The 288358-nt window shown below is 37.6% G+C and overlaps 15 protein-coding genes and 3 long non-coding RNA genes across 23 annotated transcripts in view; 7 read left to right on the forward strand and 11 right to left on the reverse strand.

Moving 5' to 3' along the window:
* mmp24 (matrix metallopeptidase 24) overlaps positions 1 to 13581 on the forward strand; it is a 33811-nt gene extending 20230 nt beyond the window's left edge. The window contains exons 5-9 of the mRNA XM_077197859.1: positions 2866 to 3027; positions 3123 to 3340; positions 3694 to 3832; positions 6076 to 6342; positions 8705 to 13581. Coding sequence (XP_077053974.1) covers positions 2866 to 3027; positions 3123 to 3340; positions 3694 to 3832; positions 6076 to 6342; positions 8705 to 9042 — 1124 coding nt within the window. The 3' untranslated portion in view covers positions 9043 to 13581. The remainder of the gene's footprint in view (positions 1 to 2865; positions 3028 to 3122; positions 3341 to 3693; positions 3833 to 6075; positions 6343 to 8704) is intronic.
* On the reverse strand, positions 12702 to 14824 carry LOC143706196 (uncharacterized). Of its 2 annotated transcripts, XR_013192946.1 has the most exons (3): positions 14668 to 14809; positions 14475 to 14559; positions 12702 to 14172 (listed from the first exon to the last, which is right to left on the reverse strand). It is a non-coding gene; the product is annotated as an uncharacterized LOC143706196 (long non-coding RNA). The 2 variants fall into 2 exon arrangements; XR_013192945.1 differs by lacking the exon at positions 14475 to 14559 and having other exon boundaries at positions 14668 to 14824.
* An 888-nt stretch (positions 14825 to 15712) lies between these two features.
* Positions 15713 to 22558, forward strand: eif6 (eukaryotic translation initiation factor 6). 2 transcript variants are annotated; one of them, XM_077197849.1, is made up of 7 exons: positions 15713 to 15806; positions 16493 to 16634; positions 20033 to 20118; positions 20350 to 20525; positions 20725 to 20901; positions 21793 to 21974; positions 22123 to 22558. In XM_077197849.1, the coding sequence occupies exons 2-7, from the start codon at positions 16528 to 16530 to the stop codon at positions 22130 to 22132; spliced, it is 738 nt and encodes a 245-aa protein (XP_077053964.1). In that variant the 5' UTR covers positions 15713 to 15806; positions 16493 to 16527; the 3' UTR covers positions 22133 to 22558. The 2 variants fall into 2 exon arrangements, with proteins under 2 accessions (XP_077053964.1, XP_077053965.1); XM_077197850.1 differs by having other exon boundaries at positions 15745 to 16305.
* A 3-nt stretch (positions 22559 to 22561) lies between these two features.
* Positions 22562 to 56793, reverse strand: esyt1b (extended synaptotagmin-like protein 1b). Its single transcript, XM_077197847.1, has 52 exons — positions 55979 to 56793; positions 54954 to 54995; positions 52575 to 52709; positions 51887 to 51960; positions 51456 to 51528; positions 51269 to 51358; positions 50577 to 50632; positions 50326 to 50446; positions 48611 to 48775; positions 48258 to 48340; positions 47816 to 47864; positions 46199 to 46288; positions 45860 to 45955; positions 43958 to 44029; positions 43787 to 43873; positions 43466 to 43615; positions 43107 to 43223; positions 42770 to 42946; positions 42363 to 42448; positions 42218 to 42266; positions 42035 to 42124; positions 41846 to 41941; positions 40892 to 40963; positions 40704 to 40790; positions 40460 to 40606; positions 38245 to 38351; positions 37679 to 37832; positions 37409 to 37585; positions 37243 to 37325; positions 36791 to 36839; positions 36519 to 36608; positions 36049 to 36144; positions 35879 to 35950; positions 35706 to 35792; positions 33894 to 34040; positions 33583 to 33749; positions 33356 to 33488; positions 31642 to 31754; positions 31403 to 31511; positions 30147 to 30323; positions 29866 to 29948; positions 28232 to 28280; positions 28053 to 28142; positions 27873 to 27968; positions 27654 to 27725; positions 27449 to 27535; positions 25853 to 25999; positions 25610 to 25749; positions 25280 to 25411; positions 24832 to 24940; positions 24031 to 24080; positions 22562 to 23838 (listed from the first exon to the last, which is right to left on the reverse strand). The coding sequence occupies exons 1-52, from the start codon at positions 56330 to 56332 to the stop codon at positions 23811 to 23813; spliced, it is 5502 nt and encodes a 1833-aa protein (XP_077053962.1). The 5' UTR covers positions 56333 to 56793; the 3' UTR covers positions 22562 to 23810.
* A 1311-nt stretch (positions 56794 to 58104) lies between these two features.
* zc3h10 (zinc finger CCCH-type containing 10) lies at positions 58105 to 63857 on the reverse strand. Its single transcript, XM_077197848.1, has 3 exons — positions 63688 to 63857; positions 61254 to 62554; positions 58105 to 59211 (listed from the first exon to the last, which is right to left on the reverse strand). Exons 2-3 carry the CDS (start codon positions 62409 to 62411, stop codon positions 58705 to 58707), a joined length of 1665 nt encoding a protein of 554 aa, XP_077053963.1. The 5' UTR covers positions 62412 to 62554; positions 63688 to 63857; the 3' UTR covers positions 58105 to 58704.
* A 730-nt stretch (positions 63858 to 64587) lies between these two features.
* On the reverse strand, positions 64588 to 68298 carry cox6c (cytochrome c oxidase subunit 6C). Its single transcript, XM_077197851.1, has 4 exons — positions 68175 to 68298; positions 67429 to 67542; positions 66932 to 67068; positions 64588 to 64697 (listed from the first exon to the last, which is right to left on the reverse strand). Exons 2-3 carry the CDS (start codon positions 67531 to 67533, stop codon positions 66943 to 66945), a joined length of 231 nt encoding a protein of 76 aa, XP_077053966.1. The 5' UTR covers positions 67534 to 67542; positions 68175 to 68298; the 3' UTR covers positions 64588 to 64697; positions 66932 to 66942.
* A 1427-nt stretch (positions 68299 to 69725) lies between these two features.
* tomm34 (translocase of outer mitochondrial membrane 34) lies at positions 69726 to 73847 on the forward strand. The gene is made up of 9 exons (XM_077197852.1): positions 69726 to 69947; positions 70039 to 70129; positions 70261 to 70409; positions 71778 to 71877; positions 71950 to 72102; positions 72410 to 72546; positions 72623 to 72770; positions 72886 to 73012; positions 73114 to 73847. The coding sequence occupies exons 3-9, from the start codon at positions 70271 to 70273 to the stop codon at positions 73213 to 73215; spliced, it is 906 nt and encodes a 301-aa protein (XP_077053967.1). The 5' UTR covers positions 69726 to 69947; positions 70039 to 70129; positions 70261 to 70270; the 3' UTR covers positions 73216 to 73847.
* A 505-nt stretch (positions 73848 to 74352) lies between these two features.
* ywhaba (tyrosine 3-monooxygenase/tryptophan 5-monooxygenase activation protein, beta polypeptide a) lies at positions 74353 to 82564 on the reverse strand. The gene is made up of 6 exons (XM_077197853.1): positions 82377 to 82564; positions 79765 to 80065; positions 79013 to 79136; positions 78617 to 78780; positions 78311 to 78406; positions 74353 to 76193 (listed from the first exon to the last, which is right to left on the reverse strand). Exons 2-6 carry the CDS (start codon positions 80056 to 80058, stop codon positions 76137 to 76139), a joined length of 735 nt encoding a protein of 244 aa, XP_077053968.1. The 5' UTR covers positions 80059 to 80065; positions 82377 to 82564; the 3' UTR covers positions 74353 to 76136.
* Positions 82565 to 89741: 7177 nt separating this feature from the next.
* On the forward strand, positions 89742 to 148088 carry rims4 (regulating synaptic membrane exocytosis 4). Of its 3 annotated transcripts, none has more exons than XM_077197855.1 (7): positions 89742 to 89787; positions 99652 to 99753; positions 131622 to 131760; positions 141402 to 141514; positions 142209 to 142310; positions 142648 to 142787; positions 144130 to 148088. In XM_077197855.1, exons 3-7 carry the CDS (start codon positions 131684 to 131686, stop codon positions 144346 to 144348), a joined length of 651 nt encoding a protein of 216 aa, XP_077053970.1. In that variant the 5' UTR covers positions 89742 to 89787; positions 99652 to 99753; positions 131622 to 131683; the 3' UTR covers positions 144349 to 148088. The 3 variants fall into 3 exon arrangements, 2 of the variants coding, with proteins under 2 accessions (XP_077053970.1, XP_077053969.1); XR_013192943.1 differs by lacking the exons at positions 89742 to 89787; positions 99652 to 99753 and adding an exon at positions 110551 to 111258 and having other exon boundaries at positions 144130 to 145448; positions 145494 to 148088; XM_077197854.1 differs by lacking the exons at positions 89742 to 89787; positions 99652 to 99753 and adding an exon at positions 110551 to 111258.
* Positions 148089 to 149478: 1390 nt separating this feature from the next.
* abraa (actin binding Rho activating protein a) lies at positions 149479 to 154492 on the reverse strand. Its single transcript, XM_077197857.1, has 2 exons — positions 153793 to 154492; positions 149479 to 150312 (listed from the first exon to the last, which is right to left on the reverse strand). Exons 1-2 carry the CDS (start codon positions 154393 to 154395, stop codon positions 149875 to 149877), a joined length of 1041 nt encoding a protein of 346 aa, XP_077053972.1. The 5' UTR covers positions 154396 to 154492; the 3' UTR covers positions 149479 to 149874.
* Positions 154493 to 155982: 1490 nt separating this feature from the next.
* Positions 155983 to 163020, reverse strand: LOC143706192 (uncharacterized). The gene is made up of 3 exons (XR_013192944.1): positions 162978 to 163020; positions 159322 to 159511; positions 155983 to 156467 (listed from the first exon to the last, which is right to left on the reverse strand). It is a non-coding gene; the product is annotated as an uncharacterized LOC143706192 (long non-coding RNA).
* A 3928-nt stretch (positions 163021 to 166948) lies between these two features.
* angpt4 (angiopoietin 4) lies at positions 166949 to 210174 on the reverse strand. Its single transcript, XM_077197860.1, has 9 exons — positions 209311 to 210174; positions 186810 to 186959; positions 184599 to 184720; positions 175357 to 175589; positions 171825 to 171937; positions 171598 to 171699; positions 170510 to 170676; positions 170263 to 170393; positions 166949 to 167949 (listed from the first exon to the last, which is right to left on the reverse strand). Exons 1-9 carry the CDS (start codon positions 209623 to 209625, stop codon positions 167789 to 167791), a joined length of 1494 nt encoding a protein of 497 aa, XP_077053975.1. The 5' UTR covers positions 209626 to 210174; the 3' UTR covers positions 166949 to 167788.
* Positions 210175 to 223823: 13649 nt separating this feature from the next.
* LOC143706198 (uncharacterized) lies at positions 223824 to 233365 on the forward strand. Its single transcript, XR_013192947.1, has 3 exons — positions 223824 to 223941; positions 232498 to 232607; positions 232683 to 233365. It is a non-coding gene; the product is annotated as an uncharacterized LOC143706198 (long non-coding RNA).
* Positions 229975 to 241266, reverse strand: rspo4 (R-spondin 4). Its single transcript, XM_077197861.1, has 4 exons — positions 240923 to 241266; positions 238259 to 238396; positions 235908 to 236105; positions 229975 to 230506 (listed from the first exon to the last, which is right to left on the reverse strand). Exons 1-4 carry the CDS (start codon positions 241002 to 241004, stop codon positions 230412 to 230414), a joined length of 513 nt encoding a protein of 170 aa, XP_077053976.1. The 5' UTR covers positions 241005 to 241266; the 3' UTR covers positions 229975 to 230411.
* A 19638-nt stretch (positions 241267 to 260904) lies between these two features.
* On the forward strand, positions 260905 to 266673 carry psmf1 (proteasome inhibitor subunit 1). Its single transcript, XM_077197862.1, has 7 exons — positions 260905 to 261288; positions 261518 to 261670; positions 261767 to 261849; positions 262898 to 263086; positions 265463 to 265516; positions 266119 to 266277; positions 266399 to 266673. Exons 1-7 carry the CDS (start codon positions 261160 to 261162, stop codon positions 266448 to 266450), a joined length of 819 nt encoding a protein of 272 aa, XP_077053977.1. The 5' UTR covers positions 260905 to 261159; the 3' UTR covers positions 266451 to 266673.
* A 6108-nt stretch (positions 266674 to 272781) lies between these two features.
* Positions 272782 to 277563, reverse strand: tmem74b (transmembrane protein 74B). The gene is made up of 2 exons (XM_077199926.1): positions 277383 to 277563; positions 272782 to 274243 (listed from the first exon to the last, which is right to left on the reverse strand). The coding sequence occupies exon 2, from the start codon at positions 274192 to 274194 to the stop codon at positions 273505 to 273507; it is 690 nt and encodes a 229-aa protein (XP_077056041.1). The 5' UTR covers positions 274195 to 274243; positions 277383 to 277563; the 3' UTR covers positions 272782 to 273504.
* Positions 277564 to 278543: 980 nt separating this feature from the next.
* On the forward strand, positions 278544 to 280826 carry blcap (bladder cancer associated protein). Its single transcript, XM_077197863.1, has 2 exons — positions 278544 to 278650; positions 279699 to 280826. Exon 2 carries the CDS (start codon positions 279818 to 279820, stop codon positions 280079 to 280081), a length of 264 nt encoding a protein of 87 aa, XP_077053978.1. The 5' UTR covers positions 278544 to 278650; positions 279699 to 279817; the 3' UTR covers positions 280082 to 280826.
* Positions 280827 to 281570: 744 nt separating this feature from the next.
* Positions 281571 to 288358, reverse strand: part of ripor3 (RIPOR family member 3) — a 45099-nt gene continuing 38311 nt past the window's right edge. For both annotated transcript variants that reach the window (XM_077197864.1, XM_077197866.1), the window contains 5 exons: positions 287582 to 287740; positions 287168 to 287370; positions 286639 to 286722; positions 285996 to 286086; positions 281571 to 281915 (listed from right to left, as the gene is read on the reverse strand). In XM_077197864.1, coding sequence (XP_077053979.1) covers positions 281818 to 281915; positions 285996 to 286086; positions 286639 to 286722; positions 287168 to 287370; positions 287582 to 287740 — 635 coding nt within the window. In that variant the 3' untranslated portion in view covers positions 281571 to 281817. The remainder of the gene's footprint in view (positions 281916 to 285995; positions 286087 to 286638; positions 286723 to 287167; positions 287371 to 287581; positions 287741 to 288358) is intronic.

Genomic DNA, 288358 nt, shown 5'->3' on the forward strand with positions numbered 1-288358 from the left:
AACTAGTGTGATGTTATTTCGAACAATTTCTTGCCAAAGTGAACTTTTCTGGAGAACTTTGCTCCGGCTGGTAAACACCTTTGAACTCTCATTGGTTGGTGGTGATTACTTAATAGGTGGGTGTGGCTCTGAGGCTCCGCCTTCTTTGAGGTTCATCTGTTCAGTCCTTTGAGGTCTAACGCGAGTAAAACATGAACACACTGGAGAGTGAATTCTAATTGAAAGTGACACTGACATTGTTTTTTCATGTTTAATACTATAAAGCTGCTTGCATTAAAGCAATATATTGTATAAAGTGCTGTATAAATACACGTGAGTTGAATGGAGGGCTGAATGGTAGACCTGGTTCAAGCATATCCTCATCGCTACGATCAGATGCTTTCTTAACTGGTGTTTTCTCACCGCTGGCATGTTTGTTGTGCGTTTATTTTGTTATTGAGAGGAAAGCGCGCAGCACATATTTACGTATTGATTTGAATGGCATATCTATATTCTGTTTTGTAATTTTTTTGTGGCTCTATTTAATGATTAGTTTATGTGTATGTGAATTTATGTGTTTTATTTATTCAGTAGGGAAACGTTCGATTATTATTCGGGATAGGATGGATGGATTTTCTAAGTTTTTCTGCAGCTGTAGATAAATAGATCAGTCAGATGTGTAGAGGCGAATCTTCTCGCGTGGTAAACTGGAGCAGTGAACTGAGGAGCATCAGTACATACCACAAGGGAAACATAAAGAAAACACAGAGCATTGCGTTCTTTCTTCTGTGCCTGCGTGCTGCATATTTGCTGTGTTATCTTTGCCTGGATGCTGCAATGTCAGCAGTTCAAGTACACGCTTTATAGACCACAGAATCTGTACCTTGTTCACGTACACGCACTCGCACACACACACACACACACACACACACACACACACACACACACACACACACACACACACACACACACACACACACACACACACACACACACACACACACACACACACACACACACACACACACACACACACACACATTGACTTCTTTACAGCTCTATACACCATATCAACCCTGGTGAATACATATCAAAAGTAACCAGTTTTCAACAAACAGTAGATGTATTTATCTTCAGCGGCTGATTTAGATTTTATATTTCATCTATTCACAATAACACTCCTTTACAGAACACAAAATCTATTTCTTTTTCAAAGAGAATGAAATAGACTGTTAAATTGGACTGGAACAGAAAGTGGAGGTTGATAAAGGAAAAAGGCTTTGGCCAAGAGAACCTCTAAGAAAAAGGAAGCCAGTCTGTAAAAAAAAAAAGTACAAGACGCTTTGTGAGCCATCCGATACTTGTAGAACCCATAGACGCCAACCAACAGATCAGGCTATTTCTGTTATTTGAGTGATATGGTGTCACATCCCTTCTGTGTTTCCAAAGATCTGAACATGTCAATCTCGACTGAGTCATGTTCTGGTGATGGCGAACACTCGCATCCCATGTTTAAGATGTTCTTTTAGGATTCTGGGTACAAAAAGCATTTGTCACATGACTACAGAAGTTCAAAGATATTACCATAGACATAGCGTAAATTAATGTAAATTCATATGACAAAAATATATTTTTTCATATATATTTTTAAATGTTCACATATTACAAATAAATACCAAAATACATTCCTTATATATATTTTATTTTTATTTTAGTATATTATTTATATTTACACAAATATTCCTGAAGTTCTTTAAGGGACAGATTTACTAACAGTTTGCACCAGCTCAAACTCTCTCTCTGTCAGGATCTACTAAAGACACGCAGAGAGAAATCGGAGCTGAAAAGGCGTGGACAGTTATTTTTGCAGCTGACCTTATTGCATATGCATTTAGTTTCTCTGTAACATGCTAAATTTATGGGAGTAGAGTATTACAATGAATCACGGAACGTTTATTTACTGGTATCAATTTACTGGTATTTGCACCTCTGTTTACATCCCCAAAAAAGCTTGTCCTAAACCATTTTGCAGCTGTTTTGCCAGTAGATCCCCCGCACCTGCTTGTTTTCAACCCTACATTAATTTGCACAGCTCTTGGTAGATTGTGTTGGTCATTATGGAAATGATCCGGCTGCTCATTTGCAGAAGCAGAACTTTCCAGTCTCATCGGGGCTTTCATGGGATTGCGCTCTCAAGCTAATTTGCCCTTTTTAGTAAATCTAGCCCTAAGTATTGTGTCATACATTTTGGCATTTGAAGGTGTAAACAAAATATATTTTCAGTTTTAAAAATTATATTTCATTAAGCTACACTGTTTTACAGCATATATTTGAATATATTATTTTGGCTAGAAATATGTTGTTTTTGCAATATGCGAATGCGACCCCGTCAGTTCCCCTCTAAACTAATAACCAAATGCATCGCACCTGGTTTTGAAAGACAGTAGGTTTTGGTTTTCACACATCTTTTACAGAAACTGACACTGATTATTGACTTAATATGCATGTGCAATTTCCCAGGTGCTTTATACTGTACCATACAGTGAAAATGAATGAGGATAGATGCTGTTAAGCTCCAGAAGTGACCAAAAAGCAGGTATCCCAAGTGTACTGAACTATGGGTCAACTATTCCTTTAATTATAGAATGAACACATTTATTCTCTGCTGATTCAGCGTTTGATGAACTTCTATGGGAGCTCTAATTTGAACTGTTTTTAACAAAATGCACATTAAATATGCAGAACTCAGGCTTTGCATTGGTAATTCTCCTGCTCCCATATTCCTGAGCATGCAGTAGATGCCATACTGCTATATTTTTTCATCTGATATCAAATTCTGATTAGTAACGATTCAAAGATGCATTTGTCTTTATCTTTATCTTTCAGGCAATGACCTTTTCCTGGTGGCCGTACACGAATTGGGACACGCATTAGGTCTGGAACATTCCAATGACCCCAGTGCAATCATGGCCCCCTTCTATCAATACATGGACACGCACAACTTCAAACTGCCTCTAGATGACCTTCAGGGGATCCAGAAAATCTACGGTACAAATAGGATCTCTATTAGCTCATTTTTAAGCAAGGATATTGATTCTATTTGAATTGCCATGGAAGGCTGACTAAACTTTGTTTGTCTTCAGGAATTCCCACAGCCATGCTGGAGCCCACTCGACCTCTTCCTACTCTCCCTGCACGACGCACACACTCCACGTCTGAGAGAAAACACGACCGGCAGTCTCGGCCCGCTCGCCCGCCCTCTGGAGATCGCCCCTTCTCTCCTGGCAATGGAAAACCCAACATCTGCGATGGCAACTTCAACACGGTGGCCTTCTTTCGCCGGGAGATGTTTGTTTTTAAGGTGAATTGCATCAGTTTCCTTTTTTATCATTAGTAAATTATAATAAAATGACCATAATACAGATAATTTTAGTCAAATTTGATTGTATCAAAAGACAGGTATCAACAAATTATTCAATATAAGTAAAATGCATTTCTTAACATGCAATAGGTTGACACACAATATATCTGTATTATATCTGGAAATAATTATCTATTAATCTAAAATATATTCATTATTTTATTTAGACAGAATAGTATAGTATTTTAATTAAGATCATTTATCAATTTTTTAGGCATAATGTAAAAACATTATTGGCTTATCAGTATTGGACATATATTTAATCGATCCAAATAATCTTTTATTCATCACAGGATCGCTGGTTCTGGCGTTTGCGCAACAACAAAGTTCAGGAAGGCTATCCCATGTTGATAGATCAGTTCTGGAAGGGTTTACCTCCTCGCATTGATGCTGCTTATGAGAGATCAGATGGCAAATTTGTGTTCTTCAAAGGTAAGATTTATTATATTAGTTGTCATGACTTTATTTCCAAGAATATTCAAACAATCATTAACAAAACTAATAAGTGATTATTGCTTGATATAATATGTGCAGACTCAGGCTAGTTTTAAAAGCTCTGATTGTTTTATAACATCTTTTGTAATAACTGCAAATTATGATACCAAATACATCCCGAAGTCTTAATAAAAAGCTCTGTATTGAAGTACCTGAATATGGCCTAGATAATAAAGTGAAGCTATATGCATTAAACATCTGTTGCCTTGTTTGGATCAGTTTCAGCACAAATAAACGTATTTTGCTCAGGCTGACTAATTCATTTTGTGTGCCTTTTTAATACAAGCATAGGTGCACTGAGTTAGATAATGCTGTTAGATTGTGGGTTGATCTCAGGAAAGGTCTGTATTTATCTATAATGTGTATCCTCCACTGGGCCTGACAGCCTTAGTGAATCCATTCAGTACTTTATTATTCTGTCTGTTCTCTCAAACGATCTCTCTCTATCTCGCCGTACTCTCCCCCTCTCTTTCTCATTAAATTAGCCCAGCGCAGCCTTGCTGCGCAACGAGAGGCTGGGTGAGATATTTATAGCCTGAGTCTCCTGTTCTGTGATGTTTCATGAGAAAAGAAGCTTGCACGATGCCCTATGGTTATCTCAGAGAATGCACATCGGTATTAATAGATAAAGGGGCGATTAACTGCAGTCCTTCTGGCATTTCTGCATCTGAACTACACACAATACAATTTACTGTGCTGAAATAATGCTGCATTTCAAATAAGCCATTGTCATTTTTTCAGTGCAAATGCTGTACATCTCCTTTTTTTGTAGGTTAGGCTCATTTTAGGCTGCGGGTTATTTGCAAAATTCAGTTCACAACCACAATTAATGTTGCAAGCAAAAAACAAACAAACAGAAAAAATGTAGTAAGATGTAATGGTTATGCTTTACAATAAGGTCTCATTTGTTAAAATTAATGTAAAACTAACATATAATAGTTGGTGGCTGTATTAAAGCACAACCACGTAATCCATATAGACAACGAACAATGAACTGACAATCAAACAAAGGGTACGTTTACACGTCAATGATGTACTAAAAACGGAAGTTTTTTTTTTTTTTTTGGGTACAGACGTCAATTTTGTCAAAACAATCCCCGTTCACACAGATCTGCGAAAACGACTGAAAACGCTGTATTCCGCAGCCAGGCCCCTAGTTGGTGATGTCTCGGATAAAGAAACACTACGCTCCTATAGACTAAATAGGCATGCACATGACGTCACCGTTTTCACGAAATCGCATTTTTACTTGAAAACGGTAACTTGAACTTTGACGCCCATTTTTAAAACCTTGCTTTTTCAGTTCCCCCAAACACCTTTGTCTTGTGAATGAATGGCCAAAATGCATAAAAAAGTTTCCAGTTTTTTGTTGAAAACGGTGTCGTGGTGCATTAACTAAAGTTAACAAATACAACTTTTGATTTCAACTCTTTCCCCGCCAGTGTTTGAAAAAAAAAGTTGCCAGTCAGCGCCAGCTTTTTTTTATTTTATTTTATTATTTTCACAAAAGTTTCATGGCCCCTAGAATATTTTGTTATAAGAATATCTGAACATGCAACATATCAAAAGAACAGACCCTCTGCTTTAAAAAAAAAAAATTCTAGCTTTATGCTTTATTTTTTTTTATCAATGTGGGTAAGTTTAATTAAAAAAGCCACATTTTGAGCAAAAAGCTGAGAAAATTGCATTTTTGTCAAAGACTACGTCTGGATCAGATTCAGAATGATGATCAAAGCAGATGGAGTAGATCTAGTCCATCAACACCACCAAAGCTTTGCTTTCTGTTTCTGCTTCTTTTTCGCCTGTGTTTTGATCCAGAGATTTTGCACTCTTTCAGAAGACGTGTCACAACGCCCCCTACCGTATAACAGTGAAAACACGGAAAGCTGCAAATTTCCGTCAATAGCACGGAGTTATAGAGTAAAAGATGTATTAGTAACATTAATAGATTCTGTAGAAACTCATTCTTCATGTTAACTAATGTTAACAAATGAAACCTTATTGTAAAGTGTTATCAGTGTAATTAAATAATGATCCAATGTTGGAGAAGATTGGGATAACTGGACATATATCCAAACATACGGTGTAGATAAGCATATTTTTGGTGTTATGCAATACCAATTCAATATAGCTAATTTAATTTGGACCTCATCTAACACTGCCTCTTGTTTTGACACTAGGGGATAAATACTGGGTCTTCAAGGAGGTTACAGCAGAGCCCGGGTACCCCCACAGCCTGGTCGAGTTGGGCAACTGTCTGCCCCGCGATGGCATTGACACAGCCTTACGTTGGGAACCCGTGGGCAAAACATACTTCTTTAAGGGTGACCAGTACTGGCGTTATAACGAGGAGAAGCGTACAGCTGACCCAGGCTACCCCAAACCCATCAGTGTCTGGAAGGGCATCCCTGATGCACCGCAAGGAGCCTTTGTCAGTCGTGAAGGATGTAAGTCATCGAAGTTCCAATTTCCAATCAATATTTAATGTGGCAATCAGCCATGTGGTCGGTGGGGATTTTATCTGACTGCTTCGCTCCGGTTTGAGAATTTTAAGTAGGTTGAGCTTGAGAGTGTAGTACTGGTCTAATCTGTTGTGCAATGCATTATAATCAGTGAAGCTTGGATAGCTGTCATTGCACTGAAAGCAGATTTAAAAAGCCAATAAATGCACACCTGAAACCGCACGTTCCATATTAATGCATTGTTGCTTGGAAACCGTAAACATGAATATTACTTGGAGGAAGAATTTAACAGTTTATTAAATGTTGCTTTATTTTATCATCTCCTGTTCCTGCTATTTTGACACCGTGTTCATCTTATGCAGCATGCTTCGGTATTATAGTTGGTAATAGTAATATATGGGCTGAGGTCTTGTGTTGCGCTCATCCTTGTAGAGTAATTGATTAGTGTTTGTTTGGCGTAGTCACTGCAATATTGTGGTGTTGACAGTGAGTGTTCTAGCTATGACTCATCCTCAGTGGCGATCGGATAGCAGGTCTGGATTGGCACAGGTGCCGGGAGAAAAGGCAGACACAACTTTTGGGTATTAAAATTCAGTCACAATCGATGCATGATTACAAATATAGTAAAATGGCAGCTGTTCATAGCTAGATGCAATATTATATTATGTTATGGTAGAGAGCTAATTTAATGTTGTCAGATAGCTCAGAATTTTTAATGCAGGGAACATAATATCCAAATGATTGGAAATCATTGGAAGGTACTATGGAAAGAGGAAATGTGCTTTAATTCTTTAAAAGTGGTACTATAACTGGGCAATATAGCCAAGAAACAGTATATATGCCTTTGATAGCATTCAGTATATATGGCAATATTGATGTATTTGCTCTGAAGATGCTTAAAGATGCTGTTCCCCCCCGACCAAACATGGTTGCGAAGTAGCTTGAAAATGCTTAGAAATAAAAAACAGTACATATCATGTTGTCCACTCGAAATGGACAAAAGGTGGCATTTTCTTTAAACGCTTTAAGCGTTTTATTTATATGCACCAATATATTAATAAACAGTAGTATTTTAATATTTATATTTAAAAAATATATGAATATGTAAAATTCCATTTGACATTAATAAACATTTTTATCAATTGTTTTATAAAACCATGATAATATTCATATTTCATAATATTGGATTATGTCGTATTACCAACAAGAAAATATTGAATATATACCTAGAATATGAATAAAGTTGAAATATGTAAATAATCAGAATCTAAATTACAGTTAAGTACTTTAGAAACTAAAATGGGCGACTTTGGATGTTGACCGAGATACAGTTGCCCAAATCATATTCTCACTTTTGCTGTTTTGGCTTGATGTCAGTCTGGTCGAATGGTAAATACTCAAGTGTGATTCACTAGAGTCAAGTATTTCTGCTGTGGCTGCATAGAATTGCAGATTTCTCCTTCTTCTCTCTCTGGAGTATTATCCAGTGAAGGAATGATCATCTTTTCTGTGAGCCATGTCAAAACCCCCGTCTCAACATGGAGCCTAGGGCCAGGACTCAAGATAGAGAAGCCAAGAGGGTTATTTGGACTTTTTGGTCTGCCTGTAGCTCATGATTTTTCTGTCACTCCGATTTTGCAAGAGGGATTTGGCATGTTTTGCTCGGCAAGATAGCGAGTTAGAGAGGAAGGATGAGCACTTCATCAATCACACACTCAGGAGTTGCTGTCTAAAGCCTCCTCACTGTATGTACGTGTAGTTTTTGGTCTGTGCCCGTCTGAGTGTTTCGGATGTATTTGTTTATGTGGCATTGGCAATCAAAGTGACAGCTCTCTGAGGGATTGTGTAACACTGGAACAACTTTTCGAAATACTGTGTCATTGAGTGTTCACAAGGACAGCTATTTATGTGATCATGAATATGAATTGAGCTTTCTGTAAAGGACATGCATCTCTGCCTATATGTAAATATTAGCTTGCATTGAATGGCTTTCTACCATTGATCTGTTCATGTTTACAACTTTAGCTTGACAATTCCTGATTCAAATTCTTTTTGTACAATAACTCAATCTAATCGTGAATTTCCAGTCGGAAATTATTACATAAATGTTCAAGTAATATACTAAATTAATTAACAAATTAACTATAAATAAGCAAACACTGGCTCTGTGTCAATTTAAAACATTGCCCACATTGTTTGAGCATATCCACCAGTAGCATTCACTCATCCAATGGCGTGAGTTTGGGGGTTGGGATTATCTGTTTGTTGACCAATAGCAGATGAGTTCCGGTTCCAGTTATGGATATGTTCTGATATCTTATTTTGTTTCTCTCTGATTTTTTCCTAGTTTATACCTACTTTTACAAGGGAAAGGATTACTGGAAGTTTGATAACCAGAAGTTAACGGTGGAGCCAGGGTACCCCAAATCAATCGTCAAAGACTGGATGGGCTGCGATCAGTCAGAAGTAGAAAAGAACAAGGACCGTCACCTTCCACACGATGATGTCGACATCATGGTCGCCATTAATGACGTACCCAGCACTGTAAACGCAATCGCTGTGGTCATCCCATGCATCCTCTCACTGTGCATTCTGGTCCTTGTATATACTATCTTCCAGTTCAAGAACAAAAACGTCCAACAGCATGTGACCTACTACAAACACCCCGTGCAGGAGTGGGTATGACGGTCCGAGGGGCACGATGGACCCCAAATGCTTGAGAACATAAGTGAGGGCTATTATGCTGAGGTTTGACCAGTGCCTGTTTTCTGAACAACCTTGTCCCAGAAAGGGAACAAAAGACAAGGCAAGGGAGTTTCCTCTTCCTTCCCACATAAGACAAAACCTTACAACAAATATTGCAATTTTTTAGCATGAGCCCAACGGACAAATCTTCTGGGGATTTGAACATGTGAAGTTGTGCCCTGGCCTTACGCTAACCAGGTGAAATCTTGACGGTTGAGGAACCATCACTTCAGCTTTGACCGAAACCATCACTTTCTCTTCTCTGGGAGAGTAAGAAGAACGGCAGATTTGCGAAACGCCAGCAAATTCTTGTTTCGTTCTCAACATAAACTTGTACATGAATTTCAAGTATTAGCAAAGAAATTAAATGAGCAAAACGAAAAAAAATTACTTGAAAACCATGTAGGTAGAAAGGCCATAGAAAAGAATACCAAGGAATTCTTGCAGTCTTTTTCATTTATGGGGAGGTTTTCCGCTAGCACTCCTCGAAGACTGCAACATGTTTTTAAGGGAGGTTAGGTGGCATTTTTAAATTAATTAGCTTCATAACATCAATCTGAATGTTTGTTTGCAATTTTTCCCCTTTACTCTGCTGCCTACCCATTTTCACAGAGTAGGAAGAATGCTTTTTAAGAACTAGGGCAGTCTTAACACCTCCTCCCACTTGCTACTGTACTCTATTCCTTTTCTTCTTATGCTGTATTTATCAGTCGGCAACAAAAGATCATTTCTTTTTGATCAGACAGCACTTGCATTATGTCTTTATAGGAGACTAATTTTGTGTCATAACAGGCACAATTTGGTTGTTTAAGATTATGCCTATTTCTGCAATCTCTATATTATATTTTGCTTTTATTAGTAATGTTTCCCACCATCTTGTACCTTGTTACCATTTCACCAAGTGTAATATTTGAAACACTGGTGCCAGGCAGGAACATGAACAATGAACAGATCTGAATATAAAAATAGCTTTGTTCCCGTTGCCTACAGGAGATGATCTCTTCAACGGTTCATCCGTCCTCTTCGAATGAACGTAATATGCTGTATTGCGTTAAAGTGACTTCAATTTCATGTGTTTGGTGTGGATTGTCTAACACTTAGCTCAAAAATGTCTGTCGGGTGCTTTTATTGGTTCGACTGTGCTATTTAACAGTGAAGTGTGTCTGTACCATATTAACACATCATTCCGTGCTCATCTGCTGTGTGATATCATTGGATAGAATACATTACACATTTGAAGGAGCTGAGATGTAATTGATGTTTTTAGAATTTCAAATGGAACTTTTTTGGATTAACCTGACAAAGCTTCGGGCGTATATATATATGAAAGGTTTGTAGTATCCTAATCACAATATTAAGATGGTAGATTTGGCGAGACTCCCTATAAGGCTTCACTTGGCACATGGTTTATCATTTGATATTGGGGTTTTGCTGATATTTTTGCCTTAACACATTTAGGTTGCATGTAATGAAATCCTTTTATTTTTCTCTGTGGAAAGAGCATTTTTAGCTACAAAAAGCCACTTTTTGTTAATTCCGCAGAGAATCATGTACATATTGTATTCACAGTTCAATGGAGCATGGATCTGCAACAGAAACTACCTGGCATCTACTTTTAGGTTTCTAATGTGTCTCCACCAATGGTTTGAGCATCTATACGAGCATTACCATATTTTTACACTGGGCTGGCTTTATAGGCATGGTGTTTGTAACATTACGTCACTTTTGTAGTTGCCATATCTACATCTGCCCAAACGATCGACCACTTGGAGATCATCTAATTTTATAATACATTTCAACCAACATGAATGTTTTCTGAATAGTCCTGCTGTCTATTGAAGGCTTTGTGGGTATGAGAAAATTAGTTGTGTCTTCCAAAGTAACATTTCACCCTCTTTTGTGTGGTCTGTAAAGCTTTTGAGCCTTCTTTAAAGGGGAACCATCAAGCAACCACTGATTTAAATGAAAAAATAGAGCAGCAAACTGTCAGTGCATAAAGAAAAAGCTTGTGAAGCTAATGATTCAAGGCGGTCATACACTGTGCGATTTTTAGCCTGTTGTATTATCATTATACCTTGATACATGATACTTTTTTGTTAGAAGAATGCTTGGTATAATGATTGACTATGGAATGTTTTAGAACATGGTGGAAAAAAATGTATATTTAGTCTGGTGTTCTGGTCGATTTAGCTCAATGCAGTAGTATTGTGGAGGGGTTACGTGACCCCTTTAAGACATTATGCCTTGTCTTTAAGTCCGCTATGGCACACTGAACACTGCTCATTTACATTGATTTCCACCTCATTATTTCAACAGTGGATACATGAATACATCCCTTGATATATTATTTAATGCCTTTACTAAGTAAAAACAATGCATATTTTTGTGGCCCTCCTTCGCGTATATCATTTTTTGGATCTGTTGTGCGAGCAGCTTGATCGTGGGTAGAGAAGTGGCATGAAACTAGAGCAGATTTTACATGTTTGTGCCCACTTGGGAAAGACTCAATGTTATTGTCTCTCAGATAAGCATTTTTATTAGTCAGCTCTGAATCTAGAGCTCCTGTTCGCAACAACAAGCAATGTGGCCGTGAAGTGATCTAATTTTTCGGGTACAGGAAGTTCTGGGTGGGAGTATTTTTAATGGAACACACTGTGCATCCCCAATTGTCTTCCTCAACTTTAAATCCATCTGATGAGCTGGTGTTGACATAAGAGACAGCATAACCACTTGCTCTAATAAGCCATGAACTGAATTTAACAATGTGGCACAGTAGTGTGTTCCAGTTCCAAACATCTTATATAGCAGTTCAAATGCTAACAGTTTTAAACTATTTTCTTTATCAATATGAGGATGTCTTGTGATGGAAGAAAACTCTTGGGCAAGGCTACTTAGGTACTCTGAGTAGATTGGGATAAAAATGTCAAATTCAAATTTACTTATAGAATAATGGAGAAACTTTAAAAGTCTTTTCACATGGTCACGTCATGCATCTTAATCATTCGTATTGCAATCCACAAGTTTTTCCGCAAATCCGTCTATGAATCTATTTCTGAAACACAATTTTGTTTACTGTACAACCTATTTGCCTGATTTGGCTATTATCATATCGTGTGCAATCCCAAACATCTGTATGCTGCCGTAATTCAATTTGGGATGACTACAGATGTGCCCTGAAGACCCAGATGCATTTTTGCTATGTCGCATCTACTATGCCATTCAAAACATCTCCAGAATATAGGTCTCAAATGCCTTTTAGAAGTCATTAAGAAAAATGCATGATGTGACCAAGTGTCTCAGAATAAGATCTGCAGGCATTTTTATCTTTTAATCTGCACTATTTTCACTTAAGGATTGGATTGCGAAACAAAAAAGGACATTTCAGTTTACGAGCCATGCCATTTCATGAGGAATTGTGATTTGTGAAGCTAGCAGAGCACCGCGCAAGCCCGTATTATGTGTATATATTAACACAGTGAACATTTAGCAGTGTCAGAAGTGAAACGTTTAACAGAACTAAAGTGTATTTATCAAAGGTGGATATCTTTAGAAATGCTTGTCGTACGGTCACGTGAAAGGTTTGTAAAGGTAGAGGCTTATCATATGAAAAAAACTATTTATTTATCAATAAAGAAGACATAAGGGTATTCTACACATTTTCATTTGAACTCAAGGTAAAGCCATGCTCTATAACCACATTAGTTGCACAGAAAAATAAATAAATACAGAACTGTACAGGGAGATACATAAATAGGAATTCTCTGGTAATTTGCCTCTTTTTAATGGGTATGATCGTGGCTTTGGACAACAGTCACTTTAAACCCCGAGCTGCTGTTGCCTTTTGTTTTTTATGGTCCTTTTATGAGACTTACAATAGGACAAACATATCAGAGGTAGTCAAGGAACCAACTGTATTTACGCTTTTTAATTACAGAGGCTTAATTTTAATGAAGATTTTATCTGAGATAGCTTTAACATTTTTTTGTTTTTATTATTATTTTTCTTGACTGACCATGGGGGAATTTACTGTATATGTGTATATAACTGGTTCTTTTTTCCCCTTTGACAAGAATTTAAGAGTGAACATCTCACTCTGTGATTTAAATAAATTCAGATTCTGTCCTTGGAATTTTAATATTTTCTGATTTACAGGTCAAATGTCGCTGTCTGCTCAGCTTCGTCCGGATTTTAATGGTCATGTACAAAGATTTACTGAAACTTTTCAGACCTTTTGTATTTTTCTTTCACTCTAACGGTAGCCTATGATTTCACATTGTCTGCGCATAATGTTGATTATTAAGAATGAGAGTGATTGCTTTACTAATATTAGATATGATTTAAGTTTTATTTCTTGAATCCTGTTTTTAAATCCTTTGAACAATGAGTCGCTTTTTATTTACGGTTTCAGTCTACAGTTTTACACTGTGTATCTAATATCACCATGTTCAAAGAAATGTCAATAAAAGAAAATTACATAAATGTGTTTGGTGCTTTCTGTATGGGTACTTTATATATGGATGAAATTTATGATATATGTACATACCCAATTTATTAGTGCAAGTTGATATCAACTACATAATACATGCTTTTGATACAATGCAATCTTCTCGACATCTTTGCACTTATGTCCTGATAAGAACAGGTTGTGTTTGTAAATACAAAAATGAGCCAAAACTTTATATTTGATGTCTTCAAGCACACTGCATGACAAATTAAAGTAATAAATTGCCTCAAACCCATTTAAACAGCATTGCAACCCCAGCAACTCCATGTCTTCTGTTGTCCCACACTGAATCTGGCACTCATTCATGGACGAAACGATTAGTTGGTCTCTGGTCTTTAGTACCAGTTAGTGCAGGATATCATGAAGCTCATGTCATCTACCTTTCTGGTGCCTATCCGGCATTGGGGCAGATCGGTGTCTGGAACCAGATGATCCTGGGGCTCAGGAGGACCAGTATCAGTTTGGATTCTGGATCTAGAAGATGCTTCACCTTGGAATGGCAGATTGCCTGGATTACTCTGTCGCTGGCCAGCAGCTGAACTGGTACTTTGATCCGACCCCATTTCCTTAAAATACATCAGACTTAGATTAGCTTACATATTTTGCATTCACAGGTGCAAAATATATTTAATTGATTGTTATTAAGATATATTGCAAAGACACTGTAGGCAGGATAAACAAGTTCTACAGTATCAATCCAATAGTGTACCATGTTATACCATCCTACTGTATAACATGGAACTCTAATGTACTTCGAAAGATATCATTGTAGATCTAAATGAAAAAACTGTTGTATAATGGTTTATTTTTCAGATATCTTTAATAATTCATAAGCAATTTTTATGAAAATCTTCAGCAGCTGCCTCACAAAACTGTTGGCAGAGGATTCGGTGAGGCAGGAACTCAAAAGAGAGACATCATCTCTTTAACAGGACAGCAATGTATTGAAGACACTGCCAAAACGGCATACGAAGCAAGCACTTAGGGAGTGTTTGTCACCGTGACTGAGACAAAAACAGATCAATAGTGTGTTAGCGAGCTGAGGCACGGCAAAACTTTACCCCACGCAGCCTCCAGCCACTGGAATCTAACGTTTTTTTCCACAGCTCCGATTAGCTCGCGATGTTTGTTTCCAGGCAGAAAACGAGTGGTGGACGTCGAGGGTCACGGGCGCGCGCTGCTGCAGTGACGTTTCGCAGGTGGCCAGCTGGAAGTGTCAACAAAAACGACGTCACACTGAAACTCAATAGTGATTGGCTTACAAATGCACATAGCTAGGAGAGGTGTGTCCTGTTACTATGCAGGTTTGTAGTGGATGATAAAAACAACATGGCTCGACAGTCTCAGCCATTTGGAAAACAACTGGTTATAGAGATATAAATGTGCTAATTTAAAAAGACATCAGAATATATTTAATTTAATTTATGTATTTATTATAGTGCTGTTAAATTGAATAAGGTATGGCAAAAGTGACTTGTTAAATTCATCAAGTATTTGTAGTATTTGTAAATTCCTTATTTTTATTTTTGTTCATGTAATTAATTCATTGTTTTTAAAATATGTATGTTCATTTTATTTTGATCGTATGTTGAACAATGTTATTATAAAATTGTTATAAAAACACTTTCAATAAAAAATGCACTTACTACACAATACCAGGATATGTGTATCAATACATTAAACATTTACAATTTAAAAAGCAATTCAAATTCATTAATTTTACAAGGTATTTGTTTGATTCAGATATGGCTTTATTCATTTTATTATGATATTTTCGTTTTCGTAATTGGTTATTTATTATATTGCATCATTATTATTATTTTAATTAGTATTTAAAAATACTCAGTAAAAATAAGACTTTGCAACCTATCAAAATTTAAAATCAAATCAAAGCACTTTTCTTTTTCTTTTCTGTTTCACAGAAATAGTCTGTAGCTATACCATGGTCTGTACAGAGGGATATAAATGGGTATATAAATGCTGTGTCTAATTCAATACAAAAAGATATACATCTTTTGTTGGTCAAGGAATAAGGATCTAACTTAATACACTTGAGAATAAAAACAAAGGCATTCGTGTTTCTCATGACAACATGGGTTATCGTTTCCGTAACGCGTTGACGTCACGTACGTCAGCACGACAGGGAAGTGAATTGCACACGTGGTTTACGGCTTTCCACGCTTCTCCACGGTGCCAATCGGTAAATATAAGATTACTGTTGCAATTGTCTTGAGTTTTAGTGTATAGTCATTGCATTTAGCATGTAATATGTATCGTTAACCTGTGTTGGCATTTGAGGTCACAGAATTGGTAGCGTTTTATGCCTGGAGAAGTTGAAATAACTAAATTTAGCCGATTGCTAACTACCTCGTCTAGTAACTGTTAACTTAACAGTTACTGTTTTAATCAAAGTTACGTACAACGTGTTTAACCCGCAGGTTTTGCTGATAATTACTTTAACGTTATTTAAGATTGGTGCCCGAGATACCTATATGTACCTTAAAGTACGATAAAAAAATCTTTTTAAATAAAGAAGAAAGTTTAACCCGCTGTAGAGCTTAAAATAGCTTTTCGCTGATTAGTAATATGATTGTTATTCATTATAATTATTTTCTGTTGAAATATGTTTGTTTCTATTCTGGATCAAAAACTCGTTGTAGAGAAATACAATGAAAGCAAGAAATCCAAATAAACAACAGGCATGTATCCAACTTCCCAATGTCAACTTGGCATACAATCTTACGTAAATGTGTGTGTTTGCGAACTAATTTATATATTACTGTATATATCAAGACAATGTTACAAATGTTTGTTTTATAATCATGTTGTTTTGAATTTTCAGTAATATTTAGGATATTATTATTATCTAAATATGTTTATCTTCAGTTTCAGACAGCTTTGACCAGTCCCATAGCAGAAAAATGGCAGTTCGTGCTGCATTTGAAAAGAATAATGAGATTGGATGCTTTGCCAAGCTCACAAACACATATTGCTTGGTAGCGATTGGCGGTTCAGAAAACTTTTACAGGTAAGTCATAAATTATATTACTGATGGGGGATGGGGGATATGGGGGGCACTGCAAAGAGACCACAGCAAAATTTCTGTGTTTAAAGGGTTAGTTCACCCAAAAATCAAAATTCTGTCAGTAATTTCTCACCCTCATGTTGTTCCAACCCCGTAAGACTTTATATCATCTTTGGAACACAAATTAAGATATATTTGATGAAATCTGAGAGCTGTCTCACTACTCCATAGGCTGCAGGGTCCAGAAAAGTTAGTAAAAACATCGCTTAAATAGTCCAAGTGACTACAGTGGCTCAACCTTAAGTTTATCAAGCGACGAGAATACTTTTTGTGTGCAAAAAAACAACAAAAATAACGACTTAATTCAACTATTCATTTTTTTCCATGTGTGCCTCTGATGTGAGTTCACGAGAGCCATGACGCATGTGCGAGAACTGAGAATATGATTTGTTCCAATTTCAAATACAAATATTGTCATTTATTTGTAGAAAATGAAAACTGGCCAAAATAGCTAGTGGAAAATCTGGTTCCAAATCTGTAAGACTTTAACTCATCTTTGAAACACACAAATAAAAATCTTTTTGATGAAATCTGAGAGATTTCTCTCCCTCCGTTGACAGCTACGCAACTACCACTTTGACGCTTCAAAGAGATCGTAAAACTAATCCATGAATGGTGCGGTTTAGTCCAAATTTTCAGAAGAGACATGATCGTTTTATATGATGAACAGATTTATTTATTACTTTTATTCACATATAAACATTGATCAACTCACAGATCAGTTGTGGTACACAGAAGCTCAAGCATGTTCGCTTGATGTGCGAGAACCAATAAGGTTCATTCTCATGTGTAGTATTGTGTTTAAAATAGGGTTGGGACGATAGACAATGCCATTGTCCATCGCGATGGCTGACATCACAATGTTGAGCCGGCATCGCGATCCCCCCCATGTTTCCATGGTGACACGTGATGCTTGGCACGTGATTCACCACAGCCAAAATAGCGCTTTTATTTCTAAATATTAACAAACTTGCTTACCATGTCATCAACTATCTTCTATTCCGATACTCAAATACGTGTGAGGTTTTTTTTTTGTCGTTTAATTTTTTTTATAAATGATCTTGATCTGTAATGGGAGTTGGGGGATTCATCAGTTTCTACTGAAATGCATGAAAGTAAGTGGCCGGTGAACTGGGAGAAGAATAGAGTAAACTTTATAGTTATTTACACTGTGTATCTGATATGAATAAAACACTTCGGCAAATATATTTGATTGGATTGTTATTACTGCTTCCATAGACACCATTTTGTATTTTACAAAATATAAATGTATTGTTTTTCTATAAATTATATGTATCTAAGTGTCTGAAACCTAAAATAAACATTATGTGGTTAAAAACACTGAATAGTTGTGATATGACAAGCGCTGTGCGCGTCTGTCTTTGGCATAAAAAAAAAAAGCGCCAGCCATAGCGCAAAAGCACAGTTTGAATTTGGCAGTGATGTCACGTCACTGTACAATCGCTCCTTGGTGGTCAGCTGCTGCAGAGCGTGCCAAAATCGAAATTGCTGATGAGATGTAGAGGAAAATATATAGTGGAAAATGAGAATGTTACGTTACCCTTCCCCCTCCTTCCCGATCTCATCGTCCATCCCGATGTTTCACTGTAGACATTGTCTACCAATTTGGCATCAGACATCGCCCAACCTTAGTTTAAAAATAGATATAAACTAGTTTTCTTTTCATTATTCGAGGTCTGAAAAAACATGATGTAAGCCTGTCTAAATCGGTCCTATGCTGGAATCCGATAGAACGGGTGAAGGTCTCTGCGTGTTACCGTCTTTCCTTTCACGCAACACAACAAGATTAAAAGAAATACATTTTCTCAAATGTATTCCCTCGTTATTTCACCTGACTCCATAAATGAAAAAGGTTTTAATGATATTCGAGCATCATTAAATGTGAGCGAATGTTTGATTTCCTTTTAACTCTTTATTTATATTTTACCTGTTCATATTAGGAAGCTATGTCGCTCTGAGTTCCTCACGCCTTCTGCTTAACGCGGGTCTCACGATCACAAGCTCGTCAGTTTTGGTCACCAAAGAGAGGTAATTTGCTATATACCTGAGATTGGTCACATTCACGCTTGCACAATAAAAGATACTTTGGTATAGCCCTGTGATTGCATACACTTGAAATTAAAGTAACGTTTACTTCAGTAGAGGTATGGCCACTATTACAGATATAAGTTGACCACCATTACTCCTCTTATAATAGCTTGGATTGGCCATGCCGTGGTTTCACACGTACATTTATGTAAAGTAACATTACATTAAAACAGAGGTAAGACACCCAGATTTAGATTGGTCAAGCAGCATTTTTGCTGTTCTAAACGGAAATTCACTTATTTTCTTAGCGAACAACGTACACTTGAATTAGTGCCAAATATTAGTAGTCACTAGTCTAACGTAAAACTTGCTGTAACATACAAATCCGTTTTATCTACTTGGGAAAACAATTTCAGAGTTAGTCGGAATAAAATCAAATGTAACAATTTATTATGTCAGGTAAATGTATCATGCCAATTTCATAATCAGTTCAAAGATAATAAATTTAAAACATCAAATGCTCTGGAATAAAGAGAGAAGATGCGAACCTGACATTATGAAATACATGATGGGGAGTGTCTTGCATACACTCTGCATTACAGGATGTTTGGAGTTACAAATCACCCTGAGATTCTTGTTGCATTTCTTTATATAGACAGAAACTTCTTTCACATGGAAACATTTGCATTCAGAGTTTGCACCTTTTTGGAGCAGAATGCCATTTAGCTGGAAGACACACCCTCATCTGTGTGCAAGTTATCTCTAAACTCTCTAAACTTTATTACCTTTTGGTTTACTTCTGTGGAGAATGAGACATTTCAAATGATACCAAACATGTATAATACTGTATGATAATTATTCACATTAAACCATATCGATTTTTGGGTGAATATCTGGTGGTCTCCGCGTGAGAGAGAGACGAGGTGGCGGAGGTGATTGACTCGGGGATGCTAGTTTCTCCAGAGAGAGTCAAATGTTAATTTTGAGAAAGATCCCTTGTCTTTGGGAGAAGTCGATTCTCAACCAGACTGCCCGGCATTTTTTAATTTCTCAATTCTTACAATGACATCTGTTTTTGTTATTTTGAACAGTTGTCATTTTCTGCCAATGAATGCTCTAAATGCTTGACATTTGGAAGAAATGTTGTCACTAATTTATAGAATAAAACAAAATTGTTAATTTGATTGAGAAACCTCTAATTTTGCAATGGTCTTTCCAGAGATATGCCTTCATAGTCGCTTCAGAGTCCTTCATCACTTCTTTTCCGAAATCCTTTTTGTTTTTCCCCACAGTGTCTTTGAAGGTGAACTGTCAGAAACAATACCTGTTGTTCATGCTTCTATAGCAGGATGTCGAATCATTGGCAGAATGTGTGTGGGTAAGAGCATTTATCTAATCCAATTTATTTTATGTTTGTATGCATTTATGCAGGATTAATGCCATTTATATTTTTTAAGTTAATTAAAATACAAGAACCACCTTGTCCATAAATAATGAAGCCTTTCTAAAATTCAGTCAGGGTCAGATTAGGTCTCGCTACTTTTTTCTTTCCTTGTACTTGATGTATAATAAATGTTGTGTGTGTCTGTCTGGGGATGCTCTTCCACAGGAAATCGTCACGGTCTCTTGGTGCCCAACAACACGACAGATCAAGAGTTACAGCACATTAGGAACTGTCTGCCAGATTCGGTGAAGATTCAGAGAGTAGAAGAGCGTCTTTCTGCACTGGGGAACGTCATCGCTTGTAACGACTATGTTGCTCTTGTTCATCCTGACCTGGACAGAGTAAGAACATCTATGATGTATGAAATCAGAGCTTTCTCCAAACCCTAAATTGTCTTTATGGGTCTAAATTATTTCTCAACACTTTATATTTCTCTAAAAAGCCTGTAAAATGTGCTCCATGAAGAAATCAGACCGTTTTGGTTTGCGCCACAAAGTTGGTGTTTTTTTATTATTAAGTTTAGGGCATTATTGTCCTCAGGAAACAGAAGAGATTCTTGCAGACACTCTAAAGGTGGAAGTGTTCCGGCAGACGATCGCAGAGCAGGTGCTTGTGGGTAGTTACTGCACCTTCAGTAACCAGGGAGGCCTCGTCCACCCCAAAACATCCATAGAAGATCAAGATGAACTCTCGTCACTCCTGCAAGTGCCTTTAGTGGTGAGTGACTGTTGATTGATTGATTGATTGACTTTATTAATCCCACACTGGGGAAATTCCTGTGTTACAGCAGCTCCAGTAAAATACAAAAATAAAGTAGAATACAAATATAAGAAGATAAGAATTCTGTCTGTTCTGTCACATCTGAGAATCATATTGATTATTGTTATGTATTAGACTCAAAATATATGCACAAAAGCATGGGGTCGGTAAGAGTTTTGAAATATTTTCATTTAGCAAAGATGCATTAAATTGATCAAAAGTGACTGTAAAGATATTTCTATTTCAAATAAAAGCTGTTCTTTTGAACTATTCATTCACACAGAATCAAGGTTTTCACAAATAATATATTAAGCAGCACAACTGTTTTCAACATTATTAATAATAATAACAATAAATGTTTCTTCAGCTCCAAATCAGCATATTAGAATGATTTCTGAAGGATCATGTGACTGAAAGCTGGAGTAATGATGCTGACCATTCAAATTACATTTTAAAATATAGTAAAATAGTTAAACTTGCAATGTTTTTGCTTTATTTCTGATTAAATAAATGCATCCTTGGTGAGCATAATGTTTCAAAAACATTAAAGTCTTAACGACCCCAAACTTTTGAACAGAATATTAATTAATGGTGTTCAAATTAAAGACGAGCATCAATATTATTTCCTATGCTTAGCTTTTGTATATCAGTATTTATTTATAAATGTATTTGAAATGACTTGAATGATTTACACTACTAGGGACACAAGTATTCACTATATCATCAAACCCTAGACTAAAGTAGCTGTTGTATTTTGGTGGGAAACCCTCATGACTGTATGCAAGAGACTTGTTAGTTCCTTTACACTTCTGCTGGCTAATTGATAAACCTGTTGTTTCCTCTCTCAAGGCTGGAACGGTCAATCGTGGTAGTGAGGTGATCGCTGCTGGTATGGTGGTGAACGACTGGTGTGCTTTCTGTGGACTGGACACTACGAGCACTGAGCTGTCCGTCATCGAGAGCGTCTTCAGATTGAGTGAAACGCAGCCCAGCGCCATCGCAACTACAATGAGAGACTCGCTCATCGACAGGTATGTGATGTCAACTTCACATGAGGCATCTCAGTCCAGAGGGAAGTACATGTAGGATAAAATGAGCAGATTTTATGCAAAAGACTAATATCTCAAAGTTTGATCTTGTTTCAAGGCAGACTAAACCTCATTATTCCTTCTTTTCCAGTCTCACATAAAACTGAAGCGGTTTTGGATATTTGCGAGAAGATGCCTGAGTGGACCTGGATGTCGATATTAGATGGTTTGAAGGCTGATTATGTCTCCCTTCAGGGAGAAGCGCACTCTTGCCTTCATATCATGAGGAAACATGTTGTCATTGTAATATTCATGTATGAACTGCCTGGCGCACTCTTTTTGTAAAACAAAAAATACCTTGTTAGATGGCTGCTTTTATCTGAATTAGTCACTTCAAATAAAAGACCACATTCTTTAAATGGTGACATATGTAGAACTTGTTTCCTTACACAATGCAGCATCAATAAAGCTGTGCATGATCAACACAGACTGGGTTATTAAATAAAAACTTCCACAGTAGGTCTTATTAGTGATTATATATTAATGCTTAAGCAGTCTGACTCCCAATAAAAAGGCTTTTGACAACATCCTGATGTAATAACTGTTTATTGAGAGCTGTGAATGTGAAATGTGCCAGTATGAATAGTGCAGTTCAGCTGAACATGGTCATCTTTAACACGGCTTGATTCTTTGGTTTTTCTGATTTGCATATATATATTTATATTTTTAACACACTAAAGCATGTTTAATGTAGAATATGAAAGTTGCGGTAATAAAAGTAACAAACGCAGTGACACTAAACTAATGGAATGTGGCAAAACATGAACAAAAAAAAAAAGTAAATGGAAAAAAATGTAACCACTGTTTTTAAAGTTTACATGGTTCCCATCCATTTTTAACTAATGAATTTCCATGTGTTTTACAGTTGCTCACTATTACTGTAGCCAGCCATTCATGGTTAAGTTTTATTAAAATAATTTTGTAGAAATATACTGGATAGGAGTTCCATTTGTAACGCAAATCCTTGGACTGATTGCATAAGACTTTCTGAAACTCCGAACCAGAAATTTAAACTCCGTATAGAAATGTCCATGACGTTAACATTTTATGTTCCATAAAATTTGCAGGCCTGAAAGGTCATTTAAATTTAAAGGGTTTTCATTATCTGTGGGAACCCCGTGTACAGACAGGCAGTTTTTGCCAACATAAATGACCGAAAATGAGAATCATAAAAATTATCCTAAAAAAAACCCCTCTTAAGTCTAAAATGTAACAAGCTTCAATAACATATTTTGGGTAATAAAAGTTGATGGATATTGGGCATCACAATGGACTGCAGAAGCTACACAAGCCACATCGATGTGTAAACAGCAGCTATTTGCAACACTATAGTGGGAGATCTGCAATAATAACACCATAAAAGTAATCTTAAATATTTTTAAGGCGATGTGTAGACGTTCTTACAGGCTCTCTGAATAAAACCATTTTAAAACATCCCTTTCCTTCTAAATGTAAACGCAAATGTAATGTCCTGTAACCTGCACAGGAATACGAGACCCTTTCCTGACAACATTCAATTCTCTGATACTGACATACAGATATCACTGATTTATAGATCAGTTCTGATATAATACTTTAACCTTGACTTGTCAATGCAACAATGATATGTTCAAATCACAAGGATCATTCATATTCTTCATATGAATTAGTCACTGTTAACAGGAAATGTGCGGTTGGTGAAGTTATGTAAAAAGAGGGCGGGGAAGCATTGGCAGCGATGTTGACCTGATGAACTTCAGGAAGAGGTTTACGATTGGCTGTGAAGAGCTCAGGGTTCAGTTAGTTCTGCTCTTCTTTCAGATCAAACCTGACAGATGAAGATGATAAAAACTGATTAAATGATCAGTTAATCTAAAAATAAGCATTTCACTATTGAAGAAGTTAAATAAAGGTATCAGAACTAAATAAATCAAACATATAAACAATATAATTCCATGAGGAATTGTTGCTTAGTAAAAAAATATTAGTATGTTTGTGCAATATCAGTCCCAAAACTCACCATTCTGTGACTCCGGAGAGAAAGTCAATGTGTCCCAGGTCTATCTGCACCTACAAGAATAAATCAAAAACACATTAAACACTAAAATATATATTTAATATATATTATTAAATCAATTATTAAAAGAATATTTATACACATTTATAAAAAATGATATACAGTTTAATATTTCATTTAATAAATATTTCAATTACATTTATTTCAATATATATTTATTTCATATATTTTTTAATAAATGTATATAAATTAAATTTAATTCTGTATTTATTAGTGGCACAAAGTCATAGGACACATTGAAAAACAAGAATAAATCGATACATTGAACACTAAAAAAAATTTATCACATTAAATAAAATATGATTTTTATCATTACTAAATCAATTGTGAAGAATAAATGTATACAAATATATAAAATTAAATCAAATATATAATTTTATTTTATACACATTTCAATATTTATAAAATAAAAATTATATTTTATTTAATTGTATATTTTTTTAAATACATTTATATAAATTAAATAATTATACGAAATTGAATTTTGCATAAAGTCATATGACATATTGAAAAACATTTTAGTCTTGTTTTCCAGTGAAAATATCTAAACAAATATTGTTCAAATTTTGTTAGATTTATTAATAAAAAAAATACTACTAAACGTCTTTTCTTACCCAATTTCGGGCACATTTATTTTGTTATCAGGATGTTTACATAGTATTTTTTGTCTCATTGTCCGTTTAAAATGTGTATGAAAATGATGATTTTTGCAGTATATTCTGAAGTGAAACAATGTGGACTGACCTGGCCGATCACATCTTTGTCTCGATTCATGAAGGACGAGGATGCGTTTTTCACACAAACACTGAGCTCTCGTCTCTGAGCCTCATCTGCACTCATATCAAACTCAAACCTACGGAACAACATTACAGATGATGACATACACAGGTTCAAGGACTCCTAAAACACACTTCAGACCACTTCACATCTAAGATAGAACATGCAAACACATTTGAGAACATAAAACCAAAACACTTACACAACAGAATTAATCAGACACACCATAATTACAGTATTCTAATGTACGGAAGTAAAGAATGATCATATCTATACATCATGGTATTTAAATGGTAAAAATCAAGCATTTACCATGGTACATACATAGTTTGAAGAAGAACAGATTACAATTCACTTAAATGTCGTTCTCTCTTACTCATGAACGACAAAGACACACACACACTCGTCTCCAAACCTTTCATTGAACTCTGGGTTCAGGCTTTTCTTCTTCACACTCGTCTTTCTTTTCGTGGCCTTGCTTTTATCTGGCAGCAGAATGAGGGAGACGTAGGTGTCTAAACTGTCCTTAGATGATGTAACCAGACCCCTGAAAACACAAACACAGAGCGTCCTCACTTCACCTCAAACTTTAGACTTACACAGGGGACTTATAAACTTGAAAAAACATCTCTTGGTTGCTCAAACCAAGAAATTAATCATTAATTTTGCCAATTTTGGTTATTAATCATGCCAACACTACACAACATACAACATAAGGACGAATACAATCGACAAGTAAGCAGACCTGCATGCATGGATGATCACTGTGAGCTGTTTCTGGAAGGACAGTGAGATTTTGATCTGTCCAGTGGTGGCCGTCTGCTTATTACTCAAAACTGGACCTGAACCCATGGCTACTAAGGCCGCCATTTTTGAATCCAAAATCTGGACAAAACAGAACATGTAGGTTTTAGTTTGAGCTATTGTCTTCATGTATACTATTATTTCTTAACTCCCTGAGAAGTTAAAACAGTTAACGTTGTCTAACCTTCAGCTGTGCCCTGAGAAGAACCTGGCTCTGTGGTAAAGCTCCATCCAGATCGAGCCATTGGTCCATCAGTAGATCTGGTTTGGAAAGCAGCTCTCTGATTGGTAGAATCAACGAGCCAGTGGGTTGATCAAAGGCACTTGAGAACTGCACAAAATGACAATAAATGAAAAGTGAGTATGAAATCATTGCATTTATGGCCTGAAAAAAAGCAAACACCGTTCTAGGTAAATTCACTATCCACTTTGTAATGCAACACAACTGATTGTTGCATTCTCATTGTTGCCACGAGGGGCGCTAGAGCGGCATTAAAGGGTAACTAAACACTAAAACAACTTTTTTTAGTTAATGATCTGTAAGAATGGAACTTCATAAATGCTGTTCATTGATTCAAGTACATTTTTTGACATTTGGGTTTAAAGTGTTTTAATTTTACAATATATGGTGTAACAACGTCTGAGTGCTGCCCTCTTCAGGTTGACCGGTGGCTACTGCAGTCGAATTTTCCTATTGGAAGTTGTGGTAACCTCTGACCAGCTTACCAAGCCCTTGCCTACAGACAGATGCGTCTCAGGTGCACGCCCCCCTCCGCTGGGCTCCGCCCACTTTTACAGCATTTTTCAAATGTTGCCAGTGGGTGGAGTCAGGCTCTGACCAGGGTTTTAGTTACCCTTTAACAAAAACTATCTTCTTCTAGACAGATTTCTTTTTCATGTCAACAACTGTCATGCTGAGCAAGTTAGTTATTTAATAATTTTTAGTGAAACTGTTGATGTATTTTTTAGCATGTTCTTGTTTTTTGTGGAATATTGCAGTATTTAAAATTTTTTTTTAATTCATGTGCCCTATAAATCTTGAATCAAAATAACTTCCCTCGCTCTTGCAGCAACATCTCTTCTCTTTGATGATGTGTTTATTGGCATGAGGGCGGGGCAACCTGTCACTCACATGAGATCCACCAATAGCAAGCCACAACCATCCAATCAAGCTGTTTCACTCAGATATACATCACAATAGGGAAGACGATCACAACTTCCATTTCATGCCGACTTTAACAAGACAGACATTGAGGTCCTGCACTGTGCATACAATAATGACATTTTTAAATATATATGATCATATTTTGCAGTTGCTGAATGTTATTTAGTGCATAATTATATTGTTAGTTATCTTCACAAAATAGAATTAACTCTTTCCCCGTTATTGACGTATTTTTGCGTCATTTAGGACGCAATGTTTTCACTGTTATACGATAGGAGGCGTTACTACGCATCATCTGAAAGAGTACTGAATCTCCTCATCAAAACACAGGCGAAAAAGAAAAAAGCGACAGCATATGTAAAATAACGCAATCATCAACATTAAACAGCATTTAAATCAAAACTGCGAAGCTTTGAGGGTGTTGATGGACTCGATCTTCGATTTTCTCAGCTTTAGTTCAAAATGTTGCTTTTTTATGAAACTTGACCACAGTCAAGTGTTGATAAAAAAAGAACGAATGAAGCTAGAAGTTTGTTTGATCAAAAATGGCAGTGATGACTGGCAACTTGCTGTCAAGGAAAGAGTTAATTGCATTTCTGACTACAATATCCTCACCTTAATGACAAGTGTGTCCTTTTTGGGATCATGAACCAGAAAGTCAAAAGCTTCATTCCAGTGAGGAGAGGTTGAACGATCACACACCTTTATATTAGAGAGAACAGAAATAGGAATTTAAATATATTACAAATAGATTAAAATAGATGGCATATAACTTTTTACAGTACTGAATGATGTGTCATTATTGATAAAAATCTCCTGCCTTGGTTTTGTAAGATGTTCCTCCAAGTACAAGTTCAGCGGCAGCTTTGGGTTCCTTTCCGCTTTTCTTCAACTAGACACCAATATAACAATTATTACTTACAGAGCTTACATTACTCTTCCAGTACAGCTGTAATAATTCCATTAAAACAGTTTTATCGAGATTGCTTTAAAAAAGACAAATTTATACTGAACAATATTATTTGTGTGAATGACTCACGGGCAGTCCATGAGCTCTGTCTAAAAGAATAAACAGCAACGCTGCTGACGGCACAGTTTTGTTCTGGTAGGACTGAGTGCTTTGCATCTGCATAACCTGATAAAAAAAAAAACTCTTTTAGTATCACGTAGTTTTTTGTATAAACAAAGAATCAACCATGTGTCTTAATTTAAAACTGACTTGTTCCAATCTATCCCGCTGTGTTGCGGTGGGCAGCCATTCCAGAACCAAATGGACTCGACCGTGTTTTATATCATTCAAAGTAAACCACTGGAAAGAAAAGCCAGCGAGGAAAGATTAATGCACTTATTGTGTTGTGATCTTATGAATCTGAGTCAAATGGGTTGATTGATACTCACTTCATCATTGTACTGGGACCTGATGATGCCTCCAAGTTTGAGCTTGAACCTGAGCACGCATGAAGACAAAAGTAAAGTGTTATTTATGTCGATTATAGCAACTGAAATAATATGTAAAAAAAATGTTTGCATGTTTAACTCTTTCTTTTTTAATTCTCAGAAGTTCAAAGAATCTCCTTAGTTTGTATTACTATAATACTGTGTGTGTGTGTGTGTGTGTATATATATATATATATATGTATGAAGACTACAGATGCAAAAGCCTCTAAGTCTGTCAAAAGTTTTTGTTTAATATTAACATTTTTATTAGGCTCCTACGTATAGGATTCTACCCAAGTACCGGCATTTCTGAATGGGCTGAGGCTGGGATTTACTGAGTTTGAAGTGAAAGTATTAGATGAATGTGTACTATGTGCGGAGAGCATTCACTCAATATTACTATCTGATTTTTGACAGAGGTGGCTTTTAGAGGCTTTTGCATTGGAGGTCTTCATATACATATATATATACATACACACACACACACACTGTATACAGTACTGGTCCGAAGTTTAAAAACGGCACTATTTTTAATACTTTTTTCAGGATTCTTTGATGAACAAAAAGTTAACCCCCCCAAAAAAACAGCATTTATTTAAAATAGAAATCTTTTGAAACAATATGCACTACCATTCAAAAGTTTGGGGTCAGTCATTTCTTTCTTTATTTGAAAGAAATTAATACTTTTTTTCAGCAAGGATGTGTTAAATTGATAAAACGTGATAGTAAAGATTCATATTGCTAGAAAACATTTCCATTTTGAATAAATGCTGTTCTTTTTTACTTTTTATTTATCAATGAATCCTGAAAAATGTGTAACAGGTTCCAAAAAATATTAAGCAGCAGAAATGCTTTCAACATTGATAATAACTGATTATCAGATCATCATATTAGAATGATTTCTGAAGGATCATGTGACACTGAAGACTGGAGTAATGATGCTGAAAATTCAGCTTTGCATTACAGAAATATATAATTTTAAAGTATATTCAAATAGAAAACAATTATTTTAAATTATAATAATATTTCACAATATTACTGTTTTATTCTGTATTTTTGATCAAATAAATGCAGCCTTGGTGAGCAGAAGAGACTTCTTTCAAAAACATAAAAAATAGTTGTTTCTTTCTTTTGACCGGTACTGTGTGGGTATATATATATATATATATATATATATATATATATATATACACACACACACACACACACACACACACACGTTTGTTTTTGTGATTTGTGAGGACATTCCATAGGCGTAATGGTTTTTATACTGTACAAACTGTATATTCTATCCCCTTACACTGCATTTTTACATTTTTAATAAAACACTGCTTAGTATGTTTTTAAAGCCATTTGAAATATGAGGACTCATGAAATGTCCTCATAAATCACGTTCAAGTTGTAATACCAGTGTAATACCCATGTCATTATACACATTTGTGTCCTCACAAACCACAAAAACAAACACACACACACACACACACACTACAGTAATGAGACACGGAGGGAAAATGTGCCTAGTTGTTCAATAAAATTAGTTTAATGATGAAAAAGAATTTTTAACACATAGTAAAAGAGATTATAAATATACGAACCTTCCAAGGAAATCATCAGAGTCAACATCCTTGTCATAGACCTCAAACTTCACCTCTAGATTATGATCAGGACTCAGGATCATCTAGTAAATAAAAAAGAGAAACAACCATTAAGCCCTTTTAATGTTTTTTTTTTTTTTTTTACAGATAATAATTAAAAATATTTAGATATATTACAGACTTCAGCATAACTAGAGAAAAAAACATAGTTACTAAAGAAACAGCCAAAACCTTTCTATGATATCTTGACATTTTTCAAAACTACATTCTCTTATTCCCACCTCGTACATCTCATTCCAGGTGGGATTGAGGTTCTCCTTGATCACATGACACTTAAAGGTTGTTTCTCCGATATGGATCTTGACATACGGGTCGCTCTTCCCCTTCACCATCCCACCCATCATGTTGTCCTTCGCAACCAGATCTTGAGCCTCCAAAAGATGGATACGCAGCACCCCCTGTGGGACAGATATTAAACAACAACGACGACATGAAAAGAATGCTAATGTGATCCTGCCATGCAAGACATGTTCCAACATCCGTAAAGCAGCACTATGCAGTTTTTTTAGCTTAACTGAACAGCTTCAGAGTTATTGGAATGGTTATATGACTCTTTTCGGGTTGAATGGTGGTTGTCTCGCCCCCCTCTGGTGGCTGTGAGTGGAAAAAACGCACTTGCAACTTTAGGCCGGCGGACCACCGTCAGGAAGTATCGCGTGATTTCAGCTCTCGCGATGTAACGAATTGCTTCACGGCACTGCACACATTACACTCATACAAGCCCCCATCCAGGATCCGGCTAGCTATATGAACAACTATCGTCATGGCTAAACCGGCATATAAGAAGCAGAAAGCTTGTAAAGCATTTTTGGTGCAACAGAGAAAGAGGAAACGGCAGACTGACCAAGCGAGGAGTCAGACACGAGTAAATATCGGACCTGCGTTTTCAGAATGGAGAAAAAAAGGAAGAAAGCGTTGTCGGAAGAGTCTAGAAAAAGGTAATGAGAATCTGACAGCGCGAGGAACCGGACAAGAGTCCCACTCGCTAGGGCTTTCACTCTTAAAGTTGATTCCTGTGATTATCATGAGAACAGTTGTCAATATCTCACATAATTATCAGGACATAAATAAGCCTACATGTTGTAAATAGTGTAAATGAGCAGAATTTGCAAACTATTATGATAAATTGCAATAATGTCTAACAACATCATAATAACGGACATTGTTATGAAATAATGCAACGTACATGATGTAACTTTATTGATGTCATCTGGCATTTAGGCTCAGGTTAGGCTAACGCGGTAGGCTACTTAATTATTATGAAGTGCAGAGGCCGTGAGTGCAGATCATAGACTGTCACGCTCTGCGTGAGTTGTATTTAACGACAGTAACGTTAAGTACAAGTACTCTACAGCGACTCTAGGGGTCGCTGTTTGACAAAAACGGAAATCCTTTATAGTGCCGCTTTAAACTAATACTAAAATCAGAGGGCAAGTTGATCCAGGAACCTAAAAGCTCAATAAAATAACAGACTCACCTTGGTGCCAAAGTTGAGGTCATGGCTAGTCTTTTGGGGTCGTACGTCTGTTGAACTAGAGACTTTTGACTCTTCTGCAGAAACACTGGGAGAAACCTTCTTGTGAGACCTGTTTAACATGAACAAACACACACAGACATTAACTTTATATGATCATAACCCATTATTGTTATGAATAATGTCATATTACTTTGTTAATTCATGCTAAAATAGGATTATCAAAACCATAAAAAACTCACTGTTCTACTGGTTTATCCACATGTTGTTGCTCTTGATTCGATGATCCAAATGTTTTTACTGGCTCCATATATCCAGACACATTAGAAGTGGAATCAGGAAGTTTGCTGAGATCCTGGAAATGAAAAGCAACATTTTTTATACTTTTTAAGCATTTTTTAAATAAATAAATTAAAAATTTAAAAAAATAGCTGTGGTCACCATTCACTGACATTGACAAAACAATGTTTATTGTAACATTTTGGATAAAAATGTAAAACTAATCAAAAATGTATTTTTAAAATAAACATTAAAACGACAAAAATACATGATATATACATAATGTATCTGAAATACATCTGATGGAAATGTTTATTTGATTCATATTTTAATATAATATAAAAATATAATCAAATAAAACATTGACATTAAAATACAGTGATTAATAAATATATAAATAAATTAATAAACAAAACATGAAATTAAATAAATCAATTATTCATTCATTAAAGGTGTATTGTGTAATGTTTCTGAGGATCTATTGACAGAAATGCAATATAAGATCCATAACTATGTTTTCAGTGGTGTATAGACCCCTTTTCAGTTGGTAAACATGATGACGTTTTTATGTGGGCGGAGCTTAGGTGGAGGCAGAACGATCCCTCTGGCCGCTTCACTAACGCTAGTTTGCAAGTTCAAATTAGCTTGTTTTTTAACAATGACGGGAGAAAATCAGATTTTATCTTAATGTGCAAGGTCACTCATTGTCCAGGACCGAGATTCGTATTTGCAAAAGTTAATTTTAAAGGACGGAACCAGATTGGCCGACCCATACACGCTCAGTCAATGGATGGACGATCTGACAGGATTAAGGTTAACGTTACCTTGGTTGAGTGGCCTGCCTTCTACACCTGATAGAGAAACCGAGCGTAAAGACAAACTGAGGGCACATACATCTTTAGATGCCTATAACTATGTGATGAATGGTCTTGACTTGTGGCAACGTTACATTGCGCGGTCCTGCCCAGCGCTAAGGCCAGAAGACGACAATGTAAAGAGTGACATTACAATGCAATTTTAATGATGTGAATATTTTCTACAAGTACAAATATTTTTTATGTATTAAAATTATATTAATTAAATATGTATTTGATTGTTCTTTCTTACCAGGTTCTTCAAAAAGTCTATCACAATCAATCACAACAATGTATACAATCATAGATGATTCACAAATAATCACAATAATTTAGAAAACATTATGAGATAAAATTTCAAATTTGATCCTGTAGGTGATTCTAGAACCCAGAAACACAACAAGATGACATTTAATAAAAATAATAATAATTTAATATCCTTATTATGTAGCCGAATCTGTGCTGGTTTGTATTGGCCGCCTCCAGTTTTCATTTTGTTTTGCCTCCAGCTAACGCCGTGACGTAATTGTGACGTCAGCGCAAAAGCGAACAAAGAGCGCGTTTCGTCACTAACTTGAAAAATAAGTTTTACCAAATAATTAAGTAAACATAATTTCTTATTTAATCCTTGTAAAAAAGAAACCTCATAGCTTAACTCTCTACTCTCTGCTGTCTCAGACGATGACATATTTTCCTGTCGGGCACCGTAACTTTTGTTGGTTGCAATTCATAACCTCACCGCTAGATGCCGCTAAAAATCACACACTGCACCTTTAAAATAAAATCTTTGAGTGAATTATGCTTTACACACACACATACCAACCTCAGTGTCAAGCTGTGTTTTCGGTGCGGACGGCGCGTGATGCTCATCCATGACATGGGCGGCTGTTTGTTTTTGAGGTTCTTCAGGCCGTGATGTAGGCACTGGTAAAGTAAAGGCTGCTAGGTCACTGATCCTGTTGGTCATGAGTACAAAATAATCTGGTTTAGCTCTCGAGACAAAATGATGTGATTTATATGAAATCAGTAATCATCACAAACAAATCAAACCCTTTTTCTGGCAGCTTCTTCTTCTCAGACTCCTTACTGACTGCAGCTTGTGAATGTTCAGCAGTGACTGGTGCTTTTTCTACATGCTGTTCACCCACTGAATGCCGTTCTTCAACAACAGGCTTTTTACGATGAAGGACACTTGTATCCATTCTCGAGTCCAAAATCTGATAATAAAGTAGAGCAATTAGGCATTTAAAAATGTGTTATGGTCAAGATTTGACACACCGATTGCAAGAGATCCATGCACAACAAAAAAAACTTTTTTTGACTGTAGTTTCTAAAAAAACTAATCATTATAATTCTTTCACCTTAAGTTGTGCTCTCAGCAGAATTTGACTGTCAGGACTGGCTCCATCCAAACTCAACCATTGGTCCATCAGTAGATCTGGTTTTGAAAGCAACTCTCTGATTGGTAGAACCACACAGCCCAAGGGCTGCTCAAAGGCACTTGAAACCTACAGCAGCAAAATGAGAGAAAAATATTTTTATTATTTAAAAAAAAAAAAATTTATTAAAATGATTAAATTATTAATTTAAATTTAAAATAAATTATATAATAAATGTATGTGTATTATACTTTTAATAATACTTATTATTATTGCTATTATAAATAATACTAATAATTAGATAATTAAACATTCTACTTAATATAAATAATAGACACAATGTATAATATTTAATTTAGATATTATATCATGTCAAAACCCAGGACTTGTTGACTACCCAACTATAGACATTCAAACTTTTATTTTAAATTGCTCCTATTTAGATTTTTCCAGATATTACTTTTCATGTAGTGTTTGTGAATGTAAAAGGTCTGCAAAGTTTCAAATATCAAAGAGTTATTGTCTCCCAAAAGACAGAACCGATTCTGAACTGCCTGAAATGAGTCGTCAGTAATTCCAGTCTCACTTCCTGCACGACCCTACATACAGTAGGTTAGTAATAATTAGTACAAATTTGATAAATGCCCGTCTATAGTTTTCATTGGCTGCCAGCGAAGGACATCTACTTGTCCCTGCTCTCAAACATTGTAGTTGTAGCTGAAGCCTGGAGGAGTTTGGTTCGTGTTGCCGATGTGTCAGGAAGACGCTGTTTTCTGCACTGCGAAAGCAAATCGCCTTCGCATGCAATTCAATCGAATTGATACAGTAAAACCGACGCCAACGCTACTGTTACTATTGCTGAGGAAGATCCAGAGGTGAAATTCAGATATGGTAATGAGTGTTTGGTTTCCGACACACGCTATAAGCGATAGACCAATCTCAACAGACTGTGCCATCTGACCAATCAGAGCAGAGCAGACTCTTAAGAAAGGAGTGGTTTAGAGAGACTGAATCCTTTATCGTTTCAGACACTGTGAGAAACAAGGTGATGCTGCAATGCGGGAAAATTAACGTGGTTTTTTATCATGGATGCATGTAAACCTGTAGACCTCCAAACAGTGTTGTGCCTGAACGCGCGATAGTTCATGAACTCGTTCATATTTTGGGCGAAGGAGAACTGAACGTACTGTATTACTGCCTGATGAACGTTATTGTGAACGCGTTCATTCTTGTGTCTGTAACGCACACTCTCTCAGTTTAACTTTTTGTTCAATAGATTTCTATAGTCTTCCAGGTGAAAAGCCGGATAAAACACACATAAACAGGCCTTAATATGTAGCGAAAAAAACATCCAATCTGGCAACACAAACCACCAGTGTCGCACCGCGGCCGCCGCATGCGTCATCAAAACAAAAAGCAGCATGTAGTCGACAAAGCAGCGAGGAGGCGTCGTATTGTATGATCAGTTTTAAGACAAGGTCGGTGAGGATGGGAAAAATCTTACATTTCTGTGCAAACTTTGCCCACCGATAAAATAACCGCTGTCTGTGGTTGTATATGGGTTGTGGCAATAAAAAAATAAAAAAATAGCTCGCAGCAACATATGGAAAAAAAGAACTATGAACTACTTCATTTTTTGGAACCGTGAACTTAGTTCAAAATTGTGAAGTATGAACTATGAACTGAACTAGTTCATTTTAAAATTTGTGAACTGAACTTTGAACTAGTTCATGTAGAAAGTGAACTTTCCCAACACTGCCTCCAAAACAAAATTAGGAACCTAATCTACTTCACCTTTATAATAAGAATCTCCTCTCTTGGGTTGTGAACCAGGAAGTGGAAATCTTCACTCCACTGAGGAGATGTGGCGCGGTCACACACCTTTAAAGAGACCAGCAAAGCAGTTGCTTACATTAAGGCCAGAAATTGACACACATCTTTATCTTAACATAAGGCACAAGTTCCACCTTGGTTTTTTGAGAAATGTCACCGAAAACCAGCTCTGCAGCAGCTTTAGGTTCCTTTCCACTCTTCTTCAGCTGCACACATGAACACAAATGAAAGTGTTTTGATCACAGGAGTTGATCCAAAACAGCTGAACTGTATTTGTGTGAAAATGCTTGTCTGTAAGACGTACCGGCAGGTCATGAGCTCTCTCCAAGAGGATGTAGAGCAGAGCTGCCGCCGGCACGGATTTGTTCAGGAATGAATGTTCTGACTGTAACTGCAGAGCCTGGACATGAAGAAAACAAGAAAACAATTCAAAATGCAGGTTGAGATGCCAAATTAAATCCTAAAAAATATATTCACATTAAATATACTTTATAATAATACTACAAAATAAACAAATTTATATTTAAAAAATGTATTTCATATTAAAATAAACACTTTACTCTGATCTAATATTCATCATTTTTATTGAAAGGTTCGAGCCTCACTTAAAATTTTAGGAGGTGCTTGAAGTAAATCAATTAAATAAATAGAAAATAAGGTTTATAAAAAGCTCTAGAATAGATGCATTGCACATGGATCGAATTACTATTGATACTCAAAAACATCATATGAATTAATATAATAAATATTATATATGTCAGCTTTAATAATGACCTTTTGCAGTCGGTCAGGTTGTGCTACTGTGGGCAGCCACTCCAGAATCATATGAACACGGCCATGTTTGACTTCACTCAGAGAAAACCACTGACAGAGAAAGAAAACACAACGGAATTAATACATTACAATACTTTCTCACCTTACCAGTAAACTTACTAAAAAATTGAATCCTCTCTAAATGCCGATACAAGACAATTTGTCTAAACTGTTCAAAATCCAATCACTAGAGAATGAGAAATGAGGAAAGATGCTAGTGATGATACACTCACTTCATCCGTCAACTGTGACTGAATGATCTCCTGTAAGCTGATCTTCAGCCTGTGGACACATACAGGATCAGTAAAATGACACGGACAAGCATCATGTCAACATGCTAATGCATGTTTGACTTTCATCCACATACAGTACCAGTGTTATTTTGCTATTTTTTATATACAATTGTAGTATTTATCAGTTACTTTAAAACAATCTGTGTTCTATAAAACGCTAAAGGTGAGTTGACTATTTATAAATAGCTTGAATTTATATATTTCCGATTACATTTTTTATATTTAGCTTTATTTTTATTTCAGATTTAGTTTTAGTAATTTTAGCACTTTTTCAGTTACATTTAAAAAAAAGTAAATTAATAAACACATTTTAGATCCAATATTTATTTTATTTTAGTAAAGTATTTTTAATAGTTTTAGTTTTATTTAACAATTGCAATGCTGCCACATACCTCCCCAAAAAGTCATCTTTGTCCATGTCCTTGTCAAAAACCTCCACAAGGACATCAGAAGTCGAGCCGGAGGACAGGACCAGCTGGGAAAAGCATTGATCACATGATATTATATTTAAAACCATTTTAACATCAACTAAAACAGCATCTGAGGACCTAAACCCACCTCATACATCTCATTCCAGGTGGGATTGAGGTTCTCCTTGATCACATGACTCTTAAAGGTCGTGTCTCCGATTTGTATCTTGACATACGGGTCGCTCTTCCCCTTCACCATCCCACCCATCATGTTGTCCTTCGCAACAAGATCTTGAGCCTCCAGCAGGTGGAGGCGGAGCACGCCCTAAAAAACATCAAATGTTCTCACTATGTTTGTGTGTTTGCATTTATAAGCCATATCAACAATGCCATAATCTGTCAGCCTCATTTTTCTCACCTCGGTACCAAAGCTGGGGTCAGGGCTGGTGTGTAAGGGTCGAAGGTCATCTGAGCTGGACACTTCCGTGACCTCTGGGAATTCCTCCTCTTCTGGGACTGACACAGAGGAAGTCCTGCTGACAGGAGACGGTGGGACCTCTTCAATACTAGACCTAAAACCCCCCAAACAAACACAGACACGCACGGCAAAGTCAAAGTAAGTTTATTGTCTATGTGGTCAAAGAAGTTACAGAACATGTAACAATATGGATATAAAACATTATTGCTTTTAAACATAGTATCAATAAACACACATATTTAACAGTTGAGTATAATCATTAAATAAATACACACTTAAATACAGTTTTCTTTTTAACATAACTATTACATTAACCAGCGATGGATTTATAGAGTTCATATTTCATTTGAAGAGAAATTACGAGTGAAATATCAGGTGTTCTGCAAAACTGTTCATTTGAATTAAATAAAGATCTTCAGTTTAAGGCACTGTTTATTAAAAGTCATCTAGATAGTTAGGGCATATGTTTGAGGGCTCTATGACATGTGAAATTCTCCTCATCTCACTTTTGCACTAATTCCTCCTCCCGTTTTCTTTTAATGCTGGATGCTTCAGGACGTTTCAGCTCCTCATGCTGGTCTTCAGAGCTCTCCGTCTCTTTAGGGCAAAGAATCTACAACATAAGGTAACAACATATCACAACATATCACGCCATCTCAAAGTCAGACAGCTGCCTTCTAAAAACCAGCATTGTAAATATCCAATATCCTTGAAATAATGATAGGAAAAGCCTCGCCCCACTCGTTGGCGGGATTGGTTACATGTTTGTGACCAGGGTTTGACATTAATACCTGCCAACCTGACAAATGCGTGTGTATTTCAGCAGTGGTGTGTAACGCAGTCACTCCTACAAGCCACTTTGGCGGGTTGAATTTTATATATAGTATATAAATTTTTTCAATTGTAGTCTTTTAAAAAAGAAACCTGAAATAATAAACTTAGTGCAATGTAGTGTATTCAAAAATATAAATTTTTCGCTACATATCGATACTGAAATATATCCGAAATGCTCCCAATACTAATTTTCTGCAGACTAGATACACAATACCAGCTGCACTTTCTCGCTCTCTCATCTCTCCGACAGCGAGTGACACACAAACCCGTTTCTCCTCATCCACTCGTTGCATTTGCTCCGGATGAAGATTGTTGGTGTTACAGGGCTTGAATTTCGACGTGGGATTTCGCGTATTGCACATAATTATACTATAATTTTGTGCTCACACACAAATGTCGCTTTTCCACTGGCTGGTACGGCTCCATATGGCTCAGTACGTTTCGGCTCGGCGCGGCACGGTTCGGCTCGCTTTGCTTTTCCACTGCGTGGTACGGCTCGGTATGGCTCAGTACGGTTCGGCTCGGCGCGGCACGCTTCGGCTCGCTTTGCTTTTCCACTGCGTGGTACGACTCGGCTCGGCGCGGCACGGCTCGGTTCGCTTTAGCTCGGTTGCTTTTCCACTGCAGTTAGTACCGCTTCAAAGTGGGTGGGATTATGACTGATCGTTATAGTTTATCCGGTCCTCGGCAACTTACAAGAGGAACGTCTGCGCTTCTCGTCCACTGACCACGATTCAGCCATTTCTTTTTTGGAAGTTTTTTTTTCTTCAAGCAAGTCAAGCAAGTAGTTTTAAAACATTGGAGGCTGTCACTGGCTATTTAAATCTAGCGGGTTTGATGTCTCGCAAATACAGTGACGCTGGTAGTGACGATTCTGTCTGTCTGACCAATCAGTGATCTACAGTGTTTCCACGTCACATTTTAGTATCGGTACGGTACGCTTGGAACCTCAACAGAGGTGGTACCTTTTAAAGCGAGGCGAAGCGAGCCGTACCGTACCGTACCATGCAGTGGAAAAGCGCCACAAGTGAGCCGTGCCGAGCCGTACCGTACCATGCAGTGGAAAGCGTCAAAGCGTGCCGTACCGAACCGAACCGTACCGTACCATGCAGTGGAAAAGCGCCAAAAGTGCCCGAGCATAAAGCCTCTCAGTACTAAATTGAGTTCTTTATCACTGCTTATTGCACTCAAACAGTCAAATACACACAAAATAATGTCAAAATGCCAGTCTTGGTGAGTATTCATGTAAACAGTCAGTTAAGTTTTAAGTGAACATAAACAGTTGAGAAAGAAAACGCATGTGTTACAGTATAATGGATCCGTGCGTCAGGTCTTAAAGTGATAGCAGCCTAATATACCTGCTGCCAAATTATGAGATAACGTTAAAAATATCTATTTGGCTGTTTTTCCCCATGTAAAAATTGTGGCCAGTGAAAGTGCTGAGTGGCTAGTGAACAAAATTTTTAATGTCAAGCCCTTTTTATGACGGTAGGAATTAGGGGTGTGTTTTTGAGGTTGTCTTTTGTACACTATAGTTTTAATGGAGAAAATACTCAGCAATGGTGTTGACTGATAAATTTTCACTTGGTTTGTCTTAAAGCATGCTAAAAACACCACATAGACATTTAAACAACATTAAAAACTTGATTTTCACCACAGGGGGTCTCAATATTTAAATAGAAACAAGTTCTTTTAAATTGCAATAATATTTCACAGTATTACTGTTTTTACTGTATTTTGATCAAAGTGCATTTCTTTGATCAAAATACAGTAAAAACAGTAATACTGTGAAATATTATTGCAATTTAAAAGAATTGCAATAATAGCCTTAATGAATATTAAGAATAGCCTTAATGAAGATTGAATATGCATGCGTGTGTGTTTTACCTTCAGTTGAGCTCTGAGCAGAATCTGACTCTGAGGTGACGCTCCATCCAGATTGAGCCACTGGTCCAACAGCAGATCTGGTTCTGAGAGAAGCTCTTTAATGGGAATCACCACAGATCCCAGAGAGAAATCCCAATTGTGGGACAACTGGTGAGAAAAAGTGAGGTTAAAGGGTTAAGGTCAGATGGTAAAGTGTGTTGCAAGTCAAATACTGCATAAAAATGTGCTGTTTGCGAGTTCTAACCTTCACAATAAGGTCTTCATTAAAAGGGTTTCGAACCAGGAAGTGAAACGCTTCGTCCCATTGGGGAGAGCTGTTGCGCTCACAGACCTACATCACACAGAGTCAAGTCAAGGAAACAGAAAATTAATTTTAGCCACACATCATTGACCAAGCATATAAACAGTATCTGTGGTAAAGCAGTTTCTCACCGTGGTTTTATGAGAAGTTCCTCTCAAAATCAGCTCAACTCCAACTTTAGGATCCTTTCCACTCTTCTTCAACTAAAGACAGAGAAAAAAGACTTAAGAGAACCATTTGTAAAGCACTATGGGTAAATGTTTCAGACATGTTTCATTAAAGTATCAACTTTGTTTCAGATTTTTTTTTCAAAAAATGTTTCTAAAACAAATCAGTTATTGAAATACAGTACTGTTCAAAAGTTTGGGGACTTAAATTTTTTTTGAAGATGTTGTTTTTGAAAGAAGTCTCTTCTGCTCACCAGGGCTGCATTAATTTGTTAAAAAAATACAGTAAAAACAGTAATATTGTGAATTATTATTATAATTTAAAATAACTGTTTTCTATTTTAATATATATTAAAATTTAATTTATTCCTGTGATGGAAAGCTGAATTTTCAGCATCATTACTCCAGTCTTCAGTGTCACATGATCCTTCAGAAATCATTCTAATATGCTGATTTGCTGCTCAAGAAACATTTCTGATTATTATCAATGTTAAAAAACATTTGTGCTGCTACATATTTTTGTGGAAACCGTACTTTTTTAAGGATTCTTTGATGAGTAGAAAATTTAAAAGAACAGCATTTGAAATTTAAATATTTTTTTTAACGTTATAACCGTTTTCACTGTCACGTTTGATCAATTTAAGGCATCCTTCCTGCTGAATAAAAGTCTTTTCCCCAGAAAAATAGCAGCTATAAGATCATTTGAATAATGTTTGAGTTGATATTAAGATCTCTGACTTCTGATTGCACACTTTGTTTCCTGGCAAATCTGAGCACAGTTTGAGACATTGTTGAGGTCTTTTTTGAAACTGAAAAAATCTGAAAAACAGGAGGATCTCAGTCTCTCCATTAATGTCATTACTGTCAACAAATGAGAAAAAATGAGATATTTCAGAGATGCCACTGTGTCCTACTCACAGGAAGCTCATGTGCGCGCTCAACATACACAAACAGAAGAGCGGCAGTCGGCACTGTCTTATTCATGTATGAGGTCTTTGATTGGTACAGCAACACCTGACGAATAAATCATAGTTAACCAGTTAGTTTCATCAATGTATTTTCAACACAGACAGAGATTGATGGAGGATGAGAGATTGTTCTGCCCACCTGCTGGAGTTTCTCTGGTTGTGTTACAGTGGGAAGCCATTCCAGAGCGAGATGAACACGGCCACGCTTCACATCGCTCAGAGAAAACCACTGCGACAGTCACAAGAGGATATATGTATGAGTATCTTTATATAATATACATCTTATTTTATACTTATTACTACTAATGCATATATACTCAACCTCATTAATGTATTGGGAGCTGATTATATCACTCAGATTCATCTTCAGCCTAAAAGAAAAACAATATGAATATATGCCTGAATAATGCTAAAACTAAATAATGCGTAAGAGTTATACTGGATTATATTGACAGCAGCCTTCTTACCTGCCCATAAAGTCATCTTTCATGTCCATGTCCTTATCAAAAACCTCCAATGTCAAATCCTGACCAGGAAGCTGCGTCAAAAGCACCTTAAAAATAATAATGGGGAAATGGCAAGTTAAAACACTCAGTCATACCGCCAAACAATCACTCACAGCTTAAATTAAGAAAAAGTCCTGCTGATAAATGTTTCGAAGACTAGCATACTTCATAATTTGCAGTACATATTGTGTACTGTGTATTTTTCTTTTAAATAGCCTGTGAAACAGCATGCAATTGTTATAGTATAGTATAGTATAGTATAATATAGTATAGTATAGTATAGTATAGTATAGTATAGTATAATGGCAGTTTGCCATTCTGGACAGTGTCAAGGTTTGATTTATAAATGAATTTGAAAGTATTCCCACCTCATACATCTCATTCCAGGTGGGGTTGAGGTTCTCCTTGATCACTTGACTTTTAAAGGTTTCACCTCCAATTTGTATCTTGATATACGGGTCGCTCTTCCCCTTCACCATCCCACCCATCATGTTGTCCTTCGCAACCAGATTTTGAGCCTCCACGAGGTGGATTCGCAGCAGCCCCTGCAGGAACAAAGAGCAGATCATTTTACTTAGATTTCAGGTGTTGGTTATGATCCATCGGACCATCAAATTGTGTATATTCAAGAACATATCGTACTTGTGTGGCTAATAGTGTTAAATATGAATAGCATGGCGACATTAAAAGATGAGATCTGCACACCTCAGTAGCGAAGCTGGAATGGGGCGTCGTCTTCTGTGGACGCGAGGCAGAGCTCTTCGAAAGAGGGCCACTGGAGAGGAGGGAGGAACTTACAGCAGCTTCATCCAAACAGAGAACCTGCAGGAAATGACATCAACACAAGCTATGTTTACAACCAAAGTAAACATGTGTGAAAAACTTGAATATCACAAAAAAACATTTGCAAATAAAGCAGTTTCCATCTGGCGAGAGCACCACGCGTGGAGCAGACGTTGTTGGAGATTCATATTTTGTAAATGAAGTGGAAAATGATGTTGTCTTTTTGCATGGAAGAGTATATGTGTACTCAAGCTTGCGTATTGTGTGTCAGATGAATTTACCCTGAGAACTGTGTTGATGTGGATGCGGCTGCCTGAGCCAGAATTCTCAAGATTAAACCACTGATCTAAAGTCAGATCTGGACTCGAGAGAAGATGGGAAACAGGAATGGACAGACTTCCCAAAACCTGAACACGGTCATTATCCTTCACCTGAAAAAGAGAGTGAGTCAGTGTAAAAATGGCTTAAGTAACATGAATGTCAACCAGGAAAAATTCACATTTGGAAAAAGAATCCTGGAAGTAATCCCATCTGAACCCTATATTTATACCTGTATTGAGAGCTTGTGTATGTTCATAACAGGGCAAATGATGTTAGCATACCTGTACACTAATGTTCTGTTTGCTTGGGTCTCTGATGAAGAAAGTGAACGCGTCCTCCCACTGAGGGTTCACGGTGTTCCAGCAAATCTAAGACGAGGGGGAATAAGTGAGTGAGAAGAGCAGGTCACATGGGAAAGTTCGGTTGGCACAGGTGGTAATTGTGTGTCTTACCCGGCTGTCACGAGTAACATCCTGCACTGAGATTTGAGCAATCGGGTTGGGATCCTTATTACCTTTTTTCATCTAAAAACAGAAGAAACGGGTACAAACACACTTAAAAACAAACATAAAATAGCATATGCGTGACAGGTCATTTACCATTTTGTCATTAATATGATTAGGTTTCCAGTTTAAACTAATAATACATTTTTTTTAAATATAAATTAGATTAGTAATTAATTCGGTTAAAAGGATTTTTAAAATGCTTTTGAAAGAAAAAAAGCATTTCTTCTGCTCACCAAGACTACATTTATTTGATCAAAATACAGTAAAAACAGTAATACTGTGAAATATTATTACAATTTTAAAAGCATTGTTTTCTATTTGATTATATTTGAAAATATAATTTATTCCTGTGATCAAAGCTAAATTTCAGTATCAATACTGCAGTCTTCAGTGTCACATGATCCTTCAAAAATCATTCTAATATGGTGATTTGGTGCTCACGAAACATTTTGATTATTATCAATGTTGAAAATAGTTTTGCTGCTTAATATGGACAAACGTTTGCCAGGGATTAAAAAAACAAAAAGGTAATTGTGTTTTTTTAATCGCATAATTTAGAAAAAAAATTCTCAGAATTGTGAGTTTATATGACGCAATTCTGAATTTATAACTCACAATTCTGGAATTGCGTGAAAAAAAGTCACCTCAGAATTGTGAGTTTATATATGATATTAAGTCTGTATTGTGAGAAAAAAGTCAGAATTGTGATTAATGCAGAAGGGCATTATTGTAAACACAATTTATGCTTTAGAAATGAGAAAGGAGTTTTATTATCTGTCTAATATCAGTTATTATCTGTGGTCAACCGTATTTCCCAAAATGTGCATGGAAACATAGCAAATGAAGCCGGGACATTCCTTTAAAATCCTCCAGAACGCAGCGCTGTAAGCTTGAGCGCTCTGGGATATTCACTTGATGCAAGTGTGTACTTGTTTCAAGAGTTTTAAGTATCAGTGTGTGCCTCTTTAGTGAACTCTTTTTGCATTGCACTTCTAGTAAAATATTCTGGATGCGGGAAACGGTGCGAGTGCTTTCACAGAGTGCTCTCTCAAGACAATGAGCTGAATAAGATCTAATGTTTCATTTAATAGTTTTTCTAGACATGGCTGCAATCCTCCTTTAAGTCTGCTTCAGAGTGGGCGGCAGCCAGTCTGCTGCCGAGCATAAAAGGGAAACGGCAGGTTGTGGGCAACCAGAAGCATTTACACACGCACCTTTGTTTGGTTTCTCTACCATGGTGGGACCTTCCATTGACTTCTACTGTTTTTATACTGAGCTAATGATGTTTTTATAAGATTTTTTTGAAAGAAATTATTGCGTTTATTCAGCAAGGATGCATTAAATTGATCATAATTAAAGTTAAGACATTTAAACTGCTGCAAAAGATTTACATTTCAAATAAATGCTGTTCTTTTGAACTTCCTATTCATAGAATTCTTAAAAAAACGTATCATAGTTTTCACAAAGATATTAAGCAGCACAACTGTTTTCAACATTGATAATAATAAGAAATGTTTCTTGAGCAGCAAATCAGCATATTAGAATTATTTCTGAAGGATCATGTGACACTGAAGACTGGAGTAAAGATGCTGAAAATTCAGCTTTGATCACTGGAATAAGTTACATTTTAAAATATATTCAAATTAGGAAACTGAAATAGTACTAAATTAAGTTTTTTGAAAATGTAAAAATGCTGAAAGTTTTACGTGATGGGTAGGGATAGGGGATTTAATATACAGTTTGTACTGTATAAAAATCCTTGTCAGTGGAATGTGCCCATAAAACATAACATGTGTGTGTGTTAGAACAAAGAGTGCAGCAGGAAGATGATGTGAGAGTATTACTCACAGGAAGTGCCTCAGCCTTGTCCAAATACACTGCCATGATGGCTGATGAGGGTGGCTTTGCTGTTTTACTCACCACATTTTCATTTCTCTTCAGAACCTGAGAGAAAGAGAGAAAAAAAATGAGGGCAAAGTAGGGTGGAGCGAAGCTACTGTAAAAACTCCTGTTTGCAGTTGCTCTGTTTGTCAAGTGTGCAAAGTAAGCTTTCTATCTCGTTTAAAGATTTGTGGGTTTTGTTAAAAGGTGGAGTAGATGAACACACTGTTTGAATGTGTGGAAAACATAGCACACCCATTTCCTAGAAACCCCTGCGTGTTCTGTGTTTGTACGGTGTTATAAGACCTCTTTCAGTCTTCCTGTGTCGGCTTCTAGTGTCAGCCACTCCAGTCTGAGGTGAACCCGTCCCGTAGGGGTGTCCTTCAAAGTGAACCACTAAGAAGGGGACATTAAAACAGCAAATAATCACCCATGCAAAAAAAGAGATTGACAATGAAATACATGATAAAAGACACAACTATTCAATAAATAAGCTGGTCATTATTGCAAAATAAACCCTTTCAGAGTGATACAAGACTGAATTAAGACGCAGATCACCCTGTCAGAGGTTTATTTTGCAGCTCAGCGTACAGTGGTACGACATCAGTGTTTTTTAAGTATTCATTCATATTTTAAATTAGCTTTTATTTGTATATGTTCAGTTTTAATTTTGATTTTAGTACTTCAAATTAATTCTGTCATGACAATCTCTGAGTGTTTGGCATGATAATGGATCAACATGGACAATGTTGAAATGTTTGGTCTTGGAGGAATAAATCTGCAAGTACAGGACTTGCTAGTGCCAATACATATATGACACACTGCTGTAAGCAAATAAGACATGCTGCTGCTGTACAATACAGCATACATGAACTACCCATAGCAGATCTATTCAGGTGGAGCTGGGGAAGGTGGAGGGTTTCTGAAAGTGCACTGCAAACTGATACAGAAAATGATGACCAAGTATTTGAAAGTTGAGCAGCGAGCTCATTGGCTGCTGATGTTACAGGAACCAATCAGCTGTGCACTGAATGATGTGATTGCGAACAGGTTGAGTTAAGGACCTGTCAGCCTGCGCCATCTAGAGTTTCATGACAGAACTTTGTATTTATTTCAGTCAGTTACTAGGGCAAAATTAAAAAATTTCTTACGTTTTTCGACTAATATGTCTGTAATACTGAAAAGTTTTAGTGAATGAAGAGGGATATGAAACTAGGAAGAAAATCAGAAAAATAAAGTTTTGCATCATTACAATATTTGACTGCAGAATGCCTTGATGGACCAAACAGAATCAAGCATTCAGCCATGTGATCATTTTATTTATAAATAATAGTAATTGCAGTATACAATGGTTTTAGTGGTTTGTAGCTAATTGTTTCATCAATATAGATTTCATGTCACTTGTGGTGAAAGTTATGCACAAACTTGCAAACCAAATCAAGTTAACCACACACACACACACACACACACACACACACACACACACACACACACACACACACACACACACACACACACACACACACACACACACACACACACACACACACACACACACACACACACGTTGGTGCACCTATTATAATGAGGACATTCCATAGGTGTAACAGTTTTTATACTGTACAAACTATATATTCTATCCCCTAAAACTACATCACAAAAAACTTTCTGCATTTTTACATTTTTAATCAAACATTGTTTATTGTTTTGTAAGCCATTTTAATTACAAGGATTCAGGAAATGTCCTCATAAACCAAGTTTATGTTGTATAATACCAGTGTAATAATCACATCATTACACAAATTTGTGTCCTCATAAATCAACACACACACACGCACGCACGCACGCACGCACGCACACACACACACACACACACACACACACACAGGAGAACAGTGTGCTGTAATATCTAAATGTTCTCACCTCATCAACTATTTTAGATTTCTTCACAATCCCCAAGTCTAATTTTGTCCTGAACACAAGTGAAATAAAGAGAATCAACGCAAGGATGAGAATAGAGGTCAGCAAACAATAAAAAACATGAGTTTATGGAAATGGTGGCTTATGGTAGGACAATATAACTGATGTTCAGAAGATGAAAATCTGGAACAGATCTATATCAAAGAGGTCATATTATAAGAAAAAGTACATTTTTAAGAAACTTTTGGAATAAAAGAGTTTAATGCACTATGGAAACACTTTCAAAAAACAAGATATCCTCAATGTAAATTGTTGTAGTGCAAGAAATCTTGACTAACATTATAAGGATTATTCGCTTATCATGTTAAAACATTAAAGATATGACTCCTTTGAGAGAATAAATGAGAAACGTAATGACGGCAGATGAAAAGCAGTGATATGGTACCTGCCCAGGAAATCATCTTGATCAGGATCTTTATCAAACACTTCCACCTCTAGCTCCTGACCAGGCACCTCATGAACGATGACCTGACAAACAGACACACACTAATGCATGAAACACCAAAGACACACCTACATTAACAGCGTGGGTTATCAATGACAAAAAGCGGCGTAAATGATTAGACATTTAAACACACACAGATACATATGACCTTATGAAGTTCATCACATTTACATCATATATCAATATTATGATATCAAATAGCTTATACAGTGCACCTCTTAAAAGTTGAAATCAGTCTTTAAAGAGTTACTTCTTTTGTTGATATGGAAATGTGGTGTCATTTTAACACCCACCTCATACATTTCACCCCATTTGGGATTGAGTGTATTGTCCAGATGCTGGGATTTGAAGGTTTGCGGCCCGACTCTGAGCAGGGCGTACGGGTCAGACACACCAGACACAATGGTGTCCTTCGCAGCCAGACTGTCGGCCTCCACCAGGTGAATACGCACAACTCCCTTGAAGAAATAAAGAAAGATGCACAGAATATGAAAGACTGCAGTGCAGGGAACTGTTTCATTACTGGATTACTCCTAAATGAAAATAACTAATTACATGGTGGTACCATTATGTTTTATGGAAAGCGATGCTTCAGATACGTGTATGCTACTTCTGCATTAGAACTATAGAAAAATATTTCAAACTACACTGCAAAAGTGGCACAGAACACTACCTTACAAAAGTTTGGAGTCAGCAAGATTTCGATTTTTTTTTCTTTTTGAAAGAAATGACAATACTCTTATTCAGCAAGGGGCTCATTCAATTTAACAAAGGTGGCAATAAAGACATTTAAAATGTCATAAAAGAATTCTATTTCAAATAAATGCTGTTCTTTTGAACGTTCTATTCATCAAAAACTCTAAGCTATCATGGTTTCCACAAAAATATTAAGCAGCAGAACTGTTTTCAAAATTGATAATAATAAGAAATATTTCTTAAGTAGCAAATAATCATATTAAAATGATTTCTGAAGGATCATGTGACACTGAAGAATGGAGTAATGATGCTGAAAATGTTACGTTGTATCACAGGAATAAATTACTAGGGGTGTAACGATTCTAAGTAAAAAAATCAAACCGCAATATTCTCCAGCCACGGTTCGGCACGCACATGCACTGCGGTTCATCTCAAATATGATGACACGTACACATCTATAATATGTGATAAAAACGAACCGTGAGCAATTTGAACCATTATTAAATTTTAAAATGTATTCATGTATTGAGTTATTTTAAATTTTAATAATATTCCACAATATTTCTGTTTTTACTGTAGTTTTGATCAAATAAATGCAGTTTTGGTGAGCATAAGATACTTCTTTCAAAAACATTAAAACATCTAACTGAGCCCAAACTTTTATACAGTAGAGTAAATGTCAATTGACCCTTCGCAGGGAGCTTGATTGACAGGTGATCTGACCAATCATACTTCGCCATCCGCCATTTTGTCCGACAAAGCAGTCAGGAGAGTTAGTCGATTAACATTGGAGGATTTGAACTTGAAAAACTGAATATACTGACGCCTTTCCGCGGTTAAAACAACATTCCTTTTATTTTCATTCATGTTTATTTTATGCTATAAATGAACTAGAAGGAAGAGATCATCGGTTCACGAGCAGCTTTAACTGAGGCTCTACAGCGATCCGTCACGACACATTAAAGAGCCACAAAACGGTATTTATTGTTTAAATTTCTTTTTAAAAATGACCTAATTTGACAGGTGAGACTTTGTTTAATATGTTTAATATCAAAAGTAACCGAAAAGTAACCTGGTCTGTCCTGTCTGTCAGTGTATTGTCAGTCCACTCTCTGATCCGCGATGTATTTTTCACTGCGTGAGAACATGGTTTGTGCGTGAGAGCGGCGTAGCTTGTCGGACATAGCGACAGTAACTAAGGGGGGCGGGTCTTTGCGAAGGGTCAATTGCAAAAACCAAAGTATCATGTATTTGAGTGATCTGGTCACTGTATGTTGATTGGATGTGTGTAAGGTCTGTATGCGTGTGTTACCCTGGGCAGGGGGCTCCTCAACTGTGCCACATGCAGATCTGCCACTAGAGGAACAGTGAGACGATTGGGCAAAACCAGGAACGAGGCAATCGCGTCCATGATCATAGTGTCTGACATCATACTGAGAAAAGGAACAGGGACAGAAAGAGTGAAATAGTTTTTTTTTTTAAAAGAAACGGATGTCGATCAGGACAGTGAGTGTACTGAACTGAATAAAATGTTATTGTGTATGTGTAATGACTGAAACTCACTTGACCCCTGGTATGTCCAGCAGGTTGGTCAAACCGGTCCAGTTAATGGCCAGTTTCTGACAATAAAGAGGAAAAAGGATTGAATTACATGATTCTATTAAAAGTAATATTCTAATTCAAGCGCTAATGAAAGAATAAAGACAGTAAGGATCAGTACACACTTGCAAGAAGACCAATGCAGAACATTTTAAAATTCAATGGAGCTTCAAAGAACCCAGGAGGGTTTCAACTTCCTCAGTTAATGGATGTTACCAAGAACTAATAATATATTTGATCTGAAGAACCTATAGGCTTAGATTAAGGCAGGATTAGGCCTTAGGCCAATTAGGACATTTAAGAAGCTTTTATAAACGTGCCTTAGAAAAAAACATTATTGGTGTGCATCTCGAGACAAAACAATGACACTGATATATTTCAAGATAAGTCAGTGCAAGTTACTTTCAGTTAAAACATGCATTTTAGTCTGGGACTAGGCTTAAGACTCGTCTTGATAGTGTAATGTCAAAAATGTTTTAAGCTCCAAAGGATCATCTAGTCAACCATAGAAGAACCCTTATTTTTCATAAACTCTTAAAAATAAAGGTTCTTTAATGGCATCTATGGTTTAATGAAGATCCTTTAACATACATGGAATCTTTCCAGTCCACAAAAGGTTCTTTATAGTGGTGACGTATGTGTTTAGAGACACTCACAGGTCTTTGGATGAAGAACATGGTGACAGCACCCACGATTGGGACGTCACCGATCAGTGGCTCCAAAATCACACGCATCATTCCATGAAGCTGAAAGAATGCAAATGGAATTATTTCTCAAGATTTAATTTCTACAGTGGGACCATGTATCAAATGTACTGTCACAACTGGCAACACATAATCTCACCTGTATTCCCTTCACACCAGCCTTGCAGAAATACCTCTTCACCTCCACGTTTATCTCCACATCCCCCACGTAACTGAAAAAAGATGGCGGAGAGGAAACATTAGGTTGCTTTGAACTCTTTACAAATAAATTTAACCATTCTGCTGAATTTGTTCCAAACAACTCAAACCTGATGTAAAACTATACAAAAATGAAGTCTTTAAATAGGATATACACTCATGTTATTCTCTGGATAAACAAATCTGACTTGGCTGCAGTTTGACAGTCTTGTTTTGGCAGATTGTGAAATACAGACACAATATCGATTACACAAGACTTTTAAATCACTCCCTGAGAGACAATAGACAATTCACTCATTATAGGGCCTCATGATTGCATGAGAATCTCAAATATATCTCAATCTCAAGTCAGTAAATAGATGTATGCGTCACCTGATGTAAACGTCAAGCAGAATTTGACCTTTCTCATTTTCTGAATGAGCCTTCACTCCAACCACCTTCATCGGCTGTGAAATAAAGAAAAGTTCTGTTGTAGGAGATAAAAATGTGCAGCCAAAACTCTAATATAGGGCAAATCAGTTGTTTCTTTATGCATATATTATTCAATAACACTGTAATTTAGTAGTTTTTTAGGTCAGTTGATTTTTGTTTAATATCAATTAAAAGTAATTTAACAACATATTTGCTTGTTCATGGTTCTCTGATGTCGGCTAATGGTCACACGACAAGCTATCTTTTTAGTGCTTTAATTTGATTGTTTAGATTTGAAAATGATTTATTTATTTTAATTTGACATTTTATGGTTTCATTATGAGCTTTTCATTATCAGCTCATAAACACCCCGCAGTAATAATTCAATAGCTATTTTTAAACATCAGAAGTCTATGACTATGTTTTGACTTATGTAAAATTTCACTCTTGCCTTGACAGGAATGTTTGCCATTAGACATCAGATGTTTTTATTCTAACAGAATGCTTGTTCAGACGCGTTTCAAGGGCAGTGGAGCCTCTTGTAATCTCCTACTGTAGTGGAATGAGATCTGCAGGAATATTACTGGAATATTATCTATTGTGTAGCGGTGTGTGTGTGTGTGTGTGTGTGTGTGTTTCCATGTATGACCTTGCCACCGAAGTCTATCTTTGTGAAGCTGAGAGTCTGTAGATGAGTGCTGGAGCCGCGGATGGATGGAGCAATGGTTTCCGTAAGCAGCTTCTCCAAATACTGACCAATATATGGCCAAGCCTGCTGGATAACCTTAGAAATAGACAGGAAGAGAAAGAGAGTGTCATATTTTTATTTGATATTAAAGTCACCATGAAATCAAAAATGGACTATTCTTATTTTTTATGTAATATTGTAGTATTTATTATAAATAGTTCATCCGTGCACATCTTTTTTTTTTATTCATGTGCCCTCATAATCTTTTATAAAAACAACTTCCCCTCCCTCTTTCATACACATCTCATCTCTTCTCTGATGACGTGTTTAATGGCGTGAGGGCGGGGCAACCTGTCACTCACATGAGATCCACCAATAGGAAGCAACAACCATCCAATCAGTTCCCCATGGACAAAATCAAGCCCCGCCCTACATTTCTTCTTGTTGGAGAAGCCGTTTCTCTTGAGAAACATCCCAATTAGGGGTGGGACAAATAGTGCGATACGAGAATATATATGCCGGTGCCAAATATTGATATTTTAATGAATAAAATAAGGCGCTCTAAATAGATTTCCCCGCTCCCAGCGTCGCTACTTCATGTCTCCTCGAGTTGGCGCTTTACACATGAATAAGTGAAACGTGAACGTAAGTTAACTAGCCTAAGAAAAAGAGGTTTTTAACAGGATGGCGGACAGCAGTGTGAGTAAACTAATAGATGCCCTGCCACGTTTAAGTCCAAAGTCTGGAAAACCTGCACTTAACCCTTTCACAGGTATTTTGTTTTCATAGTTAGACAGATATCATGATGTATCATTATAGAATTGTCTAGCAATATATTGATTATCGCAGAATTGCTGTATTGTGATATTATCGGTATCGTGAGCCATGTATCGTATTGTGAGGTACCCTGTGATTCCCACCCCCAATAACAATAAGCTTTTTAAATTGCATGTTAAAACCCTCCTGAATTAGATGAACTATTTTTTCTGCAATGAAAAAGAACAGAAATTTAATTTAATCTTTGGATTTTCAAGCTCTGACCAATTTTCTTTCCTACAGAGTGGAATCAATAAAATTCCTACTAACCGAGTACTTTGATAAGTATATACTTTACGGTCTTCAAAAATACCATGGTATTAACCAAAATTCCATGTACAAGCCCCCCAAATGATATCACAACAGTATTTTTGTAAAGGATATTGTATATGAGTGTGTAAAAATAATGTATAAAAAATTGTATGTTGTATATGTCTGTGAGATTGGGGGACTAGAGATCTGACCCAGTTCCTTCTGTTTAATGCCCATGTCTTGTCTCTGCTCTCCTTGACTTCCTTGACTCTGTTTACACCGTGCCATTTGTGTTTGCCTAGTTGCTATAGTGACTTCTTGTTTGCGGATGTTAAGAGGTGATAACAGAGCTAAAGCGCCAGATGCCAAGGCATTTTTCAGATTGTTTCATTACATGTTCAAACCACAGTTTTTAGAAATAGCAATGTGACTCATGCACAGACCACATGACCACAGGATACGAAGAGGGGAGAGTCTCAGCTGGAACAACTGCCTGCGTAAAATGTCTGCCTTGTGAATCACTGATAAAGTCAGGCCTAAATATATGTGTTCTAATGATACGCCGCAGCACGGTTATAATCAAACTACTACTGAAACGAAAAGAAGGATAAATGGTGTCAGGAAGGGATCTATCTCTATCTGCTCCTCCTTTTTCTGTCTCTCAGTGAGCGAATCTCATGAAGAAAGTTCATTTCATCCCCAAATCAAAAATATATATATTTTGAATAAAGACTATTTTAGTACCATTAATACTAAATATTTGTAAAAGAAAGCTATTAACTAATATTTGTGTAAACATTGTATTATGTTGTCTTTATTATTACTTCACTTTAATTTCCATTGTTTTGTTATGCATATTATATATACTAACTGTATTTTCTTTTAACGGGTTTCATCTTTAATCTTATGTTATATTATAGTATGTTGGTGCTTATTGTGTAATGTCCTTGGAGTATTATTTTTAAGTTTTGTTTGTTTTTTTGCTTTAGAGATGCAAAAAGACATTAAAAATTTAATTTCCTGGAAAAGCATGTATTGCAACTGATCTAATAATTCAATGGCAAGGAACATATGTTGGTTGAATTATTGTTTGGTTGAGAATGGATGTGTAATAGTATATAAAGCTTTTGTTCAGCAGGAGTGTGGGTGGTCACAGGCAGCTGTTGTGACATGAGGGAGGGGTCATTCATTTAATGGGTGGATCAGGAACACATGGGATTACAGGCTTGATGTTAATAAACAAATGTAAACCGAAACTGTTTGCTGAATTACCTTGTTTAGCCACTCAACCTTCTCCACATCTGGGAAGTTGACCTGAAATTATAAAGAAACAACAATAACAGACTTTTAAGTGCAAAGACTGTCTATGCTTATGAGCTGGCTGTACAACAAACTTTAACAGAGGATGTGGTTAAAAAGAAGAAGAAAACAGCACATGCAACCACCTCAGTCTATCATGAATGTTTTTTTCTTTATTTACATTATTTCCTTCTTAAATACATACTATATGCAGTGTAGAATTTGATTTGTCTTGGATAATTCCCTCCCCATTAATAACATGCATAGCTTATTTTACCACATGATAGCCATGAGACATGACCAAATATAGTATAAACTCTTTAATGGAAGCATACTGTGCACTTGGGGAGGAGATGACAAAGCAACAATGTATTCAGAATGATTTGGACAATGGGAATTTTGCCAAGTACGCAGTTACTAGTATGCAGTACACCACCGATACAGCGCCACCAACAGGTCTAAAATGTCCTCTAAATCTGCAGACCACTCCTACTCTTTAGCAGCATTAGAGAATCAGATTCATTCATTATCGAATCGGTTCGTTCAAACAATGAACTGTTAAAAAAATTATTCGTTCCAAAGATAAGTAAAGGCGAGGATTTTTTTGTGTGTGTCTTGGTAAAAGAGTTTTTTTCTGTAAAATACTGCTTTTTCGCTATGTTGTCGATTAGGTTGCGTCAAATATTGTGGTTGTTTGTGGTTCTTAAATTTAACCCTCCTCAGTTTGACTTCTGTGCGAAGAGATTTCAAAAGCCGCACGACTCTGATTCATTCAAATGATCCGATTGGAAAACAAATCGTTCGCGCTTCGGGCATCGCTAAGGTTACAGTTTTTAGTTTTTTTTTAAGCAATGCAAATGTGTTTTACATAAAAACACTGAATATTTCTCTCTTATTGTGAATAGGGTTGGACTTATTCGGAAGTTATGCATTAATAACAGTGGTGGAGTGTTTATTTTTATTCACCTATCAAAAGACGCACTTTTATGCATTCTTACCCAAGAAGGCAGGTCTCCTCTACTTCTAAATGATTTGGAGGATATGTATTCTTGCTCGTCGTTGAGTAACTGTATAGCGGACCTCAGTCTCGCCTCCTTCGCCTCACGAGAATGTTTCCATCCTGCGTAAACCATCATCCCAAACACCACCAAACTAGTGCTCATGCGATAGTAACCAGCCAGGTAAACGGGCAACATGGCAGTGAGACATTTGCCGAACGTCCATAAGATTGCCTTGGCGTCCAATAATTTCGTTTTAGGGACGTCCATTTCTCCCGATGACCTGACCTGGGCTGGTTCAGTCTTCTTTTCCGAGTCCGAGTCATTTTTCGGCCCTGAATCAGCGTGCGACATTGTAGTCTGGTGGTTTTGTAGGCAAATGTTTTCAAAGTCAAGATACGATTACAAACGCAGCGATTTGCAACTCAAATTTAACATGTGCTGTTGATTGAAAGTCACGTTGCATTGGCGCATGGACTGGTGAAAATCTGCAGATAAATCGGATTCGGATGCCTGGTCACTGCAGATCAATAAGTCAGTCAGCCCGAGAAAGAGAAATCGCCCACCTCACAGCTTTTACCCTTCTGGCATGAAACTCCTTTTTCCTTCTTGCAGTTTGTCTGTCTGGCCTGCACCGTTATAGAGGCAGATCACGCCCACAGAAAACGACGCAGTTGTAAAAAGGGGCGAAAACTTTCAGTTGAAAGCTGCAGTAGCCAGTTTTGTTCTTTGAAAGCTTCTAGTTTTTTTTTTTTTTTGAAGAATGAATGGAAACCAAACAGTTGATGGACCCGATTTTCTTCCATAGTATCCCCCCTCCCTCCCTCCCATTATGGAAGTCAATGGCAACCCAGACAGCAACATAGTATTTATACTTTAAATGTATAATTACACTGCAACAGGGACAATTTCAAATAAAATGTAATAATAATAATTTGCACACAAGGTATCTAATGACATTTTACTAGTTATAATTGAGGGTGACTATGGCCATGATGAAATTGTTTGGCCAAAAAGAATTTTAAAAATCCTAAAGGAATAATTGAACTTATCTGAATGCAATCAAACAAGAGTTTGACAAGTTACCTGTGACTGTCTAATACTAACATAAGATATATGGAATGCATATTGGACTGGTGATAATTTACTTTAAAGTATCTGCAATGCAATTTTGACTAGTCATAATTCCAGGTAAAAATGTCCATAGTGTAATTTTGACCAGTTCACCTGTAAACAATCCTAACAGAATCAAATAAAAAAATAACTTAGGAAAGATTTTAATAAATAAACTGAAAATCTGTAATAAAAATAGGATTTTCAATTTATCCCTTTGATTCTTGGTTCATCCAATTACACTTAGCTTCCAATTCTGAGAGAAATTCCACTTTATACAGGAATTGCCAAATGTTGCCGATTGCGGTATATGGCAATTAGCAACACATCCAGAGTACACCAAAGTCATTTCTAAAATATCTACAGAGTTTTATCTAGTAAAATGTGCTCAAGAATAGTCATAACTATACAGATATCCTAAACAGTTTTTCTTACTAACTGAAACATTTTACTAACAAAACTGACTTGTAAAAAGGCAATAAAGGAATGGCAGGTCTAGGTCTATATTCATGGGCATGTGACTGACATTAGATTTCAGATCATGTTAATCTGAGACCTGCCAAATTAAACATACTTCCGATGCAGCCAACAATACTATGAACAATGGTTCTTTTTGCATGATAAATAAACCTAATAATTAATCCCCCATACTCTAAATATGAGAGATCCCGAACCTTATTTGTTAGCTTAAAAACATAAACAAACACTGAAGGATGACAGTTCAATTATGAGAACTGATTATGATCAATATTTCAATGAGCCTTTTTATAGGGTTTTCTAGATATAAAACATAAATTGGTAAAAAAAAATCAAACATAAAATGAATGGGGATGGGGAAAATTATTAATCTATGTAATATTTACACATACATCACAGGGATTGCTAAAATCCCATTCAGTCCAGATCTGTCTCTGGTGGTCTTATCATCAGTGGACAGGCCATGAGAGTGCAAACAACTAGAACCATAGTCTCAACAGAATGAGAAAGCGATCAAACTAATAACAGAAGTCTGGTTTGATAAGAAATATAATTTTTCATTAACATTTCAGCAAGATACTCACTCAAGATGAAAGAAACAAGACCAATATTCTGACAGAAAAATGCAGTTATTTTGTTTCCAACAGAAAGAAATAAAACACTTTTTTTAGTAAGACATGAATTAATAACAGAGAATAATGTGTCCGATTCATTTTTTTTTTTTGTGCAGAATCCAAATAATCAGATCACACAAAAACAATTCACAAAACAAACTATTAAAAAAAGGAGGCAAACTAAAACTGACAGCTAACATGTAAATTCACAATTATTCTGTAGTGATCAGTTGAATAGTTACATCTTTCAAAATGAGTTAATAAATGTCCTGTGAAGTCAATGATGATTTCAAAAGAGTCTTTCCAAGGCAATCATCTGCTAAAGCATAGCGAGAAAATCTGAAATAAGTTCCATAAATTCACAAGAGAATATCTGTATTCTATACAGAAATCTGTTTGTTTATTCAGTCAAAACAGACCCTTCACCTGAGAAACTTCCCATGGTTTACTGGTGTCAGCAGAGTTGCTTTGAGTTCCAGTTTGCTTTTTGTTTCATGTATATATTGCTGAAGTGTGCCCTCATTAATGAGGCATGGTGGTGATCCTCATACTCTGACTGGCGATGGGGTACGTCACCATCGGTGTGGTCGCGTGGCTCATCGTGATGCCCGGCAATGGTTGTGCCATGGACACGGCCACCGGCGCCACCGAAACAGCAACAGGGGCCATTGAAACAGGAGGGGCCATTCCCTGGGCGATAGTCTGAGCGAGGGCGGCAGAGATGGGGTCGGGGTTCAGATGTGGAGGGGGTGCGGAGGGGGGCGCAGCATTAGAAGGAGGGGCGGTCGGTGCACCGGTCGAGGCCACCAGATCTTGTTGAGTGACGGGACGGGGCTGCAGACCAGCACTGCTCAGAGTGGTGTGTGTCTGGGCAATGCCATGGTTGTAGGAACTCACAGAACCAACAGGGGGCGCCAGACTCTGTTCAGATGGAGCAGGGGTGGAGGACAGCGTCATTACTTTAGCCTGGCTTCGAAACTGCGCGTTCTGCTCCAGAAGCACCTCGTTGGTGGCTATCAGGTTGGACACCTTGAAAACAAAAAAAGGAAAGGAAGGAATTTTGAGACATTTAGGATGTGGTTACAGTTGTTTTACATTTTTAAAATAAGTGATTCTGTCACGGATCTTTAAAGGTAGGGTATACAATTTCGGACAGGCTAGCAATATCAAGCTAGCTTTGAAAACATGAGATCCCACCCTCCCTTCAGAGCGTCTCCAAAGCCATGTCTCCCTTCAAAACACTGAAGGAGAACGTGCACAGCAGAGTCTGCAAAGCGTCACGGGATGAGAGACGGTGTTAAACTACCTCATGTCTCAAAGCACATAACATACTGTAATAATGAACGTAAACAATTTACAGATCTCTTACTTGTACCACCTGACTGCAGATTTATTTCAGCATTAATAGTGTTGACACAGAAACACATAAATCAAAGTCTGAGAACATGAACAGCGGAACGTCTCAGGTTGCCATCTCGTAATTACGGTCACAATATGGAGTGAGCGCAGCATAAACTCGTTGTTTTGGTTCAGGAGGAACTGTAAACGCGGCGCTCTGTGACTGTCTGTCTTCAGCTCTGCAGAGCCTCACTGAATGCGCTGATGACATGTGATGTCTGTGCAAACAGGTGTGCGGAGGTACGGAAATACATATATGTTGACAGGCAGGACATCCAATCATTGCATTCGGACCAATGTAGTGATTGGACAAACATTTTTTGGTCATGACGTCCACAGATGATGTACATGTTTTAATATTTAGACCACTTCTGTTATTGATTGCTATCAGGATGTGAAGAGAGTTTCAACCAGTAAAAAAAAAGAAGTGTTATACAAAAAATTGCCTACGCGACCTTAAATATAAAAAGCACAATTTAGAGATGAAATATCATTCAAAAATTTTTTTATTTGTCATCCATGGAACATAAAAGATCATCCATTGCAGAATTAAAAAGTAACTAAGAAAGTCAAACATGGGTCTGTCAAGCTCCAAAAATGACCATAGAAGTTGGAGTGTATGATATAGCTGTTCCATATCGGTTATCAGTTGATATTAGAGATTTTTAAGTATACTGGTATCAGCCAATATTAACATTATTAATATTTTACAATGCCATTGTTACATTTAGATTACATTTATTACCCTCTAACACTCACTTAAAGTTTATTTTTAAAAAACATGTTAAATGTAATCTTTAGTAAATGAGTTTTAATTCATCTATTTAATAAAATAGTTTAAATTAAGTATTTTTTCATACTGCATATTATAATGTTATGATGCCTATATTTACTCATTGCATTTAAATTTAGTTTTATATAAGTTATAATTAGTTTTATTTTATTTTTAAATTATTTAGACAAAGGAGTACAGCATTTTAATATTGGTACATCCCTACTAAAAAGCATTTACTGTTAAAAACAACAAACTATTAAAAAATACTTTTTGGTAATTAGAATAAAGCTGAAATAAAATAAGGGGGTGTTAGATTAAATTTAAAAAAAAATTAAGTACTGACATTACTATAACTGAAATATAAATACATTAAAACTTTAAAGAACTAATAAAATTAACAAATGCCAATAACAAAATTACTCAAACTTAAATTAAAATGAAAACTAAAAAAAATCTTATTCTTATAAAATCTATGAATAACTACTATAATATACAAATAATACTAAAAAACTGCAAAAAGCACAATAAAAAGTCCTTACGGTTTTTGCGCTACACCTTGCAATTTGTTGTGTAAGGAACCGACTAAACGTATAGTTTTTTTTGCTAAAAGTCATCTGTTGTAGTTTTCAAAACGTATTACTTGATGTCATGATGTGAAACATCACTGGTTCTTGTGTTCTATGGTCTTTCACAACAAACCTGGCACAATAAATCGCAGTATTTGAACAGAGATTAGAGAACTAAGACAGAGAGGAAGATTTTCAGCGACTAGTACAGTACTCAGTTTGCATGGACTATATCCATAGGACTTTGGTGTCGTTATTCCAGCTTGGAGACACTCTGCATTATATCTTCCTTTGTATTCCACTGAAGAAAGGAAGAGTACCTGTTTCCCTACCTGTTTCTTAAGCTCCTCCACTCTTTTCCTCAGTAGGGCGTTCTCCTCTTCTAGTAAGCGATACTCTATGGGTCGGATAGGCAGGGTGGTCTGAACCCCCAGGTCGTAATGTCCACTGCTGGTCCCATCGGTCAACCGCAGCCCATCCAGACGCCGTCTCTTCAGCTGGAAGGCCGTGTGGTCAACGGGGGCCTCCACCGGCCCGGCTTCAAACATGCCATTTTCAAACAGGGGGTCGTAGACGGAGCAGGGGCCCCTGTCGTAGCACCGATGACCCACCGTCCCCATCGACATACAGCTGCTCATCGAGCCCCCACCACCACCTCCAACCGACAGGCCCTGGTCTCTGCATCCGCCCATGCTGGGACATCCCATTCCCATGTAGTTTCCCACGCCGCCGCCAACCAGGCCAGACATCCCACCGCAGGCCCCACCGACACCAACCGCACCGCCACCACCAGCGTTCACCATCCCGCTCACGCCACCGGTGACACTCATCATGCATCCCACACCGACCCTGGGCGAGGCCTCGTATTCATAGTCCTTCCTGACATGTCGGAACTTGCACTTGTTGCCCCGCTGGCACTCTCCTTTCAGGTAGTCCCTGCAAATGGGCACCTCTCCGCGGCTCAACGGGAGGTCAGTCGGAGACAATCCCAATCCGGCTGCCACCTTCCCCCTGAGCCGAAGTGGAAGCTCTCCGGTTTTCTTATAATAGTCCTCGTCTTCCTTCGAGCCGTGCACGAATCGGCAGTTGGTGCGCACACACTCTTTGTTCTGATAGTCATGGCAGAAGATGAACTCATTCTTCTGCACACCCAAGTCTGGGACCTCATTGAAGTCTGGATGGCGGAAGCGGCAGCGTTTGCCGCGCTTGCACACATTGCGCAAAAAGTCCCGGCAAACGCCATCCGGTCCCAAACCGCCGCTGGCTCCGCTGCAGCTGTTGCCGTTTCCTAATGCCCCGCCGCCTCCCATGGCCCCAGGACCCCCGTTACCCCCTGTGCAGCCCGCTGATCCGCCCACCACCGTCACTCTACCCTCTCCTACACCTCCACCCAAACCTGTCCCGGCTCCTCCCTCGTCCCCAGTGCCCACACCGCTCCCGCTGCCACCCCCGCCGCCACCTGCCAGGTAGGTGCTATCCCGGTCAGGCATGGCGCTTGGCCCAGCGGGAATAGAACGCTGCGCTCATGTGGGTGCCAGAGAGATGAAGGTCATACAAGGGTTCAGAGTTATAGTGCAAGAAAGACAAGAGCTCAGACCGTAGGCAAATGCAGATCACAGCTCCACCTGGGCACCTGTAAATATCATACAGATACAATTAAATATTATTCCAGAATTAACATTATATATAATTTTATTTATTCACAATAAATAAACAATTTTTACTTTGATTTTTTGTGTTAATTTTGAGTGAAAATAAATGTTTGGCTTATTTGGCCATACTTTTCTCTAAATCAGGGGTTCTCAATGTCGGTTTGTGGTCACATGAGATGCAGGTAAAGAAATAAAATATTTAGCCTTTTTAAGTGTTTTATTTTAATTTTTTTATTACAATTTTTTTTTTACACTTTTATATTTTTATGACTGAATTCATTTTTAGCTTTCACCACGAAACCCAACTCTAGATATATCTGTATTGGTCATTACAAAAGAAATATATCGGTTGACAATCACTAATAACAAATTTCAGATGCATCATGGTGTTTACGAGGCAGAAGTGCATTGATATTCTTCAAGCATTTTATGTCCATTAAATTTTTCTGCAGTTAAATCAGCCTGAATTACATTACATTACATTACATATGGATGCCATTTTATTGTGTAGACTTCAGCTTTAGGCATGCCATACGCTGGCTTTTGAAACTTTATGGATTTTTAAATTAAAGCCATACAGCACCAAAGATAAAACTTTAATGCTATTATTTTATATATTAAAAATAAATTATTTCTACATTAATGAATTCCCTGCAAGCATTAACAACTCCTCTTGAAAATGCAAATATTGATACAAATATAATGCTGTTTAACAAAAAAAATACCATGATATTACCTTGGATTTATTTAGTATGCATTTTATATATATAATTATTAATCATTTTAAATAATAAATAATAATAATAAAATTAGACAATTAGTTGTCTAGTCTCTATACAACAATTGCAACCATTTGTTTACTAGTGCTGTCATGTCAAATCTTGTGGGGCGCCAAATACTCTACTCAATGTGTATGTCATGTAGTGTTACATTAGTAACCAGATATAGTTGACTGCTTCTTTTCCACATTATTTTAAATAAATATGCAATATTTTATATTTAATCAACAGCACATAAAACATAAAACATGCTCTCTGGCACAAAGGCCCTGATCAACGCGCACGGACAGAGCGCAACGATAATAACCTAAAACCATTATTACTAGTAAACTCACCCAACTGCAACCAGTCGTATCAGCGAGATTAACGAAACGGTATCTGTACATTACTAATTACACGCATGATGCATGTACTGGCTGTGAGAAAGATTACATTAGAACACAAGTTGGTCTATGAACAACAACTTCCGCTTTTCTTGTTAGAAGTACTTCCTGTGCGGTAGAACACTGGGAAAATGCACTTCAGATTAAAAGGCTTCGAACCACAAAAATACTACGGAGATAACATGGTACAGTAATGATACTGGAATCAATATGGTGCTCAAATGTATTTGCAAAAATACTGTGATATTACCATTATGCATGTCCAAACATCATGGTTAACGGGTTAAAAGCAAAAAAAACTAAAACATAAAAAACATGGGATTTTTGTATGCACCTAGTGGCATTATTCCACTAAACACATTTATAGACAAGTACACATAAAATGCAAAATTTCTTAGAAAACAAGAGCAAAGTCTGACAATACACATGCAGCAAATGTGAGTTCTTATTTCTGCTAAAGGTCAAAAGTATAAACAAATTTCATGTTTAAGTGCCATTAGTATTTTTATGTTCTTAAAAGTAATTAAGAAAACATTAAATTGCAAAAAAAAATTGTTAGGAACAATCACCACCCAAAGAGACATCAGTATGTTATAAAATCTGTTGCTTGCAGAAAAATATCAAGAAAAAAAACTATTTTAGACATAATTATGACAACATTACCACCAAGTTGGGGCTAAATTCAGAGCTTATATTTGGGCTTTTAACTCGTATCTTTATTACATAAATAATAGGTAAACATCTGACCTTGTCAATGATATTAAGACTCTTTAACTCAAATTTTCATTTTGAAATATAACATATGAGAGACATGTTGACAAGATGCGTTGCAAATAAGTCACTACAGCGTAATGGTTGTCAACAGTTTATTTGCATCTTAATGAGAACATCAGACATCAATGTTCATATCCAATAATCTTATAAAGATTCAGTTGTAGAGCAGGAATGCAGGGGCACATCACCTGTAAAGAAAGAAGAAAAGAATAAGTCAAAGTGTTTTTTACATTGAAGGCAAGACACCACAGGTAACTAGGGTAAAAATATTAGTAATGTAAAGATACCACTATACTTTCACCAGTTGACTAATCACACTGCGTTACTATGTCGTATTACAAGTTTTTTAGAAATGCAATGTTTAATATGCACTAATCTGCATACATTTACAGTTAAATTTTTTTGACATTAAAAGTTTTTACAGAGCAGATTTTGGATCTCTCAATAGCCTGAAAACAAGCGGTTTTGGAAATGTTATATAAACCAGACGAATGATATATGAACAAAATCGTCTGTAAAAACCTTCAGAATATAGATAGGAATAAAAGTGTACAGTTTGGTGTATGTAAAGCTGCTGAAGTGGAGATTTTAGGCTGTAGGAGGAAGAAACATTATATTCACAATATATGTATTGTAATTGTAACCTAAAGAAACAAACGGATATTAGACACTTAAATATATATTTTGGATGTTTTCTATTCATTAGTCTGAAGAAAAAAAAAAGAATGTTACGGAAGCAAAATAGCTTTTCAAACTCTCAAAATTGACCAGTGTATGGAAATAAAATAATGACTAATGTCTTTGAAACAAAACAAACAACAACAAAAAAAACACTAATTGAAAAAAAAAATAGATTGCGTTAACAGTGCTTTCATTTTAATGCTTTGTATTTTCAGGGATTGCATTTTGGGGGGCTGAAATTAAACATGGTTGCATATTTAAGATGTGAACATTGAGAGTAACCACGTAGACTTTGAATTAAACGTAAACACTGTTTCCGTTTCTTTATCAGGGATAGTACCCTATATATGCAGAAAATCTGATTATAACATGTACTTAACGCTTGTTCCATTTCTGTAAATCCGTTTTTGTGAGTGAGTGAATAAACGACTCTACCCGTTGCTTTGGTCTTCGTCATCACCCGCATGCACCAACTACATGCATCGGTACTCTACTGTTATTCCTGCAAATCCCACATGTGCAATGTTGAATACTTTGCTTAACTGAACCACTGAATTTATTTAACTAAATTTGTAAATCAAAGTAAATAAATAAAATTGCCCATCAAATATAATAGGTGATATTTTTAAACAGACTGGATATTTTGGAAATGAAGTCTGTAAGTTGAATATGGATCACCACAAATTGTGTATGAAATATTCACAGCTTAAATATACAATATTTTTCAATTAGTGCAATTTAACATGATTGTTTCAAAGACAGTAATTATTTTACTTTCAAGCCAGAGCATAGAAATGGTATTAACGGCATTAAACTCTGGGGTTCTTCGGACCAAATGGTCCTGAAGAATTTAAATAAAAAAATGTGTAAAATCATAGCTTTCATCGGAATGGTCCGAAATTTGGTGACTTTGTTGGTACTTGGTATATGAACACCCCAAAAAATTGGGGACAGGATTTGAATAGTCTAAGTGGTTGTAAAAAAAATGGTCACACTCAGGGCCTTCGGGTCCAAATGGTCCCGCCATAGGAAATGAATGGGAAATTGGCAAAAATGTGACAATACAGAGTTTTTTTGTGCGTACAATCTACAAATCAGCCACGATCCAGAAAAAAAGCACACAACAGTGAAGGGGTGAATCTATAAAACATCAAGAGTGCAAAACAGACACATCCACATACACACACAAACACACTTTTATACATAAACAAATGAATAAATTCAGATTACATATGTGTTTTGCATTTTTAAAAAGCTCAGTTTGTCCACCAGATGGCATCCATCTAATTTCAAAAATTGCTTTTATGAGGTCTAGGCTTGACTCTAAAATGAAATACAGCTTTAAAAAAAAAAAAAAAAATTATTATTTTTTTTATTTTCTATTATATTCAATGGGGGGAAAATGGGTCATATTTATTGCATAAATATTAATTATAAATCTTAAATTATCTCAAAACACCAAAAAAGAAAAGAAAAAATATTATAAAAAACAAGTAAAAAAAAAAATATGATTTTCTTTTAATAAATGTGAATCAAACCCTTCCGGACCATTTGGTCCCGAAGACCCTGAGTGTGACCCTGAAATGAAGGACCCCAGAGGGTTAAAAAAAAAATACAATCAAGGACAAAACTCAGGGCTGTTTAATATTATAATTAAAGAAATGGCAGTGAATATAGAGTGCAAAATTATGCTTGCAAAGTATTAGAAATCAGATTTATATGCACTTGAAAGGCCACTCACATCACATTGCTTTATTCTCCAGAAGGCCTGACACTTTGAAAAACACCAGCTTCTTTCATGGCGTTAAACTCCTTCATGGCATCATACTGTTTGTAGAAGTCAGCGTATGCCTGTTTCCTGGGCTCTGTTACTCCGTACTGCAGAGACACACAAAACTTTCTCAGATTAATGAAAAACTGTCCACCTTGTAAAACAAGCTTTTTCTAAATTAACTCACTTGCCTCAAAGGTAAAAGAATGAAAGATATGGATGAAACCAAATGTCCAAGATTAGAAAATTAAGAGAAAAAAAAAATCAAAATCCATATTGATCGATAACTAATCTTAACGACTATGGAAGTTACATCATGACAAAAGGTGCTTTAAAAATTATAATAATAATTTAAAGAAGCATTTCTACCTAAACATAGATGAAGTACCAATTACAATTTTGAACAAAACTGAAGGCCACAAAGGTCCAATATATTGCATATAATCATACAAAACACAATAACTGACCTTGAAAGCGGCTGCTGCAACGAGGGAAAGAGCAAATGCGATGGGCAAATGAAACCTCAAACGCTTGGCCAGGAGGCCTCTCATCGCTGGCTTTGCGAGTGACATTGTTGACTTCTGGAAAGAGAAGACAATAAAAGTTATTTCATACACTGATAGTCAGTTGACAATCTTGAACTTCCAATAACAGGATAGATCACCCTTTAATATTGCTACGTGCTATTATGACCATCACAAATGGATGTCTTTCTGACTTTCAAGACAGACACAGAATGAGCCACGCTAACATTTAACATTTTTACTTATGGGATAGAGACTGACGGGATAACAATATGTAATAATAACCAGATATAATAATATGCATGTTTTATATACAAATGTGATGTTCAGGTAAGGTCAAGGTTTTAGCGGTTTAGCTAATACGCAATTTGCATATTATTTCTCCAGACGTGATAAAACGCATGCAGACGCACAGTCAAGCAATTAACCTTTGTTTTAATTTTTAAAATGACACTTGTGATTCATATCATAATGCCTTCTGAGATTCAGGACCACCTGTCTTGCTAATACTAGCAAGCACTGACGACCAGCGGCCAGATGTATTTCTAAAACCAGACGAGTTAAGCTAAATTAAATAAAGAAAAAACGAATATTTAGTGTTATTAAAAACATAACATGGTGATATTATATTTTATACTTAATTCACCATAGAAGTTTTGTTATAAACGTATAACAAGCTCGATATTTACCGTTTAATTCGCGACCTTCAGCACGCACGTCCGGTGACTCAGACAGGAAGGCGTTTATGGAGCCCAACTACGGAAACTGGCGAAGGACAAACACATTAAATATATCAGACTTTAATTCTTTTTTAACTAGAATTAAAATAAATAGGAAAATATAAAAATACAACAGATTTAAATTATTTAAAATAACTGGGTTTCGGTGAATAATATACCCTTGTATTTTTTATTATAATTTTGTACTTTGATTACTTAAATATTGTACTCACTCTATTGGCCCTTTCAGTTTGTATAATTAAAGTCCCCATGAAATCAAAATTAAAGATTTTTTTGTATTTTAGTATTTATACAGCATTACTGTTATCCATAAGCTAGTGTGCTCCAAAACAATGACAACATTTGCCTTCAGAAGATATAAGTATTCAAAAATTAGCTACACTTCTCCCAATATGGATCAATAATTTGGTTATGTCACTCTGCACTTCAGCTTCTCATCAGATTTTCTGTCCAATCAAATGCTCTCTAGAATCTAAAGAGTACATTATATATTATACATAGATGCGTTACATAGCCCCTACATTATGCATAGCTGCGCCTGAAATCGGCACTTGATCACACATTTAATATTTTTACTATCATACACTAAATGGCACATAGTGCACTACATATGGCATTTATGGCATAGGGAACGATTCGGACAGTGGAAATATGGTTTCCATTGTGGCGAAAGAAGTCTGGTTTCACGTTAGTGTCACACGAACCACCACAGCTCCGGTCCAGACACGACAGCACAGAGCGGATCATATGAGTCGGCGCAGACCACAAAATTTATCAGATCTATTTGAAACCCACAGAATTCTGTATTTTAAAGCGATTGATGAGATTAGAAGGAGAAACAGTAAGAGAATACGAGGAAACTGCAGCTTTACCGAGCTCAACGGCTCTGGACATATAGACATAGTTGCAAATATATAGGTCTCTGCAGGACAGTAATAGGAGTTACCAGATCAGTGGGCGACAGAGGGGCGTTTTCAACCGCGTTACCTGATTTGCCCATGTCACACTGAGGGTAGGTTTAGGGGCGGGGTCAGGTGAGAGGCATCATTTTCATTGCATGATTTATAAACAGCCACCAGTTTGAAAACTCCCACAAATTTAGAAACACCCACTTTTGTTCCGCATAGACCCCATACTCACCAGTGTATATCAATAATAAACTATAATATAAACTGTGATATAAACTAAAGCTATTGGCTATTTTACAAAAAGGGGAGGAGCTGCTCGATATGTCCCGCCCTGTTTTCCTGTTTCATTGAAAATAACTTGAACAACACATTAAATAATGCAGCGCGTTTCAAGGCACTTCGGTAGGCTTTTAAAAAGAAAAAAGGGAAATTTTAAAGGAAGAAATACGTTTTAAAATAATGAATGTTTAAGGGACATCTGGCAACCAACGGCTGGGAAGCTTGGACTGGGTGTGTGTTGCCAAGTCCTTATACTTAAAAGTACATTTTCGCATGTTGTTTTTGTCAGGCCAGGATGCGTCCTTTTTTCGTCGGATCTGGCAACACTGGATTGGGTTACAATCAACCACCCTAGATCTTCAAATAGCAGCACTCTCTGAACTCGACAGCCGCGTCAGCCCTGAAAACTGAAACTGAAATTCAACACCATCCATTTCTTTAGAGACTCGGCCGGTAAAACGTGGTGTTTATCCCGGCTCGCGCGCGCGTGTAGGCTATAGGAGAAGAAGAAGAAGCAGCAGACGCGGATGTTCTAGTGAGTTCTAGAACAATGACTGACTAACGTTAGTTGTCTCATCACTAGCTGGTTGTTAAACACAATAACTTGTAACGTTAAATTTAAACAGGCGGAGTTTAGCGACCAGCAAAGCCCTTTCGCCAACGTTTACTTTCCGGGTTTTTCCAACATCAGACGGTGATTCTACCGCGGTAACTTTGGTACGTTTATAACATTACTTTAACACATTTAAGTTACTGACCCTAAATATTGTTTTTTTTTTTCCATAATGGTACATTCCTAAACTAAGTTAACATCAGTTAAGGATCTAACAACTGACTGATCGTTACAGTGTCATCATCATGCCGCAGAAGCAGCGCACGGAGCCGTGGATGGAACTCAAACTAGCCGGTAACAAGTGTTTCATAGCCGGTCAGTATGGAGAAGCTGTGACCGTCTACAGCCAATCCATCCAATCCATCCAAAAGCTGAAGACGTTTGGTAAGAGAAGTCAAATTTCACCATGGTCACCACCAGCGTTACAATATTACGACGTATATAACTAGTTTTGTACATGTACCATGTTAGCACCATTGTATTCTTGCACTAGCACAGAATGTTCCATTGTATTCTTGTACCTTGCGTTAGCATGTAAATACCATGTTCAACGAATTTCAGTACTGAGATTTTCAAAATGTGGTCAATATACAAATTACAATACAAATATATTACTGCCTTTTTTTTTGTCAAATATTTTTTATTGAATCATTGGATGAAATTGAAATAATTACAGAATCCAGATATTCTTGTATGCATAAAATTAATAAACAAACCAGTTTTAATTAAACAAGTTTAACCAGCCTGTTAATACATGATACGATCACATTAATACAACACTTCAGTAATTATACAATGCATTATGGAATAGAATTCCTACGATGGTACCAGACAAAAGGGTCGCATATCTTGTCGAATTGCCCAATGCTGTTTTTCAGAAGGTATCTAGTTCATTCTAGATGTATGGCAGACATCAGTTCCTCAAGCCATAGTTTAACAGAGTCAGTCTTTCCCAGAACAGCAATAACAGCTCCTTGGTGAGTCATTTTGTGTTAAACCTTGCTCAAAGGATATGTAGAATCATAATGTCCTAGTGTAATGAGCACTGGGTCTGGTTCCATATTTCACATTAAGGAAATCTGAAAGCACCGTAAAAACCTCATACCAGAATCCCTGTATTTTAGGGCAGGAAATAAAACCACGAGTCTTCTGATTTACATTTATCACAAAGAGGTGTGACATTGGGGAAAATTCTAGTATAATCTGACTGACAGATTGTTTATCAATAGCCTCCAAACCACTACGCCATATCTCCTCAGGGATTTCAATTCACATCTCTCACATTCCTCTCTGATCAAATCTGGAGAGGGGGAAGTAGCTGCTTGTAAACTTCCATTAATTAAAGATAACTGAGTTGTGTTTCCCCTAAACTGTGTGAAACAATAATCAATGATTGAGGGTGGGAACCTGTCTAACGAAACATTGTGTGTACGTAAATAATTCCTTATTTGTAAGATTCTGAAAAAAATATTGCAAACTTTCAAATTTGAGGATGATAATATCTGGGGTCTGCGGCATCTAAAAAATTAAACCCCCTGTACTATCTGACATGGTAGTATCATGTTAATGTGCTTCTAAGAATACAATAGAGATTCATCAATGTTTTTAAATTAGTAAAAATAGAGTTACCAGGGCAAGCAAGAAGGTATGAAAGTTGCAGAGCAACTATTTTTTAAAAAGATTGCGCAGACTGTTGTCGATATAAAAGAGTATTTGGTACTTAGGTAAATAAAGTAACCGTTCTGTTCACAGGTCCGAAGGAAAAGGAAGATCTGGCTATTTTGTACTCCAACAGGGCCGCCAGTTACCTGAAAGATGGAAACTGCAATAAATGCATTGAAGACTGCACAGAGTAAGGAGAAGAAGACCAAAATGGTTAAAGTGATGATGTTCAGTGTTAATAATCTTTATATTTACCTTTCAGGTCCCTTCAATTGGTTCCTTTTGGATGTAAAGCTCTGCTTCGCCGGGCCGCAGCTTATGAGGCCTTGGAGAGATACAGACATGCTTATGTGGACTACAAAACTGTTTTACAGATAGACTGTAACATATCAGTTGCTCACGATGGCGTCAACAGGTAATTCCGCATGTAGTTACAAACCTGTATGCGTTTCTTTGTTCTGTTGAACACAAAAGAAGATATTTTAAAGAATGTTGGTAATCAAACAGCTGACGATAGCCATTTACTTCCATAGTAGAAAAAAATACTATGGAAGTCAATGGCTATCGTCAACTGTTTGATTACCAACATTCTTTACAATATCTTATGCGTTCAACAGAAGAAACTCATACAGGTTTGGAACAACATGAGGGTGAGTAAGCGATGATTTATGAGAATAATAATGCAAAAATATACCATTTAACACATTGCTCCTTCCCTTCAGAATGACCAATGTTTTGACGAGTATAGACGGACCATCTTGGCGAGAGAAACTGCCACCGATTCCCAACGTTCCAATGTCTGTGAAAGAAAGCTATGTGCAAGCACAACAGGGCAGAATGGTTGACAACACGGAAAAAGGTATTTACCTGTGCTGTACTGATCGGACCTATCATACTTTGCTTCAGCATTTCATTTTCAATTGTTTGATTTTAAGCACCAGGACCTGCAGCTGTTAAAAAGGCCAAAGCTCTAAAGGAAGCAGGCAATGGATGTGTGCGGAAGGGCGAGTACAAGACGGCTTTGGAGAAGTACACAGAGTCGCTCGGTTATGACCCCACAGAAGTCACAACCTACACAAACAGGTATGAAATGCAACAAAAAAGGCCCAAGTAATTATGCTGCAAAACTTCAGGGTTCTAGGCCTGGAAAAGTCGAGGACTTGGTTTGATAATGTGTTTAAATGAATATTGCTTGTAGGGCTCTTTGCTACCTGTCATTAAAGATGTACAAAGAAGCTGTAAGTGACTGTGATGAGGCTCTTCTAATGGATTCTGCCAACATTAAGGCATTTTACCGACGTGCCCATGCATACAAGGAACTTCAAGTAAGTTAAAAAAGAAAGTATATTGTCTTGAAAAATTACTATGATCTTCGATTGGTGGATTGTTTTAATAAATTGTAATGCATGCATTTTTTTTCTCCTAGAACAAGAAGTCTTGTATTGAAGATCTCAAAAGTTTGCTCAAAATCGATCCAAACAACATAGCAGCACAGAAACTCCTGAAGGAAGCACAGAATATGAAATAACTGTGATTGTAAAGTGGACATGAGGAAACTTTCCCCAAGTGCCTCAAGTTGATTTGCTGCTCAAAGCTGCAATGTTTGCTACAGATTTCTGCTCTTTCTTCAGATATGCACGTCATAATGTTACTTAAAAAATAGAAAATAGTTTGTGTTCTTGTTCATATAGGCACATTTGACTGTCATTAATATGGCAATCAGGTTTTCTTTTGAAACTCCAATCTGTGTTTTTTGATCAGACTTGTTGTGGTTGTTAAATTAGTCCATTTAATCAAATCTGATGTTGATTTGGCATGTGATTTTAATGTCTTTTGCATTGCACATTGAACTGAATGGCAATTTTTCAAACAAAATTACTTTTAAACAATGTCCACTTATTACACTGTATTAGGGCTGCATTTTCTACTAAATGTGCTGTTTCTTGCTTACCTTTAGTCTTTTTCAGAGAAAGTACTCCGTTATGTTGTATTGTTGAGGGTTATTTACTGTCAAAACCACTTAATGTTTATATACATTTGTAAAGACTTGACACCTGTATTTATTGATGTTTCGTATGCCATTTTGCATAAAAACAATGTAAACGGGTCTTTAATTTAAAGAAAGTAATGCATCTGATAATAAAGGACAATGTTCAGTAATATGGCATTTTCTCATCCAGTAAATTGTCAGATGTAATGCTAGGGTCAGTGATTACTTTTTTCTAGAAATAAGCAATAATAAAAAGACAAAACAGTAAATGCTATGCTCAGTAGTATAACTAATTAAAAGCAATTCAAATACAAGCTGTCGATTACCAGACAAAATCATTTTTCCTAGTTTACTGTAAATGTGCCTTAAATACAAGATAACTTTGCAAACAAGTCATTTAATCACTCGTCTCATAGACCTCAACTGCAAGTGTCACTAAATGGTATTTGTTTTTGTGATTACAAACTGAAGAACAAGTCAATCCTTCTCTGTTGTAATCAACAGCTTGCCAGATGATTGAGATCAGCTTGCTTAAATTTTAAATGCTTATTTAAATATTTTTGAAAATAAAATGCCTTTTACATCTTTATAGAACAGTGACATGCCCTTGAAAATATGCTGATTGTATTTTTAAATTAATGTACACCACCACTGCGGGAAAAAATTACAGCGCAATTTGGAACTGATAAAACTTTTATTTCACTTTAAATTGTCTTTTACACTTTCCTGATTATAACATGTAAGGTGAAACTAGAACTGTTTTAAAAGACATACACAAATCTAGTATTACGTCAATAACCAGGTTGTATTTTTTTTCATTTTGTAATTTTTTTCCCTTAAGCTAGTCTAAATTTTCACAACCACGTGCGCGCTAAGCAATGAAACCGTCACAGAAGCTAACTTTAGGCAGAATACTGGTCAGTAAAAACAAAGCAATTGGAGATACCAGATATACAGACAGGCTCGGCTCCACATTCACTACTGTATTTTTTTTTTTTGTAATCAAGCGTAGAATAACTGCCATTTGTTCAGCTAAGGGGAGAGAAAAAGAGATTTTGTCTTCAGTGCATGAACATAATCTTCAGCTCGAGACAGATGAGTTCTACACCTACGTGGAATGTTATGGTGATGTGACACTGTGTATTGTGACACTGAATGAGTGGCTACCTCCCTAGTAATGATCAGGGTCCTTTAACTATTTGCCAAATCTGATCTCATCTTGTGTTTCACTGACTTTGGGCCAAGACTTCAAAGCCTCCACTGGTCTGCGGCACTTTCCTGCACAAAATTCAAGTTAAATCCAGAATTTCTCAGTTTGAACTGCTAAGGTCTTACAGAAACTCGTCTCTTAAAAGGAAAGAGGAGTAGTAAAGCTCTAAGTCAGTCTAAGGCCCCAAAACTCCTCCTGAATTACACTGATATCATTTGAAGAGGGAAACGTCAAATCAAGCATTGTAAAGAGGGTTGAATAAAAACTGTTTTTTTGCATGCAAGTTGACAACATTTAGTTTTAAGACAAATTTATATTTACCTCTATAATGTTTACAATTTTACATCTTTATTAAATGGTGGGGTGGTTAATTTTATGCAAAAGGGAGGAAAAACAACATACAGAACAAACCAGGAAAATTGTTTACTGATGTCAAACAGCACCTTTATGTTGACTGCCTTCTCGACAGCACATTATAGGAAACTCTCCAGTTTGTTCATTAAAGGTCTGTAATCGTTAAACGTCACATACTGATGGAATGTCTTTAACTTAAAACTGAACAGACATGGAATGGCAAACCTCCGGTCCCTTTTGTCGTCTTTAGCCATGTACGCAAAATAAAAATTATGCACATGACAGCAATAATAGTAATGCATGTTAATCAGTGTCACAATACAGCCTGTTTTTATCCCTTCTGTATGAGATCGCAACAGAATTGTACTGCTACTCGTACTGAAACCGTTTCGATTTCCATTAAGCACAAGTTATCCAGGAGGAAAAACTAAACATCACAGTGTTTGTTAAATTAATGGACAGTTTAATAACCTTTTTGAATAAAACCAGCAATCGCCAGTACACTATTGGGAGAGAAAAGACAGAAGGGGAAATGGGTGGAGGACACTATAATGCATTATAACCTGCTAGACCAGAGAACATATACCTTTTAAAAATGTTAGGAGGGATTTTAGGAAAAGATGGAAACCGTTTCCACTATTCAACCATTTTCCCTCATCTGTTGGGAAATACACGAACAGACATGTTTGAGACAAGTCAGCCTTGGAAAAAACCAAACGTTACCCTGCCGCTCGAGGCTTCAGGGGTACAAACTTGTAGGTCAGGTACAATTCATGCTGCTCGTCATACAGAAAGGTGGATAAAGGTGAGGTGGATTGGATGGAGCAGGGAAGTATGGGCTGTATATGTGTAAGATAAAGAGTGTAGGTGGATTTAACAGTGAAGTGCAACGCCTTTAGTTCTCGCCCTCGCCAGCATCCCCCTCATCACCCTGGTTTTCTGATGTCCACAGCTGCAGAGGGAAAGAAAAAGTTAAAGGTTTCAAAATTAACTTCTTTACCACACCGACCCTACGGCATAACATTTTAATATTTCTTATTAAGGGTGTCACGATTTTGATTTTAAATCGAAATCGATCGAAATTAATTCACAATCTCAAAAATCGAAATAAAAAATGGAATCGTCGATGCTGCCACGCCCCCATGTCGCGCCCGTGATGGAAAGTTTTACTGACTCTATTGTTCAATCTCATTCATCAAAATTAACAAATCTTTTTTCTAGTCATTTCAGGGGCTTTAAATGTTATACTTTTAACAGGCAAATTCCCCGAACACATCCACCTACGCAATCTTGATCATATTCTGAATTAAGAAATCATTATGATGCAGTCAAAAATAATTTACAGGGAACATTAATAATTACTCGACCTTCCGAGTCTTTTGTTCATTTGTCGCGTGACAGAGGCAATGAACGGATCGTTCATGAACGACTCATCACGGCGCGGAAAAAAAACACACGTGTTGAAAGGCTGTGTCGTCTAACTTAGATTCTATGCCGAGGCCCCGAGCCCAAACTTGGCCGGGCTCTTGATCTACAGACGTGCACTCCCAACGCAATAGAGTGCGGCGCGGGACTAGATTTGATGGCCGAGTGCGAGCGCGGGCGGTAAAGCACTCACTCTGTGTGTGCGGGAGAATAAAACAATTTGCGGGACTCCCGCAAACTAGAAATAGCTATGAATAAAACATATAAAACTAATACATTTTTATTGATCTGTTGTAGAAAAGCAACAAGAAACTAGAAACTATTTACAGGCCAGAGTTTCTATTTATAACATGTTTGCAGCGTTGGGCGATTTAGCTAGACTCCTCACCGCTCAAAACTGACTTTTTGTTCAGTGCTGAATTCTGCAAGCTGGCAAATCCTCTAATTATAACAAACAAAGTGTAGGCTATATATTATGAAATATTCATTGTGCAGTCAGCTTCATTGATAATAACAGAGATGTGTGAGATTGCGATGAACTGATTTCAGCTTTTTAGGAGCAACAGCAACCTGTGCTTAAAAAAAAAAAAAAAAAAAAAAAAAAAAAAAAAGTAATCGAGAATCGAATCGAACCGTGACCTTAGAATCGAAAATGTAATCGAATCGAGGATTTGGAGAATCGTGACACCCCTATTTCTTATTTATTCATATTAGTGGACTTTTGGACCCCTATTTTCCATGCATTACAAGCAAATTTTGTTCCTAAAATATTTGGTTGCCTATAATGCTAACAAAATTCTATGCATGTTTCACACCACATCATATTCCAGATAAAAAACCTATATCCTAGATAAAACATCCTACACAAAATTGTCGTTAGAAGTTGTGCGAGTCACAAAAGACATTTAAATGTTACATTACCACAGCTCAGACTATCATTCTTAAAGTTTAAAGATTTAAAATATAATTACCGCAAAACTTGAAATAATAGCAGAGTCCCAAATAGACACGTCTCTTTTACACGCCTGGTGTGGCGACAGGTTTGGTAAATAAAGGCCGTTCTCAAATAGAGGCCGGGTCTGTTTTTTAGTTTCGGGTTGTATTTAATCGTCTAAGACCCGTCGGATCGTCCGCTTTTTGGCGGCCGCCAAAGCAAATTTTTGTCCCGCCAAAGCCTTTTTTCATCGGTGAGTGATTTAGAATAGAATGACTGCTGCGCTTGACAGGGCGCAAACGAGCATAGAAAGCGCCCCGGCCGCGCTGACTCTCACGTCTTCAAACAACACGAGCACGGTCTTGCTCTCTCTCCCTCACGCATATTAAACAAAATCAATGGACACGATAGTAAAAAGTCGGAAGACCGCAGTTACACGTGGAGCTTTTGGAGATTTTTAAAGATTAAAAACTCTAGGAACAACATCTCAATGAACAACATCTCAACACTAAATTATAAAGGCCTGTCTCATATAGACGCCTGTCTCAAATACAAGCCGGTGCATTTCGACGATTTGGGAAAATAAAAGCCCGGGCTATTATTTGAAGTTTTACGGTAATCTATAGAGTCCATATTAATTTTGCATTGTTAATTTGAAGCGAGTGTTAATTATGGGCCCTGTCTATACCTGTAAAACTGGCCAAACTTACAGTGAGGTTGTCCCTTAGTAACTGCATGATCAGGGTGCTGTCTTTGTAAGAGTCCTCGTTCAAGGTGTCCAGCTCAGCAATCGCCTCATCAAAAGCCTAAGGTGAAGGTAAACATGAGGGTCAGGGTCTGTTGTCTTGGTGTACACTGGAAATGCACACTCGAGTATTCAGCATAAACTCATGTAGTTTCACGTTCCGAAACACTTTTTGAAGAAACTCACAGAATGTTGGATAAATAATGAGATGAAAGAGGGAATATTAGATTGCATGTACTCAAAACAAAGTCAAACAAGATAATTGTCTAACCGTCTTTGCCAAACTGCAGGCCTGCTCTGGGGTGTTGAGGATTTCATAGTAAAACACGGAGAAGTTCAGCGCTAGTCCCAGCCTGATGGGGTGTGTTGGCTGCATTTCCTTCTTGCTGATCTCAAATGCATCTTGGTAGGCCTTCTGAGAGTTGTCCACTGTGGCTGTAATTTGATAGAAAACATCAAATCAAATTCATGACCGCTAGCATCACAGCCTGAGTGTTTTAATGCCGTTTCTTTAGCTAGCATCTAATTATTCATTCTTAGGACTTGACTTTATACCGCAGCATTATCAGTTACCATCTTAATATGTTAAACTATCTTCACCCCCAATGACAGATGAATCACAATTTTACGCAACATCCTTTTTGCTTTGTAACTAAAATGAGCTCACTTTTCTTTGATTCTCCGGCTGCCACCTCGGACAGGTATCTGTAGTAGTCTCCTTTCATTTTCAGGTAGAAGACTTTGCTCTCTGCCTGGCTAGCGTTGGGAATGAGGTACTTCTCCAGGAGACCCTAAGAGAACAGAGGAAAGGCCGACATCAAGCTATGAACATTAACAAAAAGAAAATCATTAGCCATCAGAAAGAGGAAAACCAACATTCTTAAAGGTAAAGTCAAGTGTACATTTTTGGATCCATCCAAATTGATGTTTCATTTTACAAATATAATTGATTCCTTTTGCTCTGATCATAAATGTAGTGACATCCCCTACGTAGGCAGCGTTCTAACTGAAAACAAACATCAAGTTGTTGATTTGAAACATTTTAAATACTGCATTCATTTAAAGCTTTGCAAAGGAAACAATGACTTGACAACAATTCTGACACAACAAAGGCAGTAAGAAAGATGAGACAGTATTCTAAAAAGCTAAATATACATTGCACACAAATTACGGCTAAAAAGAGCCATTCTTTGAAAGCATCCGGCACTTCATTGCTATAATGTCTTAAAATGCTGAAGCTCGCTAAGTTTTGAAACACCACAACTAATATTACAAAACAGACATATATACTAGTGAAACATTTTTTTATTCAGCTGTAATTATAACAAATTCAATATATACGCGACTTCTAGAACTGTCTATTCAACTGTCAAATGTTTTCTTCCTTGTAACTCTCAGATTCACATGTCTCTCTCTCACCAGCACGTCGTTACAGATGTCCTGAAGCTCAGTCTCGATCTTCTCACGGTATTCACGCGCCATCTGCTGTTTCTTCTCATTGCCCTCCGTTTTCTGCTCAATGCTGGAGATCACACGCCAGGACGAGCGGCGGGCGCCCACCACGTTCTTGTAGGCCACGGAGAGCAGGTTGCGCTCTTCGTTGGAAAGCTCAACGCCGCCCTCCGTGACGGCCTTCATGGAAGCAGCCATGTCATCATAGCGCTCGGCTTGCTCAGCGAGTTTAGCCTTCTGCACTAGGTCGCTCTTGTCCATGATGCAACTACAAAAGTAGGGGGAAATTTTTTTACAATTAGTGATAAAAATGCACGTTGTTGGTGAGTTAAAGGTTTGATTAGTTTAGCGCATCATCCGGCCCCTGGTGCCTGTATGCATAAAATAAGAATAAGTCAAGTTTGGTATCACTTAAGAGGTTGGCTGACCTCCTTTTGTTGTAAAGAGGTCAACCTTCAAGTTGGTACCTATTTTGACCTGCACCAGATACTATATTTACATTTGGGTCTTACGAATATTTAAGTCATACTTAAGGCTACCCATAAATGATTTGTAAGAGTACAAATGAAAAGGCACAGTTATGATGCAGCATATTTCATTGGTACGTCATTCACCGACTGTCTTTTTATCTAAATGCATTCATAACTGAATCATCGTAAACAATATCAATAAAATACCATTTAAGGTTAAAACACTTATTGAAAGTATGACAATACAACAACATCATCTGAACAAGGCTAGTAATACAGAGCTTCCTAAAGATTGATTAGCTGACTTTAAAATATGCAGTTTAGCATCCTTCAATTACTTTAAACTTTAACATCCTTCACACTACTTTAAACAAGCAAAATTACTTCAGACACCAAAACAATGCAGCATTAAATTGAATTCAAAGAGCATACCAAAATAAAAGTTGAAACATAAAACAAACATAACTGATCAAATGTCTTTTCGCTATGACTCAAATTCACCAAACTTGAACTTTGTTATGATGCATCTTTTTTTAATGTGTCAAATATTAAAACATTCCACCATAAGGAAGCTCATCATTACATATCTTTAAAAAAGAAGGGAAACAATTTCTAAGAAACTGAACAAACACTTTAAATACATGCAGTTTGGGGGTTTTATTGTGCCATATAATGCATGATCATCTTTAAAAAATAATTGTATGCATCATAAACCAGGCTAAACCATAAATAATGGTATTAGTAGTACTTAAAAGACTAATTTCTTGTCCAATTACATGTTGACCTCCATAACACGTTTTACCTTGTCTTTGCATTGAGTGTTTTCCATTTGTTCTTTGCACCAAATGACGATTATTCAGGTCATATTTAGCTCATACCGAACGAAGACCAATATAATCCAATTTTTAAAAAGTAGGTCAAAAACCAGTATTTCTAAAAAATTCAGTGGTCTATCCACCTCTGCATATTATAACTGGTCAAAGTATAAATCAAACCCCCTAGATCGCCTATTCTAACCTCAGGTGTCTCTGCCTGCTGCTTAATATGACATTAATCCCTCTACCTTTGAGCAAGGTCATAGAATACGAATAGGAATCGTGATTTTAGCAGGCCACAGTGGGAATTCCAACTCTGTCAGCTATCAATACGTGTGTAAGTGCCAACGCCCTGGGCGTTGATGACTCCGCCTGAGTCCTGAACCCGAACCGCAGGTAACGGTGTCAGGCGAGTAAACACAGCCCGTCCAGTTCCTGGAGACCAACCCACCTGCGTGAGCTTGCTCTTCGGTTATTTAATATGACCGAAGGGGGCCGGAGTACTAGTTAAAATGCGTAGTTTGCTCAGGTAGTAGATGACATCAGCTAGTGTCGAACTAAATTTATTTACATAGGCCCTCACGACGCGTCCTGACGACGCGTCCGCCATCCTTTGAGGCGATTGTTTCGCGATTTTATATGATTCCAATCCACTATTGTATCACTAAATTAAGTTGAATGCGTTTTAAAATAGCAAAACTACGAATCTGAGCCATATTAAGCGCCTAACCTTGCTAATACTGCACTGCAGCATATTCAAGGCTCTCCGCTCGAGCTAACAGCTTTAGCCATCAATGCAACGCCCTCTCTTCTCCCATTCCCTTGTGGAATTTAATCGAACGCTCCGATTATTCGCGGCAAATTAAATTTGACCGTTGTTAACGGTAATTCACAGGCAAGCGGTTTATTCCTCTAGTGTATATTACCATTGACTGGTTAGCCGGTTAGCTTTTCACGACGGCCAGACGCTGAATAGACGCGGGAGCCGCTGGTCATTCCTCCCGTGCAGATGAGGAGTGTTTCGCGCTATGGTACTTTGATTAAGATATTATATAATGAAAGTACGGGAACCGCGCGCTTCTAATATAAATCGGACGCAATCGGTAATAAATCGGCAGTAATCGTTATTCATCGCCCGCCTCGGCCTAAGTCCTTGTACCCAGCCCCAAACCACAATAGACACCTTCCGCCATTGACAATGATGAGGGGGGCTTACATGAGCAACAATACAACAAAATGCATCTCTAATATTCATAATATCACACGAGCGGCCTTAATGGGCAATGTAACTCACAGTTAAATATATTTCGAGTCCTGATTTGTGTCTGTTAACGATGGGAGTATCAAGCTGTCCTCCGTTTCGCTGCTCGGGGTATTCAGGGCAGTACCACTTCCGCCTGCGCTGACACTTCCGCTTCCTCTAAACTCCACCCCTCCCCCCGCCAGTATCCATGGTAACCGCTATCCGGGGTTTCCTACACTGTTTTACACGGTCCCTCACGTCACAAGGACCATGGCAACCGAAATCGTGCGTGACGTAGTTAGTCACCATAGCAACCGTTGCCAGGAGGCGCTCGACAGCTTGCTGAATTCGAAATGGAATCGTCAGAACGTTTTGGTTCACTTGTGAGATTAATAATAACAGAAGTAGAAAATGTTTACTCCACTCAGACGGTCTAATAATTCGTATGATTCCTTCTTCCTCCAATGCGCATGTATTCTGAAACAAGTACAAGGCCTTTGAGAGACAATCTCTTATTTCTGCTTTCGTTAATAGTATTTATAAGTATTGAATATTTATTAGTAGGGCCTACTTTTTATTTGTTTAGTAGCTAGCACTTTCCACACAAAAAATGCAGCAAGTGATTCACGTCAGAATGAGTATATAAAACAATATAAAAAGCCATTTAATAAAATGAGGAAAACAATAAGTGTTTAATTAATAATTAAAATTAAAATCAGTGAAAATCAAAGTCACAAAATAAATATGTAGGATTTAAAGGCCAAAAAAATTGAAGAGCTTGTACTTTGATGGGGAAAAGTCAAGTGATCAATGTCTCAGAATAGTGACTTGGAAATAGTGCAGAATCTTAAGTAGGCCTATTCATTCCTTATTTTACGTCATAACTTTTTACATAAAAACACTTCAGTATCAACAATATACATCAACAAATTCTCTAGAATTATTTGGCCATCAAGATTTAGTCTTATGCATCTTTGTTGAAGTACAATGATAACAAAGACATTTTCATCTTATTTTAAATATAGGCCAAAAATATTAGACAACCCTGTTAAAGGGATAGTTCACTCTGTCATCATTTATTCACCTTCAAGATATTCCAAACCTATATGAATTTCTGTCTTCTGCTGAACACAAAATAAGATATTTTGAAGAATGTCAGTCACCAAACAGTTTATTGGCCCCATTGACTTTCATAGTATTTTCAAACCAAGCCTGCCAGATCTTGTTGTACACAGAAGTCACCAGTAGGGTGTAGTGTAGATCTCTCTACAGCAGATCAGTCTGGTATAGTTGCTTTTGTTAAAACAAAATGTTACATTCTACAAATACATTGTCAGACAGAATAAAGTTTGCCAGTTTAACCTCAAAGTAGGCGTGAATTCGAAATGAGAGCATTGCTAAGATCACAATCCACTCTAGCAGCAATTTGACCCTTGACAAATATGAAGTTGGTCCGTGAGGAATTTCAATGCAATTACTGCTTAATGGCAAATGCCATTTGTTAGTATCTTGGTCATTTTTTTAATAGATGTATGATGTCAAGACAGAAAACACATAACCTTTTCATTTGTTAATACTTGCATTCATACGTACTATCGCATCATGCATAATAATCAAGTCTGATGATATATGAAAATTATGTTGAAGATATTTCTGTATTGTGTTCCACCTCAGCTAGAGCTTTGATATGTCTATAATGTAATCAAACATGCAAAGACCTTTTGAATTTAAGCTGCAATCTTGTATTTGACAGATTTTTTTATATCATTTATGTATCTTAGAAAAAAAATATTCTCAGAACATTTAGCAAATGTTTTATGAAAACAGTATTTCTAAATGTTCTCTCAACATTCAAAACGTCAATTTTTTATGTTTTAAAATTTAAAATTTGTTATGTGAACGTTAAGGGAACATTTCATTATATCATTTTGGAAATATTATGGGAAAGGTACTTTTGGTAGCACTTTATTTTACAGTCCTGTTCCCCTAAAAACCTTACCTTAACCCATATAGTTACCTTATTAACCACTTTCTTAGGTAACTACGCAAGTGCACGTACTGTAAAATAAAGTGCAACTGTTACTTTTGAATGTGTGAATGTTCTGCGACAAGTAACATTAAAAAAAACGTTAAAGGAATGTCCAACTAAAACATTCCATGATGATGTAATGTGTTTATGCTAACATTTTGAGAGAATTATTAAAGACCGCACCTGAACGAATGTTCTATGAATGTTACTGAAAAAAATCGTTGGAGTCCCTGTTAGCTGATTGTTTTCAAGCACATGACATGACGTAAGACCTGGATTCAAAAACTTATCAATAATAATGGATCATAGAATCAATAATAATAATGATTTTGTGATTATCTGCAGAAAAAAAGTTTCTATCAGGCAATCAATTAATCATTCACTTCATTCATTTAGAATTGCAATAATAAAGATGGCCTTTAACCTTACACACTGAGGTAAATCACAAGCACGCAAGTAAATCTTTCTTAATGCATTTTTTTTTGCGAACAATGTCCTTTTTGTAATTTTATGCATGCATATGAGAAATGAAAACATTCTCAGTCATCCGCTCGTAGGCCTACAACAAACTAGAGCAACCAAATTTGATGCATGAATACCCAGATTTATTTCCTCCTATTTGGGAAAAAATAACAACGTATTGTTCAATTAAACAGATACTGCAATGTGAAAGAATGTTTCAGCGACCAATTGAAAGCTTTTCAGCTATGCTATATCATATATGACTAAGACCCAAAATGAGGATGGGTTATTTTGGGACAGCAACCTAGATGAGTGAAAAAGACAGCATGGAATAACTGAACATGGACATTTTTAAAATAGCTCTTTATTATTATGAACGCCCATTAATAATTTAAGCTTATCTTTTAAATACCCATCAACCACACACTCTGAAGCCAAATGTCTAAAATTAGTAGATATATAAATTATATTAATGAGGGGAAAACAGTTCTTTTCAAAAGCCTAATGGAAATGTCTTGAAACAAACCTAAAAAAAAAGAATCCAGCACAAAAGAGGCTGACTGCTGTACAGTGACGAGTCTCTGTTCCCTGAAGGGACTTGAGAATAATATCAATAGCTTCGAGTCTCCGGGGAAATCTATACAGACCTGCTTAAGGCATGTTCAAGCAGATTTATTTGTTAAGCAATGGAAGGATGTGTTGATGCTGACTTGGTCACCTATTCATAAATCAAAGACAAAGTACACCTCTATGTGTTGTTGTTGCTGTTGTTAATGAAAGCTCTGCACAAAAGCTATTCAGGGTTAGGAACACTAACCCGTGTTATATAGTATTAGCCTATATATTATTATATTTATTAATATTTGAATTTGCTTTTACTTTTATATTTTGATCTCAATTTTCATTCAAGTTTGAGTTCAAACCTAAATGTAGGCCTAAGTTCAATTATAAATATATATATATATACACACACACGCACGCACGCACGCACACACACACACACACACACACACGTAGCCCCGCCCCTTTTCCACATGGCGCACGTTGTGTTCTGTCTTCCGGTTTGTATTTCCACAGCATGAAGGTAATATCTTACGGATTTATGAATGAACCTCTCATTTTAGAATCTTCCCAGTCTGACATTTGTTATGACATCCGCTTCAAACATTACAATGATCATGATAACTTTCATTAAGTTTACAATAAGTAAATCCACTTCACCAGCTAATTACTCTTCAAAAGCGATGCCATAGAAATATACAGAGCTACCGCAAAAACGAAGTTCAAAGACAAAATTCTAAAGATGGCTGCACGCTAGTTTCTCTGGCAACCACATAATAATGCACTAAATCCACTCTGAATACCGTAACATCCACTTGGCAACATCCTGGAACCCATTCACAACACCATAGAGCATTGTGGCAGTGGCTTTTGCACAGTCAATTAACACTCATAATTTCCTGAGAAGAAGTACAAATCCAGTTATGAAGTAGGCCTACTGTGGATGATACTAGTGGTCCAAGCAGACTTTTCACTTTAGTCTTTTTTCCTCTTGTATTCAAGCCTCAGAAGACACACTGTTTGCCTCTCATGTTGGAGAGCGAACATAATAGTCTTGGACAATAGCAGACATGAATTGTTCAGCTACATAATGGAGAGAGGTGGAGATTCTTTACTATGCATGCCATGGAGAGAGAACAGAACTACTAGCACATGATATAGCTTTTATGCTAGCATGCCATTTTTAGCTCCTAATCATTCCCTTGTTAGAAATTAACACAAATTACTGACAGCCAAACAATTCAAAGGAAGGAGTGAAGCACAGCAGAATGGCATATATCAACTTTGTATGGAACGTGGATGAGAAACTAGATTTTCTGAAGAAAAGTGAATTGTGCCTGCTTATGCAAAACTCAATCACTGTGGTTGTCAATCAACACGTTGCTATGCAGTTGCTTGAGTGTTCTGATTGGTTGCCAGGGTGTTACTTTCTACATTTTGAATCGGTGTTAGCGCATTGCTGATTAATGGCTTACATTTCAGTCAAAGCATATGGCTTTTTTTGGCAAATGTTACTAATGTTTTTTTTTCATTTTTTTTTCATTTCTGTCAAGACAACTCTCGGATTGTTTGGCATGGTGATGGATATGAAAATGTTGATATGTTTGGTCTTGGCTAAATAGATCTACTACACTGCTGCATACAGGCATACATACACATGCTGTGAGCAAGTAAGACATGCTGGCACTGTACAGTACAGTATACTTGAATTACTCATATAGTAGATCTATACAGGTGGAGCTGGGGAAGGTGGAGGGTTTCTGAAAGTGCACTGCAACTGCTACAGAAAATGCTGACCAGTATTTGTAGGTTGAGCAGCGAGCTCATTGGCTGCTGATGTTACAGGAACCAGTCAGCTGTGCCCTATAGTCAAAGACGTGATTGAAGGCCTTTTGAGTTAAGGACCATCAGGCTGCCCATTAAAGCCCAGGCTGCCGTCAGCCTGGGCAATCTTGTGTTTAATGACAGAACTTTATATTTCTCATAATCCTTTGCAACTGCAGCTGCAGGGTGCAAAGGGTTCAACTCAATAGATACCTCACAAAATAATCAAAAACAGCAAATTAGTTTTAGTTTTGATATTTTCCCCCTCAAAATTACTTGTACATTTCACAAATAAATACAAAGAAATGACAAGTAACCTAATTAAATGGAAACATTTTGATGTAGAAAGAATGAAATGATATTTTCTAGTAGGGTACTCCAATAATCTTTGTTTTATTTACAACTTTAAAAAAATATATTTTGTAATGAATATGTGCATAATGCTTTTAACATGCTTGTGTTTTTTTATTTGAAGATCAGATTGTTGTTGCAGTTACACTTCAGGATTTTACAGGGGGGAAAGGTGAGCATGAAATGCTACGGAAAACCTGACTTAAAATCAATTAAAGTTGATTGAGTGATGAGTTGATGAGTGACAAGGAGTATTAAAAAACAGGCGTTAGTCTGAAGAACCTCCTTAGCACAAATTAAATCATTATTTTTCCTTATTTGCATCTCCTCTGGTGTTTCTTTACAGTCTATAAAGTATTTGATTGATTTCAATTAAGTAATGGGCAGGTTAATAAAACGTTCAGGTTCAGTCTAGATCTAGCAGCCTCTGTCTGTTTAACATTACCGTCTCAGGATGTGAACCAGTGACACACTTGACACACTTAGCCTGTCCTTCATCCTCCAGGTTTTAATGATTAGCCGAGGATATCAGACATGAAAGACGCGGCATCGTCCTCAGAGCCCCAATTTCTATATTAACTGGCAGCAGGCTGCTCCATTTTCAGCAATCTAGGTTGATGTGTACTGGAGGAAACCGATGGCACTCTTAAAACGAGTGCCAAGAACTTGTGGTTGGCAACTGCAGTGAGGAACAGAACAGAGAGTTTCTGCACAAGTCATCACATAATAAGTCTATGCACTTGCATTTGTCAGATAAAAGAATCAGATTACTACAAAAAATATAATACACAACGTGACATCAAAATGAACCCTTTTTCTTTATTAATGCATGTTACTGGTCTTATTGTGAAGAATTCATCGGTGCATGTTATTCCGAATAAAATCTAAACAGGAATTTAAGCAGTTTTTAGCAACTGAAATCAATAGTCATTTTGTTATGGAGAATTTTTTTTCTTCCATTAGCATTTTCTATTTTTTTGTTTTACTCATCACTAGTCAGCAGTAAATGATGGAGCATTGTATTTTATAAATCTACATTAAACACATGGTACAGTATCCCATACAATTTGTTATCAAAACCACAATTTTGATTTCGTATGCAAAGAATAATCAAATCAAAATGAAATATTCAGCAGCCCCTAAAGGCAATATGGAGAATTTATTTATACATATCCATCTTTGATCTAAATTGTCAATGCTTATCCCATAAGACGCGCCTGCCCCGCAGCCCTCCCAGAGATATATGGTGGTGGGACGTCATCTGTAAATTGCTTTCTGACTCAGCATGTCCTGGTAAAATTAATTCACATATATACCAGCAGGTACTGGGCCCTCGGTGGTAAACAGCTGGCTGCGTTATTTGCTTCTCTCTCTCTGGTAGTCACTGGTAAATAGAGACAGCCTTCATGCATCGGTGTCCTTGGATGTGCTCAAAACCAACGCAGTAGGTGAGCAGGCACCAACAAATGAGGTTTCAACAGGAACAAGAGAGGGTGGCCTTAGCAGGTGTTTGTGAGACATATAGCATCTGCTGTGAATAACACTTGTATTGCAAGGCATCTTCCTCTATATAGCCCAATTTCTTCTGATACTGCTGAAACCTTTTCAGCAGTAACAATACTATTACACACACACACACACACACACACACACACACACACACACACACACACACATATATGGGTGGCGGCTACATTCCTTTGAGCTCTTTATAGAGGCAGCAGAGGATGATGATGGCTTTCCTGTTTTCTAGGTCAGTCTGATACATGATTCTGTGGAGATGTGCAGTCTGTGAGTAATATGCATTTTTAGGGTGAATATGTTTGGGTGCGTGCGCAAATAAATAGCATACAAAGTTCATGTTAATCCAATGTTATGTACGGCTTTCTACTTCTAAACCGAAAAAATCACAATATGCTGCCTTTTTGTGTGTGTCAGGCCCAAAACATACTGAAGTAGGCTACACATAGCCTATTTAAACCATAGAACTTATTCACAGCAGCGCCATCTTTGAATTTTAACGGAGACAAAAGCTACTATTTTTTTTACTAATAAATTATGTTTTCAACTCAAAAGTAAAGACAGTAAATACAATTTAAGTCTTTTAATGAATTTTGACTTCTTATTTTGTAAATAAATTAATACATCTAATCAAACTTACTAAGGTCTCCCCGAGTTGTCACGTGACAAATCTGCATTTTGGCGGATAACAGACCAACGGATATCTGTTAGAGGGTGAGTTGTTTTTCACTTTTTCATTTGCTTTATAAAAGCCTACTTTAAAATATCGCGTTTATAAAGTATTTTCGACGTGTTTATTGTTAAGTTTAACGGAAAACAGACCCAGCTCAGCCCTTACAAGTAATCTGCGTGTGATCTATCCTTTTGCAGTCTTTGGATGTAACGTTATCTCGTTGCTGCTCTCTGTAACGTTAGTCATAGTGTGAATATTTAGGTTTACTATAGAAAAGTTAAATGTGGTTAAAAATAGCGACTGACTAAAGCCTGACCAAGCTCGGATGTCACGCTTCTTTGCCCATGATGCAAAGTTTCAATGCAATTGTGGTTTCCGAACGTAACCAACAACAACTCAACGGGTAACTTACACACTGCATTCTCAGCATTAACGTTACCTCATTAGGCGCTATAGCAGGCATGGACATTACCGGTATAGTGCACTGCAAAGTGCAAACTGTCAATTTTTTTTCAGATCAACTTGTTTCGTTACAGGATAACTCCTGAATCTTGCTAAAAAAACATTAATTTATATATCTAGCTTGCTAAATAGTAGCACATTTGGTTCAATGGCATAGAACCCTGAAGGAGTGAACACGGTTTTCCGTGTTTGTGTACTTGTTTCTGGCCTAAGAAAGAAAGAAGAAAGATCGATCGATCGATCGATCAATAGATAGATAGATAATCGATATAATATTTTAAAAATAAATAATATAATTCTAATAAAATAAAATTTAGCAACATTTGTGGAACACAAGAATACAGAAAGAATTCGTCCAAGAAAAAAAAATTTCAAATGAAGAAGTTTCTGATGTGAAGGGGGAAAGATGGTGCTCATGAGAGAGGTGTTGGAGGAGGACAGTGGCTCTCAAAGACAAACCATTGTGAAATGAGACCAGACTAAAACATCTGCACCTCAGACAGCTACAAACAAAACCACAGTTTCTCCTCTCTACTTTGCTTTTCACTATCACCAACATGAAGAGCGAGACAGAGAGAGAGTGCTCGACCTTTACTGTAGACAGCCAGTCTAAGCGCAAATTACACCGGAATGATTTATGTTAGCTCCTCTCCCAAATCCCACAACATCAGCAAGTGCTCAACATCCAGATGCAGCCGTACCTCTCCCTCTCTCTCTCTCGCTTCCTTCTACCGTTCCACCAAAGATGTCACAAGGACACATCGGCAGAGACATCCTCATTTCGTTCTGCTCCAGAATTGTGTCTCCTGGGTACCTATTTAATTACTTTGCGATGTTTGATGACAAGAAACACACACACACACACACACACACACCAGCTACCTGATTGCAAGGTGACGACCTCTGTAAATGTTGAAGGTAATGGCAGAAAGAGAGGGGAAACAGTTAAAAAACAATGCTCATGTAATTTATCCATCCTCAACCCTTTATTAATTGATTATTATTAGGACAGACACAACTGTTCCCTCTATTTTTGTGGGTGCTGATCTTTGGGACACACTATGAGGGTAGAAACATGTTCAGCATACTTTTGGAAAGGCTATTACTTCTCAGTGTTATTTTAGTATTATTTATTATAGTATTTATTAATAGTTAGGCAACATTTCTCATTTTCATTTACGTTCTTTACGTTAAGTTTTTCCATTTAATAATTGATATTTTTATTTCAGCTTTATTTCAATTAGCTACCGAAAAGATTTATCAATAATAGGACTGCAATTTCTGCAGTGTATATACTATTTTTCGGCATTTACTACAATGCAAGTATATAAAAGAGGAGACTGTGTGGGATGCTGTATCCCACAATGCAATGCACTCAACTTGAACTTCCATTTCCATTGTGGCCAATAATATCTGCTAAAGCCAAGTTATTTTTTAGCACATTTTGCACAAGGTGACAATCAAACGGATCAATAATTCAAAATAATAATTTTAGATGCCACTCACAAAATAATCCTGACAGAAATGTAGCATAATAATGTTTTAAATGTATATCATTGCAAAAAAAAGCAGTCGACTTGCTCCGAATGGGATTTAAACCAGCCTCTCTGGTTTGAGAGGCGGGCGGGCACACTTACAAGGACGCAAAAGACTGGTTTACTCGCCCAACTCTAACTAACTTGCCTCCGTTACACATACAGCAATATGTAGTAAGCAATAGGCTGTTATTTGATTCTGAACATATTACTCTTGGTATTTCTGACATATAAAGATATAGGAGAAATAATAAGAGTAGAATTAGTATGCTATTCCAAATCAATGGTTGACCAATGCATTTCAAATGTGCGGTCATGTTGTATACACTCAATGTGAAAAATATTTGATTACTGTGTTAACAAACCTGAAGAGAGCGATAATTCTGTGCCATTATACTACAGGGCCGTTGAATGCTTGAATCTGATTGGTTGACGAACGTTCTGGTGTGCAATTATTTTCAGGGAAACACACAGCTATAGTAGTTTCAGGCAGGTCTTGACTCTTGACCGCATTACAGTTCCATATCACTTCGTGAAGCTGACTGTAATAACGGAAAATAGGATACAATTCATAACAAGAAAAAACATGCAGCCCCATGCGCTAGATCTGCAATTTTCGATGTCTAACTTCACAATCAATGGAAACATGCAGTTTAATTTTAATAAATAAAGTATATTGTCCTATCTATAATCAATAGATTATTAAAATGAATATATAAATAAATTGATAGTCCTGCTGCACAGGTTTTTTTTCTGCACTCTCTCTCTCTCTTTCTAATAACTGCATTAATAACTAGATAGAGCCGGGGACACACTTACTCTAAGGCCGGTGTGCATTATTTTTCTAATAATTCAACGGCCTGTCATCAATTATTCCTTACTTAAACCAGATGTGCTAATCAGGTCATCCAATTAATTGAAAATAATTAATATGACTATTTATTTATCAATGTGTCTGGTCATTTTATTACTATGAAAAAAAAATGGTTTGGTACGTTTTTGGGTCTAACTTACATTCTGAGTCTTGTTGATAAATTACTGATCCAAAGTTGAAACAGAATGCGAGAGTGAAATCAGCTCGCGTCACAAATGTGTTATCCACAGGATGTGAAAGCTGCTGCTGCCGTGTCTCAGCGAGTGGCGCACTGATTGCACATGTAAACACACAGGTGGTCTGGGCCTATTTTGGAGCAACTCACATTAGAGCCTAATAAAGACTGATTTTGCTCAACATTATGACAGAACACGCTGTGTCCATTTCTGCACAGATTTACTCATATTACTACATAACACCTGTGCTCTTGGACATAATCAGTGTTGCCAACTTAGTGACTTTTCAGACCCCATTATCCACTTTTTTCAAAAAAGCGACTAGGGACAAATCTAGTTAACATGTCAGTCACTCCGTCGTCTGACAGAAAATGTGTAAATGAGCATGAATTAGGAGAGAAAACGCATTGCATCATCTAGCAACAATTTAGCAAGTTTTTGAGCAGGCTTTAGCTTTTCCATTGGTGACACTGGACATAATATACATGGTAAACCTTAAAGTGCCCTTATTATGCTTTTTCAGATATTACCTTTAATGTAGAGTGTAATATAGATGTTTGTGAATGTAAAAATGTCTGCACTGTTTTAAAGATCAAAGTGCACAACAAATAAAGGTATTGTCTCCTAAAAGAAAGAATCAAATCAGAACTGACTGTAATGAGTCGTCAGCGATTCCAGTCTCACGTCTTAATTGGCTGCCCGCGAATGACATCTTCTTTGCCAATTAATACTGGAATTGATACGGAAAAAAAATGAAGCCATCGTTACTGTTTGTATCATTAAGTGCTGAGGAAGCCTCCAACACTCGCAGTAAGCGGTGGACCAATCACAACAGACTTTAACCCCCAATGTCGGTCTAAACCTGTATGACTTTCTTTTTTTGTGTGGATACAAAGTTTTCATTTTGTCCATACGATGAAAGTCAGTGAGGTTCAGTGTTGTTTGCATTGTCTGGCTTCACAATAAGCTAATGTTTCATAGTTAACAGTGTTTTATATAGTGTATATAGTGTTCATACTTAGTCTGTTGTGATTGGTCTACCGCTTACTGCGAGTGTTGGAGGCTTCCTCAGCACTTAATGATACAAACAGTAACGATGGCTTCATTTTTTTTTCGTATCAATTCCAGTATGGGGGCAGTCATGTCCTAATGGTAACAGAGTTGGACTGGTGATCCAAAGGTTGCTGGTTCGATTCCAGTACCGGCAGGAATATGACTGAGGCGTCCTTGAGCAAGGCACCTAACCAAAAGCTCCCCGGGTGCCATTCAAGGCTGCCCGCTGCTCTGGGTGTGTGTATCCACGTTTGTAGTATGTGTGTGTTCACTACTCTGCTCCTAATGTGTGTGCACTTACTTGGATGGGTTAAATGCAGAGGTCAAATTCCAAGTATGGGTTGCCATCACGTGTTGCACATATATAAACTCACTATTGACTAACCTCCAGACTGTATATAACCCAGTCTGAGTTCAGTGTAGGACGTGTTTAAATAGGCCGACTCGAAGGGGACTCTCTCGTGTGGCAACCAAAAGTAGTGCCCTAAAAGTGGGACCGTTTTTAGAGCAGGATCTGATGCAATTTTACATAGAGTAAATCAGTGTGTGGCTCTGCAGCTCCTTTTATGAGATGCCCAGCATTCAGACTAGGAAACAACACAAATAACAGACACCAGGAGTAAACGGGTGAGATTACATCTGTGCATGTTGCTCAACTCACACAGCCATCAACATAACAAGATTAGAGGATTATCATAAAAAATCATGGTAAAGCCAACAGGATTCTGAATTAAGCTGTTTTTCTGTAACTGAAATGATGCGGGTCTAAACAAAAAAGCTGTTGCATAATAAATATCTGGAAAAATAAGGAAGAAAAGCAAAGGATTTGATGGACTAAGACAGGGGTTCCCAAACTTTTCAGCCCATGACCCCCAAAATAAAGGTGCGAGTGATTCGCAACCCCTATATCCTCGGAGGTGGTTAAAGTATACAAACATTGCGTGAAACTGTGCACATGCACTAATAGGCATACTTACAACACAAAATAACACAACAGTCAAAACAACCATTATATTATTTTATATTAAATGTTAACATCACCTAATGAGATGGGTGCATAGACGTTGGAACGGGGTTCGGGGGGTTGGCTGGCTGGCGCGGCCGCCCCCTAAAATTTACATAAGTACTAAAAAAACAATACATTTAGAGTTTGTAAAATACACACTGATGTTTATGGAAGAGGTAATAATAATCCTTTCCATTATAATTCGACACGTTTTATTCATATCAGATACACATTGTGTAAGTAACTGTAATGTTTGCTCTATTCTTCCATTTCACCAGCCATTACTTTTAAGTATTTCGGGAGTGGATGAATTCACATGTTGTGATCCTCTCCCTCGTTCATTTCACCTAGGGGTTCTATTTAATTACCATTTGTTCATTTTATTCATTGCGCCTTGACACCAGTTCAAAACTGAGTCCCAAAAGTCCGCGCAAGAAGCATAACTGTACGTTCACACCGCTGCCGACTTGAGCGGCAAAGAAGCTCTGGCCGCCCTGTCGAGGACGCTTGTCTAAAAGTACGGGAAAGCTTATTGAAGCTTGTTGACGCTTGTTAAAGCTTGTTGATGCTTTTGTCGCTCTGACGTACCAGCATTATGTTCGAGAGAAGAGAAGTGTCACAACATGAAATGTAAACAGAAAAACAGGCAATACATTGACACTAGAAACCTTTTATAATGACAGCATTTTTATATTGCCTATTCCGCATCTCAACGCACGCATACAGCTTGCCACAAAGAACCGGCCAAAGTAAGGATTGTGCATTAAACATTTGAATTGTTTATTAAAAACTAGTGTTTTCTGTCAGTTTTCGGTTCATTTATGAGACGCGCTCCAGTTCACGCGCCGGCGCCTCCGTGTCCTAATTATATTATCTACTATATTTGCTTTTTATTTATTAATCCAGTCATTTTGTTGATGAAAACATTGATTAAAATACAATTTATACAAAATGAAATTTACTTAAAACAAAACTTAATAAGTGGTCAGAATTATGTCTGACCCATTCTAAATGTTTTCCGATATATGGTGACTCAAGCACTGATGGATCAAAGATCGCGCATTTTGACATTTGCAGTAAAAACTTGAAATATAAATTCTCCGAAAATGCATTTCATACAAATATATTGAAACGTCTGTTTATATAGGCCTACTCCGTTAATAAAGGAGTCCGGACATTGTAAAAATATCAGTCCACATGCGTTTTATATTTAATATGAGGGAAATAGACATGCATGCATGCGTGACACAAAAAATCTTTAACCTTTAGGTAGCAAAATATTTTTTAGAAAATTCTACTAGACTAACGTCACTCATAAATCATGAAATTCCACACATCCACCATCTCTTGAGTTTTATAAAAAATCTTTAACTTTTAGGTAGCAAAGTATTTTTTAGTAATTCTGTCAATTACACTTCTGGAAATCATCTCGCGACCCCCCCTCGCTGTCTCACGACCCCCCGGGGGTCGCGACCCCTACTTTGGGAACCCCTGGACTAAGAAATAGAGATAATTGTGGTTTTATAATTAAAAAGAACTATAAAGAACAACCTTTTTTTCAACTTTTAAATTTGTTCTATATTAAGTCACATTTAAAACAAAAAAAAGATAAACTAAACTAAGATTGAAATAAACATAAACATTTAGATATTTATTGTTATAATATTCATATTCATATTATAATTAATATATAATTAATATTATTCATAATATTATTTATAGAATTTATTTCATGAATTATATAAAAAACTAAAACTAAAAAAATTATGAACTGTCCATCAGTCGTCATTTCCAGGGTTATTTTTTAAATATTTATGTATTATTATATATAATCAGCTTTATTAAAGGTGCTCTAGTCTAAGCCATGTTGGGTGATGTCACTTCTTGTTGACGTTTAAAGTATTGTCGAACAAAACGGAGGCTACCCTCCCTCCTCCTCATCCGCGCAAAAAAAAAAAAAACATGGTCATTTTCAGGAAAACCAAAATATTTGTTCATAATAAAGTTAAAAATTAGAATACATAAGTTACCTAGAAGTCAGCATGTATCAACGGTTTTAGTAAAAAGCTGGAGATTAAACAAGAAAAATAAAATAACTGACAGTCTAAGAGGGTTTTTTCTGTTGAGACATCGGAACGCTGACAACACAAAGAGGATGTTTATTTTAATGGCAGCCCATTATTAAAGAGGGTGTAATTTTAATGGATGCTGTCAAAATGCATCAGATTTGGTTTGATTTGGATTTTAAGGATATCAGAGAAACCTATTTTCTTGACTTTTGTATTAAAAAGCTGGACTTGATGCGAGCTGCGGTATTATGTTCAGCAGGCAGACTAGCTAAGAATAGCTTTCAATTTGGGATAATTCATTAACCATGAATTGGTTCAGTTTGGCATCTTGGATGAGATGATCTGTGACATTACACCTCCTGCTGTGTGCATATACATTAAACACCTGAAATTACCTCTACATTTACAGCTCTAAATGTCACACAGCCTGAGATGGACTATCGAGGTTGGTCTCTGGCTTTCACTTCCTGTAGAGAGCACCTGTCTGTTTCATGTTTACGGGCATCAGTCAGCCATGGTCATGATTGTGGGTTCGTGTCTATCAAATCAACAGCTACAGATTACCAAAGTCTTTTTTTAGATAGACACGACTAATGCAAGTTTGGCACAAACATATTTGGCTAAAATCAATATGATACGTTTTAGTAGTTATAATATAGATAATATAGTGATAAAAAAAAAAACGTTTGGGTGAACTATCCCTTTAAGATGCCAAAAGCAGGCTCACCAGGGAATTACATAAATCTGTGGAATTAATCCCAGTTCTTACCTCAGTGGGTTTGTGTGCATGTGAAATTAGAAATGTTGTGGTGACCCATGTGGCATTACAACAAATATTTGTCATAAACTGAAGTTAAATGCCAAAACGAAAGGGGAAGTCAGAATATTAGGAATACCAGAGAGACGGTGAGATAGACAGATAAAGACAGATAAACGTGTGGCACTATGTTGATATTAAAAGCTGTTAGAGGGATTGGCCCTTGGACACAGCGCTTTGTAAATCCAATAAGTGGATTTTGGAATACTGTGATAGACTGAGTGATTTTGCTTGGTTGGTAAAATGATGTGATCAAGCAAAGCTTCAATACGACATGCCCCAAAAAAGAACCCAGACAATCACTTGGGTTTGTGTGTGTGTGGCACTTTTCGCAGCAAGGTCCTCTTTTTTAAAAATCAAATAACCATATATCTACTGTAATTACCTTTATCGAAGTACTATTAAGTAATTAAAGTTTGAGAAGCTTTGGCAAACCATGGGCCCCCGCTCTGGACTGAGATGCTGGTGGCTGACAATGAGTCTGCAAAATTAAAAGTGTTATGGCCCACATCAGCTTGACCTGGATGTCAGTTGAGCTCTACTTTTACAAGTTGCCTTCAGAGTAAGACAGTATGTTAATAAAAAATGCAGACAATTGGACCAGAAAATATAGGCCATCCACACTGCGGCGCTCCACAGGCAAGAAATACCACCAATGAGATCTCTTTAATATCTCATTTGTTTCTCCTAGGCAGTAAATAGAGTTTTTTACCAATGGCCTGATTTTTACCTGAGAAAAAGACTCCAGTAATCTCAAATGTGTCTCCACTACACTCTTAAAAATAAAGGTTCTTTATTGGCATTGATGGTTCCATGATTCCACCTTTGGAATCTATGGAACCTTTCCATTCCACTAAAGGTTCTTTAGAGTGGATTTTTTTTAAAATATGTTCTTCACACTAAGAAAAAAAAAACTGTTCACTGAAAGGTTATTTTGGGGAACCCAAAATGGTTCTTCAATGGCATCAATGCAACAGCCCCCTTTTTCGAACCTTTATTTTTAAGAGTGTAGAGTTTCGAAGAGATCTCAACAATGTGCTCAGATTCACCAAGATACTAAACTAGTCTGCGTTTGTGATTTGTGAAATAAGGTAAAAGTTTTCTTTCAAATATACATTCTGACAGGATAATAGTGGAGGATGTGTTTGTACAGGAGGCCAGTCTGCTGAAAAATAAATGCTGTTGTCACCTGCTGTTATGTCTCTAATCCCATATGTTGTGTGCTCTCCTGCAGGAAAAGATATTGCTTCCACAGGCAGGCATCAACTGAACAAAATGAATACAGGAAAATATAATAGCCTATCGTGATCATTACATCACATATCATTAATTGGCTCTAAAACAATATGACTGACCAGAAAGAAACTTGTTGAAACAAAAGATTTGCAAAGGACTTGAAGCTTCATGCCGCTGTTTTTTCACTAGTATAAAATCGTTCTTGGGATTTTAGGAATCTATATCGATTAAGTTCAAATGAACTTCACAATTGCCATGTACTGTACAGTATTTTGTAAGTGTATGATTTGGAATAGCCACCCTTATATCTGGAGTGCACCTTAAAATGTTGTTCAGGTTGGCACTTTGAGTTAGTCTAAAATGTGGAAAATGGGCAATTTTGGGGGGGTTGATGAACTTGTACAGATCTTCAATAAAGTCTATCATGTAATAGAGCAAGAGGGTTTCTGGGCATCACAGAAACACATTATAATGCTAAATCTCCTTTGGAATATCACTCCATGATAATGGGTTTCTGCAGAAGGGGCTTTGAACAGAAGGGGTGTCAACTGTTGCAAGTACATGTTGTTTGTTTCTAGGAGGGAGAGAACAATCCTGCCCTAATGTGACGGTCTCTCTCTCTTCCTCCCGTATGTTGTCTCCTTCTAACACAAACTTGTGTTCACTTTTACTCCCAGCATCTGTCAGGTTTCATTGATGTCTCGCACTTAAGATGTCATCACCGTGAGACGGCCCCTTTCCCCTGGGTCCTGCTGGTAGGAGGAACAACCTGGTAAAAGGTCAGTGAAGCACTGAACAAGAAACAACTCAACAGCCATTTGCTACGATACGAGACAACTCTTAATACACACACACACACACACACACACACACACACACACACACACACACACACACACACACACACACACACACACACACACACACACACAATGTTTTTTATATTGTCTATGCTATCCCCTTGCACTAACCCTTCTCCTTCACAGAAAACATTTTTGTGGCATTTTTTGAATTTCAATGAATTTTAAGCCATTTGGTTTAAACCATGTTCTAATACCCATGTCATTCTACACATTTATGTTCTCATAAACCATATATTCAAGAACACACACACAGCAAACTTCAGGTATGTGATTCTTCCGAAATCTTCTTCTAAAATCATGACACATGAATCATGCAGATCAGTAATAAAACACATAATTTGAAGTAATGCATGTTTGTGGAATTTTGTTACACTGTTTCAGGCTTCTTGTGGGTTCAGGTTCAAGTTCATGGACCGAAACCTTTCTCTGTAATGATTTGTAGAAGTTTGAGTGGAGTTTTATTTACTCAATGAGATTGATCGGTATTGGAAGCACAGTTGTTTTATTTACAGAACTACAGAATAGCACTTATCGCCCTTACATTTTTCCTAAAGATGTTAAGACGTCCTGCTTTGTATTACTAGAAATAAATTATAGCTGTTAAATATATCTCCATTTGTCATTCTTCACAGTTCCTGGTAGTTCATGCAGTAAATGGCTGATTCAGGTGTTTAAAAAAACAAATAGTGCTTCACACTGGGTCTTAAAAAATATCCTGCTTTTTGCACTCACACAATCACATCCCTGAAACTTGCACTATTCATAATATCTCATACAATAATTGACTTTATTAGTCTGTGGTTCAGTGATGGTATCAGATGGAGGTTCCTTGATACTCCAAGGCAATATTATTTTAGCATGATTTATTATTAATATTATGTAAGGAACTAACTGAGTAAATAACGTGTCTGGGTTAGACAGGTCAATTTGGCTCAAAAGGAATTATTAATTTATTTATAGGGAATCACTTAAACAAATCACTTAAACGGCTCGTAAATGACCCGTCCAGCGTTCATTTGAACGAGCCGTAACTCTCAGCTCTAAAACGGATATAAATATCCAAACTATAGTGAAACACTATTTATTAGCAAGGTAACTTAGATCAGCAGTTTAAGACATTAAATCTGTAAGCACAAAACACAAGACAATTATCTTTAAAATATAAACAAGACTTTATTGATTATTCTAAAACATAAATATCTAACACAAACAGATGCACACACACATTCATACGAGTTGCAGAAAGAAAGAGAGGGAGGAAAGAATGATTTTTAAGAGTGAGATGATGAATTCCCAAGTTTCTATATGCACTTATAAGACATGACCTGAACGAACCATCAATCATTAATTTAACCCTTCTATCGTTTCTTACGCGGGTTATCCAATTTTATCTCAATGCACCAGTTCAGCTAAGAGTCTGGAGGTATACTTGCGTTTGTATGTGCGTTTCTTTGGGATTCCTTTTGTCGGCGTAAAAGGGTGTTCCCTTTCGTAGTCACTCCGAGTTACGTCGGATGACGACGAATGGGGGTTTCGCTTAGAACACCTATCGACTTCGAGTATTACAAAACGAGCCAATGGCGATGAAATGCCATGGGTCTGCGGAATTTGCATAGCGTATCTCCGCCCCACCGCGTGGGTATAAAGGAGGACGCCGGCAACATGCAGGTATGTTTTCGCTTCGGAGCCAAGAATATTTCTTCACTCCACAATCATCTCTGACTTCGCTCTATGAGACGAGCTTCTCTTTCCGGTGTTGGTGTGACGGCGATCTGCAGCGAGCTCACAGTGCCTGCTGATCTGTGCAGTGATCTGCCAGTGTGTGTGTGTCTCCCTGTGCGCTTCAACATCGCGGAGTTTTTTTCTCCTCTCATAAAAGAGCTCGCACGCGGCACGTCTTTTTAAAGACGGCTCGCCCGTGCATTTCTGGTTGCAGCGGACTGGTATCGGACTCTGATGGGCACGAGCGCTGTCTAGTGTGTTTGGGCTTTGATCATGCTTGAACAGCGCTCGTGGATGACTCATGTTCTCTCTGGGAACGTGATCATCGCGTCATATATAGGTCGAGACTCGGTGAACTCGCAAGAGTGAGAGTCCCCTCATCCACTACCCGATCTTCGGCTGGTGGACAGGGTGACCTGAGGGTGTTGGTCTGGAACAAGGCGCCGACTCTGTGTCCACGCCCCAGCCCCCCCTCTTTAATGACGGTGCCCGCTAGCGAACTGATGATTCCACGAGTCTACCCTCGGGTGGCCCGTGTGTTTTCATTTGAAGCTACAGAGGATGATGCTGTGTCTGTAGCAGCATCACTAGGTGGGCTTGATTCTTCTGGAAATGACGACTCTTCACAGCTGCCACCCTTTGGTGTGCATACGGCTGTGCCTGAGTCTGATCCGGAGATGATGGCGATGCTTTCCCGGGACGATTGGTTTTTGGGTGAGGCCGCCGACGCGTCCACGGCAAACCCCAATATCTTTCCTCCCGGACGTGCATGATGAGTTCACGGGTCCTCTCGTTGGTCTCATCCGCCTTTCCTCCCCTCAGGGGCCGCTGCCCATGGGTACACTGGGGTTCCCCCGGTTGAACGCTCTGTTGCCATGCTACTGTGTCCTCAGAGTGCTTCCCGGCGCAATCCTAAGCACCCGTCCAAGCCTGTAGTTCTTTTCGTCACAGTAATCTGTGGCGAAATCCTATAGTGCCACAGGACAGGCAGCTGCCTCACTGCATCCCATGACCGTTCTGCTGGTCTACCTGACCCAGACGCTCATGGACATGCAGGAGGGCGGGACTGACCCGAGGCTCTTCAGTGAGCTGCGCGCCGCCACTGACCTTGCTCTCCGAGCGACGAAAGTGGCCTTACGCTCTCGGAGTCAGGTGATGTTCACCAGTTTGGGGCTGACCGGTCTGATGTGCAAGATGTCGGGCGGACCCGTCTGCTCGACACCCCCATCTCCCAGGTCGGCCTCTTCGGCGGTGCGGTTGAGTGCTTCTGCCCACAGTTCTCAACCGCCCGTGAGCAGATTGAGGTTATTCTGCCCCGACGGCCCCGCCGTCCGCTCAGATCCCTCAGTCTGCCCACCGCCGAAGGCTCCCTCCCACGGTTCCAACCCCGCCCGTTCACCCGGGCCTGGCTCTGGAAGACCGTAGGGGGATGCCACAGCCCTCTCGAGTCCCGAGATGGGCTGCTCAGAGATGAGACTCAGCTCTTTCCAGGAGTTGGTAGCAGGGCCACTCCTTTCCCCGGTGGAGGGCTGGGGAAGAATCCTTATTCAGGAAGAACTGACTCTCTCCTCTCTGAGCATACAGAGTTCTCGGACGACACAGAGCGCCGCCCACAAGCCGTGCTCTCCTCTTCCCCCTCTGCCCCAGAGGTGGTTGACACGGCGTGCCGTCCACGGACCGTTTCGCCCCTGTCCCCCTCTGTCGCCAGACCCCTGACAGAGCAGGCCCCCGTGGAACGCTGGTCCTTCCCTGGCCTCCTCTGTCAGGGTGCGGTTATGACCTTGCCCCCACACCGGGCCGCTATGCCGCCCTCGTCTGGGCTGGTCATTTCCGCTTCGCTGCACCACCGGGGGGACGTCTGTGGTTCTTCACTCAGCTGGCACAGTTGGGAGCCTGCACTAGAGCTCCCTATCTGTTCCGCTGGGTCGTGCGAACCATCGGCTCGGCTTTGCGATTCAGTTCGCACGGTCTCCTCCCGGCTTCACGGGAGTCCGCTCCACTTTCGTCGGTGGCTATGCCCCTATCATGAGAGCGGAGGTTGCTCCCTACTGGCGAAGGGTGCGATTGAGACTGTCCCTCCAGCCGAGATGAGGTCCGGGTTAACAGTCCCTACCTCATTGTCCCGGAGAAGTCTGGTGGGTTACGGCCAATCCTGGACCTATGCATCTGAACCGCTCCCTTCTCAGGCTGCCGTTCAAGATGCTCCTGGCCAAACGCATTTCTGGATGTGTGCGGCCACAGGATTGGTTTGCAGCGATCGACCTGAAGGACGACTACTCTTATGTCTCCGTTCTCCTTCGACTCAGACCGTACCTACGTTCTGCTGTCAGGGCGCGCGCATGTCAGTACGCTGTTCTCCCATTCGGGCTAGCCCTGTCTCCTCGCGCCTTCACAAGGTTGTTGAGGCAGCCCTTGTTCCTCCATGGGAACACGGGGTTCGCATCCTGAACTATCTCGGTGACTGGCTGTCTTAAGCTCACTCCTGAGACCAGGTTTGTGAATACAGGGACCCAGTGCTCCGGCACCTAGCTCGTCTGGGCCTTCGGGTCAACTGGGAAAGGAGTAACTTTGCCCTGTGCAGGGGAGCTCTTTTCTCGGCATGGACTTGGTCGCCTTCTCCACTCAGCCATTAAACAAGAGTGCGGTCCCACTGAAATTGTTTCAGAGGCTCCTGGGGCATATGGCATCTGCAGCTGCGGCAACGCCGCTCGGATTGCTTCATATGAGACCGCTTCAGCTGTGGCTTCGCGATCGAGTCCCGAGGTGGGCATGGCATCATGGCACGCTCCGAGTTACAGTAACTCCGACCTGTCGTCAGACCTTCACCCCGTGGTGGAACCTCAGTTTCTACGGGCCGGTGTTCCCCTAGAACGAGTTTCCAGCCATGTTGTTGTCTCCACAGATGCCTCTTCCACGGGCTGAGGCGCCATGTGCAACGGACATGCTGCCGCGGGCTCCTGGACAGGACCCCAGCGCCTTCTGCTTGTCAATTGCCTCGAGTTGCTGGCAGTACGCCTTGCCCTGCACCGTTTCCTCACGTTGCTCAGGGGTCAACACGTACTAGTCCGATCAGACAATACCGCGACTGTAGCGTACATCAACCGTCAGGGTGGTCTACGCTCCCGCCGTATGTCGCAACTCGCACGCCACCTCCTCTTATGGAGTCAGAAGCACCTGAGGTCCCTTCGTGCTATCTACATTCCGGGAGATCGGAACTTTGCAGCCGACGAGCTGTCACGGTTTCGGCCCATCTCCGGCGAATGGAGACTCCATCCCCAGTCGGTTCAGCTGATTTGGGACCAGTTCGGGGACGCACAGATAGATCTGTTTGCCTCTCACGACTCGACCCATTGCGCCCTGTTCTATTCCCTGACCGAGGGCTCTCTCGGCACGGATGCACTGGCGCACAGCTGGCCGCGGGGCCTACGCAAATATGCGTTTCCCCCAGTGAGCCTTCTCGCACAGACCTTGTGCAAGATCAAGGAGGACGAGGAGCAGCTCATTCTGGTTGCGCCGTATTGGCCCACCCGGACCTGGTTCTCCGAACTGGTACTCCTCGCGACAGCACCTCCTTGGCCAATTCCTCTGAGGAAGGATCTCCTTTCTCAGAGACGGGGCACCCTTTGGCACCCTCGACCCGATCTCTGGAGGCTCCACGTGTGGCTCCTGGACGGGACGAGGCAGGTTTGAGTACCCTGCCACCAGCGGTGGCGGCTACAATCACTTCCGCTAGAGCATCGTCCACGAGACATGTCTATGCGTTGAAGTGGAACCTCTTCGTCAACTGGTGCTCTTCTCGTCGAGAAGACCCCAGGAGATGCTCGATCTCTGTCGTGCTTTCCTTCCTGCAAGATGGGTTGGAGCGAAGGCTGTCTCCCTCCACCCTGAAGGTGTATGTGGCCGCTATCGCCGCATATCACGAAGCAGTTCAAGGTAAGTCTCTGGGGAAGCACGACCTGATCGTCAGGTTCCTGAGAGGAGCGAGGAGACTGAATCCTCCTCGCCCTCCTCTCGTTCCCTCTTGGGACCTTTCAGTGGTCTTAAATGCCCTGCAGAGGGCTCCCTTTGAGCCTCTGCAACCAGTTGAGCTTAAGTTCCTGTCTATGAAGACAGCGCTCCTGGTTGCATTGGCCTCCATCAAGAGGGTAGGGGACCTGCACGCATTCTCCGTTGACGAAGCGTGCCTGGAATTCGGGCCCGGTCACTCTCACGTGATCCTGAGACCCCGGCCTGGATATGTGCCCAAGGTTCCCACCACTCCCTTCCGGGACCAGGTGGTGGACCTGCAAGCGCTGCCCCGGGAGGAGGCAGACCCAGCCTTGGCACTGCTCTGTCCAGTACGCGCTCTCCGCGCTTACGTAGACAGAACGCAGTGTTTCAGGACCTCAGACCAGCTCTTTGTCTGTTATGGTGGGAGACTGAAGGGAAAGGCTCTCTCAAAGCAGAGGTTGTCTCACTGGATAGTGGACGCCATTGCTTTGGCTTACCAACAGCAAGGCCGACCGTGCCCCCTTGGTGTGACAGCCCACTCCACTCGGTGTGGCTTCCTCTTGGGCTCTAGCACATGGCGCCTCGCTGGCAGACATTTGTAGAGCTGCAGGCTGGGCGACACCCAACACATTCGCCAGATTCTATAATCTCCGAGTGGAGCCTGTGTCCTCTCGTGCTGGACCCGCTCAGGTGTCTTCGCTTGCTCGCCATTCCACTCCACGGACTGGATACGTGCGATTATTCCTCAGGTGAGCCTTCCTCTTTGAAGCCCTGAGTTCCTCCTGCACTGTTGACGCTGGCGCCAGTGTCTATTGCCTGGGCGTCGGCTAGGTGCCTCCGTGTGCATGGTTCCTCCCTGAGTAACCCCCACATGTGTATTTCCACTGTAAGCCTCCTTGAGCATGTGTCTTTCCCTTGGCAAGCCATCTTGCCCTCCTGGAGTTGAAAGTTGCCACCCCTCGGGCTGGTCACTCCAGTGTTCCTCCATATGTAGCCCTCCGGCCGTATGTGTATCTTAAGTCCTCCCTACGGGTAGGCATGCTGCGGCATATCTCCTCTGAGATATGCTTCCCAGTGTACCTTGGTATTCCTGTGTTAAGTAGGACTCCTTCGTCTGTGCCAGTATCACGACAGGGGGATCAGACTTTCGCAGGGCACTGGAAGACAGCTGTGAAGGTGGCGTGATTTCACGGGGACCCCCATTCGTCGTCATCCGACGTAACTCGGAGTGACTACGAAAGGGAACGTCTCGGTTACGTATGTAACCCTCGTTCCCTGAGTAGGGAACGGAGACGTTACGTCTCCCTGCCACTTCCGCTGTACCGCTGGGCAGACGCCTGAGTTCAGTCTCGGCTCCTCAGCGAAGACATACCTGCATGTTGCCGGCGTCCTCCTTTATACCCACGCGGTGGGGCGGAGATACGCTATGCAAATTCCGCAGACCCATGGCATTTCATCGCCATTGGCTCGTTTTGTAATACTCGAAGTCGATAGGTGTTCTAAGCGAAACCCCCATTCGTCGTCATCCGACGTAACGTCTCCGTTCCCTACTCAGGGAACGAGGGTTACATACGTAACCGAGACGTTTCCCGGGTTCGTTGATTGGCGGGTCCTCGTGCCTGAATAGATGTCTCTGGGCAGCCAATCACATGGTGTGTTGGCGATGGATGAAAGTCTTTGGTGTTGGAAAGCGGGCTTTGCGGTCGAAACGCTTAAACGAAACTTTGCAGCAAAACTTAACTTAGAATCGAGACTCTCAACGGAAAAGAGAAAAAAAGCTAAGGAACAGAAAGAAAAGTGAGACGAGAGTAGTTATAGATGGCTTGGACGAAGCTGTTTAACCCATGGATGTTCTTCTGATCTTGTTTGGGTTCTTTTGTCTGCTGGTCTACATGGTTACTCGTCTGTCCGGTTACTAGTCATGGCTTCTCCATGACTTCTGTAAATTTACTCTAGCGAACAAATTCACAAACTAAACCTCAACCCAACTTAACAAAATCTTCTACAAACAACTCTGTACTGGCTTTTCGGTTCCTAAGATGTTAAACTCAATGGTTTGTCCAACCTCTTGGATGATTCTGACCAATAAGGCACTGTCTTTATTTGGGAGGTGGCGTTCTCTTCACGTCTCATCGTAAATCATGCGTTATCTGTGGTCTCCTTACTCTTCAGCTCTAGCAGAGAGTTCGGAGGGAACAGTTTTGACATAATTCCTATTATAAGAACACAAAACATTTTACACAGATTTCAATCAAGCCTTCTTATGAATTAAGAACATATGATCGTACTGATAGGAAACAAGACACACTTTCATTCAAACATCTAATAGTTATAACAATTACATGACTTGTATGTGATCTAAGCATAATAGACGCATAGAGAGGCTGTAGATACAATATAGGTTTATGTAGTTGAACAATGTTTGATTAGAAGTCCGTCAATAATTGTTTTGGGATGATTTTATGTAATTTTAAAGTCTCAGTCTCTGTGGTTTTAAGAGATTTCAACCGGGGTCATTCAGAGGAGGAGGTCTGTTTTCAATCCTCTGTCTTGGGATCAAACAACCTCTGCCGTTATCTTGGTGGGTTCTGAGCCGTGCCGTCTCTGCACCAATCAGTCTTTACCAAACTATCTGAACGAATCACCTGGAAGAATCATTTGTGTTTGGTTCACCTTCAATTCCTACAATTATAATATTTAGAATTAGCTTTTATTTAATTTTTTTTTTTTTAAATTTTGGTAGTTTTGTTATGTGCTTTTGTCACTTTTTTAGCTTTAAGTTATTTTATTTCAATTTTAGTAATTTTAATATTACAACTTATTTATTTTTTAGTTAGCTGTCAAAACAACATCATCTAATATTTATATTTTATTTTATTCCAGCTTTATCACTGCTCCAAGGTACTTCCAAGATTTCTATGCTACATGTTCAAAGCTAATGGCAGTATCATGTTACTTTTTGGTACTTTGTTTTGTACTTAGCAGTGTGTTAACAGACACTCAAAAAACCTTAGCAACCACCCAGAACAATCCAGCAACCACAAAGCAACATGAACTACAAATTTGTCTTAAAATTTAAAAATATAGTAAATAAATGAGGGTTATCATACAATCTGATAAACTTTGGCAACCCTGCTGAGGCTAAACCATATACATAAATCTATTCAATAACTGACAGGATGCACTTTAGAGAGAGGCTGAGATTGTCAGCATCGGTTATGAGGCGTTCATAACTATGAGTGATGCTTGTGCATTTATTATTTGCACTAGAGTTGTGTTTGTTTATTGAGGTGGCACAGGTGACATTTTCAGCCCACACACACACACACACACACACACACACACACACACACACACACACACACACACACACACACACACACACACACACACACACACACACACACTCTCTTGCCAGACACACAGAAGAAATGATGCGTCTTTAACAGAAGATGACTGCTCTCAGCTAGCAGTGTCTTTCTTTTATTCCGCTTCTTAAAGGTATAATACAATACATCTGAAGCCCACGGGTGCTGTCAATGGCTATGTTTAAATTGCCAATCATCACAGGTTATTCTCTAACACATGTGGTGGTTTTACTGTCATTTTGTTGCGATTTACTTCAATCCACAACATAGAATGATTGAGTCAAATGCAACAGGCCTGTTCATGGATGCTGTTCCATTCCTCAGTTTTTAAAAACAAATGAAAGGTAGCCTTATATAAACAGGTAAACCTGGTACATTTCACATAGAGCATAATGAAGATATTACACTGGAACTTGGCCTTTATTTCATTGTTTTATTCTTTTCTTTATGTATATATCCATGTTCAGTGTCAATTACCATTTTTGTGTATTCAGCTAATAACTGTTGTTTTATGTAAAACCATAATAGTGGCTACTAGGTATTATAAGACCATGAAGATAGAGGGGTAGCAAGCATAATATTAACAAAAATTATATAATATTTTTTTTTTACCATTATTAATGATCATTATTAAAAAGGTTCTTTATATCACCATTATGGTTCTTTATGGAACCTTTTAAAAATGGTTCTGCTATTGTTATAAGCCAAAGAACCCTAATCTGGTTCTGTTTAGAACCCTTTTTCTTAAGTCTATTCACATCAAACAAACTAGGAAAGGGTGTCAATATAAATATCTCAACACACAAGTTCAAACCTAGAAAAGAAGCCTCACTAAAGTAGATGGTTTAGAAGAATATACAGCTCAAATAACCAGTTATTTTTGTTATTTTATTATTTATATAAAATTATAGTATTTATTAATAGTTTGAATTAGCTTTTATATTAAAATGATGTGCTTTTGTCAGTTTTATTAGTTTCTGTTTTTATATTTAGCTTTGATTTATTTTTAGTCTGATTTAGATCTTTAGTAATGTTAGTACTTCAACTTATTTTATTTCAGCTACTTGCCTAGGCAAGTTTTTCATCAAATATTTTTTCTCAGTTGAAATTAAGCTTAACCTCAAATTAATACTTTTAGTTGACAACAAAAACTAGTTAGCAATTAACATTGTGTGTGTGTAAGAATTAAGTGCATAAATAAAATTTAAAATGTACAAACTGGTAGATAATCATTTATTATTTAAATGTATTATTGTCAATCTCTAAATCTTTTTTTTTTGGGTGGTGGGGGTGGGGGTGAGGGGGTTAGAGTACTTTTTTTGACATTCATATTCAAAACATTATTGATTTGATACATCTTAATAAATAGCCAACTGCTGCAGTTTTTTGTGAATGCGTGTGATTTACTCTTGTAAAAACAAATGGCAATCAAACCATGTCTGAAATCTACCAGCTTTCACTTCACCGTGTTCGCAAAAGAGAGCAGGCCGGTTGATGTCTGTGAACGGATGAAAGATATTCACAGTTATTGTGCCTGTAGACTGTGGCCTCGCCCATATCCAGGCATCTGGCCTGTGATTGGCCAGTATCCTGAATCCCAGCAACAGCTCTTGGGTGCCTCCTCCCCCTTTTTGTCTCCACAAAGAGCTCAGCGCTGAATGAAGTGAATCAGCCTCAGACTGCAAGAATAGTAAGAACCTTTTCTCCCCGTCTGTCTCTCTCTCTCTCTCTCTCCGTCTGTCTCTTCAATCCCATCTCTCCTCTCTCTCTTTCTCTCTCTCTCTCCATTTGTGCTCCTCTCCCTCTCACACACGGCATTATATGCTATCCATCCATCCATCCATCCATCCATCTATCCAGTGCACAGCCCTGTCAGGGATCAGCTAGACAGAAAAGCAACAGATCATGTTCTCTGAAGCAGATCCAGGACAGCTCTGAGACATCAGCTTCTGAGATGAGAGTCCATCCGTCCTAATTCTCTGTCCTGAAGACCTGGACAGAAACAAAACAAAACAAGGACTTTGCAGACACCAAAAGTCTGGACATTATATCTTCACAGGATTCTTGAACCCAAACCAGGTCCACAGGGTCCTTTGGGGTTTGTTATTCTCTCTTGTTTGTGGCTGGCGAAGAGGCCGGTGAAAGTTAGCCAAGACGCCGCGTGCCGTGCTCCGCGTGAAGAATGCCCAGGCACGCCTGCCCAAGCCTGCGGACACGGCGCCGGCACCCACGCCGGGCCTTTACATGGAGCGCTCACAGAGTCGCATCAGCCTGTCCGCGTCCTTCGAGGCCCTGGCTATCTACTTCCCCTGCATGAACTCCTTCGATGAGGACGATGGCGGTGAGTGGATGTATATGTGTGTCCGAGGATGTGGGTTTGCTTTTTCCAAACTGTGACACCTGGAAGTTAGGGTTAGGGTCGAGATTTTGAGGTTATCGGTTGGCTACTGGTTAAAAAAAATGTGTCTTTGTGGTTCAAGATCTGAGCTAGAAGCAAAATGAGGTTATGGGTTCGAACCCCACAAGACTTTTTTGAGGGACAGTTATAGCCTGATCTCTTGAGAAAATGTAACAATTTTATAAGGTGCTGATTTCGTATATGAATTTGATTCATATGGAATCATACAAGTTTTAGAAAAATGTAAGCATGAAGGTCCACCCCTAAATATAACCGTCAGTGGGGCGTAGGCAGGTCGTAAAAAACATATGAATGAAATTATATGAATTATCCACCAATTCGCCAAAATGCAGAATAGTTACACGTTACATTAGCCATGAGCTTGTGTTTGATAGTTCATTCAGAAATGCAAATTCTTTCATCATTTCAAACCTGTATGAATTATAAGCTATTTTAAAGGGTGTTTCAGCTGTTTTGATCTATACAATCAAAGGTCCATTTGGGTCCAAAACAACATGGGATGCTATTGACTTTCTATGGACAAGAAAAAAAAAAAAAACAGATACATTTTGAAAATATCTTCTTTTGTGTTCAACAGAACAAATGAGGTCATACGGGTTTGAAATGACATGAGGGTGAGTAAATGATAGTTAAAATCTCTTTAAGCAACACACCACATACTCCAGATAGTACGCTTTGGATAAAAGTGTCTTGTTGGGTGTCTTCAACCCATATATCCTAGATATAATAATGGTTATTCTGTGGTTTTGTGACTCATTTGGGTCATCAGTGCAGCATTTATTTTGTACAAAATGACGCTCAGTTTCTTTGCCAGTCTTGTGTTGTTTGCAAGCCCCCAAACTCTTGAAAAATGTGGCCACATGCGGGTTTTGGGTGTATGGCTTTGTCAACTTGCTCATTTTGCATATGCAATAAAGAAATCGGTGTGGTTGCTTACTTGTGGTGTTTGCAATCCGTATCTTAAATCTGAAATGCTAAAAAAATATATATACTTATGATGAATACATGCATATGCACACACAAAACGCTTCCTTCAGCTGGCATTCTTATCAGACAGAGGTTTTTATTAATGAAGGCATTTAATCACAGCGTTGACACTCAAATGCAAATAAAGCTGTGATCTTCTCTAGGTACGGCTGTGGTTCATTTCAAAGAACGTCTGATTGCAGGTTAATGTCTGTCTCGAATCCATCACCAGACATCATGGCGTTAATTTAGCGCTCATTAGAAATATTCCGATTGCTCGGTGTGCTACTTACTGAGTGTGTTAGGTTTGCAATTTTGCATAATTTCCCAAGTGCTTTTAGTCTAGGCATGCTATAAATCTCTCGCTGCCCCTGTGTGCTCTCCTCCTTTCTTGATCACCCTCATTTCCTTGTTTGCTGTCCACACAGCCGCCGTCTATCCGAGACATCCACACACCCACCCATGCTCACTTTCTCTCTCTACCCTCGCCCTGATTACAGATTACTCTGCAGGAGAGAGACTAGTATTGACATGAAAAGATTGTGTCTAGCTGATGATCATCTTCGTTCAACATGTGCGCATCACACTCAAACAAACACACACACGCTACAAAAACAGTGCGCGGTTATAGCACTAGTAACATGCACTCATATGTATCTTCAATTTTCACTTTACTTTAAGGGTGTGTTTACACTTGGCATGTTTGGTTGGATTAAAACGAACCCTGGTGCGATTGGTCTGTTAGTGCGTTTCAGTTGAATAAGTGTGAACGCTGCAACATCTGAACCCTGGTGTACACCAAACAACAGGACCGAGAACACCGAAAAGATGAGTCTCACTCCGCTTACAAACAAACTCTGGTGCGGTTCGAATCAAATATGAACGTAACACAGACCAAAGACATGTAAACGAACCAAAAACAGGACATGATGTCACAAGATGTCACCCTAAAAAGGACAGAATGCTCAGGTATACCTGCTTTTATTTTTCTCGTCATAGTCATGATGTTGCCCATCACAGTTCAGTACAGACATCAGAAGCACGTCTCCTCATAGCAGATCTGTGGTTGTGTGTGTGACGGAGGATTCCTGCCACTGTTTTCACTCCTTTACACATTTTATAAGCTCTTCACGAGTTCTTAGCTGGTCTAAATACCATGTAGCTACACACATACAACGAGCGCATTTAGTCCAGAACACGGCATTGTTTTTGAAGTTGGTAACACTTTATATTACGACCCACAAACAACTGCGTAAGTAAACCGAAATTACGGTGTACGTTTCTGTAATTATTGTGCAGGCTACTTCCGTGTAGGTAAAAGGGAACAATATGTTACGTTTTGGGTAATAAAGGGGTAACAAGCAGATATACAACCATTATATAATTACAGAAACGCACTCCGTAATTTCGTTTACTTACGCAGTTGTTTGCGGGTCGTAATATAAATTGTTACCTTGATGTTCAGTAAGTTCCGTCGCGAAATATACGTAATAAAAGCCGACCAATCAGTTTGTGAACATATCCCTGTGCCTTTAGGTTTGGTATCTTTAGGTTAGGTGTTAAAAAGCTAATGTGAACGCTAATCGGTCCAGAACTAAATATAACATTTTTTTTGGTTTGGATCAACGAAACAAAGCGATCCGAACTACAAGAGTGGACACACCCTAAAATATTAGTCTATAAAATACTGCATACATGATAATTGAGATCAATTTAAAGGGGACCATTTTATGCAAAATTCACTTTTGCATGGTGTTTAGACATAAATGTGTGATGGCAGTGTGTGTACACAACCACCCTGCAGTGATAAAAATCCACCCACTCCTTTTTTTTAAATCCCCATAAATCATAAGCAGTGTCTCCCAACGACCTGTTTTCAGAATGCGGCTAGTGACGTCACTAAAGCCACACGCCCCGCCCATGGGTGTTGACAGACACTGCCGTTCTAACATAGAACCGCCCTGATCGAGTTCACCGCGAGTTGAGAGTTGTACACATCCGCCATTGCAGCACTAACGAGAATGTCTCCTAAGCGTTGTCGGTGTTGTCTAGCTGGATGTATTAATCCACATAGCTCTATTTATTTACTGGAGCGATAGGCCTAACGTTATTGATCACGGCAGTAATGAAAGTGAGAGCGCACACAATTATTACAGTTCATAGGAGTTGTTTTACGGATATACAGTTTACCGGTTTAGTAAGCACCCCCTGAAAAGGTGTGTATAATATTTGTTTACTGTTAGTTGTAACAAGTATTTTTTGTACTTCGCTGTGTATGTTGATAATAATGAAAGGGAGAGGGAGAGGGAGAGAGTTTATGGATAATACTTTAATGCGGACTTCTTATACAGTGTTTATTCAGCTCATACAGTGATTTTCGAGAGTGAAATTGACGCTTCATCTTTTGTGTGATGTACAGTAAACTTAATTGAACTCATCAGTATATTTTTATAACATTCGGACGCTGTCCGCTACAACAGGCTTGTACTAATAGTGGATAAAAGAAAGATGGAAAAACAAGTTATAACCGTAATTAAACTAGACTATACCTGTTCAATCTGCATACAGCCTATATCATCTGGCTCTGTGGGCATTATTGTCCGACTCCGGGTCGAAATGAACACGGCTACTGAGAGTTTATGTTTTGATATTATCATTCCGTGAGATGAGAGATTGTCCGAGCTCATGAGGCTCCGCCCTCTGGGCCGGCAGCAGCTGCTCTTTTGCATTTAAAGGGATACACACTAAAATTATATGCATCAAATTATACGCTGTACTGTACATTCGTACGACCTCTTGCGTTTGAATTATTAGCGTATTCTATTGGTTTTTAAACATATAGGCCTCTCATTTAACTTATCAGCTCACCGCATCTCCTTTTTATGCTGATACATACTTGCATAAATACACTTAATCAATGCAAATCGCTCTAATGAATATGCTAATTACTGGAACACAAACGACACATTGCAAGTGCTTTAGTTTAACACCTATTGCTGAATGTCAGATGACTGCAAATGCAGTGGTGATTTGTAACAAATACGACTGGTTTTCTTTGATTTTTGATATTTGAAATACTATTTGTTTCCCCCCCCCCATCATTTAAACATGTTGTTTATGAATATGAAGATTGACACAAATGCTTTCTTCAAAAGGAGGAGAAAATGCTGAACAAATGCAGTAACAAATGAACTCGCCAGTGATTTCGTAATAACACCCATTACTCACTGCTCTAACCCCAGGACATTTCTGACCACAAATATAGAAGCTAAATTATCTAGTGGAAAAAATGTACTACCGCATGATATTAATGCTCTTCAGTCTTCAGACGAATACATTTATCAGAAGAACGAGGGGAGTTAATGATGTCTTTGTCAGTCCATGTCAGAGAACTGCTGAAGGGTCATTTGGTTGTGTTGTTTTCACATCTCAAGTTCTGCAACTGATCTGATACTTTAGAAATTTAAGGGTCATATTGCAATACATAAACATGATGCTTTCTCAAAAGGCTCATACTGAAACCGATGTATAAAACCGAAGCTATCAGAGAGGTGACTGCAATTGCAGTCTGCAGGCTAATAGATCTTTTAAATAATGAGCCATTATGACTACAATTCACTCTTTAACTAGACAGCTGTGTTCTCATATTTGTTCTTTCATTATGCACCCAAACTAACAATGTTCTAACCAGGCACAACACAAGATAGACTAAAGCAATAGGAGTAATTTACATTGGTTTATACTAAGGGGCTGTTGAATGCTTTTGTCTCAAAATGTATTGTGCCCTTTTCTGATAATTGTAAATAATAATAATAATAATTATAAATATTATAATAAATGAAACACAAACACACCCTTGCCACTAACAATAATAATACAAACAAATATTATATTAAAAAAAATTTGACGGAGAAGTGGTAGGCGGAGTTTCCTTTGCAGCGCCTCATACGCATTTAACGGTTCTGGTACGCACTACGCAGCAGTTCGCGCGAGTCTCTTCAAACGAGCAGCAGGTAACGTTTAATTAAGCTAATACGGAAAATTACATGTATCCTACCATCACCATGCTACTCTAAAAGTTGCTGCAGGATGCGAGTTATTCTTAACTACAATAAAAGTATAAATCGATTTCAGATGCTTTCTGAGTGACAACGTCATTCGTTTTTATCCAAGGAATAAAAGTGCACGGGGAAATATATCTAACAGTTAGTTTAATGAAATCTTAAGTCCATGTCCAACTCTAAATTGTGAGGAACTTATATCTTTGATTTCATAGTAACGCTTTACAATAAGGTTCATTTGTTCATTACTCATGTATTCTAACATGAACTAACCATGAGCAACACATTTGTTACTGTAGGCTATATTCTTAGTTAATACTACAACTGGTAATTGTTTATTATTGTTATGTCACAGTCAGTGCATTAACTAATGATAACAAATACAACTTTTGATTTTAATGTTTTAGTAAATCCTGAAATTAACTAAGATTAATAAATGCTGTAGAAGTGCAGTTCATTAGCTAATGTTAACTAATGAAACCTTATTGTAAAGTGTTACCGATTCATGATAGCTAACATTGTCTTTCATACATATTATACATGCATTAAATTTACAACATCAACGAAACTAAAAATTAATTTTCCATAATTACCTTCTTGATTCTCACTGTTTTGTTTGGTAAAGTAAATAATATTTAGTAATATTATCATAATTTCCCTATTTTCATTTGATGTGTTATGTTTTCTAATAATTGTATCAACATATTTTCTTAGAATGCCAAGGAAAGAAAGAATAAAAACAAAAGAAATCAAGAAGTAATCAGTTTTTTATTTAGTGCCCTTTTTGTTCCCTCCGCCCCTGCCCCTGAGGAGGTCTGTGCCCGCAACTGCTACAGACAACAACAACAAAAGAACCAAAACCCACAGCGACACTGACCAAACAAATAAATATAGTTAACAATGGGATTTTTTTTTAATGTACTAAGTGTTATGCACACTCTTTCTCCCGCTCTCTCTCCCACTCAAACACTCACACAGTACAGACACAGAAACGTGTAGTCAGCGCTGCTCTGACAATTTTGTCAGTAAAATAGTTTAACAGCTTAAAAGCCACACAAAGCTACGCGTTGTTCTTTGAGAAGATAAACTTACAGTTTCGCAATTATTAGAGACGCTGCTGCAGAACGCTGTTGACATGCACAGACTCGGGTAATTCTCTCTCTCACACACACACACACACACACACACACACACACACACACACACACACACACACACACACACACACACACACACTCTCTCTCTCTCTCTATAACTGTATTAGTATGCTATTAGTGGCTCAAGTCTCCGTTACTAGCTCTCAAATGATGTTTTGAAATTAGCACTGGAGGCTTGGGAATTGACGCGCAAGAAATTTGTCCTACACACAAGAGCGCTTCGCGTTGTGGCCGCTTTACCACCTCGGGTGTGCATTATTTTTCAAATAATTCAACAGCCCGTCATCAATTATTCCTTACTTTGAACGCAGCTCAAGCAATCAGAATCAAGGACCGGAACTATTCATTTATAAAGCTTTTTTTATTATTTTGCAATGTAGTATTTACCTGTTCTTCTAAAAGTGAAAATGTGACTGAATTCGTTTTATTCTATTTTTTTATTATTTCCATTTCTTTATAATATTTTATTGTAAGTTTTTTATTAAAACCCTCTAGGCTTTTTTGTATTTGTACTGTTGAATTTTGTGGTATTCTATCAGTTCAATGTGAATAAAAAATAGACCACTATAAAATGTAATTCAATAAAAGGCACATTGCATTGAACAGGTGAGTCATTAAGTGACAAATGGGTTACACTACTGCAGTTATGTGGATTTCACGCCGTTGCTTTGCAGCATTTTTGCTTTCAGTGAGGGTGAAAAAAAAAACTTTCTGGAAACTTTTGTTGCATCCCATCTGGTCAGGAAATGGCATCAATCTGCACATATCTTGGAAGAAATCATCTAGAAAAACCTGCATAGAAAAAAACCTGCAACTAAAAAGACACATTTCGGGGATTTTTCAAGGGAAAATACAAATATATACGTTCTGTGTGATCACAGACATAATTGAACTACGACTTCTGGTACACTTATTTTGCATATAATATTTTTGATATGGGAAACCTTCAGTTTCGTGGACTTCAAAGCATTTTCGCGTTCAGTGTGGATAAAAAAAACTTGCTGGAATCTTTTTTACATCAAGCTGCACGCATCTTGAAGAAATGATCTAGAATAACCGGACTAAGCAAAAGAAAAAAACAAACATTTGTAGCATTTTTAAAAGCAAGGAAGAAAATAAATGCTAAAAAGACATTTTTGGGAATATTTCATGGTAAAATACAAATATATGTGCCGTGTGATCATGGAAATAATTGAGAAATTACTTAATCTGGTACGTTTATTTTGCATATAATATTTTTGATTAGTGCCCTTTCAAACTTTCAAACTCAAACTAAAAGTTTCAATGTTCAGTCTGCCCTCACCATTACTGTTTTCTTCATTCTGTGTTCAGATTTAATCTAACAGCCCCATAAGGGGGATCGACACCTATATAACACACTCGCTCTCCAGCCATGTCGACAAGAAGGGCCCGAAACCTTTGCGACACACATCAGACCCAACGTTGCCTCCCACCGCTTGTCTTGGCGCATTCAGACTTCATCTTTCATATCCTGTTTGCGGTTAACGCTGTTTGATGCAATGTGTACCAAAAATCCCAAAGCACAACATGTCTCGCTCCCCCCTCCACCAGCACAGGAACAAATCTCAACCGAGGAAAAGCGAAACGCTCTGAAGTCTCGAGGCTTATTAACCCTCCTACACTGACAGGTCTTGCATTGATGCTGCTGCTCAAAATAACTCACAAACAAACACACACACGCCATCAGTGAGATGTCATATGGCGGCAGGCGCACATTCTGTGTTGCATAAGAGCGTAGTGAATCAAGGACAGAGGAAAAGATAGAAGGAGGTCAGGATGATTGATACTCGTAGCATCCGTCTCCAATGTGCATGTGTCCGTGCTTATGAGATTTAATGGTGACATTGATTGTCAGCATTGCTTTGGTTTTTTAGACCAGGTGAAGGATGATGGGTGAAGATTTTTATATTTTAAAATCCGAGTCACACTTGTGCGTCAGAGAAACAAGCGCACATAATTTTGTTTCAACTTCTATTATTGCGGTAGCTCTGTAAATTTCTATGGCTTCGATGTCGAAGAGTAATTAGCTGGTGAAGTGGATTTACTTATTGCAGAGTTAATGAAAGTTATTATGAGCATTGTAAAGTTTGAGGTGGATGTCATAACAAATGTCACTAGACCGGGAAGAGCAGTTCATTCATAAATCAGTAAGATATTACCTTCATGCTGAGGGAATACAAACAGGTTGCATAAACTGCTTAGACTATTCTTACAAGTGAGTCATCACTCACTAACACTCACACAACTTTTTAAAGTCAGTTACATAAAAACGTAGATTGGTCTAATTTGATACCGAAAAGTAAGAGTGATTACCACGAACTAACTTAGTTGTTCATACTAGTTCTTATGACAGTCTTAACATAATAAATGGACTACATAAGGTCTGTACACTGAATGTTTTCATCTATGTACACAACCGTAAAAATCCAATAAAAACTTGTAAATGTTTATAGGGATAGGGATTATATGTTATTACCGACACCGGTGGCCGTTAAGTGAACTGCAGCCAGCAACTTATTGCTCATGCTCGTACTCGTGCACACAAGAGACTGAACATGATTCCAGACCCATGACGAAGTTCTTTTTCGTTCTTCTCTTGTAAGTTGTAAATACCTTTGTAGGGATATACTGATTACGAGAATCCCTACACCGCCCATGATACTGAGAGCGACGTTTAGATGAACATGTAAAAATGTGCTGCACGATTTTTACTCTCAATAACAAACTAAACGAACAACAAAAATGACAGCGATGAGAAAACAGGAGTTAAGAAAGCATCTTATCGTAGCGATGAGGATACGTTTGTTCCAGCTCTGCAATTCCCCGGCATCATGTCGACAGATGAGTAGCCCTAATTAAAATGACACTGTAATGATAGTTTGATTATAAAGTATATTTGAGACTATAGATCTGGCTATGTGAGACGTGTCATGGAAAATGGAAAAGAAAGAGGCTCTCGTGAGTGAGCGTAATGATCAAATCCTTTGGATTTCCCAGGGGTGTGTCTGAAAGGACAGTAAGGACCCTGGCTCACTACACATTGGGACACTGATGGTGACATGACGGACAACAACCTTCTACAACATAACTACTGGAACATAGTGAGCATCAAAGCTCCCTAGTTTTCACAGTGCATTATGGGACTTTTTAGGGAGCCAAACTTTCAGTGCACTGGAAGGATTTTCTTAAAATGTCAGACTCCCTGATCAGTGCCCTGACTACTGAACTAGGGAGCTGATTGAGACGCACCGCAGGTGTTGTGCCAAATTATGTGAACCACCGAATTATGTGACCTTAGTAGGTACTGTATTGAGCTAATCCAACCTACACCTAATCCCAATCCTAATCCTAACTCTACCATCACTACAGTGCCTACTAGGGTAGGTCACTTAATTCAGTGGGTCACAGAATTTGGCACTTCACCGGCAAAAACGTCCCGTGTCCTTCACATAGAAATCAGTCTACAGGCTTTCATAGACAAGTCAGGAAAGGTCTCGTTTTTGAAGTTTCGTTACAAGCTGTTCAATAAAAAAAGTGATTAATACATAAAAATTCGTATATATAGCCCCTTTAAAATAACTGTTTTCGGTTATATTTTAAAATGTATTACAAATGTTAGTTTGTAATATTTTAAAAAGTTGGATTTTCATTGTGCAATGTGTTACCAAATCTAAATATTATAACAGACAAAAATATTAATAATAAATGGTTAAACAAAGCAAAAAATGGATGTTTACTTGAGGAGTAACTTGTTTAAAACTACAAAATTTTTGGTGTATTATACATTTTTAGGCTCCAAAACATGTATTACTACAAATTACACAGCTTATTAAAGGTAGAGTAAGCTATTTTAGAGAGGCTAGCAATAACGAGCTAGCTTTGAAAACATGAGATCCCACCCTCCCTTCAGAGCGTCTCCAAAGCCATGTCTCCTTCAAAACACTTGAACGTGCACATGTAACCCCTTTCACCCGGGTCCCACTCGACCCGCACCGAGCGGGCCTCGAACCCGGGTCTCCGGCATGAGAGTCAGGCGCTCTAACAAGGAGGCTAAAGACTGCAGCCTCTAGCATCTGTCGCTAGAGAGCCTTTTGAGATCAGAGGAGTGAGGTTTACTCGCACAGCAACTACTAGCTGGCCTCCGTTACACACAGCAGAGTCTGCAAAGCGTCACAAGATGAGAGACGGTGTTAAATTACCTTGCGTCTCAAAGCACATAACATTAAAATAATAATGAACATAAATAACTCTGACTTGTACCACCTGACTGCTGCAGATTTATTTCGCCATTAATTGTTGACACAGAAATGCATAAATCCGAGTCTGAGAACATGAACAGCAGAACGTCTCAGGTTGCCATTTCGTAATTACGGTCACAATATGGAGCTAGCGCAGCATAAACTCGTTGTTTTGGTTCAGGAGGAACTGTAAACGCGGCGCTCTGTGACTGTCTGTCTTCAGCTCTGCAGAGCCTCATTGAACGCGCTGATGACATGTGATGTCTGTGCAAGCAGGTGTGCAACAAATACATATGTTGACAGGCAGGACATCCTATCTATTTCATCCTATCTATCCTATTCGTCCTAATTGGACGAACATTTTTTGGTCCTGACGTCCACAGATGATGTACGTGTTTTAATATTTAGACCACTTCTATTATTGATTGCTATCAGGATGTGAAGAGATACCAGTGTAACAAAAAGTGTTTTTAAAATCAAAACCTTTAAGGAACGGTGTGCTATTAGTAGCTTTCCAGCTTATTTTCTGGCAAATATACTATAGACTTGCATTGAAGGAGCCATATCTAGAAACCAGAATATTTCTGTAAGCACAGAGACTTGTGCTTGGGTTGTTTGACTTGAGCCAGTGAGCAACACTCTAGGCAACCACCTAGTAAGGCACCAAAAACCACCCTAAACATCTTAGCATCAAAGTCTGCATGATGAAAAACCACTCACGTTTCTTCAGAAAAAGAAAAAAATTATTTTCATTTCTTACTTTTTAACAGCCTTTTATTTTTCATTTATTTTTTATCAGACTCAATCTGGGCTCATTCAAGTGGGTCTGGTTAAAGATAATCTGAAGTGGCATCACTTTATCAAATGTTATGCTCTTTTGAAAATGTCACAAAACAATTTTTTATGGTAGAGATTGCATGTCTGTTTCCAATGCACAAGTTCAATTATTTCCAAAATGTCAGTGTGATAAGTGTGCAGTAGTGGATTCACATCAGTCCATATGAGCTGGTGTGTGTCTGAGTGTAGTGGACTTAAATCAATGGCTCCTGAAGTAATGTTCGATTCCCAGCAATCATGCACAGGTGAGAAAGCAATCTGTTGTTTTTTTTTTCCCCAAGTGGCAAAGAGAAAAAAGTCAGCTAGGGTGAGAAATCTATCACATGATGCCAATGTGAAGACAACAGTCTGTCCAATCATAAAATTCCCTGTTTCACACTGATGCCTATTCTGACTCATAATATAATCATCATTCATTGTTCCTGTTAAAAGCATCTCATATATACGAAATATTCTTTGTTATAATTCTGTCGCATACATAAAAATCATACGTATATAAAATGAAATACTTTCAGCATATAATCAGATGCCTTTTCTTAATTTTTTAAAAGGTTTTAATACGGTCACTACAGTAACATTTTATCACAATGTGTTTAAAAGTTAAAATACTTTGATTACAAGTATACAAGGTGCTATATAAAATAATTTAATGCTGGCATTTCTACGAAGATCAAGTTTCTATCATCAGTCGACATTTTAAGATCGTACACAAAATGGCTATAAAATATTTTCATTAATATAAACTAAAACCACAAAAAAAAAACAATGTCACTTGACATCAATTAAACTTTAAATGAACAAATATAAAATAAACAAATTTGCGATGGCAACCTTTCTCGTTTTCATTTAGTTTAAACGTGCTGAAAAAAACTAAAACTGAAAAAAAATGTATTGACATTTTAAAAAACAAAAAAATAAATTACAAAAACACAACAAATTTCCTAAAACTGTAACTAAAATGAAAAAGAATGCAGAAAATATAATCACTACACACTTCGAGCTAAAAAATGAATAAACAAGTCCAAATGCACTAGCGCTTCATTCTCTAAATGAAAAATAAATGATGCAGTTTGCTTTGCAGGTAAATTGATTTGAAGGATGTTAAATGTGTTAGATGTCTTCTCACACAATGCTTGCCGCAGCACTGATTGACCTCTGATGGAGTAGCGTACAGTGCATTTGCTCTGCACCCTTTGTGTTGGCATATGCAGTCCGAAAGCACAGCGATGCACTGACGCGCGGGAGCAACAACAGATGGTTGTGCACAAATGCTCAGATTTACCTGCTGTTATGTCCTTTACTACAGTCTGGAAGGAAGAATCATGTTACGGACTTGTATTTTGATCTTCAATTATCATTATGGTTGTGAGTGAATCTCACAAAAACAGGTCCAGGCCACATTTCACCTAAAAAAATGTACATAAAAAAATGTCCTATTAAGACATGTTCTTGACATTATGACTATTATTCTGAATAGTAAATCTAATTAGAATCTCATTACTGTAATACAGCATTTTTATACTTAATATTCTTTATGCAAACTATAACGTAATATAATACAAATATAACTTATATTTCATCACCTTTTTTTAAGCTTGGGGTGAAATAATGATTACGAAATAATGAAAGGTACAGAGCAGGATTATTATCGTTAACTAGAACTATTGAAAACATTTCTGTTAACTGAAATAAAATAAAACTTATACTAAATGAAAATTAGAAATGTTGCCTTAATGTTAACTGGAAATATGTAAAAACTTAAACTAAAATAATAATAAATTAAACCTAAATAGCAATATTTAAACAACAAAAAACAAATAAAATGACAAAAGCACATAACTAAATGACATTAAACTAAAATGAACAGTAAAATAAAAATATAAAAATAATATGTATTCCAAAATATGAATAAAACTACAATAAATAAAAAAATAATAAGAATTCAACGAATGCTAACACAATGGCAAAAATTAAATAATAAATAAATGAATACTCTTTTTTGGATTGTGACATTGTTATTTTTTTGACATTATAACTATTATTCTGAATAGGAAATGTGATAGATTTTTTAAGCTTAATTTTCTTTATGGAAATTATAACTTACGAGTTTAAGTTTGGGGCGATCCAGTATGTTCTTGACAGGCTTTCGTGAGATTCATCATCATAGATCAATGGATGCAAAATAAAAATAATTACATTACGTACTAGCAGGGAGTGCATCCTTCATAATCAATTCATTTAGAATTAGAGTGAATATAATACCATAATGACAATTATATCTGTAATGATGGAATAATGAAATAACAGGTGTGCACCCAATGTTACAAATGAAGATCATAATTGAAAATCCTAACCAAACATGCATTTGTTTTTAATACACCGCTTGGCAGAAGCGTTCAGGGAGCGCATCAGTTTAAGAGGCAGTTGACTTGTGTAGTAAATCACAGCGTGGTACGTCTGTTTTGTAGCATTAAGTCTCTATAGAACGAGCCTGTTTGAAGCTTCACACAATGTCGACACTCACTTGCTCAGTAATTGCCGCCTACACGTTATTACGACTGAAGTATCTGAAACAGCATCCGGTGGCCTACATTCTGAATGCACATGCTGTTCTGAAAGTCAATTAAGTCTTGAGCTGTGACTTAGTGGTAGTGGTGCTCACGCAGGCAATATGAGTTTGAGTCCGGCTTTTGTGTCGCAACCTGGATCTTGTTTACCTCCTGTTATCTTTACACTCAATTTCAAAAGCACTTTATTGTCATATTGTATTGTTCTGTCAAATAATTACTACTAATGCAACATAAAACAATTTGTGGCAGAAAAAAAGTCCAGAGATGCAACATATGCTCAAAAGGGCAAAAATAAAATAATACAATAGTATAAGAAAGTATTTTTTAAGAAATGAATACTACATAGTAAAGGAAGAGTTACAGTAACACTTTATTTTGATGGTCCCTTTTGACAAGTAACTGCATGTAAACTAACTCTCATTAGAGTATTAGTAGACTTTCTGCTTCAAATACCTTCATTAGCGCAAGTCTAACGGAATTAAATAAACTCCAATAGAATTATTATTCTATACATACACGTCCTCAACCTAAACATGAGTGGCACTCTTCACCACACAACGGCAACCTCCAAAACCCAACAAACTCATTTAAAACTCCAACAAAACAAAACTTCAAATAAGACATCACATTTGCATCTTGCCCAAGAACATACAAATTAACACTTAATTTTAACATTTAATCTCCCCATCCAGTCTTATACAAGGTTTACTGAGAAACTAAATTTTTATTTGAGTGTATTAAAGTGCCTCTATTATGCTTTTTCAGATATTACCTTTAATCTAGAGTGTAATATAGCTATTTGTGAATGTAAAAGGTCTGAAAAGTTTAAAGTTCAAAGTGCACAACAAATAAAATTGTCTTCTAAATAAAAGAATCAATTCTGAACTGACTGTAACAAGTCGTCAGCGATTCCAGGCTCACTTCCTGTAACATAAATACGTAACTATGCAACAAACTAATTTGCATAATGCCAGACTATGGTCTTCATTGGCTGCCCACAAACAACATCTACTTTGCCCCTCCCTCAAACACTGTAGTTGTAGCTGAGACTGGAAGAGTTTGGTTCATGTTGTCGACACGTCGAGAAGACAATGTTTTCAGCGTTACGAATCCCATATTGCCTCCACTTCAAAAAGATAAGCACTCGTACTGGAATTGATACGGAAAAACCCAACTCCATTTTTACTGTTCGTACTACTGTGTATCAAGTGCTGAGGAAGCCTCTGGAGCTGAAATTCAGATATGGTGATGGACGTTCAGTTTCCAACACTTGCTGTAAGCTGTTGACCAATCACAACAGACTGAGCCATCTGACCAATCAGAGCAGAGTAGCTCTCAGAAAGGAGGGGTTTAGAATCTTCGAACAAACCATTTTCACACTCTTTGAGAGATGAGGCGATGCGCAATGTATATTATGAGAAAATTTAAGAATTTTCTTTTACTTTTGATGCATATAAAATAAAGGAGGAACCTTTAAAATAGCATAATAGTGCTACCTTATTTTTCAGTTCATTGCTAATCAAATAATACAAATATGTAAATGATATTAATATAGATCAATTTAAACCATCAACAATGATACAATTCTCAAATTATAAAACACAAGACAAATGTTTTGATCTAATGTCCGCTGTGAACAGACTCTTGTGTCTGGTCTACAGTTACTGAAGCTCCAGTATGAAAAATCAAACTCATAAAATCCCAGAAATATCTCAGGTATATTAATATAACTCTCATATATTTGCTTCTGATAAATGACCTTCTGAGGTCATTTTCCCCCCTTGCATCCATTTATAGCTCGGATCACTGTCTCCTGACTCCTGAAGCTCACTTCACTTTTAGCCTGTATGGAAAACGTCAGAGCTGAATTATGCCAGTATATGAGTAAATATTTGGCATCATTTTTGGCTGAGACGGACGCATCTGTGTATGATCCGACCCTCCACTGAGATTAAACAGATGGGCTCTCATACCAGCACATGCTTAATACTTGTGTATTTGGGGCTTTTAAAAGGATTTTAACACATTCATAAATGGAGCATTAAAAAATGACTATTGAAAATTAATATTTTGATTGAAGTTTTTGCATTCTGATCTCAACGTTTTGCCCCATTTTCCACAATGCATTGATTTCCCATAATGCATCTGGAAGTTGTTTTTGATTTTTGTGATTCCAATTATTCTCAATTCTGGTTCTTTAATATAGTGAAAAAATGTTGTTGACAGGGAATTGAATGTAAAAACTCAAAATAAGAACCTTGTAGGGAAAAATATGTCCTGGAAATAAAATAAATAAATATATATAAATGTAAATACAAAAAAAAAAATGGAAATAATATAAAATGCCTCTGCATTACAGTAACAAACGAAAAAAGACGTAATTGCAGGTTTTGTGAGAATCAACCACTTCCATTAACAAGCAGTTGTATAAAAAAACAGTGCTTTGGACTGAAAAGCTTAGAAAGAAAGAAAGAAAGAAAGAAAGAAAGAAAGAAAGAAAGAAAGAAAGAAAGAAAGAAAGAAAGAAAGAAAGAAAGAAAATCCCTCTTTACTACAACAGTAGTAGCGTTAGATTTTGCATCTGATTAGAAAGCACAGAGGTATAGCCTCCAACCAGGCATCTATCAACATCACTGTAGATCAATAGGCCTCTAGTGCTACTGATTTATCAAAGAGTTAATAGGTAATTAAAGCAGGCCGAGGTAACGAGAGGTAATGACATGATCGATAGCATGGACAAACTAGAAAACTGACATGCTCATTTTGATGGCAGTCAATGACTGCCTTTTTGATCTTCAGCAAGCCATGTTGAAATCAAACCGAAGTTAAGAGCATCCTATTCCTGTTCATCTGAATCTGGGAAGTGTGCAGTCCATTAGTGACACATCAACACAATGTGCTCTTTAAGAGACAGTTCATCCAAAATATTAAAATTATGTCGTTATTTTTTTTTGCTGTGCAAAAAAAGGAAAACTTTCTTGATGCTCTATTCCAGCTCCAAAACGCCATAAAAGTATCCATATATAGCACACAAGCGATGAGAACTATACTTTTATGGTGCTTTTGTGTCCTTTTTGGAGCTAAAAGAAGAAAAAAAAGGTTTAGAATGACTATTCCTTTAATTAAGCAAACGATGCAACTATTTGCATTTTAATTCACATATCACCCTGCTTTAGCAGTAGGTCTTTACTGAAGATGTAGTCTTAAGTCTGATAATAGGTTTTCTATAAGCCTCTTTGTTCTTTTAATCAAATTATAAATGTAAACACTCTGTCAACTGACAAGTGTGGGTCATAAACCACAAGCAAGATGAGATAGCAACTAAAAGGGCTTGTTAGAAAAGCCTCTTATTTCTTTCTTTTTTTGCAGTAAATTCATGAATGCCACTTTGATTAATGGGTGTTGGCCATACTGATGAAATGAGACACTTTATCTGTTGTTGTCGGTGAGACCTACTTGTAATTGCAAGCGTTGGTGAGAGATGTCCAGGGATCAGAAACATCACACTTACACAAGATATAATTAATGTCCAAATTTAGTGTTTTAGAGCCAATTCATTTTTGCTCATACTGTGAAAAATCACCAAACAACGCCCTGATCAATCCACTTGGAACTGCCTAGACACCAACAAACAAATAGATGTACCACCCAGAACATCCTAGAAACCACTTAACAACACCCTGGAATCCACCAAACTCCCTAGCAACCACTTAGAACTCCCTAAACACCAGTATAAAAATCCCAGAACATTCTAGAAACCACTTAACAACTGCCCTGAAAACCACCAATCAACTCACATAGCAGCCACATAGTAGCATGTTCAAACCGATCGATCAGAACACCCTAGCAACACCCTAGCAACACCCTGGAGGCCACACTGAAGACCCTAGGATTGTGGTGGCAATTGCATGTACAATACACATCTAAAAATCAAGTTTTTGCCCACACACTTCCAGAAGTTTGACTTTTTTGTGAAAAGATTAAATCATTGTTTCAAGCATGTTCACTAGATAAACACTGCAAGAGAGAAAGAGAGAGTCAGAAATCCATTGAAGCACACTGCTCTTGTCTCCCATAGCAACCCTGGCATTTCTAGTGCGTTTCCTGATACACGATGTTCTGTTTTGGAAGGTTACGATGACATGCTAGTTAGCATGTGCCGACCGCACCAGAAACGCAGGAAGAGACAAAAGAGGACTGTATTTTTAGGAATCGCCTAACTAGGTCATGTGCTTCATGGCCAGGAAAAAGCTGTGAAAATGGCTGGATTCCCATCACTACAGAGTGAGCGTGTCCATGCAGATAGAACACGTTTCAATAAATAACGTGTTTTCAGTGATGACTGTATATATTATAGCCTATTTATATCTTAATTTCTGTTACATTATAACTGACATTTATAATGTTACAAAACATTTCTATTTCAAATAAATGCTGTTCTTTTGAACTTTCTAGTCATCAAAGAATCCTGAAAAAAGTATCACGTTTTGTTTCCTCATAAATACGCAGCACAACTGTTTTCTACATTGTTGATAATCAGCATATTAGAATAATTTTTACTTTTTTTTACAATATTACTCTTTATGGTTTTTGATCAAATAATATGTTTCTTTTAAAAACATAAAAAAATGGTGTACTCACCTTGAATGTTTTAACAGTGTGAGTGTGTATGTATTTATGTATAAAATAAAATTTGGACATCAAAAATCCCTCTTTTGTGGGATTCAACCTCATTGAATATTCATACAGGTCACAATGATTTTGCCAAGACAGATATGTTCCTGGATTAACATATTCTGTTGATCCTGGAACAACATTTCTGTCTGAAAATTTTGTCTTAACCCTATCCATATCCATAGCCATAAAGCTAACCATACCCATAAGTTCGTCCCTAAAACCAATGGGAAATGATAGGTGAATAACACTGGTGTACAACCATCTAACCCTGGTTGTAAGCCTAAACTTGACATCAACTGTAAGCTTTTTCCTCAAATCTGATTGGTTGATTGGAATTTTGTTTCAGGATCAACAATGATGTTGTACTTGTTGCACTCAGGTTCACCATCTATACCACTCATAAATAGGTTAGTCTACGGAAGTCAAATGGGTCATGTTGATGCATATGGGGAATAGGGAAAAAACCCCATTATGAAATGACATCCAGCTTTGAAATTAGAAATTACTCTGAAAATCATTCTCTGAATAGAAATATATTCATGAGGTCACGGGCTAGTAAAGCGATCAGTCTGCGGCTGATCCCCTTCACCTTTACTAGGAAAAGTTCAGGCTTTGTGAATCTGTTCTCTAAGCCATCTGAGTTCAATAATGCACCACTACAGACTTGAATTATACGAGAAGATTATATTTTCTAAAGGATTTATTTTTAATACAACCGTTGCTCTACCTGGCAGCAATGTTATCACAACATTCCATTCGCTTTGATATGGAGAGGATTTGATATAATTTGTTTTTTCCAGTGTTTCCCTTACAGTTTCCCTTACTGTTCAGACAGAAATACAAGAATATCAGAGATATTTCACAATCATTTGTGGTGCCTCCAAAGGAAAAAAACATAACCATACATATTAGAGCATTTTACACACAACCTCATTCCTAAATGACAATGATTCGAAACCTTTGACTAATCCAATCTCAGAGAACATTCAGATCTGCGTTGGCGCTGCCGCTGACCAGAGAGAGCAGTGGTCATGTAAAGGTATGAAACAGCTTCCCAAACAGACTTTTTGGCCACACGGTATTGTTATTTCTGTGTTACAAATATTATCCCAGATGTACAGGGATAAAAGTTTATAGTTCGGATATAAACACTGATTTCTATGGAAGCGATCAAAATAGAGTAAATAACCTTTTGTAAGAAACTTGACATTCTAATAAAGAGTTTTAATTACATCGTTACACCAGTAGGTGGCGACAAGAGTCGTGAGTCACACAATGAGTGAGTCATTTAATCATTCATTCAAAACGATTTTTTAAAAAGGACTTAAATCAAATTAATTAAATGTATTTTTTAAATTGACTGCAGCAATTTACATTTTGTCAGAACCTCCAGTAAATTACATTCAATTGTTTATTTGTCTACTCTGAATCGTAGGAGAATCGTGATCTCTATTTTAAACAAACAAACTTTGATTCTCAAATTATCCAGAATCATGAAGCTCTAATACAATTTAAAACTGTTTGTCCTACATACATGAATGATACCTTAAATCATGTAGCTTGATGAAGAGAGGTGTGGTGAAATCCACAATTCTTACCTACTGGAACAGGCATAAAAATCCCACAAACTTACATTGAAGGAGGGACTAAAAATAAAAGAGACTTCAGCCAGTAGGCAACAAGCTAAAAACATAAATAAAAACATGTTTATGAAGTAAACGTTGGTTTGGTGAACTTACCTTTCTTTCCTTGTTTCAGACCCTGAGGGCCGCAGGTTAAAGAGCATTCAGAGGAGTACAGAGACAGGGCTGGCTGTAGAGATGCCCAGTCGGACGGTCCGGCAGGCGAGCCACGAGTCCATCGAGGACAGCATGAACAGCTACGGCTCAGAGGGAAAGTGAGTATTAGAAATCAATGTACCTTTATAGTCCTATTAGTTAGGCCCGGCACACAACCAACAGCACATAGCCTATATACAAACTCTTAAGGTGATGAGGCAATCTTGCCGAGCAATTGTTGCTTGGGCACTTCCCCATTGAAAATGGGCGATACATTTCTATATGGATAATTTAGATTGGTCGTGGGCCCTGTCTCTCATCTGGTTGCCCATTGGCGGCAACATTGCCCAGCAACATTGCTCAAAAAGTTGCCCTGTGTATCAACACCTTTAGAATATAAAGTTCTATATAGAAACTTAAAGGGTTCCGTCATGCGTTTCATATGTAGAAACTTTGGTAACACTTCATTTTACAGTTTTCAATGTACTTACAGTGTTCTTACCACAAAAGTAATGAGTAGTGTAAGGTAACTACATGGGTTAAGTTAAGGTTTAGGGGTAGGTTCAGGGTTAGTACCTAGTTAGTGTCATTACTACAATAAGTACATAGTATGTTCATGCGAAACAGGACTGTAAAACAAAGTGCTACCGAACCTTTTAGGGATTTTAGTTTTAATTCATTTTTAACTTTTCATTAAAATTTATTAATTAAGCAGCTCGTAAACAATCTTTATCACTAGAAATTTTTTTTGCAATTCTATCCTTATATGGAACCTTTTTGTCATTAAGCATTGTTGAAAATCGAGTCAAGAACCCTAAGGTTTTCGGTGCAATGCCATACAGGAACCATTTTTGGATCCCCAAAGAACCTTTCAGTGAACAGTTCTTAATATACATAAAATTTCTTAGTGTGAAGAACCTTTTAATAACCTAAAAAAAATGGAATGGTGCAATGGAAAGGTTCCGTGGATGTTAAAGTGGAAATCAGTTTACTAAATAATATAAACTTAACTGACTGATTCCTTTCCACTTTAAAGGTTCTTCATGGAACCATCGATGCCAATAAAGAGCCAGCGTGAAACAGGCTTTCATCTACAACAAACCAGAAATGTGTTCATTTCAACTCTTATTATACTTGATATTATTTAGCATTATCATTAATATTGTAAAAAATAACTATATCACAATGACTCACTTTTAAACTCACTTAAAAAACACTCACAAAGAAGATGCTTCCTCTCAAACTGAACAAATATAGAATCTGTTATTTTGCAACCGCATTCAGTATCTTATCAGTTTGATTGGCTGATACATTTGATGGGATAAAATTAAGAAGGACTGTGGAAATTTGTGGAAAAGTGCAGGTGAGATGATTAAAGAAAAACCACAAATCCACCTCTTTAGACTGCCTTTGTTTATATTCAGCTACAGACAAAATCTTTCTTTTTCTTTTTTTTCAGCAAAAAAAAAAGTATGAGATACTATATAATAAGTTTCTGTTTTATCAGTTTAACAAATCAGAATCATTACATACCCTCTGGACCTACCTTAGATTGGAATCACTGTTATACAGGAATCAAAAGTCTCACGTTCCCATTTTATTGATTTGGGATACACTGCATGTGTTATTGCATTACATTCCTCTAGAAACAGGGATGCTCATCCAATAACACAAGAAAAGCATTAAAAGTGTCTTTACTGTCAGTAGATTGTGCTTATATCTGCTATTTCAAGCAATAAATAAAACGGGTTTGAGGTATTCCCATAAGTTACATAACCAATCATATAAACCCCTTTCTCAGTAATAAAAATTTTCTCTGCTGGCTCCATTTCCGAATGAAATCCAGAATTCTGTGTAGACGTACTGTAAACTCATTACAGATCTGGACACCGTCTGGTGTGTCACATCAAAGGCACAGGTTTGGGGTTTTGCGCGATGTAGTCTTATTTTAGCTCTGTGGAGGACAATAGCTGTTTAACTTCAGTCCTAATGTGCCAGAAACTTTGGATACATAAATGGAGAAGATATTTGCAGGTTTGGGCTAGTTCAGACAAATATGCTTTCTGTCTAGATGAGCTACAGTTTTGTCATTTTATTTCATTAAACAAACTGATTATTAACCAGTACTGCACGGTAAAGAGATTTTTCAAAGTGGTAAATAAATCAAAGATTATTAGAGTACATTTTACAAGTAAATATAGTTCATTCTTTCTACTTCAAAATTTCACATTTAATTCTATGCTTTACTTGCGAATTCTTTGCAATTATCTGTGAAATTTACGAGCAAATTTTGAGTGAAAATTGTTTTTACACAAATCTTTTTTTTTCAGTGTAAGGTAGACACACCAGGGCCAAAAAAATAAGACATGGATGATTGTCATTGCATTAGATGATAACAAATATTATTGGGCCAGTCATGTCCTAATGGTAACAGAGTTGGACTGGTGACCCAAAGGTTGCTGGTTCGATTCCAGTACCGGCAGGAATATGACTGAGGTGTCTTTGAGCAAGGCACCTAACCCCCAATCGCTCCCCGGGCGCCACTCAAGGCTGCCCGCTGCTCTGGGTGTGTGTATCCACGTTTGTAGTGTGTGTGTGTGTTCACTACTCTGCTCCTAATGTGTGTGCACTTACTTGGATGGGTTAAATGCAGAGGACAAATTCCAAGTATGGGTTACCATGCTTGGCCGTCACTTTCACTTTTCTCTTTTTAATATTTAAGCAAGTGTCATTTATTTTACTTTTCAAACAAAACATGATGATTAAGCAATAGATATTTGGTTCAAAATGAAGACTAAAAAGCATTTGGACACTTTGTGGATGTCAAATGCTAAAGTAGATGACATGATGTTTCAGGCAAAACAATCAAAAAAAGAACCACTCATTTATGACAAAAACTTCTGAAATGTGCTTGTGTAGTTCACTTCAAAACAGTATGTTCAATTACATAAAAATAGCAATATGTTGTGCTCAACCGACGGTCGATTTTGCATAAATTCCCCTCAAACTCCATGTTCAATACCAAGAGATCTATTAGAAACTCACAAACAGACAAAATCTCCCCACAAACCTTACGTAATGCAGTTGAACACTCTTCCTGTGCAGCTCCAGCTCCAGCATGGGAGTAAAATCCAGCCCAATTCAGCTGGATTACTGCACAGTTTATGGAGCATGGGGATTACAGTTTTGGCTGCCACTGCTGAGGATATTTTACCATACAACATTGCATCTTATGGTTCCCATGAATACATAATGGAGTTAAACATATTTGAAATAAACACCCGCTGTCAGTCTGAGGTCTGACAAACAACAGTGATGGAAAATCATAGCGCAAGGTTGATTTGATTCAATGGTATTGTTTGATAGACTTCTGTGGAAGTTTCTGTAATATTTATTCACTATCCGGTGTCTATTTTATGCTGTTTCCATTAGATATCATTTGTAACTTGCCTTTTAGGGTAGATAAAGTTGGGCTTTTTGCCCTTAAACACTTTAAATGTTATAAAACATGATATAAAAATAATTTATAAAAACGAGTACAGAAAGAGTACATTTATAAAAACATTTAAAATATTACAATTTTACAGAGCATTAATAAATTAATAAATCAGACTGGGGTCTAAGTAGGCCTCAGGGTTCTGAAAAATAGAAAGAAAAAAATATTTACTGTAGCCTGTCATGCATTTACTATTATTGTATTATTTATTGTATTGTGACGCATTAATTGATGTAGAAATGGATTGATGTGGATTAATGTAAATGCTGTGGGATTTGAAGAAATTCCAACAATAAAGTGAAATTGAATTGAATTACAAAAATTACAAAAAATAAATGTAGTATTCTATAATCTGGCTGCAGCTGTTATACAGATATAGTTTTTTGTGCTTTTGTGTTATTAAAACAAAAAATAGTATGAATCTAAATTAAAGACTGATGTACTTTCTCAGTTACATTTACAAAGATCAGAATATCTTGCCTGAACTTCCACTTTTATCAGTCAGTCATCTACATGTCATCTTTTGGGGAGCAGGAAGTTTGAAAAAGGTCACATGAGTGACATTTATGTAATGGGCCTGTAAAAATGCCCTAGAAAGCAGAAAGTGCTCTAATTATAACTCTAAAAGCAGAACTGGTCATGGTGCATGGACCAAAAATATGATCATATTAGATGTCCTGAATAAAATCATATTTGATACATACTGCTTTTTGTCAGAAACTATCAATGTGAATGCACAGGTGTTTTAACAAAGTTACCACAGGTTTGACGTTTGACAACCAAAAAGTGTAAAAATACTTAATTGTAAGTATTATATTGTATATATATTATATTGTTTTATCATTCAAAAATGTTTTGCTTGAAAAGTGTGTGCTAAATGCCATTTAGGTTAGAAATTTCATATGCAATGACATTCATGCATTTTTAAGCATGACTTAAAGGTACAGTAAGCGATTTCTGAAAACCGCTGTTAAAGGGGATCGGACCGAGCACCACAACACACTTGTAGCCAATCAGCAGTAGGGGGCGTGTCCACCCATGATGGAGGAGAAGAGAGAGTGAGCAATCAGAATTAGGGGGCGTGTCCACCCATGATGTAGGAGAGAGAGTGAGCCAATCAGCAGTAGGGGGCGTGTCCACCCATGATGGAGGAGGAGAGAGAGTGAGCAATCAGTAGAAGGGGGTGTGTCCACCCATGTTGGAGAGAGAGTGAGCCAATCAGCAGTAGGGGGCGTGACCACCCATGATGGAGGTGGAGAGAGAGTGAGCAATCAGCAGTAGGGGGCGTGTCCACCCATAATGGAGGAGAGAGAGTGAGCCAATCAGTGGTAGGGGGCGTGTCCACCCATGATGGAGGAGGAGATAGAGTGAGCCAATCAGCAGTAGGGGGCGTGTCCATCCATGATGGAGGAGGGGAGAGAGTGAGCCAATCAGCAGTAGGGGGCGTGTCCATCCATGATGGAGGATGAGAGAGAGTGAGCCAATCAGCAGTAGGGGGCGTGTCCACCCATGATGGAGGAGGAGAGAGTGAGCAAGAGGGAGGTTTGAAGAAAGACTGTAGAAAGAGAGATGCTGAGAGACATTACAAAAGAGAAAAGGTCAGAGGAATATCACTGGAGATACAGGTTATGATCAGGCAAGAGCTTTAGGAATGATGTTAATATTAGAAAAGCTTTCCAAAGCTGGAGAGAAGGCCTGAAAACGGACGCCGAGGTTGAGTTGTTTCTGCTCTGAGTAATATTGGTTTTGCTATGTTTCATTGAACCAAGATATACTGTTGTGGAATGTTAGCTGTAGTAAAAGGACGGTTTTTAGTGTCATTGTTTTTCTGGAGCTGCTGGCGACCAACAACCAACTCTTGCTTACATATGCTCTTGTGTACTGTATTTTCATTTTTTGTTCTTATTTGTCATTCGTTTTTTCGACTAGGCTTTATTTTTTGCTAAGCATTCATTTGCTTTGCTTTAGCTATTATAAAGAGACATCCACTCTTGCATTGCATGTTTATGCATTTTGGCGGCGGAGCAATGAGGAGAGGGGTGTGTTTGTTTGGGTTGATTTCAAATATCAACATTGTTTCTCAGAAATCGCTTACTGCACTTTTAAGTGTCCAAATTCTTTTTGGGGCCACTGTATAATTAGCAAGGACTGTGATGTTGAGTTCTACATTCTATAAATTCTCAAAAAGCAGGTAAAAAGAACCAGCTAGACTGAGAGAAATAACTGTAATTGAACAGAAGATCATCTCCATTCTCCACCACATTCAAAGATAAGCTGACACCTCTGCGCTCTATTTTAGATGCATAAACACTCCCTACATACTTTTCACCATCTTCTAGTCAACACTAACTCTTGCACATACTCCTGCATGCAAGAATGGAGCATCTGTTTAAAAAGTTTGCATGCAATGAGTGCCAGAAGAACAGCGCAGAGACAGTGATATATAAAGCAATTGAAAGCAGTGCGCTGAGACGCCATGATTAACACATAACACAGACAAATGTTTATTCGAGTGACATCAAGAATGCGGCGTGTAATATGTGGAGCGGTGATAGGTTTATTTGTCACTCTTCAAAGCATTTGTAGTAATGTATGTGTGTTTACTGATGCTGCATGGTGCTGACGCCAGTGCACACAGGGACCAGTGTGTAATAATGACTCTCCTTTTTGCAAGATAGAATTATGAAATGTCACATGAGAGAGAGGAGAGGGGGAAAGGAATAGTTTGTCCAAAAATGAACATTCTGTCATCATTTACTCACCATCATGTTATCCCAAACCTGTATGAATGTCTTTCTTCTGTGAAACACAAAAGATGTTTTGAAGAATTTTCATGCAGCCTATTCCACATATTTCTGTCATTTTTTTTGTTTGTTTCTAAAAGGAATGAAACACCACAAAAAGTAGTCAGATTTGTGTGCTGTATTCCAAGTCTTCCAAGTGGTTTTTAAAATCAGTTCACCTGGCTGCCATCTTTCTGCCATTTCCAGTACACGTACAGATCCTGTCTACTTGAATGGGAAAATAAGCTTATGTCAAGATTGTTTAAATAACACATTTTAAATCAGAAATAAAATATGACAACAATGTCATCATATATTTGCTTCTTTATGTTTTTTAGCTTAGTTTGTTTTTGAGGCAATGATGCACCACTTTTGGTCTGTTATAATATGGCTTCAACACTGCATAAATACTAGTTTTTTTTTAATTTATTAATTTTTTCCTTGTCCAGAAAATACACTACCGTTCAAAAGTTTGGGTTTGCTAAGATAGTTTTATATTTTTTAAAAGAAGTCTCAAGGCTGCATTTATTAGATTAAAAATACAGTAAAAACAGTAATACTGTGAGATAATATTAAAAATTGAAATAATATAAATTTTTCAGGGTTCTTTGATAGAGTTCAAACATTATAACAGATTTTTTTCTGTAATTTTTTTTAACAATTTAACACATTCTTACGGAATAAAAGTAAATTTCTTAAAAATAAAATCTTACCGACCCCAAAACTTTTGAATGACAGTGTAAATCAACCAATATTTAAAACAAGCTAAATTGACTCGAGATGCAACATTGCATAAAATGTTAAGTCTTGTATAAGTGTATTTTGTCTGCACTGGCAGATTTATAGTTAAAAAGTGTTGCTTCTCAAGTAACATTATTTGTTCATATTTTAATTGGAAAATTTGACAAATAAATACTTATTTTGAATTTAATAATAAATAGTATTAAGTTGTTTGAAATACTTGTTTTATTATTCTCCAATGGTTGGTGTGGTTATATGAAGATTCTGAAGATTCTTCAAACATTCTCAGTGTGTGTTCCAAAAGATTCCAGTGCGACATCAGGGGGAGTAAATGATGACTATTCCTTAAAGAACAGAGAGACAAGCATATAGAAACACCAGACGAGAGACTGAATGATGAGCCAGATATTGACATGGGACAAAGAGACAGGATAGAGTGAAAAATGAGCAAGAGAACATAGAGCGGATGAAAATGGCGTCTCTTGGGGTGCCCAGTCTGAGTATTAGGCATCAGGATTGTCTGGACCCTCCCAAAACCATTTTAAAAATAGACCTGTGCGGAGATGGCAAGCAAAAGAGACAGAGCGCCGGAGAGAATCGAGGTCAAACCGCAGAAAGAAAATTAATTATGAATCCGTCCACATTAGTGTGGAGGATTATTGAGAACAAACACAGCAATGGGAATGGAGAAAGGAGGGAGAGACGGGTTTGAAAGGAGGCTTGAAGGAGAAAGTGATATAAGATCACCAAGGATAGCTTTTAAAAATGCATATCAATTTCTTTTTTAAATTGATATAAATACAGATGAAATGTTTGTAATTTCTTGCAGAACTACAAAAATAATGACTATTTTCAAACAGGTTTCCTGAACATTGGTTGGTCAAAACAGATAGTCCCGCCCCAAAGTTGGCCATTGGTTGAGACAATGTTGCTGTGTCGAACAGTTTAAATAAAAAGAAAAGTGTTTTAATAGTGCCTCAGTATTTTCAGGAGAATTCATCTACAAATCGTGAGCTTAGAATTATACAGTTCTATCTCCGTTTAGGGTAGTTCTGAGATATTGAGCATCAAAGTTTTTAAATCCCTGCTGTTTTGTGAGATGGAACCTTATTATTTTATTAATAACTACTAACAAAATATTTTTTTTACAAAAATGACACCACACAGGCATTAATAAACACCTAATGGATAAGATTATGTCAAAAAATCAATTTCGACCAAAAGTGGAGATAGAACCATATAATTCTAAGCTCACAAAATGGCTCGGTTTTAGTGAGAAGTCACAACAACAACCACATCGAATTTTCCCTATATCAACTTCTATGTGGTATTACATCTTCACACAGAATGTAAAAACACCTGATGTCAGCAGAGATGTACAGAGCAGGATGGTTACGTTGGGCTCAAAAGCATCCCTTTCTCCTCTTTGGCCCAAGTGACCTTTTTTTCATCCAGAAGGAAAACACTTATTTCACCACCATCTGTTTCAAAATATATCTCTTGTTCTAAAAATTGGACCTAATTAATCTCATCCACGCATAAGCGGCTACCTTCTGTTTGCTGAAAAAACATGAAAAAGCTACGATAAGCAAATATGAGCTTCTTCACTTGTGTAGATAGCTGAAATTAAATGAGACAAGCAGGTGCATGGCCATTTCTTTCACAGTATATGAATAATTAATAATATTATTAATATTATATATACTGTCAAAGTATATATACTTTACTTTGTGTGTATATATACTTGTAACTTTTACTATATATACCATTTTATATATATGTATAGTATTATATATATATATATATATATATATAGTATAATATATACAAAGTATATACCGTTAATACATACTTTAACTTGTATTTTATGATTGAATAAACTAGTCTTAAATATACATCATGTACACATTAGTCTTGTACTGTACCTTTGTATTTCTGCTTTAAATTTTATACAGTTTATTCGTATTGGAGCTTTTTTTTTTTAAGGCTTAGAATTATTTATGGAAGAATTTTTGGGAGTAAAAGTAATCAGAAAAACATTTCCGGACACCAAGGCTGATGAAAAAGTGTCCAGTCACTGTCGTGCTGTTAGATAAAGGCCAGGCCTCCTATTTCAATGGGTCACGAGGGTGAATATGACATGGAGCATCGGGCTCATCTCCTAGAAACTACACATATACTGTTAGTAATAACATTTTTGACCACATACATCTCAAATATGAGCAGGAAAGTAGTGTGATTATATGTGTGTGTGTTGGCTTTGCTCCAGTGGAGCACTCTCACTATCAGAGCAGAGCTTCACTGTCAGGTTTAAAGGCTGTCTATCTTCATTACATAAAAGAGAAGTGCTTCCGTCCACCGACCCCGTCCCATCACAGAGCCACGCCATTATCAGTCCAGCCATCACAGAATAAAGCAAAACTCGTAATGTCTGTCATACATGTTCGGCTAATGTGAAAATTTCATTAGCATCTTCAAAGCCATCCCAAGCAACACAGATAAATTTGATCAATTCTGAAAGCCAGATATTTTTGACTTTAAAGAGAGTGCAAGCTGAATATAAAAAGAAACAAATTGCACTGAAAAATGTCTGCACTGAACTTCTTAACATTATTTTAATAAGGCAGTGTATATATTCTATCCAGCAAAATATGTGGCCGACATAAACCGTATACATAAACCTTTAAATAAAATAAATACAAATGTTCACAGTAACACTGCCCTGCTTTCTTCCCTTTAGTCTGAACTACAGTGGAATGTGTTTGGCATCGGATGCTCAGTTTAGTGACTTTCTGGATGGGATGGGACCGGCTCAGTTTGTGGGGAGACAGACACTAGCTACAACTTCATTGGGTGAGTGCATTTATACATCAGACAACTAATGCTACCTCGCTTCTTAATGTACTACAGGTACATTGAAAATGTGCCCTTTTCTTTTATGCAAAAATCGAAAAATGCTCAATTGTCGGAACTTCTTGTTGAAAAGGTTGTTTGTTAAACAAACTATTCAATTAAATACTTGGAAATTAGGATGCATAAAAATAAATATGCTTTTCCATCTGGATGATTCTAAGAAATTATAATGAAAAAACTATTCAATAAACAGACAACTGACAACAGTTTATTAAAGAAGCTAAATCTAAAATGGAAACAGAATGTAATATCGATCGTGCAGGATGTAATTACAAGAAATGGTCACTGAAAATTAACCAATGCTTATTTCATTCTCAAATGTGATGTAAAATGATAGGAATCAATAATGATTCCCGTTTTTGTTGGAGTAGTGTAAATAATAATAAAAAAGAAAACCTGTTCTTTACTGCATACCCGCCATTAAGACAAAATGATGTATTGACCAATCAGCATCCAAGACTGGAACTATCAGTTTATAATCAATAAATAAGATTGCAAAAGATTGTTTTTGTTATTGTCAGTAAAATATTTAAATAGCTCAACACAATGCTATTGATAAAGGAAGAAATAAAGTCCCTTTACCTGTATTCCTCCACATATCACTTGCCTCTGTTTAATGTGTGATGTTCTGCAGGAGATGTAGAGATCGGACTGATGGAGAGGAACGGGCAGCTGGAGGTGGAGATCATTCAGGCTCGAGGACTCATCATGAAGCCTGGATCTAAGGGCCCTCCAGGTGATTCCTCATCAGACAGAACCTGACGTACTGAGGGATGAGTCTGATAGAACCATTAGATTCGTTTAGCCAGAGGACAAACTGACTGAAAATGTTTATAGATTGGTTCTCAAACGCACAAGTTGTGATTGTTCCCTTCTTATTTGAGCATTCATTATCCAGAAGTGTGTGTGTGTGTGTGTGTGTGTGTGTGTGTGTGTGTGTGTGTGTGTTGAAAGAAGAAGGGAAATTGAAAAGAGTCTAAATTGGTGGCTCTTCAAAGTGATTTTCGATGTCTTTCAGATTTCAAGGATGCAGTTCGAACTATTATATTTTTTGTTTCCTTCCTCCTTTACAGCGGCCTACATTAAAGTGTATCTTCTTGAAAATGGCATCTGCATTGCCAAAAAGAAGACAAAGTCTGTTCGGAAATCGCTAGATCCTCTTTACAATCAAGTCCTTGTTTTTTCAGAGAGTCCGCAGGGAAAGGTTGTACAGGTAAACAAGATTTCTACCTTTTCTGAAGAATGAATTAGTGTTGCTTGTGCACAACTGACCACAATAATACTATGCTTCGTCATAGGGGTTTTTACAAAAGTAATATTTAGTGTTAGGGGATGTTCAAATCTCAAACTCTTTGTAAGAGCAATAGAAGTAGTGTTACTTACCTTATAGAATTGCAAAATGAAACCAGCAAACTAACCCTAGAATTCTGGCATTTCTTAATGCATTGAACAGGGTGTCAAGCACCATTTAAATGACAAAGAAAGCAGCAATTATAGACTCTAATTTACAGCAAGTTTACCCACGTCTTTTCCAATTTGCTGTAATTTCTCTGAAGGTGACATTGACATCAGTGAATGCTTTTTCTTTGCCAGGTATCTTCGCAAATGATGGAGAGAATGTATAAAAAATGATCAATGTAGTGAATGCTTTATTTTTAGCAGTGGAGAAGGAACAGGGGGAAAGTGGAAACATCTCTCCGAATTATACATTTTTCCAAGGACAACATTTATGAAAGCCTGTCACAGCAAACACTAAAGTTTAGAACAGACTCCAGGATGATCAGGAATATCGTGCGGCGGGAAAAACATCATTTGCATGTGTTTATTCACTGATGTATGGCGTCCTCTGTTATTATGTGATGAATCTAAGGGAACTTTCAGATTGATGTAGGCCATGCACTTGCTTCCCTTTTTTTTAGAATATTCTTTAAAAATGTTCACACATTCATTATCATATTTGGGAATTCAGTTATTCAGTTTTGTGCTATTGAAGATGAATGAATCACACAAAACCTATTAAAAACAGGCCTGCATTATATTGCACCACAAACATCTAAAGAAAGAACTAAGAAATCTTGTTTTGCTTAAAGAAAATGTAGACTACTTTAAGGAACTTTTGCGATTATTTAATTATTTTCACGACAATGAAGCAATTTTTATTTTTAAAAACGTAATGCTCCCAAAATATGCTTTATTTTCTTTATGCAAAATATAATTACTTTTAATTCTGGGTTGACCTGGACATGTATTTCTGGACATAAGATTAAGGAAACTAACACACTTTGATAGATTTAAAATTGAGAATTATTAATTATGAGGATTATATAAATTTCTAATTTATGAATTACAAAGATTATACACATTTCAAATTGTGAGATTTACCCAGATTAATGGAACTAACAAAAAATCATTGTGAATTATGTTTAATTAAAAATCGAGAATTATGAAATTATATATTATATTTAAATATATAAATGTTAAATTAACAATATTATAGTCAAAAGTACTTTTGATTGTTCCATATGATAAATAATACTTCCATCTCTTGTGAACAGGTCATTGTTTGGGGAAACTACGGCCGGATGGATCGCAAATGCTTCATGGGCGTGGCACGCATCCTATTGGAGGAGCTGGATTTGACAAACATGGTGATTGGCTGGTACAAGCTTTTCCCCACCTCTTCTATGGTGGATCCCACAATGGCGCCGCTGATCCGACACTCCTCACAGCTCTCTCTGGAGAGCACAGTGGGCCCGTGCTGCGAACGCTCCTAAAACCAACAACTCAACTAGATTTATTTTTCTCTGGAAGGGCTCTCACAGCCCCTGTCCTAAAAGTGCTGGTTGTGCATGACTGCGGCACTGGAACCCTCTGGAATGTTCTAGAATTTCTTCAGAACTAATAGCCTTTCTGGAATATTCCAGAATCCACCACAGAGGAAATGCTCTTTTCAGCCTCTGAGAAAAAGACTTCAGGACGGTCAAAGAATGCAGAGCAAACGTCTGGGCTTTATTTTAGCTTTCAACACATTAGCTTGTGATGGTCCGTATGTCTTTCAGAGGAAATGTCCTCAATTTTGAATTGATTTCCAGAAAACAGGCCGATGTTTGTGGGTTCTGCAATGGATTGATTCCTATCAGATGAAACGGATGGGTTTGTGCAATATGACATCCAATAGAAAGAAGAATGTATCGGTAAAAAAGTGCGGGTTTGCATTCATTATCTTGCGTAATTAACAATACAGGAATAGATACATGTCTTAAAAAGATCCAATATGTGTAGTTTGAAAAGGGTCGTTTTTGCTTCATGATCTGTTCGTGTCTCTTCTGTTTCGTCTTTCTCATTACTGAACAGTGCCAATGTTGCCAGCAAGTGGCTTTATTTGTGGTTATATGTGTCTATATTCAGTGACTAGATGCTTTGTGAATCAATAATCTAGGCAGACACAAATTTAAAAAGACGGATGCTAATTGTCCACAATATTTTCCAGAGGTAACAGTGACATATTCCAGTTGAGGAATATTTGATGTCACTGTACATTTTTCCACACTAGGCCTAATAGTATGGGTGCAAGACACTTAAGTAACATAGGATTATAGAGTGCTTATGGAATAAATGTCAGTCAATTATATACTTTCAGTTATAAATGCAGTAGCGGCCAAGAGGTTTTTAATGGCTGATATCTAGAGAGCAGGGTGATAGAAAGCAGACATGATATGCACATATATGACATGTACACAAAATTACAAATATTTGAAAAAGAAAATTTACAACAAAGTTGTGATTTTTAAAACTTACACTTATGGGGAATGACCGCTTCTGTAAATCGGCCAATCGGACAAAAAAAATTGCCAAATTTCTGTCAAATGAATCGGTCTGGGGCGCGTTTCCCGTACAAAGACATAACTAGCTAGTCAAGACTGTTTCCCGAAACCGTATTGTCGCAAATTTGTCATTGAACTGGTAAATGATGTCATGCACGTGGTAGAGTAATAACTTCTTTTATTGAATCTGTTTGAGATCAAATGAATGCTAGATGTTTTGCTATGAATTAAAGACATGGCATCTGAGGACTAATTCTCTTCTTTCTCAGTTATTTTGCTTTATTTCCAGCTTCAATCATAGGCTTCTTCTTACGTACTAGGGCATGTACGCACATGTGCATTCTTCAAAAACGGTGCTTTAAAACTCTTGACAAACTAAAAGACGTAAATGACATTTGTATATATTCTAAATAAAAGATACAGATTGTACTGAATGTCAGCTTGCTTATTTTGCTCAAGACAAGGATTTATTAAGTCCACGTCATGCAAGCAGGAAACTCTGCTTCTAACCACAGATCGAGACCTGTTGCTTTAATGCTGTTTGCGAATGTTCGTTGGAACTGTGTTTTCGGGAAACACCGACTCGTTGAATTATGCTGGTAACAACTTGCAACCATAATTGGCTAACGATGATTTCGGGAAACGCACCGCTGTTCGATTGATGTTTAACAGTCTATAATAAATTATAAAAAGATCATTTATTTTTGCACTTTATAATCTTAAATGTCTTTCTTACAAGCAATCGCTAGTTTGGCATAAGCCATTTTCTTCTTTATATTATTATATTATTTGTGACTTCAGGATGCAGAATCTTTAGTAGCAATGATAAGGCTGTAGCATTAGATAGTAGCGTACGCATGAAAGGCATCTTAGTTTGCCACAATCTTGCATGGAATTGGATTATAGAGTGTTTATCGCTGGCAGTCGAGCAAACGTGTAGCAGCGAATGATCAAACAAATACTGTTACACTGCACAGAGAAATACTGTGTGACATCTTTATTAATAAATAATACTGATACAATTTCTTTTCATATGTCCTGAAATGATGAAAAGCAAAACATTTATAGGCCTACATGCTAGCACAGAAAACTAAAGGTAATAAAAAAGCATTCTGCATAGAGAAGAGTTTTTATGTCCAGCATAAAAATAGGACTTTTTGTGAAGAAAATACACGATTTACCACTAGACAAAAGGATTTTTTGAAAAGATTTATTCCTCTCTGAGAATCTCGGGAGTGATTATTTCAATTACCGCTGAAAAACATACCTCAAACACCCTCAACATAATCATGTTGTTAAGGCCATATAAAAGCACTGCCACGTTCTTTTTAAAGAATTAAATGTTCATTGTCTTAAAAAGCAATAACTAAATACATTTTTGCTCACTTTGTTTGTTACAGGGAGTAAAGCCAGATTTTCTCTGCATTACATTAGAAACTTCTGCGTCCATGTAGCAATATAGAAAATGCTCAATTTTAGACGAAGCGCTGAATGCCTGAGATCCTCAAGAATTTAGTGCCAAAAAAATGTGTATTTCAAAGATAAGGTTGATGATGGGCTAAAAGAAATGAATATTTTGGAAAAGCATCAAAATTGAGCAATGTAGTGATTAGCACTATATTACAGGTACACTGTGTAACTTTTGGGCCTCTAGTGGTTAAAAAACAAAACTGCAAGCATTTTGTGGAAGAACATTGTTTTGGCTGTGCTATAGGTCTAAAACATAAATAGGCTTACCATAATGAATCTAGGTAAGACAAAAACATGTTTTTTTTTGGAAGACGCATTCATGATGTATTGACTCATGATATACATTTTGTTAATTTTAAACAACAAAAAAGTTACATAGTGTACTTTTAATATAAAACCATAGGCTACCATATATATTGATATGCATCGATTTAATATAGCAAATAACTACTTGTTTCATTTTATTGGTCTGTTTATTGTAAATAGACAACTTGGATTTAGTGGGCAAAACAACAGTTAATAATCAAAGAATGTCAATATTGACATTTCAGTTTTTTAGGCTGTAATACCTTAGCTAAGCAACATAATTCTCCTGTTTCTATCAGCATGATGGTCATGCTGATACTGTAAACTGGATTGGAAATATTTACATAATAGCTTTTAAACTGCAAATACACTCCAGATGGTTAAAAGAATGTGATTTATAGAGTATGAAAATGAATTATCTCCATTCCACATGTTGAATTAATAGGAATACTTTCTGTAAAGCCTTAACTTGTAAACCAGAGGTCTTAACACAATTCAATTGTACGGCGGAGAAACGAGCATGCAAGAATGTCATTCTGTTTTTATGTGTATTGCAACTCTAATTTTCTGTCTTTTCTCTTTCTTTTCGTAATTCATTTTATTTTAATCTGGTAAATAGTCATGGCCTTTCGTCATCGCATTTTTCACCACATATTTTTGTTACTAATTAACGATTTACCATATCAAATATACTTGAAGTTGATGTGGCAAAATAATCGACATATTCCTAAATTGAATGCTGTGATATTTTTCTTTGTGGAGATACTTGTTTATTCCTTATTATTATTTATTATATGTAAAATAATGAATTTGAATTCGTAATAATGTCACTGTTAATTAATGCACAATTTAGTGTATTGTTACTCTGTTTCAAATGGTTATAAAGAATAAATAGCTCACTCTGATTTACAAAACATGCGTGTGTGTGTGTGTGATGACTCCTGAGCTGAAGAACTAACACTCACTCTGAAAACATCTGATAACCTTTGACAACTGACAGATAAAGATGAGCTCATGGAGCACGTCAGAGAGAATCAGATATTTATGACTGTTTGAGTGTTATAGTTACCCGGTCTGTCTGTGTCACTCAAGTCTTTATCAGGAGACGAAATGGCTTTTTAAAAGTTAGATCAAGCACTCTTGATTTGGGAATTGAGCTGGATGTTGGTATTTAGGGGATACGTCTGTTTCATTATTGTGTGTGTGTGTGTGTGTGTGTGTGTGTGTGTGTGTGTGTGTGTGTGTGTGTGTGTGTGTGTGTGTGTGTGTGTGTGTGTTTAGCCACTATTTGTCACTAACAAAGGGACGAGATGAATGATCTCGTCACTGTTTGATGTAATTATACAAAGGGTTCATTTATACACATCCCACACACACATGTCCCCACAAGGAAAAGATTTTCAATTATTGCCATCATTCTGGGGCATTTTGTCCCCATAACTTGAGGAATATCTGAAACACACACACATACACACACAATCTACTGCATGTCCTCATTAGATTTAGATAACTGAAATTACAAAAGACTAACTCAAATCTCACCCCAAAACCTAAAATATTTTTTTCACATTTTTATATTAAAAATAATAACCTTTATTATTGTTAATATTATATAATAATTATAATAAACATTATAAATCCTATGTATTAATAAGACATGTAATATATATATATATATATACTATATATATATATTAATCTTGTTTATTAATATATTATTTATTCATTAATATAGCATAATATATTAACATTATTTTTTACAATTATATATATATATATATATATATATATATATTCCAAGTTATTTGAAGCATGAAGTTAACACAAACATATATTTCAGCCAATTCAAACCTACAAATAATGAAAAAATAGACATCTTCTCATAAGGTCAATGTTTTTCTGTGGTTTTATTTCATCCTTAACTGACAGAAGAATAATTCCACATCAAAAAAAAAATTCTATACTGCATAATCAAATATTTATAACGAATCCTTCTGTAAGAAGACAATCATGCTTTCATTTTGAAAGAGGTTATCAATATGAGTGACAAACAGTGGACAATAAAACAACAGCAAATGTCTGAAAATAGACGGAAATGAACAAAACAGGGAATTAATAATTGTGCAAAAACATAAAAACTAACTCTGCTCTCGATTTGTCTGAAACATGAGATTATTTCCAAAACATGTCTGGACGTGGACATCAAGGCTGGTGTGAGCGTTCAGAGGATGCCTGATGTTGGATGCGTGAGGAGACACTGTTCACCGTCTCACCACTAACACTAAACCCTGACGCCTCATGCACCAAAAGAGCACCGGTTCATCTCAGAGAGTTCATCAGATTTCTGGAACGTTCTCAAGGTTCTGCTATTTCATCCGACTAAATAAAAGTATAAATAGTGTAAGAGAGGCTAATTTGAAACTAGATAGCTTCTTAAAGTAGTTCAACTACACTCAAGCTATCCTTTTGAAAGTAGTTTTTATCTGGTGCAAACAAAGAAAATAGCATCAAAACAATCTTTGTTTGAATATGCGCAGCTTTTGCAATGCATAAAAAAAGCAATGTAAATTTTGACATGCTACACCATTACTTGTTTTTAGTGGAAAAGCTATAGTATTTTGAAAATAATTGAGCTACTGTCACACTACTGGAATAAAAATAAGTTACTATAAGTTAGTTACTCCCCAACTTTCCAGAACATTAAACCAGTAACGTGATCATAACATCATCATCCTGGCCCTTCCAGAGCATCTCGCCCTCAAAGTCCACCATTTTGTGTTTGCGACAGCGCAACAAAATACCAACAACTTTATCAGAGATTTTAACGTATCGGTCAAACAGGCGGCCGAATGAGATGCAGAGAAGTCCCTCCTCATTGCTTTGGCCCATGTCGCGAATGATAAAGCACATCTCATCCATCTCACGATGGATGTGTTTCTGGGCTCGATCGGCACGCTGGGCTGTCTTGGATCCCTCTTTGGGACGGCCATATCCTGTGTCGCCCTTGTGGAGTCGAATGGCCATGGCATGCTCAAAGTCAAACTCTTCACTGAAAGGGTTGAGCTTCTGACCCTCAATGTGTTCTGTAGCGAACTGCTGCCATCTGCTCTTCAGGTCATTCATCGTGGATATTTTAATCTGAAAGAACCAGAAATGACAGTGTTATTGAGAAACACATAGTCAATGGTATGTTTTGAAGTACTAAATACAAAAAAGAGAGGTGCTGCAAAAAAAAAGGATGAATTTGGATAATAAAAGTCAATACTGAAAATTAAATTAAGCTCTTTAATAATCTTTACTAATTTGCATTAGGTTTTTACGGAGCCCCTCAAGGGACATGGTTATGGAAATAAAGACGAGATGGAAGGGAAAATTCTGTGTCAATACTTTTGCATTCTATCACAAATGTTTTGCGTTCCCCTGAGAAATGTGTTGTAATTGAGTTAGTTTCTCATGGGAACGAAAATGTTTTGTGAACGAACGCAGAGATTATTTCAAATTATTAATTCAAAGCAGAATTCCTACGACAATTTTTTTTTTGTTATAGCAAAGGTGCAGTGTGTGACTTTTAGTGACATCTAGCAGTTCGGTTGCGAGTTTACACTAAGGGCTCAGCCCACCGCTCACCCCTCCCTTTCGAAGAAGCTACGGTGGCTAAAACGGGACAAACATCGTCGTCTGAGACGGCAGAGAATAGCCAGAGTAAACCAAGTTTCTGTACCACAGTCCATTATAAACCACATCATGGATAAATTTTACAAAGCCATAGTCAGGTGAGGATCAAGGGTCTTAATACGTAATATAATAATAGTAATTATTGTCTCACGAACGTAACCAGTACATTTCTCCCCACATAGCAAACCCATAATACAGCGAGGGAGAAGAACCACATGAAACTATGCAACTATATATTTTTTCTAACAGGGTAGTAAAAGTTTAGCTGGCTAATATGAGCTGTTACTGTGGCTGAGCTGATTAAAGCGTTAAAGCCTTGTTTATACTGGACGCGTCCGCATGAGCCCAAAGGTGCGTGCGGCAAAAATAACGTGATTGTAACAGCGCGCGCGCCTGTCACAATATGTCGACCTTCATAGAAGGGGATTCCCGCGCCTATGTAGATATAAATGCCACTTTCTAAGGTAATAAAAACATTGCGGTTTATTAAGTAAGTTTTTTATACACCGCTGAACACATAGTTATGGATGCCATATTGCATTTCTGTTAATAGATACTCAAAGTTTTTACACATTGCACCTTTAATGTGCACAATAAGATCAGTAATGTTTCTGCAAGACGGAGCGCAACACGGACGAGCAAAGTATACTTGGGGTTTCAGGTGAGCGCCTAAACGATAATGTACACAAATGTCCGTCTTGGCGAATATTTACATAAAGACAGTCGGTTATGTCTCAAGTGAATAAAGAGTTGGGAAAGAAATCGGATGTGTGTCATTATATTAGATCCATGCATTTGGTCTTAAAGTCTAATACACATACCTCCTGCTGTCTGGGTCAATAATGTTAAACAAAAGACAAAATCACACTGCTCTTCACTGTATAACTTTAGTAGGTTTAATAAGAATCAATGTATACCTCATTCATACAGTGAAGACTATGCAGTATTTTAAAGTTTAACTCTGGGTTTATTAACTATTTTGACAACTGATTTCTTAATGCAATACTGTGTTTTAAATATTCCATAGGATTGTTCCAGTATGGATATTCTAGATAGTACATCTTAAAATTGGAAAGATCGCGATTCAGATCGTGATTGTTTGACATAAGATCGTGATATGAAATTTTGGGAAGATCGCCCACCCCTAGTGTATACTGATTTCTTGTTGCCTGTAAAACGCATCTGTTGACAATAATATATTATTCAGGTCTTGTTTGAGGTGTAGACACCTGGCTTGTCACCAGACAGTCACATAACACTACTGTGTGACATGCCTGAGCATTACTGCTAAATATTTGCCATGATATCTCCAAGGGCCCCTTAATTCACAAGGGCACCGTTTGAACCGGTGCAAATGCGTCTTGTGAAACGCAAGATGGTGAATCAAATACCACGGTGACACAGCTGTGATGGATCTCACTCATCAGGTTGAGGGTGAGCATGCTGCTTTTTGAAGGTCAGACGTAAATGATCCATCACTGTTTTTATTTACATATATTCCATTGCAGCAAAACATATCTGAGTTTATGATGGAACATTGTGCTGAAACTACAGTATATATAGACTGTGACTATTATTCACAGGGTAAATCTATAGTTTAAAATAATGCTGAGTTAACTTAATTTTATTTTTTTATTAAAGCCTTGAATGAATAGTCTGTTCACTTCTGCAGTGATTCACATCTTTTTAAAATCTGACAATTTAAAGATTCATTCAAAAATATACAAATATTTTGGTCATGTATAAACTGCAAATTTGTGTCAACTGCATTTAGATTAATCTAAATCATTTAACAAAAGATGATTGTTTTAGTCTTACTGAAATCAAACTTTTAAGTGATAACCAAAGTAATGTTTTGCTGTTTTGTGGCAGTCCAAAAAAGAGAAGCATAATATTACAACTAGTTGTTCAGTTTGGTTCAGTACACACTTATACTTTACCCTGATTGTACTATATTTTAGTTCGATATTATTTTTTATTTAATATTTGTAGGGGATTTTATGGTACGAAATTTCCAACAGTCATAAATCTCTAATGCTTTGGAGCAATTATGTTTGGTCTCTTTATAAAGACGGCACTTGGCAGATTATTGCTGAAGTGAAAAAAGTTTTTAAAACGTTTTCAACTTTGTTATGAAAAATGCATTTTTATGTGATATATATATATATATATATATATTCCAAAACACGTTTTACTCTAAAACTGTGATAAAATCAGAGTCATAAATCTAAACAAGCTGTGCTTAAAAATTTGAGGAAAATATCTAAAAAAAATTAGCTTTCAGTAAGACTGGAGTAAGACAGTAAGACTTTGGGTGCAGTCCAAAACGTTTCCAATAAATTAAATTCTTCTCCCATTAATTTCCAATGCTGTCATGTGACTATTATTTCAGGACCATTTAACCTTTTTTTTGTGTGTGTGTGTGTTCACACAGCAAGTGCCAAAACCCTTTTTGGTATTATTCCAATGGAGTAAAAAAAACTACACAGTTTTTTTTTAGATTGTAGTAATACATAGTGACTAATACAACGATGCGATTTATCTGTGTTTCTTCTCTCAAAAAAGCAATATTGAACCAGTGCAACATATAGTGAGCTGCGACTTATTTTCCAGAAAATACGGTAGTGTTACGATTATGGACTCTTATTTTGATATTTTGTTCTGTTTCCTTTAGTTCCTGTTTCCCTGCTCTGTTTAGTTTAGGTTTCCTTGGTTTCTAATTATATCCCTGTTTGTTTCTGTAATTAATTATCATCAGCAGTATCTTATTTAGTTCCGGTTTATTCCCTGTATAAAAATATCAAACATTTCAATACGTGAATCAGAAGTAGTAATGTTATTTGTACAAAAGCTAAAATTGTGGATGGGGTTAGTGGTTATTTGCCTCTAACTGCCAAAACATACCACATAAAATCATAGCTTGATTCATACAGATAAACCTACCTTGTGCCTGGTGACATGTTTCTTTGGTTCGTTCTCATTCTGATCACTGGTGTCGCTCAGAGACGCTTCCTCCCCAAGACCACTGTCCTCTGCATCTAAACTGCTACTTCGGGATCCCATTGTCTTTTCCTCTTTCTGTGCGAGTGCCTTCGCAAAGGTTCCAGCTTTCCAACCACAGTAACGTCTCCTGGTGGGAGATTCGTTGCCAAGGAAGTTTTTGGTGTCCTCTGAGGTTAGCTGATTGGTGTTGATCTTGTCCTTGATGATGCTCACTTGGTCTTTTCCGTATTCGTTACATTTTGGTGTGATGGCTTTAGTCACGGATACAGTCTTGATCTGGTCATCTGCACCGTCTTCGCTATTCACCGATACCACACGAGGAGTGACCAACAGTTTCATCTCACTCTTCTCCTTCTGCTTTTCTTTCTCTTCCTCAATGATAGTGTCAGGCATCCAGCCGGTTGGGATCGTGTCTTGCTGGTCTGTGTGTTTATTCGCCCAGCTTTGCCAGCTTTTGGCAAGGCTGTTCACCGCTGACGCCACCTTGATCTTTCTGACGGCTCTGTTTAAAGGCTGGTTTGGTTGAACGGCAGCTGTACTCATGGTTCTTCTTCTTGTGTTTCACTGGTGTGGTAAGCTGTCGAGGTTCAAATCTCAGGGTATATAATCCGTTTGGGCTCTACTGGTGGTCACCAGTCTTTTATATGAATGAGAAGAGGAAGTGTCCTCTGAGATGGGCGGTGTGACATGCACAGGGTGATCACCATGACCCTAAACATGCTAATGGAATTTCCCCAGTGGAATAACAGGTGGCCACGTTATGACCAACCAAAAAAACTTCTGTCCAACTGTGCAACCATGCAAAAATCACTGACATCGCACCTGACTGTGTCTCTTGTTTTAGATGCACCCATGACCTCATCAAACACTAAAACTGCTCCAAGACATCTACAGATCCTGATGAAACGGCTACAAATGCTTGCTCTTCTCCACTGCCATGGCATTTTTTTGTACAACGTGCCAGCACTCAGCGTGATGATCTATTTTTGCAGACCGGGTGTTGAATTGTGCATGTGCGCGCTTCTGTTGATTGATACACAGGCCTGTTCTTAAACCGCAAGCCAAGCTATTTAAAGCAGGAGTCGTGCTGAGGGAAAACTTAGGATGAGCCTTGGATTTGCACATCCTCTGTTTCACACTCTGTTTAATTTATGCTGCTTCTCTGATAAAATGGTGATTATGAGTATAAATCTGCAAGACATTTTCATAAGGTTAACCATTAAACAACTAGATTACTGCTGAACTGCAGAAATAATGTGTAACGCAGCGGTTTATAACTGGTGTGCTCCAACCCAAAAAATGGGCAGCAGATCTGTTCTGATAAGGTCACGAAGAGTTTATTTTAAATAATAACACGCAACTGGCCATATAATCGTACATAGTTAGGATGGTAAAATAGACAGGCTTTCCAATTGTTTAAACGGGATGAGAAACACTTCCAATATATGTAATGCATTTAATCGAACTGCATATTTTGTAGCAAATTCAACTGTTATTTGGTAAAAGTTATACAGATTGCTTGATCGTCAAATGAACAAAACTATGCAAGATAAAAAAAAAAAGACCCAGACTACATTAAATACATATAGGTTCATCTGGAGCAAGGGTATAATGTTTGTAATAATTTTTATTTGAGAGATTTAGAAAACAAAATTAAAAATATTTTTGTTCAGTATGGGTCATGTCATGGTAATCATTTTGCATACTGTTAGGCACATGTGACGCAAAACCAGAAGAGAAATGAAAAAGGGTTTGAATGAGTTTTTAAAAATTCCTAAGACAAAATTTTGACCCAGACCCAGTTTACACCGTTTTATACAACATGCTAATGGAAAAGCTGCTGAACCTCACACTCAGTGGAAATAATGAGTAAACTGGTAGTTCTCAACTGGTGTGTTGCCAAGTTAACATTTAAAGGATAAATATTCTAAGAGACCAGTCCAGTCCAGTCAATTCCATCAGTCCAGAGACAATTATATTATGCCACCTTGGTCATGATTACAATTTTACATAGTTCATGGTACTAATACATTTCAATATCTGAGTGTAAAGACATTTTTGTTTAGGGGTGAATTCAGCCTGAATAGGACACTTTTTCCCAGTCACCTCAATGGCTTAATAACAACAAAGTATAAATAATGTATCTAGTATCGATATTCACAAATATAAATTTACAAACCAAAATTGACATTTTATTTTCTTATTCAGCCTTGGTCATTATAACTTTGCACAGCTCATGCATGGTAATAACAGAATGCATGGCCCCATAACTCAACGTGAGTCTAAACCTTAATTGCTCATGGATTATAAGAAATCTATATGCGATAAATTTCCTCCGCATAATGTCTTTGCCTGTTTTTAGCTCCCACACAAGATTCCTGAGTCTTTGGGGACAGAAATAAAACGACTGTCATTTTGGGTGTTGTTCTCATCTCTTCCTGCATCCTCTGGCTTTTGGTGACTCACATACGGAGGAGGAGTGTACCGAGGAAATAAACCGTCACTTATATCACCGCTAACACCACCAGCTGGATGCACTTACTGGCTCACAATGCAGCACAACATACTCACATTAATGCTTATTAAAAGCTTCAATGTAGGATCTCGTAATGTATCTGTAAAATCAAGACATTCACAACCTCAGACAATTCACATTTAACTCATTCGGAGACATAAATGGCTTTCCTTGGGAAGAAAATAACAAAGGGGGTATTGTGATATCTCAGTAATATAGCTTTAATATCTCAACAAGAAGATTGTATGAAGAACAAATGGTGTCTACTGTTTCAGAAGAGATTTCAACATCAAATCCAAAATATGTAAATCTCAATATGAACTGAAGCATTTCTCATTGGGTTCGTCCAAGGCCAAATGATCCGCAATCATACTAAAATTTCAGAAATGTATTTGTTATTTAAAGAAAATCCTTCCACCACATCTCATTTGTACCTCTGCATTTACATATTGAAATGATACATGACTGAAAACTCTATTAAGACTCTGTTGTCCTAGACGTAAACAATTCACAGTTACTTAAATGATAAAGCTATTAGCATCGAAAAACACATTACGATAAATGTGCTTTATAATAAATACAATGAGCTGACATTCAACTCAATAACCTGAATGCATGTCTAATCTCACTTGGGCATTAGCACAAAGATTGAACCGCATATAAAATCATTTCTTCTTTAACGGAGTCGTCTCATTAACAGAACATGAGAAATGCGCTAATCAACACTGTGCTACACAATGACGTTAGCCCTACACAGTAGTCAGTCTTTTCATTGACAGCACTACATGTCAGCGCAACTAGCTTTAGCGCAGCAGCAGTAGTGGTTTGACAGCTTGGGTATCATTAGAAACCAGCTTGGATGAGACAATTAGTGTCCTCTCACTCCTCGTAAACAAGCCAACCCCGCATTTTAGCTCAGAGTTAGCACACAGCTGTATCGCTAATTGTCTCTGCTTAACCAGCAAAAACATGGTGGATTTTGTAATATTTCATACTAAATAATGCTTTGAATGTATAGGAAAGACAAGTTTATTATTAGCATTCACACATAGTGGTTAGCCAATACAAAAAAGTTCAATGGTATTACCACATGTTTTTGGAAATGGTCTCATCATAAGCAATTCCTCAGGATAAAGTTAAGACTGCAGACCTTTTTTTTTTTTTTTTGCTAAACATGATGAATGGACTCTATTAATAGTGGGTTACTGGACCGGGTAGCAATAATATTAGAATGACATAAGCTAGTTGAAGTCACTTTGTATTTCTGTCTTTGTTCTATTAACAGACAACCTGACCTACAAAATGTACCCTTGAACTATATATTCACCACAATATTTTTACTGTGCTTTGTCAGCAGCTTTGGTATGTCAAGCTTGTCGTGCTGTCACTAATAAAGCTGCATTACTTTCTTTTACGCCAATTCTACTTTTTTTTTTTTTGGTATGACATAGATTAACTGAATATATCAATTCAGATTAATTCTAGTTTCACTAACAAAAAGTATCACAGAGTACCGTGGAATTACCGTGAATTTATGGGACATAGTACACTGTTTAAAAAAAATGTATCATGATAATATCATGCTATTCTTTGAAGAACCATATAAATCCATGATAATATATTAAACAAAATATTAAACACTCACTTTTATAACCCCAAGATTGTCCAGAAATATCATGGTTGTACTATGGTACAGTACATGTCCAATAAAACAAAAACAAAAAACATCCATGCATTTGATACCATGTTATTTTTTTGTAAGGGCATGGTGTTTTGCATTTGTAAAATGGTAGGATAATACTTTGGTTTGAAATAACGGCTTTCCTCACCTTTTTTTTTAAGTTAAGTCAACTGATCACTTTTTACAGTGTAATATTAAAATGCAACTATATGAAATATGTCATAGTCCAAAGTTGACATTATCATCTGATACGATTACAGTACCATGGAAAGGTAGTAAGGCTTGTAAGGCATGTAAGGCTTGGCGCTTGGAACTGCTGTTATTTTCTTGAAAGAGCTTCAGATTCTCAGAGCGCTCTTGAAGTAGATGTGATTTTACCACATGGGCCACCTAATTTAGCCATCCAATGAGTCTGAATTAACAAACCAGAAATACAAAGCTTACATAAGGGACTGTCACCAGGTACTGCAAAAGGTGTTAAACGACACCCAGACGTCGCTCCTCTCTCTCTCTCTCCACGTTAATAAGGGCCGGTGTGGTTTGTGAGTCATATGTGAGTATGACTCAGATCAGATACTCAAACTGTCCTCAGGCACTCTCAGCACGCAGTAGCACCTGCTCGAAAATAAACCCTGTCTCTCCACTTTTCCTTCTCACCTCCCCATCTTCCCCCCTCTCTTTTTGAATCTTGATTCCCTTTTTTGCTTTCCTGCTTTTCTTTCTCCCGTTCTTAATCATATCAATAGATGCAATCAGGTCTGCTTCGGGAGCATGTCGCGACCCCCGACCGCATGCACACAGAAGTCACTGATTGTGCTTTGTTGAACACGTCTGATGAGATTTGACAGATTATCACGCATGCGATTTTCAAACAGATTTCACCTTTCACAACCATTTCTTCATGTGCAAAACTAAACAAATTCTCTTCTGTAGAATCTGCAGCCTGTCACAATGTTCAATGAACAAACGTAATCAACTGGAAAGAGCTACAAGTAATACAAAAGCATCTAATGTAATGCTGCAGTTTGAACATTGTCATTTTAATTTTCCTGAAATGATCTGCAACAACACATCCAGTTTAACTGCACAGACATCTGAGGGTACCTCTATCGCCCCCTTGAGGATGGAGGTTTGTTACGTCACACTTTCAACGTGTTGGACAAGTTTTTGCATAAAGTATATTTTCTATTTTCTCCTTCTCCCTAGTTGTTAATTCAAAACTGCAAATGCAAAACAATGTTCAAACCCGTATAAACAAGCATATATAGCCTACCAGTTTGTACAAGGAGGTCTGTAACACCAGGAGAAAGATATCTTTTGGCCTTTTGTCAATTTCAGTACCTCGGCTGCGGCATACATCCTTCAAAATCCATGATCTGCATGCTGTCATCTTTTCATGGACAATGCTGATTGGCTGATGGCACCATATGAACAAAAACAGTCCCACCAGTGACTATCCTGAGCTGTGAAATGAAAGCAGAAAAGGAAAAATGTCAATATAAATATACATTCAAATATAAGTTCATTGCACACAGTTAAGAACCATTTAAAAGTGTAGGAAAGTAAAACATTTTATAATATAACAACAACATATTTGCATTTATGACACACACACACACACACACACGCACGCACGCACGCACGCACGCACGCACACACACACATATATAATAAAACAAAACAAATACAAGTAATAGGCTTAGTACGACACATTTAATTAAAACATGGTTTAAACCATCTCTTTTGCATTACAGTAACGACTATGGAATATTTTCACAATGCATACAAAGAATAATTGTCCTAAAAATATTTATTAATATATATTAATAACTTTATTTTCTTTATGTAAAATCTATTTACTTATTTCTTTCTTTTGATCAAGCATGTTCTTCATGACAGACATGAGATTCACTTGCATGTGAAATCACATGTTCGGTGTTTGTGTTAGACAGTGTGAGTCTGTCACGTCGCCCCTAGAGAGGCCTCTGCATAATTTGAATGATTTATCGATTTGCCTGTAATAGCCCCTGCGTATATTTACTTTATAACCTCTTGGACAGCAGATTGGAAACATGTAATGAAAGTTAAGGGGAACAAATGCTAAATTTAAAAACAGAGTCATGTGTAGTATTACCTAATAAGATGCACAAACACTAATAGAAGAATACAGCACAGCATAGAATAATTTAATAAAAAGTTCATCAGTTTAAGTATATGTGTGATCTACTTTGCTATTTACATGATCAAACAGTAGATGCCAAGGTTATTAACATTACCAAGTACACTGTGTTTCAAATAAACAGTCAGCCATTATGCTGATCCATGTAAAATCAAACAAACACGCATGTACACACGTTTCTTTGCCCCACTGTTGACAAAGGCAAATAAAGTGCACAACAGTATCTCTGTAATGTACACATCATTCTGTCCCTGTCATGCGGTTTTGATGCTTTGGTGTCACACATGAACATCAGCGCCATTTCAAACATCCATTTATTCACTCTTACACGTCATATATATATTCATTAGCAAACAATCCAGATTTTCCTATTCAGTTCTGAAGAAATAAAGAAATGTAGATATTGGCAAAAATATATATATAAAAAAAATTGTGAGATATCCAACATTTTCATTATGACATTCGCCTAATATGGTTCATGTATAATTCAACCCTAATGAATCAGTTTGAATCATCACATTTCTAAATACACTCTGATGCTTCAATAACATCCATTTAGAAGAAACTTCACTTATACAATAGTATAATACTACTGGACATGTACCATGATATATTATCATGTCTAAATAACATAGAAAGATTATGGTATTTTCTAGCCAATAATTTGAAACATTTTTGACATTTTTGACATGATACTGCAAGCAAGATAAATATATATATAAATATATGTACAACAAGTGAAATACTAGAATGAATGTCCTTACATAAGCAGACAGTATAAAAGACTTCATTATCCAGCTGTAAAATTATGCATCAGCAAGTGTGTAAGAATGCATGAAAACAGACTAACATGAAAGCAGCATTGATACATCAAACCACACAAAAATAGATTCAAACTGCACCATAGTGTCAGTATCCTCAGCCCCCCTGAGCTAGAGTGTTTACGATCAATCTAGAATAGCTGAAGCCGAGTGCATGCACAGACCTCCTGCTTTAAGAATGATGGGACGGGACAGCTGCATTACCAACCACTGTTTTGGAAAAGTGTTTAACATGCCAACATTGCAGGCAATATTCACATGAGACATCAGTGACACAGTGAATTCTGCTTACGTTTATTTAGTTGCTACCTGACTAAATTAAGGTTAAAGGGTTAGTTCACCCAAAAATTAAATTATTTAATCATTCACTCACCCTCATGTCATTCCAAACCCGTAAGACTTTAGTTCATCTTCGGAACACAAATGAAGATATTTTGAACGTAATCTGAGAGATTTCTGTCCTTCCATTGACAGATACACAACTGAGACTTAGACACTTCAAAAAGTTCATAAAGAGATCCTAAAACTAATCCATGTGAATTGAGCGGTTTAGTTCAAATTTTCTGAAGAGATGCTATCACTTTTATATGATAGCAGATTCAATTTAGGCTTTTATTCACATATAAACATTCATCAACTCACACATCAGTTGTGGTAAATGGAAGCTCAAGCATGTTCACGTGACGTGCGAGAACCAATGAGGTTCATTATTGTGTTATGCGTCACGTTTGAGCTTCTGTAAAACCAATGAGGTTTGTTCTCACGCGTCAAGCAGGTTCGGTTGAGCTTCTGTTTATGTTTGCTGATCAATGTTTAAATGTGAATAAAAGACTAAATTCAATCTGTTCATCATATAAAGTGATCGAGTCTCTTCAGAGAATTTGGACTAAACCCACTCAATACATATGGATTAGTTTTATGATCTCTTTATGAACTTTTTGAAGTATCACAGTAGTAGTTGCGTAGCTGATAATGGAGGAAAAGAAAGCTCTCAGATTTCATTAAAAAGATTTCGATTTGTGTTCTGAAGATGAACGAAAGTCTTACGGGTTTGGAATGACATGAGGGTGAGTAAATGATTACAGAATATTCATTTTTGGGGAACTGACCCTTTAAAGAAATGTTCCCCACTCAATACAAGTTAAGCTCTACTGACAGCAGGAAATACTTTTGACAGACAAGCAAGAATCACATTTACAGTAATGCAATTACAACGGAAGCCTATATACATGTTAAAATACACAATATTTTGAGTATAATCAGGAAAATTCAAACATACATGTGTTTGACAAGACTAGTGAGATAATTAAAATTGTTTGTGCAAGGTTGCAATATTTCAACCCCATTATTAACATGTAAACTCAAACAACACAATTTTGCATCGAGTTGCACATTCAGTTGCACAAACCCATCATAAAGCTTTGAACACACACTCTTAAAAACAAAGGTTCTTTATTGGCATTGATGGTTCCATGAAGATCCGTTAACATCCATTGAACCTTTCCATTCCACTAAAGGTTCTTTATAGTGGAAAACATTCTTCAGATTATGTTCTTCACACAAATAAATTTTTTTTACTAAAATCAAATGTTATTTGGGGAACCAAACATGGTTCTTTTTTCTGCTAAAGCCAATTTTCGAACCTTTCTTTTTTTTTTTTTAAGAGTGTAGATGTGAATTGTAAGTGCTTCACTGTACATTTTCAGATGTTATTGTACACTCTGGTCAAGCTTTATCAATCATGACCTGATTATTTGCACAATAGCAAGACAATTTGACTTATTTAATTTAACTTGAATTAGGATGTCAAACTTCAAAAATTATCAAGCTGATATCTGTAACTTTATCAGACAGCATGGTATATACAGTATTAGAGTGAGAAAAAACCTAACATCACATAACTCATAAAATCAAACCACTTATACTCACTAATGTTTGCACTGCACTGTTGTTTTCCCTCCACAATGATGTCACTTCCTGTAAATGATGTCATTAGGAAATAGCTCTTGTAATTTAAAGCGATATTACAAAAGAGACCATCAGGTTGGAAAGTGATATAATTTGAATGATTAGCGATTAAAACAATATTCACAGTAAAACCTGTTTTGCTTGAAACAGTTTGCATGAAGAGAGAAGCAAATGAAGAAACTTCTGTTATATTGTAAATATTGAAATATTTCTTTAAAGGGGTGGTTGATTATGATTTCACTTTTCTAACTTTAGTTAGTGTGTAATAGCATAAACAACATCTGCAAAGTTACAAAGATCAAAGTTCAAAGTAAAGGGAGATATTTTCATTTTGAAAAATTGCTTTTTTAGGACTACAACAAAAACGACATTCCTCCTGGGTTAGTGACATCACTAACCCTAAAATTGACATAAACCCCGCCCCGGAACATGATTTATAGATTATCAAGACAGAATATGCTATTGACTAAAAGATAACTACAATTAAAGCGACATAAATTCATCAATTAACCATTCAGAAATGTTGTCTACATGTTGTCACTTCTTCTTGAGTCGCTCCTTCTTTGTCTGACTCCAGTTTTTACCACCCCTTTAAAAATTGCCAGCTTTTCGCGTTAGAAATGCAGCTATGAGAAAATTACAGTAGTCTATCAACTCAAACCTGGGTTTAAAAAAGCACAAGTATTTCAAACTAACATGTTTGTTCACTTAATTGTTAGACATGAATGATTTCCTTCTTTAATATTTGTATGCTTATGCATATTTTAAGCAATTTATTAAGATGAAAAGATACTGCACAACACCAGTGACCCTGGTAATCTTTGGTCATTTCACCATACTAATAAACCACTGTCACCATCTGCCCCCTACTGGTGAAGTCTGACCTCCTGATTTCTCAAGAACATCATTATGGCACTTCACAGGGATGATCTCTTGTATCTTGGTATCTTGTTAAATATGTGGATTATAAAGCTAAATATTAGTCAAACAGAAATCAACTGCAACACACTTCATGCAATTGCCTTAGAGAATTTTCATCATAACCTAGATTTCCCTCTAGCTTCTCCAGAGGAACAAGAGCTGGAGGGGCAGAGCAAAAAAAGAAAAAAGAGAGACAGAATCGAGGTCGAAAGAGGAAGGGAGGGAGAGAAGGAGAGAGAGGAGGAACAAGAAAGAATGAATGATATAAAAGAGTCAAATTCAGTTGTCATGCAGTACTGCTCTGACCTGAATGTACAACCTACAGTCTTCATCCAGACCTGAAAAACAGTTGATAGTAAACTGGTAAAGATATACAGTAGATAAATATTTCATAAGCATTTAGAATGATCATTTATAGAGGTCATGCTGTAGACCTGAGGCATAAGGTGTGCTAAATTGATATTATAGAGTTGATGTGACTGGTCTGGTCAGCAGATGGAGCTAGAGAATAACTGCATGAAAACAATAACCATTTTTTCTACTGAATGGTGTTGAATGTTGATTAGTATTTCCTATATTTCTTTTGGTTATAGTTTCTTTTTTAAACAGAATTTCTGTAGGCTTCTGTTTGCGAGATGAGATTCACAGTATAGGTCATTTTTGTGGCACGTATATATAATAAGGCTTGTCTCAAGCATACACTTCTTTTGCACAGGTGACCAAACATCTTAAATATGTATAATTAGCCCCTCCCCCCCATCCCATCCCATCCCATCTTCACCACAACAACACAGCACCATGCACATGAACAGATCATATAGTTGTTGTGCAAGGTAGTGTTGTAGTACTCGACACGGGTCTTGATCTTGAGACTGGGATCAAGAGCGTTTTTTGAAAGTCTTGTCTTGTCTCGATCTCGCCCAGCCTTGGTCTTGGTCTTGTCTTGGTCTGGACTTGGCCTCGGTTTAGGTTGACTACAACACTAGTGCAAGGGTTAGTGCATACACTCACAAGAAGAATCTCATTCTCTCTACTTGTCGTGTTGTATAAAAGCAGTAAAACCCTGTAAATAATTAGAAAAAATTGGTAAAAATAAATCGGCCAATAATCCTTGTTAGCATGGCTCAGTTTGCCCCGCTGGCAGATGTTGTAACTGCACCATGTTTCCATAAAACATGTTTCTTCATTGCCATTTAGAAGTATCCTTGTATTATGACAAATTTATATCCAAGCATCATATGTCATTTGCTAATATTTCATAGACGATCTACCGGCACCCAATTATTTTTGGAGGCTCTTAAAAATGTGACAGGGACTCGTTTATTTTTCCCTGTCTGTTTCCCTTCATGAATCCTCTTGCAAAAATAGTGAGAGTTTGACATTTGACACGTTCTTGTCATGCCATTATAACGCAATCAGCACCTCTATGCAGTGATTATTCATTAAAGATCCATCAATATAATTCAATAAATATACTATAAATATCATGCATGAAATATTAGATCATATAATACAGTACATGTGATCAAAATATGCACCAAATATCTAAGCAGTTTATTGCTCATGTAGACCTCTTAAAAAACAGAATGAAAAAAAAAATGAATATCTGACATGACAAATTGACATTTTTACAAAGCGAATGAAAAATGATCAAGGAGGAATGTCTTCCATATGGCTCGCTCCGGCGGTTCTTGGCAGAACAATTGATTTTCAGTTAAATAAAAACACAAAGTCTGAACCACAAAAAGACAGGAAAGCCTTTGGCGTCTTCAACTTCTTGTACAGGATAGTAAAATAAACCCGGCCTGTTGAAAAGCTATTATCCAGTTTGACAGTTCAGTAATGATCTGAAGGGTTTATTATCAAACAGTATTGATATGTGATGAAAGGTTCATGGGCAGAAGGTAATAATGCATGTTGAAAGGTTTATGCTCAGTTTATGTGTTCATGTATATACCACAGCAGCAATTAATATCATTGTTCATATTGTACAGTTATAGGAACAATCAACTCCTATCCGCGGATCTGTTGTTTAACCCTTGTACTTTGCTCCTTAAAGTGCATCCTCCTAAAAAAACATGATATATTTTTTAAATGGAAACAACAGGTCACACAGAACATCAGTAAACAAAATATAGTATCTTTCTCTTACACACAAAACAAATCACAAATCACACAGGTACAACAATTATAAGACCATAAACACCCTTTATGCAAGTACACAAATGCAACACATTGATTTTGCATTGCTGTAACAAACTCCTGTACTCAAGAGGAAACTCTATTGTATACCTTCAGTAGCTAAAAACATGGCAAATACAAATCACTTGCCAAGCAAGTTTTTCTTTAAACTGTTGCTCTGCCAAGACAGTAAGCAAGGCTGTTTACGCTAATGCCTGCTAAAGTGGCCCTTACAACAATGCTAAGAATGTGATGCATATTAAATTTTCAGAATGCAACGACAGCCAGATCTTGTGCAGCCAGAAGCGTTTGTGTTCACATACCTGTCTGTAGTAGAGTATGTTTCGGGCCTAATGAGCACAAAAAAGAAAGATGCAAAATATAATAAAATATCCAGTTGATGCAATGATGCAATGTCTCAAACTATCTACCGGACTAGATGTCTTCCTAGTTGGTGAACGTGATTTCACCAAGTACCGCATGTTCCTGGATCAACATCGTTGTTGATCCTGGATCAACTTTCCAATTAACCAATCAGATTTGAGGGACAAGTTTACAGTTTACGTCAAGTTTAAGCTTAGAACCAAGGTGAAGTACTTAAACATCAGTGTCATTCACCTATCATTACCCTCTGATTTTAGAGAAACGTTATGGGTAGGGTTAGGTTTAGGGGTAGGGATTGGGTAAGGACTACATTTTGGGACAGGAATGTTGATCCAGGACCATGTCTTACTTGGCAAAATCACGGTGAACATATATATATATATATATATATATATATTGTTAAAAAAATGCTGTTGGAAAGAACTCAATTAAAGTATCATTGTATCATGGTTTCCACAAAAATATGAAGCAGCACAACTGTTTTGAACATTGGTAATACTACAAAACGCTTCTTAAACAACAAATCAGCATATTAGTATGATTTCTGAAGGATCATGTGACACTGAAGACTGGAGGAATGATGCTGAAAATTCAGCTTTGCAACACAGGAATAAATTATATTTTCAATTTTATTCAAATCGAAAACAGCTATTTAAAATTGAAATAATATTTCAAAATATAACTGTGTTTAGTATATTTTTTATCAAATAAATGCAGCCCTGGTGGGCATTTTCTTTAAAAATAAAATAAAAAAAATTAATACCATCCCCAAACTTTTAACATTAGTCTACCTACTTAGTCAGCTGCCTCGCTAAGTAGTTACCAGCTATTATCTTTTACAAAATAGTGTAAAACCTCTCAGACATGAAGGAGCCTCTGGTATTCCTCTGGAACATCCAGAACAGTTCCGGAATCTAGTGAGGCTCGTGAGCCTTTAGTCTTGTTAAGTTCAAAAGTTATTCCTTTGGGATTTTTTTCATGCCACAAATGATGTTCTGACACCATGAGAGTACAACGAAAGTCGCCATGGCCATCATTGAGAATGTTTTAGGTTATGAGCGACACGGGAATTCAGCTGTGAGGGTGAAGCATGTTTGCATGTGTAAAAGGTGAACAGTGGCATGAATTTTGGAATGAAGCTGAATTTTCAGTCTAATCGCACCCACCTCCATTCATCACTGTTCTTCCATTGAATGAGATTTTTATCTGTCTCCACCTCATTGCTTCTATGTCCCAAAGCAGGCTGCTTAAAGTCCAGCCATTCAGACAACATGACAAGCTTCAGGTCAGAAATCAGCTGGTCGGATCATCATGGAAGTGGACTGGAGTGAATAGCTGGGTCCCCGGAAGTGATGCCACTTAATGCCATTGAGCTTGCGGATGTTGTGACCCACGGTGTAGTAGATTCCATTAAGGTTGGACAGACCACAAGCATCAAACCACCAGCCTGAATGAATGACAAATGAGAAGAGATTGAGATAAATACTTTAAACAAATGTATCATATTTTAGAATTTAATGTTTAGACCACTTTGGGTCTTTATCAGGGTTATTATTGGTCTTGAAATTAGGCCTATTAGAAAACATAAACTAAATGAACATTACATGTTTAGTTTAGTTTAAAAAATCTCAAAAGCACACAACAATATTACTAAGAATTATACTAAAAAAAATCTAATAAAAAATCTTAATAGAAACTTAAAATATTTAAATAATACTCAAATACCAGGGGTCTTAATTTTACATCCATGTTTAATTCTTCTGGGAATTTTGTTTATGAAGTCTATACATTTTTTAATATTTAAAAACTGTTTTTGTAATAATTTTCACATTAATCAAATGGCTTTGGAAATCTTAAGAATATAAGGCATGATTCGTATGGACTAGTTGTATAGTACTTTTACGCTGCTTTTTGGAGCTTGAAAGACTTACAATACAAAATGAAAAAAGCAACCTGGGGATTATGCAAAATATTTTATTTTGCATTCCACAGAAGAAAGAAAGTCATACGGGTTTTGGAATGGCATGAGGTTGAACAAATGATGACAGGCTTAAAAATGACATCTCAAAACAATCAAACCCTTTGACCCATCCCTCTCCTCTATATTACGTCTTTTTATTTTTCTCTCTGCAGTCTGTCAGTGTTTCAAAGAGTATGTAATTCCCATTGTGCGGTTGATGTCTCAGCAAGACCTGTCAAAGCAAACTGTGATTCTTCAATAAAAACCAGACTTTCACTCTTCAGAAAGGACACCGTCTATCTAGCCCTGATTAAATCAGTATCACCTCCCTCAACGCATGTTTAGTTTGGACCGTCCGCACAGATGGATCCATCTTTCGATCTTTTGATTACCATTTGAAATGCAAACATAAAGGGCACTCGAAGGTCTCCAGCCGGTTCGACTGTAATTAACTCCAACAACTTTCAAAATCAATCGCAATGCATGCTATTTAAAAGCTGTTTATCTTGGAGCCCAGAGGTGTGGGATCTGTAGTCGAGTGCAGCCATAGAGTAAATTGTTTGGATAGCGGGCGTTGAAAAGCGGGTTTGAACTCTGGACGTGTTTTACATGATTCTGCGACGGGGTTGCGTTTTCTTCGATTAGCAGAGGATCACAGGGATTTTGCATTACCGTTTCGGCTTCAGATCCAGGCCACAATTGAAGAAATGTGAGAAGATATGAATGTAGATGGCTTGGTGAGTGCCCGTCTACAATCAGATTAGTCTTTATGTAACAAGTATTTTAAGTCAAATGACTGTTTATAATCTAAGATCAAGGTCTTTGTTCAATTCTGGTGATGTTTTCATCATTCGGATGAATGAAAGTTAACTCTTTCCTCGCCATTGATGAGTTTTTCCGTTGAAGAAGAATATGTGCGTTAACCAGAATTTGTAAGCTAATGTGATCATCAAACATTCAGCAGCATATAAATCAAAACTGCCTGAGAAAAATGTCAAACCCACAAAGAGGTATATGACAGAGGAAGCTTTTGGGTCGTCGATGACTCGATCTACACGATCCACTGAATGTTTTGATCATCGTTCTGAATCTGATTTGGACAAAGGCTTCATCCAAAATCGCATACTTCCCTACAGTGTGTGACAAAAAAAGTATTGAATACACAGTACTCATAAAATTGTAGGCAAAAAGTACTTTATGAAGTACTTCTTCCGATGAGATTCTGAAGTGTGCAGCAGAATGCACACTTCCCATGAGGCCACGGGAGAGGATTTGTGAATGGCAGTGAAGCGACATAACTGACACTGGTTGACCACATGATAATAACAACATGGCGAATGTAGTACGTCTGGATTACATTCATACTACACACACTCATACTATATAGAATGTACTTTTTTAGCGGTCGCGAAGTCAATACTTATTCAAAATAAGTACCTACTCAAGAGAGTATGTGATTTTGGACGCAGCCAGCATCAGACAAAACCATATTTTCTCAGCTTTTTGTTCGAAATGTTGCTTACCCACATTCAAGCTTTGATAAAAAAAAGAATGCATGAAGCTAGAATCAAATGTTTTTGTTGTTGTTTAAAAGCAGAGGCTCTGTTCTTTTTTATTTATTTATACTGAACGTGTGCAATTATTGTACAATTATTTTCAGGGAAACGCACAGCTAAAGTAGTTCCAGACAGGTCTTAATAAGAACTCCTCAACGTTGCATCAGTGCATTCAATAATGCTGTTCGTTCGTATTTAATATTTTAAATCTATGTTTTGGATGAGATAATGTGCAGTAGCTCACCTCCGGTCATCATGAGGGCGCACTTGCAAACGCACTTGTCATTGTCAGCGTCACGAGTGCTGAAGCCTGTGCCGTTTGACGCTAAGCTACTTTGCTGTCCTGATGTTCCGCTGTAGCCCCCTAGCAAGAGTCTGGAGAAAGAGAAACACGTTCAAGATTACGATTGAGACATGTTGCCTAACATTATCACATCATCCGAAACATCTCATTAAAATTAGTCTTAATTGTTACAGTATTCAGGTGATACCTGTACTGCTGTTTTTCACTGGCCAGCTGAAATTTGCCATACAGTGCATATGCACCGTTCTCCTCCCAGTCCTTAAGTTCCACTCGGAGGGAATACTCGGCTTGACTGGTGATCAGGTGAACAGCCTCATTACCCAACCAGTGCTCTCCGTTAAGATCACCAAATCCCTGTGGGAACAACAAAAACCAAACTTATGCTGTGTTCCATTCATCTTGTAAAGTTGGGATTTCAAACTTCCTATTTGGGAAAGCAATAAAACTCCCATTGAAGTTGATTGGAAGTTTCCCAACATATGATTAGTAGTTAATGATAATCACTTTAAGCAAGTAAAATGCATCAAAGAGTAAAAGCTTCTTGTGCAAAACAGAGTAAATGATCATCTCTGTTGCCATTTTGCTTGATTGCACTTCATCTTCTTATCATTGGACAACACTTTATGGTTAGATCTCAAGTAGTAATATCACATATCCAACTTTGAATCAAACGCAGAATTAGACACAAGTCAGCAGTTTTGTTTTCTTGAAATAAATCAGCACTGTAAGTCTTTTATTATTACGTGCTTCCCAGAAAAGGGACTTATCCTTTTCAGCTTTTTAAATAAAGGTCATTTGGCACAAGATTAATAATAAAGATAGAAAATTGCAGTATCGATTTCCACTGCTGCGGTCTCACAGACCTGCTAGTTTGAAATCAATTTCAGCATATTTAAGCACTTAAAATATCAGCAAAATGTGCCGCTATTAAATACACAATGCACCAAACATAAAGGCTACTGCCAATTATGCCAATCTGTCACGTACAATTTTAGACTCTGTGCTTCTCGGTGCTTTGGCCAGTTTTTGAGTCTGTGTCATCAGAAGCTTTTAATCAAGTCTTCCCAGCACGGGAAGAAAAACATTCCTTAAATGTCACCATATTCTTAAAACATAATAAAGATGTTCCTCATTGTCTACAAATGTAATGAGTAACATTTGTCTGTACTGGCATAATGCTAGAGTGTTCTGGGTGGTTGCTAATGTATGGTTGATTGACAGTTTTTTACAGTCACATGTAAACGTTATGTGATTTTTGGCTTTATGTCCACTCACCAGTTTGTACTCTATCCAGCTTTTCTGGAAGTTCACACCTCCATTAACTCTGCGTTGGAATACTGTCCAGCCACCTCCACTTGCCACCATATCACAAAAGACCTGTCAGAAGCACATGATACATCTCAGTCTCACTCTCTTACATGTCCACTGTTCCTCGTTCTGTATGTCACAGCCAAGATATATCACACTGATTCCCCATACTTGTGAAAGAACGCATCCCACACCTTGGTTGGCTCCGTCATGTCTCCGATGTAAATGTGGTAGACTCCGCTGGTGTTGTGACCAGATTTATAGGCCTCGGCACAGTCTCGGAAGCGCTGCTCGTTTGGCGAGAGGCCTGTAAAGGAAAAATACAGTGACACTGGGGTTCAGAATTTGATTTGAAGGTAGGAAAGACAATCATCCAACAAAAGGCCATTATGGTGTAGCCATTCTAGACAAAATGTGATAGTCTTGTGTAAATCCAGCATGTGTCATCTATACATTATTTAGAATAATAAACAAAAATATTTACTGTTGTGCCCCATGGAACAGTTTTCAATGTTGTTATTGTTAACTAAAACTAAAAATATATTTAAAAAAAGAAAGGTTGTATGTGTTTTTCACTTACGGTGACTGAAACAAAATAAACATTAAAGGGATAGTTCACCCAAAAATGAATATATAATAATATGTCAAAATCCGTAAGACTTTGGTTCATATTCGAAACACAAATGAAGATCTTTTTGATGAAATCTGAGAGTTTTACAGTATGTCCCTCCTTTGACAGATACAAAACTACTACTTTGACACTTCATAAAGAGATCGCTTCAAACTGAATGAATTTAGCAGTTTAGTCCAAATTTTCTGAAGAGACTTGATCGCTTTATATGATGAACGCATTTAATTTAGGCTTTTATTCACATATAAACATTGATCAACTCACTCATCAGTTGTGGTAAACAGAAGCTCAAGCATGTTCGCCTGACGTTCGAGAACCAATGAGGTTTGTTCTCGTGCGTCAAGCAGGTTCGGTTGAGCTTCTGATCAATGTTTAAATGTGAATAAAAGTCTAAATTCAATCTGTTAATCATATAAAGCGTTCGAGTCTCTTCAGAAAATTTGGACTAAACCCGCTCAATTCATATGGATTAGTTTTATGATCTCTTTATGAACTTTTTAAAGCGTCAAAGTGGTAGTTGCGTAGCTGACAACGGAGGGACAGAAATCTCTCAGATTACGTTAAAAAAAAATCTTCATTTGTGTTCCAAAGATGAACAAAAGTCTTGCGGGTTTGAAACGACATGAGAGTGAGTAAATAATAACAGAATTTTCATTTTGGGTGAAATAAACCCTTTAACTGAAATAACTAGTTGCTAAGACAACTTTTTAAATTTCTGTTCAGTATAAGTAGAAGCACTAAAACTTTAACTGAAATTAACATGAATAGAAATGTATAAAAAACTAATAAAAATGACAAAAATGAAAATATAAAAACTAATTCTATATTAATGATAAAATAGTAGAATAACACTGAATTTGAAATTGACCTCATTAGCATAGAAAGAAGGTGGCTATAACTTTAAATAACAATAAATCTGTGTAGTGCTGTGTTAAACCAGCATTTTTAACGCCTGATCAAGTTGAACTACTGATGATTAGTAGTCATACAGTATGATGTGGGTTTTGGTGCTGAAACATCACATGCTAAAGTTGTTTTGTGGATTCGCCGCACAGTGTGACACAACAAAACGACGTGGTTTCTCTTGTCAAAAGAACAAGATTTATATTTATTACATGACCTCAACTTTTCAAATAGAAAGTCCAATGTGGTCAAGTTTTGGGATGAGTCACTTAAACATTAAACGCAATGTGTTTGTTCATCCGAGAGAGTTTATTTTTAAAATTAGGTACATTTGGTTCTTCGAGTGAACCTCCACACAGACATTTATAAACTGACATGTATTCTGTCCGTATAAAATGCTGAAGTCTTGATTTAGCTTATCAGTGCGTGTTGTGACGCATGTGAGCTTCATCCAAGACACGAAAGAACGCTGCCAAAGACATCACTAGCGAGAGCTTATCCTCTCTCTCTCTCTCTCTCTCTCTCCATGAATCACGGCTGCGCGATTTATCATTAGTGTCTCAGTTAATTAACCAGAACTTTTAGGTCATGTTAAGAATCTGCCACTAGATTTAAAAGCTGTTGTAAGCCCAAGATTCAGACATGACCATCATTCTCAAACAACTAACCTTACATTAGAGCTGCATGATTAATCGTTAAAAGATTGCAATCGCAATCTCAATTCAAACACCCAGGCAATCTCATTCCTAAATGACAACGATCAGCCTGTGTCTATTAAACCTTTGACAAAATCACAGCAGGACACTCAGATCTCCGTTGGCACTGCTGACCAGAGAGAGCAGTGGTCATGTAGTATAGGTATAAAACAGATTCCCAAACAGTCTTTTCAATCACACGGTATCATTATTTCTGTGTTACAAATATTCATATTATCACAGAAGTACTGGGATAAAAGTTTATAGTTCGGATATAAACACTGATGTCTACGGAGTCTATTAAATAGAGCATCCCTTATTTGAAAGTAACTTGATGCTTAAAGGTGGGGTATTTGAATCTCTTTTTTGTCCATTTTTTCAAAATAACTTGAAATCCTATTCCTAACCCACTTACAGCCACTGAGTTAGAAGCACTGAAATGAAAATTAAGCAATTTAATCATCTGTGGAACGGGCAGGACTCAAAAAACTCCAGCCAATCATTTCGAAGACCACCTGGAATCATTGGACAGTAAGTTCGTCAATCAAACGGTCGAACCACACCCTTCGTGCGCATACTCAAAGCTTGTGACGCATGCGCATCTCGTCAGTAAAGCCGGTTCCATGATTAGTAGTAAATCGTCATTACAATCTCTTGAGCATCTGAGTTTTCGCTCGTGCATAATTGCATGATTCCATGTTCTTCGAATGGGTGGAGTCAGAGCCAGCGTTGGAGGAAAGAAGGTAGGACCATTTGAATTGTGTATTTTCAAAATCTGCCGGTCGTTTTCCAAATCACATACCCCAACTTTAAAATAAAGATTGTATTGATTACATCGTTACACCAGTAGGTGGTGAACAGTGACTGCTACAAAATGTACTTGTCATTGAATCATTCACTCAAGAGATTTATTCAAAAACGCTGATTCATCAATGAAACAAGTGAAGTATTAATTTGAGGGAGTCATTGGATCATTTATTCAAAACATTAAAAAAAATGTAATTCAGATTGATTAAACATTAAATAAACTGCAGCAATTAACATTTTGTCAGAACTTCTAGTAAATTACATGTTATTCTGTTTAGTTGTTGTCTGTTCAGAATCTTGATCTCTGTTTGAAGCAAAAAAAAACGTGATTCTCAATTTATCCAGAATCGCGCAGCTCTACCTTATACTCCAGCCGAGTGTTCAGTCGTTTTACTTTTACTCACAGTCAGAGAAATGCTGCAGCTATGCCACAAACTAGCTAATCAAAATATTAAAATCGACATGAAATGGTTTTCGAAATGCATTTTAGCTTCCGTATCATGACATTCTTTCAAGTTAAACAGGCCTACTACCAACCAGCAGCACTTCTCTAGATAATCTAGGTTGCACTAGACCAATATACTGAGATAATATTCCACAATTTATGATGATAATCAAATACGAACATGAAAGTTACAGTATATGAGTAGAGATGTGTTAAAGTATATATTGTTAAAGGTGTATTCTTACCTGTCCCAGAAGACACCATGCCAATAAGTGTGTGTACGGACTTCATGAGCTGCTGATGCTGTCTTTGCAGGGCTGAGTTGTTGCTGCTGGACGCTCTCAGCTGTCTCTCCAGAGCCGTAATGGCGGCTGTCTGTCTCTTCACCAGGTCCTGCAGTCGCTCTTTCTCCTCCCTTATGTCCTCCAACTCTGTCCTCTGCTGCGACTCCAGGACTAAGACCTTACTCTCCAAACGACTGGTCAAAGCAATAATATATTCATTAAAAAACCTTAAGTCAAAATAGAAACCTTTTTAAAGTATCTCCAGATGTTTCTGAGAAATTTCCAGAGAAAGCAGGAATGAATGCCTTGGGACTTTCCCAATAGGATGAACATTTCTGAACTAATTAATGGTGTTTGCAACCATTAGGGGTTTGTTTGAAACATTTACATCTAAGTATTACACTTTGGCCCTTAACCCGTCCCTCACCATTTACTACAGACATGAATTTGACTATAAAACATTTGCTTTGTTGAGAAGAAGTGTACTATTACTTTTAGAATACCCTAGCGAAATGGCTGGAAAACCCTTGTAACCACCCAGAACTCCCAAGAAATGTAAAAAAACACTTAATTCTGCAGTTTACTTGAATGCAAACATTTACAGCTTATATAAATTATTATATTATATATTATGATATTAAAAGTGTGATATTATCATCTTGAAATTGCCAACTATTGTTGGATTGTTACTCTAGCGGTTTGCTTGCTACTGTCTAGTGGATTGCAGTGTCATGTGAAATAAGTCTACTGAACTTAGGGCCTTTGGGAAATGGAGATACAGATTTCCATCAGTGCTTAGCTGAGCTTTATGTAGATTCATGATTTAGTGTCTGGATCAGAGGAGATAGCATAAATCGATCAAGTCTGCTGTCAAAACAATTTACAGCCGCACAACAATGAGCCACTGCTACAAAAACGCAGCAAAATCCTGCCGACTTCAATCTGTGAGTGATTTAGTGAGTGAGTGTGTGAACGCTGAAAAAAACCACATCACCCGAGGGTTTGAGGCCGAAAATAACTGGAAAGCAAATCAAAACTCCATCGAGCCATGTAACTGAATGCTTACTTTGTTAAATTACAGTAGATATAGTCATTAAACATGCTTTTGTTGCTAGTGGTTCTCGATGCTTATATGTTTTTAAATTGTTCATGATTGATTACACAAATAGTTTTCGCACAATCGATTGGCAAGGACTGTTGAAATCCCTTGCCAGGGTTTGTAATGTGTACACAATGCTGAGCAATTGTTTGCTGCTATTATACTATGAAGCTGACCCTCGCTAAACCCGCATCAATTCTGGGAGCAATTATGAACACTTTCACTTGCAGAGTTGTAAGTCGCCTTGGAAAGGTTGAAAACTCTCTGTTCTCACTCATACTGGCAAACATGAAAAAGTGAATAGCTCTGGCTCGTCTGTAACGTAGCGGTCCTCTATAATTACGTCTGATGCCCCCATGCAGCTACCAAAACATCACTCGCAACACAGTTCAATTGGTCGTCAAAGTTGAATGACAACAAGCGTTATCTGTTTAATCTAGCGAGAGCCAAGTACAAAGCTTTCTGGGAAAACCCTTTGTCCCGCTCTGGAAGTGTGCAGAGGAAACTTGCCTGGGGTCTGCTTTGTGTGCTGTGCTTACTCCGTAGTTATTAAACATTACAAACAATCAATTAAGTGGCTGATTATTTCCTTTTACAAAGCCTTTCCCCCTGCTGTGCATTCAGAGCTGGCCGACTATGGGAAAATATAGTTTTGAGAACAACAAGAGAGACAAAAGTTGCTCTACGCTGTGCGAACGTGCAGTTGGAGTTGCGTTCTGACCCTTGAAAATGATTTGCACTGGAAGATCTTATTGCTCTGGGATTGTTTAGAGTTGTAATGAGCACAATTACATAATGGAGTCCTCAGTTATGATACATTCAAAGATTTTTCTTTGATGTTTCTCCTACTACAATATCACAGGAGAAATAAAATAGTATCTAATTGTTGACAGAGTAGGAGTATAGAGCTAAATTAATTTCTCTTCATCTCATTGCTTTTTAGGAGCAACAACTGACATACAGTATATTGTTTAGGTTGAAACAGTCACATTAAAGCTGCAGTCTGTAGTTTTTCCTCTTTGTCGCCAGGGCTGGACTGGCCATCGGGCATACCGGGCATTTGCCCGGTGGGCCAAAGTGCTTTTTGTGCCGATACAGATCATTATTTAAAAAAAAATAAATATTTTTTTTTGTCTAAACGGCCCATAATACTCGTACATCGGCGGCCCATTCATTTAGTTTTGCTTAATTGGCGGCGCTGGGATCTTTGTGCCGGTGTAATGCATTGGACAAAAAAAGTCAGCATAGGTTTTTTTTTTTTACAGACCAGCCCATGAAACACGTAGTTCAGTGGCCCATTGGTTCTTTTCTTGATTGGCACTGGGCTGGTCCAATCACATCTTTAAACTCCTCCCCCTTTGGGCTCTGAGGGAGCGTGCAGTGTCAGTGTGTATCTGTCAAAATAGTCAGTGATGGAGAAGAAACGCAAGGAATGTGCAGAGAAATAGCGTGAAAAAAGAAACGGGCCCTTCAAGTGTCTAATGAGGATATTGAGGAGGATCAGGAGTGAGTGTAGAGAACTGTGGTAAGCAGAACTAGGCAACTTTCAGAACACTGAGGCGATGAGTGAGGAACCCATTACCCAGTTACGTATTATTTACACATCTGCATAGTTGAAGATTACGCATTTTACTAGAATTGTAATGAGACGCGTTTGTAAACCATGTTTTGTAAACGGATGTTCCCCAGAATCCCCCTAAAGTGACAGAAGTCCAACCACCACAGATTTACCAAAAATCCTGTGTCAAACACTGGTATTGCAATGACAATGCAGCTTATAGCTTGTTTTAGGATTCATCATTGTGAAGTAGTTCGATTGTATTTTACAATTAGTAGTTATGTCATCTATTAACTCTTACTTATTCCTACTCACTCATTAGGCTGCATGGCATTAGTGGTTTTAATAGGAGTTAGTATACATATTCAGGGGCGTGAAAAGACTGGTTGTGTTTATGATTATATGTAGTGGGAAAGTCTGGGCCAATTATGCCCAGGCCGATTTTTAGTCCCAGTCCAGCCCTGTTTGTCGCCATATCTGTTCGAAATCTGCCATTGCAGTTATTCACAGACTTATGTGAGTTGTGCCTCGGCACGGCACAGCGTGGATGAATCCAATGTTGAGGAGATTGTGCGGCTGTCAGTCGCCGCCGGTGTGGATACTGTCATTCGCATTCACAGATTCTACTTTTTGGAAGTATGACCAACAAAAGAATTTTCACGGAAAATGTCGTCTGAACAAGTAACATCCACCAACAAAGGGGAAAAAAAGCATTGCAGTAAATCGCGCTGATTAAATCTAACGATCGCTTATCATATCACGTCAAACCGTGCAAGTTATACTTTGTTCTCAAATTATTAATGTTAACAACATCAGCATTGCGTGACTACATTTAATGCGATTCTGATATTTATCCTTGTTTGCGCATGGGCCCGGGTGCAGTCTCTTTTTTTTCTGTATCCACTCCGAAGGCCGAAGTCTTTTGCATTTTACAACGAGTGAATCTCCAGTTGTCATATATATATATGCTTGAGATAGTTTTGAACACTGGCTGGTTCCCTTTCAAGGGAACTCGAGCTGCGTTGAGGCGCGGTGGGAACGCTCTGCGTGATTGCGTCGTGAAGCACGTGTATAATCAGTCCAATGGAAGAGCGAGACGTCATAGGCGGGTGACGTCATAGACCAGGAAGCTATAAAGCACACACGAAAACAGACCGCGACAGCTTCTGTTGCCTTCAGCAAGCGCTCTCTGTATACTGTCCTTGTCTATTTACTGTTGTCTGTCACAAGCACATTATCTATCTATATATATATATATATATATATTATGGCGAAACAAGAATTCAAGCGTTGTGTTGTCCCTTGCCCTCGTTTCATCACGGGTGGGGACACACATCAGCTTTGTGTTGCTTGTCTGGGAGTGGAGCATGCCCAGTCAGTTCTCGAGGGAGCTGACTGTGAGCATTGCGAGAAGCTGTCCGTGAGGACGCTCCGCTCTCGCCGGGCGTTCTTTGAGGAGGACGGTTCGGTTCGCGCTCCCCGAGGTGCGGGTCCCGTTGCTGCCGAGGCACAGCGAAGGCTTTCATCTTGGGGTTCGCATATGGATCTAGTAGCGGGGCTTGAGACGGGCCCAGCCCTTTCTCAACCCTTACCTGCTGGATCCGGTGCCTCTGCCCAGGAAGGAGCCCGCGCTGCGGCTTCTCCTTCCCAGGTTGGGGCACCATTGCTGAGGCTATCCAGTTCTGAGGATCTGGATGTCGTCAGTGTTGATATGGGGGATTTTGAGTCTTCGCCAGCTCATGCCTCCGGTAATGATGAGGAGCTTATGGAGGTTTTATCTCGTGCTGTAGCTAGATTAAATATTGAATGGCCAGCCGATGATTCTCAGAGTGTTACTAAGAAAAGTTTATTAGATGAAAGATTTCTACCATCTAAAACACAGCCTCCACGTCGGGGACTCCCGTTTTTTCCCGATCTCCACAATGAGGTTTCGAGATCGTGGAATAAACCGGCGTCATTCAGAGTATTTAACCCACAAACTTCCAACTACAGTAATGTTTTGGGTGCATCTGATTATGGTTATAGACGGTGCCTCGGGCTGAAGAGACGCTCGCGAGCTATCTCTCTCCCGAGTCATCGTCATCATTAAAAGCCCCGACGTTACCCACCAAGCCATTAAAATCTACATCTTCGCTGGTGGGTAAAGCTTATTCGGCAGCAGGTCAGGCTGCATCATGTCTGCACACTATGTCTATACTGCAGGCATACCAGGCTGATCTGCTGAAGGATATCAATGAACGTGAGGAAGTCAGCGCTGACGCAATTCGAGAATTGCGTCGCGCAACAGACCTGTCTCTCCGGGCCACCAAGGAGACGGCCAAATCAGTGGGCCGTTCTATGGCAGCCCTGGTGGCCACGGAGCGGCATCTTTGGTTAAATCTGTCTGATATAAAAGATAAAGATAGGTCTGTTCTTCTGGACGCACCACTGTCACCTTCAAGTTTGTTCGGCGACGCTATCAATTGTGTCGTCGATAGGTTTCAAGAAACGAAAAAACAATCGGCTGCATTCCAGAGGTTTCTTCCTCTACGTTTCGATGTCCCCGAGACTGCTGGGCGGAAAATGATTATTAAATCTGAGCAGTCTCGTCCGAGTACAAGCTCCTCACAGCACAGAGTGCATCAAAAACAGAGCGTCGCCACTCGGGCTCCTCCACAATCTGGGGAACCTGGGTGGCGGTCGCAGTCCAGGCCAGCTAGGGGTAGGCAAGATCTGAGGACTGTCATCTCTAAGAAGGCTTGGGCTAAGAAGAAGTCCTGACGCCCAAGGCGTCAGGCTTCTGAGGGTCGTCCCCTCCGAGGAGGGACGATTTCGAGAAATCGTTCATCCTCTGCACCCTCTGGGGGGCGATTCTCTGAGGAGAGTCGCAGCGCTGCCACATCGGTTGTTCCCTGTCGGTTCGCCGCTTCAGGGCACCGAGGTGTCAGCGTCCCCATACGATTCTCAGAGGAGGATCGTAGAACGGTCAGTTCGGTTGTTCCCTGCCGGTTCGCCGCTTCAGGGCACCGAAATGTCCGTACAACCGAATCCCGAGGCCAGTCTCGAGAGACTGGTCCCCTTAGTAGAATTTCTGGCAGCGTGGAAACTACTGCCAAATATTTCTCAGTGGGTCCTGCATATAATAGAAAAGGGTTACAGAATTCAGTTCGGTTCTCGTCCGCCCAGATTTCAAGGGGTCCTTCCCACAGTGGTGGACCCAAGGCAGGCTCGGGTCATGGAGCTAGAAGTACTGACGCTTCTGCGAAAAGGGGCTATAGAAAGGGTTTCTCCTCCCAGCAGAGAGTCAGGGTTTTACAGACGTTACTTCATCGTTCCCAAGAAGGATGGGGGGTTGCGTCCTATTCTAGATCTGCGTCAGTTAAACAGCAGAGTTCAGAAACTCAAGTTCAAGATGCTTACACTCAAACAGATTGTATCACAGATTCAGTCCGAGGACTGGTTTGTCACAATAGACTTGAAGGACGCTTACTTTCATGTATCCATTCATCCTCATCACAGGAAGTTCCTGAGGTTTGCTTTTGGGGGCGAAGCATACCAATATCGGGTCCTTCCATTCGGCCTAGGTTTATCACCCCGCACCTTTAGGAAATGCGTGGATGCAGCGCTGGCTCCTCTGAGACTCCAGGGCATTCGCGTATTAAACTATATCGACGACTGGTTGATCCTGGCTCGTTCCGAGCAGTTGGCAGTTCGGCATCGAGATGTCGTTCTGTCTCACATAAAGAGGTTGGGGTTGCGGCTAAACACCAAGAAGAGTGTGCTCCTCCCAGCCCAGAGGACGGCTTTTTTAGGGGTGATGTGGGATTCGACAACTATGCAAGCACGATTGTCTCCAGCACGTATTTCTGCGATTCTCACAGCCGTAAAGATGGTAAAACTAGGCCAGTCACTCACTGTGAAACAGTTCCAGAGACTGGTGGGTCTCATGGCAGCTGCGTCCAACGTAATTACTTTTGGCCTTCTGCACATGAGACCCCTGCAGTGGTGGCTCAGGACCAAGGGGTTTTCTCCGAGGGGAAATCCGTTTCGCACGATCAAGGTCACGCGGTTATGCCTACGTGCCTTGGTCATGTGGAAGAAACCTTGGTTCCTCGCCCAAGGCCCTGTATTGGGTGCTTCTTGTCGACGCGTAACGCTATCGACGGATGCTTCCCTCACAGGCTGGGGGGCGGTCATGAGTGGCCGCTCGGCGACAGGTGTCTGGCAGGACCATCAGCTTTCGTGGCATATAAACCGACTAGAGATGATGGCGGTATTTCAGGCTCTCAAATACTTCCTGCCAGACCTGAGAGGCCATCATGTGCTTGTCCGCACAGACAGCACATCGGTGGTCTCTTACATCAACCATCAAGGGGGTCTGAGGTCCCGATTATTATGCAAACTGGCTCATCAGATCCTCCTATGGGCCCAGTGGAAATTACTGTCGCTCAGGGCAGTTTATATTCCAGGGTGTTTGAATGTGGGAGCAGATATCCTGTCAAGGCAGGGGCTGAGGCCCGGGGAGTGGAGACTTCACCCCGAGGTGGTGGAGCTCCTATGGGAGAACTATGGTCAAGCTCAGATAGATCTTTTCGCATCTTACGATACAACCCATTGTCAGCTTTGGTTCTCCCTCACATATCCAGCTCCTCTCGGACTGGACGCTATGGTACAGGTGTGGCCGAGGCTGCACCTGTACGCATTCCCCCCGATATCATTGCTTCCGGGAGTTCTGGAGAGGGTTCGCCAAGAAGGGGCTCATCTATTATTAGTAGCCCCGCACTGGCCGACCCGAGTGTGGTTCTCGGACCTAGTGTCCCTTCTGCACGGCTCTCCCATGGAGATTCCTGTCAGAAGGGACTTGTTATCTCAAGCAGGGGGCACGATATTTCACCCTCGCCCGGAGTTGTGGCAACTGTGGGCTTGGCCTCTGAGGGGGCCCAGCTCTTAGAATCCGGTCTCTCGACTGAGGTCGTTGAGACCATCCTTCAATCCAGAGCTCCTTCCACGAGGAAACTATATTCATTGAAATGGAAACTGTTCTCTACATGGTGTGGAGAACGTTTGTTAAATCCTGTTAACTGCCCGGTTGGTACAGTTCTCGATTTCCTACAAGACCGTTTCTCCGCTGGATTATCTCCCTCCACCTTAAAGGTGCACGTAGCGGCTATATCTGCTTATCGCTCCCCTCTGGGGGCTTCTTCTTTTGGGAGAGATCCTCTTATTATTCGTTTTCTCCGTGGTACATTGAGGCTGAGGCCTGCACTGCACTCTAGAGCACCGGCTTGGGATTTGGCCTTTGTACTTGAGGGTCTGGCCCTGGCTCCCTTCGAGCCTATTGAAGAGGTTTCAGAGAAGTTCCTTACACTAAAAACTCTATTTCTTCTCACTATTTCTTCTATCAAGAGAATTGGAGATCTGCAAGCCCTGTCGGTGGCTCCTTCATGTTTGGAATTTGCACCTGGTATGGTGAAAGCATTTTTACACCCTAGGCCAGGTTACATTCCTAAGGTCCCCACTAATGTGGGGGGCCCAATTGTAGTGCAGGCTTTTTGCCCTCCACCTTTCATTACCCCAGATCAGGAAAGTCTCAATCTGTTATGTCCCGTTAGGGCTTTGGATGCCTACGTTCACAGAGCTGCCCTGTGGCGTAGATCAGAGCAGTTATTTGTCTGCTTCGGTTCAACCAAGAAAGGTTGCCCTGCATCGAGACAGGTAATGAGCAAGTGGGTAGTTGAGGCTATCTCACTTGCTTATGAAGCGGCCGGACAGCCTTCACCTATGGCTGTCCGCGCCCATTCTACTAGGAGTATGGCTGCCTCTAAGGCTTTAATTTCAGGGGTTTCCCTTCAGGACGTTTGTAATGCGGCAGGCTGGTCCTCACCGCTTACATTTGTCAGATTTTACAACCTAGACCTCTCCACTCCCGGGGCTAGGCTGCTTGTTTCTTAGTGTGCGCAAGGACTCCACACAGAACGGGCATTTCTCTTTATGGCGTAGTGGATATGGGGTTCCCACCGCGTCTCAACGCAGCTCGAGTTCCCTTGAAAGGGAACGTCTCAGGTTACGTATGTAACCCTGGTTCCCTGAGAGGGAACGAGACGCTGCGTTCTCCTGCCATACTTCCTGCATGCCCTGATCGACTTGCTTCAGGCCTTTTCAGAAGCTGTCGCGGTCTGTTTTCTGGTGTGCTTTATAGCTTCCTGGTCTATGACGTCACCCGCCTATGACGTCTCGCTCTTCCATTGGACTGATTATACACGTGCTTCACGACGCAATCACGCAGAGCGTTCCCACCGCGTCTCAACGCAGTGTCTCGTTCCCTCTCAGGGAACCAGGGTTACATACGTAACCTGAGACGTTATGTACTTGCGCAAAAATTTATTTTGGATAATTTTTAACCCAAAAAAGTTACGGAATGCAGCTTTAAATAATCTCTTTAACTTGACTAAAATATTTCATTTACAGTTTTTAGTGTTGATTTCTCTTGGGCTTTGTGAAACAGAAAGAAAGAAATAAGAGAAATAAACAAATATATTCATTAAATTATTTTCATTAAAGTCTTACCTGTTCTTGTCTCGAAGTTTTGAGATTTCTGAAATCTGCGTTAAGAGCTCCTTCTCCAGTTTGTTTGTTGACAATGAATTCTCTAATAACTGAATTGCAATTCTTGAAGTCTGGTTCATAACCTGGAATACAATGAAAAGAATTATGGAAAATAACAGAAAAGTATATATACAATATATATATATATATATATATATATATATATATCCTTTATACACCAGTGATATTTTGGGAAATTTTAGTACAATTTAAAACTGTTTTCTGTTTGAATATATTTATTAAAAATGTAATTTATTCCTGTGATGCAAAGCTGAATTTTCAGCATCATTACTCCAGTCTTCAGTGATCCTTCAGAAATCCTTCTTAATTGATTATTATCAATGTTGAAAACAGTTGTGCTGCTTCATATTTTTGTGGAATCTGTTATACAGTTTTCTTCAAGATTCTTTGAGGATGAATACAAATTTCAAAAGAGAAGCATTTGTTTGAAATGGAAAACTTTGTAAATGTCTTAACTGTCGGATTTTATCAGTTTAATTCATTCTTGCATACTACTAATCCTACTGACTTCAAACTTTTGAAAGTTAGTTGTATGTATACTGTATGTATATGCACTCATTGTATTTAATGACACAGAAGTATGCGGTAACACTTTAGAATACGGTTCCTTCGTTAATGAATAACTACACAAGAACCAATGAGTTACACAATATTAACAATCTAGTAACTATTATTAACTAACAAGAAACTCTGATTAACAAACTAGTAAGTAATAGCGCACAGATGAAAGTGGTAGTTCACTATTAACTAATCAATAACTACTATTTTTTAATGCTTCCCAGAGAACTACAGAAAAAGTTTATTAACAATCTAGTAACTACTATTAACTAAAAAGAAACTCTGATTAAAAAAATTGGGAAGTAATAGTGCACATATGAAAGGGGTACTTCAATAACTACTATATTTTTTATGCTTCCCAGAGAACTACTGAAAAATTTCATAATTCATACAAAACTAATCAATAACCAATGCAGGATAAATGACTAGCACTACATTAACATTTGAACTGCTGTTGTAAACGAATACACAAGGTTGTTTACATTATCAATATGTAATAATACAGCAGACTGTTAATAATTGGCCTATGCTGTCTATTTATCAACTGAATAATTTTAAAGAAATGGATTTTTAAATACAGTAGTCTGCACCTTACTTGTCCTGTGGCCAATTTTCCGGCATTCCTCTGGACTGACATTGAATCACTAGAGTCACGATGACGACTGGAACATATTGAGTCATCAGCCATCCAAATACCATACAGAGTGAATTTATTATTTAACTTACCTCACAAAAAAATATGTTTTTATGTATGTCTCCTAGCTCATATATATACAGTATATATATATATATATATATATATATATATATATATATATATATATATATATATACATACATATGTGTGTGTGCGTGTGTGTGTGTGTATATCTTGTGAGTGAGAAGATTCTACACTTTATTGGCTTTTCATTAGTAACTACTGTAAGAATCAAGGGAACAAACTAGTAATGACTCAAGTGTTACTACATACTTCTATGGGAATTACTAATTATTTGGATCCGTATTCTAAAGTGAAGATCATGGGAACTAACTAGTAATGACACAAGTGTTACTATACTTCTAAAGAAATTTTCTAAAAGTATACTAAAGTTCACCAATAATCTCAAACGCTTGAAATGACTTTTGTGTTTGGTTGCACAAAATCATGACTAGATCATGTAGTAACACTTGAGTCATTACTAGTTAGTTCCCATGATCTTCACTTTAGAAAACGGATCCGAATAATTAGTAATTCCCATAGAAGTATGAAGTACCACTTTCATCTGTGTACTATTACTTCCTAATTCGTTAATCAGAGTTTCTTTTTAGTTAATAGTAGTTACTAGATTGTTAATAAACTTTTCAGTAGTTCTCTGGGAAGCACTCAAAAAATAGTAGTTATTGATTAGTTAATAGTGAACTACCACTTTCATCTGTGCGCTATTACTTACCAGTTCGTTAATCAGAGTTTCTTGTTAGTTAATAATAGTTACTAGATTGTTAATATTGTGTTACTCATTGGTTCTTGTGTAGTTATTCATTAACGAAGGAACCGTATTCTAAAGTGTTACCAAGTATGCTTTACTGCATTTCTCCGATGTGAAATGTGGTTACCTTGGCCTCAACCACAGTGAGTTTTCTGGTTTGCTCAGCGGTCTGGGTGAGCAGATTGGTGCCGATCTCCAGCATAGTGGCCGTCTGGTTATGGACAGCATCAGCTTGAATATGCACCATCCCCGTCTTCTGCTGGATGTAGTTTTCTAACTGTTGAGCAAAGGAAAAAAAATATGATATTGCATTTTGCTTAAAGAAAATTTTGGATTGACCCTAAAGTCTGGAACACACCAAACCGACGCCGACCAACTATCGCTGATGAAAGCCGACTGTGTTGTCGCCTCGCGTCTGGGAAAAAGATGCACTTGAACACACAGAGAGAACTACAGCCGACTGTCAGCTAGCATGTGTGTTCTGTGCCTGTGTGTAAATGAGACAACTGTCTATTTCTGCAGATATATACGTCTATATTCGTCATTCAAAAAGGGAAATCGACGCTGCAGGCTGCAGATACACATACTGTAAACAAAAAAGTGTGTGCTTACCGTTTTGAATATCAGTCCTGCTAAACGCTTCCTTTATTCCACTCCGATAATGTTAATATTGAAATATTTGCCAAGGAACACTTAGGTAAGATGATGTAACATAAAAACAGCCTTCTATCTGTAGCGTTTTGACTTCTTTGCTCGCCGTTTTGCTATTATTCTCGTGCACTGACTCCTTCACTAAGCTGAACAGCCAATCAGAGTTCCCTCTTTCACCGACGGGGACGGCCCAACACCGATTCAACATGTCGAATCGGCCGAAACAAAGCCGACGAGGACCAATTTCAGCCGAAATTCAGCCGGTGCGGAACACACTGAGAAAACTTAGTCGGCCGACGCACAAAAACTGCCCGACGGCCGACCGCGGCTTGGTGTGTTCCAGGCTTAAACGCACAATACATGTCAGAAGTTCTTGACAGAAAGAGGAAAACATGCATAAACTTCATCGGCTCCCATGTGTACGGTGAATATTTAGAAGAATGACATATAGTCACACTGTATGATGTGGATTTCCAGTGTCATGGCCTTCGTTTGCTTGTAACTATAAAGTTGCATTTGTCATTTCATGATTCAGAAGGGTGCTTACGAGGGTCACTTTTGTGGCTGTGATGTGTCCTCGATGCTCCCTTTTGTGAAGCACTCAACAGTGTGGACTCAAGAGCTGGAGTTTAATCAAACACAGTGTTTTTTCCCCCTAGCCAGTGGGTTTTAATTCCTCAGGGAGAAGATCCAGTGCCAGGCAAAGGTGCGGTATAGTGACCCTCTTAGTCCCAAAAGACTCTGAGCTCAGCAAAAATAAATATGGAATCACCAAGACCGCATGGACCCTGAGAGAAGACTAATGAAGGATAATTTTATCACAATGGAAATAAACAGGTTAAACCCTGAGGGAAAGTCATGTGCTTGATGTGGTCTGTTGAGACTGTCTGTAAGAAATAGTGATATTTCAATTTCAAGCGCTCCAAAGCACACTCAATGCCCTGGCATTTTTGCCTCTGTTTGTTATAGTCATAATTAAGACATGATGGTTGGTTTAGAAAAATGAATTAACGTAAACAAGAATGCAAAAGGTTGGGTTTTCTTCTGTTGCTGTTGACTCCCCAAAGACGCAGTGTGCCCTGACCGATTAATTGACCCAAGCTTCCTGCCTTGGATTAAAATCACATAGGACAAGTCCAACTTGGGAACACTGATCTGGATTCAGTTGGATCGGCTTTACAAGAATTAACCAAAACCAGATGTTTCATCTCACTTTGACTGGAGCTTCCTGGGATGTTCTGTAAGTCACCACCAATGTGAAGGTAAAGCGTTTTGGAGCTGCTTTCTGCTGACTAGCGTTTGAGTCATGACAATCTGCATGAAGTCCCGACACGAACGATCATTCATATGCACCGCAGATGTTTACAAGTGATCATTTCAGAAAGACTGTGTTGGGTTGTTTGCCTTATAAATATTGATAGATTACATCATTTTCAAAAACAACAGCATGAATTCCAGTAAGAGTTTCGTGATGGCCTCTCACAATGACAATGAATCATTGTTTTGCTTTAAAACTAGTAACTATTTTGTCATTTAGCTGACAAAGTGATTTACAGTACACTTACGGAGCAACCTGGGGTTAAGTGTTTTGCTCAAGGGAAAATTGGTAATAGTTCATGGATCAAACCTTGGGGGGTTTGAACCTATAACTTTTCTGTTAACAGACCAGGTTTTGAGCCACTAGAATATATTATGGTTACACAAGGACAAGTACTGAATTACAAGGCTTGAAAGAAAAGGAGGGTCATACAGTAGCTTAGTATTACATCCATCAATATTGATTTTATAAGTAACTTTTATAAGGTACCACAAACATATTAAGCAGCACAACTGTTTTCAACATTGATAATAAGAAATGTTTCTTGAGCACCAAATTAGCACATTCAAATTACACACACACACACACACACACACACACACACACACACACACACACACACACACACACACACACACACACACACACACACACACACACACACACACACACACACACACACACACACACACACACACACACACACATTAGTTTTAGAATGACAGAAATGACCACTTGACTACCTGTTTTATAAACATTAAATAAAATACTAATAAATTAAAAAACTAAAAATTACAAAGAATTATCATATGATATTGCATGATTTGATATATTATAAAGATTACAGACTGCATCATTTCCAAACAAATAAATGACATCATAAATTCCAATAAGTATTTACTCATGGCCTTATAATGGAAATAAGTAATTTTGTTTGAATGTTTTGTCATTTAGGTGATTTACAGTTCACAAACAAAGAAAGTACATTGTTAATGTATTATTACATTATTAAATAATTGAATGAATAATGAATAATAAATGATACATTACATTAATATCTGTTTTATAAGCAAAATAAACATCCTTCAGAATCCCTTTTCACCAACAGTATAAGAGACGCTACACTCTCAGGTCAACATGAAGTCAAAATAAACTCTATATTTACTTTCTTAAACATGTTCCTGGCCTAATTGCATAAGATTCATCAGTGCACGTTATTTTTAAGAAAAAAACGGTTTGTCTTCGTAATCTTTCATCAAAATGTAATAACTTGCTCTGCCTCTGAAACAACTTTCCTTTTCGGGTGACGTCAAAGTCCTCGGCAATCACATTCAGGTCTGCCACCACTTTTCATGATGCAATCTATTCCCAATGGACAAAATAAAGTCTTATCATTATAGAAGTAAAATGTGTTGTGAAGGCTGTTTTTTGTTGTCTTTCTAAAACAAAGAGCCAGTTTAATGCATAAATCTCTACCACCAGAACATCTCAGAAAGTGAGAATGACAGGAACACAGAGAGGTTAACCTTCTCATTAAACCAGTAGCAAAGCAAACATGTGAGCATGTAGATTTCTCCCTGCAGGACGTCTGTACCTCCACATCCACTAAATCTCCTCTAATCCTGACTCCGGCTAAAGGGTCCTCTCCCATCTCGGACATACAAAACAATCAGCAGCTTCCTTACACCTTCCTTTCTTCTGATTCTGCTTAGTATCGTTTTCAATCTTCTCTTCGCATGGGTATTTCTATAGACACACTTACTTAGCAAAGCCTCCCAGCGACATAATTTATTTATAGCTGGCTGGTGGAATGGAGTGTATTATTGTAAGGTATTCATTTCCTAACGAGGATCATTGAACATAACAGCCAGGAGGATTCTCAAATCGCTTTCTAAACAGAGATGGAAATATGCTGAGAAAACTGTTTGGTTAAAACTAATGGACCATACAAATTTGCTGTAGTTCATGTTCAAAAGATACTGTAGAAATGCTCAAAAGCCAAGACGTGATAAAAATTTCTAAATAGGTTAGTTCAGCCAAAAAGGAAGATTTTCGTCATTATTTACTGACTATAATTTCAATTTCAAACCCTCCTTTCTTCTGTGGAACATGAAAGAATTTTTTTTTTGAAGAATGTTCACACTGCTCTTTACACAATTCAAGTGAATTCCACTTCAAAAAGTGAATGGCAAACTTCAAAAAGCATCATAAAAACATCCATACACTTAGAAAAAAGGTACAAAAGCTGACATATTAGTACCTCAAATGTACCTAATTGGTACCAAAAGTGTACATTTTAGTACCGTCTCGGTTACTTATGTAACCCTCATTCCCTGAAGGAGGGAACAGGAGACGTTCGGGAGCGACTGATAGGGAACTAAATGGTACATAACAGAACCTTTTTAGAGGGTACCACTCCAGTGACAGCTTTTACACCATTTTTTTCTGAGGGTGTATGATATGTGAACTATATTTCAGGTCTTCTGAAGTCATACGACAGCTTTGTTTGAGGAATAGACTGATATCTTTCATGGAAAATGTAGCTTGACACTGTGGTCTCCCTTCACTTTCACCAGTTGAACATTGAGCTATAAATTTATCCTTTTTTCGAGACATGCGGTTTTGGAACGACATGAGGGTGAGTAAATGATGACACAATTTTCATTTTTTGTGGGAGAAATGTCCCTTTCATGTAACTGTAACAGACTAAAACAACACTAATACACAGGAAAATTGCTGTCAATGTTTAGCCTTTTTAACACATTTGATTGCGTTCACTCAAACGATCTTGGAATCCGAGATTTACCGCATGTTTACACTGCAAGAAAGCGGTCTGTAGTGTAGACAGCCTCATGAATTATAATGGGAATGTTCTAGTTTTATTGTGTCATGTTTCTTGCTGTCATTATAAACAGGGTTTAAGACTGTCAGAAATAGCCAGTGTCATTCTTCATTCTGCATGTCAATCAGATTTTAGTCTGATCCTGTCAAGATTCGCTTGGACATCCACTAATATAGGCCTGAAAAGCCCAAAGATTGTTTTTAATATAAAAAATACTTTATCCTTGAAGGGTTAGTTTATCCTGGATGCCAGCCCGAACCCTGCCCACAAAATGTTTAGGTCGGGAAGTTCGGTCTGGACTCGATCCGTTGAGGAGCTATTATGCCCGAACAAAAAATAGTTCGGACCAATCAAATTGTCAGGGCGGGCTTTATACGATGATGGACAGATGAGCAACGGTAGCGTAACCATCCACGTCAGCCTAGGGTTAGTTGATCCAGACATGAAAATTATCCCATACTTTACTCACCCTCAAGCCATCCTAGGTGTAGGCTTTATGACTTTCTTCTTTCAGTCAAACACATATATTATATATTATATTAAAAATAGGTTCAAAGAGGTTCAAACAAATAGGGCTGGGCAACAAACTCAAGCTCATCCCACATTTCTCTCTAATTTTGTTTTGTTTTGTTCTATCCTCCGGATTCCACGTCTTGGATTCCGCATTCGTCAATACGTCGTCCGGTCAGAGCTCGCTCTTCCGCTGGAACTTGACTCGTGCATGGCCATTATCGGAAGCCAGTGATTAGATTATAAAGTTATAAATGGATATTATTCTTATAAAAACACATCGCTTTGCTTCAGAAATCCCTTTATTAACCCCCTGGAGCCATAGGGATTACTTTTATGATGGATGGATGTGCTTTTTTGGGCTTTAAAAACTCAGGCTCTATTAACTCCCATTATTAAGCTTAGAAGAGCCAGGATATTTTTTAATAAAACTCAGATTGTGTTTGACTGAAAGAAGAAAGTCATATACACCTAGAATGGATTGAGGGTAAATTATGGGATACTTGTAATTATTTTTTGGGTGAACTAACCCTTAAAGTTCTGTAAAAATGATCAAATATGGAGATACATTACTGACAGGTTTCTAATCACAGAGCAGCGAAGAAGTGTTGGCTCCAGTTTAGTGTTTTGCTCAGGAAGTCAAGAATTCATCATCTACTGAAGCGTCAATCAATATTAATTTTGTCAAATATGAAGATTTTGGGGGAAAAATTAACTTTACTTGAGAAGCAACACTGCATAAAGTATTAAAACTTTAATTAATTGAATATGTGCATTTTGTTATTATGCAGTGAAACACAACAATGAAGAAAATGAGCGGTGCATTTTCTTGCAAAAGATGCCAACTCTATACTAAAGTGTTGAGGCTGGTTACCAGGGTGTTGCTATGCAGTTTCTGTTGCTATAGCTAGATGATTGCATACTGGTCCAAGTCAAAAGAGTATGTGATATTGCTCAAGTGCCATCTTGAATGAAGGTCTGCAAGATATTTGCATGTAGTTTATCATCTGCCAGGCAAAAATACGAGACCTGCATGGTCGCTTTGAAAAGAAACAAGAAGTCACACAATTTGAGGAATCATTCACAAATGGTGCAGGACGAGTTACACAGTGAAGTTTAACACGTGAGCTCGTACGAGTCTGACACAGATCAAATATTTTTAGTGTTTTTTGCTTTATTCAATTTTGGCAGAGGTTTTCAAAAAGGAAGAGCCTTTGTTCACCCTAAACTGTAGTGCATACTGTTCACTGTTCGCTTTTAGGGGTCACCGCACCAGATTTGACAACAAATCATGTCAAATTAGGTCTGACAGTGTAGACGACCTGCAGAGGGAAACTGTTTTTCTTTGTGAGGGTGAGCGGGAATGTGAATCTTGATTATTTTCATCTTTTATATAATAATAGTGATACTGATCTTCTGTATGCATTTTAGCAGGATATTCGGTGGAACACTGTATATAGAAACATTTTTGACAGGCCGTGTCAAGAAGAGTGCCGGTTCTGTCAAGGAATATTTTCCATAAAATCTGTGTGGTCTATACAAGAAGGGGTTTCCGCCCTTATATATAAAAATATATGTACATTAACTGTCTGTTTTGACAAGCAGAAAACACCAGATTCAAGCACAGGTGGTCAAGGGTCTGTCTTCAGTTGTGATGTTATTATACATATTTACTGGAGAGCTATGTTAACTACTCTTGCAATAGATATATTGTTCACAGTATGCAAATTTTCGGTGAGGGTGAGTAATTACTGATGGGATTTTCATTTTTGGGTGAACTATCCCTTTAATGCACATCAGGTAAATTTTTCAATAACTAACTTCGGCTCTACTGCATTCAAGAAGTACAGCCATGTCAATTTTGAAGACAAACAGCTTCAGCGAGTAATAATTAAAGATTAATGATGTTAAAGTAGAGATTAATGATGTTAAAAAATGATGTCTACAATGTTAATGAAAAATTATTAGCACAAGGTATTCTTGCTGAAGGACAACTGCCCAATGCTGTAAACCTCAATGTGCAGTACATTATCCTGTATAATTAGCTGTATATCAATATATAACTCTCCTTATATTTGATTTGTAAGTATTCGACAGTATAGACAATTTATTGTACTCCTGTTCCCTTTTTTTTAAAGGTGTTACAGTTTTAAATGATTGCTTTATACTTCTGATTATATTTGTTGAGTAATGTCTGATTTTTGTTCTTTTCGTTTTGTACTTTTTTTTCTGACAGTGAAAAATTGGATCTAAAAATGCAAAAGTATTTACAAGATGATAATTAGGCGTGGAATTAAAAACTGTGGAAAAACATTGAAAATATTCCAGCTACAGAACTTTCTTCCCCTTCCATTTATTAATATTCCGGGATACAGAGTTTTGAACATCCTTTTATGGATCTGATTTTGAAAATCTGTAGGTGTGAGAAATATTTCTCGTAAGATGAGATATTTATACAGACCCCTGTGTGCTGCCTGGTTCAATTTTTATCATGTTATCTTTCTACTTTAAGACCCCAGCATGCCTCACTGCTCTCAAACATGACTGGACAAACGTGACCTTTCATGCCTTCGTGTGACATTGTGTGTTAAGACAGAAACTCAGGGTCAAAGAGCACAACAAATAATGACCAACATGATTAACATGACTAGATTTGAGCTCAATTTAGCAGGACTGCTTTAGTCACAAGGACTTCCTGAGTTGAAGGTTTGTGTTAATACTTGGACCAAGTGAACTAAATTGTGGCTTGAACATGGCCACAACAAGCAGAACCAGGGCTGACCCGCAGGGAATAATTCCTGCAACAATCCTCACACACACCTCGCTTTTAAACTAAAAACAGATGAACAAAGTCTGTGCTGTTGAGCCTATACTCGCTCTTCACATTTTGCCTCTTCAGTAAAATGGCATATTGATTTTTCCACCCACTCACCATAAAAGCTAAATAATGTGACAAATGTCAGTCATTGATCATTTAAATTGATACAGACATGGAACGTGTTTGGGTCTCATTCCTCATTCACTACTAAATGCATGTATCTGTGTGGAAAACCTTTACAGCATGTGAAGTTTTGTCTAAATTTAAAATAAAATGTGATCAACTCGTATACTTCTGAATGCTAGTGGCCTTAGAGACAAATTCAGACAGAAATGATGCATGTTATACAGTAACTCGCTCTGAGATATGTTACACATAAAAAAATTAAGCATATATAAGGCTCGAAACATGATTGTGTAGTTAAGGTCAGGGGGTTTCAATCTTTTAAATGCCATTGATACTCACATTTAAAAGGCAGCTACATAATTATTTTCATGTACAAAGACCAAATTTAATAATATTCTAAATATGCGTATACTGGTATTTGGAAAATATTTAGTTTCTACACACACACACACAAAAAAAGCCTTTTTAAAAATGTACGAATTCCAATTGTATAGTAAAATTCCATCAAATTGAATTGAATAATCCTTTTCAAATTATTCACATTATGAATAATCCTTTCAATATATTTTTATATTATGAATTAATTTGAATTTTAAATACGTGTAAATATAATATAAAAAAACTAGAGCTTAATAAAACATTTTGTATTATTTTTTAATGGAACAACGTGATTCGTAATAAATGTAAACATTTTAATATTTTTAAATTTATGAATACAAATCACACAAATGTGAAATGATCCATTCTGGTCCATGTTTTTTTTTTTTTTTTTTTTTTACAATTGATTTTTGTCAAACTTAAAAACAAGCAGAAATATTTTTTGGAGTTTTTTTTACATTATTATGTTTTTTCCTACTCATTATATTACTATTATTATATTATATTTAGTTATGACTATATTGCTGCACTGAAGATGTATTAGTTATTTAGATGTATTGTTATTTAGTTTTTTATCTATTTATTTATTTATTTATTTTATTTAGTTAATCTAAACTAAATAGTTATTGAATCATATTTTGTATTATTTATTTTTACACTGTTTTTCTTTAGACCGTTCCACAGACCCCCTAGAACACCGATCTGGCCCCGGGGGTCCCCGGACCCCTGGTTTAAACCTATGTTCAGAGATCTTGCTCCCAATCTCCAAATTAGAGCACAGACTCCTTCACTTGAAATAATTCAGCATGCACTTGTTGTGACAACTGAAATTGCACATAAATAAGAGCACTTGTATGCAATTATTAGTGAATGAGACCCAATGAATTGAGCAGATTTGCATTTGGAGTACATCCCATTTCCCAGGTTTACCACCACTGACCTGTCTGAGACGGTCACACACTTTTCTCTTTATGCCACATATGCAATCCACAACAGAGTCCATGAGGTCTGTTACTGGAGAGGTATCAGGCAATGTTACTCAGAGATGTCTGAAAAACAACTAAATTAGAAGGACAGGACTCTTTGCTAACAGGATTCTTTTTGGAATTTCTATTATCCTAATCCTTAAGGATCCAAATGAGAGAAATGGGGGCCGAATACTTAATGAGCCATTCATTCAGGTGTGTCACTGAGCCACAAGAAAGAATGCAAGAGCAATATATGTGTGTGTGTGTGTGTGTGTGTATATATATATATATATAGCACAACTGGTCTCAACATTGATAATAAATCAGAAATGTACCTTGAGCAGCAGATCATCATATTAGAATGATTTCTAAAGAATCATGTGACACTGAAGACTGTAATGAGAGTAATGATGCTGAAAATTCAGCTTTGATCCCTGGAATAAATTATATTTTCAAATACATTCAAATAGAAAATTGTTGTTTTAAATTGTAATAATATTTTTTATCAAATAAATGTCATCATTTACACAACCATTTTAGGTTGAACTAACACTTTACTAATAGCATACTGTAAAGTTTGTAGAGTTTATAAAACTTAGGAAGCTAACATTTAAAATCCTAAAAGATTGTTACTGTTTTTAATGTTTTACAGGGGTATTTTACCCTATTTAAAATGTAATACTCCTATTGGGAACTATGTGTTCTAAATGACCTAGTTTTGTCATTGAAATTCTACAAGAGAAATCTCTTTAGGACTGGTTCCAAATTATGACAGAAATTCCAATAGGCTAGATCTTTTCAAAAGGGTCTCAGAGTGTCAGTTTATTGTAAATGGGGAATTAACGGTGCATAAGAATGACTGTGTTGATGGTCGGGCTGTGTATGGTGGCATTGAGCCACTAATCCATTATGACAGCGTGCTGTGACGGAACAGGAATGTGCACATAGGAAACAGACTGAACCGGAATATTTCTAGCTTCTGACAGCTAAATATGCTCAATTAATATTTGAACAGTATTAACATACTCTCAAAATCATGTGATGATGTGACAACAAGTTGTTTCCTCAGACAGCAATTCGATACTCATTTGTCATTAATAATGCACCGTATGTTTTTGTGCTATTTATGGATTATGATTAACATTCATCACACAGGCAGCTTCCAGAGAGAGACCGGATACCCAGAAAAGGAAAGAGTGGGATGTTATGTGTCCCTCAATAGCTAAAGTGTTTGGCTTAATGTCAAATGGGAACCCTGTTGAGATTGTGTGTGCATGTTCAGATACATATGTGTGGAGTCTGGAAAATCTCCAATTTTCCCTTTACACTACAACCCAATTACACAAACAGAAAACACAGAGAGGCTTTTAAAGAACAAAGATCCAGCCTCTATTCTCCAGTACTGAATGCTCCAAAAATAGCCCGGGGTCTGAGAACATCCTATTGCTAATTCAATCAGCATGGCTACAGAGAGCCGCCCCACTGTCACAGCCACTGGAGACTTCAACAACACTGACGTTTGTACAGATTCTTCCCACTGACACATGCTCGACCTGATATTATGGTGACTAAACAATATTTCCAAATTGATACTGTATAAAGAAACAGGCTAGTTGTCACATGGAGAAGGAAAAACTAGCCCTATAGGTTTTACATCAAGAGTCTAATTGCATAAATTATTTTTTATTTTTACGGTTAGTAAAGTTGAGTAATTGAGTAGGCTACATATTACACACAATATCGGCAGTTATTTTGTCTGTTTTTGCTCTAGTTTCAAATAAACCTGAATCGTTACACATCTATAAGCAACAAACAGTAGCGGCACTCTGTTCCTGAATCATTTTGAATGAATCACTTGAAAGAAGGATTCAGTAACTTACTCATGAAGTGAGTCATTCACAGATTAAAACTGTGTTCGAAATCGCACCCTATTCACTATTTTCTACACTACTCCAATAATATAGTTCACTTGAAGCAGTGAATAAAAAAGAGTGAGTGAATCCGGACACTGAGTGTGCTGGGAAGCATAGTTTGTGCTTGCCATTTACTAATCATTTGAAATTTAGCAAACTGTTCGCTCCTGTAGAAGTGAAAAGATTTATCTTGAACTCTGTTATGGAAACTAGCATGTATAAATCTTAATTAAACATTTTAATAATCAATTAAAAGATAATTTATACCTTATATTACGCTGTACCCACATTGGACCAGCGGTTTGGAAACTGGATGGATGGATGATTCAGTGAAATTCATTCGGCACGACCCTCGCAGTGCATTTTTTGCAGTATTTTCTAGCCAATGAGCGAACATCACTTGTACACTCGTTATTGTGGTGCATTAAGGGATTGAATGAGTGTACTCGATAAAAGCCACTATGGTTTCAGACACCACTACAAAAATAGTGCCCTATTTAAGGATATAGGGGGCAATTTCTGGACCAGTCTAAATGTGCTTTGAATATTGAAATTCATAAATACAGTCCTTATTGATGAGTCACTGAAAAAGAATCCCCACCACACAGATTATATGATATATGTTGTGGAAGATGATGTAGCTCATAAAAAAGCTTTTTTCTTTTTCTTTTCACATTTACCCCATATAGCGAAATTGTTCCCACTTGGATTAAACATCAGAATTACCTTCTGTCTTCGGACTATAACTCATAAATAAGCCAAAAAAGTGCTTGTGGTAAGCCAAATTTACGATTACAGGGATTTGGTTATGGCTTTATTATCTGTAAACCCATCACAGATGGTGAGGCTTTAAAGATTATGGAAAGCAAATACAAAATACAGAGTTGTGCTAAAAGATGTGAAATATACGATTTGCCTGTCAAAGTTAATGTATTTTTTTACAACACAGTCTGATAATGCGATCTGCCAAGGAGACCTTTAGGGAAGAAAGCAATCCATCGCACTCACTAGAATACAAGAAAGGGAAATAGAGGATATCATATCATGTCATATTTTACACTTTTATTGTATAGTCACCATTTCTGGTAATGCAATCAGATAAGGTTGAAAATCCTCTGCAACTGGCAGTTAAGAAAACATCAACGGAATTATTTATATCCGAGAAGCATTGATTTGAATGAATCATTCATGTTTCCTAACTGAATCAACTGATTCATTGAAACGATTCATTAACAAATTGGACTGTGGCAGTGGATTATGATGCAATAAATTCTTAGTTCATTGTTAATGCTTGTTATCAGACTGTTGTGCAATTGTTTCTGTTATATTCAGGGAAAAGTGAATTTTCCGTTTACGTTTGTTTTTTTGTTTTTTTGTGTTTTTCCGTTATTGCAATGTTAGTGTTTGAAACTTTAAAGTTAGTTACCATTGATGAGAACTTTGTTTGTTTTAATAGCTTAAGCTATAATTCGTCATGTGAGTGTGAAGTGCATGATGTTCAGCTAAACACATGAAGTTCTGTTTGTGCAAAAGCAGACTTTGCATCATCATGGACCCACAAATTGCCACAGCACAATGGAACAGTGTTACTTTAGAATTATTTATATTGTAGTTTTTAATGATATAAAATATTAGCTTTTACTTTTCATTTTTAAATTTAAATTTTATTGGAGTTTAATTTTTAGTATATATATATTTTTTAGTATTTATTTCAGTTTAGTTTTTATTTATGACTGGTTAATTGTAGGGCTTCAGCTTAAAGTTAGGCAATATTTCAAATTTTTATTTAGTTATATTAATTCATGCAATGGGCACATATTCAAATTAACTTTTATATCAATATATTTCACCATGAAACACACTTTGGGAAATGATTGAAAAATATGTCCTGTCCATTTAACACATTCATTTACTGCAATTATATATATATATATTTAAAAAAATAATACAATTAATCACAGCTTCAGATCTGAACATAAATAATCTGACCATCTGACTATGGAAAATGGATAGCTTGATTCATGTTTAGTGATATGAAAATAAAACAAACAATAGTTTGACTTGACATTTACAAGCAACTTTTCATCTATTTCATGCTAGAATAATGCCACTAAACATTTCACATATTTCTTATCAAATAATGTAATGTTTTAATACAATTATTTAAAGGTGGGGTATGTGATTCTCTTTTTTGTCCATTTTTTCAAAATAACTTGAAATCCTATTCCTAACCCACTTACAGCCACTGAGTTAGAAGCACTGAAATGAAAATTAAGCAATTTAATCATCTGTGGAACGGGCAGGACTCGAAAAACTCCAGCCAATCATTTCCAAGACCACCTGGAATCATTGGACAGTAAGTTCGTCAATCAAACGGTCGTACCACACCCCCCTCCCCCCAGGGCGCGTGACCCCCTTCGTGCGCATACTCAAAGCTTGTGACGCATGCGCATCTCGTCAGCAAAGCCGGTTCCATGATTAGTAGTAAATCGTCATTACAATCTCTTGCACATCTGAGTTTTCGCTCGTGCATGATTGCGTGTCCATGTTCTTCGAATGGGTGGAGTCAGAGCCAGCGTTGGAGGAAAGAAGGTAGGACCATTTGAATTGTGTATTTTCAAAATTTACACTAAGTGAAAATAGCAGTATTTTCTTTGCAATGTGTAAATAGTAATTAGATGCTATTCTAAATTGCGGCAGATACGATTTGCACCTCAGTATTGTTGTACATTAAACGATGCCTAATAATAACATCTAAATTATGTTATTGATTACAAACTTTTTAATAGATGTCGCCTTATTGGGACAATAAAGCACTCCCTACACCTACCCCCTAAACGATAAACACTTTATTATTAAACACATTGGAGACTTTATTTCCATTTTTCAAATATTTTCTACATTTTTATTGAAAATAAATGCCTTTCCGATCTGATATGTGATGGGAAAAGGGAGTAAAGCAAGCTCGACAAAAGGCGGATTCAAAACTTTCAAACTTTTCTAAAACTTTGTCGTCTCAGCCAACAAAACGGGCTGTTTGCACTTAGTGTAAAGACACTCCGTTAATTTAATCAGCATATCATGAAATTCTATTCAAATTTGCTATAAACAAGCCTCTCCAAAAACTGCTGCTTAATTTGTATTTTCTAATCTTGGGCCTATGATTTCTCTGAGGTGGAAGGGTTAAGACTATATTTGATTGAGCCAGACTCTACCATCAATTATGATTATCAAAGTAAATGCTCCTCTGGAAGACAACCGTGTTTTCTTTGCAATTCAGATGGAGCTGCAGCCAATCAGAGAGTGTCTGTTGACCCTGTGGCAGACGGGAGTGCAGCTGTGCAGCGAGAACTGTGGTTCCTCTTTCTCTGAGCGAACATAAACAAACACACGCAGGGCTAATGCTCAGGGCCGAGGAACATCCACATGGACGACACCAGACTGAAGGCCCATTGGGTAAATGGCTAAGAAATGTGCATCATGTGGTCTAAACAACTAGAGTAATTGGATTTATTCAAGGATGGAATTGAAGAGATAAAGTGGTTGACAGTTATCTTATATATGATGGTAGCTCTTATATATGATGGTAGCTAAAAGCTAATGTTTTGACATTTTGATATTTCTAAACGGATTTCTGAATTGAAACAAGTTAGGCTTTTATTTTAGAGTGGCCATCACAAAACGATCTAATATATCACAAAACATCACAGGATTTATCAGATCCAAGACTTACTATGTTTGCGCTTTTTGCTGTGCTGATTTCCCTCTATATGATGTCACAGAAGAGGATCTCATTAGCAAAAAAATAGGGTGGAAATTGATGAAAATATGTTATGTTTGAAACATTTTGATTAAAGAAATAAAAAATATTATTTATTTATTTATTTATTTAATTTATTTATAAATGTATAATTTAGCATTGTATAAAATAATTTCATAATTTATATAATATAATTATTTATAAATTTATTTATAAATCAGCTCAAACCAAAGTAATACATTTATTTATCATTTATTTATAGTTTATTCAACTGTGATAAAAACTACAGTAATATGATTTGAAATATATATATATATATATATATATATATATATATATATATATATATATATATATATATATATATGAAAGGTTTTCCAGCATAATTAAATCATTAATTTCAAGGTTTAAAGTAGATTTCGTTTTCCAGATTTTCAGTGTGGCCTTGTACGTTTGCAATAACCAAATATATGACATCAAAATGTACTGCAGATGGATGGACGGATAAATGGATAGATGGAAAGAGAGAGAGAGACAGACAGACAGACAAACAGACAGATAGACAGATAGACAGATAGATAGATAGATAGATAGATAGATAGATAGATAGATAGACAGATAGACAGATAGACAGATAGACAGATAGATAGATAGATAGATAGATAGACAGATAGACAGATAGATAGATAGATAGATAGACAGATAGATAGATAGATAGACAGATAGACAGATAGACAGATAGATAGACAGATAGACAGATAGACAGATAGATAGATAGATAGATAGATAGATAGATAGATAGATAGATAGATAGATAGATAGATAGATAGATAGATAGATGGAAAAGTCATCTACAGATTTGTTTATTATTGATGTGCAGCCATGGAAACGCATGAGTTTTTAATTTTTTTACTATATAAGTAATGGTATAAGAGTCCCATCTGTATCATCTCTTGTAAAAGCATCAATTTTATTCCATATAATGGATTATTGCAATTGTGTAATGTGCCGTTGGAAATTCTGGCTGAACCTGCACAAACTGAAATTTTATACGAAAGTCCTTCACATCGGCAAGAAAAAAACAGAAGTGTAACAAGACAGTGTAAAAAGACAGAGCTGTAACTCAGCACAAGGAAAAGCACAACAGATGGTCCAGTACTTGAGGGTTTTTTCTTTTTTGTTCCTTGTTGAGGGTTGCAACACTAATGGGTTCTCAAGTGGGGACAGAATAGGTTGAAAGCATCTATTTCCATGTGATCTCCATGTTTGACCCTAAAACAGGATGCACATTTATTATCTTGTGCTTTTGTTACTATTAGTATGCCTTTTCAGGTTTTTAAAGCAAATTGCGGAAGACAGTTATCACAGTTTTAGTCGACTGCATATGCAGTGCTGGTGGGGGTAAACTGCTGCTACCAGTTAGTATGAGTTGACTTAGAAAAAATGCCTTTGATCAACCCAAGACAAAACCCTGTGCCACATAAGAACAAACAGCAAACCTCAAGACTCTAATCACTCATCTATAATCTGCAGAACTCGACTGAAAGAAGACCAATGAGCCACTGGTCTGGAATTAGAGTCAGCTATAGTTCCAGGTGTGGGATGGAAATTGGTTTTGGTAGTTCAGTCTTACTGGAAAGCATTTAACTTTAAGACCGTGTGTCCACCGAAGCCTTTTTTCACGCAGCTGGCGTATAATTCCAATTGTTTTCAATGGGAGCGCCGCGTTTTTTAAACGCGATGAGCGTAACGAGGCACTGAGCGTGTATTTATTGTTTTTTAGCTTTTACACGAATAGCGTGATGTTGAATCTAGATGCATGCACAAGAGCAAAGAATGAGAAGTGCTGACTCAAGAACCCATAACCTCATGTCTCAGGACACTTGTGATGCTAGACAAAGAACATGCTTACTTCAACAATGTTTGCTTTCGGTCCCTTATCATTACTGAGACAAACTCCAGGATATAAGCGTGATTAGGACCTAACATTATGATATTATAGCATGATTGTGTAATTAAATTCCATGACGAAGTCCATGAAGTAGAATAATGCCAATATTCACATAGCAAAATCAATGCAATACCACATTTATCAAAGTAAGTTGAGGAAATAAATGTTCTAATTAGCACTGCCTTCAAAATGTAATAGAATATAATCGATTAAGAAGATGTTTTAGAAAATTAACAGCCAAAAGATGATTCATAGTTTAAAACATGAGTTTTTTATTTGATGAAGGGCTTGTTTTGCATTGAAAGGGAATAGTAAAGGTACATTCAAGGACTGACAAATGAAATTCTTTTGGCCAAGCCAAGAACCGTTTTTCACTTATGCTGTTGTTTGCTTTTTTGAATAACATGCTATTTGTCCTGTTTACTTACAGACAATTGAACCCTGTGGAAGCTCAAAATAAAAAAAAGGTAATAGTGACCTTTCTCATACTTGCAAGTTTATTTCTTGTAAATGTCACTATATTTTTCAGTGTTACTGTTATGATAAAAAATACTGTAACAACTGCATAGCAACTCCCTATAGCATCACAAGCAAACACTACTCACATATTCATAGAAACTGCAAACATCTACTTAGTTACTTAAATTACGAAGCAAAACAACAATCTAAGGTTTCCAATCATAGCAGCATGTCACCGATCCTGACAGCTGTATGTGTTCAGTAGATGGACTGCATACAATGCCACTGCCAAAGCGGCTGTAAAGTTAAAGTTCAGCGCTATCAGCAAGGCTGTTGTCGCTCTGTAGGAGTTCTGGCTCCAGGGAAGATCTCCTAATGTTGACTGATGTCAGTGAAAGCAACACAAGCGAGCCCACGTCCAGCTCTTCTCCAAGCCCGGCATCTCTCTTTGCTCTCAAAGACACTTCCCCAAGAATGATAAACACGAGCACAATGTTTGTTTAACAAAGCGAAGCCTTCTGCTGTGATCTGAGCCAAACTCAATATACGTGCATGCATAAACAGAGACGATATTTATAAGAGACAAGAACACACAAATTTAACACATCACTCCCGTTGTGCGTGTTATCCGAACTCAATGTCTTGCTGTGCCACTGGACTTCTGCAGAGATCCAGAACATTTTGAGTTCAAAGAGGATATTAAAATACTTATATGCAAATTTGAAGGCTTGAGGAATCATTCATAGCTGTCAGAAATGTTCAGATCTTTACAGCTGACTCAAGTGAATGTACAACTAATCGAAAATGACATTAAATTCAGTCTGGACTAAAAGTCAGGTTACAATCAATGCAACAATCAGATTCTCTAACACACTCGTGAGTCTCCCGCAAGGGTAAGACTTTCATTTCAAGCTCTCAGAGAACATTCTTCGCAGGATAATGTGTGCTGAGTGAGCGTTTGATGTGTACGGCTCAGATTCGGCACGTTGATAGAGGGAGTAATCACCAGTCCAGCCCCCGCTCGACTCCCAAGGAAGCCCTGCGACCGTGTTTTACGGGATCATTAAAGACAGTGCCCAGACATTATAAACTCAGCAGGATTTGTGTTTTCCCATCCTCTCCTCCAGCGATCCTTCACTCTGTCGATCTCTCTCAGTTCTCCATAGAGGAATGATATGCACAATAGGCCAAAAAAAAAAAATTAGCCAAGACGCTGGAGGCTTGTTAATGTGGTGTTGTATTAGGAGGAACAGCACGTTCTAAAACCAGTCACATGCTGAGAAGTTTTACTGTTGTTGTCTTCTTTTAGTATTTACTTTCTAACTTTCATTTTCTAAGTGGCTCTTTTACAAAGTAATAATTGAGCCACCTTTGCTCAAACAGTTTAAAGTACATTTGGCTCTAAATGTTGTTTTTTCAGCGTCCTTGGAAACGACCATTGATTGCAGAGTGATGAATGCACAGCCGTTACCAAATTGCAGGTCTTATTTCAGTCCTGAGGCCTGCTGACTATTGGCATCGTGTTGTATTGACAATAATTAGGCAAGCATCATAATTATTATTGCTCAAACTTAGGGTTAGGGATTTGAACAAACCCTTAACAATAAGTATTAAACTTTGGTGCGTACTTGTCCTGCACAATTTGCGCTACAGACATGAATGATACCTCAAATCGTGCAGCTCATTGAAGAGAGGTGGGATTTAAGCATTTGATTTAAGCATACAACTATATATCTATATATATATCCGTGTTTTTGAACTAATTAGTTGAATGAATGCTTCAATAACTTGCTTATGGGCTTAAAATGGCTGCCTTCAGAGGATGCATTCCAATGAAGGCACGTAGGAATCCAATGTTAGCTTCACTTCCTGTCTCCTGAGATACCTTCATCTGATTGATTTTTGAAGGCAGCATGTATCATTCGCTTCGTATCCTTCAAGCTAAAGAAATAAAGATGGAGTCTGAAAGTTGCGGTTGTTGGTCAGTTTGTGTGTAGACGTACATTTTTGACCAATGTTTTCCACTTCTGATGTAATTTCCAGCGAGAAATGACTAATGCATAAATATTTGCTTAGTTATCACCAAAGCTTGCTCTATTTTGCTGTAGATCATTAAACCGTTACGCTGCCTCAGAAGTCTGTCTGAAATCAGTTTTGTGAGGCACCTTTTTGCACAAACACTGCCTACAAAATCATTGCCGGATAAGGCAGAAGGGCAACAAGTCAGCTTGTCGCCACGTACTGGTATGGCGATGTAACATGCAGAAAAAGTCACTCCAAAAATCTCCACCCCTAATGCACAGAATTAGATAAAATAAACAAGTGCATATGATTTAAAAAAATGTTGTTATATGAAGAGGTATTTCTCAGCTTCGCATTAACAATTTCTTTTACAATTTTTTCTTCTTCAATACCAATCAAAGCTTTAAGCCAAAAAGTTGTGAATTGAAGTTCAGAAGGTTCTTTTCTTGTTATTCTGCATCCAGTGAGGCTCCCACTCACAGGGGTCTGGGGTTTTGCCATATCTCAAGCTGCTCTAAATGGGACGTACTATCGCTAATCCCTTGGCCTTTGAAGAACTCTTTTCCAGGGAGATCTTTAGTCCATGGCCATTACACAAAAAATAAGCAAAGACTTCAAATGGCTCCTCATGCTTTCCATATACTCCTGTAGTCTACAGTATATACCACCCCTCCCCTATTCTTGTAGTTAATGGAGTCAAATACATGGCATGTCTCCCATTGCTTGTGAATGCCGTTATCAGGTAAGGGGTGAGCAGCAAGAGCAATCTAAGAGAGCATATCCGTTTAGTCTCAGTCATTTGCCTGTAAACTAAACAATCCTCCTCCATTAACATTTTGCCCAATTATACAGCCAGAGCAACATATGTACCAGGCCCTCAAAGGATTTAATAAGCTTGCAGAATACCTAACACTCAAGTCAGCACATTGAGGGGCCTGTTTAAATAGATAGTTTACAAAGAGTTTTAAGTTATATACATTGGGGTCAAAACTCTTATTTTGCATATTTCTGTTTACTTTTCCATATTACAGTGAGCAATTAACATGAATTTCACAGCTTTCATAATGATCAAAATCCTACATTTTTCTCTGACTTTTGGACCTCACTGTGTGTAAAAGCATAATTAGCAAATTTGGTTATAATTTTTATACTGGCATCTTGAGAGAATTAAAAGAGAGCTTTATTGAGTTGATTATATAGGCCTGCATTTCGTGCTCCTTGTTATTTACCAACAATTTAATTCATAAAGGCTTGAATGCAATGAAAGCAGCAAGTGTTTATAATTAAATGACTCTTATCGCAATCTGACCTCTTCTTAAACAGAGTCAAGGGTCGCGTCTCTTTCCTGTAGAGGTGCAAGCTGTCTTCCTTTGAGCCATATTGATTGTCAACTTGGGTGGTGGACTGAACACATAGACACAGATGCAAAACATGCACACACTTGGCAAACTTTCACTCTACATCGCAGCACTTCATCTATTCATTAGCTCAATTAATGTCACTGAGCAAAGTTCCCTTGAAGTGCCAATCAAGACTTGCATTCTTCACATTTGATTGGAGTAATACATCATTCGGCAGTCACTTATGCAGATCAAATGCTTCTCTGATTTTGTCATCTGGCTTCTGTTTAATCGCCACTTCTCTATTATTAGCGAAATGAGTGTTTCATCCATTTATTCAAATGTGAAAGTTCTTGCAAGCTCACTTTGATGTTTGAAATGGTCAATGCACTTAGCTGAAATTACAAATAGACTTCTGTTAATGGAAATCACACATGGCAGTTCCAAAAGCAATGGATGTCTTGGAAACAAATGGCCGAGAGGCTTTCAACAGGTTGTGTTTTTGGAAATGGTGCAGTATTGAGTATTCAAGCAGATCTTTCTTTCCATTCTATTTTTATAAATGTATTTGCATCGCTCTGCTTCTCAAACCAACGCAGCCGACATCTACATCTGGCCATTTGACCAGCATCTGCACCCTAACAGTTCACCAATCTAAATCTAAATGAGCTTCAGGTTTTTACATCTGAAGAACGGTTGTAAATGTTTGCCATGACCGGTACTCATTTTGATTATGATAATTTATTAAATTATGCAATGCATCATGAAATCTGCAACTTGATCATTGTTTTATTATGCTGAAGACACATTTAACTAAGGGGATAATTGACTTTGACCTTTTTAAATTTACTTTTCAAACAATTTTATTTAGACAATTAACTTTTCATTTTTAAAGATAAATTATAGGCTCAGTAATTGTATTTTGTATAAGAAATTGATGCAGAATTCATTGCATATTGTTATAGTAATTATAATCAATCATTAAATTCTGATGCATTGAATTTTCCTTGTCAGATTACAATGCATCAATGCAGTTTCATGCAGCCTTCAAGCTCTCCAGGAAGTTCCTAATAATGATAATAAAGTTTAAAAATCATAATTATGATGGTCACGGTCTGAAAAAGAATTATAAGATTGGTCAACTTCATATTTGTTTTTGCCTTTTCCTCAAACACAGGAAGCTTTTTTTAGCACTAGTGAGTCATTTATATATTATCTTGATTTTTAGCGTTCTAGTGCTGCTACAGAGAATGACGGGATTGGGAAGTGTAGTTTTGTTGCACAAACCTGTCGCTTCATAATTTTCTGGCAAGCTTTTATTCTTCATCTTCAGAGTGCCAAATTGTGAATTAAATTGCACCATCAACATTAACAATTATGATGAATACCGATTGCTTCTGCCATGATTTTGAAATCAGCATGCTTCAGACTTGAAAAAATGTGTGCAACTCGTAAATACAATCATTCCCAAAATGTCTTGAAGGCAGAACTACACCTCTACTGAAATACTGCCAGGTTTGAGGAAGTAAAGGATGTAATGACGCAAGTGTTTCATTATGAAGTCATTCTCACCTTCTGCAGCCACTGCGTGTTGTTTTCCATGGCCGTCTCCAGATGCTGCAGCTTCTGTGAGGACCATTCGCCGTCCGCCGGTGGAGAGTCCCGCTGAACCACGCTGGTTCTGCTCGTCTGGTCCGCTCCACCCTGACAGTTCTCCATCTCTGGAAGGATAAAGGTGTAGCTGCACTGGCCCTGCTGCACGCGGTGAAGCTTTCTCCTCCTCTCGCCTCCTCCACGTCTCCCCTGACCGTTCCCGTTTCCCGAACTCACCAGGCCAATCGCTGCCAGCAGCAGAGCCAAATGCCAACCACCTCTGGCAAGCCTCATGGCAGCGAGAGCAAAAGGAAAGGCCACCTGCGGTCAAGAGAAAGCGCCAACTCAGTAGTTCACGCTCTTTTGATGAAGGAAAACATGGTTGGATGGAGATGAAGAGGCTTTTTGACTCTTTTCTCTTCTTTTCTTCACAGTTGGACTTTGTTCTTTGCTGCAGGACCTTTGATGCTGGAGAAGTTCCTGGTTTCCACAAGGTTTCCCCGAGGAACTGGGCACAGACACTGACCCTTGAGTAACTACAACAGACTCTAACAGATAGATAAGAAGGCAATGAAATAGTTCAAGGAGAATCGGAGACAGCCTGTCTGAATGAGTCTCCCAATCTGTAGGCTCTTAACACGAGAGAAAAGTAAACAAAAGAGGAGAACTTTCCTTCCTATCCCAGAGCGGTGTGTGAAATGACCGGAGTGAGAGAGTTCTGTCCTCTTATCTGGGAGCGAGGGAGTGTGTAGAGGAGCGGGGGGAGGCTGAGGGAGGTCTATTAACACACGTTCTGTCTCTCGTCTCCTCCGCAGCATTTTCTCACCCCCACGGCCCGAAGGATACAGAGAGTTTTTTCTCCCCGGTCTAAAATTGATTATAGGTCAGATTTAGCTCATTAACAACCACAAAATTCTTTCTAAAGTATTATTTTGTGGGCTAGTTGTGCACCATTCAAAAAAGGATTTGGAATGCCTTTTGGAATTTTAATTCAATTCTGGAATTTGAACTGAGGTAGCAAAATAGATGAAGATGTGTAATTAAAATCTAAAATTTAGGAAGTAGAATAAAAAATAAGTGAATTTCAAAGAAATTCATATAACTTTTAATTAGATAAGTATTGTTTGTAATGACAAACTTTGAATGAAAGTTTGAAGCTGACAGGCAGACAGAGATAGATAGATAGATAGATAGACAGATAGATAGATAGATAGATAGATAGATAGATAGATAGATAGATAGATAGATAGATAGATAGATAGATAGATAGATAGATAGATAGATAGATAGATAGATAGATAGATAGAGATAATGCAACATCCTGTGGGGTGTGGCCAGTTAAATCCAAAATCACACTCATGAATTAAAAGGGCTCCAGTTCTTCAAATCTGAATTTTGCACAATCCTGCCTTGAAGATGAGTGATGCATGCGTTTAAAAAGGTTCACAGTTAGGGCAAAATCTTTAAAAGTAAGTTGATCTGCAGTCATTCAGAATAACATTTTAAATATTTAAAGATGGGATTCTGAGGCAGAAACGGCAATTTGTCATTTTAAGTGGTTGTACAAGTACAACTCCATTTTTTTATTACATAAAAATGTTTTACAAGCTTTTTTCAGCCTGCAGATTGATGTTACTTTTCATGAGACTTTTTAACGCACTATGCCCCTTACCCACTTGTTTATTTTTACATAATTCTTATTTTGGTTCAGTTTGTGGTGAGGCTGTGCTCTTGGGGATAGAGTAGAGGTCAAACTGAGTGACTCTTTGCCCCGACTCAAATCATTCTCATGGGAAACACACGAGAGAGAGGGCCAATGCCAGAATGCTCCTCACAATTACTGAAACTTAAGGGCCCTTTTCTGAAGGTGAAACTTTACACGTAGCTATTCACCTTTCCTTTGGGAATACCACAGCCGGATTGATCTGATGTTTATTTTCACACATTGCGCATAGCTCTCCTCCACTCAAGGATAGCTGTGGTTTATTGAGCCTCCAACTCAGTTTTATTTGAGGTGCTTGGCAAGATTGACACGGCTCTTTTAAGGTACGGATCAGGGTTATTGTACGGTTTCCAGTATGTAATCCTGACCTTTTGTAATTGCGATCGATTTACTAAATTTTAATCTCCTTTAAAAGCTATGTAGTTTAATAAGAGTAAACTGGGTGGTTAGCATGCCGAGTAACATGCTATATGCCATCTAAAACTATTAAAAAGATTTTGTTTAAATAGTTTTACAATTTTATGCATGCCGCTTTTAGATCATGCTGTATTGATTGAGAGTCTACACAGTGTACTTATTTATTTGTTTAATAAATGTTGTTCAATATATTTGTTACAGCACAGGGATATTTAGGTAAACTGAAAAAAAGTTTGAAGGGTTATTCTCAGTAAACATGGCAGAAAATTTGAGGACAATTATTTTATTATTATTATCAATTATCGAAAATGGGCTTTTCAGCGTCATTTAAGAAAGTTTGAAAAAAAGTTTGTGGTAACAAAATCTCAGAAAATAATTTTAGAAAAAATATATACATATAGACACTAAAAGCATGGTATTTTAATTTGCAAATGCAAAATTGTCCGGTAAGCCAATGAAAAACAAACATTTAAAAATAAAGGTACGTTTACATGACAACAATGTACTAATAACAGAAAAGTTTTTGCTTTTTTACAGGCGACAATGTTGTCAAAACGATCCCCGTTCACACAGATCTGCGAAAACGATTAAAGACGCTGTATTATTCATGCCAGGCCAGTAGTTGGCGATGTCATTTGTAAAGACAAACCAGGTGTCTATAGACTGAACCGTAGACAGTATAAGAAGTGCACAGAGCCATCTCATTGGAACTCAGTTTAGACAGTTGAAGCCCATTTTTAGCGATTTTTTAGCACTTCCGTTCCTGACGCGCAGACTCAAACCGACTCAAACTAAGCTTGATGACGTGAGCAACCTGTCTGACAGACGTAAATCTTCTAGTAGCTGTGCGTGAAAATTGCCAACGTTAATCACTTCATATGTATTCACTTGCCACATACCGAATTATTTCCAATTCCCCAAAAACGTTGTTGAAATATTTTGTCCCGTTGCTTTTATGAACTCATTATCTATTGGCTTCTCCCTTGACGGGACGTCCCCCCGATTGCCTGCGAGCTTCTCCTCCTGTCTATACGGTAATGTCTCTATTGTGCGACAAAAAGTCGCGTGGTTATGACGCAATCGTTAGCCTGTTTTTAACAAAAACGGCTTCTACGGGGCCATAACGTAAGATACAAAGTAATGGAGCCTTTTATACATTGTCGTGTTTATTTAGAAATATATAATGGACAAATGAAGTCGTTGGACGCCTCAGATGTAAAGTTATTCGCTGTCAAATTGACGCCAAAATGAATGGGAGTCAATGGAATGCTAACAGCAGGTGAAGTTCTGCTACAATGGCGGCTCCCGCGAGGCTTCAACTTCCGGCTGATGGATTACCCCCTTGGACTGAACAGGTAACATGCATGCACATGACGTCACCGTTTTTACAAATTCGTGTTTTCTTAGTTTACACAGATGATACCGGTATTGTTTTCAAAAACATGCACTTTTAAACACGTTTTCAAAAGTTTCCATTTTCAGGCCCCCAAAATGCCTTAATAAATCTCTTAACATAAAGCATTTTTTGTCTTCTTTTTTTAATTCTGCCTTTCACACTAAACTGTCAATAATCAAATAATTCGAGTAAGTTCAGTGTCCTGTTGATTGTATCACTAATAAGTCATAGACAGCACAAATGGCACATATGAACAACCTGATTACAAATCATGTACATATTTTCCCTTACACATTCAAATGACTTTTACCTAAAATCTTGATGTTGAACAAAAGTTCACGTTATTTGTCAGCCGCCCACTTACCCTTCAATCAGGAAATGTCACATTATACAAAACAACAGCCGTGTCTGTGAGCATTGCTTTGGCTGTCGGCCTGATTCGGTCAAGGCCGCTGGGTTTGCAAGGGCCAGACTGGATTTAGTTACCTAATGTAGAATTTTTGTTTTACAACAAAAGAAAGTGACTAATTCAGAGCAGAAATGACCAGGGGAGAGAAAAACAGCTCCCTGTCAGAAATCATCTGCCCTGAAAATCCAATCACGGTCATCTTTCAGGACAGTTCCAGTGTTGTCCTTTTATGGAGCCCCTGTCATCCCTCAAACTGTATGATTTAATTGCATTAATTGTGTAAATGGTTTGTGATTTACAGAGTGGTTATATAAGGTGTAAATTAAACATAAGAGACCAGATTTTTTTTTTAGATATAAACCTAATATGGAGTTTCACACCCAGAAAATATATTCAAGTCAATTCAATTAAAGCTCCAGTAGGTCACTTTTGTAAACAAATATTTGTTAAAACTGTCATTATGTCCTGACAGTAGAATATGAGACAGATAATCTGTGGAAAAAATCAAGCTCCTCTGGCTCCTCCCTGTGGTCCTATTGCCATTTGCAGAAATACACCGCTCCCGGTCAGAAACAACCAATCAGAGCCAGGAGGAATGTCTTAGCAGTGTCAATCACGCTCGTGTACGCGCTGATCACCCCTCTCTTGCACAGCGCGAGCGCGTACCGTCGTTCGTTACTCTCCTGTTTGAACTCGTTCATCCAAATGAATGAATCTTTTTTCGAGTCATTTAACGAACGAAATGACTCGAAAAAGATTTGTTCATTTTGAACGAGTCTTTTTCGGAGTCATTTCGTTCATTCAACGAACGAAATGACTTAAAAAAAGATTTGTTCATTTTGATGAACGAGTTCGAACAGGATCACGAACGTGCATCACAGAACAGAGCAAGGCGAGCATTTGTGCTTATAAAACTTAAAGTTTTGAAATGAAAGTTTATTTTTGAAATGACCGATCGTTTCGCTAGATAAGACCCTTATTCCTCGTCTGGTATCGTTTAAAGCCCTTTGAAGCTGCACTGAAACTGTCATTTGGTCCTCGAAACGTTTGTGTCCTATTGAAGTCCATTATATGGAGAAAAAGCCTGGAATGTTTTCATCAAAAACCTTCATTTCTTTTCGACTGAAGAAAGAAAGACATGGACATCTTGGATGACATGGGGTTGAGTAAATTATCAGCAAAAGTTTTTTTAAAAGTGAACTAATCCTTTAACGTTATCTTACTAGCTATTTATAACTTATAGAAAGAGTGGAACGTTATAAAGTTACATGTATTGCAAAATACATAATGATTTGAGGACCAAATTTGTCAAAGTATGGGCAGGCCATAGTCAATGTAAAGCATATTGTTGATGTTTCGTCCCTATTAGTGAATGTTCCATTACTGTTTATAATCCGCCGTCATCGGTGGTCCTGTTTACTAGCCTGCGCGTTCACGGCAGGCTCCGCTGTGGGGGAGGAGCTGTGGAGGGAGGAGCTGTGGGGGAGGAGCTGTGGAGGGAGCGCTGTAGCGTAGCAGAGAGCAAGGGGGTTGGACCTGTAAGTTGTGCTTGTTCAAATTTTCAGGCTAAGTCAACATTTTCTCAAAACTCCCTACTGCAACTTTATGTCAATTAAAAGGGTTGATGTACAGGTCAAGAATGTGATGAAATGTCTCAAATGCAATTTGTCAGACAATGATCGAGCCCTGTGAAGGATCTCTGGCCCTGCATTGTTCAGATGGTGATGTAAGCTGTTCTGCTTTACATAAATTTTTTTTTTTCAAAAGATTGACAACTTTACATTTGGCATTTAAAAAAATATTGATTACTGAGATAATTTAATGGTTAAGAAATTCACCATTTGAAATGTATGATTTAAAACTACACGTACTGCAGTTATATGAATTAAAGGTACAATATGTAAGAATTTTTCAGTAAAATATCCGAAAACCACTAGGCCAATGTTATATATTTTGTTTAGTTGATTACTTACAATATCCCAAATAATTCCAACTATTTGTAAATCGTGAGAAAATTGCGATTTCAACCAAGAAAACGGGGCGTGTGAGCAGGGGTGAGGAGTCGCCAGTCAATGACGTCATATCCGTGTTACCCTCGGTTTCCGCCAGGTTTGATCTCGCACTGCCATAGTAACCATGGCGACAGACATGGACAACTGGGTTATGCCCATTATGCCTAGCAGGACGCTCACGCTGTTGTTGTTTTGTTCAAACATTATAGACCATGGCAAGCAGACTTTGAGACAAAAAAAGGACTAAAATGAAGATCAACATCTTTCGAGATGCCGAGAGCGCCACGTCTGCGACTAACTTCAACTTGACTGAGACGCAAGTGTTGCATGTACTTTATTAGACAGGTGAGCAAATGTACATAAAACTAATCAATGTTGTATAGTTCAACATGATGAAATGTTAGAATATGATCTGTATGTTATTCTAATGTTGATCTAGCTTAGTTAGTCTAATACAGCCCACACACAACCTAACTAACAACATTCAACACACTCAAATGCCGTTTAGTGTGATAGTGTAACTGTTAGAGCAAGTGAAACAGCGCTGCGTTACCTCAAGTTTAATTCGTCTAATAATCTGACCTGTGTGAGTATTAATTCAGCACTTGCGTGTAGTTCGGTAGAATGAAATGTCCTTATTCTTTTATATCCGCGGGACTCGCGTCGTGTGTGGCGCTGGTATACGTCTAGCAATCGCGCCCTGCTTCACACCACAGTCATGTTAAAACATCAATGTATTCAGTCATCCATAAAAGATCCGTCAGCTTGACGACAAGATCCATACTTACGCTTAATGCGGAATATACGTCGTCAATATACGCCTTTGTTATTGTAAGAGGTTAGCGACCTCTGGTGGCAAAAAATCCTTGCATATTGTACCTTTAAATTGAATTTCATTCTATTTGATTTAAATCCTAATTTGTAATTGAATTTATTTATTTCATAAATTAAATACAAATCATTCATTTGAATCTAAAATCTTAAGACATATGTAAAATATGCGATTTTGCCTTTAGATAGGATACTTATTGCCTTCTCTTTTATGAGGACTGTGAATTCAGACATATTTCTTTTGTCCCCCATATGATTTTTTTGCCTACTATATAGCAGGGAAGTATGCGATTTCGGATGCAGCCACTAACACCATTTACACTAGACCAGGAACTGAGGAAAACCAAGGGCTTAAAGACAAAAGGGAAACTAATCAACAGAAAAGGGGAACATGTGTGAACTAATATGAAACCATTGAAACTAATTAGTGGCATGAAAATGAGAACAAAGGAACCAGGAACTAAAACTAAAACAAACCAAAACACAATGAAACCAACATACAGTACATGTGACAATTTTTATTTTATTCACTTATTATTATTTTTGTCATTTTTCTGTTATTTTTTAAACCCTACTTTAAAGGTGCCATTTAAATTAAATAATAATTTATATAATAATTTAATAATAAAATCATAATTATTATTTTATAAAATAGCCTAAATTCTAATTTAATTTGTGAATGGCGCACATAACCTTGCTAGTCCGTCGCATAAGGCAAACTTTGAAGCATGACCAAAACTACTCCCACCCAAGGTAATTGTTGGGGGAAATGTTATGTTGTGTTTTTTGGGGGTCTGACGTCTGACACTGCAGTATTAACACTGCTGGTACTCATAATGAAAGCTTTTATCATCCCTAAAGGGACCGCTAGCTTCCAGCTAGCAATTCGCTGCATAATTTATCAGTAAACCACTGATTTATCATGCATGCGTTCGTGGTTCCAAGTTACGACATTGTTTATAGTACAGACGTTGATAATAGTTAATGATCCTAAAGGTTAATTTCACTCTTTCAGCCTCTGTTGAATCAAAGCGCTCTTTGTTGAAATACAACAGTGATTTTAAAGCACTTTTGACATTTAGGTCATGCATGCATGTGCGGGGTTTGTTGTACCGATACTGGTTTCAAAGGAATTACCTCACAAATACAGCTAAATGTTTGAGAAACTCCTAAAATTGCCACCATGTGTCAGTCACACACACATTTTTTTGTTGGACTCCAAATATGATGAATGCTGAAATTCGAAAACTAATTAAGTAGATATTTGCTTACACACCGGTAATTTCTCCTACATAAAAATCAGTCTTTGAGAGATCAAACATGTGTGAAGATTTATTCAGATGAACCGAAAATAGTACTGATGTATAATAATTATTAATTTTTTGGCACTCCATGCTTTCTTTTTTGCTCTTGTTCTCTCTCATTTTCAAAGATAGGGTCAAGACATGCCTCACTCTCTCAGTAATGTTCTCCACCTGCACAAATACACACACACTCACTCTTGAACCCTTACAAAAATAAAACCATCAGAACAGTATGACAGCCTCTCAGTTTGGGCTGTCTGAGTGTGATGATAAGGATGATTAATTCACTTCCCCTGCGATGATTCAGTAGCGTTTATGATTGCCCATGGAAATGCATTAAAGACCTCATAAAACCCTTCATTAGGCTGAACAGAAACGCATATTTTGCTTAGCAGGCTTTTAAAAGAGATCTTATTAAAGTGCTAGAATTACAATGCTCAATAAATAGATGAATCATACTTGCTACAAAAAACCAAATTACTGACAATGCTTATCTCTCATTTGAACTGCATTTACTCAAATATAACATAGTGATAAACAGTAAAATAAATATGAATAAATGGTGATAGTAAACAACGACTCACAAATCTGGAAAAAGGAATCAGAAAATCGACAGAAAAGTGCAATAAACAAGCCTCTTACCTGTCATTTTTGAGCATGCACTGGAAAATGACATACTTAAAGGTGCTTTGTATTATGCGTTGACGTGATTTCCACTGAAACAGGAAGCTAAGTTGGGACATATTGAATGGCTCCTCCTCCTTTTCAAATAGCCAATAGCGTTTTGTTTACCTCACAGACTCCAAGATGTACTTGACAGCACCATGGAAGCAAATCCGAGCGCTGATGATACGTTGGATTCGACAGTAGAGATGTGAATAAATTCTAGCCATTTCATTCTTAACCAACATTTGGAAACCGTAATAACACTCGAGCGTTAGAGCAACCAAACACACATCTCAAACCCATATTGCTCTGTGACGAGTCAACGGTTGCTTTGGCCAGGTGGTATTTATAGCATAGGGGGTGGGACGCTTTACATTCTAGAGAGCATTTGATTGGACAGAAGATGTGATGAGAAGTGGAAGTCCACAGTGATGTCATAAAATTCTGTGATATATTTTAGCGGAAGTGAGGGACTGTGCGTTTTGAATGCTTATATCTCCTAAATGTGAATTTTGTCATTGTTTTGGAACACACCAGCTTATTCATAACCGTAAGGCTAACACATTTGTACTAAGAGCTACAAAACTTAAATTTTGATTTCAGGGAGCCTTTAAGTGACTGCAATTCATGAATGCTTTACAGTCCAGGTCATGGTTTCTTTTAAAAGAAGACACTTAAGAGTTGTTTTGGTTCTAAAAAAGCCATTCAGAATAGTACACAAACATCAATGTCTGCCATGAAGAGCCATATACTTTTCCAAAGTATAATTTAAATGACGAATGCTAATGGAAAAACGAATACCTATGGTAACTGTGCTGCCATGCATAATTAACAAGTTATTGTGATGTATTATAATTGCGTCATGATGCAGGCCGTTTAAATGAGTCCAACATAACATGTTGTCAACTATTTTGTTGTTGTTGTTGATATCAACAATGTTATTGTAAACATTGTAATCTTCTAAAGTACTAAAAGTATATTACTTGGAATAAACATGCTCAATTTAAAATCACTAAAAAGCCGTCACTCATCTCAGTTCATAGCGATCTCACAAAGTTCCATTATAATCAATGAAGCCGTCTACAGTGCACAATGATTCTCTTACTTGTAACGTGTCTACACTTCGCTTGTTATAATGAGAGGATTCGCAAGCATGCAGAACTCGGAGTCAGCGCTGAACAAAAACTCCGGCTTTGAGCGGTGAGTGGATTCTGACTAACTTAAACATCTCTGATTGGCCACTGATCCACAGACATGTCTGTGATTGGCTTCATTGCTCAACTCTGCAAAAACACGTTGTAAATAGATGCACTCCAGAGCGCATCAGTTTCATCAATATTATATTATTACAGTATCAACTGTGGATGCTCTTGCTTTCATTTGAGGGTGCTTAGTCCCGGTATAACAGGGCATACCTCTCTGCGGCGCCCCCTTTTTTGCGCCCTAAAAAACTGCCACAGTCACCCTTTGCTACGGTCTGGCCATGTAGCTATCATTTCATCCGAAATTGAAATTTCTGACATCATTTAATAACCTTCATGTCATTTCAAATCTGCATGTTTAACACAATGTTCACACTGTTCTTTTTCATAGCACATGTTTCATACCAGACTGTGAAAAAGACAAAACGCAACAAGTAGTAATTAGCCTAAAAAGTAGGTCCACTCAGCATGTGCACAACATTCAAAGTCTTCTAAAAACCCATATGATCCCAATTTGTTAAAAAACACTATAAACAATGGGCTTGAAATCATTAGGCCAAACCGAGTGTGATGAATATGAACACATTTAGGTTTGGCAGTTAAAGACCAGGTGTAAACTGTAAAAAGTTTAAGTAGAACAAGCCCAAAATGTGTAAAAAGAAATCAAAAAGCTGATCGCTACCTTGTGATCGCATATTGTTATGCAAGTCCAATTTCATTGCCAGCGAAAACCCCTACAATTAGTCATATCTTAGTTCCCAGAAAGTTCAATCAACTGGACGCTATTTGGCCCAATCATTCAGATATGATGAAATCTTGACAAATTGGCTGATATATTTTGAAACCGAGTAGCTATAATGGCTAATTGCTTTGGATTGCTTTTTAATCATTATCCTCAGCTTGAAGCAAGTCAAGGTGATGACTGCATCCAGAGAGCTAGACCGTGCTTTCAATCACATTTTCAAGCTTGTTTAATCATGTACGTGATCTACTTATACTCCTGAGGAAGCCTTAGCTTCAGATTTGACCTAAACTTCTTAAGGGGCTTGGTTGCATTGCAATTAGGCTGTTTTTAGGGAGGTTTTCCAAAGATATGTGACAACATAAAGGTGAGCTATGAAATACAAGAGCAGCCTAATAGTAAAACTTAAGAAACGTGTTGACTTTTCATGTCCTTGGAAATTATTTTTTGATATAACTCCCTGTAGTATCATCTCATTAACTTGAAATTGTTGACTTGAATGAATATGCTTGTGTTATTATAGTAGGCTATAAAGGAGGACTTGATCACAGGCAACTGGGTACCCTAATACCATCAGATTCATGTAATGTATATAGAAGAGCAAAACGACAAAAACATGTCTCTGCAAATAAAATTGCAAAAAACCATATGGCATTAGAAAGCCCAGAATTTCATAGTGTAACTGTAACAGAGGCGCGCTAGCGACTGATGCTAGAGGCTGTGGTCTTTAGCTTCGTTAGTGGGCCTGCTTCCCATGCCGGAGACCCCGGTTTGAATCCCGCTTGAAGCGGGTCGAGTAAGACCGGATATAATATCATACCTTTAAAGTCCTCATAAAAAGGAAGTTGTGATTCTTCCACGTTGCGACATATTTTTCTCTAACAAAAAAAAATGTAGGGTGGGACTTGATCATGGGGAATTGATGGGATAGTTGTGGTTTCCTATTAGTGGATCTATATGCCCTATTCTCAATCTTGATATGATAACATCCTTCCTTCTATTTCCATAAATTAATCTCTCAGCACCAACACAATCCTGAAACTGATATAAATGTCTTCCTTTTTTTACTTAATGATGTTTAAACTGTATCTCCAACTAAAATTATGCCACCTCTTATGGAGGAGTTAAAGGGATTTTACAAAAGAATGAGGAGACAGAAAGTAAAGCTGAATTATTTCCAAGAAACATGTCTTCATTAACATCATTAACTCAATAAAGGTTTTTTTCATGACAGTCAGAATAGCAGCATTTGCTCAAATCAAGGAAGGGGACTTATTTCAAATGTAACACTGTATGCCTTAAAATGATAAAAAAAAATTGATCTTTTAAAATGTTAACTTAATGTTTATCCTCTATATTAAGGCATACAGTAGGCTATAGGATAATGACCCATGTATAATGCAAGACAATATAACAGAAATAAGATGCTAACACCCTTATTTTTTATCGTCATTTCACTGTAGCTTTTGTACTTTGCCTGTCTCTCTCTCATCGTTCATTGTGTTTATTGGACCAGGTCTTCATAAAACATGCATATGGTTGAAATGACTGTGAATAGCTTGGACATCTTGTTTTCTGGCAAAGGCTGGACATTTTAACGGGAGCAACTTCAGAAGGTCACAAGCAAATGCCTGTATTGGTTGACAATTTTAGAGTCTTCACATAAACACAGCGCTCAGTTCCCAAGACAACGTGAACCCACTGAAATTTAATTGCAATCTCAGGCCTGTCTTCTTAATAACTCTTTTTGATTATTCTGTTTATTTTAGCCTCTGGTGCCGTTTTATCAACCAGTAGGTACTTGATTGTGAATCGCAATTATCTCCCGAAAGCCAACAATCAACATGTTACTGCTGCGATTCCATCAGGTCCTCTTAAACAAATTAAGGCCGGGGTGTTTAAACTACTTGTCGAGTGTTGCCATTTGGATTTCTGGCTGTGTTCAAGCTCTGCGTAAATCCTATCTTATCTCTGTTTTTCTTACGAGATTGGAGTACGTTTCTACGAAATCAGAACCACTCGTAAACACGTTCCCTACAAGCTTTGTTTCCTTTGGAGTGACCACTGGAGCTGGCAACATGGACCAGATTTGCAATCTCAAAAACCGAGCCAGCGAGAAATGTGTTTAAGCTTTAAGGAATGACCTTCTAAATATACCAAGAGAGAAAATATAAACAGTTTCAATGAAAAAGCAATCAATCTTATCTGGAGGAGTGCATATCAGCGATTTAAATGTGATGTTGTACACACTATATGTCCTTTAATATATCATTCAGCAAATCATTCATTTTATTTGGAAAAGCTACACTTACATGTGCTCTGTTGATCTGAAAACAATGAACGTGTCATAGTAATCAACATCTGAGATAAAGTTTTTGGGAATGGCAGGATGCTTAATATCTCTCAACTTGTGTACAGCTACAGTTAAATTGTGCAACTGGAGCGGCATTTCAGTTTGTGTGACTAGATTTATACGAGTTTTCCCTGATTTCTTAGTACAGATGCTGATTGTACATGAATATGAACATAAATAGAACACCTAAAATCACCTCAGATGTATTTCAAGTAGGTTAAGATGTAAACGCCCTCACATTTAAAATCACACTTTATTTTTACTTCCATAACTGAAAATGACCTGGTCCCAAAACATCATGTATTCAAACTAAGCTGTAAGAATGGCCAGGAAATTCTCATGGATGCCATTTCAGAAATGTTTAGTTTTTCATAAATTTTATACATAATATTTTGTGTGAAATTATCAGCTGTGAAAAAGAGGCTGAAGGATGGAAACTGCAAACTACAGGACCTGAAAGAAACCCTCTAACCTGTAAATAATATAATCATTGTTGCTAATTTCACATTCGAAGGGGTTAGCCAATCAAAACACAGGTAAATTGTTTTTTTTTAATTAAAAAGCAAAAACAGCTTTCTTTAATGCAATGGCTCAAATAGAGGGTGTAAAAACTAAATTATGACTAGTTCTGTCACAAGGAAGATCGACTATAGCAATATAAATAGACTTCAGGGAAAAATAAGATCATTAAAAAGAAAGATGTAACCACCAGTCAATATGTGATTTGCAAAGAATGCGATGTTTGTATCGTACAGTATACAGTTTTCATTATACTATCAACAGTATCATGCAAAACCTATTCATTCAAATGAAACAAAATGTGCAGTTTGTGATGACAATTTAAACATGGTACTGAAGTAATTCCCAGTACCAGCTCACAAAACACCAGGGAGGTATTTGCTTAGTTTTATTTGGTTTGCTTTTGCTCTATTGTTGCAGTGTCTAAATGCATATAACATTGTCAAATGATTAAACACATCACCCAATGAACACTGAAAGGTCACTCAAAGTGGCAATGTCTCGTCTCAAACTGCTATAGCAATGATATTTAAGAAACACTAAAGTTTGCACTAAACCTGGCAATATTGGCCTATGTCAAGAAAAGTCCACTAAATGACTGTTTAGAAACTAAATCTGCATCAGCCTCCTCCTCCTCCTCAGAGAGAGCATGCGAGGTTTAAGGGGGCATGTTTAACTACGGTCAGAGTTTCAGAGGGTCTGGGGTCTGTGCAGTGTTCAAACTTCCCTCATTAATCCTCCTTTGAGTAGGAAACTTCCTGCAGCTAAGAGCACTGCTCCCTAGAGAAATGTAATTTACAGACTGCAGAACAATTGGTTCATGATCACTGTCCGCAGCATTCTCTCTTTCACATGTGCACACAAACATAAACACACACCATAACGTCCAATCCCCCCCCCACCCCAAAAAAGGCAAGACCGCGATTGATGTCTGTTCAGGTCAAAGCTGACAATGTCCCAGAGGGGTTGTTTCGCACTTTGCAGTTTGACAATGGGAAAACATTTTCTAGAATGTGGCCCTAAAAGCAACACAAGGGTAAGCAATGATAATAATTTGTTAATGTCTGTATTCCCATAGTTGAATAGATGTTTTGAATTATAGTCTGTGTATGAGTGTGTTCATGGAGCCTATGTGTGCATGCATTTGCGCAATCTTCCAAATGCCAAAGTTGTATGTAAATAATCTAAGCTTATACTGTAAATATATTTTAACGATTTACTTTTTCTTCATTTGCCATGAGTACTTCAGAGCTACATAAATCTTAAATTCTCTCTCTCTCTCTCTCAATATATTTATAGTGGTAACATTCTCATTTTCCACTAGATATTTTCCTCTATATCTCATCAGCAATTTCGATTTCTCCAAACTCTGCAGCAGCTTAGCACTAAGGAGCGAATGTACAGTGACGTAACATCACTGCCGCATTCAAACTGTGCTTTCGCGCTATGGCTGGCGCTGAGACAAAGACGGACGCGCTCAGCGCTTGTCATAGGCTGCCTATACCACAACTGTTCAGTGTTTTTAACCACATATGTTTATTTTAGGTTTCAGACATTTAAATACATATATTTTATAGCAAAACAATACATTTATAGTTTGTAAAATACACAATGGTGTCTATGGAAGCAGCAATAACAAACCATTCAAATATAGTTGCCGACGGTTTTTATTCATATCAGACACACAGTGTAAATATCTATAAAGTCAACTATTTTTCTCCCAGTTCACCGGCCACTTTCATGTATTTCGAGAGAAACTGATGAATTCACGCGCTGTAATAAATCCAACAGACAGGAATCTCTGAACTGCGGCCCAAACAAACATGACGGCGCCCATCTCACGTTACAGATCAAGATCATTTATAAAAGGTTTTTTAAACAAAAAAACAAACTCATTACACATATTTGAGAATCGGAATAGAAGATAGTTGATGACATGGTAAGCAAGTCTGTTAATATTTATAAATAAAAGCGCTTCATCTTTCATACTGCGCTATTTTGGCTGTGGTGAATTACGTACCAAGCATGAAGCGTCACCATGGAAACGTGTGTGTGTGTGTTTGTGTGCGGGGGCGGGGGGATTGCGATGCCGGCTAAACATCGTGATGTCTGTCAGCCATCACGATGGACGACCCTAGCACATGGTGGACATAAAGGGATGGACATGGTCAGAAACAATGCTCAGGTAGGCCGTGGAATTTAAACGATGCCCAATTAAGGGGCCTAAAGTGTGCCAAGAAAACATCCCCCACACCATTACACCACCAGCCTGCACAGTGGTAACAAGGCATGATGGATCCATGTTCTCATTCTGTTTACGCCAAATTCTGACTCTACAATCTGAATGTCTCAACAGAAATCGAGGCTCATCAGACCAGGCAACATTTTTCCAGTCTTCAACGGTCCAATTTTGGTGAGCTCTTGCAAATTGTAGCCTCTTTTTCCTATTTGTAGTGGAGATGAGTGGTACCCGGTGGGGTCTTCTGCTGTTGTAGCGCATCCGCCTCAAGGTTGTGCGCGTTGTGGCTTCACAAATGCTTTGCTGCATACCTTGGTTGTGACGAGTGGTTATTTCAGTCAAAGTTGCTCTTCTATCAGCTTGAATCAGTCGGCCCATTCTCCTCTGACCTCTAGCATCAACAAGGCATTTTCGCCCACAGGACTTTTCCTTTTCACACACTTCTTTGTAAACCCTAGAAATGGTTGTGTGTGAAAATCCCAATATCTGAGCAGATTGTGAAATACTCAGACCGGCCCCCTGGCACCAACAACCATGCCATGCTCAAAATTGCTTAAATCACCTTTCTTTCCCATTCTGACATTCAGTTTGGAGTTCAGGAGATTGTCTTGAGCAGGACCACACCCCTAAATGCATTGAAGCAACTGCCATGTGATTGGTTGATTATATAATTGCATTAATGAGAAATTGATTAGGTGTTCCTAATAATCCTTTAGGTGAGTGTATATATATGCACACACAGTACTGTTCAAAAGTTTGAAATAAGTCTCTTACATGCTCACCAAGGCTGCATTTATTTGATAAAAAATACAGTACAAATAGTAGTACTGTGAAATATTATAACAATTTAGCCTAATAGAAATGTTTTCTTTTAAAATAAATTTTAAAATGTAATTTTTTCCTGTGATAAAGGCTGAATTTCCAGCATCATTACTCCAATCTTCAGTGTAGTCACCTTTATTTATATAGTGCTTTTTACAACACAGATTGTTTTCAAAACAGCTTTACAGTGCTGATAGGAAAATAATTTCAACAAAGTTTGTTTCGGCTGTAAAGTAGATCTATAATAAGTGAGCGTCACATGATCCTTTAGAAATCATTCTAATATGCTGATTTGCTGCTCAAGAAACATTTCTTATTATTATCAGTGTTGAAAACAGTTTTTGCTTAATATTTTTGTGGAAACAGTTATAGCCTACTGTTCAAAGTTTGAGATGTAATGTACGTTTTTCTGTTTTAAAATCTAAAAAAATACTTTTATTCAGCAAGGACACAATAAATTGATAAAATATGACAGTGAAGACTTTTATAAAATGCAACATTTCAAATAAATGCTGTTCCGGCTAACTTTTTATTCTTCAAAAAGAAAGATTTATAAAGTCTGAGGGAAAAAAAACAGAATTCTCTCAGAATTGCGAGTTTATATCTCACAATTCTGATAGAATTGCGAGAAAAGTCAGAATTGCGAAATATAAACTCGCATTGCAAGAAAATAAAGCCAGTATTGTGAGGGAAAAAATCGCAATTCGCAATTATCTTTGTTTATTTTTTATTTTGTGGCAGAAAAAAGGTTCCATAACATAGGCTATTCAACATTGATAATAAGAAGAAATGTTTCTTGAGCACAAAATCTAATATGCAGTAGTGAGCATAAGAGACTTCTTTCAAAAACATCTAAGGTTAAAAGATTCCAAACTGCTAGTTACTAACTAGCAATAAAATGTTTGGAATCTTTTCTCAACTAGTCTCAACTAGTTAGCTTTCTAGGAAATTTTAACGGCCAATAATCTATCTATGTCCTTTTTACACAATAATCTCTGTCCTTTAATGAATAATGGTAATTTAGCGTTACCTACCTTCACTTTAACTGTAGAAAACAATAAATCGCTCAAGAAAAATGCTCGGTAAGCAGTGTTGTTTCGTCTGTGAACGAATCTGTGCTTTTGAACGAATCATTTAAGTAAACGAATCATTCCTTCTCGTATTTTTCATATTGTTCGTTCGCTGAGGTCTCTCTCTTTTTGAACAATATAAAAAAGTCTAAAAAAGATTAAATAATATAAAAAAAGACTATTTGTTTACCTGCATGTCATGTGATCTTTAACCTACACCAGAGGCGTGATTTTTTCCCCCCAAACCACTTCAGTGGAAATCCCGCCCTGCAACCGATTCTAAAGTTTTCATTGGTCATGTCAATCACTGTACTGATTGCCTACACCAAACACTGATCCCTAAACCTACCCGTCACTGTAACCTAAACCAATGAAATCGGCTGCAGGGCGGGATTTCCGCTGAAGTGGTTTGGGGGAAAAAATCACGCACACCAGAGAACTGTGAACATGTGAATAGGTTTTGTAATATTAAAATAATAATAAACAACTAATTAATACAGGTCATGCACAGTATCTAGGAAATTTTGAGACATTGAGCAACCACCTAATAATCATCCAGAATTCCCTACCAACTACCCAATTTAAACATATGTATTAAATTAGGGTATTTATTAATAACAGAGTTTGTTGACAATTAACAGATGGTGGGTGGGTGCATAAACGCAACTTAGAGACTATATAATTCATTGTAATATTGTTAGAGCAATAACATAACCCTAAGCAATGCTTCTCTTATAGAAATCACCCCAGATAACAGTTCAACCAGATGTGCTTTAATCATATGGACTCATAAATCTTAGAAAAAAGAGGGTGTTTGGATTCTTAAGAAGACATGTGTCAGATCTGATGCTGTTCGGTCAGCATCAAGCTCACAGCACATCATATAATGTGTCACTTCACATTGTATTTGGCATGTTTTCTCTGAGACTCCCACAGAGATGTTTAAGGTTTGTTGTGAAGTTTCATTGAGCGCTGGTGACCCTGAGCTGAGCGGATGACCTCTGAACTTAGTGCCTCCATTATGATGTTCATTTCCAACAAAGACTGACTTCAATATGTATTTTCTTCAGGTGAATCCTGCCATCTAGTGCATGAATATGGAACAACAACACTATGAGAGCAAGGCCTGGTAAATGGTTGTTTCTACTCATTTGTGGAACAATACAAATTTCAATATTTTTTAAGCTTTTTACTTAGATTGAATGTGGGTCAATGCTCTGAGCATTGCGCTTTAAAAAAAATAGGAACCTAAAAGCAGATCTATGCTATTCAATCCTAATTTAATGCAAAAAAAAAGAAAAAAGTTTTTGTTTCAAAGTTATACCGTTACCAGCGTTGATTTGGATTATTATAAATCAACAAACAATTTAGAAATTGGCTGAAACATACACACTAATGGTTATTGACAAGTATAAGCGGAGACCAGGGTTAGTTTTTACTCCAGCGAATATTTCTCTTTTATAAAAGTCAGTTTTTATGTATTTCGTGAAATTGCAGAGGAAATGCATATTGACTTTATATGTTATCACATTAAATGTACAGATATGCCAATATACGAAGCTGCTGTTTATTGACACTAACATGAGAAAAATACTCTTTTTGAAATATGAAACTCTATCTAAAAACAAACAAAAAAACAGCTAACAAAAAATCAATGTGTGTATTTAAAACGCATTATTGGTTCTTCAACTAAAATTAATTAAACAATTATGAAACACAAAACTATTCATGAATCAGCAAAAACTAATAAGGTGACATCAAAAAACAGGCATTATAATTAATTAGTTGTAAATGTATATAGCAAAAATACAAATTAGTTAAAATACAAAAGTCAAGGTTAACATCTGCAATCCTCTTCAAAAAAGGCTTTTATTCTCAAATAACTTGGCAGTCTCATATACAATACATTATCCCATTATTATCAGTATCATTTTCATAACGCCTTAAAATCTTCCTTTGGGGCTAATAGCATAAGAGAGCAAAACTGTGATTTTTCCAGTAAATACAATTCAACCGTTGAGAGAGTAGGTGAAAGCGCAAATAAATCATATTCAATTCAGCACATTCCCATCCCAAATCAAAAGCAGCATGTTGTACATTTCAGTTTTCACAGGGGGACGATAATCAGTTACGAAAGAGAGAAAAAAAACACAATGAGTTTAACAGTACAGTTGAGGCTCTGAGAAAATAATGCAATATTTAATTTCAGACAATATTTTATTTCAGTCTTTAGACAAAGAATGCACACTGGTGGCAAGTTTCTTAGGAATTTACATGAAAATAACTAATTCATCACTTTTATTAAGAATAAACCTGTCTCACACATTCGGTCATATGACATCTCCAGAGCCAATCACATGGCTCAATTCCAATGTGACATGGCACTAGTATTTTGTTGTATTGTTTTAGTTGAGCAAAATCCTCAGCTGAAGTCTATTTCAAATATAGATATTCATAAATGATTGTAACTATGGTTGCAGATGCTCAGTTTACTTGCTCTCGAATGTTCACACGCCTTTGACCATTCCAATATGGCAGACGCTTACGTATAGACGCCCATCGAAACAGTAATGAGGCATATATGTATATATATCTATCGGAATGATGCTGCATTCACGCCATGTCGTACTTACCACAACTATGAGATGACAACGTGACGTTCTGTTCACGTTATCAGAATGGGAAGTATGAATTTATTTGGCAGCACTATCAACGCCTAAATTAATCAGCAGCAGTCAGGTGATACACCAGTCATGTGGTACAAGTAGGAGCTATAAGAAATTCCCAGCTTACAAGTTGTAATTACGAGCTCTACGAGGGCGCTTTTTACAAGTTGAAATCACGTAATACCAACTTGCCGTGAATGCACCTTGAATTAATGGAGCACAAATTCATGATCTTGGCATCTCTTTACACAACTTACATTGTTCCATGTCTCTTTCTTTTGTTTGTTTTTTAACTCTAATACAATTATAGTAAAGAAGTGCAAATATAGGGAGAGTATGTGGTTGGAAAACACAGAACAGCCCGAGGGATGTACAGAAATCTGTGGAGATACAGCTCAAACCACATGAAGCTGTTCGTCTGTTACTCATCAGATGGAAATGTACAGTGTCATAGTCCAACATGGATCTAGTCTTAAGCCACCCTCCCCAACTTGTCAATAAAATAAATGCATAAATACAGGTTAGGATCTGCCTTAATAATGTAAACAAATACATCTGCATTTAAAAAGATGTGCAATATCAGATTGTCTGATGATTAAAGTAGCAATATTACAATTAAACATTTATACAAAAATATATTGTTTATAAAAAAAAACTGTTTACATATATTACTAAGGAAAGGAATAAAAGTGTCTTCCGTCCCAGAATTTTACATTCCCCATGGAGGTTCTGTGACGGGGGGTGAGAGCTTCAAATGTTTCCGTGCCTGTCTTCTTTCTTCTATCCTTTCATTTTTCCTTTTATCTGTCAAGATAAAACCATATCATATAGTGCATCATGTTCAAGTTCAATAATGTAGGAACCATATAAGTCAAAATCTGCTAATGGAACCACAGTTTTAAAAAGCGATTATTCACCATTATTTACAACAGGATCTGCATTTTCATGGGTTTAAAAGATTTTTGTTATATGAGGAAATAAAGCTAGCCTACTTTGTGTATCAAAACCACTACTTCCCTGGTAAAAACATGTACTTGATTTGTCAACGTCAACAAATTTGCGACAGCTGTATATTACATATTTGACAAGACAAACATGTCAGTCTCTGAGTGATGTAATTTTTTCAAGCCACGAAATAAACTTCATTCCATGAAATAAGTATAATGAACTACGCAAAAAGCATTTCAAACGTCTCCACTCTCCAGCACGTTGCAAAGATAGTTCACCCCTCATGCAGGTTATCACGTCCATCAAAAACTAGGCTGGCTTTCGGTTGGAATATTAGAGCTAAAAACATCGTTATAAACACACTCATGGGCATCAAGCACTTCAATGAATACTTGCCAGCTAAGAAATAAATGATTATTCGATTAAGATCCATCTGGTTTCAAATCCACATCATTTGAATATCACAACATCGATGTCTGTCAAAAAATAACGTGCACAATACACGGTAGTGTTTACAAGAAGCACAAGTCCAGCGAGTCACGCATTTCCTGGAAAACACGCACCGGATGTTTTGACTACAACATCGCTTTCCAAGAAAATGGCAGAATGAGCAGCTACAACATACTGTCTGTTAGAGATGATAGCATACGTGATATATAATGCACGGGCGTATAAATGTGTTCTTCACTCGCGGAAAGGATCATCGGGAACTGACACAATGCACAATACTGACACAATACTTCACAATGCTAAAGGGAATAAATCCCAATCCAACTGAAAAACTTCGCTGGGTTGTTGAACATTGTTCAACGTGTTGGTTTTGACAGATATTTTTATGCACAAACAAACTGCACATTCTGATTCTGACACTAACCGATCTGACGTTATTTTTTCATAATTTTGTCAGAATGAGCTGTTAGCAAAAGATGAGTCTCTGTTGTCGTCCAATTTGACTCATATGCTGATCTATTATATATTATAAACATGACAGGTGATTTTTATCAAATGGAGTTACATTTAATTACCCCTTAGCAGATTTAGAGTAATATATGTTCAGTACTGATGTAAAGCATTAAGAATTCAGTTTGGTGATGTCAACATGTCTGTGCAGTCCAAAATCTAGGCCGAGAGACATTTTTATTACATCAGCATAGAAATTATATAGAAATATACTTTTTTAATCATGTTGACATGACATTTTGCTGTCTTAAAAGAAAAACTGTTTAAATATATTAGCATTATGTAATAGGGCACTATTTTAAAAAATGACTTGCTGTAAATTTACACAAGAATGTCTCAAAATACTAATTTGTCACCAATTATTGAGTCCTGTGGAGTGACTCACAAAATCCATTTTTAATTGGGCAATCCCTAGAGAGATTTTCTGAATTAATAAGCAAAATGAACTTTTGTTTAGTACTGATTTGTCTGGATGTAGCATTTTGGAATCTAAAGGTTAGAAACAATGTGACAAATACCTGAATACCTTGAGTTTATTAAAAAGCAGAAATGATGACCAGTTACGGCATCTAAACACACTTTCCCATATTCAATACCAGTCAGCCTACAAGCATGAACACATTTTTGCAATAACATCTTTTACCTCACCCCCTTCTCACTGCATCATAATATCATCATCATAATATTATTATTATATTATTTATACAATTTATACATTTATATTGACTTTCATTTCCTTAGTTTTAATTCTACATCCTAAAAGCAAGGATTCATTTTTTTTTATAACTTTTGTGTAAGTGATCAGTTTCTGGCTGACAGCTCATAACCTGAGAATGGTGCGTCAAGTTTCTAACAGTGCTTAAATGTTCATGTCTGGTTTGACTAAGATTCAAAATCAACAACAGAGGAGCTTCAGGGTGGTGTGTACTGTCATTCTCAGAGAAGAGCTGAAAAATTACACTGGAGCCAAAGCGGAACAAAATAATAGTGTGCAGAGGTGGGTGCTTACGAGTATTTATTCAACATTTTTGTTAGCAAAACCAAATTATAATCCATGTTTGTCTTTTTAAAGGGGACATAATAAAGGCATCATAAAACTGGAGTAAACAGTTATTATGGCCTAAGGAATGGGGTCTGTGGTCTGGAAAACACCACGGCCTGGCAAGAACATCACATTCTCCATCATTTTTCTTGTTTTCTCCTCTTGGTTCTCTTTCAGTATTTTATATGTTGTTATTCAATTTTGCCCTGCTTTTTACTTGTTATGATTAAAGCTTCCTATCTTTTTCATTTTCTCCACTTATGCGCACACAAAGCACTAAAGGCCGATATTTACTGCCCTGAATCATCTGGTTTAGGCCCACAGCGGCACCACCCCTCCCTTTAATTCCAAAACCAACATAAATCTCCAGGTTAAGATCAGACGTGCTTTATGATTTAGGCAGGTAAGTTTGGGTCACCTGTAGGTTCCTGAAAGAAAACACTGGCAAATCTTCTGCTGTGATCCGTTCTGAGATGTGCAGCCTGACTTTCATTAGCTCTCAGAGTTACACAAGAAAAGGAAACTTGAGAAGAAAGGAAATGATTTTCTGTTAATCTAGAGGACACCCTAGGACTAAATTAATTCATCGGGTTCTCATTGGTCACACCATGAGTAAGTCTTTGAGGTGACAACTTCAGAGATAAACCACAATGACACTGATGGAGAACATCTGAGGTGGATAATAACAGTAAAATACTTGTTACTGTATTTGAGTAGACTTTCTGTTGAATTCTGCTTTACTAATGTTTATCTCTTATTATATTATATTATATTATATTATATTATATTATATTATATTATTCAAAAGTTTGCAGTCTTTAGTTTTTTTTAATGTTTTTGAAATAAGTCTCTTATGCTCACCAAGGCTGCATTTATCTAATCAAAAATACAGTAATAACACTAACATTGTGAAATACATTTTCAATTTCAAACAACTGTTTTCTATGTGAATATATAGTAAAGTGTAATTTATTCCTGTGATCTAATATGATGATGTGATGCTAAAGAAACATTTCTGATTATTATCAATGTTGAAGACAGTTGTGCTGCTTAATGTTTTTTATCAGGATTTTTGATGAATAGAACATTCAAAAAGAACAGCATTTATTTGAAATTAAAATAAAAACATTGTAAATGCCTTTAATGTCACTTTTTTATCAATTTAACGCATCCATGCTGAATAGCAGTATTAATTTCTTTAAAAACAGTAGTGTATGCAAATATTATTCAACATTATAATATCATTTACAATTATATATAAAATGTAATTAATATAACATAAATTAATATAAAAAGTATAATTTAAAAATATTATTAAAATGTTATTTTGCATTACACTACAAAATAGAATATTAATAATATGTTATTTTTTCTTATTAATCCAATTAAAATGGTTTCATCTGCCCAATGAGTAAAGGACATCATGAATTTTTTTCCCATCAAACTAGAAATTTAGTATCAAGCTGAGCGCATTGCATTGTAGGACACAGCATTATGGCACCCTATTCTCCCCAAAATAGTATGTAGTATGCCATACCACATTGTCAAATAAAAACAACAGCCAATGAAATTATAATGACAGAAATAGAATGAAATGTCATGAAGTCTTTCCATCACACATGACTGTCATTAAGGGCGGCTGAAGGTGACAGAGAGAAAATATTACGTCTCGTTTTCCTAATGCCACCAGACATCCAGTGATAATGATGATTGCTGCAAACAAATCATTTCCAGTAGAGCATCAAATGGAAATTAGGTGACATAAATAACCATTTAGTCACTAAGAGGCGTCACTCAGACGCATGAGATCCAAACAAGAAAAGCTTCCATTCCATTACTGCTTTTATCAACTTTATTTATCACAAAGCACGTAAAGGTCCTCTTAAACTCACTGTACCGTTGCACAAAAACATAGTAAATCCCACAAGCTTGCTTCCACCTGCTCATGTACTGACATGGGCCGAATTGAAACCATAGTGGACATTATCAAGTGTAATTATTAAATCCCATAATGCACCACAATAAAGAGCGTACAACCCATAAACATACACATATATATATATATATATATATATATATATATATATATATATATATATATATATATATGGTACAACCGGCGTATGCTCAATGGCTAGAGAATACCCATAACGCACTGTGAGAAACGCGTGCCAAATTAATTGCCACGTCTCACCATAAGATGGTGCCCGCAGCTGAATCATCCATCTATCCATTTTCCAAACCGCTCCAATGTGGGTACAGCGTAATATTATTCAGGTATACATTCCTTTTTGATTTATTATTAAATAGTTCTATGACAGAATTCAAGATAAATATATTAATTACTGAAGCTGCCAGTTTGCTAAGTTTCAAATGATTATTAAATAGCAAGCACAAACGCACAAGCGGCATCCCTTCTGGAGCACTCAGTGTCAAAAATCACTCACTCATTTTCAATCACTCCTTCAAGTGAATTATATTAGTAGACTAATGTAGGGAATAGTGAATGAGGGTATGAAGCAATTTCGAACACAACCATGCTCATAAATGGTTGTGCTTACCTCCATTACGCTTGACTTCTCTTACTTTCTGGCTACCTATATGCTAATTAGACTCACACGCCAATTCTCTGTGTCTGGGTCCATGGACTTTTATTTTGATATTATTTTGTCTTACTTTACCTGTGTTTAGTTCCTGTTTCCCTTGTTTGCCGCTGTCATTCATTGTTTCATCAAATTGATTAGAGTCTCACCTGTCTCCCACTGCCACTATGTATTAGCTTCTGGTCTTTGTCTTGTGTTAACATTGCTACCTGGGTGTTATCTTTGTTTTTTTAGATTATCCCTGTTTGTTTCTTGGTTTATATTATTAAAATACTATTTAACTGCTCTTCAAGCCTCATGATTCTAGCTCAACCAGCCAGCAGGTGTGACACCCAGAGTCAAGAAATGTAATTACAACAGACATTCAAATACAACATAATGGCTCTGACAGGAAACAAAACACAGTTTCCCAAATTTGGTCAAGGAAAAGGCACCATTTCAACTCTTACAATGTTTGGATCTTGAGTTCAGTGTAATGTGCAAATCATTGGGCAGCAAGCCGTTACAAGAAAGACGATATAGAGAAGCTTGATGTGGAAACAAGAGAGGATTTAAAGAGGATCACTGTCCTTTATAAAGTCCCATTGGGTTTATGTCAGCTATTGAAAGAAATTCTGCAACTGGCATGAACAATACTAAAAATATTATTTACCTTTTGGACACCTTTTCTTCATCCGGCACTTTCTGCTCTCAGTCTGAGGAGGACATAGCGCTTCTGTCTCTCCAGGCGTTTTGCTGGACAGCTCATGGGTCCTGATCTGCTGCCCCCATCTGACGCCACAGCTCAGGCCATTGTGCTGACACGGGCTCCATTCACCCCAGACGCCAAAGACACGGAACACACATCCTTCTGGAGTCCAAACAGATTAAGAATACTGAATCATAAAAGCAAACTGCTTTACCAATCTTTAGTCAATCTGCAAAATATGAGCTATTCCTGATCTGATGAGGTCTGTAACATCGACATTGTTATTGTACTGATGTGGTTACTAATGATTTGCACCTGTCTTTAATTATTTTCGCGTTTAATCTTTTATTAGCGTTTAATCTTACGTGAGTTCCTGTGTTTGTTGTATTAAAATAAAGACTGGGTTATTGTATCTTCATCTTCGCGAGAGTTTACCACAACAATATTGTTATTCTGTCATTAATTTTGCACCCTCACGTCGTTCCAAACCCGTAAGACTTTCATTCATCTTCGGAACGCAAATTAAGATCTTTTTGTTGAAATCTGATGAAAGCTTTCTGTCCCTCCATTGACAGCTGCAAAACTACCACTTTAATGCTTCAAAAAAATCATGAAGAAATCGTAAAATTAATCCATATGAATTAAGCGATTTAGTAAACATTTTCTGAAGAGACACGATTGTTTTATATGATGCAAAGATTTAATTTAGACTTTTATTCACATAAACATTCATCAACTCAAGCATCAGTTATGACAAACGGAAGCTCAAGCATGTTTGCTTGATGTCCGACAACCAATGAGATTCATTCACGTGTTACGCATCATGTTTGAGCTTCAGCACGAACCAATAAGGTTTGTTCTTGTACTTCAAGCAATCTGTTTATGTTTGCTGATCAATGTTTATATGTGAATAAAAGTCTAAATTAAATCTCATCAGAAAATTTGGACTGAACTGCTCCATTCATATGGATTAGTTTTATGATCTTTTTATGAACTTTTTGAAGCGTTAAAGTGGTAGTTGCGTTGCTGTCAAAGGAGGGACAGAAACTCTCAGATTTCATCAAAAGATCTTCATTTGTGTTCCGAATATAGTCTTATATAATCTTATGGGTTTGGAATGGCATGAGGGCGAGTAATCAATGACACAATTTTATTTTTGGGTGAACTAACCCTTTAAGCTTGCTTCATAATTTGATTAACTTTTGCACTATTGAACTAAACTAAAAGGTGCTGTACGTAAAAAATATTTTACTGTACTAAATCACAAAAATACCATAATATGTTTGCAGATATTTAGGAAACATGCTAAGTTCACATACTTGTTTATCCGAAAAACAATCCTACAGCCAGACGGAATGTCTGTTTTTGTTCTGTGTGATACCACCCACTACCGATTTACCCAATAGTATTTCGACACCATGGGTTGCCATTCGGCGGAAAACACTGTGTATTGTAGCGACAGAAGCCAGCAAACAAACTAGGTCAGTGATCGCAGATTCTACCCAACCTAAATTGCCTCTGCATCCTTCTAGAAAGCACTATGACCAGAGGCATATTAAAACGCAGATAAATCAACACATCAACTTACAATGTAGAGCTTGTCGTCTTCCATCGTCAATTGCACTTGTTCCTGTTGTGTGTCCTCAATCTGGCAACCAGCGTGGGTGTTAAGTCGGAGGAGTGGGCGGGAGAAACAACTCTCTCCAATATTTTGAAATTGGACTGCAGTACCCAAATCAACCACTAGCTGTGAATATTACATACTGCACCTTGAAACAACACTGAACTGACTTGAGCAGAATAATGACACTATTATCTTCGGTAGAGCTGCTTCATAAATGAACTGAGTTTGCTAACCCAACTTTGCAGACATGGTTATTGAACTGAATTGAATCAACACTGAACTAAATTGAGCTGAATAATGACACTATTGTCTTTTTTTCAGCTGAAATTGCATTCATTTTATAATTAGCGAACTTTGCAACTTTTATACTGTTATTTTCATGTTTATTAATGTAAAGCTGCTTTGAAACAATCTGTATTTTATAAAGTGCTATATAATGAAATGCAACACTTTTTTTAGCTAATGTGTCAGTAAGCTATGTTTTTGCACAATAACAAATTAATGGCATGTGAATACATTTGTAAATGCAACCAGAAAGCCCAAATCTTCTGCTTTTTATTGCCACACAGAGAAAACATCTTGATGTAATTGTTCCACGTAAAACATGACTGATAGGTTTCTTTCAGTATGGTAATGAGAGTTTAATGGAATTGACCCATAAAGAAGGTCTGTAAACGAGTAAAGCTCTTACCCACACAGTCTGTTGACTGAGGAAATGTGCCCTCTGGACAGCTTTTGAAGCATTTGCCTTTAAAGAGCAGAAATCCTCCCTTGCACTTGGTGCAAAAGTCCTTGTTGAAGCACCTCTCGCACTCTGGAGCTTTGCATTCTGGGAGATATATGAGGATTACAGTCATGGTATTGTTACAGGCTTTCTCAAGATACGTTCAGAGATTAAGTTAAGAGATGAATGGCACCAAAAAAAGAAACAGATTTTTGGAAGAAAGGAAGGAAGGAATGAAGGAAGGAAATAAATAAATAAACACATACATGCTGCATAATATTATTATGAAATATTATTATTATTATTAGCCACAAAATTCCTTTTTAAAATATGAATTTTAAATAAAACAAATAAAAAAATCTGATTTAATTTTAAGGACCTAATTATATATATATATATATATATATATATGGGGTGGCACGGTATATATATATAAAACATCCGAACCGTTCATGCGCAATGTAACCTCGTGCCCTTGACCTCAGACAGTGTGTTTACTTTTCGAGCGAAATAAGAGATGTGTGGACAATGGTCATGCATATGAGGCTTGTTCGACTTGAACCGGAGCTGCACAGACCGATCGATGAATAACATCAAAGTACCGCGAGAGCAACGGCTCCGTATGCTTTTCAATCACTCTCGCGGTACTTTGATGTCATAAGCCGATCGATCGGTGTTGTGCCGAATTCTGACCCCCGCCAAATTATTACCCCCCTAGTATGGTAGGTTAAGGATTAGTTGTGGGGGAGGGGTTGGGATTAGGGGTGGGGTTAGGATTAGGCAATCAGATACTGATTTCAACGAGGGGGGTAATAATTTGGCAGGGAGTCAAAATCGGCACAACACCTGTTCAAGTCGAACAAGCCTACAGTAAAAGTGGAGTATGGAGTGCTGCAGTTCTCGTCACGTATAGAAATGTCGAGTGGGAGATATAAGGAAGGCTAACCGGAGTTGGAGGATGCGCCAGCGTCGTATAAATCCGGTGGGTGGGAACATTTTGGATTTCATGTTACCTATGATATTTAAATACAGTGACACCAAGTTTAGATAAGAACTCCAGTCATATGTTTCCAAATACTGCACTTTAATTTCAAGTGAAAAAAATGTATCCTCACTCTCAGGGAATAGAAGCATTGTTGATACTGTTTTTGTGTTGAGGTTGAACTTATGTTTCGCTTTATGGTTATGCCTTTGCTATTGTTATAGCCTCATTATAGGCAATTATGTGTAACATATTTTGACTTATTTAAAAGATAGTGCTTTAAGAGTTTCTCTCTTTTTCTTTTAAAAGATAAACATTTTGTAAGAGCTACACTGACGTTGACAGTTTGATAAATGCAAGTTAATTATAAGCTTTGTGTGCTAAAAATGCACATACGTCCCTGTAGAGATAGCAATACGCATTCTCCTTTTTTGCCAAATAAACAAAAGCATTTCATCAATGTCTTCTCTCTTGCTGTATCAAAATGTCACCTAGCTTTCCTCAGAGATGCGGTCTCAATAATGTGCTTAAAGTCAAGTCAAATTCAGTTTGTGCATGATTTCATGATATACATTTTTTTTTTAATACTGTATCCTGAATTGTGGATAATTAAGCTATAGCCTATATCATATGATGAAGTAGATTTCTGGAGTGTTAAAGATTATAAGAAAAAATAACAACAAGAACCGTAGAGAACCGAAAACCGTCAACCTAAAACCTTGATACGAACCGAACCGTGGGTTTTGTGAACCGTGCCACCCCTAATATATATATATATATATATATATATATATATATATAGTATAAATGATAATAAATAATATCAATTAATAGATATAAATAATAATAAATAATATCAATTAATAGATATAAATAATAATAATTATGTATATATTTATATATATATAATTATTATTATTATTTAATAAAATATTAATATTAAATAAAATATCAATTTTAAACAAACAAAATCCCAAAGAAATAAACAAAAAAACAGACAAATAAACAGATAACTATATTTTAAAAAATTAAGATTGAATATTAAGGACATATATTTAAAAACCTTCTTCTTCTTCTTCTTCTTCTTCTTCTTATTATTATTATTATTATTATTATTATTATTATTATTATTATTAGATACTTTCAGCTCCATGACATTTTTCTATGACATTCTCCATGACAACTCATCTCACAGGATTCCTTTAAAAAATATTAGCAAGAATAAGAAAAAAATGAATTTTAAATAAACAAATAAATATAAAACAATCTGATTTAATAATAAGGACCTATTTTTAAACAAACTAAATTTTAAACATTATTATTATTATTTGACTGTAGTACTTTCAGCTCCATGACATTTCACCAACAGAATTCCTTTTAAAAATATTAGCATATATTAAATAAAATATAATTTTAAATAAACAAACAAAATCCCAAAGAAATACACAAACAAATAGAAAAAAACCTGTATGATTGAATATTAAGGACATTTAAATTTAAAACCATTATTATTATTACTAGTATCAGCTCCTTGACACATTTCACTGTTTAAATTCATCTCACAGATTTATTTATTTTAATATTAGAATTATAAATAAATATAAATAAAGAAATGATTTAGATATTACTGTACACTGATTTGGACTCACTCATGCAGCGGTTGAGATCTCTGGCGCGGAGGCCGAAATGTCCCGAGGGGCAGGAGTGAAGACAGGAGCCGTGGTGACTCATGCCATCTCGGCTCAGGAACAGGAAGAGCCGCTCAGAGCAGCGCAGGCAGCCATTTTCCTTCGAACACTCAAGACAGCTCCTGCACTCCTGTCGCCAGCTCTCTGAAAACAGTGCAAATGATTTATTAAACAGGCAATGTAGAATCGCAAGGGGACGTGTCTCGGACTGTGTATTGGGATTTATGTGCAGTCATATTCTCTGACACATTACACCTTCTGCGCTGACATTTGGGGCTTTGAGGTGACGTTCTAAACTAAAGGCCATAAACACGCATGTCATCTCTTTGGCTGCTTGAAAAGGGCCGGGTTTCTTTCTGTCACCTGGCTAAACTCAAAAAAGTATTTTTGCAGCTTGCATTTTGTCAGGGCAGTACAGATTTAAATTTTGACGTGTGAATTGGCATGGTTCATATATGTACATACACACAAACTGAAAATAACTTTGAAATAACAAAATATATTACAAAATGTAATGTGTGTGTGTGTGTGTGTGTGTGTGTGTGTGTGTGTGTGTGTGTGTGTGTGTGTGTGTGTGTGTGTGTGTGTGTGTGTGTGTGTGTGTGTGTGTGTGTGTGTGTGTGTGTGTGTGTGTGTATAGGCTACATATGTATATTACACACATACATATCAATTGTCATTTCAGAGTCATTTTCAATTTATTTATTGGAACAAAATGTATTGGATAAAATGAATGAATATGTTTATTAATAAAATATGTAAGTAAACATAAGTAACTATTTTTTAAAAATATATTTATTTAATCACATTTTAAAAAATTGTAGCAATATATATTTTTGGCCACTTTTTAGATTGATAATTAAAACCATGGTTAACCCCATTAAGCCTGAGCAAAGGTCTTGACCAGTAAACAAAGTTACTGGTTCAATCCCAGTGATGTAGTGATATAAGACTTCAACATTGTACCCTTGAGCAAAACACTTAACCCTGCACTGCTCCAAGAGGTTGTCACTGTACTTCAACTGTATAAAAGCATCTGATAAAACCATTTACTCTCACTCAGTCTCTCTTTTTCTTTTCGCACAATGTGTTCTTAACGTACAGAGTGCATGCATGTTTACTTCCGACTAATGCCAAAGCCAGAGACTGGAGATTGAAGGCTCTTGTCTGTGTGTTGTATCACACTGAGCTAGGGTTCGCGGGGGGAAGATGTGAGGAAACTGGCAGATGGTTCTTATCTTCATGTCCTTCATTACGGTAATAAAGAGAGACACCACTTGTCTAAAAAGATGTTGGTGAGCCAAGCCGAGTCGCATCTGCTGCATTCTCTATATTATATCCTTCTATATTTTGTACATGGATGTCAATCAAATGAAATTGAGAAAATATGGGAGAAAAATACAAGTAAGAAATGAAGGCCAGATACTTCTACAATGCTTATGGAGAAGTGAATGTGCTATTTAATGGTTGAGCCTGAAAGGTCTATGGGCAATGCATAATGTAGAGGCTCATAAAATAAATCTAAAGCTTTGTGACTATACTGGAAAATCAGTGGTAAATCAGCTGATAGATATTATTACTGCCGTACATCAGCGTTTATTACCATATGGTCTATATTTCATTCATGTTCTGCAGAAATTAAGCACATAAATATGAAGCCACATCATGGATAAGACATCAGCTGCAAAATGATATGTGCTACATAAAATACTATATAAACCAATACCCGGCTAAATTAAATATATTATTCAGTTCGAAATGTTCTTTTTGTTTAAAGATCAAGTTTCGGACTTTCATTGTAACATTGTTCATGCTGGGAAATTCATGGATGTTTAATTCTAACACTTGGAAAAGTGGATTATTTACAGTAGTCACATCAAAAAGCCACAATATCAGCTCTATAGCAAAAATATTTAACAATGATATCATATGATGTAAAATAAACCTTTGGAAACAAAGTTTTCATGCAGGAAAAACTGAAGCCTTGTGTTAAACAAATTGCACCAGATACACTTAAAACATACACACACACAAAAAAAACCTTTGTCTAAATGCACTGCTAAGAAAATATTTGTCTTTAATGTTTTTTAGTTTTTTTAGCAATGTTGCAGATTTATGTATAATGAATAGCATGCTGTATCAAAAGCATTTTCATATGGTGAAGTTTGCGCAATCACTCACTATTGCCATATCTACCAGAGGCCCTAAACATCTTTTCTTTTTGCACACATTAGGGTTGTTTTCTTAATATTAAGCAACCACCCTGAACTCTTTTACAGGCATGAACAGTCATTTTCTTCAGTAAAAAGTACTTGTGGCAACCTGCCCACCACACCAGCCTTGAATCCCACGGAGGAGCTCCGGAAGGATAAAAGAAGGAGTGACGACAGTGAAGGATGAGAGAGGACCAGACCTGGACTTTGTTTTTGTTTTAGTTTATGCCAGTCGTCCGTGATGGGCTGCCGCTTTACTTTCATTTTGTTGTTTATATTTCTTTTATAGTTAAAGTATGTTTAATTTTCGCCGGTTCCAGACAACTTTTTCCCCTCATCAACAAACCTTGTTACAGTACTATTAGCTATTTTAAATTCTCATGGGCTGCACTAGTCATGGTAGCATGGATAGCTGCTGTAAGAACATTGTTTCCATGCTACTAGATGACAACAAATCACAGTAATGTATGAGAGAAATCGATACTCGGTTACTAACGTAACCTCGGTTCTCTCTAGAGAGGGAACGAGTATTGCGTAAGTTTAGCTTACGCTACGGGAAAGATTCATCTTCTCGAGATACTGAAGCCAAAAAATTATCCTTAATTTTGTATTCCTTGTCAACGCAGTGCAGCAGCTAGCAGACCTAGAGCAGGCCATCTCGCGTGCTCATTGGCTGCCCTGCGGGCAACTGCTGCAGCCTACCAGTGAGCCCGGCGTGACGTCACGCCCAATGAAGGGCGCCCGCGCCTTCATAGCGTCACAGCCCGCCAGAATGGGCGTGGCTTAGCGTATAACACTAGGGGCTGTAGGCTGACTTCCCTGGTTTTCGTCGAATGAAGCGAAGTCGCTCGTGACACGAGCACGGCCGGTTATGCAATACTCGTTCCCTCTCTAGAGAGAACCGAGGTTACGTTTGTAACCGAGTATCGTTCTCTTACGAGAGGTTCTATCGTATTGCGTAAGTTTAGCTTACGCTACGGGAACACTTTGTCAACGCCGTGCGCGCCAAGCATCCACATGAGACCCCGAGCTTTCAGGGGAACCCCATAAGTGGAAAAAATAAGGTGGCCAGCCACGCGGGCCATCACTTGTACATAAGCACACATAGGGAATACAGAGCAGCGCGCCGGTCTGTACAGGCACATGGCACATACCCTACTTAGTGCAGCTCAACCAGGAGAGCTGAGTCATGTGAGAGTGATCTGAGCAGGAGATCTGGGCAGAATACACCTCTCCTTCAGACTGACAACAGTTTAGCCTGCAAGGCAGGAACTTCTAGGTTATAAAACCTGACAAAGGTAGACGGGGAGCTCCAGCCCGCCGCTACACATATGTCATGGATAGAAATTCCACTGGACCATGCCCACGAAGAGGCCACGCCTCTCGTGGAATGAGCCCTGATGCCCAGAGGGCATTGCAGACCTTTTGACGCGTAAGCGGCCGCTATAGCGTCTACTATCCATCTGGACAGGCTCTGTTTCGAGGAGGCGAGACCCTTGGTGCGCCCACCAAACGAAACAAAAAAGCTGTTCCGAACGCCTGAAGGAGGCGGAGCGCGTAATGTAAAACCTCAGCGCTCTGACAGGGCAGAGGAGATTCACATCACCTTCGCTGTCAGATGCTGGGAGAGCTGACAACGAAATAACTTGCGCTCTGAATGGAGTGCCCATCACTTTAGGGACATAGCCATGTCTAGGTCCGAACTCAAGACACGATGCGCTGACAGACAGCACATGCAGGTCCCCTACACGTTTTACTGACGACAGTGGAGTCAGAAAGACGGTTTTCAGTGATAGATATTTCAACCCCATGGTGTCTAGTGGTTCAAATGGAAAAGCTTTCAGGGCCTCGAGGACCAATGAAAGATCCCACATGGGAACCGACGGGGGGCGCGGCGGATTCATCCTTCTAGCTCCTCTAAGGAAGCGGATGGCCAACTCATGTCTTCCCAATGACTGGCCGTGCGTCGATTCTGCGATACATTGAGCGTGGATGGGGACCTTCCCTTATCCAACAGCTCTTGTAGGAAGGTGAGCAGATGCGCCACCCCGCATGTCCGCGGGTCCAGACCTCTGTCGGTGCACCATCCAGAGAAAACCGACCATTTAGACGCGTAGAGCCTTCTCGTGGAAGGGGCTCTAGACTGCGTGATCGTGTTCATCACTCCTTCTGGCAGGGCAACGAGTACCCGTTGATCAACCATGCATGCAGAGACCAGCGCTCTGGATTGGGATGCCAGATCGCGCCGCGAGCCTGAGAGAGGAGATCTGCCCTCACCGGATTCGGCCACGGAGCTGTATGTGACAGCCCTGCTAGTTCCGGGAACCAAATCTGATTCTCCCAACGCGGGGCTATGAGGAGCACCGAGTGGCGCGTTTCCCTGATTCTCTTGATCACCTGTGGCAACAGAGAGACCGGAGGGAAAGCATATAGCGGGAGGCTGGGCCAAACCTGGGCCAGCGCGTCCTCGTCCTTCGAACAGACCGTCGGGCATTGAGCGTTGTCTTTTGACGCAAATAGGTCGACTTCCGCTCTGCCGAATAGGCGCCACAGTTTCTGGACCGTTTGGGGTGCAGGGACCATTCCCCTGGGGGAACATTGTCCCTGGACAGTTTGTCTGGGCCGTCGTTCAAATGGCCAGGCACCTGCGCTGCCCTCAGCGAGCGCAGGTGCATCTGAGACCAAATAAGGAGGCGTTCCGTCAGATTGCAGAGATTTCTGATTTACATAGGATACCACAGACATGTTGTCCGAGCGGACAAGAACATGCTGGTCCTGTATGAACGGAAGGAAGCACTTCAGCGCGTTCTCGACCGCTATCATTTCCAGACAGTTTATGTGAAAACCCTTCTCCTGGTCTGACCACTGGCCAAGGCCGGTCTGCCCTCGAACAGTGCGCCCCAACCCGAGTTGGACGCGTCTGTCGAGATGACTTTACGATAAGAGATGGTTCCCATCATTACTCCCTGCTGGTACCAGTCGGCCACTAACCAGGGCTGCAGAGCTGCTATGCAGGCCTGAGTCACTCTGATTTTCTGGCCGCCAGACACCCGGCGGGACACGCGAGCATTCAACCAGCGTTGGAGCGGGCGCATGCGCAGTAGGCCCAGCTGGAGCACCGCTGCAGCTGATGCCATACAGCCCAACATCCTTTGAAATGTTTGCAAAGGGAGAAAGCTGCCCTTCTGGAAAGATGCGGCTAGGTGGTGAACACGGCGCGCGCGCTGTGTCGATAAACGAGCCGTCATGGTCACCGAGTCCAGTGCTATTCCTAAAAAGGAAATTGACTGGCTGGGCAGTAATGAGCTCTTGGTCCAGTTGACCGTGAGACCCAAGCTTTCCAGATGACTGAGAAGCACTGTTCTGTGAGATAGCAGTTCTGTCTCTGACTGTGCCAATATCAACCAATCGTCCAGATAGTTCATTATTCGCAGCCCCTGACTTCTCAGGGGGGCGAGCGCCGCGTCCATGCACTTTGTAAATGTACAGGGTGCCAGGGACAGGCCGAACAGCAAGACGGTGTAATGATATACCTGACCGTCGAAGGCGAATCTCAAAAATTGCCTGTGACGGGGTACTATCTGAATCTGAAAATAGGCATCCTTCAGATCTAGAGAAATAAACCAGTCCCTCGGGCGAACGTGCGCGAGGATTTTCCTGGTCGTAAGCATTTTGAACGGTCTTTTCGCAAGCACTTAGTTCAAATGTCTCAGATCTAGGATAGGTCTGAAGGCTCCGTCCTTCTTGGGTACGAGAAAATATCGGCTGTAAAAGCCTGACTCGCTCAGAGAAGGCGGTACCTTTTCTATAGCCCCTTTGCACAGCAGCTTTGCTATTTCTGCGTGAAGTAGGTGTGCTACTTCCTCATTCACTATCGTCGCGGTCCGGGCTTGAAAGCGCGGGGGACGGCAAATGAATTGAAGTGTATAGCCCTGCTTTATTGTGCTCAACACCCATTCTGAAATCCCTGGGATAGTTTCCCACGCAGCTATGTGAGCCGCTAGGGGGCGAATGGCCTCCGGGTTCAGACCGCCGCCATTTGCGGGCTTGTGAAACTGAACCGGAGCCGAAAGCGCGGTGCGCGCGCTCTCGGTTCTGGGCAATGGCTGCTCGCTGAAAAGCCGAAACCGGCTGATTTATGTGAGATGTCCCAATCATAAGGGATGGGGAACAGTCTTTTGTAATTTTTTTGATGCGCGAGCAGCGCTCCGGGCGGGAAAGCTTCCTGTAAGCGTGAGCGCGTGTGCGCAGGCACGAGACTTACAAGTGTATTTGATGCCCCGATCATAATGGATGGGGAGCGTTTTATTAATGCCCTGCGTTTTGTGATAACACTTAAACGCGCGGGCTGAGCCCGGGGGGAGGTTAGTGTTAGCAAGCGTGAACGCACTCAGGCGGGCACGAGACTTACATTCATAACCTGCTTTCTTTTGTGAAACTGACCCGGAGCCGAAAGCGCGGCGCGCGCGCTCTCGGTTCTGGGCAATGGCTGCTCGCTGAAAGCAGAGACCGGCTGATTTATATGAGATGTCCCAATCATAAGGGATGGGGAACATTCTTTTTTTTTTTTTTTTTACTTTTTGACGCGCGAGCAGCGCTCCGGGCTGAAAAGCTTCCTGTAAGCGTGAGCGCGTGTGCGCGGGCACGAGACTTACAAGTGTATTTGACGCCCCGATCATAATGGATGGGGAGCGTTTTATTAATGCCCTGTGTTTTGTGTTAACACTTAAAACGCGCGGGCGGAGCCCGGGGGGAGGTTTGTGTTAGCAAGCGTGAACGCACTCTGGCGGGCACGAGACTTACATCCATAACCTGCTTTCTTTTGTGAAACTGACCCGGAGCCGAAAGCGCGGCGCGCGCGCTCTCGGTTCTGGGCAATTGCTGCTCGCTGAAAGCCGAGACCGGCTGATTTATGTGAGATGTCCCAATCATAAGGGATGGGGAACATTCTTTTTTCACTCTTTGACGCGCGAGCAGCGCTCCGGGCGGAAAAGCTTCCTGTAAGCGTGAACGCGGGCACTAGACTTAAAAGTGTATTTGACGCCCCGATCATAATGGATGGGGAGCGTTTTATTAATGCCTTGCGTTTTGTGATAACACTTAAACGCGCGGGCGGAGCCCGGGGGGGAGGTTTGTGTTAGCAAGCGTGAACGCACTCTGGCGGGCACGAGACTTACATCCATAACCTGCTTTCTTGATCGTGTAACAGAGCGGGCAGATAGTGGGCACAGACTTGTGGACACATTTCTTACATTCAACACTCGAGTGGCTTTTCTGCGCCTCATGAGAGTGTGCTCTGCCAGGTTCGGAGTGCTTATGTGTAGTGGTGAACACTGGGGCGTGGGCACTTTCATTACACTTACAACACCGACGGCATGAGCCGGACCAGACATTTTACTCTTTTTGAGATTTTTCTGGGTCGCCGTGAAAACGGCGTTTGTGTGCAGGTCGAGAGGGTCAACAAACCGGCTCGTTGGCTGCTAATTGAACCACTGCAGTAGCGTGTTTGAAGGGGACTGACAGGGAATAAACTTAAACACGCACGTCTTTTCGGAGGCGATGTGTCTGTTAGTAAGCGTGAGCGCTCGTGAGCGGGCACGTAACTTACATTCTTAATCTGACATTATACTCATTTGAGATTTCTCTGGGTCGCCGCGAGAACGGCGGATGTGTGCAGGCGAGCGGGTTGCATTACCGGCTCGTTGGCTGCCAAATACACCACTGCAGTAGCCTTATCTAAGGGGACTGACATGGCGAGACATTTCGACGGCGGCGCGCAAGCCCGTCCGGGTCATGCAGTGAGCTCGAGAGGGCTCTGCATGACGCACGAACGGGGACGCGAGGGCGGGGTAGCTCTCTTGTAACGTAAAGAGAGCTAGCCGCGTGCTCGGTGGTCGAGCAGAACTGGAACAGTGTTTGAACGAGGGCGCGCGCATGATTAGTGGGCACGGGACCTACATGTAACACAGATGATACCCGTCCGGGTCATGCAGAGAGCTCGAGAGGGCTCTGCATGACGCGCGAACGGGGACACGAGGGCGGGGTAGCTCTCTTGTAACGTAAAGAGAGCTAGCCGCGTGCTCGTACGTGTCCCTCGGCCTCATTCTCAGATGCGACGGCAGTGAGGCTCGTGAGCGGCAGCTGCGCGTCGGTGAGGAGAGGCGGGGGGTGTTGAAGGCTTCGAGTCGAGCCCGCAGGGTCGACAGCGGAAGCGTTTCACAGCCGGAAGTGCGAGGCGTCTTAAAAAAGACACTCGCTGCTCTTTTAGAATAGGTTTTAGAATAGGTTTTAGCAAGGTAAAGGATACGTTGCCGGATAGCGTAGCTCGCACGGATGGCTGAAGGTGGCGAAGACGGCCGGCTTCCTCAGCGCTCTCCTAAGCTGGCTGTCCGCTGTTCGACGGCGGCGGTGGCTTCTCTCAGATCCAGCGATGCGAAGAGCTCGCTGAAGAGACGAAAATCAGGGAAGTCAGCCTACAGCCCCTAGTGTTATACGCTAAGCCACGCCCATTCTGGCGGGCTGTGACGCTATGAAGGCGCGGGCGCCCTTCATTGGGTGTGACGTCACGCCGGGCTCACTGGTAGGCTGCAGCAGTTGCCCGCAGGGCAGCCAATGAGCACGCGAGATGGCCTGCTCTAGGTCTGCTAGCTGCTGCACTGCGTTGACAAGGAATACAAAATTAAGGATAATTTTTTGGCTTCAGTATCTCGAGAAGATGAATCTTTCCCGTAGCGTAAGCTAAACTTACGCAATACGAGAGAACCTCTCGTAAGAGAACTTCTATATAGCAGCACTGAACGGATGCTATAAGTCACTCATCACATATATAGGGCCCTAATTTAATGAGCTGAAATGCAAGTCAAACACGAAACGCAAGTAACTTTGTGGGCGTATCTCGGGCGCTGTTGCTATTATACCGGTGGGATAAATGACTCTTGCGCCCGACGCGAATCTAAAATGGGTTGGTCTGAAGTAGCTACATTACTCATAGATGTGGTTTGGGCGTAACATGAAATAAACCAATCAGAGCGTCATCTAACATTCCCTTTAAAAGCAGGCGAGCTTGTTCCATGGCGGATGGCTATAATGATGTCGGATTTGCCAGGCACACGCCAGGAGCGGTTCACAGCCGAGGAGACCGACGTTCTCGTCAGGGCCGTAAAAGATAGAGAAGTGACATTGTATGGGTATGGGAGAAATCCACCCAAATTAGCTTCGGTTAAACAGGTGTATAATAATTTGGGTAAATGTGTAAGCTAGATTAACAAAAATGGGAACTGCTGTGTCTGTGTAAATGAGAGAAGCAAAGTGTATGCGTGTTATGCACACGCTACATTATGGCCAAGCATGCGCCCTTAAAATAGCATCTGAATAACGCGCCACTGACTTTAGACTAGGATTTTCCTGGTCTGTGGCGGAATTGTTTTCTGAAACTGCGAAATTGCACCAGGGAACAATTGCGCCGGAACATGCCTTCTCTTTTCGCTGAACCGCCCCTGGGAGCGCAAATTCATTCCCTAATTTACTGACGTGCCCTAGTGGCAGCAAAAATTATTTTGCAGCCAGTGTGGTCTAGCAACTCTCCGTTGGCTTTCGAGCTGGAAAATACAAACTCTAGTCAGGCCAATCACATTGTGTATAGAGTTGGTGGGCGGACTTAACATAATGAATGCAGAATTGTGACGGTTCCGCATGAATTCCCTGCTACTTGAAAACAAAGAAGATGACCAATGCTGCTGGCGAACAGCGGACTTTCGAAACCTGTAGGGCGACCGCAGAGGAAAACTTCCTTGGTGTTGCTTTAAGTCATTCTTAAAAAAGGCAGATGTGTTCTGAGTTTTGCCAACCAGATACGGACCGGATACAACAAAAGTTTAATATATCAACTAGCTCCGCTGGTGGGAAAACGCATGGGACTCACTCAGCCACAACCATTTGTTGCTCTGATTGGTTGTAGCGCTATCCATATTGCGTGCAGAGGGAATTTGAAAGACAACTGTTTATCCCGCCACTCGGATTGAAGCATGCCAATGGTGAGTTCCCAGACCTAACATCTTTATGTGGGTCTGGCTTGCCAGGCTACCGACATGGGTCTGTGTAGGGAACAGTCTGCTGTGCGTCAGGTGCAAAATAGGAATGATACATGCGTTGGTGTACAAAGTCAAATGCGCTGGGTGCAAGATAGGGCCCATAGAATCATAAACACAGTGCTATCAACTCCATTCAGCTTTTAGAACCGTGCCTCCCAATTGGACACATCCCATATAAATGAAGGATTTGAAACCACTCACAAAGCGTCATTTTTAATTTTATCTCAGTGAGTTCTAAAGCTAATCTATAATTCTTATTCAGTTGGTTATTCAGTTATTTCTTTCAACAGGATGTCAAAACACAACAGCAAGAATACAATAATAAAGTCGTATGTCATATTAAAAGGCCCAGGGAATCATTGCAACATAGTAATTTACAAATTAGCAATTCTTCACATTAATATAAAATTCAACATATAATCATTCACCTGTGAAATCACATTATCAGCTATTTAATTTTTTTTAAATCTGCCTCATCTAATTTGATTTGGAAGACGGAACTATGCTTTCCATTAAAAACAATTAACATTTTCTAAATAAAAATGCAATATTTGTGTATTGGTGCATACATTGAAATTACTGTTACAAAAAAGTACCATGGCACATGAATTGCACTACCACTGTGCATATAAAAGTACTCCAACACTGAAAAAAAAAAATATTTACTTAATTTATCTTTTGAAAGATTTTGCACACATATTTAATTTAATTTCACATATGACTTAGCCAGTTAAAGTTTGAGTAATTTCTACTTAGTGGAAGTTTACAAGTTTATGTTTCAAGTACATGTATATAACACTGGTTTAAGCCATGCTTTCAACATGGATGCTTTACTTAGAACATTAAAATATATAAAACAGTAAACAACATATCTACAGAATAGAACACACAGATTACAATTACAATTACACAATAACGGTAAGATTCGTTAGATCATTTTCAAGAATGTGTCATTTTGAGTAGAAAATGAACTCCAGATGTCACAAAACAGCAAGTTACTTAACCTAACAACAAAAGCAATGATAAAACAGTGTAAATAAAGCTGGAAAACCTGCAACCTTGTTAATTATTAATGCCCCAGTGCATGATGGGAACACCAGTATAAGAAAGTTGAGTTGGTTTAACTTAATTTTTTAACGTTGAAATTTACGCTTTAATTTCTACAAGATAAAACTGAGCACTAATATAGAATTTACTTTGTTTTTTGAAATTCTTGCCTGAACTAACTTATTCAGATAGATTTTTTTCCTGTAATATTTACTTACAGAATCATTTTTATCAGTGAATATACTTCCATTTTGCATTATTTTATAAGCAGATATGAAATAGAAATGATCAATTGATCAAAGTTGTCTTACCACTTATTTTTCCCGCTGCTACCGGCAGTATAAGCGTCTGACAAAACAGCGAGAGGAGAGCCAAATGTTGCCAATGCATCTCGAGAAGGAACAGGTTCTGTAACATCTGCCTGAAAGACTGCCTCTGAAAGACAGCCAGCCTCATGGAAACTCATCGCTAACAGCATGATGCTCACCCTGCCCACATCACCTGATCTCCACAAACATCTGTCCAATTTACTTTTCAGCTGTTGAGTAATTGTGTTCGTTTCAGGATGTTGTTTCGCTTGTATTTCACCTTTAATTTCACATACCTGAGGCAAAACTCAACTTTTGACCTTTCCGTCAAACCATAATCCTTAGCCTAACTATTTCATCCCTCTATATTTAGACGATTTAGAAGTTTTAGGTTTATATTTCCAAACACATTGGGAGACATATTGCAGTTTGCTGTGGTTGTAGTGGCCTGGATCATGCAGATATCCTTCATGTTCTCTATCATTAAAAATCTGTGGAGGGAAAAATTGAGCTTATATATATAAATTAAATACGTTTTGTGGCTGCCGTCTACAGTTTTTCATGGACCTGTCTTAAATTACAACAAATGTTCCACAAAAAACAAATGCAGGAATTAGACTGAAAATGACCAGATCAGTCAGTGAAAACAGCTTTCGAGGGTAATTAGGCTACTCTTGCTTCCAAATTGGCAAGAGGGCTGTTTACAACACACTTTAAAAATTCCATTAGTATGCAGTTAGATCTTTCTTTAGGTTTTCTCCCTACTGCTGCATCCTTTCCAGTGCATTGCCTTTTTAAATCAAAACGTAAAAAGAATAAATGACTGATATTCATTTAATGTCACCATGTTCTCAATAATACAAGAATTAGGTAATCAATATACTTTAAGGTAATTTGAAGAATACCATGGTTTTCATCAAAAAAGTTTCATAAAATGTTAATTTTTTAGATGATGGTATGATATCACTTAGATGGTACTAGTAAAGGAATACCATAGTGTTTTGAAATATACCATGAAACAAAAATGGGTAACGCTTTCTTTTACAGTCCTGTTCCCCATGGACATACTATGTAGCTTACTTATTATAGTAATTACAATAATTGGGTAATAACTAGGTACTAACCCTGAACATACCCCTAAACCTAACCTTAACCCATGTACTTACCTTATATTACCCAGTACTTTCTTAGGTAAGTACACTGTAAGTTCACGTAAGTTAACGCACTGTAAGATTAAGCATTATTACCCAGTACTTTCTTAGGTAAGTACACTGTAAGTACCAGCAAGTTAACATACTGTAAAAGGAAGCGTTACCCAAAAATGTATGTACTGTTTTTTTATGTTACTCCAAGGTACAACGAATAATACCATGGTACTATGGCATTCATCCGTAGTACTTTTTTTTTAAAGTGATGAAATAACATGATAGCACTTACAAAATAAGTACCAAGCAGTATCATGGTATCATTGTGTTTTGGACATGTTGCCATGGTACTACCATGGGAAGGGGTTACTATATTGAAATACACAATGGTCCTAAAAATGGTCCCAAAATTATTGTACTATGGTATTTCGTAGAGGGTATTTCCAAAAACACCATAGTAGAACCATGGTATGTGTTGGTACTTTTGATGTAAATTGCCTGGTAGCCTGCCTTAATATGGTAATCATTCAGTACCATGGTATATTCAAAGCAGCATTCATCAAACATAATTACCCTTACAAACAATAACTGTGTCAGATGGAACCATGGTATATTTCAAACTATCATGGTATTAGCATCTGATATTACTCTACAATGGTATTGAAGCCTACATCTTCTCTGTGGGGCTTAAAGTAACTGAAGTTATGCGTTATATGACAGCGACTGAAATCTTCTTACACCATGTCTACACCGGATGTCCCGCAACAGCTTGTGGTTGTCTACACTGGACGCTACGAAGCGACCGTTGCAAATCCATTTGTTCTTCATGTCAGAAGTAGAGGGCATCAGTTTACTGTCGGCAATTCATTCATGTGTCAAGCCACACCACATCCAGTGTAGACAGCATTGCTGATTATAATGGGTTCTATTTGTTTTTGTCATGTCGCACCATTCTCGTTTGGTGCAGACGCTGCGTCATGCACACATGTCAAAAACCCATAGCTGAGGTGTGCAGCTCCAGTAAGGTTGTGAACTCTTGAAATGGCTCTGTGTGAGTGTGTTTGATAAGTGGGCTGGAAGTGCATGAAGGGGGGATAGGCGCCGTTGACATCACACGTCTCTGTTGCACTCTCTTCCAATCAGTGTAGCACCACTGGATTCAAAGCGTGCCGTCAGCACCTGGTCTGTTGTGATGTCGGGGAGCCCACTTCCCTGTTGGTTCTCATTTGTTGGATTGTCTCTCTCTCTGGTTTCCTTTGTGGCGGTTATGGATGTAGTGAGAGGGGCAGCTCCCCTCCACGGGCTTCAAGTACTTGATACTCAATCTTATCAGAAGATAAAGACATGCACAGACTTACAGATACATAACATATCTACTGTTGTTTTTCAACCCTATGGCAGATATGTTTACATTTTATCAAACCTTTTATCCTGTGTAAGGAGTCAAATCACTTTCCCCTGTAACATTTCCTTTGACAGAGATCATGTTATATACAGGACTGCTGTAAAGCATGCTTTATTTCAACAGGAAAGTTCATACAGAAATGAACATTTTGCCATTATTTACTCACCCTCATGTTGTTCCAATTCCTGCAGGATGAAACACAATAAGATGTTTTGGAGAAATACGCAGCTCTTTTCCATAAAATGAAAGCATATTGTGTCCTTGGCTTGTCAAGCTAATAAAAGGACAAAAAAGCATAAAAAAACATTGAAGTTTTATGAGATGAAGATGAAGGAGGGTTTAAAAATGTTTCAATAAACAAAAGGTAATAGAAAACAAAGGTAAAGGTAAAGAAAACAAACTCAGGTAATACAAGAGATGAAGGCAAAGTAACAGCATGTCTACACACAAACACAAACAACAACTGACAACTGAAGGGTGAAAGATAACAACTACAATACACTGTGATAATGAGATTAACGAACAGGTGAGATGATTAGATTTATAAAAATGTAAAAAAAAATTATGCGTTTTAGCCGTTCGTTTTGGGTGCCTGAAAACTTTTGAAAACGGGTTTCAAAGTGCAAGTTTTTTTTAAAAAACGGTCTTGTGTAAACAACAAAAATGCAAATCTCTGAAAACAATGATGTAATGCACATGCGTATTACATGTTCAATCTATAGTGTTTCATCGCCATATCTAATGGCCTGGCAGCAAAATACAGCCATTCTAGTCGTTTTTGCTGATCCAAGTGGGGATCGTTTTGACAATGGTGTCGTCTGTACACGGAAAACATAAAGGAACAACTTCTCAGATTCAAGCATATCGTTGTCGTGTAAACATACCCTGAAGGTATAAAAAAATATGCAGTTTCCCAATGGGAGAAAACAGTTCAAGATATATTTTCTTTAAAAAAATATATATATATTGTTTAGATAAATGCAGATTTTTACTGGAAAACAAAAGACCAAACATGACTTTACAGTGTTGCTATAGCTATAGGCCTAAATGCAAAATCCCCCAAAAAATTTTTTTAATTCAAAATATAACTTTTATTCCTCGAAGGAAGATTGATTCGCCTCTCCAAAAAAGATAAGGTACTGCTACTGACTTTTAAAGCAAGCAGTTTCATTTAACACTGACCTGGTTACCTCCTTGTTTCCCTTTAGCCTGAACCCATTAATAATCTTTAAACACACACACATAATGATGACTGACACTCTTAAAGTCTGCAGGACTGGAGTGTAGAATGAATGGAATGCATGAAACACACATTTCTTCAATATTCCACAGATGGAATGTGGGAGAGAGTTTTGAAGACATCTTATTTCTGTCAAATATCTATAATGTAGAATGATGTTTTATATAAATTTTTTTTTTTAAGAATTGTTTGATTATTCATTATATTTATAAAATCATTCAGGGGCCATATTACACTCCTGTCAGATATTTCCAAACTAAACATTTCAGTTAACAGCTAAGTTTAATAGACAGTTTAACGATGTGAGTGGATTGACAGGTTGAAGAGATGTATGTAATGGTCTAGCAGTATCTGTCTGTAAAAGAGAAAGACATGAAGTGGAGACTCGCCCTGAGGCGCAAAGAAAATAAGTTCAAGTGCTAACAGACTTTAGCTTACATTTATAAAGTAGCAGGGCATCCCAAACAAGGGCCATATGCTCCACCCGAACTGTGTGTGTGATGTGCTCAACAGGACAAGAGCGGCCAAAGCACGCTAACAATCATAAAGCACGCTAACAATCATAAAGCATGGTAACAATCATCGGCAACACTTCATTTTAAGGTGACGTAGTTACACTCTACTACATGTACTTACTAGTAATAACAGTAAATGATGCATAATTACAAGTAACTAACCCTAAACCGAACCCTAACCGTATAAGTACATGTAGTTTATTAATATTACTCAGTACTTATTTTGAGTACATACAGTTGTGGTCAGAATTATTGGCACCACTGGTAAATATGAAGATATCAAATATCAAAGATGGCTGTAAAAAAAGGCCTTTTGATCTTTCATTCACAAAATTTAAATTAATCTAACCTTTCATTGAAGTAAAAAAAAATTAAAGTGGGGGTAAATCACATTGTGAAATAAATGTGGCAATAATTTTTGCAACCTCCTTTTGCCAAGAGAACAGCTCTGAGTTTTCTCTGATGAGTTTGGAGAACACCTGACAGAAGATCAGAGACCATTCCTCCATACAGAATCTCTCCAGATCCTGCAGATTCACAAGTTCATGTTGGTTCTTCTTCTCTTCAGTTCACCCCACTAATTTTGACTCTAATGGGTTCAGTTTAGGGGACTGGGACGGTCATGGAAGCTTCATTTTGTGCTCAGTTGTTGAGTTGATTTTGATTGTCCTGATGGAAGATCCAACCATGGGGTATTTCTTATCCCTGTTTGCTCTAAACACATCTGGTGGGTTTGCTGCCAAAAAGCTCTTTTTTGTTTCATCTGACCATAGAATCTGGTCCCATTTGAAGTTCCAGTCGTGTCTGACAACTGAATTTGCTGGAGTTTGTTTTTGGATGAGCGAGGAGGATTTTTCTTGAAACCCTCCCAAACAACATGTGGTGATGTAGGGGTTGTTTGATTTTTTTTAAGGCTTTCTGGCCCCCAAGACTCAAGTAATCTCTGCAATTCTCCATCTGTGATCCTTGGAAAGACTTTGGCCACTCAAAGACAATATAGACACACATCCTCTTACTGGCAGATTCGTAACATCTTTGGTGGATTGGAACTTCTTAAGGATTGGCCTGATGGTGGAAATGGGGATTTTTAATGCTTTAGCTATTTTCTTACACCCACTTTCTATTTTGTGATGCTCAATAATCTCTTGCTGCACATCAGAACTTTATTCTTTGGTTTTACTTGTTATGATGGATGATTAAGGGAATTTGGCCTTTGTGTTTCCTCATAATTATACTCCTATGAGCCAAAAGTTTTACAATTTCATGTCCCTAGTCCCCCTGGTGTGCTAATTTTTTAAAAATATTAATGGGAATATACTTCATATATTTTTATTTTGTATTTTACAGCTCTGTTGCATGTCTGTTTTTAATGAAATGCTTTCCTGATTTCATGCATTCTTTGGTAATGTTTGGTTTTACTACAATGCTACTAGCAACCACATTATTATAATTTTGTCATGCAGTGAAACCTTTACTAAATAACCACAATTTGTAGTTACAGAAATGTTTTTGTATCTAAAGTGCAGATGTAATGGCACAATGCACAATAAAATAAAATAAAATAAAAAAATAAAAATAATATACAGCTTATTTGGATGTTTAATCACGATGAATGTGGTGTGAAAGGTAGCTTCATGGAGCTGGTCCGGCTTTGATGTGCAACTGAATAGCTCGTATTTCATGATAACAATGTGTCATGTCTGGACCTCATTACCAGTGGAAAACCTTCACACATGGTTTCCTTATTTTCAGACAAACCTGTGTGGACAAACCTACTGAAACTATGTGCTTTGAGACCGAATGTTCTGTATGTGATCTGAAGTCAACATATGCCTTCAAGACAGCTGGCTCTAGAACTTCATACCTGACTTACAGTAAATCCTCAAGACTTTGAGAACTGAACTGATCTAATCTTTCCAAGCTGAATACCTACAGTCTTTAACATGGCAATGAAAGCACCTGTTTTGTGTTTTCCTGCACGTCTAACGAGACAAACCTGACAAATGCTAGATTGCTGTGGTTGCCAGGATGTTGCTGTTTTAGTAATTTGCAATGTTGTTAGGGTGATCTCAGTGGGTGATTTGCATATTTTTGCCTCTAAATATAGCTCCTTCAGATTTTCACACATTTTATTACATGGCAGCGAAAATCACAAGTCATATTGCTAATAAAAGTAACAGCATACCTCTATTCTTCTCTTAAAAAGCACATCACAATATGGCAAAACAAACTGGACCATATGATGTCAAAAGTCTAGCTAGACATATACTGTTGCCCTGATACTTTTTGAGTGCACATAGCACAGCAGTGCAGACAGTGTAATGTAGATGAGGTACGACTGATGTAAATCTGAACTAATAAACCTTTCTGGAGAGCTTTGATTCATAAACCCTTAAACTTTGAGTGGCATCAAACAGACATCTGGAGGCCATAATGGCAAAAGGACACTCTTCAAAGCGCCCTTGAAAGCAAATGGATAATTGTCATGAAATGTCAGAAGTGTTTCTGATCTGTGTGATTTTTATATGTTAATTATTATGTACACTACCATTTACAAGTTTGGGGTCAGTATGATTTTTTAAAATCTCTTAATCTCTTGATCAAAAATACAGTAAAAATAGAAATTTTGTGAAATATAATTACAATAGTATTATGTAATTTATTCTTTGATGCAAAGCTGAATTTTCAGCATCATTACTCCAGTCTTCTGTGTCACATGATCCTTCAGAAACAATTTTAATATGCTGATTTGCTGCTCAAGAAACATTTATAAACATTTAAAAGTTCAAAAGCATAACAATTATTTGATATAGAAAACTTTCTAACAATGTAAATGTCTTTACTGTCACTTTTGATCAATATAATGCATCCCTGCTAAATAAAAATATTAATTTGTTTTAACAAAAAAAAAGGACTGTCCCCAAACATTTGAACGATAGTGTATGAATTTTTACTACGTCATATTAATTGAAAGACTACGTGAAATTTATGTAATACAATATGTTCATATGCACAAATCAACAGTGATCATATTTTCAGTACATTGTGATTTATTGTTAAATACAGTATTTTGTTTAATCCAGTATAGCCTACTACTAGTCACAGATATTCTGTCAAAACAGTAAATCTCAATGTGTATGAGTGGTCTTTAAATAAAAGTTCAAAGGTCTCTTAAGAACTGTAATTGAATGTAAGCCACACTGAAGCATTGATTAGATGGAAGGCCTGCTCTCTGAAGTAAGCTTCTGTGCAATGTGTTTTCAATACACCGTAAGTCGAACCAGATGCTGATGTTATCTTTATTCTTAGCTTGAGAATGTCAAGTAAAGCCATGTACATGAAAAATGAATGTGAATCTTATCATTCTTTCATGATTTCTGACACAACAAAGATTAAATTGATAACTTGGAGGGATATAATGCACTGTGCACATTGTGATTGTGATCATTTATTTTTTTAACTTTTTGTGTTTACTCTCTCATCCTATTTATAAATAAATATATTGCAGCCTGCAAACATCATATGCATAATACATAAATAACAAATACAAACATATAATGAAAACATATTTCAAAAAAGCTCAATTACAAGCAGGTGGTGATAAAATGAGGAACTATATATTGTTGCTGTTACAAGAAAGCACGGTGACCGCACAATGATGGTATCAGGAGGGAATACCTTGGTACATACATGGTAAAGCATAAATAAATAAAAGCTTAAGGTAAACTGTTTGTAGGATAGCCTAGCACACTCCACAGAAATACTCCACAGATAAAACGCCCATTTCCAGGCAAACAAACAGTTCCGAACAAACTGACTGAAATAAATTTAATTAAAATAACGGATGCTATATTACATTAGCTATGTTTCGGATCAGTCAAAGAATGTTAGTAATCAGAACTTAGAAATGATCAAAATCTATTTTCCAAAAGTGTTCTATCGCTTTTACTATCAACGGAATGAACGTTCGATCAGTTGTTGTTTCCAGTCGGGAACATTTCTCGTCGGACCACTTGTGCATGACCAACTAATTTAGCTATAAACATTGGTAGAATTTACATTTACACAAACATAATAGTTCTTTCAAAGCTAGCGTTAAAATTCATACGGAATATTGCTGTCATATCTGCGGCGTCCATACGTGCCATGCATTCAGAGTTTAAGTCGCTCTTTATTTTTACACAGAGCGCTGTTTGTTTTGGTTTCATTTCTGCTGAATATCACTCTGTTTAAAGATGGCTGGACTGGAGCTGCTCTTCAACTGCGTATCAAACTCTATAACCTGTTCTCAAGATGCTCTGATATGTTTTGTACACTGGGAAATAGTGAAAGGTGGCTATAAATGTCTCGGCATTGGAGATGATGTAAGTGAATGATGACTGATGATAATATGTTACAAAAACAAGCAGTCTTGTGTCCTAACTGAAATGTCATACTAAGACACTTTTTCACACTGACTACAAAAAAGTGTAATTGTCAATGCATTAGATAAAGTATCGAGCCAATAGGCATTTGTAGCAAATGTTTTACTGTTTTGTTTTGAAGGCGCGCGGTAATATTTGCCTGATTATTAAAGATTGATTTTCCACACAGCCTAAAGATGGAGAGAAGTCGTCAGAACTGCTTCCACCCGGCTGGAATGAAAGCAATGAGCTGTATGCACTCAGATACAGATCAAATGATGACCGGTCAAACCTACTGCTCAAAGCCTTCACAGTGGATTCAACCCTGATCTTTAATTTAATGGTTATTAGATTGTATTATATGCAATGCATTTCGTCACAGATGACAGAATAGTGTTAGACTGGATGGTTTTCAACACTCCTTTTTATTCTTTTGTAGGACTCCACAACAGAAAAAGTAACCGATCTCACAGTTAACGTCAGTGAGTATGTTGATGATGCCAATATGCAGACGTTTGAAAGGTTTGTGAATTTATTTGGTACAATGTTTAGGTGTCCTTTACCCGTACAGTACCGGTTAAACGTTTGGAAACATTACTATTTTTAATGTTTTTGAAAGAGGTCTTTTATGCTCATCAAGCCTGCATTTATTTGAGCAAAAATACAGAGAAAAAAAACAGTAATATTGTGGAATATTATTACAATTTAAAATAATGGTTTTCTATTTTAATATACAGTACAATTTATTTCTGTGATGCAAAGCTGAATTTTCAGCATCTTTACTCCAGTCTTCAGTGTCACATGATCCTTCAGAAATCATTCTAATATGCTGATTTGATGTTATTATTAATGTTGGAAACATTTTTGATGCTTAATATTATTTTGGAACCTGTGATACTTTTTTCAGGATTCATTGACAAATAAAAAGTTAAAAAAGAACAGCATTTATTCAAAATAGAAATCTTTTCTAACATTATAAATCTTTACTATCACTTTTTATCAATTTAACACATCCTTGCTGATTAAAAGTATTAATTTCTTTCAAAAAAAGAAAGAAACAAATTACTTTTTAAAAAACAACAGTTTGTGTTAGGGTTAGGATTTGTTACAAAAGATTTCTGTTTTAAATAAATGCTGTTATTTTGTATGCAGGTTATAAAAAAATATTAAGCAGCACAACTGTTTCCAGCATTGATAATAAATCCGCATATTAGAATGATTATGAAGGATCATGTGACACTGAACACCGTAATGATGCTGAACATTCAGCTGTGCGTCACAGAAATAAATTATATTTTAAAGTATATTCAAATAGAAAACCATCATGTAATAATATTTTACAATGTTTCTGTATTTTTTTTATCAAATAAATGCAGGCTTGATAAGCATAATAGACTTCTTTTCAAACAAATGATTAGTTCTTCTATAGTTTTCTGTACATATGCAAACTTTCTCTGGAAAAAAAGCTCAATGCCAACATATCTGTGATAGTGGCAATATCAAATGAGTAATCAGTTGAGGTAAATCAAAAAAGGTTATGCATTTTCGAACTTATTAATTTTGCTTTCAGCGTGTTTAAGAACACAGATGAGTTGACCGCAAAGCTGAAGTCCTCACTGCTGCCCACTAAAAAAGAGGAGCGTCAAGGAAAGACAGAGAGGAAGACAGACAGTGAAAGAGCTTCAAACTTAAGGGACCCTCACCGGGATCCTCTCCTGATCCCAACCAGAGGCCCTTCAAACAGACAGCCTCCTAACTGGTGAACGTTCATTCTCTCAAAATTTTTTTAATGCAATTTATACATTGGTTTTCAAGGGTATCAACTTTCTAGAGGAATGTCTAGAGGTCATTTTCAGGTGCTCGAGCAGCCAGCTGTTGCTATGGTCACCGCCTCAGGTGATCCTAACTTCTGTTCAGGGAAAATATGCACTCTGAGTGATTTCACTTTTGTGGTCTGTATTGTTTAAATACACAGCTAAACTATGAAATAAGGACCTTATTTAGAGGGTCAGTCCCCTGTGTTTGTGTATCCATGGTCTGTACCAGGGTTATTATTATAACTAAAACTAAATAAAAATAAAAATAAACTTGCCAAAGCAACATTTCCCATTTTCATTTAGTTTAACTTGGTGTACTAAAACAAAACAAAACTAAAACCTAAATTTAATTCGAACTATATAGCTGCACACACAAGAAAATTACTAAAAATCTAACTGGAAATGAAAATGTAATGATATAAAAATGGAAAATATTAACATAAAATCTAATTCGATATTTAAATTAAAAACTATAATAGTATATCAAAGATAATAAAATCAACACTGGTCTGTATGACTAAGATTAATAAAGTAAAAAATAAATAAATAAATAGTATGATGAAATAGTCTTCTAATTTCATAAGATTTATTAGCAGAATTAAACTGAGATTTTTTGTGTGGTTATTTCATGAAAGAAAAAGACAAATTTATAGAATGCAGTATTATTTTTTTAATTGTTAAATGGGGCAATTTTTAAATGTCACTACATGAGATCCACCAATAGCAAGCCACAACCATCCATGGGAAAAATGTCCCGCCCTAAATGTATTTCTTGTTCGAGAAACTGTTTCACATACATCACAAAAAGGAAGAAAAGACTATCGCAACTTCCATTTCATCCCAACTTTACCTTTAACAGAAACTATATTAACTCTAATAGATTCAAATAGATCTCTCTGTGAGTTTGCCTGCATGTTTGTTGAGTTAATCTGTAAATGAATGTGTTTGTGTGTGTGTGTGTGTGAAGGACGTTATGGGGTGCGCTGGGTCTTTGCGAGCGAGACTTGTATGTGTGTTGTGTAGGTGTCAGCTCATGTCCTCTGTCCTGTTTAATATTTCCCAGCGCGAGTCCTGCGAGAGCTCTCACTGCTGTACTGTGTCTATTTTTGAAACACTGAGTTTTGTGTGTCTGGCACTGCAGACTGTTCACTGAGAGACTGGGAGACTGCGGTGCGTCTCAATCAGCTCCCTAGTTCAGTAGTCAGGGCACTGATCAGGGAGGCGGACATTTTAAGGGCTGTCTCAATAGCAAAATCCTTCCACTTTATTTTTTATAGCATTTATCAAAGGGGTCATCGGATGCCAAATTCACTTTTATATGGTGTTTGCATATAAATGTGTCTTTGCAGTGTGTGGACACAACCACCATACAATGAAAAAAATGAAAGAGACATGCAGTGAAACTTAAGGTCATGGCAGAAACCCAGAGGTGGATTTCTGTGTTTGTCTTCCACTTCCCCTTCCTGGGTTCACGGTGACCCCTATCAGATTCTTTATGATGTCAGCGATTTATCGACTTGCTGTTGCTGTGGGTGTGATGTAATTCAGTCAAACGTGCTCTGCTGCCAGACACTAAGTGTCCCGGGTTAAAACCAAAGAGCCTGTAGCCTTTCAAAACACTGAGTCACATCCAATCACATTCTGCATCTGGAGATTCACAGGTTACGCCAAATTATCATCTACATACTGAAAATGTATTAATCAAACAACCATATGTTGTTAAAAAAATTGGAATCATACACACTTTATATTTTGTTATTTAATTCAGTGACATTCAGGCATATAAAAAAAAAACAATGTACTGTGTACAATTATTAAGTTTTTTTGAAGGAAATTAATACTTTTATTCAACAAAGAATGCATTAAATTGATCAAAAGTGGCAGTAAATACATTTATAGTGTTACAAAAGATTTATGTTTCAGGCAAATTACTTTACATTGAAAAACGTTATATTAATCAAAGAATCTTAAAAAGAAAAGTAGGATCATGTGACAATTCAGCTTTGCCACATGAATAAATTACATTTTAAAATATATGAATTTGGGAAAAGTTATTTTAAATTGTAATAATATTTCAGAATATTACTGTTTTTACTGTATTCTTGACCAAATAAATGTAGCCTTGCCTCGCAGAAGAGACTTCTTTCAGAAACATTTAAAAAAAAATCTCACTGACTCCAAACATTTTTGAATAGTAACATACAATAGTATTGTTAGTATTATGCCGTTATATATAACGATATTTATACTGTATACTATATTCAATACATTGTAACAGAATGCTTCTGAAATGTCTTTCTTTGTGTGTTGTGTTTTAGGCCTGACCCGATGGCTCCTTTTGCTGCAGGTGGTGCCGATCTGGATCCCTTTGGGTGAGAAATCCCATAACTTAATTGCCAAAACACTCATCTGTAAATGCATCATGCATGTTGACCTGTACATTACAGATACAGAAACTTTCTTAGGGGTTTTTTCACACTGGCCATGTTTGCCACGATCCGAACCCTAGTGCGTTTGTTTCAGGCGCTCCTTTTAGAGTCTGGTTTGGTCATCACGAACATGCACGGCGCAGGATAGAAGACAGAATCCGGTCAATATATTGTGATTATTGTATTCATTTAATGCTAATAAACACAGAAGTGAATGCGTCTACTGTATGTGCGTCGCATGAACGCGGCTTTCTGCTGCTTGCAAACGGGCGCCTTTGCTCCATATGCTCAAGGGTCCATGTGACAGCTTTCACATTACCAGTTTTTCATTCGAACCGTGCTGTTTCGAACTAAACCGTCAGTGTGAAAGCACCCTGAGATGTGCACAATGAAATTTTTGGATCATAAATAAAACAGTTGGAGAAAGTAGCATCGATAAAAGGCATCACTGAACATTTAAGAATGAAAATGAATGAGTGCACCTTCAAGGAACGACCTTGCGCGCTGAATTATTAATAGGTCTTGTCTCTTGGTTCTTTCTCCAGGGGAAGGGCAGGTGGAATGATCGTCGATCCATTACGTGCCGGGTTTCCTCGCTCAGGGTTTGACCCCTCCTCTGGTATTCCTGGAGTCCTCCCTCCAGGCGCTGTGCCCCCTGGTGCCCGCTTTGACCCCTTCGGCCCGGTTGGGCGACACAGACCCGGGTAAGAGCTTTAATGGGATCTTTATTGCTGCCAAAGATCTGAGTTTAGCTGTAAAACTGCACTTACCTCATTTACATCATATCCTCACCTCTAATGCCTTTCGTTTGGCTTTCTCTTTCAGGCCAGACCCTGATCACATGCCTCCACCAGGCTATGATGACATGTTCATGTAGTAGAATAAGGAGTACGCACTTATGCAACATCCCATAATTCTCACTGCTCTGCAGTCGTATGCACTTTGTGTTTGAATAAACTGTTGTGAAACAGAATTCCTTAAATAAATAGCACAACTCGTTTTCATTTTGACATTGACAAAATAATTCCATTTTTTCCACTGTTATGTGTGCTACTGACTTATTCTGCATTGGTAAATTAAACTGCTTTTATTCTGTCCCATTTCTCTGATGTGATTGATCTCTTTCTGATAATAAATGCAAAGTAAGTTTTATATATATATAGCATTTCATACACAATGGTCATTCAAAGTGCTGTACATAAAAGGAATTACAAATAATCGTTACAGATTATCAAGGAATAAAATTAATAATAATAAGTAAAAAATAAGGTTATAATAAAAATGATTTAATTTAAAATGAAAAATTGGTTTAAAAATAAATATAATTAAGAACAAATAAAAAGAAAAGAGTATTAAAAGATCATGCAGTGCATCAGTAGGAAGCAGTGATATTTTATTACAATTGAGATACTATAATGGTTTTAATTAATATTTGAATTTATTTTATTATGAAATTTCTCGTTTTCATTTTAATTTTAGTTTAAAAAAATTGTTGCTTTTTTATGTGTCTATTTTTTATTAATTCAAATTTCAGTTTTAGTTATCTAAGTACATAAAGTTACTAAATAAATTGAGAAATTTTGCCTTGGCAACTAGCTAAAATAAAATTATTATTATTTTTAAGTAACAAAACCGTTATTTATGGTTTTAGTTTGTCAATTCAATTCACCTTTCTTATATAGCACTTTATACAATACATATTGTTTCAAAGCCTCTTTACAGTGATAAACTGTAAAGGAAAATAATGATCAATGATGCCGATTTATGCTTAACAGATTTATGCTGTGAAGCAACTCTAAAAAGACAATAGAAAAGACCAATCAAATTTCTTTTTCCAAAAAAAAAAAGAGTTGGAGCCATAGTTGGGCAAGTGGGGGCTCACTTATAAAACGTGCATACGAACAGATTTAAACTTTGAGTGTGTGTACGCTTAAATCCACGCCAACGTTCATATTAATAATAACGGTCTTTGACATGGAAAAGTGCTTATAGCCCCACATCAGGGTCTAAGCAAATGTACGCACTTTTCCTTGCGGGAGAGAGTCGGAATACTGCAGGTATATTATCTAAGCGATTCTCTCCGCTCGCTGTTCTCGAGTAAGGATTTGGATGTTAGTGCTCTTTTATTTGTTAATGACATTAATTTGGCGTCGTTTACCAGGCGGAGCTCTGAAAGCATTCCTTCTCTGAATCACTGATGTCATGTATGCATCTGAGAAATGATCATGAGATCAAATTTAGGAAGGTTTCTATGCAACATATTATAAATGAGGCCCTTGGTGTGGTTGCACTTCAGACGACCCGAGTTTGAGTCCCGGTTTGAGATCTTTTCCCGGTCCATATTCCCTCTCCCATGATTTTCTGTCTGTCCTCCTACTGTCCTAACTAAATAAAGGCGTAAAAAAGTTATATATATATATATACCAAGTCATCTGAAAAGTTAAAACTGCTTTGATTTGTGTGAGGGATTTTCTCCTACATGAGAACTGCAGTGAACTTGCTCACTAGTCTCTTTAAAGTATCAGTAGATGAATGGAAAGCTTCTGAGATGGTTGATTCAGTGAGAGGAACATGAAGAAGCAGATGTAGTGGAAATCAATGCCTGTAATGGCCACTGTGAGTCATGATGTCCGCAATGTCAGTGTGACTGTCCTTCACTGCCAGAGATAAAGACACTCGAGTGTCCTCTAGGAATGACTGCGCTAAAATAGTGGATATCACTGGGAAAATTAAGTGCTTATTTGTTAAGGGACTTCAGAAGATGTAGAACTGTTAGTCACAATAGAGTGAAAATACTTCTGTGCTTCACATTTAATGTGAAAACGTGTTCCACAAAGTGTTCAAACACTTTTAAACATCAAATAAAGCAATCGAGTCTCTTCAGAAATATGGATTCGTTTTTCGAACGCTTTATGACCTTTTTCAAGCATCAGAGTGGTAGTTGCGTAGCTGTCAATGGAGGGACTGAAACTCTCAGATTTCATCAAAAAGATCTTCATTTGTGTTCTGAAGGTAAAAGAAAGTCTTATGGGTTTGGAACGACATGAAGGTGAGTAATTAATAACAGAATTTTCATTTATTGGTGAAATAACACTTTAACTTTGATCATCTGAAGGTTATCATTAACAAACCTCTTTAAAAATGTTTTGCTTGAGAAGTGTGCTTGTGCTTACTTTTTAATTAAATAAATGGGTCTTTTGTTTTGTTGTGCAATGATATTCAGACATTTTAAGTGATACATTTGTCCCATGCGATTCTTTAAAGTTCCTCTGCGTTCGATGTATCAATTCAATCAAACAGGTATAGCAACAAAAAAGATTTATTTCACGCATGGAAACAGTATAAAAAGGTGACACGTTTGCCTTGAACAAACATGAAGTGGTAACAGACTTTAAATACACAGCTGACATTGTACACATGCAATTCTAGCACCCCTGCTCTCCACATTAAAAAACAAAGTGATTGGCCCAAAGTACCGTGGTACTGCATTTCATTTGAATATATAACAGTCTGTTTGGTTCACACAAGTATTATACACATCATTAAGCCTCTGCGGTGTTTGAAAGCTGCGTTTGTAATTCTCAAGGATTTCTAGGAACTCTTTCTAGCCCGACTCCATGATTAACCTTCACAGATTGTACAACAATGATCATTTTAACAAAGATGAGCATCTGCTTCTAATCAGCCCAAACAACTATACAAGCCCCATAATTGTGCTCATTTGGATAGCATACTATCATACTACTCTTACTATTTTTGCAATATATGCACATTGTTTGTATGCATGAAATACACGGATGACCTACTACATTTGATCAAATGTGCAGTACACAACATATTGAAATAATCACATTTATTCAGGAATTATTATGCCACTCGCTTAATATATCATGCAATATGGTGAGGCTGTTTTTTTAAGTACACCACCGGTCAAAGATTTGGGGTCGGTATGATTTTAAAATGTTTTTGAAAGAAGTCTCTTATGCTCACAAAGATGCATTTATTTGATCAAAATAACTGTTTTCTATGTGAATATATATTAATATGTAATTTATTCCTATGATCAAAGCTGAATTTTCAGCATCATTACTCCAGTCTTCAGTGTCACATGATCCTTCAGAAATCATTCTAATATGCTGATTTGATGCTCAAGAAACATTTCTTATTCAATTTTTGGAAACCATGATACATTTTTTCAGGATTCTTCGATGAATAGAAAGTTTAAATTAACAGTGTTTATTTAAAAATAATTTTCTAACATTGTCTCTTTTGATCAATTTAATGCATCTATGCAGAATAAAGGTATTAATTCAAAATCTTACTGATGCCAAACATTTAAACAATAGTAAGTATACTAGTAGTGTTCCACTCTCAATAGACTCAATGTGACTAGCTCAGTTCAGTCTGTCGTGTTGAAAAAGTGTAATAACATTTCATAATGCATTTTAATGACATTCACATTCATTTAGGATTGTGCATGAGCAATGTGACCAACGGCACACTTTTGTGTGCAAGATAAATGCTTAGTGTGCTCAATACTACATCCTCTGTGCTTACAAGACAATATTTTACACAACTGAAGACATGAAAACAATTTACCACTTTCCTTTCTCCTTATAACTTTACATCACACCATAACCAACATCTTACAGGTAATACATGACAGATATAGGGATGCAATGAGAAACATGATGGTGTCAAAGAAAGATTACAACAAGTCAATTTCACTTTAATCAGCATTTAAACAGCACTTAAGTTAGTGATGCATCAAGCAGCATGTGATCGCATCACTTATACACCACCAAACAACATTATAGTCAATTTCAAACAATCTTTAGACTTTAGTAAATATATTGTGTAAAGAATATTTAATACACTGGAATGTGAGATAAATGATAGTATGTAACAATACTCTCTCTCTCTTTGATACAATGTGCTCTCATTAACCTTTTGATTTAGCGTTACATTGACAAACTCTTGTTGAAATGCTACTTTTTGTTTTGTGTTTTTTAAGCTAATCTCCATTATTCTACAGTGACTCACTTGCATTCTGTTAATCAAGTGCACTTTTAAAACTCTCTCGACACAGTGTGAATGTTGCTTTCCCTATCTTAACTTTATATACCAGTTACCACTTCCATTAATAGCATTATAAAGCTGTTCTGCACAGAGCGATACAGTGAGTATGTATTTTGGATGCCTCACACTAGGAAATATATAATTGCAGGCCAGGGTGATCTTTACTACATCTAAGACGTGTAAGACATCTGCTCTTATTAGGTTTCTGCTTAGTTTTGATTACAATCTCTGAATAGTGTACTTATAGAAAATAGTTACTTCAGCAGTAAAAGCAAACCAAGGTGCAGGCAGATTCATCAGGGATCAAGTACACACAAATGTCAAATGTAACACGCTTATGTGCTATTACATTAACTTTGTTTTAAACGAGGTGATGAGCATATTCTTAAAGTGCCCTTATTATGCTAATTTAATGGTTCCTAATTTTGGAGGTCTCCTACATCAGGTTTACATGCATCAAAGGTAATAAAAAAAAACTTAAAGGCAGGGTAGGTAGAACTCCCCAAAAATACTTTTTTCCAAATTATTACAGTCCTGAGAGGACTACAGACACTCGATTTTTACAATTTCTTTCCCAGAGTACTTACATTTTAATTATGCACTGATATATAGAGACAGTTTAAACAAATTTGGAAAAAAAGTATTTTTGGGCAATTCTACCTACCCTGCCTTTAACTTTCTCATAATAAGCATTGCAGCATCACCTTTTTTTTCAGTGACTGAAAAGGTTTGATAAAAGTTGTGGTCTCTATAAACGCCACATTTCCGGGACCTACTCTCTGATTGGTCAGATGGCCCAGGCTGTTGTGATTGGTGTACCGCTTATAGTGGCCATTACCATATCTGAATTTCAGCTCTTTCACAGTGATATGAACTGGCGTAGTTTTTACCGTATCAATTCCAGCGCGAGTCCTCATCCTTTAGAAGTGCATGAAAAGTGAATGTGTGTTCGCAGCGCTGAAAACAGCGTCTTCTCGACGTGTCGACAACATGAACCAAACTCTTCCAGTCTCAGCTACAACTACAGTGTTTGAGGGAGGGGCAAAGTAGATGTTGTTCGTGGGCAGCCAATGAAGACTATAGACGGGCATTATGCAAATTCAAAACCTACGTAGGTTTGTGCATGGAAGTGAGACTGGAATTACTGACGACTCATTTCAGGCAGTTCAGAATTGATTCTTTTTGTTAGGAGACAATAACTCTTTGATCTTTAAAGCTTTGCAGAACTTTTACATTCACAAACAGCTGAATTACACACTGCAAGAAAAATACAATCTGAAAAAGCATAATAGGGGCACTTTAAAGCATACAGTAACCTATATCTGTTGTGTCATTGAGAAGACAACGAAGTTGTCATATACATATATATATATATTTCTCTACTGGAATCTATGCATATTGCACCATTACAGTAAAACTTCACTTTTTTTTAATTGTTAGCACAAATCTACTAAAGTACCATAATGATAGATATTGTAAAATAGATATCTTGTTTAAAACATTAAGCATTCATATGTCTCTTCCCTTGGTTGCATTGCATTGTTCAAGAACGTGGGTTGATGACAACGAGCAAGTGTGTGACACATATACAAAACACGAACAGTAGACAAATACAAACAAGCCAGTGTTTGTGTTCACGGTGAACATTTGTAACGTCTTAAGGCATATTGCATCCTTGGATAATAATAGCTTGTATATATTCCACTCATAGTGTCTTCTTTAGTGATGTTATAGATTATACAGACATTTATTTCAAGTTTTGTAAAGTAGCAGATGGCGGTTTGTTCTGCAGCATGTTACGTTATTATGAAGCTTCACCATTGTGCTTTCATTCACTTGTCTTTTGAGTCTTTAGCATCGCTTTTGCACCATCACATTATGTGTTTTGCGTGTTTGCCTACAACTTAAAAATGATTAAAATGGTTAAAATGATGCCAGTGCACGCAGGACAGCACAAACAAGTTAGCGTATATGAAAACATGTCACATTTTGCCCCAGAATTAAATGGAAAAAATAAATATATATATTTTGGCACAAAGAAAATGAAGCCTGTTTTAAGAGCAGCAAGATTTTGGCATTGTGACTTTTTTAACATTATATTAATGAATCATTTTGTAATAAAACGAGAATGTCCATGAGAGGTTTCTTTCATTTCAAACTTTGTTTTGTAGAAAAAATCAGGGGTATTTTTTTTTTAAATGGAATTCAAGATTAAAGTGTGAAAATCTGCCATTGACTTAGAAATTTGACCGATGTCGTCTTTGCAATATATGTTATTTGTTTACATTTTTTTTGCAAACTGAATCATGAATGGTATTTTTTTTCTATTTACTCATATTATATAGCCTTGTGCATTGATCGCCGTTGTCATGTCCACTTATTATACGTGACTTGGTTCTTGTTTTAGTCGCTTATAAAAGTGGGAAGTCATGGGTTGCAGTTAACTGCGCTTATTTATTGGGTAAATGCATATTTTTTCTTTCATAAGTGAGTGTAAATATAAAAGAATATAATAAAAATGTTATGCTGATTGTAATAATTAAATTAAGCAATTATTCTATTTTCATAATATTATTATTATTTGCTTATGTTTAGTGACGAAATTTGCTTTATTTGGAGTATTTCTTTTCTTTTTTTTTTAACCAAGTTGCTTTTTAAGATCTGGCAACACAGCAGACAAAATAGCAAATGCTGAGTGTCATGGATACAGCAATGAGACATTTAATTTACTGATAATTGAAGCCAAAAATTTAAACTTACCTAAATAACCTTAACATGTTATTTATGCTGCCTTGCAAGCACTTTTTCCTTTTGGGAATGCAAATGTGTTTTATCAATGTGATTCAGCTGTGCTATGTGTTTAGTGTTTCCGAAGGAACCTGATTACCGTTCGCGGCGTCGGCGGTGACGTTTGGTTCACATTCCACGAGCGTCTCCCTTCCATCACCTTCAGCTAGCTGCCTCATCCTCATATTAATGGATCCATAAGATTTCATGGGTCTTCTAGCGAAAGTCCTCCGCCGATACAGTTCCCCTTTGCATATAGACACCATTAATAAAACGGATAAGAGCATTCCTCCCAGAGTGAGCAAACCAAGTCCCGCAATAATACATTTGTCAAGGTGAGAACCGAGTTGTGCATAATACATCTCTAGTTTTTCCATCTGGCGCGCTGTCACTTGGTCCGGGTTGACTTTAGCCTCTCTTGGGATTGTATATGCGATTACCACTAATATGATTCCGCTTACGAGGAAAACAAGTGCGAAAATGAACCCGTAGTCCACCGATTGGTCGCTGTATTCAAGCTCAGGTTCGTCTTCAGTGCGCGGTGACGGCACTTCTCTCTGAATAGGCAGCGGATTTGACTGATAGTCAATTCCAGATGTTCTGGAGGTAACGCGGATCCTCGTTCCCGGGTCCTCATCCTCAAACGATGCGTTTTCGATGCCGGTGGCAGGCCGTGGTCCTGAGGAGGCCTGAGGAGGTTCTCGCCTGCTCCCATCCCCCAGTTCATGGAGCTCCACAGCGTTCAGGGACTCCATGGACACTGAGGGCTTGCACTCATGTTCAATCGAATGCCTCTTGTTTCACCTTCAAAAGAAAATATAGCCTATAGTACGCTTTGAACAACGGAAGCATAAAATAGACATCTTTGAAATGTTTAAAAACACCAAATAACTCATTCAAATGAAGCCCTGTTTACACCTGGTTTTCGACAGGAACACAAGTAGACGAGGGAGATTCCGGTTTACACCTGGTGTTTTAATTTGTCTCTTTCTCTCACGTTTTAAACCACTTCTGTCCTGATTTCTTTAAGGGGAGAGTATATGGGCAGGTAAAAGTAGGGGCCTTTTTTCCAGATCTAATGGACAAAATAAGCTTGAGCAATTTACTTATGACAGCGACTGGAGAAGACGGAGAAACAAGCGTAGTGCGGCAGCTTTACTTTCTGCTCTGACAGCCACAAGACCAGCCAAACGCTGTGAGTGTGTGTTAGAAATCAGGAATGGTGAGAGAACATTGTGCTTGGTACATTTTTCGACTTTAAACTCGGGTCTTCAGCCAACAAAGTTTGAATCACATCTAGCTAGTGTACATCCATAATGTTTTAGGTCAGTAGGTGGAGAGTAGGCATCTTTTGTGGCTGTTTGAATGCATTCAAACATGTTTACACTCCGAAAGCAATCTGGTTGAATGCGTTTTTGACTTTCTCAGAAAGTGGACAAGGTCAAAATGTTTTAGCCCCCGTTTGCACCTGTATTTAGCATCATCCACTTGTGATCCGATAGAACAAAACTCATCTTAATACCAGATGTAAACTGGGCCTGAGAGTGCATTCTAAAGGACATCATGTTCTTATGTGTGTTTCAAAAATTTTTTTCACAAAGTAAATCTATTACACAGTGCCACTTTTTGACAAAAACATATTTAAAAATTAAACATGGCAGCCTGTGAAATATGTAAAAACTTTGTTTATCACTGTAAACAAAATAGCTGTACTACTGTAAATCTGCTGAATGTGGTTTCAGTAATCACCATAGAAACTGTTCCCAATATTCAGATTACCTTCAGTATAGTATATAGTGCTGCATTTCATTTGAATATATAACAGTCTGTTTGGTTCACACAAGTATTATGCACAAGTATAGGAGCGTTGTTTTCATGGCTTAAGGATTGACATTCAACTTGTCTTTCTCTTCAGAAGCATGTCAAAGTTGGGATGTGTGGTAGAGTACTAAAATACAACTTGAGCTTGTTATCAAAATGTTACAGGTTAGATTCGACAGAGGCCAATCCAAGAGCCTCAACTGTCTGGTTACCAACATTCTTCAAAATATCTTCTTTTGTGTTCAATAGAAGAAAGAAATTCATACAGGTTTAGAACAACTCGAGGGAGAGTAAATAATGACAGAATTTTCATTTTTGGGTGAACTATCCCTCTGTGATATCACACAGTTTATGTGTGTTTACAGTTAAATAATAAAATGTCACATTAGCAGCATAACTCTGCTCTGATATTGATCTAGTGGTTTCATTAATACATTAAATAATAACACTGAATTGAATCAACTTGCAATTACTGCAAGCTATTTTAAACAATTGCCACCATATTATGTTTTTTTTTTTGTGGGTAAATGGATGGGCATAATTTAAGATTAGACAGGTTATATTCATATAAAATACGACTGAATGTCCAAAAGTAATGTATCAAATGATTTCTGTACATAAGCAGAGAAAAAAAGATGTAATTTTATATAGTGGACATGTGTACACAGACTAACGTTAAATGTTATTAGCGAACATTCTTCCAATAATGTTAATGGAATATGTTAATTCAAATTATGTGGTATTTAATAATGTTCTCAAAAGATTATTTATAGGCTACATTGTATACATCCCATAAGAACATTCCAATTATCCCAGACAATGTAAAATTATAAAATGGAGTGTTTCCTTAACGTTCGCATAAGCAAGAAATAACTTAAAACATTTTTTATTTCAAATTGACATTCTGAACTGAGAACATTCAGAAATAATGTTTTCATAACTTAATATGAACATTAGCAAAACGTTCTTCATCACGTTGCCTATTCATGACGGCGTGATTTCCACACACACCTTCCCAAAGCAAAATATGGAGGATGGGGTGTGAAGTATTTCTTTTTTTTCATACAATTATAAAATACATTACAAGAGAGCGAGAGCACGCTATATTTCGTCGCGTTTGCATGGCAGGTCACCATAGCAACCACTGCGATACTTTAACAGGCGAAGGTGTTTAAGATCACTTTAATCATACAATCACCACAAATAAAATCTTTAATTTAGGCTACTTTTAGATTACTGTGATAGTGAATAGTCTAATTTGCATAGATTGCACTTCGAAAATTACATTTACCATTAATCAACTGTCAGATGTTTAAATTTCCTGTTTGAAAATTCGAAAACGATTTAAAATAGACCGTTATTCCCCCTTAAAGCAACAGTCTATTTCGCAGTCTATAAATGTACACATACACAAGAAAAACAACATAAAGAAAGACGATAATGTGGGCTATACGTTACATGTCAATTTCAACTATTAGCCTATATGTTCAAAATTACAATTTAGAGAAATAACCCCGACATTCAACGTAACCTCTCAACCCATACACTAATTTCTTACAGGTTTGTAATGCCATGACATAAACTAAATTAGAATTAACTGTTAATTTACAACAGGCTGTTTGTTTCTTTGTTCACAGTGGTTTTGCATTATCTGGCCTGTTTTACCTGAAAGAAGGAGTGATGACCAGGATGACTTGGGCTTGGTTTTGCGACATATTTGTGACGAATAAAAGATACCCTAATAAAAGCCACAACACAAATAGCGGTCTGGACAATGTGCAGAGACGCGCCATCTAATTCTGCTCCAGATGATTTAACTTACCACCACAGACTGGCCCATTTTACCTGACTTCACCCTGAATACGCGTAAAATCTCATTCCTTGAGAGCGAGCGATGATAACTAGGCGACGCGTCGACTATTATTCACCCGTGTAAAAGCTCACATTAACGCGTTCTGTGCGTTTATAGCTTCAGATATGACCTTGTAATACCTCAAGAGTTGTATGTTTCTATTTGAATATTTAATAACCAGGGTTTACTAAAAGACAAATGTAGCGTGAGACAAACACCTCCTGATATAGCTATTTGATGTGATTGGTAAGAAAGAGAAGGCGCACTCACCTCCATCGCTGCACAGATATCATAGTAACGGTGGGATGCTGACAGGGAGATCTCGAGGGGAGATTTAGCCATGCGCGATACAAACACGGTCATTTTCAGGCAGCATTAAACACACATGAAAAAACGTCGGATTATTCATCATTATGAACGACACAGTCCACAGCTGTCGATGTACATTTTGCGTGGTTTAGAAGTGCACCTTTAGTATGCACTATATCAGCTTCAATGGTGTCTGTTAAGATGCCCAAAGGATGTGGTAGCCTATAGGTTATGTTTAATTATTAAAAATGGCACTATTAGAATTGATTATATGCTTTCAGAGCTTCTGACAGACTTTTTGCTCTGAATTGCATATTATATTATATTAAATTATATTTTATTTATAGTCTGTAATATGTTTTATATTCACACACACACACACACACACACACACACACACACACACACACACACACACACACACACACACACACACACACACACACTCACACACACAATTTGGCTATCTTTGTGGGGACTCTCCATTGGCGTAATGGTTTTTATAGGCTTCTGTTCAAACATTCTGTCCACTTACACTAACCCTAGCCATCACAGAAAACGTTCTGAATTTTTACATTTTCAACACAAATTATCCCTGTGGGGACACTTGGTCCCAACAATGCAATACCTACCTACACACACGCACACACACACGTACGCACGCACGCACACACACACACACACACACACACACACACACACACACACATTGCGTTTCCAATTAGTTCCCAGTCTGAATGGTGTGGGATGCACAAATGGATGCTTCATAGGCACTAAATCCAGGTGTTGGGCAATGTCATCAGTATGTAGACTAAACATATAGGTCAGCAAAACACATTACATTAGTTTTCTTTATTATACAAAGATACACATTTTTTCTTTCAACCTTACATCAATGATAAACACCCTATATCCAATTTAGGAAACGGGCCTGATAATAGACTATACTGATACAAAATCCATGGTATTTTAGGACACAATACTTTGATAAAAGAGCGTGCATATATGCCATAAACAAACTGAGAGAGAAATACGAAAATACTAATGTAAAAATGAATATTTGGTCATTTACATTTTTGAGAAAAACCGTGAATGAATTTTCATCAGGCATCTGTGGGACACAGGCCGTCGGTCGGGTCCTTAGAGTTCCACAAATCTACGCAATCGCCTACAGAGCTCGATGGCGACGGCTTATATGCACGATCGGGATTGAATTTAAAGAATGGCAGGTCTGAAAATGATCATTTCAGTCTTTTTGAGTTTTAAAGCTTGCTTATTTGAGACTGCCACAATTATATATGTTTACATTTGTGGTCGGAAAGTTTATTTTCGTGTAACACCTAGCCACATGCTAGATATCCGGTTAGCATCAAGCTAACATCACAATGTTTTTATTGTTCATATGTGTTTTTTGATGGCGTCATTTAGAAACACAAACTGACTTTTTGGATATGTTCATAATTAACTATAATGTCACACTAAGTTACGTGCCAGATTTGTAGCGTTATTGTTGTTTATTGTCGATCATTCGTGTAAACGGTGTGGGAAGTCAAAATGGGGAAATTTAGCTCACATTTAAAATGTCTGGAGTGTGCAAAGAAGAACAATTTTCAAAACAAAAAGTGAAATATTAGAAATGTACATAATTAATTAATACTTTACTAATTACTAAATTTGTATCTTTTTTGTTTTGTTTAGTCGATCCTTCGTGTAAACAGTGTAAGGAATGCCAGTCTAAGTTGGAAAACGTTTATCATTTTCTTACTATGGTTTTACAACTAGGGTTTTTATTACGTGTTTTGCCTTTTGTTATACTCCTAAACATTTGTCACACTTGTCAAATTTCTATCACTTTCCTAGATTGTCAATCCTTCATGTAAACAGTGTAATATCTGTCTAGATGGGGGAAAATAGGAAAAAATAATTTATATATATGGTTGTTTTGCTGTTTTTTAAAAGATATTTTGCACACCCCTAAATCTTTTAAATGTATGCTAAACTACTAAAATAGCCTTACTGTTCCAGTATGAGATTAATGTCTATTAAATCTTCCTCTAACTGAAACATTTGATGAAATGAAGCGTTTAAGTAGTCAAATACGACCTAAGGTGCTGTCATGTTTATGTGGATAGAATAGGAACTCAAGGCTAGAAACTAAAAATAGTCTTCAGCTGCACAATTTCTTAAAATACACATGGATGCTTTGACCTCGGTTCCTTAAAAGGCGGTGTGAGTCGAGTATCAAATTGTTTTCTCTTTCTCTCTCTTTTTCCAAAGGCCTCGCCTGGTATTTGGATACTGTGTCTAATCCCTTGCAGATACACAGGGGATTTGTGATTGTGTAGCGTCACGTCGGATATCTGAGCTCAAACTAGGCGGCCCCACACGCAGAGACCATGTACTGCCTCCAGTGGTTACTCCCGGTCCTCCTGATCCCCAAACCGTTGAATCCAGCCCTGTGGTTCAACCACTCCATGTTCATGGGCTTCTACCTGCTGAGCTTCCTGTTGGAGAGGAAGCCCTGTACCATTTGTGCCTTAGTCTTCCTGGCGGCGCTGTTCCTCATCTGCTACAGCTGCTGGGGAAACTGCTTTCTGTACCACTGCCACGATTCTCCACTGCCGGACTCCGCACACGACCCCAGCATTGTGGGCACCTAGACTCGGTTTTCACCCCCAGACCCTTGGCCGCCTCAACCCGGGCTGATAGTAGAAGAGCCACTGGGAATGCTGGGAAGTTTCAGTTCGCTCTACCCATGTTGAAAACCGCTCTCCGCTGTAACCCGTAACAAAGCGCCCTCGCTCCATGACTTGAGTCTCCTCCCCGCGGCGAAGGGCGTCTGAAGCTTGCATGGGTTCCATTCTCGTTGTGTTCGGTGCACTTTTTCATTTCTGAATGCTGAATTTTTCCAAAGGGTCAGATGATAATGTGTGTGCGTGTGTATACGTTGGTATATTGCAATTTTGGGTGTCAATAATCAGTATGAGTCCAAGTGTTAAGCGGATAAACGGCGGATGAATTTTGTTGTGTACGTTGAGCTGAAGGCGTGCTTATACACTGCTGAGTCAGCTCAAATGCTGTCACCACTTTTAATTCAATAAAGTTTCTAATGTTCAAAGTCCAGCTGCTGTGTGTGTGCAGATGAAAAAATGTCGTCTTTTTGACAGTGTGATGCTATAAACGACTTCAGAACAGCTGTGTGGATCAATCATGAAATAATTTTTTTTCCATCCAAAATAAACATGCGTTTCTCTGGGGAAATTTTTTTGGTTGAACAAATACAACCCATAGTGCAGGGCGAGTCTCATCAAGCAGTTTTACTAGACAGACCTGCTCACTAGGTAAATGTTTTATTCATACACATGTTTTTAAAATGTCAATAAAAAAAATTCTATCAAATTGAAATTTTTAGTTTGTTTATTATTTGTCATATTCTGTTCTCGACTTGAAAATTGGCATTCAAATATGAAAGTCAAGAAAGGTTCAGGTCATATTTTACTTCAAAATCAAAAGAAAAAAAGACACTCATGGTAATTAAGCTTATTTTCCCCATCAAATTTTCATCACTGTAAAATAATTATAAAATATAATTTCATAATTATTTTACAGATATGAGAATTTAATGGGAAAAACGTAATTAATTACCATGAAAGTAACAAAGTCTGAAAATGTTTAAATTTCCTTTATACAAAATAGACCCTTTTTTTCGGTTGTTGTGAACGAGCACCATTTGTGAGATTATTCTTTATTTTTTTAACGAGCTGGTGATCTCAATCAGGTGTGTTAAATAAGGAGACAAAAAATGTGCAGAGCAGTGGGTCCTGAGAACCACTGCATTACATTATAACATTACTTGATAAAAATATAACTATTCATTTTAATTAATGTTATCTCTGGTCTATTAAATTGACAGAACTTTTTATTTTCTAATGTATTAGTAAATGTTTAATTTCATATGAATTAAGATTAATAAAATGCTTAAGAAGTATGTTAACTAATGTTAAAAATGTGTTACAGACAATTTTATGTAAACTACTCCAAACTGTTGATGTTTGGAGATGTGAGCATATTAATCATTTGATTTTGAGTTGCTTATTATGGGGAAGTTGTTTTAGTGGTTTTACACCGTAATTGAACAAGTCAGAGTTCTCTTATGTACATTTATTATCAATATATTTCATGTTTACTCATTTTGATACATAAGAAATATAGAAGACAGTTTATTTATAAATATTTCACTTATAATTAAAAATTAAAATGACAAAAAGAAAATAATAAAACGGCATATTAAATACTTGGCAATATGTGTACACACAGATGGAATGTATTCAATCAAAACCTCGCAGTCTCTCAGCAGCACCATCCAATCAGGTAACAGATTGAGTTTGTGATCATCCTATAAGATTGTGATTTCTGTTTCCAGGTTCTTGTAAGCCTCGTTCTGTAGCTCATAGATCTGATCCATGCGCTGGAATGCCATGTGACCTTTCTTACCTAAGAAAGAAAAAGGGCTCAGTCTGGGAAACGACACATAACAACGGTGACTGCACCTCTGTCTGCACTTACAAGAAGTGTTATGTAGTATGGGGATAAATTACAGGTAATTTAAAAGATGATAAGCACTTGTGTGAACATATGTTTCCCTGTGAATGAAAAGAAACTTAGGAAAATAAGTAATTTTTCCCCCAAGTTATAATAGACACTATTTTACAACTTCTACAGAGAAATAAGCATAGTAGTCATTAAACATTGGCATCGTTATTTGTAAACTGACTTGAATTTGTTCTAGATCATGAGACGTGACATTTTTTGGAAGATGAGCTTTAAAACTAAGGAGGTGCCTTCATGCAACACTGTATATTAAAGGGATAGTTCACACAAAAATGAAAATTCTGTCATCATTTTCTCACCCTCAAGTTGTTCTAAACCTGTACGAGTTTCTCCTGACGAACACAAAAGAAGATATTTCGAAGAATGTAGGTAACCTAACCAGACAGCTGACGATGGCTATTGACTTCAAAAGTAGGAAAAAATACTATGGAAGTCAGTGGCTACCATCAACTGTCTGGTTACCGACATTCTTCAAAATATCTTCTTTTGTGTTCAGCAGAAGAAAAAAAACTTAACTGAGTTAGTTAATCTTGAGTCATTAGCTGTTTCCATCCACCTATTTTTATGCAAAGTTTGGGTTATCGCATAAAATAAAAACTGGATAGAAATGCTAAAATTAAAAAAAATCCCCATAAAAAATTAGCTCAATTGAGGCAGATCATATTTTTATCTGCTAAGAAGATATTGACAAACTACAAAATAGAAACACATTTAATGAATAAATCTCCCTTGATGCGAAACGACAAACTCACACGACTGCCTCAACAGAGGATGTGATTGAATAATGCTGATGATATATTTCTTTGAGCCCTGACAAAACTTACCAATTCACAATATTAAAGGAATGCATAGTTGATATAAAAAATGGGTGATTAGTAATTTCCTACCACCAGATTCGAATTATTGGACCAAAAACCTCCTCATGTAATAACCAAGAATACTGTCTCACAGTTGATGGCTGCTCTGTCAAGTCTTCGCTGTCAGTTAGGAACCTGGGTGTGCTCTTTGATACCAATCATATTTCCAACATCTGTCAAACCACATTTTTCCATCTTAAAAATGTATCTAAATTACGACACATGCTCTCAAAGACAAACGCAGAGTTAGTTCATGCGTTCATGACCTCAAGGCTAGATTATTGTAATGCTTTGGCTGGTTGCCCTGCTTCAGCTGGTCCAAAACACATTAGCTATAGAGTTCTTACCAGAACCAGGAAGTATGACCATATTAGCCCCGTTCTGTCAACACTGCATTGACTCCCTATTAAACATCGTATACATTTGCTAATTACTTACAAAGCACTAAATAGTTTAGCTCTCCAGTACTTGAGCAAGCTCTTAGCGCATTATAGTCCTTCACGTCTATTGTGATCCGAAAAAAGCTGGCCAGTTGATAATGCAGCTGGTAGATCCTTTTCCTATTTAGCACCCAAACTCTGGAACAGTCTTCCAAGCCTCGTTCAGGAAGCAGTTTAGATCGAGACTGAAAACACATCTCTTTAACCTGGCATACACATAACACATTATGACATTCTATAATTCACATCAGTTAAAGGATTGTTAGGCTGCATGCATTAGTTCAGCCGGAACCGGGAACACTTCCTAGAATACCCGATGTACTTGTACCATCGTAAGAAGAATGGCATCGCTAATATTAGTCTGTCAGTCTCATCCTTATCTCGAGGTTACCATAGTCAGCCGGATCTGGTCCGTATCCAGATCAGAAGGTGGACCTGCCCCTAGACACGACCACAACGAATCCCTGAATGTCAGCAGAGATTCGGTCTACTAGACAATCCCCTGTGAAGGCCTCATCGACACGACAGCCATCGGCACTGATCCTCTGCAAAGACCACAAGAGCCAGACATGTCCTCCGCACAGACCATATGGACAGTTTCGGCTCCATTCTGGAGTGATGAATTCGATCTTTAAGCAAAAGGAACTAGATGAATATTTGAATGCTATGATGAATTCTGACTTGTGATGCTGCCTGAATCATAATCACACCGTGGTTGTTCAGTGGCCAGACGAGAACTAGACTGAGCCTGGTTTCTCCCAAGGTTTTTCTCCATTCTGTCACCTGATGAAGTTTGAGTTCCTCGCCACAGTCACCTCTGGCTTGCTTAGTTGGGGACACTTAATATTCAACAATATTATAACAATTCAATATAACAATCTGACTGTACTGACGCAGTTGTGCTGGACGATGTTTTTTTTTTTTTAAAGAACTGCTTTATAGATTAAATAAGCTTCTTTAAAGGGGTCATATAATGGTACATGCACTTTTACAAGTTGATTGTACTGAAATGTGTGTTGGCAGTGCCTGTAAACAACCATCATATAATGATAAAAATCCATCCAGTGTTTTTGTTTTAATCTCCTTATATGTTTTCCCCTGCCTCAAATTGAGCTGTTCGATTTTGTGACGTCACTAAATAGGACGCCCCTCCTATAATTGATAATTGACAGCAGCGTTTCAGCACAGACCCGCCCTGAGCGAGCTGTCATCGTAGTCCGCCATGGTTGATACGCTGGAGCAGAATGGCATCTAAGCGATTGTGGTGTTCTGTTGTTGTGTGTAATAAGGAACACAGCAGTCATTTTGGTGTTCCTAAATTCGAACCGCTGAAGACGCAGTGGCTGAGTTTTATTTTTGAAGGGAATATTCCCAACTATCTACATAAATGCTTTTATGTTTGGGCTAATCATTTCTCACCAGACGCTTTCTAAACGAGGGTCAGTGTAAATCTGGTTTTGCTAAGAAGCTGGTCCTGAAAACAGAATCGGTACCAACTATTCGTGTTCCTGCTGCACCTCCAGAAGAAGTGAGTGTAACGTTTTATTAACCTTTAAATATTTATCTTTGCAAATCGCTTGCACGCTTCACGATGAATGCGGCTAATGTTTACACTCAGGGTATATTACGGCATGTTTTCTATGCAACGTTACGTTCTCAATATAATTCATAATCCCACGTTTATAATGATCCGGGTCCGACTCCGGTTCAAATTGGTATGGTTGCACAGATCCCGCTGCCATTCTTGTTTCAAAATATACCCTCAACTGTTGTCATGGCAACACTCTTCGTGTGTTGTGTCAAAACGCCTGGAGTGAGCAAAGCTCATTATCATTTAAAGACATATGCACTGAAACGGCGTGCAGAAAACAGCTGTTTTTGACCGGGTAAAATTAGTGTTTTCTTAAAGTACTAATGAGAATTTTTAATAAAAGTATATTACAAAGTTTTCATTTAGACCCTAAAGATTCATATTACCATGTACATAAATGGTATTATATGACCCCTTTAATAGTTGATCATCTTTACAACGGAACTAAATCAACACTGAACTGAACAACAGCCGAAATGAAGTTATCACTGCTTTGAAACAATCTGTAATGTATAAAGCACTATGTAAATAAAGGTGACTAGACTTGACTAACCAGTGGACCAATTATATTGCACAGCATCTCAAATATTGGTTGGATCATTCTGAAATGCCTGAGCCTAAGTCTGTCATCAAAATTATTTGCTATAATAACTTCCCAGAACTGTCTTACATGATTGCATACACAAACATCAGGCATCTGAACATGACAGCGTTTATTGCTTTCGTCTGCGTGCTCCAAGGTGCAAGTCATTTATAATTTGTGAAAAAATAACCACAGTGGCTTCTCCAATTGCAGCAACTTCCATTTTTATTACAGATAATATTTTCTGCCAATTTCCCATGAAGTGATGTTTTGTTCTCCTGAACACATGGGATGGAAATGCTGCTTTATTTGCAAATGTTTTATGCGATATTCCAAATTTTGCACAACTTTGGATTGAAAGATAGCTACTGACTGACTTACTAGGCAGCAAAGCAAGCCTTTGGATTCAGACACAGTGCATGTATGTGCTGATAGTGTGAGAGATACAGTATATGACATAGATGCAGTAATTACAGCCTAAGGGTCACTTACCGAAGGACAGTACGGTCTCTCGTGCGGCGTTCCTCAGGTCTTCGTCTGCCGAGCGCCACAGCTCAGCTACATGCTCTGCACTCTCTGAGGCCTAAGAAAACACAAAACCTCTTCATCTAAACTGATCGTCTCAAATAATACACACAGAAACAACAAAACATATCACACATGCATATTCTCTAACATTCAAAATTTAGAGTCTGTAGGATTTTTACATGTTTTTGAAAGAAGTCTCTTATACTCATCAAGCCTGCATTTATTTGATCAAAAATACAGCAAAAACTGTAATATTGTGAAGTATTATTACAATTTAAAATAACCGTTTTGTATTGAATACATTTTAAAATGTGATTTATTCCTATGATGCAAAGAATTTTCAGCATCATTACTCCAGTTCCTTTAGAAATCATTCTAATATGCTGATTTGCTGCTCAAGAAACATTTCTTATTATTATCAATCTAGAACACAGTTGTACTGCTTTTTGGAAAATGTGATGAGTGTTTTCAGGGTTCTTTGATGAATAGAAAATTCAAAAGAACAGAATTTTCTAAATGACATTATAAATGTCTTAATTGCATCATAAACATCAACAGCAGTAAAAGGTCAATACAACGCAAACCCCCTAAAAGAGCAGCTATTTACCTTCAGACTTTTCAGAGCCAGACAGGCCTCATGCCGCACATGTGTGTTGCTGTTTTTCAACAGGTCTGTGTAGTGAACCACTGCCTATAAAAGCCACACAACTACATCACATGAAAAGCTCAGCTCTATTAATCCACACTTAAAAATGCTTGGATGTGATTACATTAGATAACAATAAGAAAGATAGCTTTGTGAAAAACAAGGTTTAAGTAGTATTTGTGTTTGATAGCAAGTTAAGGCCCATTCACACCAAGAACGACAACTATGAAGATTTACCTATGCGTGTGCGGTCTGCCACATTAAATTCTTAAGCTATTTAAAGTAGGATGTTTTTTTTATTGGCTGTCAGTATCTTTATTGTTCATAAGCTGTAAAAAATCTTTTGAAAGTGATTCCAACAATCTTGTTCCTCAGTGCCATTTTCGTTATAGTTATAATGGTGCGGACTCTGCCATTGTTTTATATTTAGAATTATTTTTAATACTATATCACTATCCATGATGTGAACAGGCCTTCCGGCTTCTTCTACCTTTGTCCTGAAGGATTTGGAGCGCGAGGCTCTGCTGAGGCAGGACGAGGCCGCTGAAGACACCTTGTGATTGGCGTCTGTCTGTAGCTTGGCCAGGAGCTGGAGGACACGTCCTGTCGGCTGCAGCTCAGAGATGCGCTTCCCTTTCAGCTTTTGCAGAGCTCTCCTCCTCTTGGGACTCTCCAGACAAGCTATCAGATACACTGCAGCAAGCCGATCCCAGGGAGAAAGACAGGGGGAAGTCTCTTAATGAGATCTAATGGGAAGAATCCTAGAGGTTGACTGATTGATGCTGAAAGCAGTAAACTCGCAGGGAACCATCGAGGACAGAAGCATCTGTATTTATTTAAGCCTAGTTTCTGTGACGTTCGCATCCTAAAGTGAGATGTGTCTGCAAACACTCTGTGCTGTTACCTTCTTTCGAGAGGAGAGAGATGTGCTCCCCAAAGTCACTTATACTCCATCTGTTGAGGTAGACTAAGAGCTGAAACACAGTCACTCGGTCTGTAGTGCACAGAGTCACAGACGCCATCATACAGCTGCACTGCACCTGATACAGCAACTGACTGAAAACTGCAGGACCAAAGACAACAGAGAGACCACAAACTTTAGATGCATACAAGTAGACTATTTCAGTAGTGTGAGAATGAAATTCTAAAGGAACAATAAAATAGAACAGAAAACACAAAATATATTTATTATTTGACAAATTATTGGATGCTAGTTTAAGAATTAAATTCTGATAAAACACTAAATATAATAATATTAAGATTATTTCAAAGACATCTTAATTCTAAGATACAATGAATAGAATAGAAATATCTTTCAGAAAAATATAATATTATACTACAATTAAAATATAGTAAAATACCAATATATAATAAAATACTATAATTTAAAATATAATAAAAATGATACTATTAAAGTCAATTATAATACAAAATTATATGCAATTATTCTATGTATATTATATATAGATTATTAGATATTTATTTACAAATTGAGGGATTTCAGTTGTTTGAAAATTAATTATTAAATTCGAAGGGACAAGAATATACATTTATTTTATTACACAAAGATTATTTCAAGGACAATTAACTATTATTTAGTTTTTTTATCTTGTAGAATTATTTATACAAAGTATAAATACATATTTATAAAAATAATACTATTAAAAAAATATTAGAATAG

This window comes from Siphateles boraxobius, unplaced genomic scaffold (genome assembly GCF_051911475.1).
Source record: "Siphateles boraxobius isolate OS27281-9 unplaced genomic scaffold, OSU_SipBor_1 41, whole genome shotgun sequence".
Classification (NCBI taxonomy): domain Eukaryota; kingdom Metazoa; phylum Chordata; class Actinopteri; order Cypriniformes; family Leuciscidae; genus Siphateles; species Siphateles boraxobius.

Excerpts from the sequence above, each read along its gene's own strand:
- abraa (XM_077197857.1), bottom strand. The coding sequence starts at position 154,395 with ATGAGTACAGCTGCCGTTCAACCAAACCAGCCTTTAAACAGAGCCGTC. Across the intron at positions 150,313-153,792 it reads AACATGTCACCAGGCACAAG|ATTAAAATATCCACGATGAA; the intron begins GTAGGTTTATCT and ends TGGTTCTTTCAG.
- blcap (XM_077197863.1), top strand. The coding sequence starts at position 279,818 with ATGTACTGCCTCCAGTGGTTACTCCCGGTCCTCCTGATCCCCAAACCG.
- rspo4 (XM_077197861.1), bottom strand. The coding sequence starts at position 241,004 with ATGAGTCACCACGGCTCCTGTCTTCACTCCTGCCCCTCGGGACATTTC. Across the intron at positions 238,397-240,922 it reads AGATCTCAACCGCTGCATGA|AATGCAAAGCTCCAGAGTGC; the intron begins GTGAGTCCAAAT and ends TATATCTCCCAG. Across the intron at positions 230,507-235,907 it reads GAAGAAAAGGTGTCCAAAAG|ATAAAAGGAAAAATGAAAGG; the intron begins GTAAATAATATT and ends TTATCTTGACAG.
- zc3h10 (XM_077197848.1), bottom strand. The coding sequence starts at position 62,411 with ATGCCTGACCGGGATAGCACCTACCTGGCAGGTGGCGGCGGGGGTGGC. Across the intron at positions 59,212-61,253 it reads TGGAGGAGCTTAAGAAACAG|GTGTCCAACCTGATAGCCAC; the intron begins GTAGGGAAACAG and ends TTTGTTTTCAAG.
- cox6c (XM_077197851.1), bottom strand. The coding sequence starts at position 67,533 with ATGTCACTCGCAAAGCCAGCGATGAGAGGCCTCCTGGCCAAGCGTTTG. Across the intron at positions 67,069-67,428 it reads TTGCAGCAGCCGCTTTCAAG|TACGGAGTAACAGAGCCCAG; the intron begins GTCAGTTATTGT and ends GTGTCTCTGCAG.
- esyt1b (XM_077197847.1), bottom strand. The coding sequence starts at position 56,332 with ATGTCGCACGCTGATTCAGGGCCGAAAAATGACTCGGACTCGGAAAAG. Across the intron at positions 45,956-46,198 it reads ACACAGGAAGACTGAAAGAG|GTTCTGAAGAGAAATGAAAA; the intron begins GTCTTATAACAC and ends TCTTTCTCTCAG. Across the intron at positions 28,281-29,865 it reads TCTGATGATTTCCTTGGAAG|GTTCAAGCTCAAACTTGGAG; the intron begins GTTCGTATATTT and ends ATGCGTGCTCAG.
- rims4 (XM_077197854.1), top strand. The coding sequence starts at position 111,162 with ATGGAGCGCTCACAGAGTCGCATCAGCCTGTCCGCGTCCTTCGAGGCC. Across the intron at positions 111,259-131,621 it reads CTTCGATGAGGACGATGGCG|ACCCTGAGGGCCGCAGGTTA; the intron begins GTGAGTGGATGT and ends TCCTTGTTTCAG. Across the intron at positions 142,311-142,647 it reads TGGATCTAAGGGCCCTCCAG|CGGCCTACATTAAAGTGTAT; the intron begins GTGATTCCTCAT and ends CCTCCTTTACAG.
- angpt4 (XM_077197860.1), bottom strand. The coding sequence starts at position 209,625 with ATGAGGCTTGCCAGAGGTGGTTGGCATTTGGCTCTGCTGCTGGCAGCG. Across the intron at positions 175,590-184,598 it reads AAACTTCGAGACAAGAACAG|TCGTTTGGAGAGTAAGGTCT; the intron begins GTAAGACTTTAA and ends TGCTTTGACCAG. Across the intron at positions 167,950-170,262 it reads CGCCCTCATGATGACCGGAG|GCTGGTGGTTTGATGCTTGT; the intron begins GTGAGCTACTGC and ends TCATTCATTCAG.
- psmf1 (XM_077197862.1), top strand. The coding sequence starts at position 261,160 with ATGGCTGGACTGGAGCTGCTCTTCAACTGCGTATCAAACTCTATAACC. Across the intron at positions 263,087-265,462 it reads AACAGACAGCCTCCTAACTG|GCCTGACCCGATGGCTCCTT; the intron begins GTGAACGTTCAT and ends GTTGTGTTTTAG. Across the intron at positions 265,517-266,118 it reads GCCGATCTGGATCCCTTTGG|GGGAAGGGCAGGTGGAATGA; the intron begins GTGAGAAATCCC and ends TTCTTTCTCCAG.
- ywhaba (XM_077197853.1), bottom strand. The coding sequence starts at position 80,058 with ATGGACAAGAGCGACCTAGTGCAGAAGGCTAAACTCGCTGAGCAAGCC. Across the intron at positions 79,137-79,764 it reads ACATCTGTAACGACGTGCTG|GGTCTCCTGGAGAAGTACCT; the intron begins GTGAGAGAGAGA and ends CTGTTCTCTTAG. Across the intron at positions 76,194-78,310 it reads TACTAAGGGACAACCTCACT|CTGTGGACATCAGAAAACCA; the intron begins GTAAGTTTGGCC and ends TTCCCTCTGCAG.
- tmem74b (XM_077199926.1), bottom strand. The coding sequence starts at position 274,194 with ATGGAGTCCCTGAACGCTGTGGAGCTCCATGAACTGGGGGATGGGAGC.
- tomm34 (XM_077197852.1), top strand. The coding sequence starts at position 70,271 with ATGCCGCAGAAGCAGCGCACGGAGCCGTGGATGGAACTCAAACTAGCC. Across the intron at positions 70,410-71,777 it reads CCAAAAGCTGAAGACGTTTG|GTCCGAAGGAAAAGGAAGAT; the intron begins GTAAGAGAAGTC and ends TTCTGTTCACAG. Across the intron at positions 72,547-72,622 it reads GGTTGACAACACGGAAAAAG|CACCAGGACCTGCAGCTGTT; the intron begins GTATTTACCTGT and ends TTTGATTTTAAG.
- eif6 (XM_077197849.1), top strand. The coding sequence starts at position 16,528 with ATGGCAGTTCGTGCTGCATTTGAAAAGAATAATGAGATTGGATGCTTT. Across the intron at positions 20,119-20,349 it reads CATTGGCAGAATGTGTGTGG|GAAATCGTCACGGTCTCTTG; the intron begins GTAAGAGCATTT and ends GCTCTTCCACAG. Across the intron at positions 20,902-21,792 it reads TCCTGCAAGTGCCTTTAGTG|GCTGGAACGGTCAATCGTGG; the intron begins GTGAGTGACTGT and ends TCCTCTCTCAAG.